This window comes from Panonychus citri, unplaced genomic scaffold (genome assembly GCF_014898815.1).
Source record: "Panonychus citri isolate SS breed McGregor unplaced genomic scaffold, ASM1489881v1 Contig00138, whole genome shotgun sequence".
Lineage (NCBI taxonomy): Eukaryota > Metazoa > Arthropoda > Arachnida > Trombidiformes > Tetranychidae > Panonychus > Panonychus citri.
This window is the reverse complement of record NW_026515543.1, coordinates 3,759,244-3,981,296: the sequence shown is the minus strand read 5'-3', so window position 1 is coordinate 3,981,296 and position 222,053 is coordinate 3,759,244. Positions and strand designations below refer to the sequence as shown.

The 222,053-nt window shown below is 32.7% G+C and overlaps 50 protein-coding genes and 3 pseudogenes across 62 annotated transcripts; 27 read left to right on the top strand and 26 right to left on the bottom strand.

Annotated features, from left to right (window-relative positions):
* Window positions 1-205: 205 nt before the first annotated feature.
* Window positions 206-1,929, top strand: LOC128393689 (protein rhomboid-like). Its single transcript, XM_053353900.1, has 6 exons — window positions 206-484; window positions 556-753; window positions 835-980; window positions 1,052-1,164; window positions 1,245-1,400; window positions 1,480-1,929. Exons 1-6 carry the CDS (start codon window positions 482-484, stop codon window positions 1,707-1,709), a joined length of 846 nt encoding a protein of 281 aa, XP_053209875.1. The 5' UTR covers window positions 206-481; the 3' UTR covers window positions 1,710-1,929.
* Window positions 1,927-6,114, bottom strand: LOC128393687 (BTB/POZ domain-containing protein KCTD9-like). Of its 2 annotated transcripts, XM_053353899.1 has the most exons (6): window positions 5,951-6,114; window positions 5,497-5,689; window positions 4,984-5,353; window positions 4,725-4,914; window positions 3,985-4,643; window positions 1,927-3,924 (listed from the first exon to the last, which is right to left on the bottom strand). In XM_053353899.1, exons 3-6 carry the CDS (start codon window positions 5,029-5,031, stop codon window positions 3,592-3,594), a joined length of 1,230 nt encoding a protein of 409 aa, XP_053209874.1. In that variant the 5' UTR covers window positions 5,032-5,353; window positions 5,497-5,689; window positions 5,951-6,114; the 3' UTR covers window positions 1,927-3,591. The 2 variants fall into 2 exon arrangements, with proteins under 2 accessions (XP_053209874.1, XP_053209873.1); XM_053353898.1 differs by having other exon boundaries at window positions 3,985-4,914.
* A 55-nt stretch (window positions 6,115-6,169) lies between these two features.
* On the top strand, window positions 6,170-6,871 carry LOC128393691 (uncharacterized). The gene has a single exon (XM_053353902.1). It carries the CDS (start codon window positions 6,295-6,297, stop codon window positions 6,742-6,744), a length of 450 nt encoding a protein of 149 aa, XP_053209877.1. The 5' UTR covers window positions 6,170-6,294; the 3' UTR covers window positions 6,745-6,871.
* Window positions 6,872-6,969: 98 nt separating this feature from the next.
* Window positions 6,970-8,199, bottom strand: LOC128393690 (60S ribosomal protein L10-like). The gene is made up of 3 exons (XM_053353901.1): window positions 8,037-8,199; window positions 7,573-7,842; window positions 6,970-7,473 (listed from the first exon to the last, which is right to left on the bottom strand). The coding sequence occupies exons 1-3, from the start codon at window positions 8,057-8,059 to the stop codon at window positions 7,101-7,103; spliced, it is 666 nt and encodes a 221-aa protein (XP_053209876.1). The 5' UTR covers window positions 8,060-8,199; the 3' UTR covers window positions 6,970-7,100.
* A 280-nt stretch (window positions 8,200-8,479) lies between these two features.
* LOC128393877 (protein N-terminal glutamine amidohydrolase-like) lies at window positions 8,480-10,059 on the top strand (the record flags this gene model as incomplete). Its single annotated transcript, XM_053354113.1, has 1 exon — window positions 8,480-10,059. A coding segment is annotated over one exon (642 nt), but the record flags the coding sequence as incomplete, so codon positions are not given.
* A 1,082-nt stretch (window positions 10,060-11,141) lies between these two features.
* LOC128393244 (T-box transcription factor T homolog 1-like) lies at window positions 11,142-14,435 on the top strand. Its single transcript, XM_053353382.1, has 4 exons — window positions 11,142-11,451; window positions 11,534-11,945; window positions 12,043-12,737; window positions 13,130-14,435. Exons 1-3 carry the CDS (start codon window positions 11,300-11,302, stop codon window positions 12,301-12,303), a joined length of 825 nt encoding a protein of 274 aa, XP_053209357.1. The 5' UTR covers window positions 11,142-11,299; the 3' UTR covers window positions 12,304-12,737; window positions 13,130-14,435.
* Window positions 14,436-15,156: 721 nt separating this feature from the next.
* Window positions 15,157-16,917, top strand: LOC128393243 (T-box transcription factor T homolog 2-like). Its single transcript, XM_053353381.1, has 3 exons — window positions 15,157-15,840; window positions 15,929-16,340; window positions 16,441-16,917. Exons 1-3 carry the CDS (start codon window positions 15,689-15,691, stop codon window positions 16,714-16,716), a joined length of 840 nt encoding a protein of 279 aa, XP_053209356.1. The 5' UTR covers window positions 15,157-15,688; the 3' UTR covers window positions 16,717-16,917.
* A 2,248-nt stretch (window positions 16,918-19,165) lies between these two features.
* Window positions 19,166-20,479, bottom strand: LOC128393325 (protein N-terminal glutamine amidohydrolase-like). Its single transcript, XM_053353480.1, has 2 exons — window positions 20,058-20,479; window positions 19,166-19,892 (listed from the first exon to the last, which is right to left on the bottom strand). Exons 1-2 carry the CDS (start codon window positions 20,120-20,122, stop codon window positions 19,283-19,285), a joined length of 675 nt encoding a protein of 224 aa, XP_053209455.1. The 5' UTR covers window positions 20,123-20,479; the 3' UTR covers window positions 19,166-19,282.
* Window positions 20,480-20,616: 137 nt separating this feature from the next.
* Window positions 20,617-24,946, bottom strand: LOC128393322 (heat shock protein 105 kDa-like). Of its 2 annotated transcripts, none has more exons than XM_053353475.1 (2): window positions 24,805-24,946; window positions 20,617-24,166 (listed from the first exon to the last, which is right to left on the bottom strand). In XM_053353475.1, exon 2 carries the CDS (start codon window positions 24,025-24,027, stop codon window positions 21,496-21,498), a length of 2,532 nt encoding a protein of 843 aa, XP_053209450.1. In that variant the 5' UTR covers window positions 24,028-24,166; window positions 24,805-24,946; the 3' UTR covers window positions 20,617-21,495. The 2 variants fall into 2 exon arrangements, with proteins under 2 accessions (XP_053209450.1, XP_053209451.1); XM_053353476.1 differs by lacking the exon at window positions 24,805-24,946 and adding an exon at window positions 24,431-24,703.
* LOC128393324 (GPALPP motifs-containing protein 1-like) lies at window positions 24,893-26,417 on the top strand. Its single transcript, XM_053353479.1, has 3 exons — window positions 24,893-25,921; window positions 25,992-26,048; window positions 26,125-26,417. The coding sequence occupies exons 1-3, from the start codon at window positions 25,271-25,273 to the stop codon at window positions 26,290-26,292; spliced, it is 876 nt and encodes a 291-aa protein (XP_053209454.1). The 5' UTR covers window positions 24,893-25,270; the 3' UTR covers window positions 26,293-26,417.
* Window positions 26,418-26,607: 190 nt separating this feature from the next.
* LOC128393323 (clathrin heavy chain-like) lies at window positions 26,608-28,007 on the bottom strand. Its single transcript, XM_053353478.1, has 2 exons — window positions 26,990-28,007; window positions 26,608-26,890 (listed from the first exon to the last, which is right to left on the bottom strand). The coding sequence occupies exons 1-2, from the start codon at window positions 27,708-27,710 to the stop codon at window positions 26,727-26,729; spliced, it is 885 nt and encodes a 294-aa protein (XP_053209453.1). The 5' UTR covers window positions 27,711-28,007; the 3' UTR covers window positions 26,608-26,726.
* Window positions 28,008-28,893: 886 nt separating this feature from the next.
* LOC128393319 (clathrin heavy chain 1-like) lies at window positions 28,894-35,240 on the top strand. Its single transcript, XM_053353473.1, has 7 exons — window positions 28,894-29,129; window positions 29,571-30,047; window positions 30,129-30,290; window positions 30,478-31,164; window positions 31,235-33,788; window positions 33,875-34,855; window positions 34,962-35,240. Exons 1-7 carry the CDS (start codon window positions 29,088-29,090, stop codon window positions 35,123-35,125), a joined length of 5,067 nt encoding a protein of 1,688 aa, XP_053209448.1. The 5' UTR covers window positions 28,894-29,087; the 3' UTR covers window positions 35,126-35,240.
* A 2,386-nt stretch (window positions 35,241-37,626) lies between these two features.
* LOC128393321 (lysine-specific demethylase 2A-like) lies at window positions 37,627-45,148 on the bottom strand. The gene is given in 8 exon segments (XM_053353474.1): window positions 37,627-37,683; window positions 37,754-40,285; window positions 40,399-42,051; window positions 42,054-42,645; window positions 42,716-43,121; window positions 43,206-43,338; window positions 43,436-43,611; window positions 44,366-45,148. Coding segments are annotated over 6 exon segments (4,755 nt in total). The 5' UTR covers window positions 43,451-43,611; window positions 44,366-45,148; the 3' UTR covers window positions 37,627-37,683; window positions 37,754-38,329.
* A 2,230-nt stretch (window positions 45,149-47,378) lies between these two features.
* On the top strand, window positions 47,379-50,804 carry LOC128393116 (carboxypeptidase B-like; annotated as a pseudogene).
* Window positions 50,805-50,974: 170 nt separating this feature from the next.
* Window positions 50,975-52,962, bottom strand: LOC128393118 (retinol dehydrogenase 7-like). Its single transcript, XM_053353246.1, has 3 exons — window positions 52,239-52,962; window positions 51,962-52,174; window positions 50,975-51,783 (listed from the first exon to the last, which is right to left on the bottom strand). Exons 1-3 carry the CDS (start codon window positions 52,456-52,458, stop codon window positions 51,113-51,115), a joined length of 1,104 nt encoding a protein of 367 aa, XP_053209221.1. The 5' UTR covers window positions 52,459-52,962; the 3' UTR covers window positions 50,975-51,112.
* A 137-nt stretch (window positions 52,963-53,099) lies between these two features.
* On the bottom strand, window positions 53,100-55,007 carry LOC128393117 (zinc finger HIT domain-containing protein 2-like). The gene is given in 3 exon segments (XM_053353245.1): window positions 53,100-53,702; window positions 53,705-54,611; window positions 54,871-55,007. Coding segments are annotated over 2 exon segments (1,206 nt in total). The 5' UTR covers window positions 54,594-54,611; window positions 54,871-55,007; the 3' UTR covers window positions 53,100-53,385.
* A 2,359-nt stretch (window positions 55,008-57,366) lies between these two features.
* Window positions 57,367-60,994, top strand: LOC128393499 (retinoblastoma-binding protein 5 homolog). Its single transcript, XM_053353683.1, has 4 exons — window positions 57,367-58,596; window positions 59,119-59,378; window positions 59,828-60,018; window positions 60,479-60,994. The coding sequence occupies exons 1-4, from the start codon at window positions 57,661-57,663 to the stop codon at window positions 60,646-60,648; spliced, it is 1,557 nt and encodes a 518-aa protein (XP_053209658.1). The 5' UTR covers window positions 57,367-57,660; the 3' UTR covers window positions 60,649-60,994.
* A 1,300-nt stretch (window positions 60,995-62,294) lies between these two features.
* LOC128393500 (tubulin alpha chain) lies at window positions 62,295-64,392 on the bottom strand. The gene is made up of 2 exons (XM_053353684.1): window positions 63,050-64,392; window positions 62,295-62,926 (listed from the first exon to the last, which is right to left on the bottom strand). Exons 1-2 carry the CDS (start codon window positions 64,103-64,105, stop codon window positions 62,627-62,629), a joined length of 1,356 nt encoding a protein of 451 aa, XP_053209659.1. The 5' UTR covers window positions 64,106-64,392; the 3' UTR covers window positions 62,295-62,626.
* Window positions 64,393-65,000: 608 nt separating this feature from the next.
* Window positions 65,001-68,275, top strand: LOC128393498 (uncharacterized). The gene is made up of 2 exons (XM_053353682.1): window positions 65,001-65,546; window positions 65,807-68,275. The coding sequence occupies exons 1-2, from the start codon at window positions 65,452-65,454 to the stop codon at window positions 67,698-67,700; spliced, it is 1,989 nt and encodes a 662-aa protein (XP_053209657.1). The 5' UTR covers window positions 65,001-65,451; the 3' UTR covers window positions 67,701-68,275.
* Window positions 68,276-68,439: 164 nt separating this feature from the next.
* LOC128393502 (alpha-crystallin A chain-like) lies at window positions 68,440-69,318 on the bottom strand. The gene has a single exon (XM_053353686.1). It carries the CDS (start codon window positions 69,154-69,156, stop codon window positions 68,590-68,592), a length of 567 nt encoding a protein of 188 aa, XP_053209661.1. The 5' UTR covers window positions 69,157-69,318; the 3' UTR covers window positions 68,440-68,589.
* Window positions 69,319-70,717: 1,399 nt separating this feature from the next.
* LOC128393501 (2-(3-amino-3-carboxypropyl)histidine synthase subunit 1-like) lies at window positions 70,718-72,452 on the bottom strand. Its single transcript, XM_053353685.1, has 2 exons — window positions 72,298-72,452; window positions 70,718-72,172 (listed from the first exon to the last, which is right to left on the bottom strand). Exon 2 carries the CDS (start codon window positions 72,068-72,070, stop codon window positions 70,793-70,795), a length of 1,278 nt encoding a protein of 425 aa, XP_053209660.1. The 5' UTR covers window positions 72,071-72,172; window positions 72,298-72,452; the 3' UTR covers window positions 70,718-70,792.
* Window positions 72,453-73,481: 1,029 nt separating this feature from the next.
* On the bottom strand, window positions 73,482-74,609 carry LOC128393724 (ABC transporter G family member 20-like). Its single transcript, XM_053353937.1, has one exon. It carries the CDS (start codon window positions 74,607-74,609, stop codon window positions 73,482-73,484), a length of 1,128 nt encoding a protein of 375 aa, XP_053209912.1.
* An 18-nt stretch (window positions 74,610-74,627) lies between these two features.
* Window positions 74,628-75,934, bottom strand: LOC128392948 (ABC transporter G family member 20-like). Its single transcript, XM_053353041.1, has one exon. It carries the CDS (start codon window positions 75,617-75,619, stop codon window positions 74,645-74,647), a length of 975 nt encoding a protein of 324 aa, XP_053209016.1. The 5' UTR covers window positions 75,620-75,934; the 3' UTR covers window positions 74,628-74,644.
* Window positions 75,935-76,435: 501 nt separating this feature from the next.
* Window positions 76,436-79,248, top strand: LOC128393087 (UPF0047 protein YjbQ-like). Its single transcript, XM_053353213.1, has 2 exons — window positions 76,436-77,729; window positions 77,948-79,248. The coding sequence occupies exons 1-2, from the start codon at window positions 77,304-77,306 to the stop codon at window positions 78,161-78,163; spliced, it is 642 nt and encodes a 213-aa protein (XP_053209188.1). The 5' UTR covers window positions 76,436-77,303; the 3' UTR covers window positions 78,164-79,248.
* Window positions 79,249-79,589: 341 nt separating this feature from the next.
* Window positions 79,590-108,029, top strand: LOC128393079 (uncharacterized). 2 transcript variants are annotated; one of them, XM_053353204.1, is made up of 6 exons: window positions 79,590-79,816; window positions 89,454-89,903; window positions 90,232-91,060; window positions 99,853-100,067; window positions 100,412-102,163; window positions 102,724-108,029. In XM_053353204.1, exons 1-6 carry the CDS (start codon window positions 79,708-79,710, stop codon window positions 106,635-106,637), a joined length of 7,269 nt encoding a protein of 2,422 aa, XP_053209179.1. In that variant the 5' UTR covers window positions 79,590-79,707; the 3' UTR covers window positions 106,638-108,029. The 2 variants fall into 2 exon arrangements, with proteins under 2 accessions (XP_053209179.1, XP_053209178.1); XM_053353203.1 differs by lacking the exon at window positions 79,590-79,816 and adding an exon at window positions 89,125-89,302.
* On the bottom strand, window positions 80,630-82,611 carry LOC128393082 (uncharacterized). Of its 2 annotated transcripts, XM_053353208.1 has the most exons (2): window positions 81,743-82,611; window positions 80,630-81,403 (listed from the first exon to the last, which is right to left on the bottom strand). In XM_053353208.1, exons 1-2 carry the CDS (start codon window positions 82,443-82,445, stop codon window positions 81,027-81,029), a joined length of 1,080 nt encoding a protein of 359 aa, XP_053209183.1. In that variant the 5' UTR covers window positions 82,446-82,611; the 3' UTR covers window positions 80,630-81,026. The 2 variants fall into 2 exon arrangements, with proteins under 2 accessions (XP_053209183.1, XP_053209182.1); XM_053353207.1 differs by having other exon boundaries at window positions 80,644-82,611.
* LOC128393084 (acyl-CoA Delta12-desaturase-like) lies at window positions 83,238-84,921 on the bottom strand. Its single transcript, XM_053353209.1, has 2 exons — window positions 84,534-84,921; window positions 83,238-84,311 (listed from the first exon to the last, which is right to left on the bottom strand). The coding sequence occupies exons 1-2, from the start codon at window positions 84,748-84,750 to the stop codon at window positions 83,551-83,553; spliced, it is 978 nt and encodes a 325-aa protein (XP_053209184.1). The 5' UTR covers window positions 84,751-84,921; the 3' UTR covers window positions 83,238-83,550.
* A 264-nt stretch (window positions 108,030-108,293) lies between the features above and the next one.
* On the top strand, window positions 108,294-109,147 carry LOC128393089 (alpha-crystallin A chain-like). The gene has a single exon (XM_053353214.1). It carries the CDS (start codon window positions 108,414-108,416, stop codon window positions 108,978-108,980), a length of 567 nt encoding a protein of 188 aa, XP_053209189.1. The 5' UTR covers window positions 108,294-108,413; the 3' UTR covers window positions 108,981-109,147.
* A 910-nt stretch (window positions 109,148-110,057) lies between these two features.
* Window positions 110,058-111,678, bottom strand: LOC128393723 (glutamine synthetase-like; annotated as a pseudogene).
* Window positions 111,679-112,099: 421 nt separating this feature from the next.
* LOC128393090 (alpha-crystallin A chain-like) lies at window positions 112,100-112,933 on the bottom strand. The gene has a single exon (XM_053353215.1). It carries the CDS (start codon window positions 112,779-112,781, stop codon window positions 112,236-112,238), a length of 546 nt encoding a protein of 181 aa, XP_053209190.1. The 5' UTR covers window positions 112,782-112,933; the 3' UTR covers window positions 112,100-112,235.
* A 449-nt stretch (window positions 112,934-113,382) lies between these two features.
* Window positions 113,383-116,443, bottom strand: LOC128393080 (pre-mRNA-splicing factor ATP-dependent RNA helicase DHX16-like). The gene has a single exon (XM_053353205.1). The coding sequence runs from the start codon at window positions 116,187-116,189 to the stop codon at window positions 113,526-113,528; it is 2,664 nt and encodes an 887-aa protein (XP_053209180.1). The 5' UTR covers window positions 116,190-116,443; the 3' UTR covers window positions 113,383-113,525.
* A 233-nt stretch (window positions 116,444-116,676) lies between these two features.
* On the bottom strand, window positions 116,677-117,588 carry LOC128393091 (heat shock protein 23-like). The gene has a single exon (XM_053353216.1). The coding sequence runs from the start codon at window positions 117,405-117,407 to the stop codon at window positions 116,931-116,933; it is 477 nt and encodes a 158-aa protein (XP_053209191.1). The 5' UTR covers window positions 117,408-117,588; the 3' UTR covers window positions 116,677-116,930.
* A 326-nt stretch (window positions 117,589-117,914) lies between these two features.
* On the top strand, window positions 117,915-118,819 carry LOC128393088 (alpha-crystallin A chain-like; annotated as a pseudogene).
* A 280-nt stretch (window positions 118,820-119,099) lies between these two features.
* On the top strand, window positions 119,100-121,049 carry LOC128393086 (uncharacterized). The gene is made up of 2 exons (XM_053353211.1): window positions 119,100-120,527; window positions 120,609-121,049. Exon 1 carries the CDS (start codon window positions 119,291-119,293, stop codon window positions 120,110-120,112), a length of 822 nt encoding a protein of 273 aa, XP_053209186.1. The 5' UTR covers window positions 119,100-119,290; the 3' UTR covers window positions 120,113-120,527; window positions 120,609-121,049.
* Window positions 121,050-122,660: 1,611 nt separating this feature from the next.
* LOC128393722 (cytochrome P450 2J4-like) lies at window positions 122,661-124,219 on the bottom strand. Its single transcript, XM_053353936.1, has one exon. The coding sequence runs from the start codon at window positions 124,217-124,219 to the stop codon at window positions 122,756-122,758; it is 1,464 nt and encodes a 487-aa protein (XP_053209911.1). The 3' UTR covers window positions 122,661-122,755.
* Window positions 124,220-132,985: 8,766 nt separating this feature from the next.
* Window positions 132,986-136,171, bottom strand: LOC128393714 (uncharacterized). The gene has a single exon (XM_053353929.1). It carries the CDS (start codon window positions 136,169-136,171, stop codon window positions 132,986-132,988), a length of 3,186 nt encoding a protein of 1,061 aa, XP_053209904.1.
* Window positions 136,172-139,970: 3,799 nt separating this feature from the next.
* LOC128393692 (cytochrome P450 4V2-like) lies at window positions 139,971-145,254 on the bottom strand. Its single transcript, XM_053353904.1, has 5 exons — window positions 144,376-145,254; window positions 144,186-144,307; window positions 141,129-141,690; window positions 140,872-141,063; window positions 139,971-140,805 (listed from the first exon to the last, which is right to left on the bottom strand). The coding sequence occupies exons 1-5, from the start codon at window positions 144,653-144,655 to the stop codon at window positions 140,255-140,257; spliced, it is 1,707 nt and encodes a 568-aa protein (XP_053209879.1). The 5' UTR covers window positions 144,656-145,254; the 3' UTR covers window positions 139,971-140,254.
* A 1,519-nt stretch (window positions 145,255-146,773) lies between these two features.
* LOC128393085 (probable dimethyladenosine transferase) lies at window positions 146,774-148,085 on the top strand. The gene is made up of 2 exons (XM_053353210.1): window positions 146,774-147,000; window positions 147,078-148,085. Exons 1-2 carry the CDS (start codon window positions 146,869-146,871, stop codon window positions 147,867-147,869), a joined length of 924 nt encoding a protein of 307 aa, XP_053209185.1. The 5' UTR covers window positions 146,774-146,868; the 3' UTR covers window positions 147,870-148,085.
* LOC128393081 (uncharacterized) lies at window positions 148,001-149,637 on the bottom strand. The gene has a single exon (XM_053353206.1). The coding sequence runs from the start codon at window positions 149,479-149,481 to the stop codon at window positions 148,006-148,008; it is 1,476 nt and encodes a 491-aa protein (XP_053209181.1). The 5' UTR covers window positions 149,482-149,637; the 3' UTR covers window positions 148,001-148,005.
* Window positions 149,638-150,480: 843 nt separating this feature from the next.
* Window positions 150,481-151,583, top strand: LOC128393155 (alpha-tocopherol transfer protein-like). Its single transcript, XM_053353284.1, has one exon. The coding sequence runs from the start codon at window positions 150,637-150,639 to the stop codon at window positions 151,480-151,482; it is 846 nt and encodes a 281-aa protein (XP_053209259.1). The 5' UTR covers window positions 150,481-150,636; the 3' UTR covers window positions 151,483-151,583.
* A 337-nt stretch (window positions 151,584-151,920) lies between these two features.
* LOC128393156 (alpha-tocopherol transfer protein-like) lies at window positions 151,921-154,080 on the top strand. The gene has a single exon (XM_053353285.1). The coding sequence runs from the start codon at window positions 152,316-152,318 to the stop codon at window positions 153,159-153,161; it is 846 nt and encodes a 281-aa protein (XP_053209260.1). The 5' UTR covers window positions 151,921-152,315; the 3' UTR covers window positions 153,162-154,080.
* A 4,602-nt stretch (window positions 154,081-158,682) lies between these two features.
* LOC128393682 (alpha-tocopherol transfer protein-like) lies at window positions 158,683-160,077 on the top strand. Its single transcript, XM_053353887.1, has 2 exons — window positions 158,683-158,729; window positions 158,982-160,077. Exons 1-2 carry the CDS (start codon window positions 158,683-158,685, stop codon window positions 159,814-159,816), a joined length of 882 nt encoding a protein of 293 aa, XP_053209862.1. The 3' UTR covers window positions 159,817-160,077.
* Window positions 160,078-160,403: 326 nt separating this feature from the next.
* Window positions 160,404-163,584, top strand: LOC128393867 (membrane-associated tyrosine- and threonine-specific cdc2-inhibitory kinase-like). The gene is given in 6 exon segments (XM_053354102.1): window positions 160,404-160,609; window positions 161,054-161,189; window positions 161,511-161,594; window positions 161,597-162,647; window positions 162,715-162,955; window positions 163,036-163,584. Coding segments are annotated over 6 exon segments (1,626 nt in total). The 5' UTR covers window positions 160,404-160,537; the 3' UTR covers window positions 163,078-163,584.
* Window positions 163,585-164,063: 479 nt separating this feature from the next.
* On the top strand, window positions 164,064-172,316 carry LOC128393868 (tropomyosin isoforms c/e-like). Its single transcript, XM_053354103.1, has 4 exons — window positions 164,064-165,011; window positions 165,369-165,431; window positions 169,200-169,269; window positions 170,333-172,316. Exons 1-4 carry the CDS (start codon window positions 164,424-164,426, stop codon window positions 170,413-170,415), a joined length of 804 nt encoding a protein of 267 aa, XP_053210078.1. The 5' UTR covers window positions 164,064-164,423; the 3' UTR covers window positions 170,416-172,316.
* Window positions 172,317-173,117: 801 nt separating this feature from the next.
* On the top strand, window positions 173,118-174,534 carry LOC128392915 (uncharacterized histidine-rich protein DDB_G0274557-like). The gene is made up of 3 exons (XM_053353005.1): window positions 173,118-173,504; window positions 173,643-174,097; window positions 174,194-174,534. The coding sequence occupies exons 1-3, from the start codon at window positions 173,297-173,299 to the stop codon at window positions 174,242-174,244; spliced, it is 714 nt and encodes a 237-aa protein (XP_053208980.1). The 5' UTR covers window positions 173,118-173,296; the 3' UTR covers window positions 174,245-174,534.
* Window positions 174,535-184,552: 10,018 nt separating this feature from the next.
* On the top strand, window positions 184,553-185,772 carry LOC128393675 (uncharacterized histidine-rich protein DDB_G0274557-like). Its single transcript, XM_053353875.1, has 3 exons — window positions 184,553-184,931; window positions 185,067-185,521; window positions 185,613-185,772. The coding sequence occupies exons 1-3, from the start codon at window positions 184,724-184,726 to the stop codon at window positions 185,661-185,663; spliced, it is 714 nt and encodes a 237-aa protein (XP_053209850.1). The 5' UTR covers window positions 184,553-184,723; the 3' UTR covers window positions 185,664-185,772.
* Window positions 185,773-186,195: 423 nt separating this feature from the next.
* On the top strand, window positions 186,196-187,412 carry LOC128393681 (intraflagellar transport protein 46 homolog; the record flags this gene model as incomplete). Its single annotated transcript, XM_053353886.1, has 5 exons — window positions 186,196-186,332; window positions 186,413-186,581; window positions 186,657-187,047; window positions 187,120-187,205; window positions 187,265-187,412. Coding segments are annotated over 5 exons (801 nt in total), but the record flags the coding sequence as incomplete, so codon positions are not given.
* A 781-nt stretch (window positions 187,413-188,193) lies between these two features.
* On the top strand, window positions 188,194-193,561 carry LOC128393673 (cyclin-Y-like protein 1). Of its 4 annotated transcripts, none has more exons than XM_053353870.1 (7): window positions 188,194-188,413; window positions 188,959-189,219; window positions 189,619-189,650; window positions 189,739-189,927; window positions 190,079-190,362; window positions 192,317-192,479; window positions 193,102-193,561. In XM_053353870.1, exons 2-7 carry the CDS (start codon window positions 188,964-188,966, stop codon window positions 193,201-193,203), a joined length of 1,026 nt encoding a protein of 341 aa, XP_053209845.1. In that variant the 5' UTR covers window positions 188,194-188,413; window positions 188,959-188,963; the 3' UTR covers window positions 193,204-193,561. The 4 variants fall into 4 exon arrangements, with proteins under 4 accessions (XP_053209845.1, XP_053209844.1, XP_053209847.1 ...); XM_053353869.1 differs by having other exon boundaries at window positions 188,194-188,420; XM_053353871.1 differs by lacking the exon at window positions 188,194-188,413 and adding an exon at window positions 188,445-188,867.
* An 81-nt stretch (window positions 193,562-193,642) lies between these two features.
* LOC128393670 (GPI inositol-deacylase-like) lies at window positions 193,643-198,307 on the bottom strand. Of its 2 annotated transcripts, XM_053353866.1 has the most exons (10): window positions 198,080-198,307; window positions 197,324-197,412; window positions 196,830-197,115; window positions 196,646-196,742; window positions 195,908-196,386; window positions 195,718-195,848; window positions 194,802-195,644; window positions 194,503-194,703; window positions 193,995-194,435; window positions 193,643-193,926 (listed from the first exon to the last, which is right to left on the bottom strand). In XM_053353866.1, the coding sequence occupies exons 1-10, from the start codon at window positions 198,236-198,238 to the stop codon at window positions 193,752-193,754; spliced, it is 2,901 nt and encodes a 966-aa protein (XP_053209841.1). In that variant the 5' UTR covers window positions 198,239-198,307; the 3' UTR covers window positions 193,643-193,751. The 2 variants fall into 2 exon arrangements, with proteins under 2 accessions (XP_053209841.1, XP_053209842.1); XM_053353867.1 differs by lacking the exon at window positions 197,324-197,412 and having other exon boundaries at window positions 198,080-198,211.
* A 125-nt stretch (window positions 198,308-198,432) lies between these two features.
* Window positions 198,433-199,875, top strand: LOC128393674 (ubiquinone biosynthesis protein COQ4 homolog, mitochondrial-like). The gene is made up of 4 exons (XM_053353874.1): window positions 198,433-198,589; window positions 198,722-198,932; window positions 199,002-199,201; window positions 199,274-199,875. Exons 2-4 carry the CDS (start codon window positions 198,752-198,754, stop codon window positions 199,649-199,651), a joined length of 759 nt encoding a protein of 252 aa, XP_053209849.1. The 5' UTR covers window positions 198,433-198,589; window positions 198,722-198,751; the 3' UTR covers window positions 199,652-199,875.
* On the bottom strand, window positions 199,732-204,252 carry LOC128393671 (coiled-coil domain-containing protein 186-like). Its single transcript, XM_053353868.1, has 3 exons — window positions 201,650-204,252; window positions 200,798-200,950; window positions 199,732-200,449 (listed from the first exon to the last, which is right to left on the bottom strand). The coding sequence occupies exons 1-3, from the start codon at window positions 204,113-204,115 to the stop codon at window positions 200,360-200,362; spliced, it is 2,709 nt and encodes a 902-aa protein (XP_053209843.1). The 5' UTR covers window positions 204,116-204,252; the 3' UTR covers window positions 199,732-200,359.
* Window positions 204,253-212,318: 8,066 nt separating this feature from the next.
* LOC128393019 (loricrin-like) lies at window positions 212,319-213,793 on the bottom strand. Of its 3 annotated transcripts, XM_053353123.1 has the most exons (4): window positions 213,359-213,793; window positions 213,148-213,278; window positions 212,882-213,073; window positions 212,319-212,805 (listed from the first exon to the last, which is right to left on the bottom strand). In XM_053353123.1, the coding sequence occupies exons 3-4, from the start codon at window positions 212,910-212,912 to the stop codon at window positions 212,432-212,434; spliced, it is 405 nt and encodes a 134-aa protein (XP_053209098.1). In that variant the 5' UTR covers window positions 212,913-213,073; window positions 213,148-213,278; window positions 213,359-213,793; the 3' UTR covers window positions 212,319-212,431. The 3 variants fall into 3 exon arrangements, with proteins under 3 accessions (XP_053209098.1, XP_053209099.1, XP_053209097.1); XM_053353124.1 differs by lacking the exon at window positions 213,148-213,278; XM_053353122.1 differs by lacking the exon at window positions 213,359-213,793 and having other exon boundaries at window positions 213,148-213,352.
* LOC128393017 (activin receptor type-2B-like) lies at window positions 213,786-221,853 on the top strand. 3 transcript variants are annotated; one of them, XM_053353120.1, is made up of 4 exons: window positions 213,786-214,317; window positions 218,420-221,168; window positions 221,332-221,527; window positions 221,623-221,853. In XM_053353120.1, the coding sequence occupies exons 1-2, from the start codon at window positions 213,915-213,917 to the stop codon at window positions 219,868-219,870; spliced, it is 1,854 nt and encodes a 617-aa protein (XP_053209095.1). In that variant the 5' UTR covers window positions 213,786-213,914; the 3' UTR covers window positions 219,871-221,168; window positions 221,332-221,527; window positions 221,623-221,853. The 3 variants fall into 3 exon arrangements, with proteins under 3 accessions (XP_053209095.1, XP_053209096.1, XP_053209094.1); XM_053353121.1 differs by having other exon boundaries at window positions 221,311-221,527; XM_053353119.1 differs by having other exon boundaries at window positions 218,420-221,527.
* Window positions 221,854-222,053: the final 200 nt, after the last annotated feature.

Sequence of the window (222,053 nt, the reverse complement as noted above, 5' to 3'; positions counted from 1 at the left end):
TTGGAGGACACGAACAGATATTGACCTCGAACAAGGAGTTTGTGACCAAGTTGGATCATCTAATTATTTCACTTAAACTCTAAACGATTAATCAATTGGAAAATCGACAAAAAATAAGTGAAAAATAATTTCTAATAAGTGAAATAATTAGAAAGAAAATTAAATTATTTCTGATAATCTTTTCTTCCGAAAGGTGGAGCTTCTTTTCTATTCCAGGAATAGTATTTCTGATCATCTGTTTTCTGTCAAGTTTTTTGAGTAAAATTTGTTGATTGTTTTAAACATAGAAATTAAATTTAATCATGGCCAGTGTGTTATCTTCAAGAATGATACAATCATTGTGGTTTCTTATAGATTCACCTATTAGTTTAATCATAACTCAACATTGACAGGAATTTGTTTCATCCAATTTTCTTGATCTCATCTTTTTTTCTTAACACATGTAATCAAATCTTAATTATTTTCTATTTATTCAACTCTCATGGTGAGTAGTTTTAATTGTCTTAGTTTTTTCCATCACCTAGTTAACTGATTCTTGTTTACTATTTCATTCAGGATCTCGTTGATACAGATTGTGTTGACTCTGATTTACAGCGAACCAAAAATGGCGAAAACAAAAATGTTGCTTTTGAAAAAATGGTTAATTGTGTCGCCGATAATTTTCTTGACGATTTAAGGGATCGAAAGTATTATGCCGACACCTATAAATGTTGGCCTCCACCGATTTTCATTATTTCCGTCACCTTGATTCAGGTAAATCTTACAATTGTTCTGAAATTTATCGTTGGATTAATATTCTTTTGCTTTTTCTCTCTTCTTCTTCTTCTTCACCAGCTTCTTTATTTCATTCATTTTCTATGTTTTGACTCAGATGAAATGACCACAATGTCTTCAGTGCTTTCAAATGATCTATTTATCTACCGGCCAGATAAGCGACAAGAATTTTGGAGATTTGCTTTTTACATGGTTCTTCATACGGGGTAAATTTGATTGATGGAAACTTTTTCTTTTGCTCAATTTGAAATTGATCTTTGTTAAATTTTCTCTTCAGTTGGACTCATCTTCTTTTCAATATAATCACCCAACTATTGATTGGTTTACCTTTGGAAATGGTTCATGGGTCTACTCGAATAGGAACAATCTACATGGCAGGAATTCTAGCTGGTAATATTTCCATCGCTATTTGTAACTTACATTCTTTGCTTCATATGAGTATAACTAATTTTCTATTGTTCAATCAACAGGATCTCTTGGAACTTCCGTATTCGATTCTGATGTCTACCTTGTCGGTGCCTCAGGCGGTGTCTATGCTTTACTTGCGGCTCACATTGCGAATGTGATTCTTAACAATAAAGAAATGAAACTTGGCTTCCTTAGAGTTTGTGGTATTTTATTGATCGGTAAGTATAAAGTATTTGTATTGAAGTGAATAAAGTTTTTGAAATGATTGATTTTCTAATTGTTCATCTCAATTATTAGCTAGTTTCGACGTTGGTTTCGCTGTTTACGAAAGGTATTCGGTGAAAGAGGAATCCGTTCAGACCTCTTATGTGGCCCATTTTACCGGAGCTTTAGCTGGATTAACAATTGGCTTAATTGTTCTCAAAAACTTCGAGCAAAAGCTTCATGAACAATTCATCTGGTGGTTGGCACTTACTGGTTATATAATTTGCATGGCATTTGCTATCATTTACAATGTTCTACATTGAAAGTGATTATCACAATTATTATATTTTCTATGATATTTCAATCTTTTCAAAAGATTATCAATTAAGAATTGACTTTTCTTATCAGCCAAATGAGAGTAATTAAGAGATTTACCAATTGACTAATGAGGTTTTTCATTAGCTATCACAGCTATAAACTGATTCATAATTAATTATAAACATCGCAAAAATTAAATATTTTCATAATCAAAAATATTGATAATATTTGCAACGAATTTTATTTACGTAATGATTGTAAACACATGAGATGAATTGTAAAAATGAATGCGCAATAATGAATTGAGATAACATATGAAATAAGCAAATCGGATTAATGATGATGTTGAAAATTGAGTTGAATATAAGAAGACAATTGAGAAGCATGAAGAAAATCTCGAACTATGAGCGATTACAATTAAATTAATGGGCCTCTGCACAGTAATTGAACTTTGATTGATCGACCTCTTTCAATTCGTCGGTGTCCTAATGATACCGCGTAGAATGGCCTCATCCCAAGTCCAAGTTGATTGAGAGGTAAATCAAGTTGAATGGGTGAATGTTGCATGACAATCATGTGTCCAGGGTGAATTCCAGCAGCTTCAGACACTTTCCGAGTGAAATCCCAACCGCTCATTCGCGGAGAAAGACCAGTAACTAAAATTTCCCGACCATCGATCAAAACAGTCGCTGAAAGATTCTCATAATCCTTAGAGCTTCGAGTATGATTAGAAACTCCTGGAATTGTATCATGGTACAAATTTTCCAATTCGCTGATACGTTTCTCCAATTGCTCTTTATTGGTCAAAAGAAAAGCATTTTCGACCTGTAATGATCTCATCTTTTCCGTCAACGAGGCAACCGAGTCCTGAGAACCATTTGATTCATGTTCTTCTTTTTTGATGTTCACTTTTCTTTCATCATCACTTAGAGAAGGAAAATTTTCCCCATCTAAATCAATTGGATTATCCGTTGTACCAGTATCATTGACATCTCGACCATTGGCTTCGTCTTGATCGCCATAAACACTATCCCATTCATCGGGTGAATCATTTTCACCTTCTTCAACCACAGGAGCAGAAGTGCGAGGTCTTTGTTCAATTTCCGTGTCCACTTCAACTTGGGATTCTATTAAAGCAAGAATAGGATCTTTGGTGATCTTAGGCATAGAGAGAGCGGTGTCTTCCCAACGAGCCATAATCAAAATGGTTCAAATATGATAATAAATCACAACAAAAAAAAAGGTAAACAAAGAGACAAATGAATGGAAAAGGGAAACAAGATTATGAAAGCAAACACAAAATCAACAAAAACAATGATTTTCACATAAACACAATTTAAATAGACGAAAGTAAAATAAGCTAAATTGGAATTAAATCAATTGTAGAATAGAAAGAAAAAGGTCAACATCAATTAAATTTAAATGAACTGTTTGTCTGTTGGAAAGAGAAAAGAAACTAACTAACTAGTGGTAACCAGTTGTTAGCGTTCAGGTTATGAGAGAGAAAAGAACGAGGAAGTGATGGAGAGAAAGAGAAACGTTAGATGGCAATACAATGTATCTCTCGGTGGGAAGTTGAACCGCACAATCTAAATTCAAATGGAAATTAAATCAACAGGATTGTTGATTAATAGAATCGATTTAATTGTGGAATAGAACATTTGATCAAAAGAAAACGAAAAATGTTCTTTTTCGATCATTAAAAATATTGTTTTCTTTTTTTTTGTCGCTTTCGTTTCTTCTTTAAATGTGCAGTCTTTTAATCACCAGTTAAGTTTATAAGAAAATGGAAAATAGTTGAATTAGTTGAAATTTGTCCAGCCAATTTGCCCATAGAAGTTATGATTATCATGTGTCCATAAATACATTAATTGATTGATTAATTGATTAATTACACAAGGTTTGTGACATGTGTAAGGCCGTTGGCATTAATTCAAACGCTGCTCCCTTCAAATTGGCTCCTCGTAAATTGGCTTCATGTAAATCGGAACAACTTAGGTCACAATTTTCGAGATCAGCTCCAGCCAGACAAGCACCACGGAGGTCACAGTTTTTAAGGTTTGCATTTTTCAGTGTGGCCACTCTTAAATTAACACCCGCCATTTGGCTTCCCTCTAAAATGGCTCCCTTTAAGTTGACACCTTCCATGTTGGTTCGTTTACCGAGAGGATCTTCCATATGGGCCGCTCTGAGACTCGCTCTTTCTAAATTGGCACAAACCTAATTGAGAGAAAAATAATTAAATTTTGAAAATTTCATTAGATTTTATAAATTATTTACCATTTTAACGCCAAACAAAATAACTCCTTCCATGTTACTTGACGATAGGTCACATCTTTCGAGGCAACAGTAGCTTAAATTTGCTCCTTGAAGTCCAGCTCCTCGTAGATTAGCAAATTTAAAGTTAATATGTCGTAAATCTAATTTTGATAGATCAGCACCCGCTAAGTTGACCCCCTGAAACCGCAATTCAGAATTGAAAGAGGTGCTTATCAAAGCATTGATAACATCCCTTCGAGTAAGAGGTAAACTGTTCACATCGGGAGCTGGATCTTCCTCTGAGGCCACCATCGCTTCTAGAGTCGGTATTAGTGAGGCGATTCCATAGAATTTGGCCTCTTCCAAAATACCCTGAGGGTTGACATTTTTATCCAAAATTAACTGACCATGTCTTAGGTAACCAAGAATTGGTTCAAAGTAGTGTGGACTTCGATCGATAAGATAAGCGCCAGAAGGATCTCGAGGAGAGGGTTGAATGAGAGAGGAATCATTTGAAAACATTCGGGATAACATTGAGTTTGGTTCCTTGCTAATTAAGGTTTGCTTGGTGGTGGAAAAAACTTTACCACCAATATTAAGACTAATCCATTCGGATGAAGCAGATTGATAAGATGAAGATGATGACGATGATGAAATAGAAGATAACAATGAGCCAGAAGCTAAAGGTAAAGAAACAAGAAGAGGAGATGAATTACCATGAAAACCTCGGTTTCTCTGGTATTGAGTATTAGTTGAATTACAAGTCAACAGATGATCCGGAATCTGGATAAATGGTTCACCACTAGAAATGTAGAGTATGTCATCATCTCGAATCAATTTAATATCATCGATCTCTCCTCCCTGTGGAGTGAATGCTTTTTTAGCAGTAATGTTCAACTTGGCAGAGGCATCTTTTAATAGATCTTCCAATGAATGAGTGACTAGTAGAACCTAATTGATGGAAAAACGAAGAGAGAAATTTAGTGTTTTTCAGTTCAAATTGAATGAAAAAGAACAAACCTTTCCATCGAATTTAGCTCCATTTCTGAAGATGATAACTCTCTTCATTTTAACTTATTTTAATCCAACGAAATGAGAAGAGTATTTGCCAGGAATTTGATAGAATCCGATCTAAAGTGTTCACAGGATTTTCATTCAAGAAAAACAAACGAGGTGCTTGATGATAACTTGCAGGTTCTAATGTAATGACAATGATTAATCGGGAAAACAATAAGCATTTACGATAAATGATTCATGTTGTGAATCATGATGTTTGAACAATCATTCAGGTAGAAAGGAAATCAAAAGCATCCAAAAGGTTGAGATTAATCACCAGGTAACAATATTGAAACAAATGAGATGTTGAACATCTAAACGAACGATACAATTGCTGGTGGAAAATTGTTTCATGCGATTTAAAGAAAGAATAGAGAAAATCACAATTAGTTCATTGATGAAAATCTTTAGAAAATTTGAAAAAGTAATAATATGAAATAGAGAAAAGATTCTAATCTAAATTAATGAGAAACCAACCGAGTGCAAGAATTAAATCAAATAAGTGATCCGGTTCAGAGTTGAGAGAAAGTAAACTTTTGATGAAACTTCAAACACGAGTAGAAATTTTGTTCAATAGGCAACACAATAAAGAGCAAAGATTACGAATTCATGACGATTATCCTGAGCCCAACAATTAAAGTTAATCCATTCTGAAAGTGTCAGAAAGTATCTGGTAAAAAAAGACAACAAATTATTAGATAACAATAATCAACATATAGGCAATGAATACGGAAAGAGAAACTAATTGACACAATAATTGCGAACAAAAGATGTTTCTATTTTAATTAGATTGATTGAATCCAAAGAATTCTCCTAATCCATAATCATAATCTAAAACTCTTTCAATTGTAAAAGAAATAACAAAAATAGTGAATAGAAATAAGATTTTGATAAGATTTGGAAAGTAAAAAATAAAGAAATAAAAACTCACCTCAGTTTATTTAATTTTCAGATTACCAGTTAATAGAAAATGTTCCAGAGTAATTAAGATTCTAATGAGAATTAATCAATTAAAATTTACATGTTAAATTCTGTGAGAATCAGTAATCAACAAACAGAAATAAATTGTTATCAAGAGTGAAAGAAATTAAAGAAACGTAAATGAAAATATTGATAGAATTAGTTTTTCCATTTGCCGATTGTGTCGCTAGTCTTCAATCCGATTCATGTGTTTTCTTGATTTGTTTTTGTTTTTTCATCTTCTATAATTAATTGATTTCCTTTTATTAATCATCACAATTTAAATTGTTCCATTACAATTGTAATAAATTTAGAATGACTGTTCTCTCTTTTCCATCAGTGATGAATAAACTGTTCAATTCCTTTATCAAAAGAGGATCTTCAAGATTGATTCGGTTCAACAGCTCAGCCTCATCTTCATCAAATGTTAAACAATCAACTAATTCTGATACAATTTCTTATATGCAATCGAAAGTCGCTAAAAATTATAAGGCTGCTGATGGTTATTTCGTTTATCCCGATCAAAATGAAGTTTGGCCTTCCAATCCTCGTGTTTTCTCGTTTTGCTGTTTGATGATTGGTATTTATTGTATGTTTAGAGAGGCAAATGATTTGGATGAACAATTTGATAAACCAATTTTTGACCGTCTTCCTCATTTGGAAAGGCCAATCCTGGAATCTTCTTTAATTAACTCTTACAATCAAGGATTACCGACTCAACATATAGTTGAAAGATTAAAAGAATTGGAAGCTGAAGGAAAATGAAAATGAATCAAAATGTTCATTTAAATTCTGATCTAGAATTATTAATTAATACTAATTAGTGTGGTTGAGAAACTCGAAACTGTTTAAATGTAAATATAAGAGAATTAAATCTAATCTAAACAATTAAGACTCTAATGAATTGATATTTAACTCGATCGGAAAAAGATTCAACTTCATTAGATAACTTAAATTAGCTATTCACGATCATTACGATACCAAAAGAAATTTAAATTACGTATAAGACTTTATTTCAAATTGGATTTTAATAAGCAACAATTAGCTTCAATTTCCAAGAGCAATTAGTTGTATTTTTCTCCTTTAGATGACGATATACAATATTGTTCCTTCAATGAGTTTTAGGCTTGAATACCACGTAATTCTTGTTGAATTTTAACCCAATTGTTGAAAGGTCCTTTGTTAGGTCGATATTGACAATAGAAACCATCGGGTTTGAGAGTACCGTTAGCTCGGAGTTTCTCATATTCTCCTAAGTCCCATTTAGTGAATCCCCACTTTTTAGAAAGAACAATCTTTTGTCGTCCAGGGAACTTGAACTTAGCTCGACGTAAGGCTTCAATAACATTATCTTTGTGATTTTCCTTTGCACGGACAGACATCATAATTTGGTTGATGTGCACTCGAGCAACTGTACCTTGTGGTTTACCATAAGCACCTCTCATACCGGTTTGAAGCCTATCAGCTCCGGCACAGGATAACATTTTGTTTATCCTAAAAGAAGGAAAAGAATAGATAGTAAAATGAATGATATGGAAATGAGATAACACTAAGTCATACGACGTAGTAAGTTAGAGATTTAAAAACACCAACCTGATTACATGGAAAGGGTGTAAACGAATTCTCAAATGGAAAGCATCTTTACCACAGGTTTTAACAAGGTACTTGTTGGCACAGATACGTGCTGCTTCCAAAGCTTCCGATGAAATTTGTTCGAATTCATTAGATACCATGTGTATACATAATGGAAATTCATCAACCTTAGCCCTTTTCCTTCCTAAATCGAAAATACGAATCTTAGCATCTGGGACACCACGACAGAAACGTGACTTGGGATAAGGCTTGTTTTTGCAATAACGGTAACTAGAAGACAAAGAATCAAAAATAAGGTCAAATGACAGAAATTAAAAATTATTGTCAACCAAAATCAATCCAAATCAATGTAGGAAAAAAATAAAAGAGCCAATTAAGCCTAAAATATAAACAGTAAATACTAAAGTCATGAAGGAAAAAGGGTAAAATATTTAAGAAACAATGTTCTCGGAAACAACACTCACCATCTAGCAGGCCGACGTCCCATCTTCAGACAATAGATGAAAGTCCAAAACAGATAGAATTTAAATTAGAAAAAACTACAAGATAAAACAGAAATTAAATTAACTTGGTAACAATTAATAATAAAGAAAAGTCTTATTTTTTTCTTCACTCAGAATCCAACATCCGTTTCCGGACCGTAACCAGGGGAGACACTCAAGCGCCGCTCGATGAAACATTGAGCGCCTTTTATGATTCAAGTTCCATCGATGCTTTTGATTTGATGATTTCGCATTCGATTTGATAAAATTATTGATTAGATTATTTTCGACAATAATTTATAATCTCTCTTGATTATATTATTTTTTCGATGATAAATCCTCCATTTCTTCATTTCATGAGATAATTCTCGAATTGATGTTTTCTTTTTTGATTATCTTCTCTGTTAATCTGTTGATCTGTTAAACTAATTGTTTCCCTTTTAATTGTTAATCTTAGTGAAGAAAATGTTTGGAAACTCTGTGAATGGGTTAGAGATAATGAACCGAAATTGATTGACTTTTGTTTCGCTGTTTTCATTTCCAATGGTTCAGAAAAAGTTCCGCTTTGGTTTCAACAAGCGGGCGACGATGATTGTCAAGGATTCGTGATCTGGGACTATCACGTTATCCTTATTTACGACGACCAAGTGAATGGAGGAGACGAAGGGACAAAAGATGAAACAAATTCCAAGTCAACTTGTTTCGTCTATGATTTAGATACTCTCTTGTCTTTCCCTGTCTCTCTCGAAGAATATGTCACCTCGTCGATTCAAGAAGACGAAACTCTTAGACCGGAATTCCACCGTTGGTTCCGTGTGATCCCCGCAGCCCAATATTTGACCTCCTTTGCGTCTGATCGCAGTCGCATGAAGAGGGAAGACGGAACTTGGATCAAGGAACCACCTCCTTACCCCCCAATCGCGACAATCAATTGTTCTGATAATCTCAAAACTCTCATCTCAATGGATCCCGAAAATTGTGACATTGGAAAAGTGATGAACTTTAATCAATTCAAGAATCGCTTCCTGCACTCGAGCGATTCTAAAGATTCCGAGAAAAAGGGTTGATTAGTTTCTAATTGGGTCGACAATTAGAACGTTGTAAATTCATTTCAATCATCCAATTGTATTGTTGCTCCTTCTCATCATCATCTTAACCATTTCCTAAACCACTAGACTAATCCGATCCAAATGACCGAAGCCATAATCATATTGTAAACAAATGAACCAGTCATGACAACTAATTAACCATCGGAACGAGATTGAAATCAATCAATGAATTGGACAAGTTGATTTACCATAAAGACAAAAGATCAACACAATCAGTGAGAGATGAAGAAAGCAAATGAAATTTCATCAACTAATTGTGAACATCAAGTTAATCCCGTAATTTAGTCCAATTGTTTGATATGTTTGTCCGTTTCTACCCTCTAATATTTAGTAACCACACCCGATTAATTGCCCGAAGAAATTAGTTGATTTCCTTTTCCATTAGAAAAGCATTTTACTTGTAAAATTTATTTCTTTTTCCAAAAATGATTCCTTCTAATTCAAGACCAACATGGATCACAATCATAATCACAATCACCACCACCTCAATTAACTAATGTGCAAACAAAATGTTTACAATCAAATATTTAAATTGCGTAAATATAGTTGAACAAGATGATTAAATTGTTGGAAAGACTTCCAAGTGAAATGTTATCCTCGTTTCCACTCGGCAAAGCCTCAAGACAAGAAGGAGGAAAATCAAAGTTCCCTTTGAAAAGTAATATCAACAAATTAATTTTAATTACCATTAAATTGTTCAAGTTATAAACAGAATATCATCTTTTCTATCACCATTATTATCATCGTAACAATACAAACCTTTAATTGTTGTGACTGTTATTTACTTAACCATTTAGGGTGTAACTAACCAACAATCAAGAAGAAAAAGAAAAAGAAATTTTCAATTTTCAATTTTCTTCCAAAAAGCATCGATAATAAACTTTAATTTATGTTGATTTGTTTTCTCCTTCGTTCTCGCCAATTGATCAACTACTCATATTATTAATATCAATATCAATACTATCAATCAGAATCTCCATCATCCAATCAATGATTAGTAGATTAATAAATTAGATTAAACGTCTAACTAATGAGATTAGTACAACGATAAGTTATCATTACCTTTCCAGAAAAGAAACATTGTTTTCAAGATGAACCAAGACTGATGATTTATTTAATTGATTACAATTAGTTTTCTATTAGTTTTGTATTATCTTCTATTAGTGTTCTATCAGTTCTATAATTGTTATCATTATTATCATATCATCATCATCATCGTCATCATATTATAGAACTTCTGTTTACTATAGTACAAAACAATTGAGAACAATTTCTATATCAGTTGAACAATTAAATCAAATCAAATCAAGAAACTCGGGAAAATCTTTACAATTAACAATTAATTAAATATAATCAACACTAAATCAACTAAAAGGTAATCAAGAGACCAAATCTACTCAAGTAGTCAAACAAAAACTGAAAATACAAACAAACAAAACCTACAACATTCAACCAATAATACTGATTGTTATTGGAAGTAAAATTATTGTGAGTAAATAGTATTAGTGATCATCATAATCATAATCTTATGAACAATATCCATAATTGTAAGTATAACCATCAACCTTTAATCACAACAATCAACTTGTATTTTTACCTCTTGACTACAGTTGAACCAATCAAACTAACACTTGATATCCAAGATTTGGTGTTGATTACAATCGTCAAATGTTTCAATTAATTGATCATATTGATTTTTCTTAATCGGCATCTCTTTTCCCATCATTGTCTTCATCTTGACCATTATTGCCCACTATCACCTCTAATTACTTTGTTTTAAGAAAACTTTTTCTCCTCCTCCTCCTCTTTCTTGTCTCACCTTCATTTCTCTTTCTTTCTCTGTCTCTCTCTCTCTCTCTCTCTCTCTCTCTCTCTCTCTCTCTCTCTCTCTCTCTCTCTCTCTCTCTCTCTCTCTCTCTCCATCTTATCCCCTAGCTCTCTCTCCTTATCCTTTTTGTTTTTCTATCTCTCCCATTGTATCGTTAGTTTTTTTTGTGTCTTCATCAAATTAACTTGAAAATTTAAAGTTTTTAAAATTGATTGAATTTCAATTAAATCAAATTCAATTGGTTAATCAGTTGGATATTTTAAATCAGTTGATCAACTTTCTTTAAATCCGTTCTTCTCCAATTAATCATGGACGTTATCGACTACTTAGACCATAAATGTGATCCAACTTGGTCACAAACTCCTTGTTCGAGGTCAATATCTGTTCGTGTCCTCCAAGAGGAGCTTTGGGATAAGTTCAACAAAAAAACAACCGAAATGATCGTCACCAAGGCGGGAAGGTAAGTTCACTTCGATTGGCAAGTTGACACTCGTTATTTGTCCATTAATAACTTATTTCTATTTGACCTCAACTTTATCCAGGCGAATGTTCCCTGTGATCAAATTAGAAATTCAAGGGTTAGACCCTTTTTCTATGTATTTGGTGATAATTGAATTTGTTCAAGTGGGTGATTATCGATGGAAGTTCATCAACAACGAATGGGTCCAAGGATCAAAAAGTGAAGCGAAATCACAAAGTCGCTATTGTTTTTATACTCATCCGGAATCTCCAAACTATGGATCCCATTGGATGAAAAAGGAAATTGAATTTCCCAAGGTCAAGTTAACTAACCGGACTCCGCCCGAAGAGGGTCAAGTTGTTTTGAACTCTCTTCACAAGTATGAACCTAAGGTTCATGTGATAAAATCGAATCCAGGTCAAGAAAAAGAAACGATCTGTTTTCGTTTACCACAAACACAATTTATCGCAGTTACTGCATATCAGAATGAATCGGTAAGTGTAACAAAGTTTTTCCATTCTCAAACTTTTATTCTAATGTTCAAATTTTTCTATCGATTCATTCAATCTTTTTTCTTTCTTTCTGTCCCAGATCACAGAATTGAAAATTAAAAATAACCCATACGCTAAAGCGTTCGCCGAGAAGAGCAAGAAAAAAGGAGTTTCTGCTTACGAGGCTAATCCGTTTTTCGATACGATTTCGTATCAACAGCAACTACAACATCAACAATTACAACAACAATACCAACAACCTCCCCAACCAGTTCATCCTCAACCACAACACCAACAACAACCATTTTTTTATAATTGTTTTCAGAACCAAAACTCAGGATGTAACAATTTTTACGATTAAATTCAACGAATAAACAATAACAGATAAATTATTATTATTAAGAATAAATTGTTACAGCAAATAGTTACCGTGATTTTGTGGTTTTCTTTTAATTGTCAAGACAATTAATACTCTTTGGAGAAACTGATTTAATTGTTCTCTCCCTTTCTTTCATTTCTCCCTCTTTTTTTCATTCCATCAGCTGATTAGGTTAAATGATGACACCAACAGTTGAATGTTTCATTTGGTTCCTCCGATAGTTGATTGAACGGTTTCGTATTCCAATAGATTAATTGTTACAATTTATTCCATTATCTGTGTGATTAACCTGTTGATTAAATGGCTAATCATCTTGGACCTTTAATGATTTCGAAAGAATCTGCTTTTTATACTTCTTGTTATTGGTGAGAATAATTTTGTTAATTCTCTTGTTTTCTTTAATTTCTTCATTAAAGGTAATTCTCGAATTGATTGACTCGAATTGATGTTTTCTTTTTTGATTATCTTCTCTGTTAATCTGTTGATCTAATAATGTTTCCCTTTTATTTAATTGTTAATCTTAGTGAAGAAAATGTTTGGAAACTCTGTGAATGGGTTAGAGATAATGAACCGAAATTGATTGACTTTTGTTTCGCTGTTTTCATTTCCAATGGTTCAAAAAGTTCCTTTGGTTTCAACAAGCGGGCGACGATGATTGTCAAGGATTCGTGATCTGGGACTATCACGTTATCCTTGTTTACGACGACCAAGTGAATGGAGGAGACGAAGGACAAAGAGAAACAAATTCCAAGTCAACTTGTTTCGTCTATGATTTAGATACTCTTGTCTTTCCCTGTCTCTCTCGAAGAGTATGTCAACTCGTCGATTCAAGAAGACGAAACTCTTAGACCTGAATTCCACCGTTGGTTCCGTGTGATCCCCGCAGCCCAATATTTGACCTCCTTTGCATCTGATCGCAGTCGCATGAAGAGGGAAGACGGAACTTGGATCAAGGAACCACCTCCTTACCCCCCAATCGCGACAATCAATTGTTCTGATAATCTCAAAACTCTCATCTCAATGGATCCCGAAAATTGTGACATTGGAAAAGTGATGAACTTTAATCAATTCAAGAATCGCTTCCTGCACTCGAGCGATTCCAAAGATTCCGAGAAAAAGGGTTGATTAGTTTCTAATTGGGTCGACAATTAGAACGTTGTAAATTCATTTCAATCATCCAATTGTATTGTTGCTCCTTCTCATCATCATCTTAACCATTTCCTAAACCACTAGACTAATCCGATCCAAATGACCGAAGCCATAATCATATTGTAAACAAATGAACCAGTCATGACAACTAATTAACCATCGGAACGAGATTGAAATCAATCAATGAATTGGACAAGTTGATTTGCCATAAAGACAAAAGATCAACACAATCAGAAAGAGATGAAGAAAGCAAATGAAAAGAGAGAGAGAGAGAGAAATGAAGAAAGAAATGAAATTTCATCAACTAATTGTGAACATCAAGTTAATCCCGTAATTTAGTCCAATTGTTTGATATGTTTGTCCGTTTCTACCCTCTAATATTTAGTAACCACACCCGATTAATTGCCCGAAGAAATTAGTTGATTTCCTTTTCCATTAGAAAAGCATTTTACTTGTAAAATTTATTTCTTTTTCCAAAAATGATTCCTTCTAATTCAAGACCAACATGGATCACAATCTCTCACAATCATAATCACAACCACCTCAATTAACTAATGTGCAAACAAAATGTTTACAATCAAATATTTAAATTGCGTAAATATAGTTGAACATAATATGAACAAGATGATTAAATTGTTGGAAAGACTTCCAAGTGAAATGTTATCCTCGTTTCCACTCGGCAAAGCCTCAAGACAAGAAGGAGGAAAATCAAAGTTCCCTTTGAAAAGTAATATCAACAAATTAATTTTAATTACCATTAAATTGTTCAAGTTATAAACAGAATATCATCTTTTCTATCACCATTATTATCATCGTAACAATACAAACCTTTAATTGTTGTGACTGTTATTTACTTAACCATTTAGGGTGTAACTAACCAACAATCAAGAAGAAAAAGAAAAAGAAATTTTCAATTTTCAATTTTCTTCCAAAAAGCATCGATAATAAACTTTAATTTATGTTGATTTGTTTTCTCCTTCGTTCTCGCCAATTGATCAACTACTCATATTATTAATATCAATATCAATACTATCAATCAGAATCTCCATCATCCAATCAATGATTAGTAGATTAATAAATTAGATTAAAACGTCTAACTAATGAGATTAGTACAACGATAAGTTATCATTACCTTTCCAGAAAAGAAACATTGTTTTCAAGATGAACCAAGACTGATGATTTATTTAATTGATTACAATTAGTTTTCTATTAGTTTTGTATTATCTTCTATTAGTGTTCTATCAGTTCTATAATTGTTATCATTATTATCATATCATCATCATCATCGTCATCATATTATAGAACTTCTGTTTACTATAGTACAAAACAATTGAGAACAATTTCTATATCAGTTGAACAATTAAATCAAATCAAATCAAGAAACTCGGGAAAATCTTTACAATTAACAATTAATTAAATATAATCAACACTAAATCAACTAAAAGGTAATCAAGAGACCAAATCTACTCAAGTAGTCAAACAAAAACTGAAAATACAAACAAACAAACAAAACCTACAACATTCAACCAATAATACTGATTGTTATTGGAAATTGTAAAATATTATTGTGAGTAAATAGTATTAGTGATCATCATAATCATAATCTTATGAACAATATCCATAATTGTAAGTATAACCATCAACCTTTAATCACAACAATCAACTTGTATTTTTATCCTTACCTCTTGACTACAGTTGAACCAATCAAACTAACACTTGATATCCAAGATTTGGTGTTGATTACAATCGTCAAATGTTTCAATTAATTGATCATATTGATTTTTCTTAATCGGCATCTCTTTTCCCATCATTGTCTTCATCTTGACCATTATTGCCCACTATCACCTCTAATTACTTTGTTTTAAGAAAACTTTTTCTCCTCCTCCTCTTTCTTGTCTCACCTTCGTTTCTCTCTCTCTCTCTCTCTCTCTCTCTCTCTCTCTCTCTCTCTCTCTCTCTCTCTCTCTCTCTCTCTCTCTCTCTCTCTCTCTCTCTCTCTCTCCATCTTATCCCCTAGCTCTCTCTCCTTATCCTTTTTGTTTTTCTATCTCTCCCATTGTATCGTTAGTTTTTTTTGTGTCTTCATCAAATTAACTTGAAAATTTAAAGTTTTTAAAATTGATTGAATTTCAATTAAATCAAATTCAATTGGTTAATCAGTTGGATATTTTAAATCAGTTGATCAACTTTCTTTAAATCCGTTCTTCTCCAATTAATCATGGACGTTATCGACTACTTAGACCATAAATGTGATCCAACTTGGTCACAAACTCCTTGTTCGAGGTCAATATCTGTTCGTGTCCTCCAAGAGGAGCTTTGGGATAAGTTCAACAAAAAAACAACCGAAATGATCGTCACCAAGGCGGGAAGGTAAGTTCACTTCGATTGGCAAGTTGACACTCGTTATTTGTTCACTCAGATTAATAACTTATTTCTATTTGATCTCAACTTTATCCAGGCGAATGTTCCCTGTGATCAAATTAGAAATTCAAGGGTTAGACCCTTTTTCTATGTATTTGGTGATAATTGAATTTGTTCAAGTGGGTGATTATCGATGGAAGTTCATCAACAACGAATGGGTCCAAGGATCAAAAAGTGAAGCGAAATCACAAAGTCGCTATTGTTTTTATACACACCCGGAATCTCCTAACTATGGGTCCCATTGGATGAAGAAGGAGATCGAATTTCCCAAGGTGAAATTAACCAACCGAACTCCTCCCGAAGAAGGACAGGTTGTGTTAAATTCACTGCACAAATATGAACCAAAGGTTCATGTTATCAAATCGAATCCAGGTCAAGAAAAAGAAACGATCTGTTTTCGTTTACCACAGACACAATTTATCGCAGTTACTGCCTATCAGAATGAATCGGTAAGTGTAACAAAGTTTTTCCATTCTCAAACTTTTATTCTGATGTTCAAATTGTTCAGTCGATTCATTCAATCTTTTTTTTTCTTTCTTTCTGTCCCAGATCACAGAATTGAAAATTAAAAATAACCCATACGCTAAAGCGTTCGCCGAGAAGAGCAAGAAAAAAGGAGTATCCAATTACGAGGCAAATCCTTTTTTCGATACGATTTCGTATCAGCAACAAATCCAACACCAACAACTACAACACCAACAATTACAACAACAATACCAACAACCTCCCCAACCAGTTCATCCTCAACCACAACACCAACAACAACCATTTTTTTATAATTGTTTTCCAAACCAAAACTCAGGATGTAACAATTTTTACAATTAAATCAAAAGAATAAACAATAACCGATAAATTATTATTATTAATCATAAATTGTTACTAACTAGTTAAGTAGTTAGCTAAATATATTAGCGATATAAATTATATATATAACTTTAAACTACATTTTCTTATTGTTGTTATACAATAAGAAAAATGTTTAACAGAAAAATTAACAATTAAATGTGAATTTAAGATGATGTCAATCCTGATCAAGGTAATAAGCAGAAGCAGAAAATAAGAGGAACAATAATAATTAATTTTAATTGTCATTGTTAATTTGTTTCTTTTTCTTATTAGTTTTGATCAATCATCATTACCCTTGATTAATAGTCAACAATTAAGGCGAGGAAATGAATATAGAAAATGTTTGAGAGAAACAAGAATTAACTTCGTGGAGATGAAGGTGGAGAGAGTTGGAGATGATGATGGGGCAGTGATGGTCAAGATGAAGATAATCAGGATGAGGATGAAAAGGGGGAGATGCTGATTAACTACAATCGTTATAATCAGTTGATTGAAAACTTTGACGATTTGTAATCAAGAAAGAGGAGGAGGAGAAAAAGTTTTCTTAAAACAAAGTAATTAGAGGTGATAGTGGGCAATAATGGTCAAGATGAAGACAATGATGGGAAAAGAGATGCCGATTAAGAAAAATCAATATGATCATTTAATTGAAACATTTGACGATTGTAATCAACACCAAATCTTGGATATCAAGTGTTAGTTTGATTGGTTCAACTGTAGTCAAGAGGTAAGGATAAAAATACAAGTTGATTGTTGTGATTAGAGGTTGATGGTTATACTTACAATTATGGATATTGTTCATAAGATTATGATTAGGATGATCACTAATATTATTTACTCACAATAATATTTTACAATTTCCAATAACAATCAGTATTATTGGTTGAATGTTGAATGTTGTAGGTTTTTTTGTTTGTTTGTTTGTATTTTCAGTTTTTGTTTGACTACTTGAGTAGATTTGGTCGCTTGATTACCTTTTAGTTGATTTAGTGTTGATTATATTTAAGTTAATTGTAAAGATTTTCCAGTTTTAATTGTAATTGATTCTCAGCGGCAACGTAATTGATAATTTGATGAAAATTAAACTTGATCTTGAGAGTGAAAAGTTTTGTTTATTTTCCGATTATCATGAACGATTTTCGGAGTTTCTTGATTTGATTTGATTTAATTGTTCAACTGATATAGAAATTGTTCTCAATTGTTTTGTACTATAGTAAACAGAAGTTCTATAATATAATGACAATGATGATGATGATATGATAATAATTATAGAACACCGATAGAACACTAATAGAAGATAATAGAAAACTAATAGAAAACTAATTGATATCAATTAAATAAATCATCAGTCTTGGTTCATCTTGAAAACAATGTTTCTTTTCTGGAAAGGTAATGATAACTTATCGTTGTACTAATCTCATTAGTTAGACGTTTTAATCTAATTTATTAATCTACTAATCATTGATTGGATGATGGAGATTCTGATTGATAGTATTGATATTAATAATATGAGTAGTTGATCAATTGGCGAGAACGAAGGAGAAAACAAATCAACATAAATTAAAGTTTATTATCGATGCTTTTTGGAAGAAAATTGAAAATTGAAAATTTCTTTTTCTTTTTCTTCTTGATTGTTGGTTAGTTACACCCTAAATGGTTAAGTAAATAACAGTCACAACAATTAAAGGTTTGTATTGTTACGATGATAATAATGGTGATAGAAAAGATGATATTCTGTTTATAACTTGAACAATTTAATGGTAATTAAAATTAATTTGTTGATATTACTTTTCAAAGGGAACTTTGATTTTCCTCCTTCTTGTCTTGAGGCTTTGCCGAGTGGAAACGAGGATAACATTTCACTTGGAAGTCTTTCCAACAATTTAATCATCCTGTTTAAATTGTTCATATTGTGTTCAACTATATTTACGTAATTTAAATATTTGATTGTAAACATTTTGTTTGCACATTAGTTAATTGAGGTGGTGGTGGCGGTGATTGTGAGTGATTGTGATCCATGTTGGTCTTGAATTAGAAGGAATCATTTTTGGAAAAAGAAATAAATTTTACAAGTAAAATGCTTTTCTAATGGAAAAGGAAATCAACTAATTTCTTCGGGCAATTAATCGGGTGTGGTTACTAAATATTAGAGGGTAGAAACGGACAAACATATCAAACAATTGGACTAAATTACGGGATTAACTTGATGTTCACAATTAGTTGATGAAATTTCATTTCTTTCTTCATTTCTCTCTCTCTCTCTCTTTTCATTTGCTTTCTTCATCTCTTTCTGATTGTGTTGATCTTTTGTCTTTATGGCAAATCAACTTGTCCAATTCATTGATTGATTTCAATCTCGTTCCGATGGTTAATTAGTTGTCATGACTGGTTCATTTGTTTACAATATGATTATGGTCGGTCATTGGATCGGATTAGTCTAGTGGTTTAGGAAATGGTTAAGATGATGATGAGAAGGAGCAACAATACAATTGGATGATTGAAATGAATTTACAACGTTCTAATTGTCGACCCAATTAGAAACTAATCAACCCTTTTTCTCGGAATCTTTGGAATCGCTCGAGTGCAGGAAGCGATTCTTGAATTGATTAAAGTTCATCACTTTTCCAATGTCACAATTTTCGGGATCCATTGAGATGAGAGTTTTGAGATTATCAGAACAATTGATTGTCGCGATTGGGGGGTAAGGAGGTGGTTCCTTGATCCAAGTTCCGTCTTCCCTCTTCATGCGACTGCGATCAGATGCAAAGGAGGTCAAATATTGGGCTGCGGGGATCACACGGAACCAACGGTGGAATTCAGGTCTAAGAGTTTCGTCTTCTTGAATCGACGAGTTGACATACTCTTCGAGAGAGACAGGGAAAGACAAGAGAGTATCTAAATCATAGACGAAACAAGTTGACTTGGAATTTGTTTCCTCTTTTGTCCCTTCGTCTCCTCCATTCACTTGGTCGTCGTAAACAAGGATAACGTGATAGTCCCAGATCACGAATCCTTGACAATCATCGTCGCCCGCTTGTTGAAACCAAAGCGGAACTTTTTCTGAACCATTGGAAATGAAAACAGCGAAACAAAAGTCAATCAATTTCGGTTCATTATCTCTAACCCATTCACAGAGTTTCCAAACATTTTCTTCACTAAGATTAACAATTAAATAAAAGGGAAACAATTAGTTTAACAGATCAACAGATTAACAGAGAAGATAATCAAAAAAGAAAACATCAATTCGAGTCAATCAATTCGAGAATTACCTTTAATGAAGAAATTAAAGAAAACAAGAGAATTAACAAAATTATTCTCACCAATAACAAGAAGTATAAAAAGCAGATTCTTTCGAAATCATTAAAGGTCCAAGATGATTAGCCATTTAATCAACAGGTTAATCACACAGATAATGGAATAAATTGTAACAATTAATCTATTGGAATACGAAACCGTTCAATCAACTATCGGAGGAACCAAATGAAACATTCAACTGTTGGTGTCATCATTTAACCTAATCAGCTGATGGAATGAAAAAAAGAGGGAGAAATGAAAGAAAGGGAGAGAACAATTAAATCAGTTTCTCCAAAGAGTATTAATTGTCTTGACAATTAAAAGAAAACCACAAAATCACGGTAACTATTTGCTGTAACAATTAACAGTAGCTTGTTAATACTTGTCAATATGAAGTAAAGAAACAACCAAACGATAATGTGATGATAACACATTGGATGATTAGCCAAACAAACAGCAATCTAATTAATTGTTCGGACTTTATTGACCATCATAGTGGCTGGACAATCAATTTGACAATTAATTAAAATGAAATAAGCATTATTGGGATGAAGAAGATTATTCAATTTGAAATATTAATGATCATTCAAGTTTCTTTGTTTACTTTTTAATTGTTATTGTTTTTGTCAATTATTTTGATTATTATAAAAACCGAAGGACAATTTAATCACAGTTAATTACTGTCTCTCTGTGGGTTTGGTTAATTAAGATTAATTGTTCATCTTACAATGACAAGAACAAAATAAAGAGACAATTTTACAATCAGATTTTCTTTTCGTGTAAATATTATTCATATAAGGAGATGAATTTCTCATCCTTTCCGTTTCCGTTTTGAACCTAAATTGTCTTTAAACTTTTCTGAAATCAATTGAATTAACGCTTGTGGTTAGTAAAAGAGTAGATCGTAAATTTGTTAATGCCATTCAATTTGTCGACTTCAAAATTGATTGATAATCAAATAGGCTTCATTTTGTGATCTTTTTTCAACATTAAGTTGGTGAATTCATGTTGCCTCTAAATTGAAAGGATTAATTAAGTTGAATAGAAAGTAAATTGGGTTAATTACAAAAAGACTAATGTTCACAGGAATGAGATAACGGTGGACATTTACAATTAGATTATGATTGACAAAAATTGTCTTTCTGTGTGTATTGATTTTTTCACATTTAAATCACTGGGTTCATTTAAGCTTAGATTAATAAAAAAAGGGTTAACAGAAACAACGAGAGAACGGAAAATAATCAAACATAAGAGTTAGGAAAAAGTGACCGGTTAATTGTGATGATTGTTTAAAGTTAGATTATTAATTTTAAAGCAAAGAATCCAGAACGAAAAGAAAATGATTATCCGATCAATATCACCAACATTAACTCCATTAATTAGAATAAGTTTCGTAGGCTTTTTAGTTGTTAATAGTAAATGAATTGTGAATCAGGAGTGAGAAAAAAAATAATTCTCTTTCGTTTAATCAACTTCCATGGGTTGATTGTTTGGTGGATCAGAACCTTGTTCTGTTGGTTTATCTCCGCCGGCTTGAGTTTGTTGTTGTTGTTGTTCAGCTTCTTTCTTTTTAGCTTCTTCCTCTTTCTTTTTACGATCTTCTTCACGTTGTCTTTCTAAACGAATTTTCTGAATATCCTCCATTACAGCTCGATTAGCACTCTCCATATTATCAATTCGCTCTTTGATATCTTTAACTGTAATCGGTGGATCGGCGTGTGTTGGTGCCTGAGCCAAAATAGAGTGAGCATTTTCAAACCATTTCTGTGTCTCACCACAGGCATCCTTTAGTCGGGACATTTTACCAGCATCGATTGTTTCTGGAGTAGAAATCAACTTTTGAGCCATTTGAACACTTTTACCCAATTGTTCAAGAAAACCGGGACGAGTCTCATGTTCCCGTAATCTATAAACAATTGAATCACTGAATTTAGATTTGAGTCCGTTCAACTTTTCTGTGTAAACAGTTCGTTTCTGGGTTGATCCTGCGTCTTCATCTTCGTACAACCACTGCTCGGTACTCTTGAGATCGACAAGGAAACTTTGTTTATCATTGGGTTGGGTGTAACAGTCATATCTTCCTTCTTCCAATTTATCCCTCCATTCGTAAACATATTCTTCTAACTCATTACGAGCATCAACTAACTCTTTCCATTTCTTATCATTCAAGATTAAATTTGCTTCGGTCTCTTGTAATGAGGTTAAATCTTGTTCCGATAGTTTACCTCGTAACCAAAGAGGTTCAACCACTAGATCAACGGTTATATGTTTAACCTTATTAGATTGTTTAGTTTCCTTAGGTGAATCTTTCTCTTGTGATCCTTCAGCTTGTGCAGGTTGTTGGTCAGCATTTGCATCTCTAGAGTTATCGTCAGTGTCCATTTGCTCTTTCGGAATGTTTTCATTTGCTTTAGCTTCTTGGTTACTAGTTTTATCTTCAAGTTGAATTGATGCTCCAACAACAGAAACCAAACCATCAGCATCTAATTTGACTCGAACTCTCAACTTGTTTCCAGTTATCTCGATCGGCTCGCGACTGATTACTTTGAATTGACCTATTGATGTGGTGTGTCCATTGGCTGAAATGTATTCTAATTCAAATACCATTGGTAATGACCTACAAGTAGCAATGATTTGACGAGCCAAAGGCATGGGTGATCCTCGGATGAAAAGAGGAGTAACAGAGTGAGTTTTTGTCTCCTTTTCCGAGTCATGCCAATACTTGCAGTTAATTTGATATGCTGAGTAATCAACGATTTGCAATTCTCGAGCAACTCTGAAAGAAGGGCTCAACATAGCACATTGAAGGGCACATCCTCGGGCAACAGCTTCATCAGCATTAAGAGTTGTCGAAGCTTCAACACCAAAAATATCTTTGATAAATCGCTTGATTGCTGGGATTCGACTTGCACCACCAACAATTTCAACAACATTAATCTTGAACTCCATTGGTTTTGATTCTTCACTCTTTTTCGCATCCTTGTTTTCCTCTTCTCGCTTTTTTCTTTCCTCACACAGTTCATTGAATCGAGCGGCTGCTCGTTCATATGTTCGCTTGAATACATTTTCAATGGCTGTGAGATGATTTTCTGCCAATTTTTCGAAAGTTGTTCGATCCATGCGACCAGAGAAATCTTTATCATCTTGAAGACACTCCACGTTAATAGGCAACGAATTGCTGTTTGCGCTCATCTGTTTCTTTAGTTTTTCACATTCAGCGGTCAATCGAAGGTAAGCTCTCTTGGATAAGGTTAAATTTTGTTCCTTAATGAAATGATTAGCTATGAGAGCATCAAAATGTTTACCACCAAGGTTAGGCTCGTATTCAACAGCGAGAACTTGAAGAACAGTTTTTTCAAAATAGATGATAGCACATTGAGTTGATGATGCACCAACATCAACAAAACCAACGATAGCATTTGAAGTATTATTACCAACTCGATATAAAGAATAGTAGATACCAACGGCGGTCATGTCGTTCAAAATTCTTAATGGATTGAGACCAGCGATAATAGCAGCATCTCTTAATGCTCTTCGTTGACCATCAGTGAACCAATTGCCACAATTGATGACACAGTCAACAGCATTATTGGCTACTTGACGTAATTTGGTAAAAAGCATGGCCAATAATTGGGTTGCTGTATATGTAACCTCTTCATCATTGATCCAAACCTTGACAGCCAATTCACCGGTATCAGAAAGTTCAGCAGGAAATGACAAATTCTCAGAGGCGGTGACTTCATTAAATTGTCTACCGACCAGTCGAGAAAGTCCATTGAAGGTGTTATTTAGATTGGTTAACTGTTTCTGTTTAGCAGAAACACCTAACTCTCTCTGCTTATCATTTAGAGATATAAAAGCGGGCGTTGAACGTTGGGAATATTCATTTAAAATGATCTCAATACCACCTTGAGCGGCAATACCAATGTAACAGTTTTCACTACCAACATCAAAACCACAAATAGATGCTGTAGATGGTTGACCAGTTGATGACATATTTAAATGGTATGGTGATTAGAATATGATGATAATAAATTATTTAGATAAGGATAAAGAAGACAATGACAATCGGAGAAAGTTGAATCAGCAAAAATCAACACGCCAGAACACAGGTTTCCAAAGAATCCAGGTAATACTGAAAAATAAAGGTGAATAAACAAACAAAGAATTAGAAAAAGATTAATCCAATGATTCAATGGATCATTTAAAGGAAAAGGTAAAAGTAAAAGTGAGAGTAAACTAAACGAGATACAAGGAATAGGGTGAAACAATTAGTCAGCAAACAGGTAGGTAAGCTCAATTTAGACGATTAGCAAGTAGGTAGAGAAATTGAAGAGAAAGGTTAATAGACACAAGATAATATTAAATGGGTAAAAAGATCATCATATACCAGACATACCCTCAAAAGAAAGAGAAGAAAGAGAAAGAAAGAGAGTGAGAGAGAGAGAGAGAGTTAAATCAAGTAATGTATAGAATAGAAAAAAGATTAGGATTATTATCACGATGAAATTGACAATTGATTTAAAGAATAATTGAATCAGAAGAGGTTGGAACACAAGACGAGATTTGGTATGTGACAATTAAAAACCAATACTAATTGTGATTAGTGTTTTGTGTTAAAAACACACAATTTCTCAATTTTTCTAGAAATTTCCTGAAACCACATGGAGATTCTCACATTGAAGAGTAAAGAAAGTAATGGATTGGACACTTTTTCTCTCGTAATTCTATGACAAATTAATCTACAGGGTAAACAAATTAAAAAAATCTTACCTAATCAATTAAATAAATTACGAGGATCACAAAATTAGACAAAAAAACCACAAGATTAAATTGTTGCAGGAAAATCACAAGTCATTAATGCGAACCGGTACCACCTGAGGACTTGAAGCGCCACTTGGAAACTCCTCTTTTGATGGACCGAGGAAAAGAAGGTTCAAATTGACGTTCAAACTTCGCGCATCAAAATCAGAAAAATTGAATTATTTTGAAATTTTGGTGATTATTGTTTTGTTTAAATGTTCTTATTGTCAATATTTCGTCAAAAATTCAGAATAAAATACCCTGAGGCTCTTTCACTTCAATTCTACTTGACGGTGGAAAATTTTGGTCCGTTTTGCTCTTTTTTTCTTCTTTTCGTCTTTTATCTTCTACCAGGGTCCATCCGTTTTACTTTGTTTTGTGTCAGCTGTTTTGGGAAATACAATCAACCGATTCGATTGATTGAATTTTCATCAGCATGGGAGATTTCATTGGACCTGTTATACCAGGACATTTGAAGGAAAATGCTAATCAAAATGAAGAAGATGAAGAATCAGGTGTGATCGGACCTGCGTTGCCTCCTGGATGGAAAAGAGATGAAGACATTTCCAGTGATTTCGGAATGAGTGATAAAGTCATTGGACCCATTTTACCTCCGAATTTCGCGAAAAAAAGACCTTTGGATGATGACGATAACATCGAGGGTCCAGTTAAAAGCAACAAGTCGAAAGGATTAGGACCGAAAGTCATTGGACCCACATTGCCATCTGATTTTATCAACAAACCGAGTTCAACTCTATCCTCTGAAACTTCATCCAATCAATTGATCTCTTGTGATGAGAGTAGTAATGATGAAGATGACGAATTTACAATCGGACCACTACCACCAAGTGGAAATTTTATTGAAGTCGAAGAAAGTCGTCATTCTAAATCTCAGCAAGTTGCATCAGGATCGAAAGGCCCTCAAAGGGAAGAATGGATCGCACGTTTGCCCGAAAATAGTTCAGTCGCTCATAAATTAGGCTTCGGCAAATCCATGACAAGTTTTTCTTCCAAACCAGTTTCCATCAAAGAAATCACTCCAGTCGATCATGATAACGAATTAGATAAGGCAGTTGATGAATTTAATGTAAGTTTTTCAGTAACGACCGAACCTAATTCAATCATCTAATCCTTTCTAAATTGTTTGAATCTCTTAGAAAACAACCAGACCCGAAGCATTGGTTGATCTTCACAAGAAGAAAATGAAACACAAGGTAATCAGGCACAAATTTGAATCTACTTTCTTTTCGTGATTTTTAATTTCTCTATTTTTTCTCTTTCGATCAATAGAAAAAAGAAAAAGATGAAGCACCAACTCGTCAATTATTTGATTTCAATCCAGAGGAAGATTTGAAACTGAGGCAATTAGATTCGAAACAAACTAAATCGATCATGGAAAAAGCTAAATTACTCAATTCGAGATTTTCAAATCCTCGAGGTCAAAACAAATTCTTGTAAATCAATTATCATGGAATCAATAAGCTGTTAATTGTAGTTAATCAGAAACATCTTCTAATCATCAAGTTAACAATCAAATAAACAAATACAATCATGATAAGAAAATGATGTTTCTTTCAAACTAATCATGAGAATATTAAAACAATTAGTGATTGTAATTAATTAGTTCAACCAGATTGTTTCCTTAGCCTCAGCAATCAACTAATAAACAAAAGTGAGCTTAGTTTAATGATTATTATTACACTAAATCGACAAGTATTCGTTAAGAGTACAAGTTGATTAGCTGAATGAACAAAACTCCGAAAAAATAAGAGGGAAGTAATTAAGAAGGTGGTTTATTGGTTGGTTGCTTGAGTGTTGTAGGTGGTTGGGTGGTTGGGTGGTTGGGTGGTGGTGATATAATTGAATTTGCTATATGTTAGCTAAAGTATAAATTAAATTCCATATCCTTGGTAAGGATAAGCTCCTCCAACTGATCCTCCTGGATAAACTCCCGGTGGGACTCCGGGTACTACACCAGATATTCCGCCAGGTACAACACCGGGGGAAGATCCAATCATGCCTGGTGGTGCAGTTAACATTAATTGTGGTTCGGTTGCTAAACAGGTGAAAATGACAGAGAAAAGGTTAATTAAGGGTTTCCATTAATTTAAATTGATTTCACTTCTCTTGAATATCCATGAAAAGAACCACTTACCGTAAACTAGTGAGCTCGATTCTTGAGCCGCAGTTTCCTCAAGTTTGGTATCGACTGTTTCTCTCAATTCATCAACTTTCGTGATGTATTCACGCATCACATTGATGAAATAAGGCATAGCGTATTTCATGATATCATGTCTCCAAGCCAATTCCATGACAACGTCGGGATGAAGGAGATCGTAACACTGGAAGAGACAAGCGGCAAAACAGTGATAATTTTTTCGCTCCAAGAACCAAAGAAGATCTTCCGCCACTTCGGGACTTTTCGATTCGGCCGCATATTCCATCGAATCTTTGTAGAGACCATCTTTTTTGCACAGTTCGACTGATTGTTTCCATCTGTTGTTACCCTTGTAAAGGTAAGCTGCAATCCGCCGGAATTCAATGAGTTCGTGTTTCTCCAATCTTTGGGCCAGAGAAATGTTATCGAAATTGTCAAAAGCGTCAATTGATGTTCGTAACCCTTGATAATCTTCTTCTTCGATAAGCAAACCATTCAAAGCTTCATTAATTGCTTTGTTGTTTAAACTTTGAACCGATCGTAGGTAGGCTTTAACCAGAGATAACTGATTAACTTTAGTGAAAAAGTTAACTGCTCGAGTGTGATCCATTCGTGGAGCCAAAATGAGTAATAAATCGTTCAATAACATTGGCTTGTAATCAAGGTAAAATTGGATAGCTTTGTAATAAAGCTCGATATTGGCTACTTTTGTAATCATTTCTTTAAAGTGACCCTCTCTCCAGGCTTCAACTTGAGACGATTCCGTTTCTCAACTTCTTCCACCAACTCATCGGTTGAAAATTGTCCTTTAACAACCATAATTAATTGTTTAATAACATCTTCGGAACAATCAACGTCTAATAGACCACCAATCACAACAGGTAGTCGAGAAGGATTCACCTTTTGCACGTAAATTTCAATATACTTTTGAAGATTGTTCCGGTAAATATAAAGAACCAAGTCATGGACAAAGTCGAAACGGTCACAAACAATAATAAGGGAAAGTTGATCGAATAAAAACAAAAGCATAGACAAAGATTAGAAATTAGAAGGTCAAAGATTTTTATGTCATATTTATACCTTATCATCTTTAAGCCATTTCTCTAATAACTGCTTACGACCTTGTTGCAACACAAGTCAACACAACTCAAGTGATTCAAATTTGTTCAGTTGAAAATAATCCAATAGAATACCAAAGTATTGAAGTAATGGTGATGTTTCACCGAGTTGGGTTGACAGGTGGTTGATCCTTTTTTTATATAAGAGTTTTTCTCATTGATAATAAAAGTTAATCTGTGAGAATATTGATTGCTAATCATTTCGTTAATCACCCAAGACGAAATCCAAATGATGTAACACAAGTTTAATGTAAAATCCACAAATTAGATGGCGAACATGTTGGTTACCGGCATTTCACTAAGAACAGACAAAAAAGGTGTTTCTCTCTCTTTCTTTCTTCTCTCTCTCGCTCCCTATCTCTTTCATCTCTTTCATCTCGTACAGATTAATAGAAAACCTCATCAATTATAACACCTCTTTCATTCTCTTGCATTATTAATCAACGCAATTATCAATTATTGTCACAAAGAAAAAAAAACAATAGATTAGAATTTGTTTAGGTGAGACAATAGATGGCACTGAAAACATCTCTGTTATTGAGACATGAAGGTGACTCGATGATTCTGCAAGCGAATTGAGAGAATCGGAGAAAAGATCGATTGGATCGATCGAAACCTGTTGAATCGATTGTGTCTCTTTTTTTCTCTTTCTTTTTCTCTGTCTTCTTTTATTCTTCGCTGTCTTTTTCTTTTTTTTCAAAAAAAAATCTGTCACTTTAGATTTAAATCGATTAATGTGATTGTGAATAAATCATTTGATTCTCACTGAGTTAATTTCATTTTCTGATTTTTTTTACATATTTATTTTGTTGATTTAATTTCGCAGACACTTAATTTTGTTGTTTCTCATTTAAGTTCTGCTAAATCTTGTGCACTCTTTCCTCTTCCTTTTTCTCTTTCCATTTCTTTTTCCATTTGTATTATCATTCTACATCTTATCCTCTCTTTCTCATCGCCATCATCATTCCAGCATCTCCATGGCTCAGTCACTACCAATCAAGTTTCAGGAGCATCTTCAGGTAGTAATTTCATTTCTCTACCATATTTTTCCAATTTCTTATTTTAATCATTTTCAGCTCAATACCAGTCAATTGTATTTTCTTGCGACTTGATTAGGTAAAAAAACAGTGAATGAGAAAGAAAAGTAGAGACGCAGTTACACGCACACTTTCACACAGGAAGTCTTCTACTCCCCTTCCTGCTGATGGTGGTTTTTAGTTTACCGGTTTTCACATAATTGATTTCCATTTTTGATTTTCGTCTATTGACGATAATTGATAAAACTTAACGCCCCTTGATACATCATGAATCTACCTTGATAATAATTTTGTTACTAACGTTATTCTCTTTCTTTTCTCTTTCTCTCTCTCTCTCTTCCTCTCTCTCTCTTTTTACTCCTCTATGATGGTTTACTTTTTGGTTTCGTGGAAAAAAATCAACCTATTTCTCTCAATAAATAGCTCACAGCTATTGGTATCAATGCAGCCAATATCACATTCAACACTCTTACCATGGAATCGGACAAATTTATCTGTGTCCGAGAAAAAGTGGGCGATTCTGCTCAGGTGGTCATCATTGACATGTCCAATCCTACGACACCCATTCGTCGTCCCATTTCTGCTGATTCAGCCATCATGAATCCAGCATCTAAAGTGATTGCTTTGAAAGCCATGAGAACCCTTCAAATATTTAATATTGAAATGAAATCTAAAATGAAGGCACACACTATGACAGAGGACGTTGTCTTCTGGAAATGGATTAATGTAAATACAATTGCCCTTGTCACTGAGACCGCTGTTTATCATTGGAGTATGGAAGGTGACTCACAACCTGTTAAAATGTTCGATCGCCATGCTTCCCTTACGGGCTGTCAAATAATCAATTACAGAACTGATCATAGGGTCCAATGGCTACTTTTGATTGGAATTTCAGCAGCGGTATGTAATAGTAAATCGCGGTTCCATTAATGAACAATATTTTATTGTCTAATCATCTCTCTGCTCTTATATAACCAACAGCAAGGTCGTGTTGTCGGAGCCATGCAATTATACTCCACAGAACGTAAAGTCAGCCAACCCATTGAGGGTCACGCTGCAGCCTTTTCCACCTTTAAGATGGATGGAAACTCAGAAGTCTCAACCCTTTTCTGTTTTGCTGCAAGAACTGCTACCGGTGGAAAGGTATTATTATCGTTTATTTTATTAATGAACTTTGTCCTTTTTAAATCATGTATTTTTTTTGAATAATCTTCTATCTACTTATTTCATCTTATCGATTATTTTCGTTTTCATATGAATTCTCCCTATTAATGACGCCCTACTTTTTTTTACTTTGATCTCCTTTTGCTTGGTAATTGGTTATTTTTAGCTTCATATTATTGAAGTTGGTCAACCACCTGCTGGTAATCAACCATATCCCAAGAAAGCCGTTGATGTTTTCTTTCCAGCAGAAGCACAAAACGATTTCCCAGTGGCCATGCAAGTTTCCACCAAATATGATATCATCTATTTGATAACCAAATTCGGTTACACTCATTTATATGATATTGAAACAGGTACTTGTATCTACATGAATCGAATCAGTGGTGAGACCATATTCGTGACCGCTCCTTATGAACCCACAAGTGGTATTATTGGTGTTAACCGAAAAGGTCAAGTACTTTCGGTTTGTGTTGATGAGGATTCCATCATTCCATATATCACAACTACATTGGCTAATCCAGATCTTGCTCTTAGAATAGCGGCTAGAAACAATCTTCCCGGTGCTGAAGAACTGTTTATTCGCAAATTTAACACGCTCTTCACTAATGGTCAATACACAGAAGCAGCTAAAGCTGCTGCAAGTGCACCCAAAGGTATCCTACGCACACCTGATACTATACGTCGGTTTCAGCAAGTGCCCACCCAACCCGGTCAAACGTCACCTTTACTTCAATACTTTGGTATTCTATTAGATCATTTTCAACTGAACAAATTTGAATCACTTGAGTTGTGTCGACCTGTGTTGCAACAAGGTCGTAAGCAGCTATTAGAGAAATGGCTTAAAGATGATAAGGTATGAATACGAAACAAGTGTCTTTGACCTTCTAATTTCTAATCTTTGTCTGTGCTTTTGTTTAATTTAGCTTGAATGTAGTGAAGAACTCGGTGATTTGGTTAAAGCCGTTGATCCAACTCTAGCTCTTTCCGTTTACTTGCGAGCTAATGTTCCCAATAAGGTGATCCAGTGTTTCGCTGAAACGGGACAGTTTCAAAAGATTGTTTTGTATGCAAAAAAAGTTGGTTACACCCCTGATTATACAAGCTTGTTGAGACAAGTGATGAGAACCAATCCTGATCAAGGAGCAGCTTTTGCTCAAATGTTGGTCCAAGATGAAGAACCACTGGCTGATATTAATCAAATTGTTGATGTTTTCATGGAATCCAACTTGGTTCAACCATGTACTGTTTTCCTTCTTGAGGCTCTGAAACACAATCGACCTGAAGAGGCACCACTTCAAACTCGTCTTTTAGAGATGAACTTAATTACAGCTCCTCAAGTTGCTGATGCAATTTTGGGCAATGGTGTTTTTACTCATTATGATCGTGCTCACATCGCTCAGCTTTGTGAGAAAGCAGGTCTTTTACAAAGAGCCTTGGAACATTATTCCGATTTGTACGACATCAAACGTGCTATCGTTCACTCTCATCTTTTGAATCCCGAATGGCTGGTCAATTACTTTGGAAGTCTTTCCGTTGAAGATTCCATCGAATGCCTTAAAGCCATGTTACAACACAATATTCGACAAAATCTTCAAATAACTGTTCAGGTGGCCACCAAGTATCACGAACAACTCAACACCACTGCTCTTATTGAACTTTTCGAGTCATTCAAGAGCTATGAAGGTCTATTTTACTTCCTTGGCTCTATAGTTAATTTTTCACAAGATCCCGAAGTCCATTTCAAGTATATTCAAGCTGCATGCAAAACTGGTCAAATCAAAGAAGTTGAACGGATCTGTCGAGAAAGTAATTGTTACAATGCTGAACGAGTTAAAAATTTCCTCAAAGAGGCCAAGCTTACCGATCAACTTCCCCTTATTATTGTTTGTGACCGTTTCGACTTTGTCCATGACTTGGTTCTTTATCTTTACCGGAACAATCTTCAAAAGTATATTGAAATTTACGTGCAAAAGGTGAACCCTTCTCGACTACCTGTTGTGATTGGTGGTCTATTAGACGTTGACTGTTCCGAAGATGTTATTAAACAATTGATTATGGTTGTTAAAGGACAATTTTCAACCGATGAGTTGGTGGAAGAAGTGGAGAAACGAAATCGTCTCAAGTTGTTACTTCCATGGCTTGAACTGAGAGTTCATGAAGGTTGCACTGAATCAGCAACTCACAATGCTTTGGCAAAGATTTACATAGATTCCAACAATAATCCAGAAAGATTCTTGAAAGAAAATCAATTTTACGATTCAAAGGTGGTTGGTAAATATTGTGAGAAGCGTAATCCTCACTTGGCCTGTGTATCTTATGAACGGGGTCAATGTGACATGGAATTGATTAATGTTTGTAATGAGAACTCATTGTTCAAAAGTGAGGCTCGTTATCTAGTTAAAAGGAGAGATGCTGAACTATGGGCACAAGTTTTAGTCGAATCAAATCCATTCCGAAGACAATTGATTGATCAGGTGGTTCAAACTGCTCTTAGTGAAACCCAAGATCCTGAAGACATTTCAGTTACTGTTAAAGCTTTCATGACAGCCGATCTGCCCAATGAATTGATTGAACTTCTTGAGAAAATTGTTCTGGACAATTCAGCCTTCTCTGACCACCGTAATCTACAAAACCTGTTGATTTTAACAGCAATCAAAGCTGATCGAACTCGAGTTATGGAGTACATTAATAGATTGGATAATTACGATGCCCCTGACATAGCCAACATTGCAATAAGCTCGGAACTTTATGAAGAAGCGTTTGCCATTTTCAAGAAATTTGATGTCAACACATCAGCTATTCAGGTTCTCATCGAACATATCAAAAATCTCGATCGAGCCTACGAATTTGCCGAGCGATGTAATGAACCGGGTGTCTGGAGTCAACTTGCTTCAGCCCAATTAAACGAAGGATTGGTAAAGGAAGCAATAGATTCTTTCATTAAAGCCGGCGATCCTTCATCTTACATGGACGTTGTTTCAACAGCCCATAAACTTGACCAATGGGAGGATCTTGTTCGTTACCTTCAAATGGCACGGAAAAGGGCTCGGGACTCATCGATCGAATCTGAACTACTTTATGCTTACGCTAAAACAGGGCGACTTGCCGATTTAGAAGAGTTTATCTCAGCTCCCAATCATGCTGATATTTCCCGAGTTGGTGACCGATGTTTCGACGATGGTCTCTTTGATGCGGCTAAACTTTTATACAACAACGTTTCCAACTTTGGCCGACTTGCTATCACCTTAGTTCATCTAAAAGAGTTCCAGGGTGCCGTTGATTCAGCACGTAAGGCAAACTCGACACGAACCTGGAAAGAAGTTTGTTTCGCTTGTGTTGATAATGAGGAATTCCGATTAGCGCAAATGTGTGGATTACATATTGTTGTTCATGCCGATGAATTGGAAGATTTGATCAATTACTATCAAAGTAGAGGTTATTTTGAAGAGCTGATCAGTCTACTTGAAGCTGCTTTAGGTAAGGACTTGCAAGTTGTTTGATTGTTTGATGATTATGATAATTAATCTTAATTCTTTATTTTTCAATATTTCCACTTGTTGCAGGTCTTGAACGCGCTCACATGGGAATGTTTACCGAGTTAGCAATTCTTTATTCCAAATATAAACCTTCCAAAATGAAAGAGCATCTTGAACTGTTCTGGTCTCGAGTTAATATTCCAAAAGTATTGAAAGCCGCTGAACAAGCCCACCTTTGGTCTGAATTGGTTTTCCTTTATGATAAGTATGAAGAATTTGACAATGCGGTGATTACCATGATGACCCATCCAACTGAAGCCTGGAGAGAGGGTCACTTTAAAGAAATGATTACAAAAGTAGCCAATATCGAGCTTTATTACAAAGCTATCCAATTTTACCTTGATTACAAGCCAATGTTATTGAACGATTTATTACTCATTTTGGCTCCACGAATGGATCACACTCGAGCAGTTAACTTTTTCACTAAAGTTAATCAGTTATCTCTGGTTAAAGCCTACCTACGATCGGTTCAAAGTTTAAACAACAAAGCAATTAATGAAGCTTTGAATGGTTTGCTTATCGAAGAAGAAGATTATCAAGGGTTACGAACATCAATTGACGCTTTTGACAATTTCGATAACATTTCTCTGGCCCAAAGATTGGAGAAACACGAACTCATTGAATTCCGGCGGATTGCAGCTTACCTTTACAAGGGTAACAACAGATGGAAACAATCAGTCGAACTGTGCAAAAAAGATGGTCTCTACAAAGATTCGATGGAATATGCGGCCGAATCGAAAAGTCCCGAAGTGGCGGAAGATCTTCTTCTTTGGTTCTTGGAGCGAAAAAATTATCACTGTTTTGCCGCTTGTCTCTTCCAGTGTTACGATCTCCTTCATCCCGACGTTGTCATGGAATTGGCTTGGAGACATGATATCATGAAATACGCTATGCCTTATTTCATCAATGTGATGCGTGAATATATCACGAAAGTTGATGAATTGAGAGAAACAGTCGATACCAAACTTGAGGAAACTGCGGCTCAAGAATCGAGCTCACTAGTTTACGGTAAGTGGTTCTTTTCATGGATATTCAATAGAAGAGAAATCAATTTAAATTAATGAAAACCCTTAATTAACCTTTTCTCTGTCATTTGTCATTTTCACCTATTTAGCAACCGAACCACAATTAATGTTAACTGCACCACCAGGCATGATTGGATCTTCCCCCGGTGTTGTACCTGGCGGAATATCTGGTGTAGTACCCGGAGTCCCACCGGGAGTTTATCCAGGAGGATCAGTTGGAGGAGCTTATCCTTACCAAGGATATGGAATTTAATTTATACTTTAGCTAACATATAGCAAATTCAATTATATCACCACCACCCAACCACCCAAACACCCAACCACCTACAACACTCAAGCAACCAACCAATAAACCACCTTCTTAATTACTTCCCTCTTATTTTTTCGGAGTTTTGTTCATTCAGCTAATCAACTTGTACTCTTAACGAATACTTGTCGATTTAGTGTAATAATAATCATTAAACTAAGCTCACTTTTGTTTATTAGTTGATTGCTGAGGCTAAGGAAACAATCTGGTTGAACTAATTAATTACAATCGCTAATTGTTTTGATATTCTCATGATTAGTTTGAAAGAAACATCATTTTCTTATCATGATTGTATTTGTTTATTTGATTGTTAACTTGATGATTAGATGTTTCTGATTAACTACAATTAATAGTTTATTTACTCCAAGTGTGAATGTTGTTGTTTAACTTACTATTTATAATTTGATTGAATTGTAATTGAGGTAAAAAAAATCCACCAAAAGTGTTTAATAAGTTAATAGTTTTTTATTTAGATCAATCAACCAACAATTGAGAATCAAATTTATCCAAATACAATTAAATACGAGAAAGTGTTAATTAGTTTGCCAAGTTAATTGATAACATTTAGTTATTATGGGATGTTGGATAAAAGATAATTAGTCTGAATCTGATTAAAACGATTTGATTTGATTGAGAAAAAAACAGTTCTGCCTTCAAGGATTAACAATCAAGTCAGAGATGAATATTAACAATTTTAATCAACTAACAATTGATGTTTACATTGATTGTTATCCTAATCATTTTTTTGTTTGATACTTTAAATTGTATCCAATTCATTTGATTATAAGATTGCAAATTAAATTCAAATTTCATTTGAGGAAATCAATTGAATCGTAAAATTTACACACACAATCATGATTCAATCTAAATGACAATTAGTATTATCATGATTTGCAAACAAATCTATAGATTTGTTGTTAAGTTGATAAGTTGATTATAATCAAGTTACTCAATTAAATAAATTTAATATACGACTTGTTATCACTCGCAGCAAAGTTCTGATTAATTGATTAAGCCTCTTTCATGGTGACTTAAAAATAATGTTGATAATATATGATTATGATTATGAGCTGTTGATGATAATATGAACATGAATTAACATGATTAACAGTTAATCAAAAGTAAAAATAACAAAAAGAAGCACATTCATCAATACTTGTTGAGCTTTTATCGTGATTAAGGTAAATCAAATTTTCATCGTAATGTCCACTCCTGATAGAGATGAAAAGATGAATATTAATTTGAATGAAAAATCACGGAGTTTTCAATGCAGATTTTTACATGGAGAAATCAGTCTACTGAACTCAAAAGTTTTGGAAGTTTTGACTTTTTTGATTCGTACTCGATTATTTCGGAAAGTTGACAGAGAAAATTCATGTTAGGCATAGATTTCGAATACTCGTAAACCAGAAATTCATGTAAACCAAAAAAATAAAATTCTGAAAGAAAAACTCGAACATGATACTTATTTATTCTAGAAATCACAGTTTATGGCCTAAATCGACCTCAAAATAAAACGATTTTTTCGATTTTTATGAAAACTTCATTTTTGAGTAAATAGTCTATGCTTATTAATTTGCCGTTCAAATTACAGCTCTATCTCAAACAGAACATGGTTAGGTAAAAGACTTATTGACTAACCTAATAATAATACGTTACCATTTCCATCATTAATAGGGGCATTATTGTGTGGAGCAACATTTTGTGGACCATAATTGTCATAAGCATATCCCCAGTAATGGATGTCATCAATAGCTCGGTTGAGAAGTGTGATATTGTCACCAACATTTGAGTTTACGTAATTGCGGTAAACCAAAAGGTCCGTTAATTGTCAAAAACGTTGTATGGAATGCAAAAGATACGGTGCCTATCATGAAGAAAAGAATAATGAAATTCCTGAGAGATTCCAAAGACTTCCAAAGACATTGACCAGCCACTGGGAAATTGAAGATGTTTTCATGGATTTAATTATAAAAAATTACCTGATTCTGTTGGAACATAATGGATTGGCCACGTAAAATAACGTGTTTCAAGGTCATTTGATGGTCATTCTATGTTTTCCACACTTATTCATCAAGGGTTAAGATTTTGAAGCTAGTTGCAACTGTCAATTAGAAGATATTGCAGTTTAATTAAAAAGGTACTGAGATTCTTTAATTAACAAAACTTATCATAACAGTTGACCCTAAAGACATAAGAGCCTGAAATTTTGATACTAGTGTTTTCACACATACTGTTTTATGGTAATGCCTTCAAATGACCTTGAAACGCGTTATTTTACGTGTGACCTGAATGACCTTGATCTTTCAATATGACAATTGAGTATCGCTCAAACTCATACCACTCAAGGCTCGAGTCTCTTTAACTCTTAGTTGCTGAGAAAATTGCAAAAAACATCGGCTAAAATAGCTGAATAGCCCTGTAGATTCAAATTTGTGCCTGATTACCTTGTGTTTCATTTTCTTCTTGTGAAGATCAACCAATGCTTCGGGTCTGGTTGTTTTCTAAGAGATTCAAACAATTTAGAAAGGATTAGATGATTGAATTAGGTTCGGTCGTTACTGAAAAACTTACATTGAATTCATCAACTGCCTTATCTAATTCGTTATCATGATCGACTGGAGTGATTTCTTTAATGGAAACTGGTTTGGAAGAAAAACTTGTCATGGATTTGCCGAAGCCTAATTTATGAGCGACTGAACTATTTTCGGGCAAACGTGCGATCCATTCTTCCCTTTGAGGGCCTTTCGATCCTGATGCAACTTGTTGAGATTTAGAATGACGACTTTCTTCAACTTCGATAAAATTTCCACTTGGTGGTAGTGGTCCGATTGTAAATTCGTCATCTTCATCATTGCTACTCTCATCTGATTTATCATCTATCATTTGATTTTATATCAATCATTAGTTTATTGGATTAATTGATCAGTTGATTTTATACAAGATGTACAAATTTACTTTACTATTTCAACTATTACGACACCTTTTATCCGTAAATAATTTAAATTGATGAATTAAGGTTAATCGATTTTGTTACAATTAAATTAGTTTTCAATATTTGCAATTGATTTGAAAGGTTACAGAATAAATAGTGAATAAATAATTGTTTCCATCGGTTTGCTTGTTTCCAATTAATCTCGTTAATATGGTTCAGTTGAAATTATTGTTACGTTGATTGCGAGCCACAATTAGCTTAAATTGTTTCATCATTAACTTTGTTTTAGTAGCAGATGAAGCGATAAAATTTTGACAAATTGAAGTAGATACTTGATTACAATCACGAACATCGAGATGAACTAGATTAGGACAACGTTTAAGTGCTTCCAAACTTGTGTCCGTTATATTTGAACAAGATGAAAGGTTAAGAGCAGTTAATTTGGTTGTTTTAGAAGCAGCTAAGAAACTGATTCCCATGTCTGTTACTTTTGAACAATTCGATAAATCAATTCGAGAAAGTTGAGGTAAATGATTACAGAGAAGACGAATCGATACATCAGATAAATCGGAACCAGCAACGGAAATATCGGTTAAAAGTCTAAGACGAGTTTTGGTCTCAAGTAAACCAGGTCGAGAATCGTTTGGTGATGAAAGGAGATCTTTGATTAGATTGTCGTTAAGTGAATCGACCCATGAAAGGTCAAGTTTTCGAAGCAGAGGACAATAGCTCGAACATAGAGCGGAAACGGTTGCTGCCGAAGAACCGGTCAAGTTAAGTGTTTGTAATTGGGGAATTCGAGCAATTAACCAGGCTAATTGTCGTTTGGAGATATTGGTCCAAGAAAGATTAAGGTGCAGAGGTTGACGACGAACGATTCCCATAAGGGTCAAGTGGGTGATCTTTTTGTGAGTACAATCAAGGTATTTCCAAAGAATAGGATCCATGGACCAGGTGTTCCATTTGCGACAAATTAACATACAGTTCATGAGGTCAGAACGCGGTAGATACCTGAAAACAGGCAAGATCACCTCTCGAGCGATATTAAGGTTACCTTGAACCTTTCGATTCAACTTTTTAATGTACTTCTTTTTAGCCTTTGCTCGTTCGCTTTCATCTTCACTTGTTTCATCATCATCGGTTCCCTCTTCGGTTTCATCGTCGTCCGAAAAGTCATCAGGTAAAGGTGCAGGACGAACAACATATTTGGGTTTAATTAGATGATCATTGTCACTTTTGGTACTTCCTCCGCCGCTACCGAGGATTTTAGGTGGATCATTATTCCCACTGGAACCATCGACAATACCAACAGTTGCTGAATCTTTGTCAATAAAAGTACTTGTTGTTGATGCATCATCATTTTCTTTCTCATCAATCACATCATCTTGATCAGTGTCATCATCAAACATATATTGGTCGGTAATTGTTGTGCTAGATGATGATGATGGGGTTTTCACTGAATCTTTGATTCCTTTTTTATCATCTTCATCATCCTCATCTTCCTTCATAGTTACATCATAAAAAGACGAGAAGGATTTCACTCCGGAAGGTGATGGAGTCAGTGTTGATCCAGGAGAGTCGATTGCAGATCTGGAGAGGATGGGACTAGGTGTGTTTGACGAAGTACTAATCCCGTTAGCGGGAGAAGCAGATTTAAAAGGTAACTTTTTATTCAATGATGACAGTCCATTATAACGAACCATTTCTGAATTTTTCTTAAGTCCTTTGAGACTTTTAAACAACCGATCTCGAGCACTTTGATGATTTTTCTTACCACTTCTAGAGCCTTTCAAAGTAGTTGAAGTGGAAGACGTTGAGTTGATTGATTCATTAGGTGTTTTCGAAGTGATTGATTTTTTCTCTGTAATTAACATCGAATCAGGAATCTTTTTTTCTTGATTTTGCTTTTTAATCGCTTCCTGGAGAAGTGGGAAACGAGCACAAGATCGTACATGCAAATCATTGGAAGCTTTTTGAGTACCGTTGTTATTGGTCGATATTGATGAAGACAACAGAGTCAATTTATCTTTACCACTTAAACTTCCGTTATTAGAGGCACTGTTACTGTTACTTGTGATTGTGCTGTCACTTTCTTCGTCCGTTGTCTCAGAGTTTTTGGCACTGTTGTCCTCGAAGAAGTGTCTTCTCTCCATCACTTCATCAAATCGAGCCTAAGAAAATAAAATAATGATTGGTACAAGTTCGTAAATCTTAATAAATTGACAGAGGGAGATACATGTTGTGGGATTGGTGAGAGAGAGGAGGATGATAGAAAAAGACTCACTCTTTTGCATGTAGCTTCAGGCAGAACGTCACCAGTATGGAAATCATAAACATCTTGATTTGGTGGAGTTTTCAAGGTCGATGAGTTTTGTTGAATAAACGGTTTCGCATTGGAAACAGGAAAAATTGATGATAATTTTGATGTTGCTGTTGTTGTTGTTGAGTTTGATAATAATGATGATGAACAAGAGGAAGAGGAGGAGGATGAAGATGATGATATTAATGTTGAATTAGACATTTTTGAAGCATTGAACTTCATTGCATTTGACATGAATTTAATGGATGTGATACATTTTGGACATTCCCAACTGTTTGGTAATTCATCACTCATGACACCCTCTGTACTGAGGGAGACATTTTTCTCCTTTAAACAAGCGGGATGAACAATCTCCCAACACTTAGAGCACTCAAGAAGACTTGATTGTGCCTCACAATCAGCTGTTGCTGGAATCATTTTCTCCCAACCATCTCGTCCACAAATAATACAACAAGCGGTGTGGGGTAAAACTGGTGCTAAACACTGGCGGGCAATACAAGATTGTTTCATCCTTCCAGGGCCACCAAACTTTTTCATGTCGCGACAAAAGTGACATTCCCCGCAATCGGCTCTTAAACATGCTTCGCATTTTTTACAACGGGTTCGTCGACGTCGAGCAGAATCACTCATGGCTTGACTGGCAAGATTACTTAGATTGTTGAAACTATTTGGATTTTTCAATGGATCACTTTTCGAGAAATCTGATGAATCAACTGCGACAACATATGTATCGGTGTTGGGTTTGGTTACAATTGTCTCGAGACTGTTTTTGTTGACAATATTTATCGATGTGTTTGTACTGTTGGTTTTTGTTAAAATTGTATTATTATTGTAACTGTAATTGCTTAATAAACTGTTGGTGTAAAATCCACTATTACTTGATGATCCCAAAATTGGTGAATTAAGACGATTTTGATTACCAACACCAGTGGCAGCAATTAACTGGGCAAATGATTGCGGGATTTGGTCAAGAGGTTTAGTAAGTGAGGTTAAATTGATTGAGTACTGGTTTGAGGATAGAGGTCGAGTCGGGGGAGATTCAGGTCTCTTCGAAGAGTCGGATTGTGCATTCAGGGAGGTGGATGAAGATGACGGTGTTTTAGATAAGTGGAATGCCGATGTAAAAGATGTGTTTTTAATCTGTCGCAGTTGAGCTGTGATGGAGAGGCCTGATGATGATGACGACGATGAAGTAGACGAGGGTGTTGATGTTGCATTGGAAGATGAGTTGGTCGATGAAAGTAATGACGATGATGTCGTGGCTGTGGTTGTAGTCATAGGCGATGACAATAGAGATGAGGAGGTTGGATTAGTTGACAATGATGTTGGCGGAAAAGATAAACTTGAATTCAAATGATTACTTAGATTTTGAACTGAATTTATATTAGATTTAGTTTTGGCTGATTTCCAAAATAATAATGGTTGTCCAGTAACAGCTAACTTATGATTATCATTTCCATGTTCATCGACCAACAATTTGACATCGTTAAGAAGAGCCTCTGGATTATCAATGAGATCGGGCACAGATCGTTTATTGCCAGTTAAACGGCTAAGCCACATGATGATGGCTTTTAGTCCATTCAGTTCAAATGATGTTAAATGAGCGTTTTGACCATTTTAGATTTATGAGATAAATTGTTACTATACAATGAAAGTTGATTGTTGGATGAACCATTATCATTAACGTTATTGTCGTTCACATTGTTACTGTTGGTGTTGGTACTGGTAATTGTGTTTCCATCATCGCCAACAGTTAAATGTGATTTACCAGTTAAACAGTAAACGTACCGTTGAATAACATACCAAAGCATTTCATGGTAGAAAGGGTAACGAAACTTAACCGGAACTTTGGTTATATCTTCAACTTGAGCGATTCTCAATTGTTTTTCAATGGCAAAAGAGTGAAGAAAATTTCCTCCAAATACAATTGAATCTTCTGAAGTGTAAACCGCGTGAATCCATCCGGTGGGTATGAAAAAGGTATAACCGTCGTAGAGACGGACACGAGCACACTGTTCAACAGTGTCTCCGAAAAAGATGTCACTCTGTTTACCAGAAAGAACCCATTGTTCAAACAGCTGAATATTTCGTTCACTCGGCGGAATGAGCCAGAAAACCTTTTGTCCTTTTAAGATGTGATACCAAACTGAAGTTCCACCAAAATCTATATGGAAATCAGTATAACAACCTTTGACACTCATGAGACAATATCTGAATCAACGAAAATAATAAATCAATTAGATTAAAATTGTCTTAGTTTTGGTTGCTTGAAAAGACTTACTTTTGGACTTTAGGATATTTCATGTCTCCAATTGAATTGGTTGATTCCGTTTGTTGAGCTTTTAAGTGTTTAGGCCAAACCCAGTCCACCCAATCGACTTGACGGACGATTGTTGGAGATTCGACCATAGAATCAAGTTTAGTATGACTAAATTCTAAACTGATCACATTGAGAAGTCGATCTCGAACTGGATTCTCATAATAATGAGTCCACTCTTTCATTGTCATTTCAATGTCTTTCTGTGTGGTAACATCCATGACATCGAGTATCCGACGACTTCCAACACATTGTTTAACATCAGAAACGGAGAAATTTACATCAGGCATCTTGAGACCCAAACCTTTCGAGTCTTTGACAACAATCGGTGAATCGAATCCATTTTCTTGGATATATTTTAAATTAAGTTCTAAATGTAATTGGATTGCAGAAAATTCAAAAAATAATTAATAGTTAATTTGATTGAAAATCTCAAAGTCTTACTGATTCTTACCTTCGCCTTTCATTTCTTTGACAAATAAATCATCGAACCTTTCAGAGACCAGTTTCTCTTCAACATCGAACATCCGAGTTCCTTCAATTTCTTCATCAAACTCTTCAGTATAACGTCTTCTCTCTCGTGCTCTCTAAACAAACCCAAAGGAAATAAAAAAACAGTTAAGAACAAAATTCAATTTCTTTTATCATCAAAACATCTCAAGGAAAACAAACTAGTATCCTTACCAATTTACGGCCCATTTTGTTTAATAGTTGACTTTAAATCAGTAAGAATCCATAGAAAACAAAGATAAACACCAAATAATTGTTAAAAGATCTCGATTTGATTGAGGCGACAACAGGAACTCAAACAGAGGCCAAAATTCAAGGCCCATCGTCAAAATAATAACAAGTTGCTAGTTCTGAATAACAAAGAGATCAAGGTAAGTCAACATTAGATAATCTTAAAAGATAAGACAATTTAATCAACTCTGTCAAGCTTTTTATCCAAAATGGAAAGGATATTTAACTCGGACAATCAAAATTATCATTGTGATAAATTGAAAAATAACAGAACTGAACTTGACCAAACACCATAAATCCTCAAAAAGCAAGAAAGAAAGAAAAACAAAGAGACAATATAAAGAAAATCAAAATGAAATCAAAGAGAAATTAACCTTAACATGGAGACACATATTCAATTGTGCAGAATCAAAGAGAAACAATTAGTTAACTAGATTGTTGATTATTGATGAGAGAGAAACAAATCACAGAGAAACAAAAAAATAGAAAGAGAAAATCACTCACCAGAAATCATTTTGAAAGAAGAGAAAGAAAAAAGCAAATCCTTTGTAAAGATGGAAGAAGATAAGAAGAGGGAGAGAGAGAGAGAGAGAAGATTTAATCTTCTTGCTAATTAAGTTTCCAATAAAATTCACAATCAAAAGGATAAATAGATGAAGACAATTAATTGATGTTCAATGAGAGATAAATGTAAATATTTTTCTAAAATGAAACCAAGATGAAAGAGAAACAAAAAAAGCATGAAGAGAGAAAAGGAGAAGAGAGAAAGAGAAGGAGAGAGAGAAATGGAAGAAAATGAGACAGAGAAGAGAAAGAAAAAGACAGAGAGAGAGAAAAACTGGTTTTCTTTTTTTTTGAGAAAAAAATATTTACCTGGTCAATTTAAAGATCTAATTAATTTTGTGGTAATTATTGTTTTCACCGTTTAAATAGAAATTTGGTTTAGATTAATTAGTTGATTTTCTTTTAATTTTGATCGTAACATCAAAGAAGAAGAAGAAGAAGACAAAAAGATGAGAGAAGGTTAAATTATCCTCTTTCTCTAATTCGGTAAGAAGAAAATCATCTCTTCTCTTCTTCTGGTTTCTTCTTTTATCTTCCTCTTTCTTTTTTACTCTCTTTTTCTGGTCATCGGGAAGAAAAATTTTCTCTGGTCACTTGTTGGCCAGTTTTCGATCTTCTAATTCCAATAATTGATATTTATTCAATTCTTTTTATAAAGGAAACTTTCGATTCGATTAACAAACAAAAATCGAACTTAATTATGAATCAATTAGAAAAACAAAAAATTCGATTGACAATTAAAATTAAAACAACAATTAAGATTAAAGGCAAATTGTTTACAATGTTTGATGAATGAAAATTAATCTACACCAATAGTAGACTTTAAGTAATTTTGATTGTGAACAATTGAGGGAAATGATTAACCGATCCGATTGTCCGATATCATTGATTTGGATTAATATTGAAGATTTAAATTATCGTACAATTGGTGAACAGCGTTGATGTTAATCTCAACTGAATTACGGTAATCACTAATCTCTTGGTAGAGATTTTTTTCCTTCTCAGTTTTAATTAGTAAATCATGAGATGAACAAATTTCAGGTGAGATGAGATTAATTATCATCGATCGAGACTTAAATGAACCAAATTTTGAACAATCCAATTGTGATGTTTTCGTAAAGTTGAATCATATGCTTGGGTAAATTGTTTGAAACAAACGTCATTTTCTGAATCGGGCTAATTTACTAAAATTGACCAAAAATAACCAAAATCAACAAAGATGAATTAAAACTCTCAAAATTAAATTGAAAATCACAATTTAGTAGTCAACCAATTGATAATAATCATTGACATAGCAAAGGAGTCAACTAAAACACAATCACCTCGATCAGCAATTTGAAAAAATTTCTATAAAGTCTAAGAAATGGTAATTTGATACAAATAAATGTCAATTAGAGATAAATTCAATCAATTATCTAATTATCTAATTATTTCTATGTTAATTTGATGATTAATAATCTTAAAATTATTTGACTATTTTCACTATTTTTGCGGTTCACATAAAGACTATTTCTCGAGAATCATTAAACCAAAGTAAATTTAATTTCAATATAAAAAGGTTAATTGGATTATGGATTAATTATGAAATTTACTTTATCTTCTTAGCCCAATTAATTACTAACTTTTAATGTAATTTGTCAGGTTTTTGTTCATCTTTGTTGGTTTTGGTTAATTTTGACAATTAGTCCAACCCTCATTTTCTTATCATGATTGTATTTGTTTATTTGATTGTTAATTTGATGATTAGATGTTTCTGATTAACTACAATTAACAGTTTATTTACTCCAAGTGTGAATGTTGTTGTTTAACTTACTATTTATAATTTGATTGAATTGTAATTGAGGTAAAAAAAATCCACCAAAAGTGTTTAATAAGTTAATAGTTTTTTATTTAGATCAATCAACCAACAATTGAGAATCAAATTTATCCAAATACAATTAAATACGAGAAAGTGTTAATTAGTTTGCCAAGTTAATTGATAACATTTAGTTATTATGGGATGTTGGATAAAAGATAATTAGTCTGAATCTGATTAAAACGATTTGATTTGATTGAGAAAAAAAAACAGTTCTGCCTTCAAGGATTAACAATCAAGTCAGAGATGAATATTAACAATTTTAATCAACTAACAATTGATGTTTACATTGATTGTTATCCTAATCATTTTTTTGTTTGATACTTTAAATTGTATCCAATTCATTTGATTATAAGATTGCAAATTAAATTCAAATTTCATTTGAGGAAATCAATTGAATCGTAAAATTTACACACACAATCATGATTCAATCTAAATGACAATTAGTATTATCATGATTTACAAACAAATCTATAGATTTGTTGTTAAGTTGATTATAATCAAGTTAATCAATTAAATCAATTTAATATACGACTTGTTATCACTCGCAGCAAAGTTCTGATTAATTGATTAAGCCTCTTTCATGGTGATTTAAAAATAATGTTGATAATATATGATTATGATTATGAGCTGTTGATGATAATATGAACATGAATTAACATGATTAACAGTTAATCAAAAGTAAAAATAACAAAAAGAAGCACATTCATCAATACTTGTTGAGCTTTTATCGTGATTAAGGTAAATCAAATTTTCATCGTAATGTCCACTCCTGATAGAGATGAAAAGATGACCAGTAGGTTGAGTTATGCTAAAGGAAATAGAGAATCAAATAAATGAGATAATCAATGAAGAAATGCCAATCCAACAATAGAGCTAATTAAAAGAGAGATTAAAATTAGGCCAATAATCCAATTATACAGGAATTAGAATAAAATAATTAGTGTCTGATGATGTTGATTAACAATTAATACTGATAATTATAAGGTTATAATATTGAATATGCAACGAGAAGGTAAAAATTTGGGTAAAAACGGAAATTTGATTCTCATGATTTACAATTGGAAAAAAAGAAAATAACAATTAACTAACCTACTATAAATTAACATGGTTCCTTTGCTTTAACAATTAACCAGCCATAAAAAAGTTCAATCAATTGAACGTTAATTCCTTCCCATTAATCGTGAAACAATTTAACCAAAAAGTAACCACTTAATAAACAATAACAATTATCGTTTTCTGATTACATCGATTGTCATAATCACAGAGAAAATCAAGCAAAACAAAAAAAGGTAAACAAAGTTTTCGAGTTGGAATAACAATTAACCGAAATAATTTACTTTCTTTAATTTAATTGTTAATTTTTTCCTTTACTTTCTCGATAAACTTTCCACTTACTCCAATCAAATTAAGCATTTAAATTGTAATCAAATCGCTGAAGAAAATAATCTCGCCCTTCCTTATTTTAATGATAATCAAATGTGAGCCTTTATTGTTTCTTAATTGTTACTCGATTACTACAATCAACTATGTTAACCTGTTAATCTTTTGTGTATTATTAACTTTTAACATTGTAAACTGAAAAATCTTAACATTCACTCATTTATCTTCCTGTTTTCCATCATCATTTCTTATTATTCTTCTTCCTTCTCTCTCAGTTTATCTTCCTTATCTTCATTATTTCATATTTTCTTTACCATCATCACAATCATTTCCATCAAAATCAACCTCATCCCCATCAATATACTAACATCATCAGACTAAATTCCTTCTGGACACACAACATACTCTCGATTTCTGCTGTTATTTTCCTCCTCCTCATCATCATTTTCTCTCTCATTTTCTCTCTCAACTTTATCTTCATCTTCATCTTCATTAACTTACCTTTCTTTCTTCTTGTTTACCCCTCATTCTCTTTCTCTTCATCTTTTTTTCTTTTCTCTCTTCCTCTTCGTCTGTTCTTCATCTTTTTTTCTTCTTCTTCGACAAACACCTTACCTGTAAAGTACCGTTATTCATCATTTCTACTTCGTATTGTTGATTTACTGTTGTGTTGTTATCGTTTTGCATTTTGTTTATTGGAAAACAACAAATTTCAATTGTTAAACATTTTCACCTTTTCCTTCATCTTATCAGTTTGATTGTCATTCTGTTGAAAATTTTAATTAACTTTTAAATCACTTGATATGTCAACATGTTTAACTATCAACAATTTCTTCATCATTTGTATTAATTGGATTAACATCTTATCCCAATTGTGATTTATCAATGTAAACACTTGACGTTTAATGTTTTCATTTTCATCTAAGTTATTGTCTTTGTTTTGTCCCAATTTTGACAATCACAACAATCCTAGTCGTTGATTATAATCACTTACAATTATAAAAATCTCGCTTAATCAACTTTTTTTTTAATACACGTTAATATGGATTATCAACATTTTTTCACTATTCTATTGATTAGTTTAACAATCAACAATTTAATTCATTTTTCATCGTCCTTAGAAACGCCGATTTCATTGTCAAGATCAATTTCAGTTCCAAGAAATTATTCTGGGTGAGTTATTATTCATTTTCTTTCAATTATTTTCATGTTATTGTTGTTATCTAATTGTTATTTTCTCTAATAGTGATTAGTTAATGTTGTTGGGTTACTATTAATATCAGTTGTTGTTGTTGGAAAAACAATCAGTTGTTAATTAAAGTATTTGTTACAATTGTGAAGGTAAATCAGTTAATCGGACAATCTTGTCAACGGACTAGTTTTTTATATCGACAACTTTTACTTTCCTTTTTTTGGGTTAACATTTGATTTCTCAATTAACTAATTGTAACTTTAAATTTCCAATTAATCATTAATCTTTTCTTTCCCTTCTAAAGACATACAATTGTTAAATTATTATCAAATGAAGTTGATAAACTATTCCCCTTTTATAACGGATCAACATCTAATCATCTGCCAAGTAAGAATCCGGATAATGAGGTAAGATTTAAGTTTCCACAATTAACCAATTGTACTAATTAGTATATTTGATATTTGATTTGCAACCAAAATTGAAGAAATTAACAATTAACTTACTCTTTTCTTAAAGTTTTGCCCTTGATTAGTTTAATTACCATTAATTTGCGACAACTGTTGAATAATTTTACATTGAATTTGTTTGAATATTATTGATTTTGATCGCAATTATGATTAATTGTTGATCTTGATTTCTAAAAATTAGTGACAAAAATCAGCAATAACGGTGATTAGTTATGAGGGTGTGATAACAGGTTTATCATTGACAGGGTGTGACCGGTGTTGATAGTTAATTGGCCATGAAATTGTAACTTGTTCAAACAATTATAATTACTATTAATAAGTAGATTGAGAATGATGAACATTTGATAAGTAGATGACAATCAAATAATAGTGTTAACGATGAGAAATCAAAACCCGGTGAAAAATTGTTCATCTTTTATCATTAAGTTGCAATTGAATAAAAAGAAAGTATCAAAACTAATCAATGAAAATCTAATCAATTCTAATTGTTTGAATTTTCTGATTAGCTTGAGGAGTTATGGACTATCGATGATCCTGTCAAGGGTAAACTCAGTGTTTTAAGAGTGGGTCCTGGTCATCGTCATCATTTGAGCAAAAGGTCAACCGATTATTCAATTTTATCTGATGACCTTCAGGAATGGATCACAAGAGGATTTGCACCAATCGTCCGATCGGCGCGATCAACAAGTAAACGTGTAGAATCGGCACTAGTTCGTGATTTTCGTCTCGATATGTACCAACCATTAGATGAGATTTATCGTTATCTCGATGAGCTTGTGAATATTGCACCAGTTCGAGTGTTCGACATCGGGGAAACTCATGAAGGTCGGAAAATCAAAGCGATTGAGATTCGAGGTAATTCACAAGATCCTCGATTGGTTTGGATTGATGCAACTATTCACGCGAGAGAATGGATCAGTCCAGCAACAATTATCTACATTATCGAACAAGCTTTGGTAACTAAGGCTAAAGTTAACTTCTTAATTGTTCCAGTATTTAATCCGGATGGTTATGAGTATTCTTGGACAATCGATCGACTTTGGAGGAAAATCGTAGACTCAGTAATCCGGTTTCCTCTCGAAAACCATCAACATCGGCATCATTATTATCTTCACCTCGAGCTTCCGAAGAGGAATGTAATGGTGTTGATCTTAATCGTAACTTCGATGCCTCATTTGATGGTCAAGGTTCTTCTGATGATGTTTGCTCTCAACTTTATCAAGGTCCATCTCCTTTCTCGGAACCGGAAACACGAGCAGTTGGACATTTGATTTGGACAATGAGGAAAAACATTAAACTTGCCATTAGTATTCACTCATTCAGTCAACTTTGGGCTTGTCCGTATGCCTACGATACCGTTCAAACACCTCATCATCGGGAACACATGGAAGTCCTTAAGGCCATTCAAGACGCTGTTTACAAGACCCATGGTGCTCAATATACAATCGGACCTTTGTCAACCTCTCTTTATGTCGGATCGGGTTTCTCAATGGACTGGATGTACGATAGAGCGGGAATAACTCACAGTTACTTAGTTGAATTAAGAGACAAGGGAGTCTATGGATTCTTACTACCGGCTGATCAAATTATCCCAACGGCCACCGAAACATGGGAAGGAATCAAAGCCGCAATTTTAAAGTGCTTTCAGTCCGAATTAGATCCTAATTAACTAACAATCTCCAAAATTCAATCCATTAAATCAACACGATCATCAACAGTTCACCTTCATCAATTGAAATCAACTGATTATCAGACAAATAATCATCTTTTTTACGAATATTTTTTTAAATATAAAATTTTGTACAGTATTTATATCTGTATAAAGGACGAAATAAAGTATTTAACAATTAATTGTAATTTATGACTGAAAATTTGACTGAATAGTTGAGTGATTGATCTTAAATGTAAAAGTCAACTTGGTCCTAACAATTGAATTTGTTACAATTAGAAGAAAAAAATTAGTAATCAAATGTCTTATAACAATTTATTTGAAGGTTATGATTGAACAGGATAACAATAAGTACACAACAAGTTTTAGTGCAATTAATTTAATTGCTCCAATTTTTGATTTAATGTACACAAGAGTAATCAGTAAATAGCAGCAAATTTAGTGAACTGATAATAATGAGATATATTATTTGATTGAAACTTTGGTCTTTTTATGATTGATTTTGAATCAATTTGATTATTGAATTGAAATAAACCTTTTCACAGTAAATGTCTTGAATTTCAACAGGTAAAAGTGAAAATAAGTAAAGGTAAATTTTATCCTTGTAGCCACTGACTTTGTAATAGAGTCGAGGACTTTTCGAGATGACACTTGACAAAAGGGCATCGATCACTTCTTGAATGTCCGTTCGTTTCATGTAATTGAGATATCTAATACAATGGTCGAAACGTTTGAACTCTTCTTGACCAAGCTCTTCTTTCAGTTCAGCCCGTGTTTTGGTCCAATTGGTTCGGGCAGAATTGATTATAAACTGAGTATCGTTTATTGATGTTGAATACATGGCGGGTTCAATTATGGATACATTTATACCGTAACGGGCTACCTCACGACGAAGGCCATCACCGAATGAGCGGACTGCATGTTTACTCATCGAATAGGCTGTAATACCGGGAAAAGTTGTTCGACTTGCAGTAGAAGTGATAATCACAATACGAGAATTGTTTGTCCTTCGAAGTAAAGGTAAAAAGGTTCGAGAAACTCGAACAGCACCAAAAGTGTTGACATCAAATAAATCGAGATAATTTTCCTTCAAACTATCGGGTCCCCATTCAACTGGACAGAAACCACCAATTCCAGCATTATTAACGATCGCCCATAGCTCTGATTGTGAGAGGAACAGAAAGATAAAATTAAAATTTCGCTAATAAATGATAACAGTCAAATAGCAACAACGTTAATTGCTTTCCGATTGTTCCACTTGTTTCACTTGTTTAGTTGATGTATTATTAGATGAGCTTAGCACAAATTCAATTGAAAATAAATGGAACGATTTTCATACTTCGACCTGGTTCCAGATTTTCTTCGACGAATTCACGAGCCACTTGAATCTCGTCGTTTTCTCGAACATCCATTTTAACAATATGAAGATTAGTCCCACATTTAGTTAAACTTTGAGCTCCTTCACGATCGGGAAATAAAACGCCGGCAAAAACTTGGTATCCAAGTTTAGATAATTGTTTGGCCAACACATTACCGAATCCAGAATCACAACCTGATTGATAATCAAATAGAAATGAGTTGATCAGTTATCTTAGTTAATTGATGGTATAGCTTACCTGTGATTAGAACAGCTTTATCGTTGGAATCAACTTTAGTCTCAGTGAGTGTGACAATCTTTGACATTTGCCATGAAAGGTAAAGGGCAAGTAGGAAAAATCCCAAGTGAGCAATCGTATGAGCAAAAGTATCGTAACCATTACGAGCAAACCAATGGAACCCAAAGAAAATAATTAAACAAACAACAATTTGTTTGAATGAAGCACTTTGTTGAGACATCTTGTCAATAATGATGAAAATTCACAATATAATCAATGGAAATTTCAACAAATCTCTCATGTGTTTCTATAAATAACAAAGTTAAAAATCATTGATTCCAAAGGATCATTTTGAATGAATTAAACCTTCAAATTTTCACTGTAAACGAAACAAACAGAAAAAGATGAGGATGAAAGTTCGTCAACAAATGAAGATAAATAGAAGAGTGAGAAAGATGAAGATGAAATCAGGCTAAAATAAAAATAATACGTTTAAGTTGGTTGATTTCTTTTTCTTTCTCCAATATAAATGAGCTTTGCTCGCAGCGTAAATAATATAAGTTACATTTAACTGCTTCTCTTTTACTTATTTATGAATATCAAGTTAATCGGTGTCCAAGAAAATAACTTTTCTCTCTGACCTGATTAATGGTCAGTTTAGTTTCAATCATCTTTTTAACCTGTTGGCCGGTTGTTGTTTTGTTGTCTCTCTTTCTAAGGTCAACGGTCCATTTCTTGATTTCGTTGTTGTTCCGATTGTTTTGAGAAAATCTTTTCACTCAATTGTTGTTACTGTTAGTTAACCTTATTAATTGACAGATGAACCATGATTTTCCCCATGATTGGGGATAATTGTGTATGTGTGAGTGTGAAAAAGAGAGAGAGAGAGAGAAGAATTAAATTTAATTAAGTTGATGTTTCATCCGAAATGACTGGTTTCCATTTTTCAATTGATCTTCATTGATTGTTGTTGATGTTTTGTTTGATGTGAATGTTGAAAAGGTAAACAATAAGAATCAAGTATTGATTGTTGAAGTAGTTAAAGTTGTTATTTAAGTGTTTGACCTTCAGGTTTTAAAAGAGTTTGCAAATATTATGGTGACGTTAAGCCAATCGAGTGTGAGCTTTATGAATAATTATCAGCTCATTTTGGGAGTAGAAAAGCGATTTAACCAATATCATCCGACGAATCGATGATTTGAATAAGCTTACGGTCGCTTTTATTTGCTTCTCCAGATGATGATTGTTGTTCGGCTGAATTAATCTCGCAGTTCTGAACAACCAATTGTTTGAACGACAGGGCCTCAAATTGAATACACGTCAACTCGGCTTGATAAAGTTTCTCCTTTTCGAGGCACCAGCTCATATAAAATTTCATCTTTTTGATAATCTTGTTGATTTCGTCAGATTTATCCTTTTGTCTTTTCTTTGCTCCTTTACAAAGTTGGATAATATCAACCAGACATCTAAGTACCAATCGATTCCTTGTTTCATGATCAAACTTGTGTCAAAATAAAGTTTCTCAATGAAAAGTAAAGGCATCTTGTTGTGTTCAATCAAATATCGGCTTGCAAATTGTAAACATTGTCCAGTTTCCGGAAATGATACTCTAGATGAATTAAGGGAAGATAATTTCATCAGTAAATCATAAGGCTCAACAGGATAGGAATGATGACTACCAACGAAATAGCGACAAATAGTAGCGTAGGCAAAGATTGTCTGGACTAATGAACATTTAATTAATGGCGAGGGTTCTTTGTTAATTATATCACCGAGTTTTGGTAAATTGGTTGGATAACTTGGAATATCATTATCTTCCTCATCCTCATCAATATCTTCATAATCATCTGACTGATCTTCATCATTTTGCGGATCATTAATGTTTGATTTTAAATCATCAGACCCCGAATTTGATGATTGATCTTTGAGAATTAAACTTTGAGAAAATTGAATGTACCAAGGATCCCAAAAATGAGCTGGAAGTAGATTGAAGATTCCTCCACTTTGGACCAATTTATCAAATTTAGCTCGTTCCTCAATAGGTAGTCCATATTCATCAGTAATCGGAGAAATCAAAGCTGAAGATGATCTAGTTGATTGACTATTCTTTGAATCGGATAACAGTTGATTATAAATTTGCTCAGGTTCTTCATTCAACCTCATCTTTTCCAAGAGCTTTAATGTTGCTTCTTTCATCCTTTTATTTGCTTCATTATCCGAGGCCAATTCTTGAAGAACCAAATCTTTATAGAAATTTTCTGAACACTCTAGATGATCACGATGACGGTAACAATTTAGTGAACAATAAACAAGACCACATTTCGGACAAACATAACCAGCATCAGGGTTGCAACAGAAATTACATTGACGAACCATAATTGAGCCTCTGAAAATCTAAAAATAACAAAGAAAGGGAATCATTATTAATCTAATAGATTTAGAATACAAATTGAAACCATAATTTCAATAATTTGATAACAATAACATTTCAATAGCATAAAATTATCAAATAAATTATCTCAAGATTGTTTGGAAATTGGAAAATTGAATGGAAAACAAATTAACCAAGAAAAGGTGAATAAACAACAAAGCAAAGAAACAGAATACAAACTAACGTAAATAGTAAAAGGAAATTAGTTTAACAATTTCTTACCTTTAATTAGATGAAATTTCACCAGAATAATAAAATTAGAATAACAATTGAATAAATTGCGGAAAAAAAATTAAATCAACATTTCCAATTTCAAGAAAAATAATTTAAATCCAAGAACAGATGATTAACCGGTTTGAGCGCCAAAAGAATTTTAATTCAATTTAACTTTTCTCATTTTCCTAATTGTTTCCTGATCGAATTAAATTTCTCGACAATTTATCGGTAATTAATAATTCCAAATGAACTTGTTGATTATTTGGAAGCCATTCAATCGTTGGTTGAAACAAAGTAAAATCCCAAACAAATATTATCCTCGAAATTGTTACGATTAAAACTTAAAAGTTAAAGTTAAGTTTCGGTTAATCACTTAATCTTTCCAACAATTAACAATTAGATAGAAATGGAAAGTTCAACTATTGATAAAATGTTAATAATCGAAATGTGAATGTATTGTAAAATCCATGTTAAACTTTAATCGTGAATCCAAATTCACCACTTACCTTTAATTAGAAGATCTAAATTATAACAATCAAGGTGAAATTATAATTGTTAATATTGATTTTTCTCTAAATCAATCAACTATTGAACCTTGAAATCAATTCCCTAGACTATTACATGGAAACATTGGTGGGTAACTTATCACTAATTACGATTGTTTAAAGATTAGTGAATCAATTTTGATTATTCCATCGGAATTGATTAAAAGTTTGCCAATTTCAATTGAATTAAATTTTCTCCATCTAATAACAAATTCATCTGATTTTCCTGCTCAACAATTAAATTGAAATCGAGTTGCGTGTTTACCTGTTTCTCTTTGTGATCATTTCCAATTGATATTGTTACCTGGTTGCTCTTGGTTATCTAATAGACTTTGGGTTAACTTTTAACCATTTCAATCATGTTTCCTATTAGGTAATTCAATTCAAGGTGATATGGTAGTTTAATTGTAGACCTTACAATGGTTATGATGTGGACTTTAATTGTTTATAAAGCTGACTAATGATTAATCTATAGCCCACAGAATAATTTTTTTGTTCATTTTCTCATTTGGAAGAGGAAAATGATTCCTAACCCACGAACAACAATCAGATAAAACTGAGAGAAAACCATAGGAATTAAATCAGTTACATGGTAACAGTAGTAAAATCGATAATAACAATTTACCTTTTTTAGTTTTTCTCTTTCTTTTCTCTTTCTTTCTCGCCCAAAGATCTCATTGTAAACCAAATATAATCACAATTAAAATCCCACAAACAAAAATTGGAAACAAACCAAATATTACAACAAGGACATGGAATTAAATTGTCTCAATGAATATTCGGGATCCTTTCAATTTCCACCCACCATCAGAATTAACACTCACTCACTCACTCTCACTCTCTCTCCAATCTACAAATCAACTAATCATCTCTCCAATTAATCAACTAGAAGATGAAGAAACAAAATCAAAAGGTATTCCCAATGTGTATCTCACATTAACGTTCAAAGGAACCAACAATTAACTATCACCAAAGTGAATGAGATGATTTTCATCAACGATTAATCAATTATTCTCAATGGGTCAGACTTAGATTTTAACAATCAAGGATACAACATCAACCATTGAAGTATATTTATCAATCAAATGGTTACTGATTATCAACCATTTAGGTTTGTTGATCAATCATAACAATTAGACATAAAAATGATCTATTTTTTCCAGTTAAAATTATCCATTCAAATTAATCATTCATATACATAAATAGATCTCTTTATTGTTATTAGTCGTAATTCCTTCACGGTAGCTTAATTGCTAATCAAAACACGCAATTAACTAACGTGACATACTCATAAAAAGTGGTTTCTATTGATAACTGATTAACTTGATACAATTTTAGTTTCTCCAAATCTTGATGATCAAATAATCCTTTGGTATTAATAAATTGTTACGATTAAATTGCTTCTATCACAATCATGTTAATCATCATTTACACAATCATTTTTGATGGAAAGTTAAATTTTATATCATTATTATTATATTACTATTATGATTATCAGATCAAATAAAATTGTTTCATTACAATTAAATGTCAACAGAAACTGAATCGTAATTTGTTTCAACAATTAATATTTAATAACAAACAAACAGACATACACACCCAATCGTCTTGATTGTACCAAATTAAGAATAGATTATTCTTGTTTTCCTTGATTATATTAATAATTAAATCAGAAAATATTTGATTCGGTTCTTTAATTGTTCACAATTTTCCACCAATCAGAATAATTAACATAAACATCAAATCATATCAAGCCAAGTTCTGAATAATTTGGATCGAAAGAATTAGAGATTATACGAATTTCCATTCAAGCTGAATTTTAATCAGAAAATAATTCATTTTCGATAATCAAAGAAAGTTTAATTAGCGACGATTAGAAAAAATTAATTTCTTTTTTTGCGAATTCAAAGTTGGCGCCCAAAGAACATTAATTTCTTTTGATAAGAATGGATTTCTCTTGATGGAAAATGTAATGTTTTTATTTTCTAAATTTTTTTCCTCTGTTTTTTTTTTATTCTCTGCGATTAATTATTATGTTTAAAATTAGTTTTTATTGTTATATTGATCTTTTTAATGCTTCTAGTTGAGTTGCGTTTCTTTCCACGATTGCAGTGACCACATTGCGTTTCGTAAAGCTGGATTTTCCTCCGTTGTTTTCCTGTTCTGTGATTATCTCTGGGGTTTCTCTTTCTTTTTTCTCTTTCTCTCTTTCTTTATTTCCTTTTATTTTTTTTGTCTCTGATAAACAATAATGAACTTTGAACTCCTCCATCAGTTTGGTCAAAACTATCCGGAGGAGTTTGATGGGCATCTTGACAGTGGCTCATTAGCGACTACCTGTGTCTTTAATCGTCGTGGTACTCTTTTTGCAGTTGGTTGTAATGATGGTAGAATTGTTATCTGGGATTTTCTGACTCGTGGTATATGTAAAATAATATCTGCTCACGTTCACCCGGTCTCATCCTTATCCTGGTCTCGTAGTGGTAAATACCTAGTCTCAGCGGGCACTGACAACAATGTCAGCATTTGGGATGTTGCAAGTGGTGAGAATGTTAACCGTTGGCGATTCCCATGTCCAATATTAAAAGTTCAATTTAATCCTCGTAATGATCGAATGATCCTTTGCTGTCCTAATCGTCATCAAGCTGTTCTCCTATTCCGTCCCGTGGATACTAATCCACCAGAGAAAACTCATGTTATTCTTCCAATGGATGAAGACGCTGATCTCAATATAACGGCTTCTTTTGACCGTCGTGGCCAATACATTTACAGTGGTAATGCAAAGGGTAAAATTATCGTCATTAAAGTTGAAGAAGAAGGTAACAAACTGGATATTGTGGCCTCTTTCCGTGTAGCAACATCAAATATCGTTGTCAAACAGATTGAGTTCGCGCCAAAGCGAAAAGATACTTTTCTTGTTAATGCTTCTGATAGAGTGATTCGTGTTTACGAAACCAATGAAGTTCTCAATTGTGGACTCAACGGGGAACCTGAGCCTGTCCAGAGGATTCAAGACCAAGTAAACAAAACTACCTGGAAAAAGTGTTGCTTCTCGGGTGGATCAGATGCCGATTTCATTTGCGCTGGATCGGCGAGGCAACACACACTCTGTATATATGATCGTATTGCTGGAAGTTTGAGTAAAATTTTACAAGGTACCAAGGGTGAAACTTTAGTCGATGTTGTGGTAAGTTGATCAATATAATTTTTCTTCCTTTTGTTTCCATCATCTTTTATTTATTTTCTCTGTTCTATTATTGTTATAAAATCAATCGCATTTCAAATGAAATCGTTCTTGATTTTATTGATTGTATTGACCTGATATGTTGGAAACAGGGAAAAAATCTAAATACTGTTTAACTCGATTGAATATTAATCAAATCTCAATGTAAATGAACTGTCAACCTTTTCAATCTCTTTAATTGTTTTCCTCAATTTCTATTAACTTACATTAACTCAGATGAACTTATAAACAATCAGAAAGAGAAGAAATGAGAAATGAGTCTTTTTTTCACCAAAAGGCATGTGACTCCTACTTTTTTCTCATTTCATCGCATCATCTCTGAGTTTCTCTTTCATTCTTTTGATTCACTCTGTCTTTTTCATTTTATCTTCTCTCAGACCGATCAATAAGTCTGCTGATCTAATTTGTGTGTCTAAATTTTTACTCTCTCTCTCTCTTTTTACTTTCCTCCCATTTCGTTTCCAGTGGCACCCAATGAGATCCATAATAGCCAGTATATCAAGTGGAGTTGTATCAGTTTGGGCTCAAGCTCAAATAGAAAATTGGTCAGCATTTGCTCCTGATTTCAAAGAGTTGGATGAAAACGTTGAATACGAAGAGAGAGAATCAGAATTTGATATTCAGGATGATGATCGGTCACCAGCTCGCAACACCGGAGACAATGACGATGAAGATGAAGAGGTAGACGTGACTGGAGTTCAACCTTCATCTCATCTATTAAGCAGGTTATTATCCATCATTATCTTCATATTTTTCATTAATCGATTTTTATTACCTTCTTCCTCTCTCTCTCTCTCTTTCTATACGGTTAAATCATGTCCATATGATTATCATCATAAACATTACATGATTACCACTATTATTAATGTTTCTTTCTCTCTTCCCTTAAAATATAAAGGGTGTAACTCTTAAGAAAGTTTCAGGTATAAAATGAATGCAAAATATCCATCTGAATGAAAGAATCAATAGAAAAATAAGATCAACAATTACAATAAAATCTTCCACGAGTAAGAAAATAAATAAGTTATTAATATGATCCAATGTCCAGGGAAAATGTCACACCCTTTCTATCATATTCACTTCTCAGCAATCAAAAATTGTTTACATCATCTTTCCAAAATGTATTAATATCAATGATGTTCATTAATTTTCTTTATTTTCTTTCCTTTTTCAGTGATGAAGATGAATCTGCAGAACAAGAAGGACTTTACTATCTTCCCATTTCTCTTGAATTCGATGAAGTAGAAAACGTAGATTCATCTTTCAATCATTTTGGACCAGATGCTTCAGAATCGCCGATTCCAACTAAATCACCTCGCAAAGCAAAAGTTGTTGATATTGATCTGAAAGACAATTCTAAAGACGGTACATTTATAATTCTCATATTTATATAAATATAATTATCTTCCCTTCAATTTGCTGACATCTTCTATTCCCATTCATTCGTATCTCTTTTTCTTTCTCTCTCTCTCTCGCTTCCTTTTTATCTTTTTTCCTATTATAAACCATGTCTGTTTTTCCTTCAATCTCCTCATTTTATCCTCATGGTCCTTTTCAAAATAACGTTTCTTGGCTCGTCTTCCATGTTTACTTGTAATGTTCTTAACCTTTCTTTAGACTTATCTCTCTCTCTCCCTCTAGTCTGCCTCTTGTCTCTTTCTCTAACTTTCATAACTTAACATCACCATTAACTTAGCCAAATCATTTTCTTGTTTTGTTTCGCCTTGCCCTCAGTCTTATCCTGAACTTGAACTTATATAACTTGACTTTTTCTCATCTATCTTTTTTTTCTCTTTTTCTTTTCTCCCTCTTTTCTCATATTTAGGTGGCTCAAAGCTTGGGAATAGATCCATCGGAGGTGAAGGAAGGTTCAAGAATAGAAACTCTAGGCTTTCTACCAAACGTAATATATCGGGTGTTGGTGAAGGGGGAAGTAGTAATGTTAAAAAGCGAAAAAAGTTAAGCCATTATGACCCAACATATGCAGTAGATTGAAAGTCATTCATTTTGTGTCTTTGTCACTTTCTTTATTCATCTTATTCTCCCTCTATCTCTTTCATTTTTCCACACACACACACACAATACGAATAACTATTTGCATCGCCTTCTTGAAAATTCTATCACTATCAAGCTTTATCATCCACTCACTCAACAACTTGAACAAGTATATGGAGAAAACAAAATCAACTTAAAAGACCCTTACAAATAATATACAAAAACAATCATTATGTACAACTTCATCAGAGATTCTCATGATATAACATCAACATTTAACGTACATTGCCAATATACAAATATATTTATAAATATAATTTTTCCAATCAACAGAAAAAAACAACAACATTGTCTCCACTAATGTCAACGAATGGACGATTGAATGAGAGTTAAAATCAATAAGGGAGATAAGAAGATAAATTATTGTCATTATCAAGCGATTTATCAAAATTCATATTTAAAAATGAAGATCATCAACTAATCCAGTCAACAGTTGAGAATCAACTGAATCAAGATTATGAGACAAAATAATCAACAAAATCAAGGTGATGATGTAAATCAATTAACCAATCATCTTATTTACATTCAACCTGAAATCGTTGATAATATTACCTTTTCTTGTTATTATTCATTTTGATCACGAAAAGAACAAGAAATATTTTCTTGATTATATAACAATCATAATAATTGGAAAGAGCAAGAAAGAAACGACAAAACGTCAAGACTTACCTACAATTCAACAAAAGCAAAGGTAATTCTCAAAGGAGAATAAGAAGAGAGAGAGAGAGAGAGGAGGTGGGGAGAAGGAGAAGGAGAAGGAGAAGGAGAAGGAGAAGAGAAGGTGATGATGATGATGATAAAATGCTGAAGGAGAACAGAAGAAAAGAGATAAAGAAAAGAGAAATGAAAATGGGTGCATAACCTCATGTAGTTCAAGTTATTAATTCAAATCAGATAAATATACATTCTCACAAATGTTAATAATCAAGGAGCAACATGATGAAAAGGAAGAGAGAGAGAGAGAGAGAGAGAGAGAGAGAGAGAAAGGCGTTGATGGTTGTAATCAATTAAGTAAATTGTGGATGAAAATGACAACATTCGGAAAGAAACAAATACATGGAAGGAGAAACAAAGAAAAAGAAACGTTTGGGATATTCAGTATTCTGATTGATTTTTCAATGATTAAGCATTTAACGAGATTTATCGGTAACAGTTAAGTCGATTCATTGGGAGATTGAATGAGAACCATGAGGAGAAATTTCAGTTAACTCAATTCAAATAACTGGAAGATTAAATTCTAATCGATGATTGGAAACCGTTGGATTATTTTGATTAACGTTGATGAGAAATTAAGATAAGTGATTAACTCAACTGTCAAACAAGAGAAACAGGAGAGACACTTGATGTTCCAGTGGAAAGGGTAAAAGGGCAATGGAAAAAAGAGAAAAAGAGAAAAAGAAACAATTTTTTCTTTTTGGAGAACATTTTTATTCTACCGATTGATGATCTTGACGATACCATTTCGAGACAACTGATTGTTTTTCTAATTGTGTTCGGTCAATTGAAAATTATCATTTTCATTTAGATGATTGTGATTGCGCAGGGAATCGACCAATCGATTAAATAAAGGTGGGTCTACATTTAGATTTTATTACGTACCATTATCATTTTATTTACTTATTTGGAGAATACAAATCATTTTCATTTTTAAAACCAAATGGCCCAACCAATTTTTTCAATGTTTTTTTTTACTGGTATGTTATGTAGTGTGTGTGGTGGTGGTGGTGGTGTGTGGGGGGAATGGCTCGTTTTTTTAATGGTGTTCAGAGATCTTATTTTGTTTCTGTTTTATTTTTTTTAGATGTTAAATTTTGGGATGAAGGTGAATTTTTTTTTTCTTAGTACAACGTTGTTTTTGGTTGGTTGTTGTTGCAGTAGCAATAAAATTTTTTTTAGATTGTTAGTTAGATTGTAGATTTTAAAATTCTTCGCCTCCCTCATCATCACCAGCCTCATTTGAATCGAGACCCACTTCTTCGTAATCCTTTTCGAGAGCTGCAAGATCTTCTCGAGCTTCAGAGAATTCGCCCTCCTCCATACCTTCACCAACGTACCAATGAACGAAGGCTCTCTTGGCGTACATTAAGTCAAACTTGTGATCAAGTCGAGCCCAAGCCTCAGCAATAGCTGTAGTATTGGATAGCATACAGACTGCTCGTTGAACTTTAGCTAGATCACCACCAGGAACAACAGTTGGAGGTTGATAGTTGATTCCAACCTAAAAAAATTGAAATTAAAAGATTAATTCAAATTAAGGGCAACTAACAATTGAAAAAAAATGTGCTTCAAAAGGTAAGAAAAATTGAAAAAAGAACCAAAGAAAAAAGAAAATCAGACCCACCTTAAAACCTGTTGGGCACCAGTCAACGAATTGAATACTCCTCTTTGTCTTAATAGCAGCGATGGCAGCATTAACATCTTTGGGAACAACGTCTCCTCGGTAAAGAAGACAACAAGCCATATATTTACCATGTCGAGGGTCACATTTAACCATTTGATTAGCTGGTTCGAAGCAAGCATTTGTGATTTCAGAAACAGTCAATTGCTCATGGTAAGCTTTTTCAGCAGAGATAACAGGAGCATAAGTAACTAAGGGGAAATGGATTCGGGGATAGGGGACAAGATTAGTTTGAAATTCAGTCAGATCAACATTTAATGCACCATCAAATCGGAGGGATGCGGTGATGGATGAAACAATTTGGCCAATAAGGCGATTGAGATTAGTGTAAGTTGGCCGTTCAATGTCAAGATTTCGCCGGCAAATATCATAAATAGCCTCGTTATCTACCATGAAAGCACAATCAGAGTGCTCAAGGGTTGTATGAGTTGTTAAAATACTGTTGTAAGGTTCAACAACAGCAGTAGACACTTGAGGGGCGGGGTAAATGGCGAATTCCAATTTTGATTTTTTTCCATAATCAACGGATAATCTTTCCATAAGAAGTGAAGTGAAACCAGAACCAGTACCACCTCCAAAACTGTGGAAAATCAAGAAACCTTGAAGACCGGTACACTGGTCGGAAAGTTTCCTAATTCGGTCAAGCACCAAATCAACAATTTCTTTACCAATAGTATAATGACCACGAGCATAGTTGTTGGCAGCATCTTCTTTACCAGTAATCAATTGTTCCGGGTGGAATAATTGCCGGTAAGTACCAGTTCTAACCTCATCAACAACAGTTGGCTCTAAGTCCACGTATACAGCACGGGGTACATGTTTACCAGATCCAGTTTCGGAGAAGAAGGTGTTGAATGAATCATCACCACCACCGATGGTTTTGTCACTCGGCATTTGACCATCAGGTTGAATACCATGTTCCAAACAATATAATTCCCAACAAGCGTTGCCCATTTGGACACCAGCTTGGCCAACATGGATTGAGATACATTCACGCATTTTTTTTTAGTTGATTAGATGAACAAAGAAATATAACAATGTCAACGAAATTTAGAAAGATGAATGAAAAAAAATTCAACTGATTTAATATGACAGACAAGAGAGAAAAAAGAATTAATAAAAAACAAAGAGAGAAAGAGAGAAAGATAACGACAGAAAGTAAATGTTAAAGTGATGATGAACAAACGGAAAGCAAAAAACGAAAAAAAGACGTTGGGATGAATACTTTGTTCAACTCAGTAACTTATTAAATGGATGACATGTAGGGTGTGGTTGAAAGCAAGATGGTATCAAGTTTATATATTATTATGTGAAAAGAGTGAGAGATGAAAGAAAGAGAGAAAGAGACGAAGACAGAGGACGAAAGAGGAAGAGGGAAAAAAAGAAGTGAGTTAACAAATAGACAGAGAGAAAGAGAGAGAACAAAAATTGGAAGATAAATCGTGAGAGAGAAAGAGGGAGATGAAAAAAGAGAAAAAGAGAAAGAGGATCGGCAACGAGAAAAGAGGGAAAAGAAAGGGAAGAAAGAGAAAAAAGAAAGAGGAAGAAAAAAAATCCTTTAGTTGCTTAGAATGTTCAACCAATCAGAGAAGAACTTCAACTAACCAATGAAAAGTAATTTAGAAAAGGGGATCCAAGGGGTTATGAGTCATTCCATTTGTGAGAAACTTTGACTTTTGGCGCTTTTTTTGATTAACGATTTTCTCTTTCGGCGGTCAATTCAATTGGCTCCATTTTCTCAAATGGAGTAGCTTTTCCCACCCACAGATGGAGCTACTTTCGAATTCCTCTTACATTTCTCTTAACCAGAATTAACTAGTGAGGATCAAGATACTCTGATGGACTTTTTTTTTATCAGATCTCTCAACTTCTCGGTTAACATTTAATTGATTTTCTCTTTTTTTGATTAATTATAAATTAGTAAATTATTTGATTACTTAATTAATTGATTGGAGTGTTTAGTTTATAAGAATCATTTGTATTCAATTATAATTGTGTTTGGACGGTTTGTTGTTTGGTTTTCGTAATTTCTCTTTGTGTGTTTCTCCCAATTCATTTATCGGGTAGAATTTTTTTTTCTTTTTCTATGGATCCAAATGTTACCGAAGTCGATTAACTTGTAACTGTTTCACATGTTATCGGATTTGAATTTTGTTTTTTTTTCCTTTCTCTCTCTCTCTCTTTCTATGATTTGGAATTAATGTTTAATTTAATTTAAATTAATTCTTAAACTTTATCCCATGTTTTGTATTCATCTCTATTAACCTGTTAATTGGATTCACTAGTTATCATTTGATTATTACCTTAATCGCCTGTCACCCTGTTCACTGTTTCTTTCTTTCAAAATGCCTTTATACTTGAAAGAGCTTTGTGATTCTGTAATCGATTCACTTGAATCTCCTCAAGAGGGTTTTGAAATAAAAATAAGAGAAGTTTTCTGGTGAGTTACTTTATTAATCTAAATTGTTTTCATTTGAAACTGTTTGACTTAGTAAATCAGAAAGCAGTTAATTCAATTTTTACTTGGTTGATTACGTTCTGACCCTTTTATCACAGTACCATGGTTACCATTTGATTACCGGTTTTTATTTTTCTAATGTCTATCTGGTTGAACACTCAATTATCCTTATTAATTATAACTATCATTCATGTTCTGTTTGTAATTTGAATATTTTCATCTTTTCTTCTCTTCTTATTTAGTAAAATGGATGAAGCTTATAAATCAACTGGCCTAAATGACATTAAAAGAGCAGAAAAATTAAGCTATGAATGTCGGCATATACTTGTTGTATTACGTCTTTTCCCCATCGAGCTGCAACTCGCTATGAGTAATTTATACAAAAAAACATTATGGGGGTTCCTTAGCATTTACCTTGACTTTAAAATGATGCTGATTGATGAGCAACCCAACAAAGAGGTTTACTTTGACAAAGTGTTGAAGGAGATTTTTCTCCTATTAGGTGATGATGAAAAAACTAACATTTGGGGTGTTGTGGTCACTTCTCATACCCTCAATAGAATTGAAATTTTGAAATTACTCGCCCGTCAATGTATTGATGCCACCAAGACAAACAGATACGAACACGAACAATATATCAGAATGATCTGGGTGCTTCATGTTTTCTTTTCTCAGTGTAAAAGAGCTGGATTAAAGACTGAAGCCGATAGAGTTCTGGAAACAGCTCTTAAACTTAAACAACCTACGGGTCTCTGTAAGTGGATGTGCCATCATTTTCCTGGTTTTGGTTGGAAAGGATTGACCGATATTAATGTTCATGAGACATTAGTCTCAGAAAAACAACCCAGATCATTTTTCAAACAAGTTTACCAATTTATCTCCAAGGAGGACACTCTCAAATATCAGTTAGATGATCTTGGTACCAATGGCACACGTGAGGAAGATTCTACATCTCAATGCTCAGAGTCTATTAGTAATGCTACTGGAAAGCGTAACAACTCTTCCTCTCAGAAAGAGTCTGAGGCAACATCAAAAAAAACTCGAACCGACGATGAAAGTAAATCTGATGGTAATGTTACAACTGAGGATAAATCCAAGAAAACTCGAGAAAACGAAAAATCCAATCAAGAGTCAGAGGGAAAAAGCTCTCAAGATAAAATTGTCAATGATTCAAGTAAGAAACCTGATTCTAGTTCAAAACCAGCTAAAACTCTGGGTCCTGGCAGAGTCAAACCAATCACCACAAGTGCCTTCTTAGATGACGATGACACAGTTGACTCAAATATGGGTGAAGATGATAATACAGATAACGATAGTGATGAAAGTAAGCAAGCAGATAAAGAGAATAAAAAAAAGTCGGATGTACAATCAGAAGAGGACGTTTCAAGTGTAAAGAAAGACAAGACAGGTAAAAAGAAAAATAAACGAGTCGTTAATTCAAGTGATGATGAATCCATGGGCTCTAAAAATGGAGCCATTTCTGGGGTAACAAAGCGAGTTAAGAAAAATCCAGTCACAGAGAAAAGTACCAAAACTCCCAGTGATTCAGAGACTGATGTCGATGAGGTCAAAAAAGAAACTAAATTAAGAGTTTCCAAATCATTGAAAAGAAAAGTTGATGCAGATTCCGATGATTCTGACCATACGATAGCTGAAAGCGATATAACTGTCGATAATAATGGTGATAATGTTGACGACGAACTTACTGATCGTCGACCTGGAAGGAAAACTAATTTAAGATCTCAACCAGTGAAAAAACCTCAATCAAAGAAACTTAAAGCTGATTCTGGTGATACAAATGTCACCACATTAATACAAATGGTAGATGATGAAGATAAACAACAACAAAGTGAACCCGAAGTGTTGAAAAAACTGCCAAATGCAGATGAGGAAGAACTTGAAAGGATTGTAGAGGAGTACATGAATGGACCTTTTCGTTGTATTTTTGAAGATTTCGAAAATGAAAAATTATATATCGGAACAGAGCCTTTCATCAATCTATCTCCCGTTCCATCAATAGCCGTCGATACCCCGAAAGAGTCAACACTCGCTGACGTGTTACACAACAATAAACAAAAAGCCAAAGCGCAAAAAGCAGGAAAAAACTTTGCTAGAAGGAGAAAAATATGCAGATAAACATTGAATCATTTTCTTGCCATTTGCACGAGAAAAAGGTTGCGAATTAATATTGGTGTAAATTATGATCGAATTTTCTTCCATAATTTGTGACAAAATTGTTTCTCTGATGTTGCTCGTCCAAAGTCAGTATTCACCGTCACAGATCATCTCCCTCAGATTGAACCTCATCTCATCCATGTACAATCATCTTCAACAATTAGCATGACCGTGAAACAAACCAATTCAAATTTCATCAAAAAATCATTCCCTTTCTTCCTGAAGCCATTTTTTCAATCATCACCACCGAACAAATGGAAAACAAAAATAACTACAAGCTTACAATTTGTGTGAACAAGTAATAGTGTTTTTGAGCTTTTGCAAACCTTATCGAATCATGTAAATCGAAAGTGACCTCTAATTACCTCACATGTTCTCTTCTTTTTTTTTGTAACTCGAATGGACGTTGACTCAACTGTCTCTTTTAATATTTTATTCCTTTTCACTCCCAATCTGTTTCTCTTTAACTCGACAGTTTAACCTTATCTTTATTTTCATTATCCTTTTGCAATAAAGTTCAATTAACTAAGCATTTACCTAAATTCTATTTCCTATTTCACTTTTGTCCCTCATTGATGTTTAAAATTCTGTAATCAACACTTTTGGTGGAAGTTACAATTATGTTCATAATTAAATCGAAACTTTTTTTTCACTTTTAAGAAGAGTTTAAGAACCGAAATGAATTTGAAAAAGGAGATGATTAGTTTTGGAATTGAAATTTATTCAGATTGATAACATTTCAGAAAAAATGAAAAATTTGATTTTATCAATTTAATACAATACTAGAATTTAAAGCTTCGGTGGTTTGAGATCATTATAACAATTTGGAATCAGATTTGATTGAAACAATTTATTTGGTTTCCATTTTCTCAGTTTGAGAGTTTGATTGTTGTTTTTGTTGATTGTTGTCTTTTCCTTCAATTGGTTGATAGACTTGATTAGTAAGAGAAATTGGAATATTTTTCTCTCCAGCAACAGCATTGACCACCTTCTTTGGAGCTTTGATTGATAGAACTCCATCGACACTTAATTTCGATTCCAATTTCTCCAATTCGATATTCTCAGGAAGAACATATCGTCGCTTAAATTGTCTCGAAATGAAGCCAGTTTCATCTGATCTTTCTTCGTGTTTCGCTTCAACCACCAAACTATTGTCGACCAATTTCACGTTGATTTCTTCTGGTTTATAGTGACCACAATCGACATTCACTTGGAAATTGTCCTTTGAATCGACAATTTGTCCCATTTGTTGATTGAAATTGTCTGATAGTTGATTGAGTTGACGAAGAGCTCGATTCATTTGGTTCCATGATCTTCGAGGATAATCAACAATTGGTTCTCGATAAGCGATGAAAGGGACGAAATCATCGAGAGGATCTCGAAGCATCGATTCAACAAGTCGAGGAACAAGAGACATTTTGATCAATTCACAAATTAGAAGAAAATTAAATTCACAAAGAAAAAGAAAATTTGATTAATTATCATAAAAAAGAGTTTAAGGAATTGAAAGAATTGAGAGAGTTTAAAGAGTTGAGAGAGTTGAGAGAGTTTGAAGTTTGACTTTTGTTTTGATTCTTCTACTGATCTCCAATTGTGTCTCCATCTCTTTTTATACTCAAACTTCACTTTTACTACAAAAATCTAGAAGTTTCCATAACATTCATTCATTTACCAGGTTCTTCTCGGTTTTTCTTTCGCATGCGCACTATAAATCTCAATCAATTCTTGTTAATTGTTTGATCTAAAAGTTAATTAGATATTAAATATCTGAATTAGAACATTAATTCATCAAAAAAAATCGTGAATAAAAAAATCAAAAGAATTATTTTGAGATGAATTATTATTTTATTGATAATATTTAGAAAAAATGATAATTTGAATAGTAATTTGGACTTTGGAAAAGTTTATTTAACTTTAATGAGATGAAGATGAGAATCGGACTAGAAACCAAATGATTAGAATTAATTTTCCGATTCATTTTCTTCTGGATCGATGGATCTTTGTTTAACTGCGTTCGAATTGTAACCATAATCTTTGACCTTTTCCTTGTAGTTCGATTCGTACACCAAATTCGAGGGATTTTTCGAGTAAACTTGATGTTCTGGTTCCTTCGTCTTCTTGATTTTCTTCACTTTCTTCATCATTTTCTCTTTTTTCTCTTTTTTCATTTGCTTCAATTTCTTGATTTTATTCATGATTTCGACTTTTTTGTTCTTCAATTTTCTCTTCAGTCCGAGTTTCTTTAAGAGTTTCGCCAGTCGACAAGGTTTCACTTTCTTCGTTGGTTTCGCTGCACTTGGATAACCGATTGGTCGAGGAGGTAAAACAGTCGATGCATATGAAGGAGGCAATGGAGTCGTTGTAGTGGTGGTTTTCTTGTAGACGGTGGGCTTAACTGCGACCTTTTTGGTGGGCTTGTAGATCGGATTAGCATAGGGATGGAAATCGATGTCACTGTTGCGAGAATCAAATTCATCGTCGTCAAAATGATCTTCAAGATCATTTGCTGAAGACACTGAAGTGAAAATGGTAAAGATGATTGAGAAAATCAAGAGGAAGGAGAAATTCATTTTCATGGTTCACAATTGAACGAATTCGGTGAAGACTAAGAACTAATTAGAAACGAAAGAATCAGTAGTTGACAAGATGAAGGAGAAAACTAGACTGACCATTGGCCATTTTTCTGTTTTATTTTATACCGAAAACTAAATAGTTTATCTGCCAACTCGATATTCGTTCAATCGATTAGCCTTTTACCTTTTGGGCATTTTGAGGGATTTACTTTGGCCGATTAATTTATTCTCGAGGGCTAATTCTCAATTAGGATAAATTCAATTGTTTAGTTATAATTGTAATTAAATAGAAATTTATTTATCATTAAAAAGTAAAAATATCGTTAAAATTTATTGAAAGAGTAAGATGGTGATAAGAGACAGTTGAATGTCAACAGAATGGCCAATTTACGGAAAGAAGCTAAATTAAACTTTCGGAAATTTGGTGATTTTATTAGTCTTTTAATCATTTCAATGAAAATATGAATTAAATTATCAAAATTATTTACAAGAACAAGTTTTATTACACCGATGGATCGGAGTCCAATTTCCAAGAGAAGCGGAAGCGTAAAAGTCCATAGGGTAGCCACTTTTTTCCTCTTCTCTCAGAACATCCAATTGATTTTTAATAATCGAATCCATAGTTAAATTAAATTCGTAAGGATTCAACAGCGGTCTCTCTTTAAATTCATCTCCCCAGTCGATGCTCAGCCTTGGACATGATGTTTGCACCCAAATGTCAACCGAAGTCCCAAGTTCCTTCAATAGAGTTGGTTTAATTTCGGGTATAAGTAGATTAACATGATTACAATTCGGAGCAATTTTCTTTAATCTATTGATCATATTTTCCATAACTTTTGGACTTCCCTGTCTTCCTAAGGTTCCGAGGATGAAGCCGAATGTACCACCTCGTTTAGCAACTTCGATTGCTTTAGTTATGCTCTTTCTCCGTTGGTCAATCATTTCAATGTAATCATAATTCTCGATTGTCAATGATTTATCATATGGATTGTATTTGTAGTACTTTTCTATCCATGGATTAGCAATCATAACCGCTTCCAAATGAAATCTTCCATCGGCAACAAATATTACTAATGATATGTCGCGATCGAGATTCGGAGCAGTACAACCGAGAATCTCCCCTCGAGATAGTGGCCTTATTTGGGGAACGACCAAATTGTAGCCTTCTTGGTGATTCAATTCGTCAACAGCTTTTTGCACAGTGTCGATGAACTGAATCGTTCCAAATATCGCAATCTTTTGGCTCTTTTGATCATCGAAATTAAGTTTTATCATCTCGACAAAGTTCCAGTAATCAAACTGTATCTCTACAACAACGTATAGCACTTTGATTCCAGCGACAATGTTATTAAAAGGAATTAAACATGAGTGACCAAAGTGAATTAAAAGAGAGCAATTCGCCAAAGATGAGAGATAATCTTCAATACAACAAGCTCCATATGTAACATCACCGATAATGAAGACCGTTGATTCAGTAAATTGCTCAATAATTGTTGAAATCGCCGTGGAAAAGATGAAAAGTCCTTCAGGAAATTGAAGGGCAACACGAGTTGATCCTGATTCTCGGATTTTCCAAATAATTCGCGGAATGTCAAAGTTGTAATTATCAGGTAAATTCGCTTTAATTTGATAATTCAACGCTGGATCATTAACAATTTCATCTGGAACAGAAGATGAACAAGATGATCCATTTTTCCGAGAGATAATCTTCCTTTCCCCAACTGGCTTAGCAGTAACAACAATAGATTCGTGATCCATTAGTTTGATGAATATTTCCACTTGATTCTTGACTTCACGATATTTTCATCCATAGACTAGACCAAAAATAGACCCAAATTGTTTTCCTATTATCCCAACAATCTAAATGAAATACAATCAACAAGAGTAAGAGAGAAAAACATATCAATAGAAAACTGGTAAAAGTAATTGGTGAATTTCGTTCATTTCACCAAACATGAAAAGAGTCACGAAGATGCTAAATTTACCTGATAAAGAGCAATAATCAACAATAAACACTTGAATCAACCACAATTAAGGAAAAACAAATCAAAAGAAGAGACAAAAACAAAAACAATAACAACAACAACGTTGAAGACACATGATTATCACCAATGCAACAAAAACGAGGGAAAATCAACTATGGTGGTTGACAGAATTTCTCGTAAACCTCCACCATGATTGATAGAATTGTTCTCTTGGTTTGATTGTTGATCGAATTGATTGTTTGTGTTATTAGAATCAATTTAAGATAATTTTGAACAAAATCGGATGAGAACTAAAAAAGTTTCATCAGATTGAATTTAACATGTGAATCTTTGGACAATGACGGGATTTGGCCTGGTACTCAGAGACAGTTCAGATCAGTGTCATGGAGATTCAAGGACTCATGGTCCTTTTAGATTATTTGAATTGGGAATTTACATGGAAGATAATGATCTTTGTGGAAATTTCGGTCAACCACCTGAACCGAATGAAACTCATTCATTTAATTTCCGATTCTAATCAGCAATTTGAATTAAATCGTTCAAATTGCATTTGATTCCGTTTCTTATGTTCAGTTAAATGAATTGAAAAAACTAAGAACCGGTGGTTGTAATTAAATCGCGATTAATTTAATCTTGATTAGATATTCAGGTTACTATATTTTCTGTCTGTCAAACTTTCTCATCTCATTGCCGTCATTAAAATCATTAACTAGTTATTCTGATTCTTAATTATTATCTCGTAATTAATCAAAGTCTTACTCACAAATTTACGAAAATTTCTCAGTTCAATCATTACAATAATTAATCTTGAAGTTAAATTGCACTCGAATCACGCTGATTATTTACATAATTTTTCAATTGTGAATGAATTTGTAGAAATTAATGATTTAGACGATTTTTTAATTGTTGAATTAATGAAAAATTAATGAATAAATAAACTAATTCAGTCTATTAATTATCAATGAAAATAATTTTACTTTAATTTTTATGATAAAAATAAACATCAAGGTTAATATACATTTAACTTGATGAACAAATTGATTGTTATCGTGTGAACTTGATTTAGAGAAATTTGATTAATTGATAAGAAATTACAAGGATTTTGATTTAATTGTTGTCTATGCTAATGGTGAATTAACAATTTAAATTGAGATTTAATTGTTTTCGCATCATGACTATTGAATTTATAAAATGAATCGGACGATCATCAAGATAATTACGACGTATCCGAGATTGTGTGCTAATCCCCACAGAACCACCGGGTCGTTCCAAGGGTGTCCATGTGACAGCACTCGAATCAAGGAATCATAATTCACCGTTAAGGGAATCCACTTGGTGAAGGGCTTGAAGAAGTAGGGAAGTGCATGGAAAGGCCAAACAATTCCCGTTGACGCGAGGCCACAGAAAACATAAGTAGAAGAGAGGACGAAAACAAAGAAAGCGTCAATAGGAGCTGATGCAATTAGGAAAGCGCTCACGATCGCTGTTGAACAGTTCGAGATGTAGATTAACCAAACGATAATTAGTGATCCTTTTTGTTGTAAACCAAGAAAGTAAACGGAAATAAGTAAAACTGGCCAACTGTTGACCAATGGTACGACCAAAGAGGTAATAAAATGACCGATAACAAATTGGCCTTTTGTTGCTCCTGATGATAAATTACGATCAAAAAATGGTTCATTTCGATCTCGATAAAAGGTGAATGTTGAAAGGAAAATCGTAACTGTAAATGACCAGAACACGACGAACTTTGGTATCCAGTGATTACGAGAATTGTAAAGATCATTGAGTGAGTCGGTTTTCGCAATCGGATCGACGATAATTGCATAAGGTGATCCAAGAATTGGATTAATTCCTGAAGAACTCATGATTTCTGGTAACGATTCATCTAAAGCTGATTCCAAGATAAAGGTAATCGTATTCAAAACAACTAATTTGATCGCATCTCCATTAAAAACCATCGCAGGCTTTGAAGCAATCAGTTTATTGTCGTTAAAAGTGTATTTGGAAATTAATTCCGGTGTAAATTGACTAGAAATCGTTAGGTAACCAGATAATTTATCATTTAGTGTATCATGATGAGCCAATTCACTAGAATTGTAAGAGACAAGATGAAGTATTTGTTGATTGATTTTATTCAGAAAAATTTTGCTACCATTATTTTCCTGTTCGTTGTTGACCACTCCAATGGACACAATCGGAGTACGACCATTACAAAGTATAGTCAAACCGATAAGGAAAATGGTGACAATTGTTGATCCTAAGAATAGACCTTTAATTTTATTCTGACGAAGGCACAATCTATGGGTCATCGCGTAGGTTAATTGTAGATAAACAATCAATGGTATTACGAAACTTTGTCGAAACCAATCAAATGAGAAATGAGATGAATTTGCTTGATTAGTTGATAATTTTCGAGACTTTGATCGGTCATTTGTTTCGATAAATTTGGTTGAGTGTTTTTAACGACATTGATAAGGTTTAACTCGTCGTGTTGAATAGATGGACGATTTTTCTTGTTTTTCTTGAACTGTTGGCACATCAGAGCGAAAGCAGCCTCGATTGAATTAACTGATAAACGATTGAGCACTTGGGCTGGTGATCCTGATTCGAGTAATTGACCTTTTCTCATGAATCCAATTATATCTGTTCTTCGAGCTTCTTCCAAGTAATGAGTCGTGATAATAACCGTTGATTGTCCAGTCGAAGTGATTGAATGTAACAATTTCCACATGGAACATATGACAACCGGATCACAACCAACTGTTGGTTCATCGAGAATAATTAACTTAGGTGAGTGTAGAATTGAACAAAGGAAGGACACTCGTCGCTTTTGACCACCACTCAGAGAACCGATCAGAGTATCTTTACTCGGAAGAGATAAACTTGATAGTAAATCGATGTCGTTCAACTTTCGATTGGTATGATTGTGATCGATAACTTTGTTGTTTTGTGATGAGGAATAAGTATTAAGTAAACGATTGAAGTAATTCAACATCTCACCGATGGTAAGATCATAATTAAGAGCAATGTCCTGAGGCATGTAACCCAAATCTCTACCTGGAATCATTAGGTCACGATGACCAAGTGGATGACCAAAAATTGTCGTTGATCCGGACTGGGTTTTAATTAGACCAATTAATGTTCGTAGGTAAGAGGTTTTACCACAACCTGATGGACCAATCAAGCAGAAAATACATCCCGACGGAATCGAAAGAGATAAATTGTTCAGAGCGATCACTTTCGACTTTCCTTTACTGTAGTTAAGGTAAAGATTGCGCGAGTCCACGGCGGTCACTTTTGAGTCCATTGGCAGAGACATTACAGTTTCTTCAACAAATAGTTAATTACAATTTGAAGAAACTTTGATTAGATTATTCTCACGATTTCATTTACATGTAAATGAAATTCGAATTCATCAAAGTTAATTACTCGAGTAGGTTGATTCGCTTTTATGTCTCTCCTTTTCTTTCGTTTCATTGAACAAACAACTTTTCAGATCATCTCACTTTCCATTCAAATTCTTACTCTCAATTTCTTTTGCTTCGGGGGATAAAAATTTCAACATAGGCAGTGATTAAGTCGTTTCTCTGTGCCCTTAATTCAACTTCGAAAAGTAAAGAAAAATCAACTTATCAATATCAGAACAAGAATCCTAATGAAAAGAGTGAATAACTGAGCTGCAAACATTTCGCAGCAATTAAAACTAATTGTGAAAACCTCATTATCTTAATGAAAAATAAGAGGCGAAAGTAATAAACCGGATAAATAATTTTCCATTGAAAAGTGGCAATAACTTTTTCTAATTTTTTAATAAAATCGACAATTAAACTCAATGTTCGGTGCTTGAACATACTAATCATTTGCTTATTCTCATTCGAAAATAAATTCTAATGACAATTAATATTCGGTGATTGTATTTCTAAGAAAGTACCAACTGTATTTCCATTCTAATCTGTTTTAATTGTCGAATCTTTAAAGGATATTTAGTTAATTGTAATGATCTTTAAGTTGATTTATCAATTGATACTAATTTTCTCTTGAGAATAATAGATTTCGAATTTGATTTAACCGCTTTTAGTTCGAATTTTGATAATGTGGTTTAGGGTTTATTCTGGTTAACTTGTTATTCTATTCTCTCTTTAGTAACCAGTCGAATTGAACAGTTCAACAAATGAGGGAAAAGCCAATAATTTACCTTAATTACTTGTGATCTTTTTCTGTGTTCCAATAAACGACCCACCAGATTGGCCTTGAGATAATTATCCTGCCTGTTCCATTAGAATTGATTGACCATTAGGAATTAAAGATAAACAGATTAGATTCCTAATTCTAATTCTATTCTAAACTAATAATAATTCTCTCTGATTGTCCATTCGTTCATCACCCTGTGTCTAACAAGTATCTTTGTCTTCATTATATTTTCCTCTGCTCTCTATGGTTTAGTCGCGTTTTTTGGGCGCTGGTTCATCGCCTTTGCCTTCATCGTTTCGTTTTTAATATTCTGGTGTTTTGTTTCTTTCTTTACCAAAGATTAACTCACCGATTGAACCAGCAAATCGAAGAGAATTCATCTAAATCGGATTAATAATTCTCTTCAATTTCTCTGTTTACATGTTACCATCTATTAATTTGTTCTCATTTTCCTCTTACTCTCTCCTTTCCTTTTCTATGTTTATTTTTCTCTCTCTACTCTCTGTGAATTTCCAATCAAACCTTAAATTGAACCTAATTAACTGATTGTTTTTCCTTCTTATTCAATTCTAAACCATTCGCATCATCAGAATCAATATTCATCATTCTCATTAATCATTCTGATTGAAGAAAATCAAATCTCACTACAAATTGCGGAAGAATCAACTTGTTTGTCTAATCTCTGTTTCCACCCAGAGTGTTGTAATTGCTTATGTGTGGAGTATCTCAAGTGCTCTTGGTGATTAATTCTTATTCTTGTTGTTGTTAATTGTTGGATTGTTTTCACTTGATTTAGAAGGTGATTTCTCTTGATGGCTAGCCCACTTGGTTCATTCTCTGGTTCCTCAAGCCATTCTCTTCGAAGCTCTCGAAAAGAGAGTAACACCGGTGAACCAAATTCCTCCTCCGATGTTCACCATTCCCACCATTCTCACAACTATGGACACTATCGAAGTCACTCTTCGTCCAGAGATAGTCGCTCTTTCGTTGGCACTGGTGGCATAGTCACTGGAAATCCTGCCTGGCTTCAAAGGAAGATCCACCTTCGTCCTGCTCTCCGTGGATGCCATTTAGTTACCGATGAAGTGCTTAAACAATTACCAGAATTGTCGAAATTTTTTGTAGGAATGTGTCACATTCACGTTCTTCATACATCAGCAAGTTTAGCTTTAAATGAGAATTGGGATCCTGATGTTAGAGAAGACATGGAAATGTTTTTATCTAGATTAGTGCCTGAGGTGAGTTTCAGTACAAGTGATTAACTGATTAACAGACAATCAATCATCTCATCTCATCACAATCAATGTATAAATGAATGAAACTAATTTCAGTCACCTCAGAAAATGCGATCAGCCAAAACTGTGACAAAATTTAACATTTGATTGTTGGTTATTCATGTTAATTGTTATTCTTGATTTTTCACTTAATTAATGTTAAAATTTCATTTCTTATCCAGAGTACTCCATTTCGCCATTCATGTGAAGGACCAGAAGATATGCCAGCTCATATCAAAGCTTGTTTCCTAGGAGCATCTCTAACGATCCCGGTCTCCGATGGTAAATTGACCTTAGGGCCTTGGCAGGGAATTTGGCTGTGTGAACATCGTAATCGAGCTGGATCAAGACAAATTGTCGTCACTCTCAATGGTTTCTTGAAAAACGATCCATCCTAAACAATAGTAACTTCACATTCAACATTGAACAATCAATTATGGAAAACTAATCAACAATTTAAACGGGATGGACTTTTGGTGATAAATATATAATATACCTAAATGTATATAAAAAATCAAATCAAGTCCTAGAGACTTAATCACAATCCACCTTATAATATGTTTCCATGAATCTACAACAATTTAACAGCGGCAAGAATTCATTGGAATCATAATAACCTCATCATCTTCGTCATCATCTATTAATACTAAAGCAAAGATCAAAGAGACATTGGCAATTTTTTTTGGACATATTTCGACAACAATTAAAACACTTAAGATATAAAAATATATATTCACACGTAAATTCAACAATTAAAACGATAATTAACAAAATGGAAAATCAAAAAGCTCAACAACAATCAGAGAGGAATCTATTTTCTCTTCGCAATCAACTTTACTGATCAAGAGCAATTTAAAACAAGGAGATACAATTTAGCTCTAATTGTGTCGTTATTTTAACTAAATCAAATATCGAGGTTTAATCAACAGCGAAATTTAAATGTACACCAACGTTGCACCTTCAAAAATGATGATCACCAATCTTAACCTTTGATGTTAATAATAATTCAGAATTGCTATTAGTTTAAATTGATTACGATTACCAATAGATCAGCTTAGTTATTGAGTTAATAGAATTAATTTTTAATCATATTAATTGTTTCCAATTTGGAAAAAGAAAACACTTTCCCTAAATAGTTACTCTCGGGCTTCTAATCAATTTTGAATTATTATTATCACTTGATTTTACTCATTTGCTTGAAAATAATGTCCGAACAGTGTGTTAATCATTAACAATTAACGAATGTAAACTAATCAACGAAGAAACCCAACAATTATATTTAATTGCAATTCTTGCCATCCAACTAATATGTTACGTCCCTTTGTCTCCTCTATTCTTATTAATCAACAAAAAGGAGAAATGTTAATTGTTCCAAGCTCATCTTTCTCTTAATAATTAATTAACAGTCCATTGTAACACCAATCAAAATATTATTACGATCAATTTATGACAATAATAAGATAAATAATCGAATGGAATCAAAGTTAAATTGTTTACAGATTAATCGGAAAGAAAAGTTTTCCATTACGAATTAAACCCGTTGATGAAAATGAAAAAATCGCAATTTAAAAAGTTGATACAATTTGTTTAGAATGAGAATTTACAATTAATTGTTATCACAATTAGAATCGTCAAGAAGATGAAACAATCTACAAATGATTAACTTGGAAACCCTCAAATCAGGAAAAAAGGTCGTTTAAAACTTAAGGTGAGAAAATTTTGTGACGAAATGAGAATTAATTGTTTATGATAATTTAATCAATCTTCCAATTGATTGATTGATTACAGAATGCAAACAACTACAATTAAAAGCAATTCTGAGAAAGAAGTGACATCTCTTGGCGATCAACTCAATTGGATTTTCTTTTCTTTTTTCTTATTTGATGTTTAATCTAATGAGTAACAACAACAACAAACATCATCATAATCACAATTAACAAATATGTCAAAAAGTCCATCAAATCATGTAACTGAATTGTTCGATCAATTTATTAATGGAACTACACTAAAATCTGTGTTAATTACTTTTCGTAGAATTTGCCTTCTATTGGGTATGTAATTGTTTCTATTTTTTCCCTCAATTTCTAATTAGCATTTTCGATCCCATCATGATAATTAAAGATCTCGAGCTTAGTTAATGAGGATGGAACAGTGTAACTATTGCACTTTCGCACTTATAAGATAATATGATCATGTTTTGGTTATGAATGATAATGAATTTAGGTGAAGTTCTTGTGTAGCGATTATGATGATGAAGATAAAGGTGATTGTAAGGGATAAAGATTTGTGATTAAGAAGAAAAAAGAAAAGTACAATTAAATTATTATTCTTAACATAATTGTCTCTCTTTCTCTCTCCCTCTCACCCCAATCAGTTAATTTGCTTCTCGAAACATTAACCCAATTGACCGTGAGATGAATTCTCATGTATTATTGTTTACACTTTTGTAAACCGTTAAACTAATTGTTGCTTGTAACTTGTGTCATTTCAATTGTACCATTAATTAGACTAATTTCTGATTGTATTGTTGTTTCATTGACCATAAAAACACACAGATCTTTATACGATGAGACTGGAATCGATTTGGAAAATATCTGTTATTATAAAGACGATACCCATTATTTTGTGATGACCGCCAAGAAAAGTTCACTACTTCAACGAGGTGTATTGATTAACGATTATTCAGATACTCGAGCTCTTTTGGCCTCAACCAATATTGATCGAAGTCAGTTACTGGCCTACGCCCGAGATGCTGCCAAATGGACTACCGGTAATGGTTGATTACAATTAGAGATAACAAATGATTAGCACAACAACTAATCCATGAAATTTAATTGATCACAACAACAAAGAGAAAAAGCAATCAATCAGTTTTGTAAGATTTCATTTAAAAACAGAACAAAACTTGAAATGAATCAGGTCATTGTTTTAGTGTTGATTAGATGAATTGATCTGTTGATCTGTTGATTGGTTTATTATTACAATTTGAGAGTAAATTAAGCAATTTATTTATCCATCAAGTGTTTGTGCAATGATTTGGACAATCTTTTTTTTCCTGGTCAATTCTCAATGTTATTGGTAACAATCAATTCTGATGAAAATGTTAATTTGTCTCTTTTCAGGCTTGGATACTCCTAATTTTGCTCTTAATCATTATGGAGAAGCTGATGTAGCCATGTTTGATTTCACCTCAATGTACGCTGCCGATAATGCTTGTCGAGCTATGAGAATAGCCGATGAGGATCGGTGAGGATTAAAGCGTTAATTGTAATAACGATCTAAGGAACGACTGTAACGATTGTGAGTCGCTGATCCATAACCAGGGTGAATTGTGTATGGATTTGATTGAGCATAACGTTGCTGTTCAATAGATTGTAAGTGTTGTTGTTGATATGAAGGGTGAAGATGATGTTGATTATAATAAGAGGCTTGAGGTTGGTGAACATGAGATTCAATTTGTCCGGAATAAGGTGAACCATAAGTGTTATTATAAACCATTGAACCAGGTAAAGGTATTGACGGGAATGAGGCATTTCGTTGAAGATAAGGATTGGACGCTATTTGTAGCGATGTATCAGTGTACGGAATCCCACCGACCCTCGAGACACCGGGTAATGGTCGTCTCTCTATAACGGGATCTGGTACATGAGAGTAAAGGTTAAATAAAGCGTCAAGATCACTTTCTGATCGATGTTGTCGAGTTCGAGGATAAGCGCCCGCGATCATACCCTGTGACCTAAGGATAGATTGAGTAGGAACCGAAGGGGTCAACATTGACCCTTGACCATAAACACCGCCAGAATTAAGGTTATAAGGTGAGGAAAGGTTAGTTTGAATGTATCTTAAATCGTGATCGGAATGATAAAGGTTATCGTTATAGTGTTGTTGCTGCTGTTGTTGGTATTGACGAAGACGTTTACGTTCATCGGCAAAATATTTGAGGCCATTTTTTATTTGCTCACGAAGTGAAGACTCACCCGTATTCGATGTCGTTGTTGTTGCTCCATAAGGCTCTGGTGAACGATGAGATACAGTGATTCCTGGAAGAGCCGATGAACGATTTGTCAATGATGACGAGGAATTGTGAGTAACAGGAAGTGTCACATTGCGACGAGCAATCGTCGATGGTGATATTGGGTAATGACGATCCGAATGGGATGATGATTGTCTATGTGAACCTAATGACCAAGTGCCACTTCCACTTCCTATTGTATACTGAAGGTAAGGATCAGGTGAATATCGACTGGATGGATGAGTGTGGAGATTTACTGAACTTGGACGTCCATAACTCGAGGCCAATGTTGCTAAATGTTGTTGCTGTTGAATGTACCCGTAAGATTTGGTTGGTGTCCCTGGATAAGAAAGTGTGACTTGATCCATTGGAGCTGAAGATGAATATGAAACCACAGACGAGGGTCGATAAGCAGAGATGGATGATGGAGCCCTTGATGATGAAGATAAGGCTGAAGATGAATTGTTTGACAAGGCCAAATGCCTGTAATAGTATTGAGATGGTAATTCAGTTAATGATTTAGATAAAACTCTTAGAGCTAAATCTTTGTATAACCGTAGCTTAGCTACAGGAATCGTCGGTGAGAGCGGCTGCCGGTTCCAAGGCTTCGAGGGAAGCCAACGTCGATTTCGTTCACTGGTAACATAATTAGATCCATAATCACTCATCTATTACTAAACATCTACTAGAGAAACTAGAGCAAGAAGATAAAGAGAGTGTGAGAGAGAGAAAGAAAATGGAAGATAATCCAAAATCTATGGTGAGAGACCAAAAGAAAACAAAAAACAATAGAATCACAAATTGACCAAAACAAAAAAGATCCAAGGAAAGTAAAGAGTAAAAATAGAAAATTGAATTAATCTATTTCTCTAATGCGAATATTGAACAATCGAATTAACTTGATAAAAAAATAGTCAATTAAGAAGAACATGTAACAATTAATTCAATAGAAATAACAAGTTTAATTAATTTAGATTAAAATGTAAATGAACAACAATCAAAAGATGAAAGAATAACAATTAACTCGATGAATCTTTTTTTCGTAAACACAACGAACATGACGCAGTCGCTTTAAGAGAAATCGAATAATCGAATTTTTTTTTTCCTTTCTTTTCCTCTTTCGTTTCTCCTTGGATTTCACCTTTACTCCCAATGTACCTTTCGAACGCCATGTTGTTTATATTATCATATGTTCATCCATAATAATCCAGGTAAATCAAAGGTAAAGAGCATGAGAGTAATGACAAACTCATCAAGTTAATTTCGAGATCGATTCCTGATGAGATCAAGTAAAGATTGTTAATCGTAACGATTTAACAAACAGTCGAAAGATTAAATTGTAAATAACAATCAAATTGAGTTAGGAAATTAACAATACAATTATTGATTAAAAATCTTCTGTTGTAATTAAGATGTTCATTTACATAACTGATTAAAGAGATTCAATTGAACGAATTGAATATTTGTCGAAACTTTTTATTTATCAATATCATTCTGTGAATATTTTTTTAATTTAGTTTAATTTTTGTTAGTTGTTCCATAACAATCAACTTCTTAACCGGTTGATTGTTTAAATTGAATGAAATTGTATGGAATGGGTTAACTGAGAATGGGATTTTCAGCTTATTACATTGATCATGTGAAAAAAATTCCCATGTTGTCAAATATGAAAATAATACATGTATTGACGTATTGATCGTTAACTTAAATTGTTAAGTTTAGATTAATTGTCCATGAGATTTGTTGTCAAGTAAATTGAGAAAAATTTATCACTTAATCACGTTTAACACCAGTCCGATTGCATCTTGCAGCAATGGTTTCCTTTGTGACACTTTTACAGTCCCAAATGAGACCCAATTTGCGAGCTGAATCGAGGACCATTGTGGTCAAATTGAATGACCATCCCCATTCTGATGTTGAATAATCCCATGGGAATGTGTGGTGGTAATTGTGATGACCTTCACCCAAGGCTAGAGACGAGACGAAATAATTTTCAGCTGAAGCGATTGATGAATCATATGGACGATAGCCCCACATATGAGCCGCTGAATTAACAAGCCATGTGATATGAAGTTGCAAAATATAACGAGTCACAGCACAGAACCAATAAGATAACCAGAGACTTTCAGACCAAAATAAGTTTGGAATGAGCGTCGGAATGATAACACTAAATAGGAGGAAAAGTTTCATATAATGACGACGTTGGAAAACAATCAAAGGGTCAGCGGTTAAATCGGAAAGATCAATTTTCCGACCACAAATTGCGACCAATTGATGTTTTCGGCACATTAGCCAACCCATGTGAGAGAAAAAGAACCCACGATTTGAATTATGTGGATCAGCATCGGTTTCAGAGTATTTATGGTGAACACGATGATCTCGAGCCCAATCGTAAACCGAATTCTGTCCACAAGCGGTATTACAAATTAACAGGAACAATCGAAAAGGTAAACTGGCCTTATAAGAGCGATGAGCCCAAAGACGATGAGCTCCTCCGGTCACACCGAGTAGACAAAGTTCCCCAAAAATGGCCGCTAATGAACAAAAGAAAACCAATCAATAAGAATAGCAAGTTAATACATATTAACGATTAGAAAAGTTTTAAAGTTTGATCAATCAGAATCAAATCAAATCAAATCAATCCGATAGTTAAAGTGCTTCTAGTGCATCAAGTGTACTTGGGGCAATGATGAAATTTGACTCATAATTACTTAATAGTTTTAGGAATAGAATAATTAACGAAACGATCGACTTACTATAGATGATCGTGGCCCATGAGGCCTGTGTCCAAGCGAGGTAGAGGCCATAAAAAGCACCGATGTGTAAAACAAGATACCAAATAACATTAGTCCAAACAATTTGTTCCATTGGCTTCCAATCAGGATCATTATCGGTAATCTTAATCTTAATCTTGACCTTATCGTCCTCCACATAATCGAGAGGAACATCTTCTTCGCGAATCCGTGGTCCCATGATTAGAACAACAATTAGTTACAATTAACAAATGAAAGAGAAAAAAAATGAACTGAACTTTTTGAGAAAAAGAAAACACTATTAGTAAATTCAAAGAAGGTCAAAGAGAAGCAAATTATCGATAAATTGTTGGACACTCACGATTAGATTAAATTGTTTGTCATTAATTGTGATGTTAACTGATCAACAAGAAGAATGGAAATGATTTAATCAACATTGATGGCGATTTTTTTTGGAGGAAAGTCAAGAAAAGGAGGAGTTGAAAAGTTCGCATGTAATTTTATCATGGAAAAGATTGAGAGATAAGAATGAAAAAAATGACTAGAGAATCAACTAATTTGATTGAGATTAAAAAACTAATATGATCATCATTTGATGGCAGAATCATTGGATTACCTTGATTGTTTCAAATGATTAACACATGTACAATTAGTGATTAATTGAAATTGAAAAAAAAATCGGTTAATCCAATGTGATGGTTATGATGATTTTTAAGATCCAATATCAGCTCTCCTAGAGTTTATCCAATTGATTGATCATGTTAACAATTAGCCAGTTAATCAGTTAATCACGAGTTAAATAAGCATCGGAAGACATTATAATCTTTATTCAAACTTATTGATTGATTTTCATTGATTCTATCAAGATAATTGTTATTTTCAGTAAATATTATTTGTTAATCATTATTATCAATTGATTTAAAGCAATATTTAACTATTGGTATTAGAGTTGGAAATTAGTGATTATAAATCATCAGGTAACTAATTGAGTTCCTTTAATTTAATTCCTAGTTAATAGTAATAATAATCTTACATTACGTTTGTATCTTTATGTTAACATTTTCATTTGTTCAACTATGGATTACAATTTACTTAATTGTGATCAATTTAACCTTTTTTTTCAAGGATTTTTACCTGTTTCAAACATCTTATTAAATTGTTAATCGTCTCTATTGTTGATGTTACTCAAATTGGTTAATAGTAAATACTAATTTCTAGGATTATTTGATTTTACTTCCTCCAAGTTACTAATTTAATGTTACCAGAATGAGAAATTAATGATTAACTTTAATTCATATTTGTTATTACTAATAATTGTTTAGCTATTTGATGACATTAATCAGTTGATTGTCTTCTTACAATGAGAAAGAAATTTAAATTTTAATGGTTACAAAATTATCTCTGTCATAGTATCAATCTAATTGTTAATTTGATTTCTTTTTTTTTTGATGAAATTAAAATCATTTGCATGGTTGTATCAATATTCAACTAATTGTTACTGATTATTTATTACCTTCTAATGATATGTTTAAGAAAAATAAAGAAAGTGATAGAAAAGGATTGACTTGATTATTACATTAATTTCCTTGTTCAAAATAATCAACTTGGTAATTTACATTAATAACTTGATAGGTTAATTGTTTACCTCGATTTATTTGATTACTTGTTTTCAGTGAACATGTTTTTCACATTGTCATCAAACAATCAACTTTGTTTCAAGAAGATGATATAATCACAATGAAAAGAATACAACAACAATTACCTTTTATTACCTTTCGAAAAGTTTTTAATTGTTTTTCGTTAGTTAATCAAACAAAAACTACTGAAATTAAAGAGTAAAAAACAAGAGAGAGCTTTGGATAGATTAACGATTCGAATCCAATTTGTATCCTTATCCATTTCTACCTTAATCTTATCCCGTTTCTATATCTCACTAATTTATTAATAATAATTGAATCTCAATAATCGTCTCGTCTTGATAATTTAAGACAAATTCCAAGAGGTTTTCTTAAATGCCGCAGGCGATTAACTTTGTATAATCTATTGATCGAGTTACACTCCTTTTATTGCTCCTGATTGAACTTAATTAACTTTACCTGATAATTTTGGTTCATTTATTACAATTTATTATTTCGATCAATTTATGACAGTAATAATTAAGATAAATAATCGAGAGGAATTAGAATTGTATTAAGAAAAGTTCTCTATGTGAATATGTTTTTATTACACAAACTGCCTGATGAAAATCGAAATTTAGTAAGACTAATTGTCGATACAATCTATTCAGTAGGAGAATTTACAATTAGTTTTATCACAATTAGAATCGTCAAGAAGATGAAACAATCTACAAATGATTAACTTGGAAAACCTCAAATCAGACAAAAAGATCGTTTCAAACTTAAGGTGAGAAAATTTGGTGACGAAATGAGAATTAATTGTTTATGATAATTTAATCAATCTTCCAATTGATTGATTGATTAACACCTGATTGTTACAGAATGGAAACAAATACAATTAACAGCTAATAAATTATGATAAGAAGAGTCAAACAGGTGAAACGAAATTGGTAATTCGTTATTCTTGATCAATTATATTCATAATTATCCATCACAATCAAACAGAATTTATGATTAATTACATTTCGATGATCTAAATAATTAGTTTCTTGTCAACGAATCTTTTTAATCATCAAATGAATCTATTAAAAAGCTAATTAGATGACAAATTAATTGAGAAAACAATCATTTGTTTGTTAATTATACAATAGATGGCGACACTTTTCGTTAAATTTTCGATTTAATTTTTACAATTAACCTGTTAATTATTAACTTGTTAATTGTTTTCTATCTTTATCAACTAAAATAGATTCTTTTTGCCTTAAACTAAATTCTGTAATTCTATAATTTTTATTCATTTTATCAAAACCATTAGAAACTCTAGTAAATTAAGCCCACTCATTTCCTTAATCATTGAAACATTTTGATTATCTTGGTTTCTGGTTGTTGATTGTGGTGATAATCAACTTAAACTAATAGTGTAAGAAGGTTAATCAACCAGGAATTGATTAGAAATTAACTAACACCTTCATCCTTTAAGCTTTTCGTACCTTCAATTACTCAAACAATTAAGATTTTTCTTTCCAAGAAAAGATTATCAGTTTTGATCATAGTTTTTCCTAATCATCAAATTAATCTTAAAATTATCTAAAATAACAATTAAATCTTCACCATGTTTTGTTTATCTAAGGCTCCTTGGGCACCTTGATTGCTTTGATAATCGATTGATTTGTTATTGGTTAATTATTTTGCTTAGCAATTATGATTAGACAGTTTCAAGGATCAAAATCAACTATTTACAATTAAGTTTCATTTGCTGATTCATTGAATTAAATTATGACCAAAATCATTTTGATTACAATTAAATTAATTTCCCAAATAATAGTCTTTGGATTAACCAATGATTTCAACGTATTGAAAAAAACAATGGTAATCAATCAATTGATCATCAAAAAAAACAGAATCAAATCAAGATGATTTCAAGTTGATTAACCTTTTTGATTATTATTCACATAATTAAATTCATGTAATAGTTTACACTTTCACTGATTTTCATGATTGTAATACTATTTGTTGTAAACTGATTATCTAAATCAGTTAAACAATAGACAAATTAAGAAACGTGATCAAATTAATCAAATAAGACAAATTGTTAGCTGGTGTTACATAAAATATATTAATTATTAAATCAGTTAAAAAGACAATGGAATGATAGTTGATTTAAATAATATCAATGATTATCGAAAATGAATTTAATCAATTGGAACTGAATAAAAAGTAACTAAATTAACTTGTCGCTCCATTTTCAACAGATTAAGAATAATAAACGTGACTAACTAATTGTAATCAATTATTGTGAGATTTCAGACACTTAATAAGAAACAGACTAATTTAAATATCTACGTAAACGTGTTATAAATAATTATCTAGCTCAAGGTCATCTAAAGGTTTTCGTTGATGAGGCGAATTCCATGATCGAATTCAGAACATAATTTAGTTCTAATTTCTCGATATAAACGATATAATAATCGATGAAAATTTTCGATGATTGCGAATTCTCATAATAATAGTATTAGATTTTCTCGAAATCGAGTAATAACTTGAAGATTCTCTCTTGTAAAAATATTAGATTGTGAATAGATCAACGATAAAATACTCGGCAAGGAATCAAATTAACTCACACTTATCAGCTAATTAACTATCAAGTCTATTGAAATCAGAAGAAATTGATTCGGATCTGGATTGAATTAGCAGTTGTTTTCTCGCTTTGAAAGGGAAGATAAAATTAGAAAATAGTTACTAGAGACTCGGGAGAAGGCAAAAGATGAAAACTATCAGACAATTTATTCAAATACGAATCATAGATTGATATAAATGGTTTCAAGGAAATTTAATTCAATCAAATCGGAAGAAATTAAAAAGGTCAAACAAGGGCAATACTCTGTTAAGAGATGGCGACACTAAAATTCTGATAAATTCTATGAAAGAAGCGACATCTCTTGGCGATCAACTCAATTGGATTTTCTTTTTCTCTTTTGCTTATTTGATGTTTAATCTTCAATGAGTAACAACAACAACAAACATCATCACAATCACAATCAACAAATATGTCAAAAAGTCCATCAAATCATGTAACTGAATTGTTCGATCAATTTATTAATGGAACTACATTAAAATCTGTGTTAATTACTTTTCGTAGAATTTGCCTTCTATTGGGTATGTAACTGTTTCTATTTTTTTTTTCTAATTAGCATTTTCATTTTCATTCTCATTCTCAATATTCTAATTTTTGTTTTCTTTCTCACAATTTTTGTTCTATATAAACACCAATATCCATTTTGTAACATTGTGCTAATAATAACAAAAGATCTCGAGCCTGGACCTTTCAACCAGTTCTACCCCACCCTTAAGAAAGGAATAGTTTGTAACAAGAATTGGAAGTCACAGTCAATATTTTCTAAAATAGAAAAGAAAGCCTTCAATAAGATTTATCATTCATCAGGGTCAAGTAGTGGATCTTCTGGTATTGGGGGAAGAAATAGTGCTAATAGTCATCATCATCACCATCACCACCATCATTCCGGTTCACCTCATGGATCTAATAATGTTCTCAAAAATAATAATTGTCTGGTTATCGGTGGTGGACCTTGTGGTCTACGAACAGCAATTGAATTACAACTACTTGGTGCTCATCACGTAATTATAACAGAGAAACGAGATAGATTCTCACGTAATAATGTACTTCATTTATGGCCTTTTGTAATTGCTGATCTTAAGCAATTGGCTGGTAAAAAGTTTTACGGAAAATTTTGTGCAGGTAAGCAAAAGTACTACAACAAGGCTAATGATAGTGAAGAAATTGAAACAACAAAAAGATGATGAAGATGAAGATGAAGATTGAAAGATGAGTGTAGATGGATTTTAAAAGAAAGAAAGAAAACAAAATAAAACAAGGATGATGATGAGAGAGAAAAGGTTGTTCATCTATGTTTCTTTCTCTTTTTTTTTCATCTTCACCTTCAATATCTCTTACTTTTTCCTGTAATGATAATAAAGATGATCCTCTTCATCTTTATCTTCATATTTCTTACTCTCCGTTGCTTAATCAACTGTAGAGCACTAATCGTTTTGGCTTCTTATTTCAGGCTCCATCGATCATGTCAGCATAAGGCAACTTCAATTGATGCTATTGAAAGTAGCTCTCATCATTGGATGTGAATTTATCGAGAATGTGACCTTTGAAGAGATTTGTCCTCACAATATCCGATTATCTCGAGAGTCAATTAAAGAAACCAGTCCAGAATCAGAGATCGATGGATCTTGTGCAAGTAAAGAAAACAAACAATCCCACCAATCACCAACCAAACGAAAGCTTTATTCAACAACAGAGGAAATTGAATGTAACAAAAAAGGGACAAATTGTGATCCTGATAAAAAACCACCACCACCGCTACCAACAACAACAATCAATTGTGACAATCAAGAGAATCAAGATATTTCTAATATTGTCAACAATGATAGTGATAATAAAGTTATTGATTGTTCATCATCAAATGATTACCATGGTATTGGAAAAACAGAATCCCGTCGGCTTTCAATTTGTTCCTGTTGTTGTCATCTTCACCGTTCATCTTCCTTCACAGATGAGAGTGGGCGTCCTTTTTGGTCTCATCTTCCTAAAAATTATATTGGTGCTTATGCCCACTTTAGTCTTACCTCATCAACACCCAGCACCGCAACAACCTTGGTTAATTATGATCTTTTATTAGAAAAATTACACACTTATCCATTTGATATTCTAATCGGTGGTGACGGAAGACGAAATACACTCAATGATAATTTCCCTCGTAAAGAGTTCAGAGGGAAATTAGCGATCGCCATAACAGCCAATTTTATCAACAATCACACCCTGGCAGAAGCTCAGGTACCTGAAATATCTGGAATCTCTTTCATATACCACCAGGAAATGTTCAAGTTAGTCACTCACTCTTATCATTTCATCACAATAATTCAATTTTACCCCAAGTTGAATTTGTCTCTAACTCACTCACACATTAAAAACAACAACAACAAAGCTTATGTCATCCTTATTCTCTCTCTCTCTCTCTCATCTCAAAACCCACCTCCGGTTAAATAATGATGTTTTATCCTCATTTTAGCCTTTACTTATACATTTACTTTTCTCTCTCATATTATTACCTTTATTCATCTAAAATCTTTAAGGTTATTTTCTTTCATTCAGAATATTTTTTGTTTTTTTCTCTTCTTGTTTCCTCTGTTTACTTTTCAGGCCACTTACTTTTCGTTAATTTACCAGATATAACCAAAAGAAGCGTAGCCAAACTACTCTAGTACAGAGAAGTCACTCATCTAGTTCATTCTTTTCTCTTCACTCATTTCTCTTTCTTTCTTCCAAAATCTTAATCCTTATCCTCTCTCATCATCATCTCATTCAACCAGAAAATAACAAAAAATTTCTGTGTGTTACTCTTTTGGGTTAAATAAATCAGAAAAAAGTGATATTTATGTTGGTGTTTGATGATAATCATGATGCTGGTTATCAGCAGAATCACAACCCATACGCAATTAGCTTAATTTTTTGCCCATGATTTAAAAAAATTGTTTCCTTTTCTCTGTTACTAGTTATCTATATGGTTTGATAAGTTTCAATTCAAAAAAAATTATCATTAATTTGTTACCATCATTATCATCAATCGCGTTTAAAATTGAAGCTCCCGTTTTTTACCCCTGATGATTAACTACACTCCCTTTCCTATCAGAATATATTAATTCAGAAAGTAACAGCAATCATACAACATAAAACTTAATATTGATTATCATTCAAGGTAAAAATCAACAAACATAATTACAAATCTCAAATCAAGTTATCATTTATTTATTATCAGTATGTCAAGTTTTCATTTAATTGTAATATGATTAACAGATGATGATTATAAGAGGCAACAACACTGACAAAACCAAACAATTTAAACGTTATCAGTTTGAATTACTATTAATTGTGATAAACAATCACTAATTATATTTATCCTTTTCAATACATACTTATTACTTCATCTTTTATAATGATTAGCAATTAACCAATTCAAATCCCACCTTAACCTAACCTTATCATTGACCAATGATTGGTTGTGTATGTATGTGTGTACATACACTGCGATGATTAACAATTTACTAATCATTTTGATTATGATTAAAAAAAGGCTTTGGTCGTGGTCTGTATCACCTAAATGACTTTTCTTGGTCTACCACACTTTTCCCGTTATCATTACTCACAATCGAAGGTCATTAGTAGTATTTATTTTCCTTTGCCGTCGAAAACCACTCAACCATTATCATCTTAATCATCTTAATCATCATAATAATCAACATGATCATTTTCACCATCATCAACATAATCATGATACAAATCACTCCCTAATCACAAACAATCTCAATCACACAATAATAATACAATATACTCAATATTCACAATACTATTTTGGACAATCTTATTTAAATTTCGTGACATGTTAGTTAAATTATTATTATTATATTATCATTATTGCTACTATTGAACAATGAATAGTGAAACCTTAACCAACTTTTTATTATTATCTATTTACTTACCTTGATTGTTGTATTATTTTCGGGAAAGTGACATAAATCAGTGGCAGGAGATCATATATCAAGTTAATTAATAATAATAATTTATATCAACCTTTTATTGCTTCATCATATTTATCTTCATTTACAGTTATCTTGATAATCTTCATCATTAACCCTTTGATCCATTTTTTTTTAAATACACAATTAGTGTTAATTTATTTCAGATTAACAATGATATATGTTTTTGTTTATTAATGAATATACTTTTAATCCGTAGTAGGAGTTAAGGTCATCCTACCACAATCTTAATTGTAATTACGGTTTAATTTAGAGACAATTAGAGTTGATTCATTATCTAAAAATGTGTAAATTATTTCATACGAAGTTATCATGATATAATCTTAATTAACTTTTGGTTAATTGTGTTGTTTGTTTGTTTCCATTTAATGTTGACACTATCACAATTATCGTGATACCAGCAAGACAAAAAGCTAAATTGTTGGTGTCATTTGTTTTCCAGTGGTTGGTGTTAACAAGGTAATCATTTTGTTATCATTTAACTAACTGATAATAGTAATAAAGATGAGAGAGTGACAATGACAATCTTAAAGTTAATTGTTGATTATGGAGAGTTGAGTCCAATCAAGTAATTAGTAAAATGATTGAACAGACTTATTCCATTAATTTGATTGACCTTTGTTTTTGTTTTCCAACAAATCAACAGATCAACTTGATTGTTGATAATCTTGATTTTATCTACACTTATATATAAATATTGTCAAGATAATCTGATCGGCCGTGTTTGAATATTGAATGTAAATTGTTGATTGACTTAACGTTGTTATTTATAACGTTGATTGTTAATCATGATTAAGTTCATTGACTAACTGGTTTCCAAAGTTCTGATCAACTGTATTGTTGTTACAACTTGTGACGATGGAGAGAGAAAGTTAGATGAACTTTCGGCGATCTCAGTAAAAAATGAAGTTTTTTTTAGAAGAAAAAAAAAATTATTTTGGCAAAAATGAAGATGAAAGGATGTGAAGTCAATGGATTGAGAGAAAACTTATCTTCCTCTGTCTTTCTCATCCTGATTTTCTTGATGACAATTTTCATTCATCTTCTTAACTTTACAACTTTGATTTTCTCTTCTTATCTTTTCCCCTTGCTTTCTAAATCATATTATCATGATGATCATCAAATCAATGTTGCTCTACATCTCGATCATTTTTTTTTTCATCTTCATCAATCCCTCATCTTCAATGAACAAAATCAGGCCAATTATTTACTTTTTCTTTTGTTTCTTTGACAATCTTCTTATTCCTCCCATGATCCATATCAATATAAATAATCATCATCATCTTGGTCAATCAATTTGTCCATTCTCCATGATAATGATCATCTTTCTCTCTCCCCTTTTCATTCATAATTACTATTACATTGATGATAATGATAATAAAAAAAGCATGATAATGATTATTATTATTAAGGCCTCAGTAAATTATCATGTTTGTCTGTTTCTTTGTTACTTTCACGACTTCTCATGATGTTGATGATCAGAAACAATTTAAATCACTAACATTGTATTAAATATGCAGTACAAAATGATACATGTATATAAATGATAATTACGCTGAGGGTTTGCAAGATGATGATGATGATAAATTGATGATAACCCTTGTTTCCTATGTTTAATGATGATTTTCACTTTCTCGAAATTGAAATAAGATTTTTCTGTAAAATCATATTATCATGATGATTATTGATGTAAACAAGTTGATATGGTGATTCAAACATTCAGATTTTGTTTATTATTATTATTATTATTATGAATAATTAGTGATTAATCAATGATCTGTATCTAATAGTTTTGATACTCACTATTGAGATTGATGATTAGTTATCATGATCATCGTCATGTCATCATCTGAATTAGGTTTTTCATCAGCAATCCTTTTAGCTGGATTATCATGAAAGGTTTGATTCAGTAAAATGATGATTATCATCAATTAAATTGATTCATTAAATGACATATTTAAATTGATATGGTTACTGTTTGTTTTATTAATCAAGGTTTTTATGTTTAATTTATTGAACAATTTGATTGTAATCATTGACTTTTATTTTCATCATTCTTGTTACTATGATATTTAATCATAATTATCCTTTTTTTATCATCTATTCATTTCTGCAAATCTAATTGCTCATATTCTTGACCATTAATTGAATTTGATTCGTTGTGTAAACCATACAATTAATTTGTATTACTTTTTAATCATTTTGCTGTTGTGAAAATTTGTGTCTCTCTATTACTTTTGATTGTAAGTAATTAGACTTACAATTAAGCCGAAAAGTTTAATCGCTTTCTAATGTACATTATTTATTGTCTAATTGATTAATTCAATTTTTTAATTCTATTTAAATTATTTAACCAGTTCAGTTACTCCTCCTTAAACTGTCTGGTTAATTAAACTTTAATTCAATTTAATTGTGAAATTTTGACTTGGAGCTTAATTTGGTTGGGCTAATTTTACTTAAATTGTCCTAATTTACTAATTATACATATCACTGAGCACTAATCAATTAGATAAACACAATTAGCTGATCAAAATTATACATATAGTTGATTAATACAATTAATCCGATTAAAATTGATTTTGTTAATCTGTTTTTCCTTCACCATCTAATTGCTAATCATTAACCTTAACTTCAATGATTACTTTAATTGTGTCCAATGTTAACCTGACAATTACCAACAAAGATCACTAATCATTTATTTGATTGTTTGTGATTATCATTTGCTATTATTTATGATTTAGTTGATTCCTTTTTGATTATAGTTTAACTAAATCATTTTCAATCTCATTAAATTGTTGTAAGTAAATAAAATGTTTACTTATAAAAACGTTAATTGTGATTAGTTTTAAATCGTTAGTCTGATCATGAAAATAAAGGTCAACTTTTTTTTTCGAAACTTTAATTTTGTTGACAATTTATTTTTAGATTTTCTGATTAAATAACTAATCAACTTAACCCAAAACTTATCACCTTAACTTTATCAGAGTTTCATATAATTATTATCAAGATAATTATATAATATGATTAACTGATTAAATACTCATCATCATTTCCATCAACATCAATCAATTAGTTAATCTGTTTTTCCAATCAATTGAAAGTAACCTGAATTTGAAGTGAATTAAATTGCAATTGATTAACTCTCATCTTTAACTGATCATCTTTTTAATCATAACTCTAATAGTTTAATTAATATTGTTCATGATAAATCAATCCTTGAAAAAAGCCCTGCGGCAGTTAAGTAATAGCAATTATCTTAATTACTGTGTTTTATTACAAAAAAAATAACAATTACCAGAATAGATGTTGATTAACTCACACTAATTGTGATCAACTGATGACATTATTATTTACAATCGATACTGAATTAAGAATCCACTGATTAAGGTGATAATTAATGAAATGATGATCTTATTAAGTATATAGTAATTATATCAACTAAATTGTTAATCATCACAAAGCTTCAGCCATTAAATCATTTGAAACCATTACAATTAAATTTCAATGTTAATCGTTACCTTAATCATGATTAAGGTTTTTCTTTCAATTGTTACAATAAATGTTATTTAATCATTTACAGTTAGTTTTTTTTTATAATTCAACTTCCGCAATTGTATTCTTGATAATTACCGTATTATTATATTTGACTACATAGACATTGAACAATTTAGCTTTTAATTGTTGTTAATTTACTTGTCAGCCTCGACAATCAAGTTAATCAACTTATATGCCAGTCATATGATCAAATTGTGATAATTAGTTTCTACCTGTTGAAACTAAGCTTGTTAAATTAATTATTAAATCAACATGACTTTCAAAAAAAAAACAACACAATTTAAATTGCTACAATTAATTAGCTCCAATAATCAAGTTGTTTGTTTGTCAGACTGTCAACTTGATGTAGGAGATAATTAATTGTAAGATAATTGTCACACATAATTTATTAATCAACTTTGATTAAAAATTTTGTTTATTTACTTTTCAATCAGTCAACTAGATTAACAGATTAACACTAATCTCACCTTAATCTTTGTATTGCTTCAAATGACAAAATCAAGATGAGACTGAACTTTTTTTTTAATCTAAACCTTTTAAAATAGTTTTAATATATTAAAGATAAGCAACAATTTCCTAATAAAATTAATTAATTTTCAAAACGATTAATTGAATTGATTAATTACAATTGAAAAACTAACTTAAAAACTATTCATCAACCTAATTTTGTATTGATCAGATTAATTATTAGTTAATCAGCAAAACTGTGTAAACCAAACATTTAATTAAATGTGATTTAAATCACAAGTTACCATCGATTAGCAATTATTAGGATGCTAATTGTTAACAATTTAACAAATTTCCAAACTGTATTCAATAACAATCGTAACGAAATGGAAGAAAAAAAATTAATTCCTTACATGTTGATGTTCACCAATTTAAAATTAACTTAAATTTGTTGAAAACTAATAGTTAATTGTTGGAGATTACTAACCTCACCCATATCAATTAAATACTATCATTTTGAATGATAATTAAGTGAACAATATGAGTGGGATTTAATTGAAAATGATTTAAATTTATGATAACAATCAAATCTCCTCTAGACATTATCAACAGGGACGTTTAACCCTTTCAAAGTTAATCTCTATCTTGATCCTCACCCATCCTCATCCCACCTCCTCCACCTCCTTCACATGGACCTTAAAATATCATCATTAAGAAGATGATGATGATGATGATGAGGATGAGATGATTAGTTATATTCAATTATCAACATGTACCTACTCCCAACCCTTTAAAAGGTATATTCATTTTTGATAATATTAACCATGGTTTCCAAAATTAAGATGATGATGATTATCATTTTAATCGTTGAATGATGATTATGATTAAAATTTACAACTCACCTCACGTTTTTGTCTTACCTTATCTAAAATCATTTAACTTGTTTACAGAATCTTAAATGATGATAAATGAATGTAAATATTAATACATGACGATAACAATTAGTTGTTATCAATTTTGTGTGATTGTTACTCTTAATTGTTGTTACCATTATGATATTTGTCACTTTTACCGTTAATTATGTAAAAGTTGCTGTTTAAATTTCTTGTTGGCGGTTACACTGATTGTTTTTATTAATACAATCAACTGTCAGTTGTAATTGTTTTTGTTATTATTTAATTGTTATTTGATAATAATAATGAGTAATCATGTAAATATAATAATAGAAAGAATAATAATCTTGATGGTAATTAACATTACATCATCATTTTAATTAACTGGAGTCAACATATTCCCTTATCATATGTTAATTGATTAAATTGAAATGATTATTATTAACATTAGTTGATTCTAATTACGAGAAATCATCTAATTGTAGTGATTGATTAATGTTTTCTTGTTAATTTTTGTCTGGTTACATTTACGGAAGTTACTCTATCATCAAGAATTGGAAATATAATAATAATTACATGAATTCTGAGTGAATATCCTATGATATCATGATGAGTATTCATCTTGTTGATCATTACCGATAAATCAAATTGTTTCCATGTGCAAAAAGTCAAATTTTAATACTAACTTAAAGTGATGAACTCATTTTGTGTTGATTGTTAGCCAAGAAAATTTGAGTTGCTATGACAATTTATAAATTGCAGCAATTAACTGTAAAATCTAGACTGATTACAATGATTATTATTGTGATTCACATTTTCTGGTATTCTCATAACTGAGATGCTGTTTTTTTCCTCATTCAATATGAACTTTTGTAACTATTCAAAGATAAATTATCAATTTAATGTTATTTTTTCAATTCCTCTTCCTGTTTCCTTCATCTTATCATTAATATTATCCTGATTGTTATTATTATTCAGTAGCTGATTATTGCAAGTGGTAGCTCAAAGGAAAACATGAAAATTGATTAGACAAAGTAATTTATCGTTAATCATGAAGAAAATGAAATAATGTATCATTAAAAAAAGGCGTCAAATTATAATTGTGGAGAGAGAGAGAGCAAAAAATTCCGTGGGATGTTGGTCAAGACTTCAGATTTTCGTCTGAATTTTAAGTTGATTCCTCTAATCACTAATCATCTTAATCTTCACCTTAATCTTTTATTAATATTACTTAAAGTATCTTGATCACCTTCCATGAAGATTTTAAATAACCATTGCTCTTTCATTTGAATGATCATCATGATTTGTTGATCAATGTCATTGATTTTGTTTCTCATTTGATATTTTTCGTTATTTGTTTCACTTTATCCTGATTTTGTTGTTGTTGGCTGAGTTTGTTAAATTGTTAAGGTTTCTGATGAAGATGATTCTGCTGATGTGACTGTTAATTGTTGCCAACCTGCCAAAGGTTTGATCATCACAATTAAAGAGAGACTATGTTTTGTTTTGTTTCATATTTGCACTTGAGTTTGGTTGATTTTAAGATGAAGATGAAGATGAGGAAGACAGAAGAGATAATTGTTTAGCGTAGGCTAACATTTATTGAAGATGAAGAGATGAGAAGATGAGAAGATGAAGGGCAAGCCCATAAGCATTAATTCATTAAAGTAACATTAATGAAAAGGGAGATAATGATGACCGAATCGAAATAATCTTCATCTTCTCTGTCACGGTTAAGGTCATATTTTGGTTATAAATGATACTAAACTTATCATCATCATCATCTTATCATTATTACTTTTGTTTTGTTTTTCTTTTGCTCGATTTAATCAAATTAACGGTCCCACGAATGTGATGTTCTTATGGAGAGATTATGATGATGAAGATAAAGGTGATTAAAAGGGATAAAGATTTGTGATTAAGAAGAAAAAAGAAAAGTACAATTAAATTATTATTCTTAACATAATTGTCTCTCCCTCTCAACCCAATCAGTTAATTTGCTTCTCGAAACATTAACCCAATTGACCGTGAGATGAATTCTCATGTATTATTGTTTCGTTGTTGTTGTTTACACTTTTGTAAACCGTTACACTAATTGTTGCTTGTAACTTGTGTCATTTCAATTGTACCATTAATTAGACTAATTTCTGATTGTATTGTTGTTTCATTGACCATAAAAACACACAGATCTTTATACGATGAGACTGGAATCGATTTGGAAAATATCTGTTATTATAAAGACGATACCCATTATTTTGTGATGACCGCCAAGAAAAGTTCACTACTTCAACGAGGTGTATTGATTAACGATTATTCAGATACTCGAGCTCTTTTGGCCTCAACCAATATTGATCGAAGTCAGTTACTGGCCTACGCCCGAGATGCTGCCAAATGGACTACCGGTAATGGTTGATTACAATTAGAGATAACAAATGATTAGCACAACAACTAATCCATGAAATTTAATTGATCACAACAACAAAGAGAAAAAGCAATCAATCAGTTTTGTAAGATTTCATTTAAAAACAGAACAAAACTTAAAATGAATCAGGTCATTGTTTTAGTGTTGATTAGATGAATTGATCTGTTGATTGGTTTATTATTACAATTTGAGAGTAAATTAAGCAATTTATTTATCCATCAAGTGTTTGTGCAATGATTTGGACAATCTTTTTTTTCCTGGTCAATTCTCAATGTTATTGGTAACAATCAATTCTGATGAAAATGTTAATTTGTCTCTTTTCAGGCTTGGATACTCCTAATTTTGCTCTTAATCATTATGGAGAAGCTGATGTAGCCATGTTTGATTTCACCTCAATGTACGCTGCCGATAATGCTTGTCGAGCTATGAGAATAGTTCGTAGCGGGTACGCTAATCATCAACATAATTGTTCACGATGTAACTGTGATAATGAACCTTGTAAAAAGTCAAAAAGTGATACAATTAACGATGGCAATGATTTTGCTCCCTTTAACAAATCGTCAAATGTTGACAATGTATCTGATTATATGGACATGGAAGGAGTTGAAGGAGACATGGCAGATTTTGGTCACAATGAAGGATTATTATTAATTAGTCTTGTCGGTGATTCGCTTTTGGAACCTTTTTGGCCCACTGGGTCGGGTTGTGGCCGTGGATTCCTTTCAGCTATGGACTCTGCTTGGTTAGCGCGTCAATGGGCTGTTAAACGATGTAAATCTATTCGAGATGAAGAGAGAATACTTGAAGTTCTCTCTGAACGGGAATCAATTTATCGACTTTTGGCTCAAACAAAATCAGAAAATTTAAGTCAAAACTGTGCCTCTTACACAATCAACCCTGTCACTCGTTATCCTAATCTCAACTCATCGACTCTCTTGCCCCACCAGTGTCAACATCTTCTTTATGATCATTTACCTTTACCATTAATTGAACCTCGGTCTAAATTGACTATGGCTGAGAAACGAGCTCGTCGAGCAACTATTGCGACAACTGTACCATTTTCTGGTGGAAATGGTGCTACAGGTGCATGTGGAGAAGGTGAAATAATCATGGAATCACGAGCTCGAGTTGAAAGGGAATTCATGGCAATTTCACGTGAACGTGAACGAAATCAACGTAACAATGAATCAAACACTAACAATGGTGAGAGATTTGTCGGCTTTAGTGGTCGCTCTTATGGTACAGCATCGACGGCAGTTACTATGGAAGACGATGAAAATAATCTTGCAACTCATCGAGAATTTGAAGATTCTCTTGCAGCTTTCGAGGAAAATTATCGTGGACTAATGACCGCTGAAAATGATTTATCGGGTTTAGGATTAGTTGAAGGGAATGGAAGCCAATTATCAACCTCAGTTCCTAATCGATCCCACGTTCACAATGCAACCAATTTCGCTCTTGATTTGTCACCTTCAGCATCCAATTTAATCACAATGGCCAAATCAAGAGCTCGGGACATTGAAAGTGCTTTTCGTCATCGTCGACAACGTCAATCTCAATTTAAACGATCTGAAACCAATTCGGATGATTTACCACCTGTTGAAGGCGGAGGTAAAGTCCACCAAAAAGCTCAACAACAATGTATTAATCACCTTAGATCGCAGCTTCGGTCCAAAGCGGCCTGGTTTTTAGACCAAAAAGCATCAGAGGCCGCCAGCAATAACGATAAAGAGTCAACATCATCACTAATCAAACGAGGATCATTCAATGAACGAATCAAAGATTTAGAAGCTAAATTGTATGCAGCATCAGGCCTTTCCTACCTTTCCGACGATTCTGATAAAGATGACCCTAGTCCACCGGTCAGACTTCCGTCTACCAAAACTGGAATTAATGTAATGATGACCGCGAGCCAATTGCAACAATTATTCAATCCTAAATTTCAGGAGGAAAAGTTAAAGCAAGAAGCCAAATTAAAATCCACTAAAGACATTAAATATGTTGGTAAAATAACTAAATCAGATTGGAATGTGAAACCATTTGAAGAAGGAACAATTAACAATGAATCAAGTAAAGGTAAATTTAATTGTCCTGTTGTTAATAATAATATAAAATCATCAAGAAAATTTAATAATCATTTTAGTCAAGACAATAATGGTAATCATATAAATGAACCAATTGTTAATAAGTCAAACTCATTTAAGCTCAATAATAATTGTGATAAATTTACATACAATTGGTTTGATTGTGATAATCAAAATTCACAATCTAAATCAATAATGACAAAGATAATTGATTATTTCAATTACATTATCCAATTGATTATCTTACCAATTGCATTTCTAATCACCTTCTTATACTATTCATATCAATTCTGTGATATAATTAATGAATAATCTAGACCTCAATTGCTCAAATGGCTTCCTTCAAATTACAATGACAATTAAAGACAATCAAGAAAGTCAATGTTTTTGTTTTGTTTTTCTCGTTTTTTATTTTTTTCTTTCGGTTTCGATAATACAAAATTTTGTACTTCGAGTGTACCTCAGATCCAATGCATGTTCAATACTCCAATTACTCAATGTCTCTGATGATTAATTATTAATTACTGAGTTTCTCTCTCACATTATTAACAGTTACCAATTCTAAACCTAAATCACCTCCACCACCCCAACGTGTTGAATTGTTTCGTAATAAATTGAATGATATACAAAACAAACTTGAACATATCGACGATCATCATCAACCCGAAAGACGATCTCGATTGGACTCACTGGAGAAAGGAGGTGTCGCTGGAGGTGAATGGATTTCGATGTTGAAAAATGAACTTAATGAAAAAGTGTCCAAAAAACCGGACATTCAAGGGGAACCCTCAGTTTTACGTCGATCACCATCGATTCTTGATAATCCATTCCGTAAAGAAGCGCGTAAAGAGGCCGCAGCTAAATCATTGAATAAATTATCTAAATCACCAACATCACCTTCACCATCAGCAGCATCATTTAAGGAAAGGATAACAATCGTTGAGCGGTCTGGGTCAATTGTGTCCAAAGTTTGTGCTAAATGTGGCCTTATTGTGGCGACAGTTGACAAGATTTTAATCTCGGGAACTTTATTTCATCGAAGTTGCTTGAAATGTATTTCTTGTGGTGTTACCTTGCGAATGTCAGAGGTTCGTAATACAAATGGATCATCGGGTGTTGGTAGTTTAGCCTCACTTATCACCGGAACTGTGACCGTACTTAATACCAGTAAACGAGATCGTCCATTATCAGGTCATCACGAGAATGGTGGATTTAATTATAAGTGTACTAATTGTAGTAGTGGTAAATCACCTCGATCTACTTCAACCTCGACTTCAGTGATTGGTAAATTAATGGGAAATCGTTATGATGTCAATAATATTAAATCAAGTATCACCTCATTATCATCAGTAGCATCTTCATCATCAACCTCTTCAGGTGTAACACCAACAACAACAATTGATAATCGGATGACTAGTTCATTTGATGGTAATTTAGAGCCATTGGCTAAAAGTATGTCCGCTCGATTGGTTAATAAAATGGCCTCAACAACAGATGATTATGAAGCTCGATTAAAGGAAAGGATGAAGTGGAAAGAAATGTTTCTATTAAATAATGATAATAATGATTTAACCGGTGGGTCTAATATGCCGTCAGGTGAAAGTGGTGTTGGTCAAACTAAAACGGACGGTGTGGCCTCATGTGTGGACAATAATCTTAATGGTTCTAATAAGAAAAAGGTCAATTTATCTCCGGCATCAGGAGGAAGACGGGAAAGTGGATCAGCATCTAAAGCAGCAGAAATGTCTGAAAGTTTCAGGAACAGATTAAATGAACGAATTGAATATGAAAATATCTCCATGTCCTCAGAGATGGTCGATGATGATGAATTAACCAAATTGTTGAATCTCGGCTCTGATCATTGGGATTCTGCTGGTGAAGTAGATGATGATGATGAAGACGAAGACGATGAAGATGAGGATGAAAGTGATAAAGATGATTCTGATTCTGATGACGAAGATGATGAAGACGACGATGATAATAAAATCCGAGCTAGAGGAATAGTAAGAGTCGAGAAAAGTCCAGTTAAAAGTAAAGATGATAAAAGTGTAAAGAAAAGTGATACAAAGGAAAAGGATGTTAATAATGATGATGATGAAGATGAAGAGGGAGATGTTGATGATGATGAAGATAGACAAACAACTTCGTCAGCATCTGATTCATGGGATTCAAGTGATTCAACTGATAATGATTTTGATTCAGATCAGTTTGATGAAAGCGGTGTTTCTGATGCTGCTGATTTAATTAATCAACGACATAAAAATTTAGCTTCATCTTCATCATCAATAGATATTGGTGAGAATGGGAAAAACAATCCTCTTAATCATCGTCGATCTCCACAACAATTACATTCAAAATCATCTTCAACAATTAACCATCATCATCGTAAATCAAGTAAAGAGGATAAATTAAAATTACCACAAATTGTTGTTCATAAGGAACCAAATGAATCATCAGCTGTTTCATCAACCTCAGCCATTGATACATCAACAATTGAATCAAAAGATACATTGATTAACAATACAACTGAATCAATTGAAACAAGTGATACAAGTTGTCAACCTGGTGAAAGTTTATCATCAACAACGATTACACCGAACTTACAATCAAGTGAATTGATTAGTTCGTCGGATAAGATTACACCGATTTCTGATTCAACTTTGAGGATTGGTGATGATGATAAAGAGGAAGATGATAGTGATAAGACAGAGAAAAATTCATCAGAAAATGCTGGTGGTTCAGATGATTCTGATACAATTAATAGTAAAATAAAGGATCTGGAGGATATTAATCAACCCAAACAAGAAGTTCCAACAGTTACACCAACACTTGACGAACGAGAGTTTCAATTGATTGTTGATGAAATGGAAAAGAAATCAAGTCCATCAAATGTTACCTCAAGTAATTATAACAATAATGTTGCCACCAAGGAGCCGATTCTTAAGACAATTAATAACAATATCGTCACTGGTGATCAGATTTCTTCGGACAATTTTGATTCTGATGATGATTCAAAGACGAGTCTTTCATCATTGAGTATAAATGTTAGTGATACTTATGATGATATTAATTTATTATCCGTTTGGGATGAATCAGGTAATTGTGATGATGACCTTGACGATTCACCAGTAAAACCAAAATCATTGACAAAAAAGTCAAAATTAGTTAATCGTAAGGATAATTCAAGTAAAAAGAAGCCAACAATCAATGAAGGCAAACGAGCAACAATTAGTGGCTTATTTAAGTCTAAAACCGATGCTTCGATTCTTGACAATCACCATCAACGTTATCAGAACAATTTAAATCTTAAACCCAATTACCTGGGAAGGAGAGAATTAGAATCAGGGAAAAGTAAGGTATTATTACCTAATTGTGATGCCAAAAAAGATGACAAATCATCATCCCGAATATCATCATCAGTGGATAGTAATTATGATTACAATGAAACCAATTATCAGGCCAAAATGTCACCAAAAGGTGAAACCTACTCAAAGATACCTGTTCTTGCTGCAAGGGTAATTGCTGCAAATGAAGGTTCAGCAATTACAAGTATTGATTATGATCAATCAGCTGGGATAACAACAATCAATGAGGTTCCACAATCAACAACGAAAATCGTCCCATCGAAATACAAACCAAGTTATTCAGGTTCATTCACTGAGAAATTGTTACAACGATGTCGGTCATCACCTTCGATACCTGGAATTGGTGATTCATTAACTCGTTGGTCAACATCAAAGTTACAATTATCATCACCAAACAAAGTACTCAATTTAACCAAAGCCTTAAATGCTCAGACTTCAAACAATAAAGCATCATCATCATCTCCACCATCCCAACATCGCCAACAACAAGCATCATTTAAAGAGACTCATCAATCACCAATTTGGTCCAAGTTGATTAAATCTCAACATAATCAAGTTAAACAACAAGAGTCTCAAAATGAACAACAACAACAACAATCAACTGGAACCAAGAGACAGCCAAGTCATTGCTCTTTACCTTTTGCTGATTCTTATGAAAACACCTCCACAATTCAACAACAATTTAAACAATCAAATCGTTCAACAATTAATCCTTCATCATCATCTAAAGATCATCATCAAGCTAAATCATCACCAAATCAATCTAAACAAAGTATCAACCCTACACTTCCCCGTATAACTGGTACAACCGCTAAAACTGTCAACCCAACCATTGATTCAATTAAATCATCTTCATCCAAACTCTCTCAAGCTCCTCGAGCAACACTTGATGAAGATATGTTTGATGATGATGAAACTCTTGAAAGAATATCATCTTCATCCTCATCATCATCTTCTCCCTCAAGAAAACAGCAAGTTCACCAATCTAATTACCGTCAATGCCATAAATCACCAAGTAAACCAGCAAATACTTCAATATCTCCAGCTTCAGATGGTAATCAAATTAAATTAAAACCAATCAAATTAAACTATAAAAATTAAGCACAAAAAATGCCTTCATTGTAAAACAACAAGAACCACAATTAGCAATTTTAATCAACAGCCAGAAATCACAATTTACATTTGTTAATAATAAGACATTTTAAAAAACTGTAACTTTATCCTCCTAATTACGATTATGATTATTACAATTACGCTAATTTTAATCAATACTGATAATTGTAATTAGTTAAACTGTTTCATTGTTGTCATCGTCATCATCTTACACTCCTCATCTTAAACATTATAATGATTATTATTTCCATAATTAATCAGTACCTTTTAATGACGTTTCTCATCTCGAGATTATTGTGAATTTGAAATGGAAATGAAATAATAACGATAAATAAATTTCTATTTAATTACAATTATAACTAAACAATTGAATTTATCCTAATTGAGAATTAGCCCTCGAGAATAAATTAATCGGCCAAAGTAAATCCCTCGAAATGCCCAAAAGGTAAACGGCTAATCGATTGAACGAATATCGAGTTTGCAGATAAACTATTTAGTTTTCGGTATAAAATAAAACAGAAAAATGGCCAATGGTCAGTCTAGTTTTCTCCTTCATCTTGTCAACTATTGATTCTTTCGTTTCTAATTAGTTGTTAGTCTTCACCGAATTAATTCAATTGTTAACCATGAAAATGAATTTCTCCTTCCTCTTGATTTTCTCAATCATCTTTACCATTTTCACTTCAGTGTCTTCAGCAAATGATCTTGAAGATCATTTTGACGACGATGCCGATGAATTTGATTCTCGCAACAGTGACATCGACTTCCATCCCTATGCTAATCCGATCTACAAGCCCACCAAAAAGGTCGCAGTTAAGCCCACCGTCTACAAGAAAACCACCACTACAACGACTCCATTGCCTCCTTCATATGCATCGACTGTTTTACCTCCTCGACCAATCGGTTATCCAAGTGCAGCGAAACCAACGAAGAAAGTGAAACCTTGTCGATTGGCGAAACTCTTGAAGAAACTCGGACTGAAGAGAAAGTTGAAGAACAAAAAAGTCGAAATCATGAATAAAATCAAGAAATTGAAGCAAATGAAAAAAGAGAAGAAGGAGAAAATGATGAAGAAAGTGAAGAAAATCAAGAAGACGAAGGAACCAGAACATCAAGTTTACTCGAAAAATCCCTCGAATTTGGTGTACGAATCGAACTACAAGGAAAAGGTCAAAGATTATGGTTACAATTCGAACGCAGTTAAACAAAGATCCATCGATCCAGAAGAAAATGAATCGGAAAATTAATTCTAATCATTTGGTTTCTAGTCCGATTCTCATCTTCATCTCATTAAAGCTAAAGAAACTTTTCCATAGTCCAAATTACTATTCAAATTATCATTTTTTCTAAATATTATCAATAAAATAATTCATCTCAAAACATTTCTTTTGATTTTTTTATTCGCGATTTTTTTTTTGATGAATTAATGTTCTAATTTAGATATTTAATATCTAATTAACTTTTAGATCGAACAATTAACAAAAATTGATTGAGCATGCGAAAGAAAAACCGAGAAGAGCCTGGTAAATGAATGAATGTTATGGAAACTTCTAGATTTTTGTAGTAAAAGTGAAGTTTGAGTATAAAAAGAGAAGGAGACACAATTCAAGTTCAGTAGAAGAATCAAAACAAAAGTCAAACTTCAAACTCTCAAACTCTCTAAACTCTTTAACTCTTTCAATTCCTTAAACTCTTTGTTTGTGACAATCAAAATCTCTTTTTCTTTGTGAATTTAATTTCCTTCTAATTTGTGAATTGATCAAAATGTCTCTTGTTCCTCGACTTGTTGAATCGATGCTTCGAGATCCTCTCGATGATTTCGTCCCTTTCATCGCTTATCGAGAACCAATTGTTGATTATCCTCGAAGATCATGGAACCAAATGAATCGAGCTCTTCGTCAACTCAATCAACTATCAGACAATTTCAATCAACAAATGGGACAAATTGTCGATTCAAAGGACAATTTCCAAGTGAATGTCGATTGTGGTCACTATAAACCAGAAGAAATCAACGTGAAATTGGTCGACAATAGTTTGGTGGTTGAAGCGAAACACGAAGAAAGATCAGATGAAACTGGCTTCATTTCGAGACAATTTAAGCGACGATATGTTCTTCCTGAGAATATCGAATTGGAGAAATTGGAATCGAAATTAAGTGTCGATGGAGTTCTATCAATCAAAGCTCCAAAGAAGGTGGTCAATGCTGTTACTGGAGAGAAAAATATTCCAATTTCTCTTACTAATCAAGTCTATCAACCAATTGAAGGAAAAGACAACAATCAACAAAAACAACAATCAAACTCTCAAACTGAGAAAATGGAAACCAAATAAATTGTCTCAATCAAATCTATTTCCAAATTGTAATAATGATCTCAAACCACCGAAGCTTTAAATTCTAGTATTAATTGTATTACATTTATTTCTGTTAATTGAATGTAATTCAATCATCAAATTTATGAGAACTTAAATAAAAATTTTTAAGATCATAATTATAAAAATTTTGTATTTTATTTAACTAATTTCGCGGAATAACAATTCGTTGATTCAAATAATCAGATAAAATCATCTAATCATCAATTAGATAACTAAATCCAATTCCTCAATAGTATTAACTCAAAACCAAATTTAAAAAATCAAATTTTTCTCTCCCTAAACTAATGATCATCACTGTTGACATTTAATATCTGTTAGAAAGAAGAGTCAAATCAGTTTAGACCAACTAATCAACTTATTATTTTAAGAGAGATTAAGTAAATCCGAAAGGTTTTACAGGTTTGTAGTCAGCAACAGTGGACGAATTTTCTGGTGACAAATTCAAATCGCAAGTAACCAAGAGGATTGTCGTTGGAAATTCAGTTCTAATTTCATCAATATTTATTGGGATTCTTTTAATTTTCATTGCTGTTGCTTTCATCATTTGGAGACACATAGATTATCCCGAATTACAAGGTTATGCTTATCCTATGGCTAAAAGTTAAATGATGATCATTTTTATCCTTCGTCGCCACTTCATTGTTTTACTACCTTCACATCTCAATCTCATCGCAAATCTACCTGTTCATTGAGACAATTTTCGAGATCAAAATCGTTATTTTATATAATGCAATCTCTATTTTTTATCAGAAGGAAATTTTTTCTATTTCTCTTTAAAATCCAGAGGAAAGTACCACATCTCTCTCTTACACACTAAAAACACTCAAACTTAAACATACACACAATCAATTCACTCGTTGACATAATTTGTGAAATTCATTTCCATACAATTCACCCAATTGAATTTCACCAATTAATATCTCATCCACTTTTCTTCCTATTATCATCCTCGGACTTGTGCCATTTTTATTTGTAAAATTTACATACTTTTCTGAATGTGCATTTTTTTTGTTCCAATCATGTGTGTAAATACATTTTGACAATTTTTTGGCAAATTTATTAATCAGTTTGTTACATTTATTTTTTTTCGAGGCCTTTCAGGTTGTCATTTAGTTAATTTAGTTGATTTATATTGCTATTATAATCTAATTTTTTTTGTTTTAATCAACCCAAGAGAAGAAAAAAATAATAATCATTTGGAAAACAGTGAAAGGGTTTACACTTAAAGGTGAACGCACACAAACACAGTGAGAGAGAGAGAGGAAAATGTTGAGTTGAATTTACATTGCAAAGTTTATTTTGTTTACTTTTTCACACTGTCAAGAAATTAAATTGATTCGATTAAAACTTGGTTAAAATTTAAAGACTGGATTGTCGATTTTGTTGTTTTTCTTTCAATTTGAACTCAAATTTTGTTTACATTTTGTTTTCATTTTCTTCTCTTACTCTTTCAAACAACAAGTTCGAACCAGAGCTTCGGACACTTCGTAGGATCAGCATTCGATGCTGGCGTCGATCTTCAAGATAACCACAATTCGCCTCAGCGACTGAAGTGTTGATTCGAGCAGTTCAATCACCAATACCAGAGGAAAATTTGTCAATTGATGAAGTTTCATTTGTACCAATTAAACGACGAGCGTTGTCAGCACCACCTCGAGGATCGTAAACAGCGATATGTTTCTGATGATTTTTGGCAAGAGACTCAACGTATTCATGAATCACTTTCATTCCACCGGGTTGATGGGTTTGCTTGGTGGAGAAGTTGATATGAGCACCAGATCCATTGTAACCAGGTACTGGTTTTGGATCGAAGGTAATTCGTAAATCTAATTTCTCAGCAATTCAGTCCAAAATGTACCTGGAAATCCAAACATCGTCACCAAACTTGATGCCTGTTGATGGGCCAACCTGATATTTTCTGGTGTACCAGAAATTGGTACACCAGCATATCTACAGGCGAAACTGTAGCCTTCAATAAGAGCTCGTTTTTCGAGATTAGCACCACAATAAGATGGATCATGGGGATCAGATAACCCTCGTTCTGGCCAACCAAGTGGTCGATCAGTTTTATTATCAAGGACAACAAATTCTTGCTCAAAGGCAAACTATGGTTCGTCTTTTGCGACTTTGGCCATGGATTGGGCACAAGAATTTCGGCAATTTCCTTTAGCAGATTGTTGCTTTTACAATGTTGTAATTCAAACATTCACAAAGAACCAACATATGATCACCTCGGAGAAAAGGATCTTTGTAAAGAGTCACAGGAACCAAAAGAACATCAGATGCGGAAGTTTCAGCTTGACCTTAAGATTCGAATCAAGAAGAATAAATATTACAGGTGATTCGAGAGAGAGAGAGAGAACAAGATAAAGTCATATGATAATGAAAGAAGAGACAAAGGAAAATGAGCCTAGAATTTTGGCAAGAACACAAATGGAAAATATGAAGAAATTAACAAGAGGGAAAAGGTTAGATTGTTACCTGTCGATGATCCATCAAAGTTCCAGATTGGATAATCACCAGGAGATGTTGGAATTTTATTGGAACTTCGTGATTTCGATCTCAAACTCTCCCCTGTCCCGTCAATCCAAACATAAGTGAGATTGACATTGTCTCCTTGAGGCAAAGAGATGAGAGATTGTAATACACCATGGATTCAACATCCATGGTTTGGACACAACAATAAACAAAAATGGAAGAGAAAAAAAATACAATAGATTTTAAAATGAAAATCGGAACATTAAAAATAGAATCAATTTAGAAGAAAACTAAAACAATTGTTAAGAAAACGTCATCAGAATATCAACAAAGAAAGTTCATCGTAAGAAGAATGATGAAACAGCGAAGTCGTTTCACGAAAAACTCTCTCATCTCTCATCTCTCATTTCTCTCTCTCTCACTCTCTGATTCATCTCTCTCACTTAACTGTGGCTCCCTCGGATTAAAATTATGATGTAAAGAGAAAAAACTGTTTTATTAATCAACAACTTCCACATAAATAGAGATTTGCTTTCTGATCTAACAAAAGATTGCGTCTAAAATGAACTAAAGCTTTTTGAAAAAAGAAACGACAAATATTTAAACGTAAAAGATGATTTATTGGACACTTTTAGTATTAATGAGAAAATTACACCGAATTAGAACAAAAAAGCTCGAAAGATTTTAACAAATACTTTGGTGGTTTAACTAGAATAAATAATGAGTAAATGACATTTAATTGGCTTGAGAATTTTGTTTTTGCTGATTGTTGTCTTTTCCTTCAATTGGTTGATAGACTTGATTAGTAAGAGAAATTGGAATATTTTTCTCTCCAGTAACAGCATTGACCACCTTCTTTGGAGCTTTGATTGATAGAACTCCATCGACACTTAATTTCGATTCCAATTTCTCCAATTCAATATTCTCAGGAAGAACATATCGTCGCTTAAATTGTCTCGAAATGAAGCCAGTTTCATCTGATCTTTCTTCGTGTTTCGCTTCAACCACCAAACTATTGTCGACCAATTTCACGTTGATTTCTTCTGGTTTAAAGTGACCACAATCGACATTCACTTGGAAATTGTCCTTTGAATCGACAATTTGTCCCATTTGTTGATTGAAATTGTCTGATAGTTGATTGAGTTGACGAAGAGCTCGATTCATTTGGTTCCATGATCTTCGAGGATAATCAACAATTGGTTCTCGATAAGCGATGAAAGGGACGAAATCATCGAGAGGATCTCGAAGCATCGATTCAACAAGTCGAGGAACAAGAGACATTTTGATCAATTCACAAATTAGAAGGAAATTAAATTCACAAAGAAAAAGAAAATTTGATTGATTGTCACAAACAAAGAGTTTAAGGAATTGAAAGAGTTAAAGAGTTTAGAGAGTTTGAAGTTTGAAGTTTGACTTTTGTTTTGATTCTTCTACTGAACTTGAATTGTGTCTCCTTCTCTTTTTATACTCAAACTTCACCTTCCAGAACTTTCTGGTTGTTTAGGTGAATGATTTTTCTTTGACTCAATCTTTTAATCTCAATTGTCGATGAACTTTCTCGAATTCTTCAGCTGTTTCAACTTTTCAATTTGTCTTTTCCTCTTCTCTACCGATCAACCGAAATTTCACCAATTCAACGTGTTTTTCAGGTTCATGATCAAAAGATTAGATTTCATCACTTTAAATTAATGACCTTTTTGTTTTGGTAGTTACTATTGATAAAAATGTCTCTTTTCTCGTATTCAATAGACCAATTAAATTATTTCATCTTGATCAGTGAACTTCACACAGATGATTCAATTCAATCACTAATTTCATTTACTGTTCAAGTTGTGATTCCGATATTTTGATTACTCATTTCAACAGTCTGATGAATAACTAGTCATGATTGATAAAAACCGGCATATTTATTAACAACCGTAATAAATTATATATGTGAAATTACAATCAATTCAAATTATCAACAATTAGTAATTTACAAAGAATAAATTTGTTTATACAAAAAAAGTTCACAGTCGATGAAGGTCAATAAGTCCTTTCAAGTTCTTCTTTAGATTTACCAAGTTTCTTCGGCATTTTCTTACAAAGTTCATCGATTTCTTCTGATTTATAGAAATGAGGAGCGACTTCTGTCAACCATTTAGGTTCGATTTCAATTAATTGTCTCATATATTCTTTGGTGGTGAGAACTAACTCATGATAAAGAACCCATCGAGGTTCCTCGTCGAATAGAGATGAATTAGGATGAATCGAAACTGGTTGATGAGTTTTTAGAGTTCTATATGAGCCTCCACCTCCGGCCAATCGAGCGACATGGTAAAAGAATCCCGTTAGAATGGCTTTACGGATCAAAGCGAATTCCGTTGGATTTGATTTGATTTCGATCTCAGCTCTTTCCATAAGTCCCTCTAATTGATCTCTTACATCGCGAGCTCGACACATTGAACGATATTGAATGAAATTTTCTGCGCACCATTGTTTCGTGTAGCCCATTTCAACCCATTGATTGTAAATATTTAACAACATCAAATGATCTCCTCCTGGTTGGAAAAAATTTTTCCTCGCTGTGTCAGCGTGAATGGCCTTGTCTTTGGGTCGATAAAAGATGTTGGCATTTACATTTAACATTGAACAAATTGTCATCATTTCTTCACTACATTTATACTTTTCCGAAGCAATCAAAGCTCGAGACATCATTGGATCTATCGGGAATTCTGCCATTTTTCTTCCAAGTCTTGTTAATTCACCCAAATGATTAAGAGCTCCAAGAGCATATAGTTGTTCCAGAGCAAGTACTAAAGTTTCATGAGGCGGTGGATCAAGAAAATCGAAATGAATAATATCATGAATACCAAGACTTTTCAACAAAAGAACAGCATTTCCAAGATGAACTCTCTGAATTTCTGGAACTGTATTATCTTCAAGCTCATTTTGATAAGCCCAAGCAGTGAACAATCTGAAACATTTACCAGCGGCCACTCGACCGGCTCTTCCTGCTCGTTGATTAGCACTTGCTTTGGAAACTGGTTGAACCACAAGTGATTCCATTCGTGATCTTGGATTATAAATATTTAATTTACAATAACCTGGATCGATCACATAAATGATTCCATCAATTGTCAAGGAAGTTTCTGCAATATTGGTCGCAATGACAACTTTTCGTGCTCCAGGAGGTGTTGGCTCGAAAACCTGAGCTTGTAAATCCGACGGCAGATTAGCATAAATTGGTCTAATTATAATCTCCTTAATTCTAGATCCTAATTTCCTTTGACGTTCCATTAACGTTTCAGAACATTGTTCAATCTCTTCTTGACCAGGGAGAAAGACAAGGATATCACCTAAAGGTTGGGTAATATGAATTTGCAGAATTGTAACTACACAGGCATCAATATAATCTGCTTCTGGTGCCGAAGTATAATAAATATCGACCGGAAATCGTCGTCCGGGTATTCGAAAGACGGGAGCTTCATCAAAGAAAACACTGAACTTTTCGGCATCCAGGGTGGCACTGGAGATGAGTAGTTTAAAGTCGGGTCGAAAACGAGCAATATCTTTGACCAGGCCGAAAAGAATATCAGTGTGGAGGGTTCGCTCATGGGCCTCGTCCACAATCAGTGCTGAATAAGAGGCCAGATCAGGTTCAGAAAGAAATTCTCGAAGTAACATACCATCGGTCATATATTTGATCTTCGTTCGTTCACTTGTACAATCTTCAAATCTGATACTGTAACCGACATCATGTCCAAGTTTAACATTCATTTCTTGAGCGACTCTTGCAGCAACACTCATGGCCGCGACTCGACGAGGTTGAGTACAACCAATTTTTTTACCGCCTTTAGTATATCCTGCTTCATGTAGATATTGAGGTATTTGTGTTGTCTTTCCTGATCCAGTTTCTCCTTCAATGATTAGCACTTGATACTCGTCTATTGCTTTAATAAGATCATCTCGATAAGCGTAAATTGGAAGGGATCTTCTTGTCTCTTTAATTGTCATTTTTCTTGCTGTTTCTGCGTCAATTTTATTTTTCTCATCAGTATTTTGTCCTCCCACAGTTAACGCTTTAATAAAATCAATGGATATATCAAACATCATATCTTCGTCTTTGGGTTTATGTCTTTTATCTTTATCTTTGGCACCAACAGATAATTTAGCGGCTTTCAAACGATCTTCTTCCCATTTTCTGGCCTCCGAATTGGGACCTTTTTCTTTCTCGTCGATCTCTTCGTAATATTTACTTGGTTTTTCGTCTCCTTTAGGCATATGGTATCGCTGAACTGTTGCGAGCTCTTTGGCTTGTTCATGTTCCTTCGCCAAAGAGTAAACTTTTTCATCGTATTCTAATTTGTCTTTTTCAGCTTTGGTCAATTTAACATCACTGAAAAGCTCTTTATTGTCTTTGATTGACTTTCCCAATAAGTCCAACTGATCGGCTTTACGTCTGAGTAGGTAGTCTATTCTTGATTCTTCTCGCAACTTGGGGATGGCTGATTTTCTATCTTCATTCTCCATTTTTAATCTTTTCGTCGCTTCTTCATATGATTTTTTATCCGATTTAGTGACAACATTTCGAGTTCTTTTTTTGTCCTTTTCCTTTAATCTTTCAGCAAAAGCATCTCGTTCTTCGATATCTTTAAGTCTCTCAACATCATCATTCTTAGATGAATTGGATGGTTTATCTGAAGACATGTTCCTTAATGATTAAAATAAAAACAGAAGTAGAACCAATTTGTTATGATCAATCTTATCGTAACTATTTTTTGTCTTTAGTTTGAGATCACAAATTTGTAGACCGTTAACCAACCCAACCAATCGCAATTAGATAATCTATTGTCGATTCTGTAGTTAAACACAAAAGAAATGGATATTTTTCCAATTTGAAATTGTCAATTGACAAAATTGTTTTGTTGATTTTTAGGCGAAAACAAATTCCACAATACTTTCTAAATCTGACAACAGATGGCGAAGGTAAAAGAAAAACCGCGAAACTCAAAAAAAACCGAATTGTTTGATTATAATTCAAATGATGATCATTGATTTTGATTTGTGTTTTTTGAATAAATTAACACTATTGAGAAATTGGATTTAGTTAGCTAATTGATGATTGGATGATTTTATATGATTATTTGAATCAACAAATTGTTATTGCGCGAAATTAGTTAAATAAAATACAAAATTTTTATAATTGTGATCTTAAAATTTTTTATTTAAGTTCTCATAAATTTGATGATTGAATTACATTCAATTAACAGAAATAAATGTAATACAATTAATACTAGAATTTAAAGCTTCGGTGGTTTGAGATCATTATTACAATTTGGAAATAGATTTGATTGAGACAATTTATTTGGTTTCCATTTTCTCAGTTTGAGAGTTTGATTGTTGTTTTGTTGATTGTTGTCTTTTCCTTCAATTGGTTGATAGACTTGATTAGTAAGAGAAATTGGAATATTTTTCTCCAGCAACAGCATTGACCACCTTCTTTGGAGCTTTGATTGATAGAACTCCATCGACACTTAATTTCGATTCCAATTTCTCCAATTCGATATTCTCAGGAAGAACATATCGTCGCTTAAATTGTCTCGAAATGAAGCCAGTTTCATCTGATCTTTCTTCGTGTTTCGCTTCAACCACCAAACTATTGTCAACCAATTTCACGTTGATTTCTTCTGGTTTATAGTGACCACAATCGACATTCACTTGGAAATTGTCCTTTGAATCGACAATTTGTCCCATTTGTTGATTGAAATTGTCTGATAGTTGATTGAGTTGACGAAGAGCTCGATTCATTTGGTTCCATGATCTTCGAGGATAATCAACAATTGGTTCTCGATAAGCGATGAAAGGGACGAAATCATCGAGAGGATCTCGAAGCATCGATTCAACAAGTCGAGGAACAAGAGACATTTTGATCAATTCACAAATTAGAAGAAAATTAAATTCACAAAGAAAAAGAAAATTTGATTAATTATCACAAAAAAGAGTTTAAGGAATTGAAAGAATTGAATGAAATGAGAGAGTTTAAAGAGTTGAGAGAGTTGAGAGAGTTTGAAGTTTGACTTTTGTTTTGATTCTTCTACTGAACTTGAATTGTGTCTCCTTCTCTTTTATACTCAAACTTCACTTTTACTACAAAAATCTAGAAGTTTCCATAACATTCATTCAGTTACCAGATTCTTCTCACTTTTCTTTCTTTTAATTAGCATTTTGCTTTTTAAATTACTTAATTAAAAATAAGGTTTCAATAAAGAATTTAATTAGGAAAATGATCATCATAAGGTTATAAAATTGCAAAGAAACTAAATTAAAAGAAAGAAAACCGAGAAGAATCTGGTTTATGAATGAATGTTATGGAAACTTCTAGATTTTTGTAGTAAAAGTGAAGTTTGAGTATAAAAAGAGAAGGAGACACAATTCAAGTTCAGTAGAAGAATCAAAACAAAAGTCAAACTTCAAACTCTCTCAACTCTTTAAACTCTCTCATTTCATTCAATTCTTTCAATTCCTTAAACTCTTTTTTGTGATAATTAATCAAATTTTCTTTTTCTTTGTGAATTTAATTTTCTTCTAAATTGTGAATTGATCAAAATGTCTCTTGTTCCTCGACTTGTTGAATCGATGCTTCGAGATCCTCTCGATGATTTCGTCCCTTTCATCGCTTATCGAGAACCAATTGTTGATTATCCTCGAAGATCATGGAACCAAATGAATCGAGCTCTTCGTCAACTCAATCAACTATCAGACAATTTCAATCAACAAATGGGACAAATTGTCGATTCAAAGGACAATTTCCAAGTGAATGTCGATTGTGGTCACTATAAACCAGAAGAAATCAACGAAATTGGTTGACAATAGTTTGGTGGTTGAAGGAAACACGAAGAAAGATCAGATGAAACTGGCTTCATTTCGAGACAATTTAAGCGACGATATGTTCTTCCTGAGAATATCGAATTGGAGAAATTGGAATCGAAATTAAGTGTCGATGGAGTTCTATCAATCAAAGCTCCAAAGAAGGTGGTCAATGCTGTTGCTGGAGAGAAAAATATTCCAATTTCTCTTACTAATCAAGTCTATCAACCAATTGAAGGAAAAGACAACAATCAACAAAAACAACAATCAAACTCTCAAACTGAGAAAATGGAAACCAAATAAATTGTTTCAATCAAATCTGATTCCAAATTGTTATAATGATCTCAAACCACCGAAGCTTTAAATTCTAGTATTAATTGTATTACAATGATTTCTGTTAATTGAATGTAATTCAATCATCAAATTTATGAGACCTTAAATAAAAATTTCTAAGATCATAATTATAAAAATTTTGTATTTTATTTAACTAATTTCGCGGAATAACAATTCGTTGATTCAAATAATCAGATAAAATCATCTAATCATCAATTAGCTAACTAAATCCAATTTCTCATTAGTGTTATTACCTTTAACTTATTAAAAAAAACAATTCAAAATCAATGATCATAAAATGATCATTTGAATTAATCAAACAATTCGGTTCTTTTTTGAGTTTCGCGGTTTTTCTTTTACCTTCGCCATCTGTTGTCAGATTTAGAAAATATTGTGGAATTTGTTTTCGCCTAAAAATCAACAAAACAATTTTGTCAATTGACAATTTCAAATTGGAAAAATATCCATTTCTTTTGTGTTTAACTACAGAATCGACAATAGATTATCTAATTGCGATTGGTTGGTTGGTTAACGTCTACAAATTTGTGATCTCAAACTAAAGACAAAAAATAGTTACGATAAGATTGATCCTAAAAAAATTGATTCTAATGTCACAAATATTATCAAGAGGTTGTTTCCTAAAAATACCATATGGATCTTCATTGGCCACTTTATTGGCTCTTTGTGGTGTTTCAATTGTTCTTGGCTCTTTTCTGGAAACAATCACCTTAATCGATGGATTACTTTATGAACTGTTAAACTTAAAGTATTTATGGTTTAATGATGTGAAAGTGGTTTACATAATTTTCTGTACTTTACTGACTGTAGTTATATTGATTAATTTGATGATTGGTTGTATGACCACTGGTCGAAAAGCATCACAATACATGGGATCACCAGGATGCTCTCTTTGTGGATCAGCAACAAGCTGCCTTGTGAAATGTGTCTTCATTGCCAATTACATTCTATTCTACCTGATCTTGGCTTTAACGATCGCATTTACTGTTGTCCTGTTTATTTGTTACATTATGTCAAGATTATGCTCAGAGGGTCGAACCTACGATGAACCAAGTGGATCTAATCATTTACCTGCCAGTGAAGTGACTGACAGTTCACAACAATTGAACCTTAAATTGTTTGCACCCTTGCTCAATGTCCGACCCAATGAGACTGGTCATCTTCTTGTATTTGAAGGATACAAATTGAAAAAATTGTGTATTGATTATCTTTCAAATCTTTACCTTTATGTTATACTTTGTTTCACTGGATTCATTTTATTATGTTCTGGTTTCCTTAACTACCTGATTAATTTAAGTGTTAATTGGGCGAGAATATCAACATCACAAAAATGTGCTGAATTAATTTATCTCAATTCAGCTGAAATGACAGCATTTGGAGGTGAATCATTAGATGTTGGTGGACGTTTTTAATGATTAATTTGTTTTTTATTTATTTTAAACAATTAATTGATTAATTAAGTATTATAAGTATAACCAAATCAACATCTCATGTCAATATTATGGCATTTCTCATATCCAGTCCATCACATTCAACAGCCTTCATCATCTCATTCCATTCATCATTCCAGCAACAACTTGACACTCACTCTTTTTCTGCACGTTCATAACTTCATACTCATCCACCTTAAAGATTTTTACGAATACCAAAATTATCTATTGTTCATTGGAACCAAAATTAAGATTCACCTTTACGAACAACACTCAAACCTTATCAAATTTACTCTCTTTTTCACCTTTCAATTAACTCAATTACAATTTCTATCCACTCTGGTTCTTGATTATCATGTTTGTGAACTCACAACTTGGAACTGATTTTAAAGTTAAGGTTAGTAAACTATTTTCATGATAATTTTATCTCAATTTGATCAATTTTTAATCATTTGTTTTTTGTTTGTTTCCTTAACAGGTAATATTCATATCAAGCCAGCCAACGTATTTAAATAAACATTAATTCCTATCCGTCCATTAATAGCAATTAAGCCTACAATCAGTCTACCACTCAGGAAAAATAAACAAACATCAATTCACATCAAAGTAACATTAACAATCGTATTTGCCAATAAATAAACAATTGATACCTCACTTGGACCAATTTAAACTAATCAAGGAGAATCATCATCATCTTCATCAGCCAAGAATCATGAAGTATCAACTATCATCAAATTAGAATACTTATCACCAAAATAATCAAAGTATTTCTATCAACCAAATTTAAGTTATATCACATTTGCAATACTGTAATTGTTTTTCTCTCTCTTCTTCATAATCTTTCTTGTCTTCTTTTCGTTTTTCCCTCACCTTTTTGCTGATTTTTCTAATGCAAAAATAAACAAAGTTCAACAGATTATCTTTATTGGATCATCAACGCGATCATCAACCGCCAATCAACTTTAATTGTGATAATATTTGTTGTTTCATATGTCACAATAATCTTTTAATTAGGTTGATTGTGTTTCAAATTGTGTTTACAATTAGTCTTATTTTTATCCAATTTTTCTTTCACTGATTATCACAAACCAAATAACAATAATGAAGACAAATATTGTTGATTCTCACAAACCAAGTTACGAATCAAATCTTAATTGTTTGATTGATTAGAAAAAAAGAGAAACTATTTTTAAGATTGAAAAGAAAAGAAAACCATTTTCTCAGTTCAATAGATACAAAGTGAAATCACAACTTTTTTCTCGATTATGTTACTATTAACATCATTTTCAATTCAATTGTCCCAACAATTAAGTTCTGATGAAACTCTAATCACAGTGACACTTTTATCGAAATGAGTAAACACCAACTTTTCAAATTAGTCCAAAAAGGTCCGATAATTAACCTAAAAACAACTGTAAACTTTGAAACTTTTTTACTCTTTTTCGCATTTTTTTTTTATAATTATGATGAGTAAATTGTGATAATCTAATTGCGAGTAGTTAATAACAGGAAATTCAGATGGAAAGTCTCAATTTAGATTATCATTTCTTTTTTACCTTTCCGTTGATAGAATTGCTTGTTGTCAATGATTAGTTTACATCTTAAAATGTAGCTATTGTTAATCTTAAATTATCCTCTTGTTAATGGTAATAAGATTAAGAAGCTGAGTGATTATTGGTTGAGATGATCATTAAATCAACCAAATGGAACCACAATTAAAGGAAAGGTGATAATTCAATGTTAGAACTGATTGGAAAACGTTGATAATATTGTGAAAATATCCAACGTAATTTTGGTAATAAAAGTTCACCGTAAATTCATGGGTTGATAATCATTATCATCGTCATCTCATCGTAATGTTGTTTTTGTTAATGGACTTGAAAGAGAAGAGAAAAAGAAGATGAAGAAGATGAAGAAGATGAAGAAGATAATGATGATGACGATGATGGAACAGGTAAAAAATGTTGATCTTCCATCAGGTTCTCAATGGGTTTGTCTCTTTACCTTGAAGATAATCCATTCACCTTAATTCATTCAAATTTACATTTTCTCACAAACTTGATTATCTTAATCATTCGCATTTAATTTGGTTCTTTCCTTTTTGCTTAATTTAATCAAAGAAGATTCGAAGTGGATTTGGTTTTGATTGATTGAATCTCTGGATTTTGTTGATTAAATTCCGATGATAATCAATTAGTTTATTCTGTTAATCACCAATGAAAACAATTAAAGAATAGTTTTGCCAATTGATTAATAAGATAAAATAACAATACAAATTATTCTCATATTTTAGCTAATCACATCTAAATTGATGATCAAATAATTCACAGTTATTGATATAATTATCAGGTAAATTGTTATTAGTGTCAAGTTAATCAACGGACTTTAAGTGTAAAAGTTATTTCGTTTATGAGTATTAATTGAAATGATTGCATAACAACCAAAACTCATTAAACTTATTCTCATAATTTCAAATTATCGTTTTTTTGACAGCAAGTTAATGAAATTAATTAGAAAAAAATTGATACAATTTAACAGACAATCAGTTATAATGAATTTTATTAATACTCTTTTCGAAAATTAATTGATTTTAATCAAGTTTACAAGCAAAACCCTTGAAATGAGTTAATTGGTTTGATTAATTCTTTCAAATATAATATCAGGTAAAGTTGTAGGTCGTCTTGAAATGCCGAAGCTGATTTCAGGATTTAATTCAGTTCCAGTTTCTAATTTGATTCTAAACTTTTGTAAAATCGAAACGAGATAAAGAAAAGCTTCAACATTAGCTAATCCTTCACCAGGACAGATCCTTTTACCGCCCGAAAATGGGACTAAATAAGGAGGTTTAACGGCTTTAGTACCATTTTCGACTAAAAATCGCGATGGATCAAATTTCTCAGGCTCAGTCCATAAACTGGGATCATAATGAACAGACCAGAAATTGAATAAAATGGAAGTACCTTTGGGTATTTTATGAGTACCAATGGTTATATCACGAAAAGCTCTTCTGAACAAATTAACAGGAACAATCGACGAGTGTCTGTGTACCTCATAGAGAAAGGCCAAAGTAAAAGGCATTCGACTGTGATCTGAATAATCGGGGTTCCGTTCGTGTCCAATCACCTCTTCTATTTCTGATTGTATTTTATCCTGAAATTCAGGGGTTTTCAGGAGGTAATATACCGCCCATGTCATTGTCGAATGGAGAGTCTCCAAGCCAGCGGCGAAAAATGTGAAGCAATTTCGACGTAAAATATCATAACTAAAATTATTCGAACCTTGATCCGAATTTGGTTCATTTTCGTTGTTTTTTTCTCGTTTCTGTTTCTCTCTCAGATAACCATCAATATAATCAGTCATTTCCTCAGATTTTTTCTTCTCATGAGAATCTATTTCACTTTGTACATATGATTCGATATATAAAAGACTTTTTTTAATTAGATCCATTTTAAACGCACCGAATGTCACTAAAAGACGAGCCAACCAAGGTAAAAAGATGAAAATATCAGCAAATGAAAACTGTCGTCCAATGATATCGATACTATTGTCGAGATTCATTTTAACACTGTCATCATAATTGAATTTGTGACCAAACAGCAGGAGCGATATGTTGTTTGACACTGATGGGGCCAATTTCTTTAAGAAATTGACTGGTTTGCCGTCGGCATCAAGGGCATTCAGGAAACATTGTATCTCCTCCTTGATGGCATTTTCGAGGACACTTTTACCCAAGCCAACATCTCGAAGTATATGAAGGGAAAGTCGACGATGTTCACGCCAAATGTCACCCGACATTTCAGTAAGCGAAGGCACTTCGATAATACCAGGGAAAAAGACGGTATCAGGTCGAGCTAATAGAGCCTCATTCGTAAAGGCTTCTTTTATGTGAGGCCAATCGCAAATGACCACAATGTTTTCTTGACCCAATTTAATACTAAAAACGGGACCAAATTTGGCTGATAATTTGTCAAACTCCAGGTAAAGATGTTGTTTAATCATCGGTAAATAGCCAACGATTGGAAATCCCCATGGTCCTGATGGTAATGATCTGATCGATTTGATTGTCTCAAGAATCCATTTAATTAACATCAACTCCAATCGTCAAATGGTTAAAATGTGGTTGAACATTTTAATTACAAAACAATTATTAAGTACTGGGTGACATTTCACTACATGGTTGTCAATGTCAGATCAAAGTCGCTGATTATCAAGTCATCAGTAATTCCGTCATCAGGCAGGAGTCGGCAACGCAGGGCCAAGATGCACGTACGCAATGAAAATACAATTGATAGTGCGCACATGTATGAAGAGTGAGATAGGGACCGAACTCGAATAAAAACCAAATGTTTGTATTGACGAGTATTCACTTTCATTTCAAAATTCTTAAGAGTCACATCTGAAGTTTCTTTCTTTTTCTACTAAAATGAATACAGACTCAAGCAACAATGCAAGTACTTATGCCGAGCAAGCTCGATATGAAAGCTTTTCCAATCAGCGTGGGGCACGGAGATTTCATACCGAACGGAGCTAGCGCGATGGTTTTACTTTACAGGAATATCGCGACAGGTTAAATGTTTTTCTGTGGATACCTCTACCACGCCTCAATCTGGCAAGATTTACACTGGATTGAACATCGTCTTCATTCATCAGATTGTCCTTTCATCCAAGGTCTTCCTTGTGGTAATATACCAAGATCTATTTCAACTGTTTTTCTACAGGAAAACACGCCTCTAAGAGTCATGGTTAATTATGAAAATGAAGAATCAAGGATAGTACAGAATAATAATCCTTCACATTCTAATAACACTGCAGAGGATCGAGTGATTATAATTAACCAAATTGAGGGAGAAGATGTAGTTGACGACTACCCAAGACCACAAAACAATGATAATGTCACTGGTATCTCTAACATCCTAACAGAAAATGAAAATTCTAACAATCTTCCAGGAATCGAAAGAACTAACCGACGTTTTCCTAGAGTATCTAGGCGTATAACAAGAAATAGGCTGGTATCATTTTCAGAATCATCCAATCGACGACGATACTTTAAGCCGCTGAACCTTCAGTTCAGAACACTACAAAGTCGGATTGAAACTTTCTCAAATTGGCCGATCAATGAGATAATAACACCCAAAGAACTTGCAGAGGCCGGATTCTTTTACACTAGAGTATACGATCACACCAGATGTTTCAACTGCAATGGAACAATCTCAAATTGGGAGAGAGATAATGCTTGGGCTGTCCATGCATACTTCCCTAAATGTAGTTATCTATATTTGAAGCGAGGACAGATGTTCGTAGATGATATCAACTCCCCAACAGATACAGTTACTCCCTTACAGAGCTACAACCCACTGATGATAAGGACAGATACACTTGCAAGATATGTCTCGACAAAGAAATCGGTACAGTATTCGCACCATGTGATCACGCTATCTCTTGCATCGATTGTGCGACACAGCTTGATGAATGTCCAATTTGTAAATCAAGTATCTCTCATATATGTAGAATGAAATTAATTAATTAAATAAACTGTTTTCATATAAAATATCAAATCATTTTTATTAGCAAATGAACTTCATCAAAAGAATTCACAATATCTGTAAAATCTGAAAAGCCAGTGAAAATTATTTTCCTGTATGAAAACCGATATTTTAGCTTTACCGATATTATAGTAAGCAGCTGGGTATATTTCAGGTTATATTCAAAGTCTCCATTGTTTGCTAGATCATTCAACACAATTGGATGACCTAATGCACAAGTAGCAACGATATTAACTATTCTTCTTGTATATTCTTTTTTCTTATGCAATTTTAAACACAATTCATCAACAGCATCTTCAGCATCCTCAATTCTCTTATTTCCGACGACATTAATCTTTCCATTTCGGAATACTAGTAAACAATTTATTTTCGTCTTAATGATAGCACCATTGAATCGTTTAGGTCGGTAATCAGTTTGAGGATAAATATTTATCAGTTGATTTAGATCTATCTCAAAAGGTAGAGAGAAGGCGACCACCATGTTTGTAACCCGTGGGCAAGTGTACTCATCCATTTTTGTTATGCAACTGAAAACTTGTATTCCATTCCTCCGAACTTATACTTTTTACTGTTTTATCATTAGATTTTGTATCAGCAGAAAAATACTTGATAAATTTTATGAATGAAAATTTCAGAGAGCGAAACTTTACAAATGCTATACAAAACTCTCCACATGTTCGTGAAGAAGGGTGTTGTAAACAACGGCCATTCCACAACATTTTACGTGACCCGATAGCATTAATTATTTCCTGATGCAATGGAGGTAAACCAAATGAGTCAAAATATTCACATTCATTCGATGTAAATCTCATAGCAACCCAATGCGTTCCAGGAGCAGATGACTTGTCAGTATTGACGATAATAAATGATGGATACTCAACTATTGAAGGTATTTTATCTCGCGCAAAACATCCTATGAATTTATCGTAAGAACAAAGAGCTTTCTTTATTTCATAATCAAACATTACTTTTATTTGAAATCAGTTACAGCATTACGTTCTAAATCTATTTCAATAATATTGTCAAACTCGCAATAAAGTACAGTTATTGTTTCTCTTAATGGTTCAGAAAATCTCAATTGAACTCTCAACGAGCCTCTTTAATAGGGTTAATATGTCCAGTCATACCAGGTCCATGTGACAGGTCTGGTGCAAAGTTAAAGGCGAAAATTGTTTTTCCTCCCATGAAATCTTCCCTAGTAATATTTACTGTTGTATCAGTTGAGTTCATATTCATTGCTTGAAATAGGCCAGAGTACTCTCGTACACATAATTGATTTTTGAAGTCGGGTTGATACGCATTTGTCGGGAATTGAACACCATCAACGTAACAAGCTGCATGTGAAACATTAAAATGGTCAAAGTGGAATGGATCTTGAGACTTAGAACCATTAAATGCTGTAAACCATCTCACGGAAGTTGTCCTGTTATAATATATCTAGAACCGCATCAAGAGAGTTTGCATGGATAGAGGCTTGTCGCAAATCAACCCTTGAAATAGGGTAACATGCAGGCGCAATAGCCAGAGCTTTTAGTGTGCGTTTGTTAATTGGGTGTAGCCTTCATTTTATGCACGTATAGACATGCATCTTTAATCACCATTGCAATATCGCTTACTCTATCCTCATTGCATGAAGAATGAAGGATCGTGTAAGGATTCTTACTTTAATATCTTTACCTCCAAGTATAGCCTTGCCTTGAAATGTCATATCAAAATGTAGCCGTCCATAAAGATCAACTTCTTTACTACCATCTGCAAAACTTCTCAGGTGAAAATGATCGTCTCCTTATTGCATTCTCCATCCACAAACAACTCGACAAGTGCGAGTTTTAGCATCAGCGGAGAAGCCTAGCATGTTTTCAATATAGGCTCGGTAAGCGTATGTTGAATTAGACATGGTAACCTCTTTCCTTCCAATTTCAAGCTCAACTTGTTTTATCATAGAATGAAGTAAATTATTTACTGGTGTTACAGTTTCCCAGTCTTGAATAGTTAACGCAGAATCGTCTGCTTTTCGGATTTTAAGTTGAATTTTCACATAAAAATATGTTTCATGAAGAAGAATATACTCATCCTTAGATGTAGGAATTGAAAACTCTATTATTTTTGTAGAGTCGAGAGATGATATTGGTCTGTATTGTACTTCATAGCTTCTCTCAATAGATTTCTGAACAGGTGGTATCGTAAAAAGATCCAATTCAGAAAGGACAGCTTCTTTCGAATATTTGCTTTGAGTGGTCATTTTAAAAAACTATAATCAGCTATGTAAGATCTTTTTGTCAACTTTCTCCTTTTTATACCTGAGCCGGACTGACCATCTTCATTTCCCACTTTTCTTTTTATAGCCTCTTGAGCTACTTCTTGAACAGTATCAATGATTCTATTGGTCGCAGAAGTTTTGACATCATTCAAAATAGCCTTTCCAGTATCCAGGGCTTTGTCTCCAAGATAACGCAATATAGGTAAAACCTTACTAGTAAAAAGTCTACTGAAAAAGCCACCGCCTCGTTGATAACGTACTCCTGAGAAAGATTGAATTGCAGTTCCATTACCTGCTTGTTCTAAATAATAGCTTTCCATGTTTTTCTAAAGTGTAAAGTCACCGAAACTCTTCCAAATTGAAATTCTATAGGATTTCCTGTATCATCCTTTATATTAATTCTTATTTTATCAATGAAATTTGAATTAACAGGAAAATAATATGGTTTTTGAAAGATTAAATTTATGTCAGATCCGAATTCGTCACGATCGTCTATCCTGGCAGATCGTAAAAATTAGCTTGTATTTCCAACGATTGAATGTGATACAATATCACTATAAACCATTAAAGAATGAATTCCTCCCTTCATATCAAATAGTCTTTCAGGGCTTTTACTCTGCAATCTTATGTATTTATCGCCTATTAATGGCACGATAGAAACATTCTCATCCAACATATTCATTGAGTTTTCATTAGAAAAACCGAGCATTTCCTCTAATTCATTTCCTAAATAAACTAGCATCGGTACTCCGTCACTAGTACGGCCAAATTTCATTTCCACCTTTCGACTGTGTTCATCTAGAACTAATTTAGGTTGTAAGTATTTATCTTGTTCGAATAAAAACTCAATTTTATCGTTGATAGCTTTTATCAAATCATGGATGTTCTTATACCACCCTGGAGCTATACCCGGTTTTTGTAAAATGATTGATCTAGTGTCATGAAGTGTAAATAATGAGTTTTGTTGAACATTATACCAACTTTTAGTGTACGATAACTCTGTTAGAGCCACATGATAGTCATCAGACAAATTCAATGGTTTAGGAAGATATGTTATATAATCAGAAATTTTATTTTTTTCATAAGTAAAGACATTACTAGGAAGTGAAACATAAAACGAATTAGGCATTTTCTTTAAACAAAAAAATTTAATTGATCAAATATTTATTGAGCGCTTTATATCACTTTCACTTGCATTACGGCTTATCAAGGAATTTTTTTTGGAGAACTTTGGAGTTGGAAGTATACATCCTAGAGACATTGTAAGCAAAGTCAGCCATAACTTTTGATCTCCCATCCCAAGAGAAAGATTGAGAAGTGAGGCAATAACAACACAAAAAAGCGTTACAATTTGCATGGTAAACGTAAACATTTCAGCATTCATCATTGTGATATTGTTGTTATCGCTTGTGCATCTATCCATGAATTGTAAGTTGCAGAATATCCTAACCATTTAACAAAGTATTGTGGCTTTCCTTTATATAATCGTCTTTTCAATATTTTCTCAATACGATGTACCTCTGCATGGACTTTCTGTAACTCTTCCTCATAAAATTTTCTATTCTCTATTTTGGTTCCATCATAACCATCTAGTGTGAAAATTGCTTTTTTATTTGTTCTATCCACCGATGAAATTTTGTATACATGATCACTCCAATTCGGGTAGAATCCCTTTTCAAACGGTCCTAACTTATACTTCATTCGCACTTCATCTCCAACATCAATCTTATGTATGAGGGGTGTTCCCTGATAAATTTCTCGTAATGATTTTTTTCCATAAAGTTTTTCAAAAATGGAGTTCGAGTTTTCATCATTTACATCTTTCGGTGCCATACCAATTGATCTATGCAAACTTCCATTATAGGCAATCATTAGCTCATGTAATACATCAATAAATTTTCTCGTCCCTTTCGAAGTGAAATATCGAAACATTCGAGTTTTCAGTGTTCTATTAAATCGTTCAACTATAGCACATTTTATATCAGGATTGTTTGATGAATAATATCTTATATTTTTTGATGAAAGAAGATCTTGAAATGTTTTGTTAATAAATTCCTTTCCCTTATCAGTTCGTAAAGCAGCAGGTGTTCGTGTAGATAGAATATCTTTGAAAGCATCCGAAACGGACTTTGCTGATTTATTAGAAAGTGCCCGCGCCCAAGCATATTTGCTGAAACAGTCAATTACTGTTAAGATATATTTCTGGCCATTATTCTGGCGTGAAAATTCTTGCATTTCAACAAGATCAGCCTCCCATTGTTCATCTATTTTGCTAACGATAATAGGGTTTCTTACGAACTTTCTTCTAGCTTGAGCGTGTAGAGTGTAAGTAAGTTGACTTTTTAACCATCTCTTAACCTGCTCATGTGTTAGACTAGGAATCTCTTTCTTAGCGGCATTGAAAAGTTTTAATGACGAAAAACCCTGCTGGATTATTCGGTTGGTAATAGATGTTGGAAAGTATTTCCTTTTGGGATTGTCCAATTTCCATATGATCTGAGGTTGTATATTCTTTTCTATATTGTTTATCAGCTGGAGTAATAACTTCAGGTTCAGCTTTAGCTTTGGCTTTTTGTTCGGAGTTTTTGTAGTTTTTCCTCGGTTTTTTTTTGAGGTTTTCTTCCAACTTCTTTACATAGAAATCACTATTTCTTTGTATGTCTGTTAACACAATTGGTTCGAAAATTTGATCAGGAGGATAATCAGTTTTACTAATTGCCATATGCTTGAGTTTTCTTCTGATTTTATCATTTTTTATCAGCGAAGAATCAACATCACATTTTTTAAGTAAAAATAAAAATTCATTTATGTATTTAGGAAGTTTACTCTGGTTTGTGAGGGACCCTAAAAGATCAATTAAATCACTATCAGCAATGACCTTATCGTTGAATAACAACCTATTATTGGCGTCATAATAATTACGTAATGCAAATTTCAAAGCTATATGAGTAATCAATTTTATTTTATCACTCGAAGTTTTAGCTGTTACAATTCCTGAACCTTTCATTGGTAATTGAGAGGTCTCAGTATCATTCATTTGGTAAGTTTTCTTTATTACTTCCATTGGATATTATTGTGTTTATCAATTGTATAGCAGCAGGAATAAATAGTGTAGATATCCACCAGATTGTATCAGATGTTTTTATGTCTCTTTTATTTTTATCGTGGATGAAATCAACTATTGCGCGCTTGTGTCTTCGTAACTTTGGTTTAACGTCATCAGGAAGAGGTAGATTCTGGTGTACAACATTCATAACGATCTCATGGATTGCTTTATATATTTTTCCTGTTTGAATTGGTCTGCTAGAAAGTCCTGTCGTAGCTTTTTCCCTTTCAACTTCATGTAGAGGTGAATAATGGGTAAACAGTCGGATAATTCTTGTGAAATCATATTTCATAAATGATGATGTTATGTTTGGCTTCCTTTCGAACTATGTTGGTCTGAACTCGCAAATGATCTGGAGTTCTTGGTGTAAGATCAATCTTTAAATAGCTGAATGGTTGCTTAGTTGCATCTTCATACGCTTTTATCAGTCTTGCGCTCTTGGTTGGATATATTTGTCTAGCTAAGCAGTGTATTTGTGATTTGTCTCTAGGATTTTTCATCAGTACCAAGTATTGACAATTCAAGCTTATTCCGCGCATGTGTTTACCCTGGTGGAAAATGTTTTGTACTATGAATATAACACTTATGTGGAGATGATGACTACCTTTAGTAAATAAATTTAGAAGTCTATTATCTCCTCCTAGTTCATTCATAAGATCATCAACAACAATCAAATCATAATTACTAGGATCTTCAATCAAACCTTCGTGATATTCAATTATACTGTCGCTCTCACTATAGCTTTCCTGCATTTGCCCATGACACCATACAATCTTAGGGTTTGACTTAAGTTTCGAAAATGTGAATCTATGATTATCAATTAAAGACTTAACAAGCACAGTCTTCCCACTTGATGTTGGGCCTGCAATCATACACGTGAAAGGGTGAATAAAAGTAAAATAAGAGTTATTTTCTGAAACCATTTTTAGTTTAATTGAATAATTTTTAAATGAAAGTTGTTACATCAAAACATTTTTTTTTGTTATTCTTTATATATATTATGAAAATTATTCATTGGTTTTTTTTTCGTTTGATGACGTTACCATCTCCAGACAGATTTTCTACCTTCCAGTCCTCCTTGAGTTCACATCTTAATTGCATCAAAACGTATCCAAGAAGGTTTTTACCTGTCCAGTTGTGTGGCATATCAGCATTTGTGTCATCTTGATCAAATCCACAAGATAATGTTTTATCTTCTGCATCGCAATATATTAGGATAGTGTTACCTGTAGCAATTAATAGTCGTTTCAATTCCCAACATGCCCGAAACTTGGCTAAGTAAGCAGTGAGGATATCATTGAATTCGATCTTTTTAAGATCCTTGTTAGCAGCGAGATAAGCAATGATTGAGTTGTACCATTTTTCGTCAATTTTGAACCTGAACGAGGTATCAGTTAAGGTGAATCTTGTGTAGTCACCTGACTTTGAGTTTATTTTAACAAATGGGGTTGGCTTTCTGATGTATTTTTCAGAAGCTTCACCATTAGTTTTTGAGACAGGTACTGAAAATTTTGAGAAATCCATTTCGATGATGTAGTTTTTTTGTTTGTTGTTTTTTCTAGAAAAAATTGATGTTATCAGTTGGAGAGTTAGACTGAAAATAAAAATACTGTGACAAGACTCTTCTTTTATACCACTTGATGGAAATAATTTCAAACATGCGCAAAAATAGATGTAAAACCAGTTTTCTTTAGCAATGAAAACGCCCTTTTCAATCTTTAGTTGTGCTTTCTTATACTTTTTCAACGCCTCTTTTTCCCTCTCATCTGCCTTTTGTGAAACAAAGACACGCCTCATTATACATGTTAAACCTATCTAAATACATGCATATGAATCCTAATTTGACCTTTTATCTTGCTTTTTCAGACAGATTATAGTCTTTCTATAAATAAAAGTTTAACGCAAATAATAATTTTTATTCTTTTTTATTTAGAGTTTTTAAAAAATCAATCTACATAGCCAAAAGGGCGTGTATCATTACCAATTATTCGTCTTTTTTCGGAGACTGCCCTGTAGATTTTCTCAAAATTCCGTGTTTCAACTGTATGTGTAAACTTGTCTGATACGATGTTACTTTGTGTTATGTTAACTCTTTGTTGGTCACCTCCTATGTAAGAATGCGCCATTTCAAGAAGTTTCTGTGTAGTTATGATGTCTAATGCCTTGGATGTGAGTCGTATCCCTTTTACTTTTATTATACTTTTAGTATCTTCTTGAGAGTTTATGACTTGGTATGCATAGTTTTTTGGGCCTAATGAAACAAAAAGATTACATTTCCAGCCAGGTTCAATCTCATCTGTCAATTGACCAAGATAGTCTCCGCATTGAATTTTCGGATCACCAGTTTTCTCTACAAACACAACTGAATCGGTGTCAAAATAGAGAACTCTACCTTGTCGATGTGACTCGATACGTTGTATCAAACGAAAAAGCTCTCTACGTGCGTATGCTGTGACAAAACTAGCGACTGCAATATTAGTCTTTCCAGGCGAAATTTTCTCCTTAGCTGACTCAATAAAACGATGTTGCAGCATAATAACTTCTTCAGAAGGTTCATGCATACCCAGAATCTCATTTTGCTCATCAGAAACGATACCCCATAGATCAGCGTAGTTTCTTACAAAGCTTGTTTTCGGTAAATTTGCAGTTTGCGCTAGTTTACCCCAAAAACTGTTCAACATAAGCTTTGCGATGCTTCGCCTTCCAGGATTCTTCTCGATAGAATTTGGATCCAACTCAACACCTTCAGCTGCTTTGTAGTCATTGATGTATTTTTGTTTATCGAATTCATTGGTAACCCATGAAGGCCAATCACTAGACTCTTGTTTTATTTTGAGCCACATTTTTACATACTCTGAAAAAAGTGTACCTGAATGTGGAGTCTTCCGATAATTGAGAACTTGATAGATCTTCATGATTTTATAGCCATATTTAACAGCTTCTTGGAGTTCGATGCTAGTCCAAGTGCTTGTCATAACTCTCTCCTCAGGTGAATGTGTGCATGATGTTTGAATGTTTTCGACTGCACACTTCATACACAAGGGAAATAATAACTTCTTGGATATTCTCATCGGCAGGACCCCAATGTTTAGCTTGGTAGGTGGAAGTACTTTACATTTGATGAATCCAAAGTAACTCCCGATATCTCGAAAATCTTCTTGGATGAGGAAAGGATGTCCGAGTGGATAGTCATATTCACGCAAGACGAATGGATATAATGATGTGAAATCTAAATATCTGATTACTTCATCTGAACTGCATTGATGAAAGAACTTGATGTTATTTGTTCTACCCCCATAAAAGCTTTCGCGGATATTTATTGACCCTACTTGTTTTATCTGATTGTAGTATGAGATACGAGAGCTGGTATATCTTTCTCTCTCATCAAACTCGTGTTCCCAGATCTCATGAAGAAGATAACCTCTATGCTGATAATATTCTTTTTTGAGCAAGACTCTTTGGTATAATGATTCAACCGTTAGTTCTTCGTCATTCATTGTAACTATCGTTGACCTATCCGGGTAGCATGCAGGACATCCATGGTAATAACATCCCCAAAATTCAAATACAGTATTATTACTTGGAATAAATCCGTCTGCGTAAAAAGGTCCAAGCCTCCATTCTCTTCTGATTTTTGTTCGAAGATCTTTTTGCATTAAATCTAACCACGCAGCGCCTTTAGTCGACTGTTTTCTCTCAGCATATCCTGAAAGAGGAGTGACTCCAAGGGTAAATGCTGGAAGCATGCGAGCTCTAAAGACCTCCATCGCTACTGAAGCTAACGTGAAACTTCTAGTTATTGGGTTAAGTCCAGTGATCGATTTAAACAAGTCAATGAAACGCATAATTGCTGTTTGAAGTATGAGGACATCTGATCTGCAGTATTCAATAATCTCAGTCTTAAAATTGAATACTGGGTCAGTCTTTATAGTCTCATAATACCATTTTTCAAGCTCAGCCTTCTGTGCCGGTTTGAGTGAGAGTGGGTCATAAAAATCGATAGCTGGAAACACTCCAACATAATGCTGATTTTCTGGTGTGTTGAACTTGTGTGGAAAATACCCCTTCTTCATTTCTTTGATGTTAAAGGATTTGCAGAGGGATGAAAGAGGCTGCATAAACAAACTCAAAGAGTCAATGAACTTTATATTCTCCATCTGTGAGTAAAGAATTTTTGACCCAGACATGATGACATTTGGGACTAGTAAAAATTTCCTTTTAAAAAAGTCTTGCATGATGAAATGACCATCATAACCTCTTTGATTGTGTGCAATAACCTTTATCTGGATGGCGGTTCTTGAGTCATCTTCAGCTGCAGTTCGAGGAAGCATCTTATCATAGAGATAATTACAAAATTCTTCGACACAGTCTGTTCCATACCATACGTGTTCTTCATCACCACACATTTCACAGTCTCGTAGGTTTCTTACTAAAGTTTTTTCATCAGTACATGTTGTGCACATTGTCCTGCTTATCAACAAATTCGGCTGATGTGTCAAGACATTTGTATTGTCTGTCTGGGTGATCTGCATTGACTCTATGTCATAACAAATTAATATCCATGGTTTAACGTCATCATCGATGAGATGTTCGAGGTTTCCAGGTTTGATATGACAGTAGTGTGGACTTGCACGGTATCCTACATCACATAAATTGCAAGTATAAACATCGCAAACATGATCGCCTGCTGTTGTGTCATATTGTACCCAACACGTAAGACATTTTCTAATGCGCCCACAAACACCATTCTTCTTATGTTGATCAAAGCAGTGTTGAGAATTCAAATCAACATTACAGTCACTGCAAGTAATTCTTTGGATGAATACGCATGCCTTGACTGAACGACATTTTTTACATGATCCTTTACAATAATGTGTATCTTTGCTGGTTTTAGCCCAACAATTGAAACAAAAATAGTCACAGTCCATGTACCCAGTTATTGATGTTATGAGGTTGAAGTGTGGTGGTTCGCTGTATTCTAAAATAATTTTATGTTCAACATCAGCACCGGAATACAGTTTCAATTGTGTCTTTTGATCAATAACCACAATTTGATAAGATGGTAGTAAGGCTTGAACCTCTGAAATTTTCTGTATGTCTAATGGTGAGCTGACATCTACTTGTATGCTCATGAATAAATTTGCAGCTAAAGCGACTTGTTTATTTTTCGATCGTCTCAAGCTATCCCAGAATTGCTTATTGTATTATTGCTTTACACATAACTTCATCGACGTAAGCTTTCCCTGCAGCGATTGCCATGTATCCGCACTTATAGTCATCGTTCGTAATCTGGAAAACACTTCTCTTCTTTTTCGCTCTCTCAGAGCCTGATAAGAGTTTGGATACCCTCGCTCTTGCTCCTCCTGAAATGCATTTGACTATTTGAATTTTTATTTCAAAAACTCCATCATCTAGGAAATTTCCTGCTGATTGTGCTAGTGCATAGGCTCTATCAAGAAACTCCTGTGGATTGAAGTTTTTCTTGAGGAATGAGACATAAAGTTCACGGTTTTCTTGCGGATTACGAAATGTTATAAAGATCCTGTCATTTGAATTGGCATCTTCTATCAGTTTGGAAACAAATCTTTCATAGGCTGTATCTATTGCGTGCGATAAGCGTGCAATATCAACACCGGACGAGCAGTTGTTGTTGAGTCTAGCGCGAAGAAGTTTGGTCATTGAATGGAAGTTTGCATTTGTTCTCCATGGCTGTTCATCTACAATCTCAAACTCTATTTCTCTTTCCCTTGGTCTTGATTGAAGAATAGAATCATCAGCTTGACCACCTCCCTGTTGAGAAAAATCTTGTTTAGATGTGGAAGTGGTGTCTTGAGCGCAAGTTGAACATGAGCTTAAAGAGGAAGAGGAAGACGAAGACTGTGAAGAGTTGCAGGTTGAACATGTATCGCAAGTTGAACATGAGCTTGAAGAGGAAGAGGAAGACGAAGACTGTGAAGAGTTGCAGGTTGAACATGTATCGCAAGTTGAACATGAGCTTGAAGAGGAAGAGGAAGACGAAGACTGTGAAGAGTTGCAGGTTGAACATGTATCGCAAGTTGAACATGAGCTTGAAGAGAATGACGAAGACTGTGAAGAGGGATGAGTTGATTGCCCTATATCTTGAGTTGAAAGACCGACATCATATTGTTCATCGGAAGTAAAATAGTGTACAAGAGGTGTAAAACCAAAATGGCTAGAATGGTTATCAGTATAATAAATAGTATCCACTTGTTTCTGAATTGATTGAGAAAGGATTTTTCCTGTCGCTATTTCATTAGTCACACCAGTAGCTGATAAATCTAACATACTAACCTCCTCTGCTTCTGTTTCACCTTCTATCCCTAAGTTGATACATATGTAATCATCATCTTGATTCTCCATATACATATCTAGTTCTTCTTCATCGTTTTTAACATAGAAGTTTTTACATATCTCGTCATCTTCGTCACATTCCATACAAGCATCAAGTCCATGGTTTATCGAATCATCGCTATTTTGGTTATCTGGAATCACAAATCTTCTGCAGATTTCATCGTATTCTTGCTCCATTTCTTCATTTAGAATTTGGAAGGCTCGTGTTAAGTCCATGTTAACTGGTGATAAAGAAAAGGGTTATTAAAAAAAACCTTCTATGATTCTCATCGTTGAAAGCTTTCCCCATAGAGAATACATGTAAAATTCCCCATAGAGAATACATGTAAAATTCCCCATAGAGAATACATGTAAAATTCCCCATAGAGAATACATGGTAAATTTCCAAGTTAAAAACTAAGTCGCTTGAAAAAAAAGTTTCATTATAACTTTGCTAGCCTATATTAATCAGCGCAGTGAGTTGGACTTGCAGCCGAAAATTTTTTGAGATAGTTTATAAAAAAAGGCGGGAAAATTAAACCCATAGAACCTCAATGGTAACTTAAATAGAGTAAAATAGAAAAAAGAAAGGGGGGTGGAGACTTTTTTTACCTTTTAAATGTTGATATGGTTGCTATGGTTACGGGTTACTATGGTTACTATTGTGTTGATTGTTAATTGTTGTTGATTGTTAATTGTTGTTGATTGTTGTTGATTGTTAATTGTTGTTGATTGTTAATTGTTGTTGATTGTTGATTGTTGATTGTTGTGATTGTTGTGATTGTTGAAAGTAAACTGAACGTACTTTCTTTATGGTAAATAGCATATAGTAAATGGTGAAGGATGATAAAGATGAGTGTTGCTATGACTTCAGTACATTTCAATAGAAAAGATTAACTCCCATTCACTTTCATTAGCTTCAATACATTTCACTGCTTTTCAATAGACTTGGTTTAAAAAGATTAACTTTGAAGAGATTAACTTGCAGAAGATTAACTTCGAGAAGATTAAGTTTCTTAAAAAGATTATTTTTAAAAAGTTTATCTCTTCCAATTTTCTCTTTTTTCATTCTTATAGTAAAGAGATTAACTTAAAACAGATTATAAGATGAAGATGATACTTCAGCTTCCAGTGTACTAACAAGTGAGAGAGAGTCTTTTGCTTTACTATGGGAGATGAGGAAGGAGCTCTACAGTGAGATGGAAGACAAGAGGTGGAGTTTAACGAGTGAGCATTTCTGAGTATAAAACCCAAGATCTTGAACAGTAAAGATTGTCAGTATTCATCTATCTCTTGCTCTTGCTCTTGCTCTTGCTCTTACTCTTACTCTCTCTCTCTCTTACTCTCTCTTACTCTCTTACTCTCTTACTCTCTTACTCTCTTACTCTCTTACTCTCTTACTCTCTTACTCTCTTACTCTTTTACACTCTCTTTCATTATGTCTTCTCTGCCTCCATCACCCTCCAATCTTGCTTCCCTCATCATGTCTTCGGCTACCTTTGCCGACCTCTTTGGCCCGATAGCCCCTGCTGCTGCTCCAGTCTCTCCTTCACCACCACTAAGCCACCATTATGATCCTTCGGTCGTGGCTCTTCGATCCCTCGACGCCAGTAGAAGGGCAGCCCTTGCAGACCCATACAGTCTGCAAGGGTCTGTTCCCTTGGCCGAGGTGATCAACCTCCTCAACTCTCTCCGTGTCTCTATTGATGAGAGTGGGGACCCTGCAGCAGCCTCATCTTATTTGGTGGTAGCAGCCGATCAAATGATCGACTACTATGGTGAGGAATCAGCCCCAGAACCTGAACCTGAACCAGAACCTGAACCTGAACCAGCATCGGCCACCATCACCCTCGACTCGACCAGCACCCTCGACTCGACCAGCACCCTCGACTCGACCATCACCCTTGACTCGACCGTCACCGATCCCAACTACTCCACCATCACTGATCCCTCTGTCTCCATCACCCTTGACTCCATCTCTTCTACTTCCCTTGGTCCAATGTCCTCCTTCTCTTCCATCTCTGACCATGAAAGTGACTGGTCTACAGTCACTGATCGGTCAGAGATTGGCTTTGAATCATCAGCATCATCATCATATTCACCAGCTTCTCCTGTTCCACTCCACTCCACTCCCATTAAGAAAACCCCAACCCGAACTCTCCCTATCATCCCTCAAGTTATTCACTTTTCCCCTTTCAAGAAGCGACCACATAATGACTCTTTCGAGCTCATTCAGTGTCCGAAGCGTATTCGCGTCATCACTTTGCTTCCTTCAAATAAAAATTAAATTTAAAACTTAAAACTTTAATTGTCTCTTCTTTTTTTTTTTCGGGTTTTTTTTTAACTTACCTTAATTGATTATAATCCTTTGGAACTTAATCACTTTTCTTTATTTCAGCTTTTTCCATTGGCTTTACTTAATCTTTAACTTTTCTTTTGAATCTTAGCCTTTAGCAATACTTTAGCTTTTTTCCTTCATCGACATTTGGTATTCACCTATACTTTCATTCACCACCCCTAACAACATTAAGCTCCTCCCTTTTTAACGTTTAGACACATCTTACTACTACTAAGCATTCAGATTCAACTCTATTCTTAATCAGCAATTAACTTAAATTGATCACAATTATAAGAGTTAACTTTTCTTTTAATTTCCTAAGTGTTTATTATTGATATTTTCTCAATTATTTAGTCGAAATCAAAGTCAATTGTTTGAATTTAAACATTATCTTGAAACTGAATCAACTGTTAATTGTGATGATCTTATTGTACTTTGTTTCTAGTGGTTTATTTTGATTGTTTAAATAGAGTAATAAATATTAAGTACGATAAAGAATCAATTGTGACAATGAATGGATAGATTTTCAAAGGGAACAATTAATTTTATCATTTCGAGGTATGAATTTAACAATTAGTGGTACTTTTGGTCTGATTGTGACTTCAAATTCATAAGGAATCTCATCTAGAGGTTTGGTTGAGACAATATGATAAGAATTAATCAGAAACGATAATATAATTTTCATCTCAATGTATGCGAATCGTTGACCGATACAAACTCTTGGTCCAGCGCTAAAAGGTATATAAGCATAGGCGGGAATCGATGAGATATTATCGATATCGAAACGATTAGGATTGAATTCATCAGGTTTAGGATAAATTGATGAATCTCGGTGAATCGTATAAATCATGATGGCGATGGTTGTACCATTTGGAACTTTATATCCATCGATGATTACATCTTCCTCCAATTCTCGAGCAATCATTGGTACCGGTGGAAATAATCTTAATCCCTCCTTAATACATTGTTCCAGGTAAGTTAATCGTTGAATTTGATCATAAGTAGGATTGAAAATATCATCACCAAAGATTGAAGTGATTTCAGAATAAATTTTATCCTGAACATTTGAATGAAATCCTAGAGAAATGAAAATAAAACATAAAACTTAAAGTAACTTACTTTACAAAGTTTAATTGTGATTACCTAATAGATACAGTGTCCACATAATTGCCGTTCCCGTTGTTTCATAACCAGCAAATAAGAAAGTATTAATCTCCTCATGGACACCATTCAAATCGATTATTGGTTTACCGCTTATTGCCTCAGGCTGAAGATGTTTTTCTAACAATAAATCAAGAAAAGCTTTTCTACCTTTATCCAGGTTCAGCTTGTGATCTTCACGATTTCTTTCAAATCCATTGCAATTAATGTAATTGTTGATTTTTCTTCGTTATTTATACCTTCGAGATTTGGTTGATGTTCATTGGCGTTAGAACGAGATTCTGGGAAATGGTCACTTTTAAGGCGATTGTTGGAGAGTTTTGAATTGATGATGGAATTGGTAAAGTTTTCAAAATTAGCGAAATGTTGAATGAAACTTTGACCCATTGGTGATTCTTTGAAAATCAGATCAGCCCAAAGAAAAGGATTATAAATACGTTGAGCCAATTCCTTGGTCATCCAAGTGACCGCTTGAACTATTAATGAACTTGGTTTTATTTGAGCCTCAGGCGATATTCCCATTGCTGTTTGACAGATAATGTCCATTGATGTTAAATGAATACAATCAACGATATTAACCCCTGATGAACTTTTTCCAACTGATTTAACCAAAATAGATGCATTGTTGACCATCAAAGGGATAAATTGTGATATAATTGTCGTGGTAAATGCTGGACCAATCAGTCGTCTTCTTTGTCTCCATTTTTCACCTTTCGAAGTGATCAAACCATCTCTCATAAATGGAGCAATTAACTTATAAAATCGACCCTTGTTAATATGCCGTCGACTCGACAAAATGACCTATGAAAAAAAAACAATATCGAAATCACGATCAACCTAAATATTAATAAATTGTTGATAACAATTAACTTTCTCTCCGAGAAAACAGAAACAAATCAATTTCTACATATCATTGTGATAGCTAATCAATTCAAGAGAAAACAAGTTGAATAATATTTAATTGTTTCGTTATCAGTTGATTAGTGTTAATCACCATTTTATAATCTACATTGCTATTAATAGTTAATCACCTCCGAGTTTCTTAACTTTGTTACTTTGTTTTTGATTGTAAACAAATTGAAAGCTACACAAGAATTTAGATTGTAATCATTAAAACGACCGTGACACTATCATTAGAATCATTTTAATCATGATAACATTAATTGCTGATTATTTGATCCTAATCACTGGTTTCAAAACTAAATCACAACCATTTGAATGATTAAATTACAATATTAAGAAATAAAAATCTCTCATAGGAAGATGATTGTCTTTCCCTCTCTGAATTTAATTGTAACCATTGTGAATTTGATTGATTTATAATATTATTTAATCAGCTAATCATGGAAGGCGAGATGATGATTTGTTATCGTATTCATTTCAGAATTGAAACTCATGAGAACCTCGGACTTTATCAATGATATCAAATGATATTTTTTCATGTTTAACATTCAAATTAAATTTGGTTTCGGGCGAGATCAAGATTAGTTAAGGTAAATACGATTTATAGAAGTTTAATTTTTTCCGTAATTTTGTTAACTGTTTAATAAAATATTAGTTACGATTGATGATTAATTTGTTTCTCGAACAAAATAATTTCCAATTTCCAATTAAAATTTAAATTTTCCAAATCAGATAAATGATCGCAAACTTTAAATTGTTATTCAATCGATTACGATTATTATTATTATTACATTATCGATACTAACAAAAGTCCAAGTGAACCTTAATCATGATTGGTTACCATAATTATCGTTTCATTGAATTATCTTAATTATATTGATTCAGTTCAGAGAGAAATTAAATGATTAATTATTATGAAATTCATTTATTCAATATATTTAAATTCAATGAGCAGTAACTTATCATAATTAACTGTGTAATCGTATTGAGAAATTTAATTTTACCGTTATCTTGATCTTTATCAAGTTAATTATAATTTTGTTTTGATTGTTATGAGATAACCACTGAACGTGTTTACAATTAAAGGTGAATATTAATTGAATATCAACAAGTTTTATTAAATCATCAATTGAAATTAATCGTAAGTTAATTTGTTGATTGTTACTTTTTTTACTTTGATTTTTATTGTTTTTCAATCTGAAAATTAACCATTGGCTTTGATTGTAAACAATTATCGATAATCAATGGTTTCCTATAATTTTTAAACTCATTAGTGATTAAAGTTAATTTGATTTCTAATATATTATTGTTCACCTTGTAATTTATTATTTATCATTATTGTTAATACAATTAAATTCAACTATAATCGCCTCGGGTTAATTGTTTGTCTGCTAAATTCAAATTAGAAGCGGAAAACTAATTTTAAATGTTTTAATGATTTTAAATTATCTTAAACTGATATTTAGCTTCTCAAAATTAAGTTAATCATCGCAATCATCATCATTAATTGGTTATAATGATAATTAACTAATCATCAACAATAATTGAAATTGTTAACAAGCTTGATGATGCAAATTTAAAGTAATTGCAATGTTTCAACGGCTTGTGCTTTGAAAATGATAAATGACAACAATTTAATCAATGATGATCTCAGTAATTAAGGATTGGTTGACTTTTAACTATCGAGATTAGTTGATTCATTAATTATCCATTGATACAATGTTATTATCATCTAATTACAACAAAATCCACTTTAATCATGATAAAATCAATGTTATTGATGAAAAATATGATTACTAACTAGTATTAGATTAGATTAAAGTTTTGAATAATTTTCGTGAAAAACAACAATTAACTGTTGATTGAATATAGAATCATATTTTTAAATTGATTAATTTGATTAACTAAAAGTTTCCATTGGAATCGTTTGTTAGTTTTGATTGATCATCAGAGTTTGATTGAGGTTTTAGTAAGTGAATTGTATTCAACAATTATGATTATATTGTTGATATTGAGGATAAATTGACTGAGAAAATGGTCAGATTTGATGAACAATTAGTTAATTTCACCACTTCAATTGACAGTTTAATTGTGTGTTTCACCTCGAGGGTTTAAAATTTAGGGAAACAATTAATTGCCTAATCAATGATATGTTTTACTAATTAGTCTAAATTAGCTTGAATGTGATACGATAAAATAATTTTCTGTCAAATTAATCACTCACAATTAAGCTCGTACAATAATTTATTAACTAACAAACATGTCAATTGATTTGATGATAGTAAATAATAAAATTTAGTTACCCCAATGACTTAAATAAATCATAACTCATTTGATTTAAGTAACTGTGAGGATCGTACATCATGAATTAAGTTAATTGTGGTTATAATTACCTGAGCTGATTTATAATCAAGACACCAAACAATTGGAAACCAACCGAGCCATAAGACTCCGATGCCGCTTTTGGCTCGATTGCGACGGGAAATAAAATAATCAGTTGTATCTTTAAGAGGAGCTAAGGTGAGGTTAATTTGATTAGAATGATGATTAAGGTTGATTGTGATCAATATAACGTTTTCTTACTTGATTTACTTTGATTAGTTGATTTGGTGGTAAAAGGTGAAAAGTTTTTCCAAGATGAACGCAGCACGAGACGGTAAAGGTCACCAAGGAAAAAATTGGTTCGTTCTTGAGGTAAATGTTTAAATTGATACACAAATCGGAAGAAATTAATTATCTTGGTTAAACTAATTGTAATCAGTACGATGATCGCTCCTTGGCTGATTAATGTAACTGTATTGGTTAACAGAGCAATTAGATCGGTGAAATTAATTGGCCTTTTCGAGCACATTTGTGAATTCATTTAGAAATCATAAATAAGAAACACTTTTGATACTTTCGATGAGGTCAATGATGATTACGAAGTCACTAATTAATTTGGATAATAATGAAAGTTAATACACAGAAGCACAATTAACTTAGATTATTATAAGATGGGTTCAATTGTTGTTTAATTGTTAAGAATTATCATGATCATTAGATGATGAAGTTTGGTATCAATTGACCATAAGTTGATTAGCCGATAGGTTAATGAATCATAATCTCTTGAAGTTGATTAATTAAGTGGTTAAAACAAAGGTAATCAATGTAAATTGATATAAACTAATCATAGAAAGAAATTAATTAGTTAATCAGGATGATCCAATTGAAAAGGTAAGTTAATCGTGAAAAATTAAAGGAGGAGTAACTCTGATTGTCCTTGTGAGTGTTAATTTTTTTTCATTGTCATGATGATTACTGATTAAATCTAAATTGCTTCCAGTAAATGTGTCAAAGACATGAAACTGATGATAACCTGGTGCTTAATCATGAAAGAGAGAAAGATAATTAACCCAACAGTATCAACAATTAACATCTTTTCGTTTCTTAATTTCTGTAAATTCAAGATTCGGGCAAATGGAAACTGTTTATGGTCACTAATTTGGCTCAAGTTCATCGACGCTGATTCAGTTAATGGTCACTCTTTTCCTGGACAAACACATCGCTGGACAAGATGAAAACGTAGGTAACCAAGGGAGTGACCAGTTAGATTAGCTGATTCTTTCAATTTCCGTCTTTGATTAAGATTAGACACTTAATCAATTAGATCTTTCGTTTTCTTCAATCAATCATTTAGAATCAACTATTTACATGTAGAGTCTATTAACCCATAGGAAAGTATTCAATGGAGTTTAATTGGTAGAAAAAGAAAAGGATCTTAATTTATATTGAAGTTCAATTTAGTTAATTACATCAATTAACTTTTTATTGGGCGATTATTTTTTTTTTCTAACCTCATGTTATAATCATATCTACGATAATGGATATAAGGCCTGAGGGCAATTTTTCATTTGTTTTTATATTTTCTTTTTACTCTATATCATAAATTAGGTAATCGATAATGAAAATAACTCGAGGCATGAAATTAATTTTAATCATGGAATCAAAAATCACCTAATTAAGAAGATAAATCAACTCGAACCAATGAGCAAATATAAATTAAACAAAATCGCACATTAGATTAATCCTTTGATCAATAGGCTGAAATTCAAATGATTTATTGGCTCTTTTATTACTTATGATAATTAAGACATTAAGTTAATTGTCTTAATACCTTTTTTTTTTACTTTAAACAATTTTATTGAGCGAGAAAATTAATCAAACTTTTACTCTTTGTTTCTGATGCTTTTTTATATGGTTAGATTAAATTTCTGATAATCTCACGATTAGATTAAGTAAACATAAGTCGATTCCCAACAATTAGTCAGCGATTAGCTTTTCCATTTGATGATTTTTCAATATTTCTCCATGAATGAAGATCCGATGGACATTCAAGTGTACTAATAACGGTTTCAGTGGTGATTCAAGTAATAATTATCATACTCATCACCATTTACGAGCCTCACTATCCATTAATCTATTAATAATATTAATCATCATTTGATCATCATTACAATCACTCAAACAATTAAATAAAAGTAGTGGTCAACTGCTTGACCAGGATTTAGATGAAGATTGAGATGATAAAGAATAGCCAATGAAAACTGAGCCAATTGATTCAGTAGATAACTCAACTGATCAACAATTAACGCCCAAAGGATTAAAATCATTCCTAATTGAAGATATTTTAAACTTTAATACAAAGAAAGACAATTTATCATCATCACTACAGTCATCAAATTGAACTTCATCTTGATCACCAATCATGCGAATAACATAATTAATCAAATTAAATCAAATTCTATTAATGATAATCATCATAATTGTGACATTTCCTCAGTAATCCAAGGGATTATACGTACATGGGGCACAAGTCCCGTTCCAACTCAGTCGATCTCATCCAAGACTCTAACACTAAATCTAAGATTTTAAATCTTAAACTTTTTCACCCGAATTTCGTCTCCATCTAGTGTCCGAAAATCGAAGCTTCATTAAAAGTTTTTCTGTTTCCAAGTGAACCACATGTTCATCGCTTCAGTTTTTTGTTTACATTTTTCTTTCTAATTTAAATTTAATTTCTTCTCATTATAATTAAAAATGCCTAAAGTTAAAGAGAAATCGAGTTCAGGTCGATTCGCAAGCCAACAGAGACAAAGTATCGTTTTCAATAAGGATCTTGGGCAACATATTCTTAAAAATCCTTTGGTGATTGATAATATGATTGAGAAGGTAAGTGTTTGTTTATATTTCTATTTCTTTTGATTGATATGTTTAAATTGTTCTTTATTTGTTTTATTCTTTATTAGGCTGCTCTTAGGCCTACTGATGTTGTTCTGGAAATTGGTCCTGGTACTGGTAACATGACAGTGAAAATATTACCAAACGTGAAGAAATTGGTAGTTTGTGAGATCGATATAAGATTGGTCGGTGAATTGGAGAAACGTGTACAAGGGACACCTTACAAATCCAAGTTGGACATTTTAATCGGCGATGCTTTGGTCACCAAGTTTCCCTTTTTCGATGTCTGTCTTGCCAATATTCCTTATCAAATTTCATCTCCTTTAGTTTTCAAATTACTTGCTCACAGGCCATACTTTCGCTGTGCTATATTGATGTTTCAACGGGAATTTGCTCAACGAATGGTAGCAAAGCCTGGAGATAAATTATACTGTCGACTATCTGTTAATACTCAACTTTTATCTCGTGTAGATATTATCATGAAAGTGAGTAAGAACAATTTCAAACCACCTCCAAAGGTAGAGTCTAGTGTTGTCCGAATCGAACCAATTAATCCACCTCCGGCTATTGATCTAAAAGAATGGGATGGAATGTTAAGACTTGCCTTCCTTCGTAAAAACAAAACTATCGGTGCAATTTTCCATCAGAAAAGTGTCCTCGAGTTAATGGAAACTAATTACAAAGTCTATTGTAGCTTAAAGAATATCAAAATTGAGGACAAATTCGACATCAAAGAGAAAATCGAAAGCATCTTGAATGAAAGTGGATTCGCAGATTCTCGAGCTCGAACCATGGATATCGATTCTTTCCTAACCCTTTTATGTGCCTTCAATTCAAAGGGATTTCATTTTGTCAAATAACTTTCATTATCCTTTCAATACAATCCAATACAATCCAGTTTATTAATTGTAAATACAAATATAATATCTTTCATTTTCTGTCCAAAAAAGGACAAGAAAAAGAGACGAACCAGATAATTTTGATTCTCTGATCCATTTACATGTATTGTACTGGATCAATTTGGATTAAATTAACCAATTGATGTAAAATTGTCCTAATTTTATCAATCATAACAATCCTTGCATTAGCCAAAGGTAAACTTCGATCATTAATTTCGGTAATCACTCTAGTATAATTGTAATAAATGCTAATATAATTAACGAAAGTTTTCACAAAATAGGGAATCTTGTGAATCGCAATTGGATTTGATTGTAAAATCTCATTTAAAAGAACTGGAACTTTGGCAAGAAAGTTATAAATCAAGTTCCATTCTTGATTACTTTTCAATAGACGAACATCAACTCTAACTTCGGGCAATGGTGTAGTTAATTGTTGAAATTTCCTTGTAATACCAACCAAACGAGCGTAATTATATTGGATAAAAAGAGCCTCCTTATATTTAGATAGATCTAAATTGTGAAAAGCTTTCGGAGAGATCGAGGTAATTGTGTATCTAAGACATGTTTCAATTAGACAATTAACTTGATCATCTGTATATTGTGTCTCTGATTGTTTGACAATAATTGATCTCCAATGATTTTTAATTTCATCGAGAGTTAAATCACTAATTATATCAGCGATTGGAATGAAATTAATCCATTTAAGTTGATCAATGGAAGTTGATGTTAATACACTCCAAGAGGTTATTGCTTTTTCTCCAATTTTCCAATCATTAATATGAATTAAAATGACAATTCTACTCTTTGAGCTTAATTGTAATTCACTTGGAATTAATAGTTGACTGAATAGACGGAGAAAAGACATTAATCTTGATCCTGGTTCAATGGTAAATTGTGATTCCTCTAAATCGTATGGAAGATTAGATTTGAAGGGGTCAATGTTAATTTCTAGAGGTGAACAATCATCAAATTGTAGTCCCTTTTCAATATCATTAGTATTCAATTTTTCATCATCACAGTAATTAAATTTTCCACACTCAGTAATTGTTTGCGTTGAATTAATGGTCTTTGTTGAAGCTCCAATGGTTTTCAACAGAGAGACAAGAGTTTCCTCAATATATTGGAATCGAAGGCAAGTTAATTGTCTTAAATTGTCTCTCATTGTATTCACAATTAAAACGGTTGATTGTTGACAATCATTTTTACTGTTAGATGGTTGATCAAGTTGAATATTGTTTGAAAGTATCAAAGGAATGGCAACTTCACGATTTACATTGAACAGAATTGATTTACCAGAGATACTGAATGAGGTCAAAGGTAATTCCCAAGTTTGACTGACCTTAACCAGAGTTGATCCAATTTGGTCAAGATAACCATGCCAAGGAGAGAAGACCGGATTAGATAGATTAAGAGTTAAATCATTTTTATCCTTAAATCCATCGGAAACAATTGACGAAACACCAACACAATCAAATTGTTTAATCAATTCACCAGCAAATGGTAAATCAAGAATTGACTTTGAGACTAACCATAGATTAGAAACAAGATTATCTTTCAACTGATTAATAAACATCTCAGGCCTTTGAAATTAATCAAAAATCTAGACAATTGATTTCGCAATTTTAAAATCAAAATAAAACAACAATTAAAAACCAAATCATCAGGATAATCAAACAAAACATTGACAACAATAAGACAAAAACAAATCCAAACATATGATTAACTTTTGTTTGGGTGAATCCATGGTAACCAAACTTGATTACATTCAATTTAAATTGACATTAATCAGAATTAAAAATCGAGTCTGAAACTAATTAAGTGTCAACCTTAAAATTCAAATAATCTGTTAATCAGTAACCATTTGAAATTTGTATCTATTGTCAATCATTATGCTTGAATGGAAATGGATGTGCTTTGATTAGTTTAAATTGTGATTAGTTGCAATTGATTATTCAGTTATCAAGAAATCAAGGTTAGAATTGTTGATTTTTTTAGTTCACTCAAAAGTACAGGTTTGGAAAACCTGATAGATGAAAATTTGATTAAATTAAAACTCGATTATTGTGATTAATCAACAGGTAGATTATTTTATTAGTTGATTTAGATAATTTAATGTCTCAGAATTTAAGATTCATTGATTACTAGAAGGAAAATATCACTTGGGGTTTAATCAAATTTCCAAGAAAAGTTTTTGAATTGATTTCTCTCTGTAATTATCATGATTATATTTTTTTGTTCATTAAAAATTATCAAAATCAATTAATTTACGTCAATCTTATTTGATTTTGTTGATTAGGTAAATACCCTTTGAGCTGATTCAGAGAGATTTAATTATTAACTATTTAAGGATAGAAACATGATTATTCAGTAGATACAATTGGCTGAGTTTCTTGAAGCAAAATTTCAGAACCACTTTTATTGAACGTCAATGGTCATAATCAGGAAAATTACCCATTAATCGGATGGTATTTTAATCGTTGATTGGTTTCTTGATGGTGATTAAATTGAAATTTTAAAATGAGAGAGAGAGAGAGAGAGTGAGAAATGATTCTCATTTGTTATAAATTGTCACAAAAAATGTAAACAATCAACAGTCAGTTTCTGTTGATGATCGTTGGAAGGTGTTTGTTGACCAATTCATCTGAGTGATTAACTATTTGTCTTTTAATTGTTTCAACCTAATTTGGTTTTATTATATAATCTTAATAAAGATTTACTTGTTGAAAAAATGGCTCCTAATAGTAATACCGACAACAATAATAGAATCGGAAGTGATCAGAGTATTGTTTATGAAAAAGATCCAAGTGAAGTGATTAATCAATTTCGATGCCTAATTGGAGAGAGCTCAATTCTGAATGTTTATAAATATGAAGATGAATTGTTACTCAAATTTTTACGATCTCGTGATTATAATTTACAAAAGACACTGATAACTCTTGAAGGTTACGTGAGTAAATTACACGATAGATCAGATCTGTTTACTTGGCAGCCGAAAGAGGCTGAGATCGCATTGAAGACTAACGTATTCAACTATTTACTTGACGGATCGACCAATGGTCAGCAGATTTTTTTCCTCCATCCAGGCCGTTGGAATCCGAGAGAGGTCACATTGGAAACAATCATTGCCATGGTTGTACTTTGCCAGGAAATAACCTTGTTAGATGAGAAAGTTCAAAGATCGGGAGTAGTGGTCATCATTGATATGACTGGACTTTCTCTTAATCATCTCTACAAATGTGGCATTACAAATGCCAAGTTAATCTCCGATTTGACAGAAAGATGTATCCCTGTAAATATCGTCAATATCCATGTAGTGTTTCAGAATTGGTTAACTGAAATGGCCTACAATTTGTTCAAACCATTTATCGATGAAGAATTGAAGAGGAAAATAATTTTCCATGGTTATAATACCGGTTCGATTCATCAATATTGTCCAAAATCCGTTTTACCAATTAAATATGGTGGAACTCACGAAGAACCTGATCTTGATAAAATGTACCAAATTTTGGTTAATGACAATCACAAAATCCAAGAGATTTGGAATAAATATAAAACAAAATTAATCGACGATTAGGAAAAAAAATGTAAATCAATTTGTAAAATTTTGTAATACAATTAAAAACAATTTCCAGTGAAATTGAAATATTAATAAATTTGCTAGAAGTTGTAATGATACGAGAAAAAATCTTCTCATAAACAAGAAAGTAGAAAAATAATTAGAATATACAATTAACTGGCAATCAAATCGAGATCCATTAACTAATAATTAAAAGAGAATTCAATTGAAATCATCCAAATGAATTAATTTACCAGGAAAAGTTAATCACCTGTTGATTTCCTCAATCGACAAAATTATATTCATACAGGTAAATGAATCTTTGATGGAAGGGAAAACCATAAAAATAGAGAAGAAAAAAAAGTTTTTCTGTGAGAGAAATTATAAAATCACTATTTATATTAGTAAATCACTTTGATTAGTGTAATTAACAGTCATCGAAGAAAATTCTGGTTCGAATATAAAATTCCAAGGTTAACATTAACTCGGTGTATTTTCTTATAACTGTACATCGAAAGGGTAGAGAAACTGGAAAATTTTATCATCATTCGAGTGGAAAGAGAAGATAAAAATGTTCAACTAACCTGTTTAGATGAATACCCTTGAATCAATCATTGATTTTATCATCTTCTTCATTATCATCATCATTATCTTCAGCGTTTACTACTAATTAATCCAAATGGTGGCAGTTTAGTTGATTGTTAATAGTTCAGGTTTGCGTTACTCAAGACGAATCTTTCACTCTTTGAATATCTTTGTTGATCCATCAGTTACTATAAATATTATCATCTCCTAATTGTGAACAATTAATCCAGTGATTGAAGCCAATAAACCAATTTGACTGAGTGAAAATGAAAGATCAGGTAGTAACTTCAACATGTGAAACAATTAATCCAAAGTCTTCATCTGAAAGTTTAAAACAACCAAGTGACGAGGAATTGAATGGATTAACTGAATTACGATCTCTTGTTGATTCTTCGGTAAAATTGAAACGATACAATTTATCTGATTCGATATTGTTGAAATTTCTTCGTTCTCGTAATTCAGTTAAAGAAGCTTGTGGCCTTTTAAAATCGTACTTTGGTCATATCACCAGTAAATTAGATCTATTTTCATGGGATGATCAAGTAGCCGATGTGATCCAGTCGCTCATTTATTATCCATATCAAAATCGTGGACCCAATGGTGAGGTAATAATTGGAATGGAGATTGGTAAATGGGATTATGGTAAAATTAAGTTCGAGACAATCATTCAGGCAAGTTTGTTCATTCAGGAATTTCTTTTACACGAGGAAGAATCTTGTCAACGATCGGGATTCATTTTCTTAGTTGACATGAGAAATGTTTCTCTTCGTCACATCTACCAAATGGGTGTGACCAACGCCATGTTACTGGCCACTTTAACCGATCACTGTATGCCCATTAAGCCGATCAATATTCACATTTGTTTCGAGAATCGTTTCACCAGTTTGGCCTATTCCATGTTCCGACCTTTTTTGTCCGAGGAGCTTAAACGACGAGTTGTTTTCCATGGAAATGACATGACAACTCTTTTCAAGTATCTACCAGCTGATTACGTTCCTCCGAATTGGGATGGAGCCAATGAAGAGCCAAAATTAACTGAAATAGTTGATAAAATAAAAAACGAATCAAATCAAATTGTTAAAACTTGGGACACTTATAGGAGCCAAAATTGATCACATTGGATAAGAAAACAATAGATGATAATTTTATCTCTGATTATCATCAGAAATTAAATTTACCTTTTTGTTCATTGTTCCAACATCAAAGTAACGAAAAGTTTAATGGTAAAAACAAATGTAACTCTTACAATATCTTCAAATCATTTTCCACTTACTTATCGTTAATCAAAAATTCTACTATTGAATCTCCAACAATTTATACTCCAGCCAATTTATTGCTCAAAATAAACTAAGATTGTCACAAAAAGATTAAAATTGAATCAACTCATCACAATTTATTTCCTTAGTCCAAATAAGAAAACAATAAAAGACAACAAATCACTAATTTAAATTCGAAATAAATACATTTTAAATTAAATAAGAACTAAATTTAATTTTAATTTAATGAAGAAAAAAGTGAAAAGAATTGTTTTGAAAGTTTGATTTTCGCCATTTCTTTTTTTTCCACCAGATGACGTTACTTTTTGTTCTTTTCTGCGCTGAGGGCATCTGGTGGTTTGTGCGAAAACAAATTTAAGAAGAAAATAATTTCATCTCAGGACCGTATTCAACAACCGTAATTAAATTTGAGTCTAGGTTTAAATCAGCTGATCACAGCTTTTGTGTTTGACCAACTATAATCAAGTCTTGATCTCGTATCAGATTTAAGTTTAGGTCAATTTAATTAGAGGATTAAAAAATCTTGTTTCACCAACCGAAATCATCTTCAATTGATCTCGGAAGTCTTGGTCAAAATTTAATCTTGGTAATTACCACGATTAACTTTTGATTATGACTTTGTTTTCTCATTTTCCATTCGAACTCATTTTTTTTGAATTTTTTTACATAAAAGTAGTTTAAAAAATGGGAGCTCTGGCACATAAAGAGAAAATAAAAAGAAAGAAAAGAACGAGAAAAGGAAAGAGAACCAGAACCAGAACCTACACTAGAACAAAAGTTCGAAAGAACAATTTAAGTTTAAAAACTTTTATTAAAGTTTAAATTTTTGTTCGATTTTGTCGAACAACTCGACAAAATTTTTAATAAGTAATTTGGCCTCAACCAAATGGTTTTTTAAAACCGAAATTTCATCAATTGATGAAAGTGATGGTGATGATTGTGATGAAGAAGAAGATGACGATGATTCTGATGGAGTTGAAGATGGAGATTTTTTTGGTGATGATGATGATGATGAAAATAGTTTTTTATTTTCATCCAACAGGATAAAAATCTCATCCAAATCACTGGATGAAAGCTCGAAATCCATAAGATTTCGAGCCTCTTCACAATCAATTTTATCGAAGAGATGCGATGGATAAACAAGTTTATCCACCTGGTACCGTCATCAGCATCAACCAAATTTTTCCCTCTTTCTCTCTCCATTCTTCCTCGCTCCCTCGACCTTATCTTCATCTTCATCCTCCATTTTTTCTTTGGTGAAAAAAAAGGCCAGTTGGCAACTGAATCTTAAAAATGTAACCTCAGTTTTATATTTATTACAATTGTAATAATTGTAAGGTCGAGGGAGCGAGGAAGAATGGAGAGAGAAAGAGGGAAAAATTTGGTTGATGCTGATGACGGTACCAGGTGGATAAACTTGTTTATCCATCGCATCTCTTCGATAAAATTGATTGTGAAGAGGCTCGAAATCTTATGGATTTCGAGCTTTCATCCAGTGATTTGGATGAGATTTTTATCCTGTTGGATGAAAATAAAAAACTATTTTCATCATCATCATCATCACCAAAAAAATCTCCATCTTCAACTCCATCAGAATCATCGTCATCTTCTTCTTCTTCATCACAATCATCACCATCACTTCCATCAATTGATGAAATTTCGGTTTTAAAAAACCATTTGGTTGAGGCCAAATTACTTATTAAAAATTTTGTCGAGTTGTTCGACAAAATCGAACAAAAATTTAAACTTTAATAAAAGTTTTTAAACTTAAATTGTTCTTTCGAACTTTTGTTCTAGTGTAGGTTCTGGTTCTGGTTCTCTTTCTTTTTATTTTCACATTCTCTTTCCTTTTCTCGTTCTTTTCTTTCTTCTCTTTCTGTGTCAGCGCCTCCATTTTTTAACCGCTCGTAAATTGATTACTATCGTTATGTCCTATTAATCTTCTACAATTTTCGCTTGCGTAAAAAAGATTTTTTTCTTAAAAAGTTATTAAACAAAGATATTAAGAAAACTTGATCAGTGTAATCATATGACTTGTTAATTGTTTGGAAATCAATCTAAATTTCAAGTCTTTTCATAAACAATTGCTTATTTTATCCCCTTCAAAGCAACCCCTTTTGTTATAATCGATGATCGGTTGGTTAAAAAAATTAATTAAAAATTAGGGGTGAAAAGGAAAAAATAGGGCAAAAAGTCAAATTTATTGTTAGTGATGCTGCATCACAAAGTAACAAAGGCGTGGCTTTGGTACTGGGTAGTGCAGAAACTACCCAAGGCTTCTTAGCCTTCGTGTTACAACAAAATCAAATAATAATAATTCAAATATTTTGAAAATTTCAAATTATTAACAAATAATAAATAATAAATTAATTTAGAAGTTAGTCAAATACAGCAAGAAATAATGATTCTGCAATGATAAATGAGAAAAATAAAAACAAGAATTAGAAAGAAATTCATTGAAAATAAACTTAATTTGTTCAGTTTAAATTGATCAGAGGTTAGTGAACCTCTGATTAATAAACTGAATAAACTAAACGAATTAAAGTGGGAACACAATTAGAAAAACTTTAACTAAGACAAATTAACTGTACTTTTCATTTATCACTCATCAAATAACTTTTCACGTTACATAGGCAGACACTGAATGTCAGTCAATCAGCTACAATTAGTCAGCCACTGTTACTTTTATTATTACCCAGTCCCTATGCCTTTTTATGTTTCCATCTCCATTTACCCATTGAACTTTATTCAACATCATAGCCTGCCTGTAACTTGCAAGATCACTATTTATCATTAAGCTGATCCCCAACATGGTTCAACGTAACCATGTTAATCTATACATTGATGATTATCTATTATCTTCATGATTTTATCTCATTCTTATTAATTGTTTATTTTCGCATTTTTCATTTTATCTTCTCAGGAAGAAGGAATGATACCGCCAATGGAATAACAATAATCATTATGATGGAACAATTTAATTATTCGTAAAGAATGACGAAAACATTTCCTTTTCTTATTAATTGAGACAAACACTCGACTGATAGCTGTCAATAACAGAAGTATCAACAGAGCTGGGCTTCATCCTTCAAGAAGGATGAGAAAAATTCTATTTAAAAGTCACAAGCATCATTATGTTCAAATGCGTTCTATTTATTTATTTAAATCTCTCTCTCTCTATGTTATCTTCATCTTCTTTCTTTCTTCAATGTCTTCCGTGGGGCATAAACTCTTATGTAAGAAAAATTTTCACTTGATTCAATCTCTTAACAACAACAACTTGTTAGCTGTTTTCTCTTTTATATTTGATTTAGACAATGATCTTCATCATTGTTGAACTTAAGCATTATCATCTTTATCTTTATGATCCTCAAAGCGAGTCTCATCAAAACCACAAAGGTAACGCAGGTAAACAAAACTATCAATTGTTTATACAATAATCGTATCTATGATTTTATTAATTATCCTGATGATCGTCAAAGATTAATGCCATTATTAATCCGCGGATTAATCCTGTCAATCACTGCTTCCCGTCATTATACATTAAAAACCATCCTGCTTTTCATCTTTTAGTGCCTTTTTTATAAAAAAAATCATCATTTTCATATGAGATTAGAGTAATCAAATGTTTAAACATTTTCAAAGTAATAAACACAATCATCAATGAATTTAAAACAATTGTTAGCAATTTTATCAACACAAATTGACCATCAAACATCAACTACTGTTATCAAAGTATGTTTAAATCAGTCTGTTGATGATCACATATTGATGCACCCAATAGTTAAACAACTAAAATTAGAGTTTGAATTAATCAGTGAAAGAAACGGAAAAAAATTTAAAACCAAATAAATAGTCAATTAAAGTTGATCATCAATATTTCATCATCAACAAATTGTTGACAATCATCTACATGGGCTCACGAGCTATATTAATAACGCATCTATCTAATATCAACTTATTGTTATCGCTGAAATCAATCTAAGGTATTACAACTACCCAACAATTGAGATAAATTGTTCACTGATCGTAATGCTTTTGATTGTTCAATCATTTGTGAGGGCAATCAAGTAATTTAGGGACACAAATTAATTTTATCCGCTTTGTCTGATTATTTTCCAACCACTTTTCATTTGAAGGTAATTCTGATGGTGACAGCAGTTTAACCTCTCACTTATTTTCAAATACTGCGGTAGTTACAGGAATTTAGTGATAATTTCTAGTAAGAGGGTCTAGATTCAAACTTTCTTGACTTGGAATCTTCGATTGCTTTTATGAGCTGAAGTGTTAGATGATGAGTTGAAAGCTGATGGCTTTTATTATTGTATTTTTCTGATTGGTTTCATTACAATGTCTTGACTTCTGATATGTCCATGGCATGGCTTGACTCAGTACCAAGTACATCTTCACTCACTGGATTTAGCATTGGATTGGCATGACCAGTTGTTGTATTTTGTTCACTTGCATTCGCAACTGGTTGAGGATTAGGAAGTAGATAGACCTGAAAGAATAGCTTGTTGCGCTGGATTAGCTTTTTCCACTATTTTTGTCTTTTAACAACAAGCTCCTTCGCAATAGAATTTAATTTAGAATCTTTGATATTTCGAGAGGTCCTTTGGTTAGAATATGATCAATTTTTGCTCTCTTCCTCTCATCTAGCCCATCAAGTTGATAATTTGAGAATCAAACATTCCACTAGTTTGGATTGAAAAGAGATTAATTGGTATAGAATTGAGATGGCCATGAGTAGTAACAAACTGTTAGCTTTTTCTTTCATGAGCCAAAAACTGTTGCCACAGAGGTTTTTATCGACGCTGCATCATCCAGAACATAACCAGTTCGTCTCCACTTCTCCCAGCAGCTTCAATATTGAAAAAAAGTTTAAAATCAAAAATACACAAAAAGCTAAATTTTCCCTTACCTTAACGCAATTTTTACAATGGAACTTTTCCTGTTTTTAACTCTTTAGAATAGTTTCTCAGCACTACTACAACGTTTCCGTCACACTTCACTATTTGCTTAACACAAAAAATCGGAGAAAACAATTACTTTTCAACCTTGTTACACAAGAAAACTCATCATGTGTAGATTGATAGACCGAAACCGTTACAATTAAAAGTCCCACCTTAAAGATTAAAAAAGTAGAATTAGTCCAAACAACAAATTAATTAAAAACAAATTGCTCACTGAACTTACAGTTGAAGATACAAATTCACCTTTCACTAAGAAAACCAATGCTTCCCCATTATGGGTCATCTCGCTCCTAATATACGAAAAAGCATCATCCTTTAGAATCATGTTATAACAGAGATTTCTTATTGTAGCTTCATCTGAGACTGTTACACGAGGTTTATAGATGAAAAACTGTGGATCCAAAGGCTCGATAGCCTCAATGCTACCAATGTAATCAACATGGCCTAAGGAAATAAAGGAAAGTTGGAAATGTTTCTTTTTGAGATTAGCAGGATAACGATATCATGTAGCTCGAATGAAAATATAATAATCAAGTGTGATGTTGAAAAAGATAAATTTGTTGTCGAAAATCAACGGAACATATGGACCAGACTCGAAGGAGATGATGTCTCGGTTCTGATGATACTGGAGGAAATTGCTTTCGAAGGACAATTAGAGACACTGATATCGATAATAAACGAGGGAGGAAAAGTGGAAAAAATTTAATTCAAAGTCTTCGTCATCATCTGAAAGTTTAAAACAACCAAGTGACGAGGAATTGAATGGATTAACTGAATTACGATCTCTTGTTGATTCTTCGGTAAAATTGAAACGATACAATTTATCTGATTCGATATTGTTGAAATTTCTTCGTTCTCGTAATTCAGTTAAAGAAGCTTGTGGCCTTTTAAAATCGTACTTTGGTCATATCACCAGTAAATTAGATCTATTTTCATGGGATGATCAAGTAGCCGATGTGATCCAGTCGCTCATTTATTATCCATATCAAAATCGTGGACCCAATGGTGAGGTAATAATTGGAATGGAGATTGGTAAATGGGATTATGGTAAAATTAAGTTCGAGACAATCATTCAGGCAAGTTTGTTCATTCAGGAATTTCTTTTACACGAGGAAGAATCTTGTCAACGATCGGGATTCATTTTCTTAGTTGACATGAGAAATGTTTCTCTTCGTCACATCTACCAAATGGGTGTGACCAACGCCATGTTACTGGCCACTTTAACCGATCACTGTATGCCCATTAAGCCGATCAATATTCACATTTGTTTCGAGAATCGTTTCACCAGTTTGGCCTATTCCATGTTCCGACCTTTTTTGTCCGAGGAGCTTAAACGACGAGTTGTTTTCCATGGAAATGACATGACAACTCTTTTCAAGTATCTACCAGCTGATTACGTTCCTCCGAATTGGGATGGAGCCAATGAAGAGCCAAAATTAACTGAAATAGTTGATAAAATAAAAAACGAATCAAATCAAATTGTTAAAACTTGGGACACTTATAGGAGCCAAAATTGATCACATTGGATAAGAAAACAATAGATGATAATTTTATCTCTGATTATCATCAGAAATTAAATTTACCTTTTTGTTCATTGTTCCAACATCAAAGTAACGAAAAGTTTAATGGTAAAAACAAATGTAACTCTTACAATATCTTCAAATCATTTTCCACTTACTTATCGTTAATCAAAAATTCTACTATTGAATCTCCAACAATTTATACTCCAGCCAATTTATTGCTCAAAATAAACTAAGATTGTCACAAAAAGATTAAAATTGAATCAACTCATCACAATTTATTTCCTTAGTCCAAATAAGAAAACAATAAAAGACAACAAATCAAAGCTCCGGAAAAATTAGTATAAAGTATAACCAAATCACTAGAACAAAATCAAATCACTAATTTAAATTCGAAATAAATACATTTTAAATTAAATAAGAACTAAATTTAATTTTAATTTAATGAAGAAAAAAGTGAAAAGAATTGTTTTGAAAGTTTGATTTTCGCCATTTCTTTTTTTTCCACCAGATGACGTTACTTTTTGTTCTTTTCTGCGCTGAGGGCATCTGGTGGTTTGTGCGAAAACAAATTTAAGAAGAAAATAATTTTGAAAATTTTTAGAATCATCAATTTTTTTGTTGTTTTTCTTTGAGGTTAATTAAACTCTAAATTATAAATTATAATCTAATTAACTGTTGGTAATAATTTTTTAATTTTGTTCCGTTACTATGAACTATGGTTGACAATACGCCAAATATTCGACCATTACCACATTTTTTCAATGAAAACGTTTTCCTTTCCAAAAAAGTAAGTAAATTGGAGACAAGAAAAAGAGAAGAGAATTTACCTTTGCTTTATAAACAAATGTGTTCTCTCTCTTTTCTTTCCTTTTCTCTTTCTTTTTTTTTCTTTTCTCTTTTGTGTTTTTGTTTTGGTCAACTTTTTTTTCATCATCTGCTTCACCATCTCTCTCTTCATCACCATCATTACCAGCATCATGTTTAACCAACTTTATTCCTTTGTGATCATCTTATACATCTGTTCAGAGAAATTTCCTCTTTGACAATTTTCTCATTTTTATTCATTGACATTTTTATGATGATCATGGTGATGGCGGTGAATTTTATCAGCTTCTGGTTTCATGTTGAAACTTTTTGAATTTTATTCTCCTAGTTTTCACCTTTTAACCATAATAGTTTTAATGTCTTCTCTAATATAATTATTCTTTCATCTTTTTTATTCTTTCAACAGGCTCGCAGTTCAACACCATGTAAGAAAAAGATTCCTCCTCGGCCACCCTGCAAGAGTTTACCACCTAAAGGAAGACTCTTCTCAGACACCAGACACAGTCGTGCTCAAGCTGTTAGTTTTAAGGAGAGCGACTTCTGTAAGTGATGTTTTCGGCCTTTTCCTGTCTATTTTTCCATTGTCCTAAAAAATTTTCGCTTCGATGGGTTTGCTGAGATAAATTATCTTATTTTCTTCCTGTTTGTTTTGTTTGTGTATTTTTGTATATTTTTCAAATACCTCTTATCCCTTTTATTTATCGTTTACATCTCAGCTCAGAAACATCTTTTCAAATTTCATCAGATTTTCTCTCTGATTTTCATTCTCAGATTATCTTATCAGATCAGTTGCTTTAACTAGTTGTAACTTTCTGTTATTAATTATTAACTCTTTCAATATTTTCTTTTCATCTTATTAACAGCTACACTAAGTAAAGATTATGATGTAACTCGAAGCGAATCATATTTTCAACAATGTTTCAAAATTGAGAAGAAAATTGGAGCAGGATCTTTGGTAATGTTTATAAATGTATAAGTAAAGATGACGGTAAATACTATGCAATCAAAAAGTCTCGTGAAAGGTATAAAGGTAAATCAGACCGAGATCGTCGTTTACAAGAAGTGGCCAAACATGAGCAATTCTCAGGGCATCCGAATCTGGTCAAATTTTACAAAGCTTGGGAAGAAAATGGCTACTTGTACATTCAAACTGAACTTTGTGATTGTTCTTTGAGTGAATTTCTTGAAAATAATCATGATATTTCCGAACCAATGGTTTGGAATTTTCTCACCGACCTTTTATCTGCCTTAAAACATCTTCACGATCGTGATCTAATACATCTTGATATCAAACCGGACAACATTTTTATATCTAAAGATGGCCTTTTCAAATTGGGTGATTTCGGTCTGGTCGTGGAAGCCTCAGAAATTGATATCGATGAGGTAACCGAAGGTGATCCCAAATATCTTGCTAAAGAGTTGATGCAGGGAAAATTCACCAAAGCAGCTGATATATTCAGTCTTGGTATTACCACATTAGAATTAGCCTGTGATCTTGAAGTGCCTAGTAATGGAAATGGTTGGCACCAACTAAGAGAAGGAAAAATGCCAGAACATTTCTTTAACAATTTGACTCCTGAATTAAGAAAAGTAATATTAAATATGATGCATCCCGACTATAAACGTCGTTGGACAGCTGATGAATTGTTGAAACATAAACCGATTTCCAGGGTTGCCCGTCGTCGACATATTTGGATAAAATGGTGTTCAAGTCTTAACTTTATCAGTGATTGTTTCCAATGGTTTATAATTTTCCTCATGAGAATATTGCTCATTTCATTTCTTTACTCTATTATTAAGAAAAAGATTCGTTATCGGAGAAACTCAGGATCTCGAACACCACCTCGACAAGCATTATCACCCGATTGGGATCAAAGTTTCTCGGATGATGATGTATTTGAAAGCAGCTTTTTAGTGTCTCCTGTTTCTGATGAAATTAACTCTTCCTTTATGAGTGCTAGAAACCATTTACTTAACGATTCAATGACTAGTGCCCACAGGTAAGGCTTAATGTCGCTTCTCTTTTTCAACAATATCTAATCTGTTTCTCTCTCTTTCTTTTTTCAGCATCAGTAGGTATACATCAACAGCGAATAAAATTAAAAGACAGTCCAATATGTCATCATCATCGTACATGCCCTTAACACCAATAAGAAGATCATTATTTAATAACGAGAGACCTTCCCTGCTCGCCAGAACACCAGGATTACAGGATAGTTTCAATGAAAGGATAAGTTTTTGTGATCTTTCAGACGATGATGATGAACTCAACGTTACAAATCAAATGTGTCCTAAAAATCTCGAGAAAGTAAGTTGATTCTTTTCCTACAAAAATCAGCGTAAAAAAACTTGATACTAATTGATTTTTCTTCTCCCTCTTATTTCTAGTTATTTGACAAAATGGATAGTGATGAAGACTTTGCAACTTGAATTCAAATTTGAATCGAAAAGTGAAGGAGCAAAAACAAAACTTATCTATTGCCATAATCGTCATAATCATTAGAAATCATCATCAACATCATCACCATACTCGAATACAAATGATCAATGACTTCTACTAAAGGAAAAATAATATTAATTATAACGATTAACATAAAAAAAATAAGATTAATATTAATACCAATACGAGATACCAAAGAGAAGATTTTTTTTTCTGGAGTAATAATTGTGCGTTCATAGATGAAAATCTAAAAATCATTGAAATAATTATCCAAATTCTCCAAAGTAAAAACAAAAAGTCCTAGCAAACGAACCTAAATAAAATGACTACCGAAAAGTGTCAACCGAAGAAGGAGAAAACGAGAAGGACATAAAAAAACAACTTCCACTTCCTCTTTCATTTCATAGAAAAAGATATTTTTTTAATTCCCAATTTTTATCTGTTCATAAAATAATTAATACAAAAAAAAACGTAAACAACAACAACAACAAACAATATCCACTCAAAATATGCAAACATTTATTTCCTTTATTCACCAAATTTTTTTCTCATCAAGAACTTTATGCTTGATTAATAATAAATGATCATGTTCTCAAGCCCCGAAATCCAAAATAAAGGCCATTCAAACATCTCACAGGAATTATCGGGAAAACAATGAATTGAGCGAAGAAAAAAACAAACAAACAATCGATTTCATTGCAAATCAAAAAGACCACAAATTTTTAGATTGCAAATAAAAACATTGAACAACCGAGAAAACGAATGTGATGGTTAATTATCAAAATTAGAATAAAACAATCTACTTGATTGATAGATTTTCTCTCCCGTTTTTCTTTGTCTAATTCATTCCAACGCCTTTTCCATCAACATTGAAGATCAGAACTCTCGCCATTGAATAGAATTGAATCCGAACAGATGGAGACACTGAGAAGAAGAAGAAGGTTGCAAGTTGGTCGAGCCCTTTTGTTGTTTTTTCTTCCAATTTTGGTGATCATTCTCGCAGAGCATTTAATTGTTGATACTTGTCTTTTTTTCGGTCATTTTTTTCCTTCGTTTATATTTATTGTTCGATCAACAATTAACTATAAATTGTTACAGTTATTATTGTTTCGTGTCTTCGGAAAACAAAAAGAATCAATTTTTTTCTCCTCTTCACATTTTCATCTCTCTGTTTCTCTGTTTTTTTTTGTTCTTCTTCTATCTTTGCCTTTCTCTTTTTTTCTCTTAACCTTCCCTTTCTCTTTCTTTCCTCTGTCTTTCTGTGTTCTATTTAATTTTCTATTAGTCAATTTTTGTGTGGAACATTAAAACAAAAGAGAAATACTATTTGTGTATCATGGCAAATCGTAAGGAAGAATCAACAACACTTCGCGATGTGGACATAATGATGGCTAATTCTAATCAAAATTTACGTGACATCTTGAAGAAGAAGATGAGAACTCTAAAAGATGAATTGGTGGCTGCCAATGAGCTGAATGAGACCACCTTGATTAAATACAAGGAGGAGGTTAGGAAACGTGAAGAGGCTGAATTGGAAACGGCTTCGCTTAGTCGGAGGATACAATTGTTGGAACAGAGTCTGGAAAAGGCAGAGGATCGTATTCGTGAGGTAACACTGAAAATGGAAGAGGCAACACAGGCCGCTGATGAGAGTGAACGTATACGAAAAGCCCTTGAAAACCGGACGAACATGGAAGATGATAGGATTACATTGTTAGAAACTCAACTATCTCAAGCTCGGATTATTGCTGAAGAATCGGATAAGAAGTACGAAGAGATGGCTCGTCGTATTGCAATGTTGGAAGTTGACCTGGAACGTGCTGAAGAACGTGCATCCCAAGGTGAACGTAGAGCTATTGATTTGGAAGAAGAGCTTCGTTCCATTGGTAATAACCTAAAATCACTTGAAATCAGCGAAGAAAAGGTAAATTAACACATTTTTCTTCATTTTTTTCCATTTTTTCTTTTTCTCTTTTTTTCTTTTCTCTTTTACCATCACCAACACGAGAAAGATGAAGATAGAAAATCATTGAAAGAAGAAAAACCTTAACAGTAGATAATTAAAAGAATAAACAAATTGATGGTTGAAGGATGAGGAGAGAGAGAGTGAGTGTAGGATGATTATTAGAATGATAAAGATGTATCATCATTTGATTTTCTTTTTAACCATGAAAATAATTTTCTCTTCTAACTGCAACCAAATCATCTTCAACCCATTTACCAACTAATTTCCAATCTAATCTATCTAATTGTTATTCTAATTTAACTTTCTCTTTTTTAGGCTCAAAAAAGAGAAGAAAAATATGAAAATCAGATTGAAGTGTTGAAGAACAAATTGAAAGAGGTAAGTTATATTCTTTTATTGGAAATTCTAATTCGTAACATGAATCAATCGATTCTTTTGATTATCAACCTCAACAATATTTCCCATGATACCTTTTGTGTAAACATGAAAAGGTAGAAGAGCAAAGTAAAAAAAAAACTCTTTAGGTCAATAGCATTTTAAACATAAACTTAAATGGTTAATCATGATACTTTTTTAATGATCAGCAATTTCACTGTTTACAACATTTTGTCATTGTAACAATCAAAACTAATTTGATTGAAATCATAAACAAATGATTATCATGATGATGATCAATAGGGAAGTGCTGATGAATCTATTGATATATATTTGGAAGTTGTTTTTGTCTCTTTACATTGTTATAAATAATGATGTTTATGATAATGATGATGATGACAATTAACTAATGAATGGCCTTAAAAAAATTCACAGAACTATAATTTATTAATGTTATTACTATTTCCAAATGACAAGTTTATCGAGCCATGAAAATTATAATTTATTACGATTATAATTAACTTTAATATTTTTATCATTTGATCTCAAGCTAATATTAAATGTCACTTTACCTGTAGAAATGATTTCCTTTCTTATTGGTGATGATTTAATTTCATCGAGAACCCGAAACATTATGATTAACATTCATTCAGTTAATCATAATTTCCAGCATGATTGTTATCGGAATAGTAACTGATTGAAAGCGAAAGTAGCAAAAAACAAACGATATACACTTCAAATTGTCACAATTTAATTTAATTTTTTCCGATTACTTATTATTATGGATTAAACTTCCTGTATCTTAATTATTTAAGATGCACAATTAGTTGATTGTGTATGTGTTTGTGCTTGAAAGATACAACAAACAAAATTAATTTTATCGATTCTAATTATCTTCTCCTTAATTTTTTTTCTCAATTCAATTGTTGATTTAGTTATATATAATTGATGATGATAATTTAAATTGTTCATCATTGAAAAATCATTTAAATCTACAATGTTTACTTTGAACAATCAAATACAATGATTACTATGTGAGATTTTTTTCTCAACTTGATTCATCTAAAATCAACTTTTAACACTTGATTGTAACAATCATTAAATTATGTTAATCACAATGATTAACTATTGAAGGGAAACATTAATTGCTGGTAAAATTAACATCAACATTAACTATTAAACTTAATCACCTTGATGATATTACCTATTATTTATCATTATTTATTAATTTATAAGACTGGATGTTTAAAAAAAATAGTTAATTTTTTTGTTTAACTTGATCACAATTAATTTTTGATTGTTTTAAAGTTTTAAAGTTACTCATTTACTTATGATTAACTACAAGAGCAAGTAAATTGTCAACCATTGTTATAATTATGTGCTTATTTAACAATTGGTAGATCACAATTAGCAACACTTTTTAGATTTGATTGATTATGTCAAGTTTAAATTGCATTGAAACGATTAATTGTAACACTGATAATTCCTGATTAGCTTGATTGTTACTGTTTAAAATCATCATCAAGGTTGCAAGTTTTTTATTTCACTTCTTCTCAAATCAACATTTAATTGTTGATAAGCTTTTAATTTTGAATTAACCAAACTAACTGCGTAGACATTATTAAATAATCAACGACAATTAACTGATGATCAAAATTAACTTTGTTTAGTTTTCATCAGAATCGCATTGAGGTCAAACAATCAACACAAATTGTTTAAACTTACCTTTAAATGATATAATTAATCTAATTGAATTTTTGTTCTTCTTCAATTGTTTCCTATTATTAATTAATTCACACAATTAGATTTTGATTTCAACAAATCAATAAGAAAGTAGACTAATTGATTAAAATGATTAAAAATATACTAAACCAATAATCTCAATCCAGGATATTAGTTATCTACTATCTTTTGTTAATATTTAATATACTTTTCCATGCAATCATAATTATCATCACCAATTTAATGTTAATCATCCTCATCAATTTTCATCATCAACCCAATCATCATCTTGATTGATTGATTGTCTTAAGTTGTGTATCATAACTGTTTATCTTGATTGTCCCATATCGTTAAATCAATTGACGACAATCAATTTCCCCGAAACAATGTAAAATATTTAAACGATCAACGATTACAATTACATCACCAATAAGAGTAATCACAATCAACTAATTTCCTTCAATATTTGTAATTGGAAATAGTTAATACAATTAAGATCAAGTTTCTTCAACAATCAAAATCATTTAATTTCTTCCCTATTCTTATTCCAATTCTTTTTACAATTAAACCTTATCCATCCGATTGTATTCAAACAATTTAGATTAAATTTTCTCTCCTCTTTTAATCACAATTTGACATTGAAACAATTTAACCAAATGAACAGTTGGTAACATCAATTTAATCGACCTCGTTCTGAATGTTCATTTTTCGTTACTTTGAACAATCAAACCAAAGAAAACGATTTTTTTTTCTTCTTCGTTGATTGTTATTTCACTAAATTAATCATTTTTCTAAACAATCAGAATAAATTATCATCGAAATTTGCATTGATTGTATTCCTTTCTCTTAGAATCACCATGGTTGATTTCCCATTCAATGCTAATCAAATCCTAACCTGTTAACCATTTTACTATGTTGAACATGTGTTTAATTGTTAGGGGTTCCATTGCTAATTAGTAATCAAATTAATACCATAAAAAGTCATTGATTTTATTACACTCAACAACAATTAATAACTCGATTAGATTGAGCATTTCCCTTTTAACCAAAATTAGTAATCAATTAATTTTAATACTATAATATTATCAATAGTTTTCTCAACTACCAATCAACTTTTTTTTTTAATTTATCATCATCACCATCAATCCCTCCGAGCAATTAAGATAATTATAAAAAAAAATCTCTTCACCTAGACAATAATTAACGTTTTTTGTTTATTTAATGAACAGCAATTACAACCTTATATGAGTTATTATACAACTTTAACAATGTTTTGATTAGCTTTAATTGTTGGTTTTGTTATTTCAATCAATATATTAACAATTATGATGAAAAATACTAGTTTTTTTGTTTCCAATCAAGTCAATCACCAAATAACAATCAAAGTTTCAAACAGAATTAACAAACAATTAACTTTTTTTGTTAACCATTATGATTTTACCTAAATTGTTGCTACACTTTTTTGTTGCTTTCTCAATTTGATATATTAAATTGAATTAGGTTGTTGTCTCTAAATTGTTTCTAAAATGCTTGAGGCTCATAATCACTGTTTTCATATTATTATAATTTCTTGATGATTTCTATCAAATATTTAATAGGATGAACAATTTCATATTGATGGAAACTATAATTTATCATGTTATCCTGTTCATTTTTTTATTTTAAAATCTTTTACCGTTATATCATCTTGATAATGATTAAAATCATGCTTACACATCACTTTGCATTATTAAAAGTTAATCAAGTTGAGACAAAAAGCAAACTATCATAATATTACAATTTGTAAATCATTTGACAAGCTTAATTGCATTAGTGTAACAATTACAATCCATTGTATGAGTAAAAATATGATTTAACTTTATTGAAATTTAATAAGATTTAATATATTATTGCTCATATCAATTTGACACAATTTAAAGGTCTTTCTGTTAATATGTTATTGTAAAAATTAATCAAACGATCGATGATCCCAATAATCAATATGATCCATGTATGATTTCATTGTGAAAATTGAATTCTAATTGTTTATATTTCTTATTCCATTCACAGGCTGAATCAAGAGCTGAATTTGCTGAACGAACTGTTGCCAAACTGCAAAAGGAAGTAGATCTATTGGAACGTACGTTTTGCTTTACAATTAACATTTTCCATCTTCCCTTTGTCACTCTAAATGCCAAGTACTTTGATTAATGGTCACTTTGAATTTGATTGGTGTTCGTTGATGCTTCATTGTTATCATAATTTTAATTCTACCTCTTAAACATCCTGGACAATAGTAATTTAATTTCATAATCTTCATGCTCATTAATCAACCATGAGAGTTTTCATAATCGTTTAGTATACAAATTACACTTGACAAGATACTTTTTTCATTCTATTTAATGGGTTGGATGTTCACTTGATTTAGTTTCTACTGATTCTCTCACACTCTAGTCACCATTTGAAAATAACAATTTGTTAATTGTTACCATTTGCAAACAGTACTTTCTTTCAATTCTCTCGAAAAGCAATATTAGCTAATGAAAAGTTTATATGAAGAAAGTTCATCTCGATTCTGGTAACTCAATTTTTCCTTCGACCTTGATCATTGTCATTTGATGTTCAACATTTAGTTTTCTCAGAAGAGAAAAGTTTCTTCTCCTCTCTTCCTCTCTTTCTGCATCATCTTCTCCATCTTATTCATTTCGTTTCTCATTCTTCTCTTCCCCGTTGTCTTCCAAATCCTCATTGTTTCAGAATAATTCTTAGTTTCCACTTATTCAATCTCACCATTTTTCATGATCCTGTTATCAGAGTTTGTTTGTTTTCTCTAAGCCTTTGTTGACAGTTGCATCAATGATGTATTTTCTTTTCTCTCTCTCTTCTTCTCATCATTATCTTCATCTTCATCTTCATCTTCTTATGTGGTTATTTGCAAACTACATGTAGAAACACATGCAAACCTGTTAGTTAACCACTACAATGATATTATCATAAATTGTCAGATTTACCTTTTGTTTCTTAAAGACTAGTTTCATGACTGAATAATTAATCTTAACAATTGTCAATTAACTTGTTTCCCATTGAAAAAATTTTCTTAACCTGATCTAGTTTCATAATTGATTTAAATCACAGTACTTGGACTTTTCTTTGATCATCTTTTTCCTTAAACTAATCCATCTTTCATTTGTTTATCCCTACAGAGGATTTACTCCAAGAGCGAGAAAAAAATCATCACTTACAAGAAGAAGTAGAAACAACTCTAAAAGATTTACAATCAATGTGACACCGTTTATACTGAACCACCACCGCAACAACAACAAAACACCAACAGCAACTTCATAGCACATATAACCAATTCCAATGTTTAGAGAGCACATTTAATTTTTTTCTCTTACCCTCTTCTAAACATTTCTAGTTTTCATCATTCAATTTCTATCTTTCTGTTCCTCATCTTTACCTAATTTTCCTCCTTTCTCTTGATCATTTATTTCCGCTGGAGCGGTCATCCTCCTCTTCCTCTGTGTTCGTCTCACCCTTTCACCAGCCTTATTGCTCTTGTCTTATCCATGCCTTTAACATACTTGATATCTATTAATCAATTTCTGGCTTAAAGCTACTCCAACATGACGCTTAATTAACTGATGATCCTTGTGGATTGATTAGTTGCTTGCCTTCGTCCATATTGCTCTCTTTCCCTCTATTTACACTTTGCCTCTTCTTCTTCCATATAACTTTTTCCTCTCTTCTTTTCCTCTAACAATTTATTCCAAATTAAGCTAAAAAGCCAAAAGGATTTCCTTTTTTCCTCAAAGAGTTGTTTTCATCAATTAATGCCTGATAATTGCAGAATCATTCCTGTGACAAGTGAATTTTTTTTGTTGGCTCAATCGATATGCCTACACACAAACAACATTCAGACTAAATCAACAACAAAAACCAAAACATTGCCATTGAAAGCCCAAAATTTCAAGAAACATCGTCATTACCATTCACACAAATACCATTACAAAACTGAAACTAATTTTTTCCGAATCACTTAATGAGATCTACGAGGAAAACCATTTTTTGTGACAATCCAATTCATTTATCTTGTTTTTTTTTCACTTCTCTTGTGGATTATCAATCTGGAATACACCACAACAACATCATTCATGGAATAACCAAAAAATATGATCAATTGGATATCAAATCATAAATTCAGATCTCTACGTTATGTAGAAGGCAATCAATCATTGAAAGGAGAAATTCACATTCCAAGAGTTACTTTATTCCGTCTATCATCATCATTCTATCTTCGGCTTTACCCTCTCTCTTTCTCTCTAACGATTACCTAAACAATTAAGCGACCCATCGATTGCTAAAATTATTTTATTCTAATTGCAGTATTTTCACGGGATGAAAACATTCAATAGTCTATATATACACACTCGATGTGACAAATTTTGATTACAAACTTGATGCAATCTCTCATATGGATCGTTAATAATAATAACTATCATCGATAATTGAATGGAAAGATAAATCTAATCAATTTTGATGATAATTAGATGAAATTAATGTTAAGTGAAAGAATATAAATTGAAATTTCCCGAGAAAAGACTAAAATATTAGCTTATAATTAACTAATTACCAAGGAAAAGTTTTATTTTACCGTCAATTCGCCTGATTATTTGGAAAGATTAACAAAATTATATTTCGATGGCTTATCAATTATCGATAAATTTTTTTTTGGATTAAAGTGAATCTCGACTGAACCAAAACTACAATCGTCACAATTAAATGAACCAACAATTTAAAGGGTCTAAATCCCTTGTCATTGGTACACAATTTTGAATAAAAAGCGCCCGAGACCAAATCTAAACGGACCAACATGATGTACGCAACAAATGACGACCTTTTTTTCAGCCGGAAATTTCAATTCAGGAACATCAGCAAATCACTATCATCATCATGATCACTTTCGTCTTTTTTTTTTCTCCCAACAATTAAGTTGTCAAAACGACTTGAGAAGCAAAGTAAATGGAAGGAGTGACAGAATCGAAAAAATCAATCGAATCAACAATTTTCAAGAATCAATTTTAATTCTCGGTCAATTGAACATCTCAATAGACTCGTAACTTCCTTCCGAGTTAATCATTGTAATCAAATTAACTATTAAATCTCAACATATTGACAAGAAAAAAATCTACTGTCTTTTGTTTACTTCAACTCTGTTTATTTGATTGATATTGTTTACCTTTGACCAACAATCTTTATGATCAAATTAAATCAAAATCGAATCAACATTTAATTCAAACTTACACAATTAAGAAAGAAAAAATATTTAGAATAACAATTAATCCGATTTCTAAGAAATCAAACCACTTTTAGTATCAATAGAACACATAATTAACTCGGTTAAAAGTCTAATTACTAAATTAGCACAAAAGATCAAAATTAGTTGATCACAATTAAATTTGATTCATTAGATAAAGATAGACAAGTGACACTTAATTGCTAGTAAAATTAAACTACTATCTAAATAGTAGACTTTTTTTATATTATAACAAACACTTAGCAGAATAGGTGTTTATTGTAATTAATTAGTGAAAGTGTGTGTTAATCAAATGGTAACAATTAAAATATCAAATGGACAAAAAAAGTGTCAACAAGTAGATATAAAAAAAAGTATTGAATTGAAGTGAATGAAAATTGAGGTTAATCAAAAAGAAACCAAATCAAATTAACAATCGGCAAGTTGGTTGATAAACTTTTTTTTGCATCGAAAGTTAAATCACATAATTTAATTTAGATGTGAAAAAATTACAACCATTTAAACGACTGAACATTTAATTCGTATATCGATTCAATCATTTTCATTGTTTTTAATCATTTAGTTGATTTTTTTTCTCTCTCTTTCTCTCTCTCTTTCTCTCTCTCACACAATTTCTCTCTTTCTCTCTTTCTATCTCTTTCTTAATATGTACAATTAAGAAAGACACAAGATGACAATTTAATTGTGAAAGTTTATCGTAGTATATAAACTGATCGTATTGATTGTAAACATCAGATCATCCAACGATTTCAAAGTGTAAACAACAACAATAAACAACAAATCTAAAAGTTTTATTAAAGTGAAAGTGATTTGATTGAATTCAATTGAATTTCTCAAACTAGAATTAATCATGAGGAGCTTTAGTTTCATCTGTTTAGTTATATTTTTATCCAGTTCTTCATGGGCCGATCCACTTGGTAATTTAGTGAATTCAATCAGTCCAGAGATTGATTCTCGCAATGGATTAGTACACATTTCAGCTATTCAAAGAGCAATTCAACCAATTCCAGCCGCTGGTTGGGGTGATCATGGTCATGGTCATGGTTGTAAAAACGAAGGTAAAAAGCTAATTAATCAAACTTCAAATAGGTTGATCACTTTGATCATTTTTATTCATTTTGATCACTTTGATCACTTTTATTCATTCTAGTTGTACAATATTAACATTGATTCATTAATAATAATAATATTAACAGAGGTTCATCATCACCATCATCATCATCATCATGCTAAAATGGTTGCCACTCATCACCACGATCATGGACATAAACACGGTCATGATCACGGTCACAAACATGGACATGATCATGGACACAAACACGAGGCTTGGCATCATCATGGTCACAAACATGGTCACCACCATGGACACAAACACAGCCACGGTCACCATCATGGTCATGGACATAAACACGATCATCATCATGGTCACAAGCACGGTCATGATCATAAACACGGCCATGGACACAAACATGACCATTGGCATGGACACAAACACGGACATGACCACAAACATGGCCACGGACACAAGCACGATCACTGGCACGGACACAAACACGGTCATGGTCACAAACACGACAACTGGCATCAACATGGACACAAACATGGACATGACCACAAACACGGTCACAAACACGATCACGGACACAAACACGTAAGCTCATAATCAACACTTTCCATCCCAATTCAATCAAATCCTCAAATCTAACCAATACTTTTCCCTTTGCTCTTTACCCTTTCACCTTTCTAGGAACACGGATGGCACGGACATCACGGTCACCATGGTCATGGGTGGCATTAAATGGTCAAACTATTCCGTAAATAAACAAAGTAAATTAAAAGACAATCAAGTCAATTATACAAACATATCTATTCCATTGGTTTATAATTGGTACAACAATCAACTAATTAGAAACCTGATTTTGGTAACCATGTTCACAACATCTCATCATTAGCATCGTAGGACTTTCACAATCAGTATTGTAATTAGATAAAGATTTCAACTTAATATTAATTTGCTTTTTTTATCAATGTATATATTGTACATTAATCATTTGGTTATGGGTTAAATAAAACAATTTGCAATTTAAATCATCAAGTCTCATCTAATTAACTTGGACAATGAGCTATCAAGTTATTATTAATATCATATCAACGATCAACATAATCTTAATGGTTTATCATCACTCTAATTGAATTGGATCTTCAAACTAAGCAACAATCAAAAGTAGACAAAGATGACAATGAGCTTCGATATCCTTACATTATAACTATTACTAATACTTTTCTAATATCTTAAAGATTTGTGACAATCAATAATAAGAGTAGAAAACTATTATTGAACAAAGGAGGACATCAAAAAGAATAGGAAAATTGCCCATCGCGAAAATTTGACAAAGTCAATTTTTCTGCACTAAACTCAACACGCTGATTTCAAAAATGCAATTTTTTTTTCGTTCTGACTTTTACTTTTTGAGATATTGAACTTTAATTAAGGATGAAGCGAGGCGTGTACTTGAAGCAATTAAAGGTCTTAAAGCAGTGAGATAAGATAAGAAATCGATTCAATTTTTTTTGCTGATTAAGAATCTATCGAGATAATTGGCTGATTTGCCCGCGAAATTGATGAATAAATTGATTGAATATCTCGACTATTTGGTTGCTATGAAGGAGGTCTTAAAGCAGTGAGATAAGATAAGAAATCGATTCAATTTTTTTTGCTGATTAAGAATCTATCGAGATAATTGGCTGATTTGCCCGCGAAATTGATGAATAAATTGATTGAATATCTCGACTATTTAGTTGCTATGAAGGAGGTCTTAAAGCAGTGAGATAAGATAAGAAATCGATTCAATTTTTTTTGCTGATTAAGAATCTATCGAGATAATTGGCTGATTTGCCCGCGAAATTGATGAATAAATTGATTGAATATCTCGACTATTTGGTTGCTATGAAGGAGGTCTTAAAGCAGTGAGATAAGATAAGAGTATTATAAGAAATTAAAATATTTTAATCTTCCGTTTCTGAATTTTCAGGTGTAGCGAAACGTATTCTTTTAGCAAAGTTTTGAAGATGTTGAGCTGGTACTCGGATATCTGATGTGCATCCTAATACAGCGTACCAAATAACGGTCATGATATGACTACAACATCCTACTGTTCTTTTACCAGCAATACAATTACAATAGTGCTCTATTATTCTTTCGACACCAGTCTTACGATAATCAAGTAAAATATATACAATATATGTTTTGTTTTCCGAGTGTCGTGATGGAATTTTGGCTCGTAATAACAAAGGCTCATCAACATCGATATCAAATTGGTCAAACTCAAGTTCTGCTGTCTCATCATGACATTGAAAAGTGATACCAGAATCATTTAAACGCCTGGCATCAGTTGCGTAACTTGCAACATGTTTCAGTTGGTATGAACCTTGTGCATAAAAGTAAAGATCGTCAAGTGTGAGACTAGGAAACCATTGATGTACTTGTTGCAAAGTATTCACGTTTGGGAAAACGACACGGAGATTATTGGCATTAATGCTGGCAATCATATCAGCTAGCCGGTTAGTCTTGTTTTCCAATGATAACATTTTAGTTATAATCTCAGTTTGACAGCCACGATCAGAGATAAGTCTTGGGTAATAAGCATTTAGCAGAGCTCCACAGACACGAACAATCTCCGGTGATTTATCGACAATTGTGTTTTGCCAGATCTCACGACAAATTTTGAATTGACCTAGTAACAGTTATTAGAAGAAAAAAAAGATATAATGTGATTAATAATTAATAGATCTGATAATTGTTCGAAACTACCTTTGAGCATTCCATTTATTGCTTCAATAACCCATCGTACTTTTGAAACTTTTCTTGAATAATTAGCTTCTTCAGTAGTAAGTTGTCTCTGACCACTTTGTCTGGTTTTAGGCATGTGAGAAACATATCCTTTGCTTGTAAGGAATGGAATCACGTCACGAAAACCACGATCCAAGATGAATACATCTCCTTGTCGGAAAAACTGTATTGCGCGATTGTTCGATGTTAAAATCTTCTTAAGAATGATTGCATCATTGTCGGCAGCACAATTCTCACTATCAATGTCGATTATGTAACCATCTGGTAGACAAGTGATGAATGGCTTAACAAGGTTGGCAGCTTTGAACCCAGAGAATGACCTACGCTGATATGGAAAGTTGCTGCTTTTTTGGTGATAAAAATAGGTCGCGTCGGATACAACAATGACTTTATCTTGGGGAACATTGAACAAGTCTCTCGCTATAGGTGTATGGTGGGTAATGGCTTGTTCCCTGCTGAGATGAGCAAATCCTAAGTTCAATGGAACAAACTTTTCATCCAGAATTTGAATGAGCCTGTGGAATGCATTATTGACATTTGTGTAGCTTAGACCAGAAAGAGAAGCTAAATCTTCGAATGTAAGATTCTTTCTCAACTTCATAAGAGTTAGTGCAAGCGAAACTCTATTTCTTGGGTCTTTTGGAAGCTGTAATGTAGCCAATAAGTTGAGAAACTGCTGAGGCTCTAAGCCTGTCCAAGTTTTATAAAAGTCATGTGTTGCAGAACTTGGTTCAGGGAAAGATGTACCAAAAAACCTTGCTCTCATTGGATCTCTCAACAGCTGAATACCTTCTTGATATTGCTCGATTGTTAATGACGAGTTAGGAGCGCGTTGGACTGATCTCCAATTGTCTAATGACTCTTCTAAGTGATGTTTACAACATCGTGCACCTGGTGGAACATATAAATTCGAGATAGCAAGACAAAACTGACGATATAATAGCGGTACATTAGTAAGGCTTCTGGCTTGCTGGCAGCGAAAAATACAAATACTGTGAGATGATAATGATTTAGCTACTTGTTCTGAAGTAGAATTTTGAGAAGGTTGTGCTGGTGGAACATAATCACTATCATCTACCATAACTGTATCTTGTTCAACTTCACGATTGGAATCTTCATTCTCTTGTTCTGGTTGTGCTGGTTCATTGCTTAGTTCATCTTGTCTTAGAGAAGCAATTGGCTCGTCTGTATCAAGTACATTATCATCATACTCAGAAAATTCTAATGTGAACTCACAAACACTGCCTGGATTATCACTAGCTACTGACGGTGCAATGTGGTAAGGATTTGGAACTGAGTAGCTTGAACAAGTTGGATTTTCTGATTGTTCTAATGGAGGTTGGACTTGTTCAGCTCTTTCATCATTATCATCTTCAGAGGAGCTACTGCTTTCACTTTCTGCTGTAGAATCTTCTGTTTCGTCAGCTTCATCGTCACTGATTTCAATTTCTGACTCGTCCGAAGTACAAGACATATCAGAGCTTGAAGATGCTGTAGTTGGAAGTGGCTTGTCCTTGTTATTGTTCCAAGAAGAGAAACAAGTATTACAAATCTGGTCACCGATCTCAAGAGTATGTTCAAAGAAAACCACCTTCTTTCTGTCTGCATTGAGTTGTCGTCTATAGATTTGTAAATACTGGACCTGTGAGCTTTCAGTTAGCTTATACTTTCTGTAGTATTTCTTTTTCCTGAGAGTCTCAAACTGGACACAACAACTCATGCAATTACCTTCCATATTGTTTCTGTATTGATGTTTTGTAAAAAAACAGTTTAATTCATTAATGTATTCAGCTGAGATTATCTTTTAATCTTATTATTACTATACCTTTAATATTGTGATAATATGATTTGATTATAATGATCTAGATGGTAGTTGGTTTGTTTGATATCTATTGATTATCCAAAAAAAGTCTGATTAGTTCTTGTAATTCAGTTCATACAGTTGTTTTCATTTATACTCTACCTTTGCTGAATTTGATTACTGATATCTTTATAAATAAATTGAATATAAATGACTGGATTGATTGATGATCTATTGCAAATTGAAAAAAGATTATCAATTAACGACATCTAATTTCATTTAATTCATACTCTACCTTGCTATATTGAACTTATGCGTGAGTTAAGAAAGATCTGGATATTAAAAATTATCGGGCTTCTGCTAAAGAGGAAAAAACTGATTGATTGAAAAATATACGTTAATACGGTAATAATAAGATAATAGGATAATAAAATGATGCGATAATACGATATTTAAAAAACTAAAACTAATGACATCAAAAGTACAAGTTTTTTAAAGAATATATTACGAAATTACAGATAACTTTTTCTGTAAGATTATCTACGAATAATTTCGTAAGATATTCTTTATAAAACTTGTACTTTTGATGTCCCCTAATACTCCAAGCACTGCTGACCGCACAGGGTTCCCCCGTCTCGGTAGCAGTGCTTGGAGCCTTGTTTTCAGCATGTTTTCTACTTACATTTTTGATGTTGTCTCCTTGGCGTCCAAAATACAAATGAGCATTCCCACAGTCTTATTCATATATTCAAAATTTGCACATGCGCAGTTTCGAGTGGGTGTGGCCAGAGAATATAGGGCGTTCATCCATATTCGTCTGCATGTTATCTCAATATTTGTTTACGATCATAATCAATCTTTCAAAATGGCAAAGCAATGGCGAAAAAATAATAAAACGAAATCAAAAGCGCGAACATCTGAAATTGGAATACAAATGCAAGATAAAGGGCAAACAAAAAAGGAATATATGGAATACCCGAATTTATTTTGAATATTGGAAAATTGCTCCATTTTTAAAAGAATGTACTGGATATCCTCATCCGAGGTCTTTTGAATTATTATTAAAGAAATACGATTTATTGGTTTAAACTGCATTAAGTGATACAAATTTATTCAACATTTCAACATGGGCATATCCATATAATTTTTCAACGTTAATCCTTGATTGAGAACCTTCAACATTAACTCCATAAGGATCAAATAATCTATTATAAGCCAATTGGAATCCAGGGTGAATATAATTGAAATGAGTTTCCACGTGTAATTCACAATCTATTTGCCATTGAACGACCGCATTAGCAAATGTAGTATCATTAGATAAGACAGCGTTAGATTGAACGGGCATACATCCAAAATGGACCAACGGTGGGACATCAGTAGAATTATGAGTGTAAATATTTCGTTGAAGCCAGTGACATTTTTCTATTCGATTTGTATATTCGTTAACCAAATTTTCAAATTGAACTTTTGGACCATAACTAGTTTGGACAGGATATGAAGTTGCAAGTCTATCTTGTCTGTTTACTTGTTTCATTTCTCCAGTTAAACTTGGTTGTCCTTTACCACTTCCTTGAGATATACCAATTTGATCATTTTGAGATATACCAGCTTTTAATAAACCATTTTTATATTCATAATTATAGTTAATTATTGGGCAACCTTTACAATCATTTACATTTTGAATTTTAAACATATCAAGTAAATTTGGAGTACCACTAGTACCTTGACCAGTACCAATTGGGTATATGACTGAAGTATAGTTATTCCAATGACGTGGTATACCTACATTGCAACCTAAAACATTATTATTACCATAAAGAATACTTTCCCATGGAATACTTTCGTTTATTGACTCAACTTGAGTTAAATCGGTTGTATTAGTAGTATAACCACCTTCTATAGTAGTTATTTGACGATTTATTCCAACACCATAACCAATTTGAACCAAGGTTTGAGAATTCGCGAATGAGGCTTGAGCTTCATTAGTTTGAAAAGGTAATCTATAACCAAGTGGTGTAATTTTAAGAGAGCATGATTTTGCATAAGTCCAAATGGTAATGAATCAAATTGAGCACGAGTCATAAACAAACCCAAACAGTCTGGAGATAAAGCAGCTAATGGGGTAGTTAATACCATATAATTAGTATTATTAACGAAATCTTCTAACACATTTTGACCAATTTTAAAACCCGTAACAGGAAAAGAATCAAACTGAAAACCACCGGTGTATATTTGAAAACTTTTTCGAAATGACGTAGAAATTGGTGCTGAAGAAGGATTATGGATGATTGTAGCCATAACGTCAGAACCAGTTCCACCAGGTAAAGATTGTCCGGCTTGATCAGCTTGCATTGAAGAATCTGCAACGAGACTTTCTCCTTGGTCACTTGCCTTTCGTTTTCCATGATTCATTTTAGGATATAATACTCCTGTTAAAGATTCGATACCGTATTTAATTCCAAGGCCAGCAGCTCCGATAACACTGTGGTAATTTTTATTAATAATAAAATCAGAACTGAATTGATTAATTGCACGAAGTTCAGCGTCCCTAATATCACTTGAAGACTTAACGTTTGAATAAGAAATATCGTGATCACGAGCAATAAAGTCGTCACTATCAATAGGTTCTCCGTTGTCTAACTTATTTCCCGGGCCAATATAATTATGGCCTGGTAACACTGGCATAAGAAGCAACTGGGAGCTTGGTGAAAACTTTGTTTTTTCCTACTTAATAGTAAAAAAAAAAGTTTAAAAAGATTTGATAAAAAAATATCATTAGGTTTTTGATTTACATTTATGCAAAAATTCAGCTTTGCAACATTTTGAATGGAAAATGAGTACTAGGGACACATAATTACATTTTCATTGATATCTTTTTTATTACAAGTCCTATTGAAAAAATTTTTTCATTTTTGAAATCAGAATAAAAATCTAAGTCAGAAAAAATCATTAAAAAAAATTTTGCGTAATGGGCAGATTTTGATGTGCCCCTTTAGTTAATCAGCTAATCATGATTGATGGATTTACATTCTAATTAAAGGCTAACTGGTGATATGATGTGACACAGGAACAGTTCGAGCTCGAACCCCAGTTAGAGATTATCAATCCGAATGAAAGTTTATCCTCAATGAAAAGACTCGAAGAAATGATTTGTCATTAAATTCTGATAATTTAATCATTGGAAATCTGATCCTCAAAGGTTTATTGTCAAACATAAGCCCTAGAGAGATGTTTATTTGAAACAATATAGTCAATAATTTGTGAGGTATCTAAAAATCCCATTTCCAGAACTATTCATGAGTGGGCAAAATCCCTATGGAAGCTGATCATTGTCCTTCATCTACCGATAAACTGATTGACTGTTGAAGGTCTCAATCTAAATGAGAATGAATCTCCAATTCTGTTATTAAACTAACTATTAATGATACAATTTGATGTAATTAGTAAATTTTTTTTAGATTTTACAATAACCTGTGAGGATAAATTATGTTGATCAAAGCTACATAGAAATAAAAGTGTCTTGAATTTTTATATAAAGTTCAGATTCTGATAGTTAACATTTCAGATCATCAATACAAACATAACAACTTATTGATATTTATAATATCAAATTTGAACAAATTATAACTCGACTAAAGATTCAATCTAAAAAAGTGTTTCGGTTAATAAAGCGAGAAGAGATATTCAAAAACGAAAATTTTCCTTATGAATTCATTTGTGACAAAAGTTCGAGCAATCAGAGAAATTGCTCGTCCGAGTTTTTATAATTGTCATGATCATAATTCGAAATAATTAAATTCATAAATTCGGAGAAAAAGTCTCAAAATCTACATTTATCTCAAGTTACACCTTTCATTGGATCGCTGTACTTATTAAAATATAATTCTCAATGTTGAATCAATGAATTTCTCCTGATTCTGATATACAGGGGTAGAGATAAACATTTAAGCCAAATGGAAATTGGAATTGAAACAAAACCGATTGATTAAGAAATTTTATTTTATTTAAATTGTTTTCCTCGATTCTTAATCAATCTAAATACACGTTTTGGCCACTTCGAACGGCTCATTCTAAACACTCTGAATACCGCTTTGCAAACCGTTCAAAGTTCGAACTCTTTTTTCGCCAATTGGGTTTTCGTGTATTCCCAAACGAAATAGTCCATTAGTACAATGTTGGGAGAGAATGGAATCCACCGATTGGGTTTAATGTATAAAATATTTTTCGATTTGAGAAATTCTTGAGTTTTTTTGCGAACCATGAGAAGGGCAGAGTCTTGGTGAAAAATCGCATCTTCTCCAGGGTTAAGACAAGGAATATCTTCTTCAAGCATAGGTTTCAAAATAGAATGGATGTAAGAAACAGAATTTATTTTCACGCTGCTTCTAACGAACCTCAATTCCAATTTACCATGATAAGAAATCGCTTCCCATACCATCGATAGAAACTTGGTTGAACGAATTTGCCGGTACATAGATATTAGATTATGCACTGAAAATGATTCATTGAAAGGCGAAAAAATTCTCAACAAATTATCGAGAAATTTTGAACCTCAGTTGGGCCTCTGGACCTGGAGTTTGTGACTTTATATTATAAAGTTTATAATACATAGGGTTAAAGTAATATTTGTCACCACTATTAATGCTCATTAAGTTAGGATCTGAGTACCTTTACTTTTCAATTTTCTCGTCTTTCTATTATTCTCTTGTAATAATATTTCATCTTCAAACAAAGCTACACAATAAGATGAAATGATTTGCATAAAAAAAGCATAGAAAAAAGATCAGAATGAGTCAAAAACAGTGTTATTGTTTTTTGGTCGCCCTTGTTATCTGATAGATCATCTTGGTGAGCATTAGGTAAGTAAGAAAATTCAGTTGATCCAGGATAATAGTTAGAAAAACCGAAACAAAAATGTACGGGAGCTCCTGGAACCTTAAAAATACGCTCATATTTGTATTGATTACTACGGCGAGTCAAACTTTGTTTACACCAGCACCAGTGATAGTCATAAAGATTGTCTTTAAGGAGCTCAGGATTTTCACAGCCAACCTGTTCCAAATAATCGGTAGGTAAGAATACTGGTATATCTCCATCCCAGCATACTTTTGGGTGCACTAGAATGGGTGCAAAGTCAACAACCAATACTTAAGAAGAAAATTTTCGTGAAGAAAAAGTTTAAAATTCGAAGCGCATATCAGTTATCATTAAGAACTTAATGTTTTGAGAATGAATTGATTCAACATTTATAATAGTTTATTCTAGTGATGATTATGCTTGAGTGTTAATAAAAATTTTCAAGGACGATCGCAACGATAACATTCAAACGTCGAAACACTTTCTGATACCTAATCCATTACTTACCCTTTGGGATGAGCTTCACGATAAGATAAAGATCTTAGCTCTCAGATTCTCTCACTTCTACCATTCTTATTATTTCATTTTCCATTAACTTTTTCGTCCGATTGATAAAAGTTTCGGATCTCTTTTTTTGGTTCCAACCTTTTAATCAACACAAAGTTACCGAAGTTATAAACTCGTAACACAAACTGTGTGAGTCGCGGTCCTTTGAATGAACACATGAAATTTCATTATTAATAAATTATTTATAAATTTCAAGAGGCATTTTAATGTATCAGTTGACTGTGAACAAAGTTCGTTTAATGGATGTTAAAACTACCCGGTCAAGTAACGGGGCAGATACGATGATTGAAGAAACTTTGAAACTGAATACTAATCATGATACTTAAGTTACCATGATATGAATTGGTTAGAATTCGTATTGAGCCGTCAAGCGAATCATATAATATTTATAATGAACTCTCGTCTTGATAAGAGATAAACTATCGAGTTAAAGTTTCCATTGGGCTATTGAGTAGCGTTAATTATGTGTTTATAATAACTGCAATTAGACTTGATTGCTGAATGATTGTTAATGTGTTACCGTCATTTTAAATCACTGAGGAAATTGTGTTTCTTTAATTGACATTTGACATTTAATATGCGACTTTTTTTTCAAACAATTCACAATAAACACCAAAACGATCAGATTAGTGTGCTTATGTGTTAATCAAATGGTAACAATTAAAATATCAAATGGACAAAAAAAGTGTCAACAAGTAGATATAAAAAAAAGTATTGAATTGAAGTGAATGAAAATTGAGGTTAATCAAAAAGAAACCAAATCAAATTAACAATCGGCAAGTTGGTTGATAAACTTTTTTTTGCATCGAAAGTTAAATCACATAATTTAATTTAGATGTGAAAAAATTACAACCATTTAAACGACTGAACATTTAATTCGTATATCGATTCAATCATTTTCATTGTTTTTAATCATTTAGTTGATTTTTTTTCTCTCTTTCTCTTTCTCTCTCTTTCTCTATCTCTCACAATTTCTCTCTTTCTATCTCTTTCTTAATATGTACAATTAAGAAAGACACAAGATGACAATTTAATTGTGAAAGTTTATCGTAGTATATAAACTGATCGTATTGATTGTAAACATCAGATCATCCAACGATTTCAAAGTGTAAACAACAACAATAAACAACAAATCTAAAAGTTTTATTAAAGTGAAAGTGATTTGATTGAATTCAATTGAATTTCTCAAACTAGAATTAATCATGAGGAGCTTTAGTTTCATCTGTTTAGTTATATTTTTATCCAGTTCTTCATGGGCCGATCCACTTGGTAATTTAGTGAATTCAATCAGTCCAGAGATTGATTCTCGCAATGGATTAGTACACATTTCAGCTATTCAAAGAGCAATTCAACCAATTCCAGCCGCTGGTTGGGGTGATCATGGTCATGGTCATGGTTGTAAAAACGAAGGTAAAAAGTTAATTAATCAAACTTCAAATAGGTTGATCACTTTGATCATTTTGATTCATTTTGATCACTTTGATCACTTTTATTCATTCTAGTTGTACAATATTAACATTGATTCATTAATAATAATATTAACAGAGGTTCATCATCACCATCATCATCATCATCATGCTAAAATGGTTGCCACTCATCACCACGATCATGGACATAAACACGGTCATGATCACGGTCACAAACATGGACATGATCATGGACACAAACACGAGGCTTGGCATCATCATGGTCACAAACATGGTCACCACCATGGACACAAACACAGCCACGGTCACCATCATGGTCATGGACACAAACACGATCATCATCATGGTCACAAGCACGGTCATGATCATAAACACGGCCATGGACACAAACATGACCATTGGCATGGACACAAACACGGACATGACCACAAACATGGCCACGGACACAAGCACGATCACTGGCACGGACACAAACACGGTCATGGTCACAAACACGACAACTGGCATCAACATGGACACAAACATGGACATGACCACAAACACGGTCACAAACACGATCACGGACACAAACACGTAAGCTCATAATCAACACTTTCCATCCCAATTCAATCCTCAAATCTAACCAATACTTTTCCCTTTGCTCTTTACCCTTTCACCTTTCTAGGAACACGGATGGCACGGACATCACGGTCACCATGGTCATGGATGGCATTAAATGGTCAAACTATTCCGTAAATAAACAAAGTAAATTAAAAGACAATCAAGTCAATTATACAAACATATCAATTAATTTAGTCATCGATTGGTACAACAATTGGCAACTAATTATAATTTTGATTTTCCAACGATGTTCACATCTCATCAATGGCATCATGAATTCGCGTTCGTCTCTCCAAATGTAATCAGATTTTGAAACTTTTATTTACACTCCCGATGTATATAAACTTTGTACATTAATTACTTGGTATCATTTTGGTTAAATAAAACAATTTGCAATTAAACTTTCAGAATGATTTTTAAAAACCCGACTTGTAAAAGTTTTCAACTTTTACAATTAAGGTAATTAATTTAGTAACCATTCATAATACAATGTAACTTATTGTTTGTTAGAATAAGCGAATCGATGATTTTGAGCCAACAATTAAAATCGATTGAGATTTGTTTTGGCTTAAAAGGAAACCATAGAAACCGATTTCTGGACAATATCTTTTCAGCAAGTTTTGTGTTCAATTGCGATTAGTTAATTGGTGTTTTTGATTGTTGTCATCATGGATTTGGATCCAATCAAGAATGAAATCGAAGAGGATGACGAAGAAGAGGAAGAGGAAGAAGAAGACGAGGAGGAAGATGAAGGTGAAGATGATGAACGAGCCGAAATCGCTGGGTATGTATTCAAGTCCATTTTTTTCTCTGTTTAATTCACTATTTCATCTGAATTTTTTTCATTCCATTCTAAACAATTAGTGCTTATGATCCACAGGAATTTAAAGATTTAAAAGTATCGACAGAAATTAAGAATCTATTCAACTACATTACACTGTATTCACCACAAATGATTGACTTAGAATTGAGATTGGAACCTTTTATCCCTGATTATATTCCTGCAGTTGGCGACATTGATGGATTCATCAAGGTTTGCTCATTGATTGATCCAATTGAAAAGAGCCAAAATTTGTTGATTATGCCTTGTTTTGTTATTAACAATTAGGTTCCACGACCTGATAGGGTTGATGATACTTTAGGTTTAACCGTAATCGATGAGCCATCTTCTCGTAATCAATCAGATCCAACGCTTTTGAATTTAAAGCTCAGGGCTATGGGTAAGGAGGTGACGCTCATTCAACCTTCTGGATCTGAGACGGTGAAAAATGCTAATTCAATTAAGGATGTTGATTCGTGGATTGAATCAATTCGTCTCCTCCACGAAACAACCGCTTCCGTTTCCACCAATATACCGCTTATTTCATCAGCTCGTTTACCTGATCTTGAACAATTGATGCAGGAATGGGACCCAAACGTTGAAACTGCTCTCGCTAAGTTCAATTTACCAATGTCGGAATTGGATGTTACTTTGGATCAATATGTTACAATTATCTGTGGTCAGTATTGAGTGATTACATTTTTAAGGTTCACCTTTGATTAACTGGTTATTTTTCCGTTCCAAATTATAGCTTTACTGGATATCCCCATCCATCGGTCGAAAATCGCTTCGTTACATTTACTTTTCAATCTTTATTATGAATTTCAAAATTCTCAGGTAATTTCATCATTGATTGGATTTGCATTTTCTTAATTCCTGGCTTGTTTCTCTTTCAGCATTTCAAACAAATATGATTAAACCACCGGCAAACTGGAAATATGTTACCTGGCAATCCACAACTCCCATGTTATCAATGAGATTCACATTTAACTCGATTGTAAAAGAATAGCTTAATTGAGTTCTCAATACAACATCCACCAATAAATGAACAATTATATTTGATTTGATAATCTTAGAGGATCATTCAGATTCAGAAAGAGTAACTTCATCCGGAGTTCGTGAATATCCAGTTGGATCATTAATCTCTGACTCGTAATTCATGGCAGTCAATGAACAAAGTAACACAGGTTTTATATAGCATACAAAACACATCTTATTTCCAGTCCTTAAAATATGGAGATCAACCAATATTAATAGATATTAACCATACGATAAATTATTCCAACTAATAATGATTCTATTGGAAAGTCCAAAATAAGACACAAAGACCCAAGCCATTAGTAAGAATATTAAGTCTTCTAAGGAAAAATCTTTGACAATCTGGACCGATTGGTATAAAAATCATGGTCCAGGCAGTGAAGGCTTACACAAAGCAGAAGATAATCCATAAGCACCATATAATCCAACAATACCAGCAGTAAAATGAGACACCACTGACATCAATGTTTACAATAATCCAATAGAATAACATTAAACCTCATAGCACCAATAAGAGTGTTTCAATCTCCATCCATAATTACCCGTTTTCCAAATGAACTTCACCTTCTATTTACACTCTCAAAATCAGGTTACCTTGACAAAAGTGAAATGACAATAAAAAAAACTGCAGAACATAATATAAAATCAATTAAATCAAGTTAAATTATTCCAAGAAAAAAATTAACCGGTAAGCATTAGGGAAGAAAACAACCAAACAGAATTTTTTCTGTTTACTTTTCTGTTGCTAAGCGACTGAGAGTTTTGACCAGATTTTCCTCTTTCTTTTTACTCTTTGTTTGGGTCTGAAAAATGTTCCATCCAATTAATTAAATTGTTTCTCTCCATTTTGTTTATTTGTTGATGACACTTTTTCCAACCAATTAATTAAACTTTTAATGAATTCTCTAGTTAATCATCCCCAGGAAGAGCTTTAAATCAACTAAATTGGATTCGATTGATCAATTGGATCTATTTCATCAAATCGGGTGTAAACCGGATCCAGATCGGTACTTGGTTTGTTTCTCATTCTCTTTTCTGTTTCAATTCAACTTCCATGTGATAAATAATATTGGTTAACCTGTCAATTTGTTTTCTTCTTCTTCTATTAATTTTGGTTCACATTTTCCTAACTAACATTTTCTTTTATTCTCTCGTATTGATAGATTTTTAGCTCTTGTCAATTTCTGTTGTGTACTTTTCTTTTTCTCTATCTCTCTATCTGCCTCTTTTCATGTGCCACTTGAGAATCTTGTCTTTTTCCATGTAATTCATATCATCACTTTCTTAATATTTTCCTCACTTGTTGTCAATGAACATTTTGATTATACAATTGTTTCCCTTTTCCCCTTATTTTATTTCTTTTTCTCTCTATCTCTCTTTAACTCTTTCAAAACAACAACATATTCTGCTGTTACATTCTCACTTCTATTTTGATCGCCATCATCAGTTTTTTTCTCTTGTGTTTGTTATTATTATTGTTCTTTTACCTGTTCTGTTTCTCCTACTCACTATTTTACTCTTCTCTCATCTTTTCTTATTTTCTTCTCAACAGACGAGATGGGCTGTAAGCTCTCTTGCTGTGACTCATCCACTGAAACAAGTCCATCGAGAGTTAGTAAGAGAGCTAAAAAGAATTATCGTTTTGTATTGAACAATGATAACTATGCTCGATGTAAAATTGAAGAGGAAATTTCATCAAGCAATTTACAACATATCTCAGAACGGGAAACAGCAGAAGATCTGGAATCTGATCCATCTACACATCCAACCATTGGACCTTTATTCATACAACGATCTAGAAGTGATATGAGATGTACGTTCTTCCCTCTCTCTCCCTCTCTCTTCCTTTCCCTCTTTCTTAGTGTTGTTTTCATAAAATGCAATCCAACTAAGCAAACAACATGACCCATCGATACTCAACCACCACATCCACACACACAAACAGTAGACCAGTGCTCATAAACGGCTGCCGTGTGTTCAGCATCAATCAATCAATTTTAAGGAGAGACAGTCCTTAGAAAGTTTTCAGACTGATTAGATGGACTTGTTAATGAATGGTGGTAGTGATTAAAAGCAAATATACTGATAAAAATCACGATTTCTTCAATATTGATAAAATTTGGAGCACTGGTCGACTCTGTGTGTGTGTGAAAACTGTTGACACAAACTCACATTTAACTCTCTTTTCCTCCTTTCTTTTTCATTAATCCAGGTCTAAAAGAAAGGCGCAAAAGCCAGCTAATAGTAAGTATTGATATATAATTTCCTTCCTCTTCACTAATTACTTAATTATTATAAAATCTCATTTCTCTCCCTCTTTTCTTAATTTCAGGTTTTAGAATCTAGGCCTCTAAAAAAATCGAGCTCTTGTTCAACAATCTATTTGGACGATAGCACAGTTAGTCATCCTAATTTAAAAAACACCATTAAATGTGTAACTCTCGCCATTTACTATCATATAAAAAATCGGACTTCTAATAATGTATTAGAAATTTTCGATGAGAATATTCATCCGCTTTCTGTAAGTATTTTCTTGTTCAACTTTTGAAAATTGTTGATGCAACATTTTGAGGGAAATTCAATTTTCATCATTCTCTCTTTATATTTATTCAACAATATAATAACTAATATTGGTTATCCTTTTCCTGTTATATTTCGTTTCATATCAACAGAAAGATTGTGTTAATGAGGATTATCTTAAAGAACCGGATGCAAGAAGTTTGTACAGATTTATGAGAAACCTTTTTACTGCTGCTCAGTTATCACCAGAATGTGCCATTATAACTCTTGTTTACCTCGAGAGACTTTTGACCTATGCCGAAGTCGATATATTGCCTTGTACATGGAAACGTATAGTTCTTGGGGCTATTTTACTTGCATCAAAAGTTTGGGATGATCAAGCCATTTGGAATGTAGATTATTGTTTAATTTTGAAAGACGTATCACTGGAAGATATGTAAGTGACTAATTCTCTGAGTTTTCTTTTCTTTTCCTTCCTTGACATGGATAAATCTTGCTCATCTCTCTTTCGTCATCAAACATGTCAATCAACAAAACAAACTTAAAGAGAATCTATTATTTTCTCATTTCAAGTTCACCCATTGATTTCTTATCCAAATGAAATATTAACTTTACTTTTTATATTATTCTTTTCGCAACGGAAGCTATTTAAAGTCAGAGATTAATTTCTTGTTCCCTGTGGTTGAATAGCTTCAGTATGATTTTCACAATAATCAAGTTAAATTAACGCTTGAGATTTATCTATTTCATATCCGTTTATCAGAATTTATTTCCTCAGATTTGATTCCTAAGTTGTTTAGCTTGTCATTATTATTAGATAAGAGATCTAAGTTTATGATTTAAGATCAATGTTTTTTATTTGATTTTGTTTTGCGATTTCTCATCCACAATTAACATGATTCCATCAAAATGATAAATCATGATAATGATAATTCAAAGTGTACACATTCAATTTTATTGTATCTTTATCAATTACTCTATGTGTGTGTGTGTCTCTTTAATAGTATATGAGCCATTGATTCAGAAAAATACCAGCGATTAGAGGAAATGAGTGGTATTAGTTGATGATAGAGAAATCATAGAGAAAAAAGAAGATGAAAGATGAATGAAAAGATGATAAGAAAAATAAACATATACAAGTAATAATGGTTATATATGTGTTGAGATTATTCAAGTTCATCATCAGCTAGAAAAGCAAAAAAAAAGATATTATTTCAAGAAAATAATCTCGCCCATGTTTCTCCTTCTTTATCTCCTTTTCCTCCTTCTCTCTCTCTCTCTCTCATCATTTTAATTTAATCTCTCCCACACATGAAGTCAACTGATTGAAAATATGCTTCAAAAGCAGCCAAGAAATAGTCTCCCATGATATCAGAATGTTCATTAACCAGCATCTTAATGAACTTCTCACCATTTCATTGAATATGACAAAATGATTATCTCTTTCCATCCAATCGGTTTAATCCTCCGTTTAATTGACCTTCAATAATTTAACACTAACCTTTCCCATCTTAAGTGAAAATAATCAACATTAAGTTTAATCTATTCACTATGATGTGTATTTATTGAGCTCTTTCTCTCAGTGATAATCAATTTCTCTCTCACTTTATTATTACATTAATAGCTCCGTGAGTATCTTTATTACTTAATTTTTTCTCTCTCTCATTCTTTATTTTTTTCTTCTAAAGAAAGTTAATAACGAAAAAAATTGAAAGTTTTTTCCCATTACAACTACTGGAAAATTAGCAAAGGTTTAAGCTTTGTTGAAGCTCTTTTATTATAGCCTTTCATTTGCAGTATTTTCATTCTTTGCTAATTATTAGTTAATTATTCACTCTTATTATCTTCCTTTATCTGTTCAATCACACCAAGCTTCGGTTGGAATAGAATCATTGATCTGTATTAATCAATCTGCCTTTTCTTGTTATTACTTGGAAAATATTAACCGCCAATTTTGATTACAATCAGAAACACCACTAGATTGTTGGTTAATTTCATCAATTCATTTAATGTGAAATTTTATCATTACCTTTATTGTTTGCATCATAAGTTTTTTTATTGCATCAATTATTAATTGTCTAATTATGTTGTCTTTCAAGTGTTTTATCATACAATTAATAGTAAACCCTTTCTCGCATTTTCCCCTTCGATTACATGTACTTTGTATCGTTTTTATTATTTATTGATAAAGTTTTTTTTCCGAACGATATTGTTTAGCTTATCTGTCATGATTATCGCTTTGTTTGAATACTATTTCATTGATAACTAAATTGTCTGTTAATCATCAGATATTTGGTGATTCTTTGTTTACCCTTGTTTGACTCTTTTAATTGTCTATGTTTTTGATGTTCTGTTTTAATTGTTATTGTCTTTTCTTTTTCTGTTTCTAGGAATGAATTGGAAAGGCACTTCCTTCAAATGCTACAATTTAACATTAATGTTCCCTCGAGTGTATATGCCAAGTACTATTTTGACCTGAGAACCTTAGCTGACGAGAATGATCTCACTTTAACCATGGAACCTTTGAGTAAAGAAAGAGCTCAAAGATTAGAGGTAAAAATTTGATTTGACTATTTAATAAATCACTGATTTAAGATAGTTGATCAGTTAATTGTTGTTTGGAATATACTAGTTATTTTTTCAATTCTGATGATCATCATCGTTGAAACTCGAGTCAATCAATTATCCATATCAAAGATTAACTGTCAATTTTGATTGAATGTTGGCTAGTTTCCTATTATTATTGTCTATTGAAAACTTTTTGTTTACACTTTTAATTAGTTTGTTATTTGTTTGATTATTTTAATTGTCTAGTCATCGAATTCAATGATGATCAAGTTACGATTTGTTGATAGTTTTTTTTCATTAATGTTTGTACTTGCTGATGATTTCCTGATTAATTACTTCAGTCTGTCATAATCTTCAAGCTTCGTTAATATTGTTTAGTAAACTGGAACAGAGATTAAATAACAATCGATATTTATTGTTACTGTTTCTCAAATTAATTGAATTATTTCCAAACTCAACTAATTTTCTATCATGATGGAGAAAAAAGCAAAAACCTGTGGGTTAGCTTATTGACAATATTATTTTTAGATCGATCATCGATTTTATTCAATTGTTGTAAATTGATTTACTAATTTCTATTATTTATTATTGTTTATTCTCATCACAGGCTATGTCAAAACTTTGTGATATTCATAAAAATGGTATTCGAAGATGGTCCAGCGACGAAAGGATCGCCTTACACCGTCAGAGCAAAGCCATACTTTCCTAGCATCTCTAATTTATTTTAATTACTACCAAAATAATTAGTAAAATAATTATTGTAATTTTAAAACTCGGTCCTGTTTTCGAGGACAAAACCAAAACAAACACACAAACGTGTCTGAGATCCAGTTGATTACCAACTTGTTGAAGCAACAATTTGTTCTTGCACGACATTGAAATGGATGAGACAAAATTTTCCAACTTTTCAAAGTGAAATCAAGTAAAAATTAATTCAACAAAAATTGACAAAATCAATTAGTGCATAAAGAAATTATCTCAATCAATTTTGTTTTCATTTGTCTTTTATACATAATTCATATTTCTTTGTAAATAATAAAACAAAAACACATGAAAAGGCTCAGAAATCAACTAATTCAATTTGTCTTTTTAAAAATTAAATCTTTTAACGAGAAAGGAAGTTAATTTTCATGGAAACATGATCAATGTAATAAGTGAATAGGATTGGAAATAATCATCGTTTCAAGTTGACAATTAATTTTCACTATTTATTGGACAGTTTGAGAGTTTTAAAAAGAAATTGGTTACATTCATCAGTCAATCTTGTTTGATTGTTGACTTATTTGACCAAATCAATGAGAATCTAAAAGAACTATAGAAAACAAATGAGATTGAGATGAAAATTGTTAAATAATTGTAAGCAATTAGGCCAAAAGTGAAAGTAATTAGAGATGAAAATTTCAGGATGATTGACATGGACCTTAAGTAGAACCTGTTGGTAAAAAAAATGGAAGCTCAATTAGTTAATTGTTTTTACTTGTTTTCTCTGTAAATACTTACTTATTCTTGCATGGAAAGTAATTAGTATGTAGTAAAATACTAATTGAGATAGCAATTAAATAACTTGGTATAATGTGAGGATCGTTGAATGGCTTATTGTATTGATTACGAAGGAAATAATCTCGAAACCATGTGACCAGAATCGGGATCGTCGGAGCTGCCGCTGAGCCCAAAAGTAAAATTATCGTTGTATTTATAAACCGATAAGATGAACTTTCAGTTGAACCTTTACGAAGTTCATCAAGATGATTTGAGCAAGAAGTAGTGATCAGTTTAAGAAGTGAAATGCTAATTGTTACAATCAAACAGATCGGACTACAGGTAAGTATAGTTAATAATAGACAGGTAACTGTGATTAAGGTTGGAATTACTTTTAGTTTAGATGTTTTTTGAGTAATTAACTCTTGACGATTAGCATTAGATAATTGGTGTTGAGAAAATCTGCCAATAAAAAAAGAGAGCAAACATTATTAACGATTTAGGACAATTAAAAGAATTGATTACTTACATTTGCACAATTAGTGAAAATAAATGAGAAAAGGTGAAAATAATCAGATCGATAATTGTTGAGACTACAAATAAAAATGAATACGAAAATAAGTAGAGGAAAAGGTGAAGGAAAATTTTCTGATCTTCACTTAAAGATGAATGTGAATATGGATTAACAGAATTTAAAATTGAATTAAATTTCCATGAGAGATTAAGTAATCTAGAAATTGCGAGAAAGAGAAAATTAATTAGTTCAATTGGATGAATATGTTTATCATGCAACATACATAAAACTAGTGAGTGTTACACATAATTTACCTGTAAATTTTATCCACAATTAAAGGCAATAAAGGTAATATGGTATATAAAGATAATTTAAAGAAATTATTTCTAAGTATCACAAATAGAGGTTGAAATGTTTCCCTTGACGAGATGAATCCAGTTTTTCGTAGAGGTTCAACTAGGGAATTTTGATTAGAGAAAGTGGGAATTATTTGAATGGATAGAGCTGATAAAAGGATCGCTGACATGTAAGGGAGAAAGTAATTAAAATAGTGACGAATAAGCTGACTAAGTGCCTCTCGATAGGAGAAACTCATTTTCACAGTATATCCACAGTTCAGGTCTAGCATAAGATAAAGGTGCGGATGTCGATGGTCAGTTGGATCTTGTTTGGGTACATTGAGACGGAGATTCATGGTTACTGATTTGCCTTTCGTGGGTGGTATTTGCATAGAAGCGTCTTCTGAACTCCATGGGACCCAGAATTGAACTAAACCATATTCAAATGCATTGGAGTAACATGAGCGAACTTCAATCCGTAGATTGTAACTATGCCAAACTTGATCGAAACCAATCAAAGTCAAATTATAGAAAATTGCTTCTTCAGCCACTGGGATCTCCAGGATATCAACTGAGGTCCAAAGAAGGGACATAAGTCCGTCTAAAAAGGTTGGCATAATAATGGCCTTGTTACGTCGTCCATACGAGTATCGTTCACCGATAACAGAAACGGGTCCAACGGTTGGCCCAAGATAAACAACAACATGTGAATGACCAGCGGCCATCAACTGGTCAGATTCAATTTTTAAAACTTTGCGTTCGTTTCCATAAGTCTTTTGAATGAGTCGAGTCATTTGCGTTAGATTATCACCAAATTCACTAAATTTTGAACAAAAATAAGTCAATTATAAATTCGTCAAAAAATAAAATCAATATAAGAAACACTAATCACCATGAATCGGTTCCGTTATTATTGGTCGCATTGCAAGCATAGACCCAATCACTTCTCATAACATTTGACGTCAATAATATCACATTAGTTTTAGTAATCAATGGAAATAGAAGGTAAATTGCATCTATGATCTGTTAAAGAATTTAAATTGTAGTTAAAACTGTTTTTGTAACATTCTAATTGTTAGTACCTTATTACGTTTGAAAATAAAATAACGCTGATCAAATGAGATCCATGTGCCTTTACTTGGAAGTTTAATTCTTGATGGAGCAATTATACTGCTGGAAGATCCCCTGTTACGGTTGAGCAAATGATACGAGATAATTTGTGATCTTCTCTTAGAATCGGTAATAATTCGATGAGCTTTAGAATCAGCCAGTTCAAAGATGAGCTTAGCTAATTTTACGATTAACTGTCTACACCAGACGATACATTGATGATCAGTTGAAACCCAAACATCAGAAATCGCTGTGGTCAATAGATTAATATCTCCAGAAGCTGGTAAAAGATCTGGAAGTCTTGTTAATTCTGATTTAACCAATTTATCGTCAAATCCTCCACCGATTGAGATGATAGTGAGATGTTGAAGCTGAGATGTGTTTCGATGATCTTTCCAATAAGAGATTACATTATGATAATAGTTTAACATATGAGTATCAATGAAAAGAGCTACAAGAAAAAAAAGAGAGAAGGAAACAAGATTAATGAATGAACACAAATAAGATGATGTGAGAGAAAGAGAGAGAGAGGAAGAGATGATGACGATGAGAACGGAAATGATGATGTGAAACACTTGAGCTTTTGATGTAACAAGCAAATATTAGTAATAAGTGTTTCTTTTTCAATGGAAGAAAAGAAATCTAATCAATTAAAATAATACGACGAAAACGGCAGAGTCATTGTAGCAATTTTTCTGTATTTAACTAACCAGGTTGTTGATGAGGTGTTGCTAATGTAATGAGTAGATCAACGGACGAAGCTTCAAAATTAGGCATGGTGAAAACACCTCGACTGATTAATCCACCCTGAATAAAGAGAGAAAAAGACAATAAAGTGAATCAATTAGTAAAACTTTTTATCCGAAAATGATGATTGTTAACTGATTATCTTACAATTGAATGACCAATCACGATAAGAGAAACATTTCGACCAGCTCTTAAATAGAGCCTTTTAATTGCCTCGATAGATTCGTATAAAAATTCAGTTTGAGATTGTAATTTAGCTCCATATAAACCAGACAATTCTTCATTGAAATCGATGGTGAAAAAATTGAAATGATGAGGCATAAGACGCTCCTCTGCCATTCGCAAGGCTATCGAGCCAAATGAACGAACTTGCTTGTAGCTACCTGCACTTCCAGGCACAAAGAGAACGGGTATTCCATAAATGACTCCTTCTCTGTAGAAAAGAAAAAGAAAATCAGCATTAAGGTTAATACATATATCGATTCGTTAAATGCTTCATCAAAATGAACAAGAAGCAGAGGGAGGAAAATAGAGAGAGGAAGAGAAAAATTGTGAGAATCCTAAATTAGTGGGAAGAAATAAACATCGGACAGAAGAAGAATCGATATAAACCATATTTACAGAGAAAAAGAACAATTTACCTAAGGAACATTGCATATTCTCCTTCTCCATAAATGTACAAATTGTAATCAGGAAATTTTTTGGAAACATTGTTACGCAAAGGAACAGGCTGTTGGAAGAAAATGAATTTCATCAGATTAGATTTATGTTCAGTGGTGAGAAGGGTAAACAAGTTGAATGAGAAAAAGGGACAATTAAGTGGACTAAATGTTCATTGAGTTGTAAATGTTTAAAAATAAACGAAAATTAACAGAGCTTATAAATGTTACGAATAAAAAGAAAGGTAAACATGGTATTCAGAAGTAAATCTTTGAGCACTTCTAAAATTGACTAAACATTATTCTAATTCTTATATAAATTAAATGAAGGAATAATAATGAACAGTTGAATGAATTATGAGAAAGGAATGAAAGAAGTAAACAAGAATCAATCCAAGTCTTGTTTACGAAATGTCGATGACTTATTATCATATCAAATTAGAATGTCAACTGACTGAAAGGTCCTAATTAATTCGAGAAGCTTCAAGTTAATCACGAAATAGGAAAACAACAAAATATTGTAAAAGGATAAGAAAAGAAAAGGAGAGAAACCTAATCGGTTTGGAGAGTTATCAGTATCTCTATAGTGGACCTAAGGATAAAAGGTGAAGAATTTCAACTGATTTGAATCGAAATGGAAAAAATTTATCATAATTAAAGAGGTAAATTGATAAACACCATGATGATAGTGGTAAAAGGGTGAAAAATATCAAGAGAAATTGTTTTTTGACAACTTACAATGAACTGAGGAAATTGATACATGAAAGTCATCTCACATTGATTGTGTTCCTCTTTGATTGCATAGTGATAAAATCCGAAAAGTAAAAGACTAAACAAAAAGAAATAGAATAAAGTTAATTTAGATTTAATCACTTTGGTATAAAATAAGTTAACCATAGTTAAAGTTAATTAACTTGTAATCTCATAACCAACATGATCAACTTGTTCTGACAAAAAGAAAACAAAATCAATAAAAAAAGAGAAAAGAACAAATTTAGTTGAAAAAGAACCGAAAGATGTCACCACTTTTCTGTGTTTACTTTTTTCGCAATTTCTTTAATTTAATTTATTGATCGCAATTAGTTTTGATTTTAATTATTAAACTTGGAATTTCAATTGGACTCATTGTTTCTGATTAATTATACATCTGTGTTAACTTAGATTCTTATCTGACTTTGTTTGGTATCTTGTGTGTATCTCATTTAACTTAATTCTGACTTCAACTAACAACAGCTGATTGAGTGAAATGTAATTTTAATTTTTCTTAAATTGATTGCAATTGATTTATAAATTATTCTGTCATATTTATCATTTCATTTTTGGTTCATACAACTGACCAATTTATCTCCTTTTTTGTATTTATCTGTCCAAATATCTTAGTTATTAATTTGGTCGCAAATTTCTAGTGCAATGTCTTTGCCTCATTTCACAAGATCAACAAGGACTTTGTTGATTAAATTGCCAATCAAGTTTAATTATTTATCATCTAGATGGACAAGTGAAGTTTCCAATATACAAATTACTCCAATTCAACGGATTCTTCTTGCATTTGGTTCCTCCGCTGTTGCTTTAGTTGATCCATTCAGAGATGGTTTGTTTCGTCACTTTGTTTCTTCAACTTTCGCAATTAATCAGTACTAATTCTCTGCTCTTCTACTAGATATGGTGGCTGTAAGTGGTGAAGTTATGGGTCAAAGATCATTGAAATTAATGTTGAAACGAATGTCATCAGATGCCGAAGGCTCCCAAATATTGGCTGATAGATGCCGAATCAACTCTAAACAAATTGATCTCAAGCATTTGGAATCATTACCGATTAATACATTAGGACATCAGTATATTAAATTTCTCAAAGATAATGTAACATTTTTACGATATTTCATTCTTGCAATTTAATCAATTTTTCGCATTTTTCACTCTCTCAAAATACAGAATATAAGCTGTGATACCAGAAAGGAAGTTAAATTCATCGATGATCCTGATTTGGCTTATGTGATGCAACGATACCGAGAAACTCATGATTTGGTTCATCTCTTACTCCATATGCCAACTAATATGCTCGGAGAGGTGGTTGTGAAGTGGATCGAGGCGATTCAATATGATCTACCGATGTGCTGGGGAGCCGCAGTGTTTGGGGCTTACCGACTTAAACCTAAACAACGAGCTAAATATCTCGATACACATTTAGATTGGGCGATTAAAGCAGGGAAACAATCAAAGTATCTGATCAATGTTTACTTTGAGAAACGATGGACTCAAGATATTGATGATTTGAGGCAAGAACTAAATATTCCACCTCCACCGTCTTAACACATGGACATCTCGCTATTAACTGATGCCTTATAATTTAGTTGAAAAGTATTGAGATTAAAATGGACAAAATAAGAAAATATAATCAAGAAAAAAATACTGTCTTCTTTATAAAACTCAAAGGGTTTCAATTGGAAAGATACAAGGAAAAGACAAAGAAAAGTATATTAGATGTAAACCTTTTTTTTGTTTCATTAATTAACGTTGATTTAATTTAAAATTCACGTTGGAATTTAACAGTGGAAATAGTTTTCCTTTGATGATGTTAAACAATTTGATGATAATAATGAGTATGAAAAAGATGACGATCACTAATCACGATGATTAACTTTAAATTATCTCTATTGTTGAAAATTTGATTGATTGCATGATCATAATGGTGACATAAAAATGCAAGTTACGATCAAATTGATGAACAATCTTGATCATCAAGAGGAGATAATTGTTAAATATTGAATCAAAATGTTATGTATCCTTTTAGAGTACAGGAATTGGAATCACAATTAACATTAACCAGATTTGCTTCTGATTAAATGGAGGCAGTTGAAACAATTAAATATTTCACTTTTTGATGTTGTTTTTGGTTTGATTTGGTCAACAGGAAATTAAAAGCTGCATTGACTTTAATTTACAATTTGTATAAATTACCATATTATTAACGCTATTTACTTGGTGGTAATGGGTAATGCTCTTAATTGTTGTCGTTAATTAAGTTGATAAAGGTTTTGTTGAGGTTCCAGATGAGGTTTTCTGTTGCATCAGTCTTGCGATTTCTTCACCAAGTGTATTAAGATTTTCCTAAACAATTAAGATGAAGAAAGAAAAGTTAATTATAACGAGTAATTGTGTTGAATGAAAAATGAGACAGTTAAAATATTACAATGTAATTGGAATAATTTTGTAATCAAGTTTCCATCTTAGTAATAAAAGTGATTTGATTTGATTGATTTGGAATCATGATTCAGTGGTAAACTGATTAAATGTTATTAAGTTTTACTGTTTAATTAGAGAGACAATTAAACAATTGAATGTTAAGTTCACCATAAATGTATTATGATAACATGATTGTAGTCAACTGAGGATCGGAAAACCGAGAGACTAACTTATCCCAAGATAAATTGTGGATGATTAAGTTAATCATTTTACCTTTAAGGTGATGTTTTTGAGTATCGTGTCCTCTAATACTGCTTGTAACCTCCTGTTGATTTCGAGGGAAAGATTTAAGGTCATCGCTGAATCGGTCGGGTAACTTTTGTACAACGAAGACATCACAGTCGATCCATGTTTAGCCAATTGTTTCTGTAGTAATTAAAAAAGTAATCGATGAGAAAAGTTATTACAATTAGGAGGATCAATGAATTGTTGAATTAAATTATTTTGATTGTTAGGAAAAAGCTATTCAAATGAAAAACAGCAACAAAAAATAATGAAATTAATTAGAAATCAAATTAAACAGGTAAATTATAAATGGAAAGAAATCAGAAAAAATAATTATACAAATTAAACGCCACAACAATTAACATCTATTCAATACCTCTGATTGTTTGAATCTTGGCATTTGGTTAAGATGGTTAAGATTAATTTGATCAAATATAATAAATTACTGGAGATTTAAATTGTTTTCAATTTTCTGCTGTTAGAAGATTAATTATGTGACAATATCTAAAAAGAGCAGTTAATTGTTAAAGCTTGATGATGATGTTAATCGATGAAAGGAAATGTACAACACCCGTAACTGGCGATTAGTTAATTAATAGGAAATGAATGTTGATTAGTGATGTTGGATGAAGAGATCAAAACAGATTAAGAGTGACTAACAATTAGTAAATTGATTAGTAAATGAGAAGAAAACATAGAAGGACAAAATGAGAATTGATTTCTGTAGAGTAAGCGAATAGATTGTTAGTTAATTGTTTGGATCGATTTTCTTTTTTCTTTGCATTTTCTTTGCATTTTTGGTACGAATTGAGGATTCGATTCGAATCATTTTCGACGAACCTTATTCTCGTCCATTCGATTGGTGGATAAAGCACCAGCTTCTTCCCGAAGAATATAATTCTGGATTAATTTAGTTTTCTTTTTCATCTCTGATAACAATTGATGATTGTGCTCCTCGAGGAAATCAATTTTCTCCTGTTTTTTGGCTATTGTTTTTTGAAGGCGATAAATTTTGTTAATTAACATCGATTTATCAACATTGGGTAAAATGTCGGTCACATCACCCGACGTTGATTTGTTAATTGTTGATGATTCGCCATCATAAGATGCTGAACCAGTGTTGTTTGTTCCTGTTGTTGATGCTAAACTTTGATTCCCAGGACCAGAGGTGGAAACTAATGATTTAATATCATTTCTAGAGTTAATTGTTGAGGATGATGAGGGTGTAATTGTTGGCGGTTGAGTAGCTTTAGCTGTTGATAGATCATTAGAAGACGAACTGCTTCGAGAACTGTTACTAATTGAGTCCGAATTGGCGTTTCCATTATCTCGTCTATGATTCGAGGATTGGTGTTCACTTTCACAGGTTTCCATGTGTTTCTTCATGATTAACAATTCCTTATTCAATTCTCGGACACTATTAAGATGCCGTTTCTTCATTACTTTGTTTTCATTTTCAATCTCTTCGACTCGAGTTTTGAATTTGTTGACCAATTCCATTTTCTCAGCCACTTTTCGAGCCATCAATGTGATCTCTTTTTCGTGGTCTCCTCTTTCTTTGGTCAATGTTTCATTGAGCTTCGAGTTCTCGGTTTCCAATTCTTGGAGACGCTTTTTAATCACATTAAAATCTTCCAACAATGAAGTATATTTTTCCTCTAGAGTGTTATGTTCAGCCTGAAGAAGAACCGATTTAGCAGTAAGTCTTTCAGTAAATTCAAGAAGTTCACCCTCTTTGTGTCGACATGATTCCATCTCTGTTGTTAATTCAGTATTCAATTCTGATACTCGAGCTAATTCATTCTTTGCACTTTCAACAATATCCTTTTGTCGTTGTAGATTAACTTGTAGTTCCTCCATATCTTTTAACTTAATGTTACACTCGAGTATTTCACCATTTAGTTTGTTTAATGATTCTTTCAATTTGAATACGACCTCCTCATGGTCTAACCTTTCCCGCTCCAGTGCTTGGACTTTACGAGTTAACGAATGATTTTCTGCCTCCAGCGATATCAGTTTATCCTTTAAGCCTCTAAGTTCAGGTTTAGTTTCATCGACCTTTTCTTCAGTACCAATAGCTAATTCGGATTTGGTGTCATTTGATTCTCTCCCCATTTCTCTCAATGAGTGTGTTGATGTTGAAGTTCTCAGTGTTAGAGGAATCGATATATTGGATTCAATCACATCATTAGAATCACTAATCATTCCTAGTCTACTATTGCTTCTACTACTACGATCTTCTGGTGATGTTAATGTGCTTGATTCAGAGTATGATGGTGATGATGCTTTTAATTTGTTCTGAAGATCCTCAATTAAAGCTAAAGCACTTCCAAGCTTTTTACATGTCTCATGATGATCATCAATTTCCGCCTTCACTTTAGATTGAGCTTGTTTCCATTTTAAATCTCGATCTTTCAATTCTTCACGAATCTTTTCAATCTCTTTCTGAAGTAAAATATTCTCCGTCAATTTGGAATCAATTGATTTCATCATAGAGCTTTTATCACAGGTTAAGCTTTTTACTTTACTGGCCAGTGTTTCCTTTTCCTTGATGGCTTCTCTCATTTTTTTCTCAGCCTCGTCCTTGGCTTTTTTGCAAACGATCACATCTCGTTCACTTTTAGCATATTTAACCACCATTGATTCAAGATCTTTCCTTGAGAGATCCCTTTCCTTGGTACATTTATCCAACCGTGTGTTGAATGTTAATTTTATATCTTCAACGGTTCTTTTGAATTCCTCTTCTTGGCGAAACAGTTTCTCCTTTAGATCGATTACTTGTTTTTCCAGATCAGTTTTCTCTTCAATTACTGTTGACATTTTGGCCTCATAATTGGCCTCCAGTGCCTTTAGATCAAGTAGAAAACCGTCCGTCATTTCATTGTGTCTAACATCAGATGAGGATGACGATGAAGCTCCAATATGGTGGTGACCAGAGTGGAGATGATGATGATGATGATGATGATGGTCATCGGAATCATCATCTCCAACACTTATTCCTGATCCAAGTAAATCTTTTATTAGACTTTCATTGGAGGCATGAAAAGGAGTACCTAAAGGAGTAGATGATCCAGATAATCCAACATCTTGGCTTGAATATGAACTTGGAGTTGAACTTCTTTCTTTATTGGTTAAACAGACATCATCAAATATCAACTGCTGCTGATTTGGTTGATTAGTTGTTTGGTTTGATGAAGACAATTGTTGCTGTTGTTGGGAAAGATAGTCAGTATCTCCATTATGTGGCGATTTTGTAAGACCATTTGAGGCTACATTTGGTATATTTGGTTCAATTTCATCTGCCATCGGTACTTAGAGACCATCACAAATAACAAATTGAACAATTAGAAATAAATTAACAACAATAAACAACAATTTAATCCATCGGAAGGTAATGAAACCTGAACAAAAAGTGACAACAACAAAGCAAAAGACTGAACAAGATCCGATAGAATCGATACTTTCAATTTATCCGATATTCACTTTGCAGAAGTTCATAAGCTCATGAAATTTTTCATATAAAATCGTGTTTTCCGACAAAATAAAGTTCTTAAAACAAGTGTAAGTGACCCACAACCCTCAGAGGAAAAGTTTGATACCAAAATCACCAGGAAAAAATAAAAGGTAAGAATAATAGAAACAAAACAAAAAAACGGCGTGATTACCACACCAAACGAGCAGAAGACGAGAAGCAAAACGAGACGAAAAACCAAATAAAATAACAACTTTTTCTCTTTTCAATTTCAATTTTCTTCCCATTTTCCACCTGAAAGATGAGTGAAATCAGGGAACAACAAGCGAGATACCTCGACTCGATCAAAGAATGTGTCGGGGAACCACCAGATGAACAGAAATGTAAAGAGTTTCTGAACGAATTACCAACCGACACGTTGCTAGAAAAACGAATGTGGGTAAACGACACAATTGCAAATGAGGCCACAATAAAATCACTCAAGATAACACTAGAAACCATTGAAATAATGGGAAAATACTCAGATATAATAACGAATATACTCACAGAAAGAGAAAATCAGGAAAAAGAAATGGACGCCATGCTAATAGAAACAAGTAGCACCCAACGTCCAGTTCCAAAGAAACTTCCACTTTTTGGTAAACGAACATCCCAAAGACGAGCTAACCAACAAAAACAAACCACAACAATAACTAAAGAACCATCACCACCAATACCATCCTTCACACCAACACAAAAAAGAACAGAAGAAAGAGAACCGAACCCACAAGAACCACCACCACGAAAGCCAAAGTTAGCAACGAACATTTTCCGAGACAAATCAATTACCCCGAACCACTGGCTCCCATGGGAACACCAGGAAAGGGAATTTAACATTGAAATAAATGGAGACAAAGAACTGAGAACAATGGCCTCGATTAGTGAATTTCTCCTGAACAACAACCTAATGACCGGAAACATAATAAGAATAAATGAGAGAAACGGTATGACGATAATTGCCGTGAACAACGAAGCAGTAAGGAAAGATTTAGCGGAGAAACTCCAACGAAATCTCCCAACACTGAACATCAAAATTCCAGTTTGGAAAAAACCGGAGATAAAAATAGCCGGTGTCAAGATCATTCCCCCAGCAAGAAACTGGGAGGAAATGGTCGACAGAATCAAACAAATGAACGGTTTTCCAAAACCACTCACTTTTGAACTGGTCGAACATTTTACGATCGGCATAAAGAAAACAAATGTAATAGTGGTAAGAGTAGATCCCTCAATCCGCTCAGAAATTCAAAACAAGAAAAATGGTAAAATTTTCTGCGGAAATTACAACCACGATATCGTTGATAAAATTGAATTTCTACATTGTAAAAGATGCCAATCATATACCCACACAAAAATAAGCTGCAAACTTCAAGACAGATGCCCAAGGTGTGGTGAAAACCACACAATAAATAGATGTACATCATCTAAAAAAGCTTGTGCATCATGTAAATCAAATGAACATTCAGTAGGTGACTTTACATGCAAAGAATACCTACAAGCAGTAAAAAAAGCGATTGAACAAATCGACTATACTTATTCATATATAATCCACCCGAAAAAAAGAAATTAAACCCTTAAACAGGGCTGGTAATAAAAAATTACCAAAGGTCGGGATTGAAGATTAGAAAGCTGACACTAAGTCGTGGTGGCCTCAACAACAATCCCGACAAAAAGAATCAAACAAACCAAAATGAAAACAAATAAAAAATTTTTCAGTTAAAAGCAGATAATGCCTAAATGAAAAATTTTTAAATTTTCAACCTTTCAAGGCTACGTAAATGTTCTCTAAACTGATGCAACAAAACTAACAATCCGAACAAACGGATTAAGAAAACAAATATGAAGAAATAAATAAAGATAGATTAAATCATGTTCTCCTTACCAATCAACATATGTAATCAAAATTAACAAATAAAAACAATTAAAAGTAAATGAATTTTATTAAATCGATCCATTAGGAGCTTTAGGCATAAAAGAACAATCTCGCTCATAGAAAATCAAAGAGAAAGGGGTATGACCAACGGATAAACCAGGGGAAAGAGATGAAACTTTTCCGTTGTTCAACTCAATCCAACCAGAATTAGTCTTGACATGAGCTATTGAATGCCAAGTCAGAAAAAGATCTCCACTCTCAGGGGAACGGAAAACATCACCGAAATCAGCACCATTAGCACCAACATAAATTGGATAATCACAAGAATAACAGATCTTAGTATAATCACAAGGATCATCACCCCAACAGACCGACAAAGTCTCAGCAGCTCGAACCTGTTGATTACGAAAAATGTGATCATCACCAACACGAAACACCAAAAGGGAAGGCAAAGATACAACAGTAACCTGAGAAAAACGAAGAAGCTCAGAGTTACAGAGCTTACCAGCAACCCGAGCAATACAATTTATATGCTGATGAGAAATCAAGGTGCATAAATCAGCAACCAAATCAGTAAGAAGCACATTTTCACTAGAATCAACATCAGGTAAAAAAATGAAAGGCAAAGCCACAGGATGAGCATTAAAAATAGACCCACAATCCAAACAATCAAAATCGACAGATAAAAGAGTATGAGAAACTAAAACGAACTCATCATCCTCTTGCCGAAGCTGAGCCATCAAATCAGGATAAACAACCTCTTCTCGGCCACCAGGCATCAAATAATGATTACGAACATTATCCCCTAAATGGCGACATAACAACATGATAACACTATCAAGACTTAAATCATCATCAGGAAGAATCTTGAAAGCCTCACCAGAACGACCATGAGTAGCCCAAAGACCAAGAGGAGTGTTAAGAAGCTGCAAATGCCCGAACTGAGACACTTTCAAATATAACCGGAAAAAACGAAACAAAGCCCTCGTCCAAAGAAAATCAACACCACCGAAATTACGAATAACCTCGACACTCAACGGATCAAGAACAGTACCAACGTTTACACGACAACACACATTATGATTAACCCGTAAGAGAACTCGAACAAAACTAGGAGACCTCATCAATAACACCAACACGGTAGTGAGATAACAATGACCCCGCACATTAGGAAGACCAATAATGTAAGGAGGCTGAAAAAGAAAAAGAGATAAATAAGTAACGGTAATAGAACAACAAATAAGCTAATCTAAATCGAGGTCGCCAAAAGTGCCTACTTACCAAGAAAACATTCAAAGGTACCAACCTATCAACCAGCCGATCAGCAGCTAAATTTAAGGCGAAAGATCGTCGAGTACCACAAGCATCAACACGAAAAACACCACTAGAAAACTTAACCACAATCCGAACCAAATGATAAGTAGAGCCAGAGTCATTCACTTGCTGAGAAAAACGCTTGACCACCCCCCTCAAGGGACCAACAAAATTAACCATCAAAGAATGAAAAGCTCCAGGTCGACAAAATAGACCTTTATCAGCCTGTAAAATAGAAGAAAAATACAAATCAGTAAGACGAAGAGGTAAATAAGAAGACATGATGAAATAAGTAACAAGTTTTTCAAATGATAGAACAAAACAAAGAAAAGAAAAGGAAGAAAGTAACCATAGAAACGGAGAGCAAAAACCGTTGAGAAGAAAAACAAAAACAAAGAACGATGTTCGGTATAAAAGTTATAAGTATCAACATAAGAAAAAAACGAAATATCTTCAAAATTTTCTTACAACGAATGAACAATGAAACGAAAACGTGCCTGCTAATTAGTGAATGTCCAATTGGAACACAATTTGAATCAAATGATACCACAATCTTCATCGGAAACTCGGTAGCAATCATCTTATCACCGGACATCCACGGTTACCAACTATTCAAAAACCAATCGATGATAGTAATCAAACTAAATATCCACAACATCATCATTGGTAGCGTGTATATTAAAACATGGGGACCAAATACAAACATTGACCTAACAAGAAGAACAATCAACATGATAAAACAAATAACCACAACAAACGAAAATGCCCCGATAATCTTCGGAGGCGACGTTAACTGGCCATCACCACAATGGAATAAACTAAATAAAGTTAAAATAGTGAGAAAGAAAATTTACCATCAAATAATGGAACAAATAGAAACTCTGATAAAAACAGGTAACCTGAGAATCACCCACGATGACCTCCAAACCACCTTCAAGAATAGCAAAAGGGTAATAGATATCATTCTATACAATAAAAACTGTGAAATTATCAACAAAAGTGTAATGAGTGCTGAAGGCCTTGACCACATGGGACTAATAGCCAGATTCAAAACATCCAAACCAACAATCAAAATGAAAAAATCGCCAGAAGAAAAACAATTAATATTCGGATCATGGAAATTAAAAGAAAGAAACATCACCGTTAATCAAGAAGACGAATGGGATAAGAACCATGACCTCGTTAAATTAAGCAGAGAAATCATCCATTTCCCAAACAACCATGGAATCTGGAAAACGGCAAAAAAGAAAAGAAATCAATTACAAAGATTGAGACACCAAAGAAAAAAATTGCTAAAGGAAAAACGAGATGACATAAACAAAGAAAGAATTAAAAATATAAATACAAGAATCAACAACAAATTGAAAAGAAACTCATACAGAAAATTACTTACGAACGAGAAAAATACAAGAAAATTATGGAAAATAATAAAATCTAAAATACTAGGAGAAGAGGAAATTAAAATCGACCCAAAGAACGAAAAAACAATCGAGTCAAAACGAAACCTACTTGAAGGTTTCGAAACAACGAAACCAAGATACATGGACAAACCCCAGTACATAAAAGGAGAACTTACAGAGGTCGAATTGAATAAAATCGAAAAAATAAAATTTAAAACCTCATCATTGACAGCTGATTGTTACACTCCAAGAACGTGGAACAGATTCTACGAAACAAACAAAAAAATCATCACAAACCTGATACAAAAAATATTTGAAATATCACATGTACCCAATTGTATCACCACACTAGGGTGCATGCTAATTCCCAAAGCTGATTCAATCAGATACAGAATGGTTAAATCACCAAACTACCTGATGAAAATCATCGACACAATCCTGGCAGAAAGGCTGCAGAATATCAGCAATGAGTATCTCCTGGCCGAAACACAGTACGCTTTCCAGAAAAACAGTAACAGAGATGAATTCTTCGCCAAATTAATATTTACCGATCACCCACAAGAATCGAAAATCATAATGATGGACATTTCATGTGCTTTTGATGAGGTGGATGTGATAAGCCAAGAACCAAGACTAATGAGAGCATTAGGTAAATCGACATGGTATCTCTTGAAATCTATGCTGACCAACAGATGGCTAACAATCAGAGAAGACCACAAGAACTACTACAAGAAAGAAACCATTGGAGTCCCCCAAGGAACAGCAGTGGGACCTTTACTCTTCATCCTCTGCCTCGACTCAGCCATCAGAAGACTCCACATGAGGAACATAAAAGTTATCGCTTACGCCGACGATATGGTACTGGTAACAAGGGAAGAAACGGCTGAAGTCCTAGAATGGGTAAGTGAAGAACTGGGACCAATAAACCTGAAACTAAACAAGAAAAAAACAATAGAATATAAATTATCTCAAATGAAAAAATTCGAATCAGTCGGTTACACACTGATATGTGAAAACATTGAAAGAAAATTTCAAGACTTGATGATGGAGGAAGCCAAAGAATTAAAAGAACAAATCCAAACGAAGACGAATTCATGGCGATTACTCCCGACAAAAATAAAGAATCTACTGGCAACGACAATCATCTTCCCGAAACTGGAGAAATACAATTTTGGCCTTTTCTATGGAGACACAAGAGGCCATCAAGAGATGCTAGAAACAGTGATGATCCTCATAAAAGCATATGGAGCCGTGTACAACCTGTTCTTCCAAGAAAAATTTGAATCGAGATGGACCTTCATAGCGAAAAACAAATGCCCAAATCCAGTGGTCACTTTCCTAAAAAGATTGAAAATTCTAAAGAGCAAGATGAATCTTCGAAGACCAGCCCAAATAAGACCACTACCCCAATATATGGAAATGAAAAGTGAGAACTGGAACTGGCTCAAGAAGAGATGGAAAAGAAGACAACAACCATGTAGACGAATCTATTGGAGAATAACCAGATTCCAAAAAGTTTGGGTACTCGTGATGATGGATGACTCGAAAAACTCTGAAGAAATAGAGAAAAACTACTTGGTGTTAGAAGCCGAAAACGAATGGGAAGCAGAATTAATAGCATTGGAATACACAATAACGAACCTGAACATCGAGGGAACATGGATCCTTGTACCAGAGAAAATAACAGAATATTGGCAAGGAATATCGAGATTCGCAGAAAACGTAAGATGGATAATGAACAAAGTGAGAAACAAAACATGGTGGTGGTTTGGCCACAAATTAGACGTCAACCTAGAAGAAGAAGAAATCACATCTTTAAGAAACATAACCGTGGCAAAATACTGGACACTAATAACACAAGAAAGAGAGGCAACAAAATGGGCCAGAAACCAAGTGAAATATGCGTACAAGTACAGCGAAGATATAATCACCAAAATTTTCCCGAACATGAACCTGAAGAAACCAATACATTACCAAATATACACGATAATCTCAAAAAAGCTCATAGGATTCGAATGCTGCACCAGACACTCAACATGGGAACACTTGTTAATAGACTGTAACTGGATGGATAACATTGAAGGAATAACTGAAATGAGAAGAAAAAACAATTTTAGCATAGAAAAAGAATCAGAAAATGAATTAATTATAGCAGAATTTATTGAATATGTAATGAACATGAAATATTGTCAAGATCAACTAAGAAAAGAAAAGCTGTCAAGAGAGGTTGAAGAGCATGACCTCTAGAGGGTGAGACTTGAACTCACTCAGTCATGTGAACCCACACAATTCATATGGCACTTTGTAACTAAAGTTAAAAAACAATAAAATTGCAGTTGAAAGTTAATCCAATTTCTGTTGATTAACTCAACTAATCAATGTCAGATTGTAATTGATCACATTTCATCTGTTGATTTACATTGCACTCAAATTCAAAGCTCATTCCTGGAACAATTCCTGGAAAAATAGATGAAAAATGGATTCGGTTTTGATAAATCTTGGAGCGAATATTTAATTATAATCAATTGAAAGAATCGGTTTTTTGGTTTTGTCAAATCACAATTAATTCACAATATGAATAAAAGATTTCAAGGTGGAAATTTAATCACAATTACTCTTTATTTCTATTGATAAGATTAAAAGACTTTTAAGGATTAATTAAATTAACGTCCAAGTCAATTCTATGAGTTTATTATTGTAATTGGCTAATTAAGTTTTTCTGGAAACTTTAACCATGGATTTAGATTCTCTTAGAGGTTAATTAATGAAATCTATTGTATATGATTAGGATGAAATAATAACAATCAGTAGATCAAAATGTAAATCAATATGTCTTTAGGATCTTATCAATGACAATTTAATAACAAATTGACTACAGTTAATGTTGAATAGTTTTAAATCAACTCAGATGATTGTTCACAAACTTTTGTCGACGATTGTAATTAATCGCGATCATCATGCTAATAATTTTCAACAATGAAAAACAACTTATTTTCAACTTGAACTGATTTCAATTCTAGACTCAGAAAAATGAATATTTAATCAACAATCAACAATTAATTTCCATTTCAAATCATATGAACATTTTTCCAATAAAAACAATTGGCACTTATTCAGTTGATTGTAAAGATTTGATTCTCTTCTCAGAACTATTCAGCAATTCTATTGATGCTCATCATCGAAACTTATGTACAGTCAGATAATCGAATTAGCCCTCGAGTGACCACCAGTGTTTCCTGGTAAAGCTTCATGAATTTCGGAATTGAGTTCGTAGATGGAATGTCGAAAATGTTTACTATGAACTTTTCCGTTCTTAAGGCCGAGCATATAAATACTCTAGAGATCTGAAGCTAAACTAGAGCAAAAGTTGATATGCAAATACAGAACATTGAGCATTATTAATTAACGAGACGATGACAATTTATTAATTGCTCTTTATTTATAAATATTCAAGGATTGAAAGGTGAAAAAAATGGTTATGAATTTTGTTTGGTAATTGCTATCGATTGATATTTTCGACGAAGTTTTCAGAGACCTCCACCCATTATACTCATTGCCATGTTAATTAATTGTCCAGCATCACCGAGACCTCCACCTCCACCGCCTCCACTGTCACCGTCTTGAGCTAAGGCTTGAATCAGTTGTAAATATTGAGACCACTCTTGTTGGGTCATTCCGAAACTACCAGAGTTTGAACCAGAACTTGAACCAGAATTTGCACCAGAATTTGATCCTGACCCCGAATTTGAACCTGAATTAATATTAACCTCACTTCGGCCTTGTTCATCTACTCCACCATTACTTGGACCATAATGACCACTATTACCACCGCCGCCGCCGCCGCCGCCAGAAGATGGAGATCCGAATAGGAAGGAAAATATTTGTGAGAAAAAGTCATCACCTTTTTGTAGATTTTAAAGAAAAGAAAAAAACATCAAATGTAATCAACAATTCGACTAATCAATCAGCTAACAAACCTTCATTTGCTCCATTGTAATCACCGAACATGTCACCATTTAAATTGTTCGAACCATATTGTCGTCCAAGATTCTTGTTACTACCAATTGAATTTAAATTGGTTCTATTTTCATTGCGATAATTTGATTGTCTTGTATAAGATGTTGGAGCTAATTGACTGGAAAACCACCAACGAAATAAATCAGTATTCACTTAGATGATTATGAGAAACAAGAAATTATCGACATGAAAAAGTTAATTAAAATATACTATTGATAATATTTACCTCGAGGGAATATTAGTCTAGTTAAATCCGTTGGGAAGAAATTAGCAGGATTGATTGTGTTATTAAAAGCAATTTGATTCAATAATATTGGCGCACAATTAACATATGAAACTTTGGTTGTGAAAAATATACTAATCAAGATAAATGAACGAATCAAATTAACAATCCCTTCAGGTGAATAAAACATTTTGTCAAATTGTTAGATACTTACAATTGTAATAGAAATCAAATTAACTAATCACAGAAAAGTAAACAATTCATCTGCTTTTATATACTAACGAAAATCGTACTTTATGTCCATGAAATCGTAATCGTATTCACAATTAGTAATTAAAAGTGAACAAAAAGTGACAACAACAAAGAGCAAAAGATAAACAAGATCCGATAGAATCGATACTTTCAATGTCAGCTCACGAAAAGAGAATCAAAATTAACTAAATCTAATTAACATTGAGCCGAAATTAATCGTAAAAAATGAAAAAATTAAGATCAAGATTTACACACAAATGATTAGGTTTAGTTTGTGTTTGGTTAATTGCGATGATAATTAAGCTTTTGCAGTTTGAAGTCGAAATGTTTAAGCTGATGATTAGTGTTAAGCCGAACCAGATGTTGGCTTAAAGAAAAGTGAGCTGACATACGCCATAAGCTGAACAAGAGATGGTGTTGATGTTATTATCTAAAATTGATTTCATTTGTTATTGATAATTTAATGAAATCCAATTGGATTTAGTGTTAACGTGTTTAAACATCTTCCCTTCACACCGATGACTCGAATTACTGACCCAAAGACCATCGATAATCTCAATGGTCCAGGTGATGTTGTTTACCTTCAATGTCAGTATTTCAATGAGACTTTATGTTCAAATGGTTATTGTGGTCCTAAAAATGTAACTAAGTGCGCACAAGAATCAACTTCAAATGGATTACAGAAATACTACTGTTACTCTCTTTGGTCAAATGTTACTGATGATTCCACCAACACTTCCGATGGTTTAAAAAGTGCTGGTCGAGTGACACTTAGACACGCAGGATGTTTAACTGGTCATAATGGTGATTGTGTCAATAGTACAACATGTATAGCCTCAAGATACACAAAGGAACATTATTTCTGCTGTTGTTATGAAGATTTTTGTAACAGAAATGTTCATCTTCTTTCAAATATACCCGGTGAGCTAATTGTTTATCAAATATTTTCTTCCATCTTTTTGTCCGTGAAAAAAAAATCAGCTCTTAAAAAGAAACTGTTGAGCTGGTTGATTCTTCTCATTCACTTGCCTTTCATTTCTTAGCATTTGGAAACCCTATTGACTACACTGGTAGACAAAAATACTATACACACTTTTTGGAAAAGACTAATTTGACTATAATTAAGAAATTATTGAGCTTAATAACACAATCAATACATCAATATGATGAACTTTTTATGTAGATTAATAATCTGTAAAATTTCAGATTGAAACATTGATATTGGTAAAGTTATGTCATTTTTCAATAATAATGTCTCATTACGTGAATACTCAGATTTAATTGATTTCGGCGATAGGCCAGTATTTTCAATGAGGGGAAAGGGTAATAGTCGAACCATTCTATCGAAAAAATAAGATACTAATAGAAATTAGGTCACCTATTTGATAAGCTGATCGAAAAAAGAAAATTTCGACCATATTAACTATTAGCTTACGGTAAATCATGAAAATAATGATAGAAATTGAATAACTTTTATGAGTTTTTATAACTCTTGATGTGGTCCTCATTGATTTTGTAAAAGAATATTTGACAGAAATATTGTTTAAATTGAAAAAAAAGTCAAAAAACGTAATAGCACCTAAATTGTCCTCAGTTAAAATGTTTCGTAATCTTGTTCATTCGCATAATAATCACGCGAATTTTGGTTTCAACAAGATAATTAGAGCCCCCCTCAAAGCTGAAAACGTCTGAATTGTGCTATTAGCTTTCCACAATTAAATAAATCATATTAAATTATTAAAATTCGAAGTGTGTATAGTATTTTTGCTTGTCAGTGTAGGATTCTCATGGTGCTCAATTGAAAATCTTCAGTTTTAAACGAAAAAAAGTCAAAACATTGACCCCTTTTCGAAAATGATATTATCATTTGTGAATCAATCGAAAGAGAAAAGTTCTAAAAATATAAAAATCGAAAAAAATAATTGTAAGGGAAATGCCTCTCTCACACTTTTCTTTTCCCCTTCGGTCATCATCTTTTCCTCATCGGACTCTCTCCCTTATACAATAATTCAAAATTAGAATCATAATATTATCTCTATTCTTCACATCATAAGGCCAAAAACAAAAAATCCGACAAAATCTCACGAAAATCATAATTTTCAATGTAAATTTCCTATTAAATTGACACTTTTATGAAATTATTGGTTTTTAGCCTTATGATGTGAAGAATAGAGATAATATTATGATTCTAATTTTGAATTATTGTAAGCAACTATTAGGACTATAAGTACCTGAATTTTCATGACACTGACCTGCATGGTCTCTGAGTAACAGGCCAAATGCCGTCATGTCCATAGACTCCCATGTTAAATTCAATCTGGTGAATCTTTTTTATCTCTGGTCCGATTTTGATGCAAAGGGTCTTTAAATGATCGTAATAACATAAACAATCAATTTAATTGACAATCAAACCAAAAAAAACACCTCAATAAATTTTGGTGGGGGTGTACAAGAAATTTTGTCCAATTCTGTTTTTCCCGATTTCCAAAAAATCCTATTACTGGATTCCAGACAAAATTTTTATCAATTAAACTTATTCAGTCTTATCTAAATTACTAAAAAAAACAAAAAAATTAAATATAAATCATCCCTCTTTTCAATTATATTCAAAAAACTGGTGTACAAGAAATTTTGTCAAGCACCATATAAAAACCCTCTCTCACCTTAAACCACAGACACTCATAGCCAGGCAGTACAGTTCACTTAATTATTATTCATCTATTGTTGTCACTCTCTTCAATTTACACTTCACTCTTAGTCGTTTCCGACTTACTCCATTACCTTAGTTCCTAACTCTCACCTCAGTTTATCCTTGTACGTGCTTTCCACTCTGTTCAATTAATCTCTATTAAGTTGTCACATCTCAGTATCTATTCTCGCGTTGGCGCCAAGGTCGATCGACTCTGTGCACCTCGTTTGATGTTAATAGGCTGTACCGATCTCGATTACAGCTTTTGTTGTAAGTGGCTTTGCCTCATCCCCTGAGTCAAACTCAAAACACTTACATAATTAATTTTTTCGGACTAAGGCCATTTTCCGACCAATGAAAAGTGTACCCAAAAAATTTCGCGAAATTTCCATATTTTTAAAAATTAATTCTAATTAAATTAATAATTTTTTTCCTAGTTAAATTTGATATCATTTCATTCATTAGAGTATTATCTATTTAGTGAATAAAATAATATCTCAATATACTGACTGGTTCTCGAATTATCATCAAAAGAAAAAAATTTTCTTCAAAAGTGCCATTTCATATGCACATACCTAAGCCATGTAATGTCATCATGGTAACAATAGTTATTCAAGATGAATTCTTATTCACCATTTACCCAATAGTTAATTTAACAATTAATTGTTCTTATTGAGAAAGAGAATGTAATTAATATTTCCCCTTCTTTCTTTTTCTCTTTCATTTCTCTATCCTCTCAATTGTTAATTGTTTAATGTTGATTGTAATTAACTCTTAATTATAATCCAATGATTAATATCTTAATTGTGGAATATAATTAGCTAAATCATCCTGACTAAGATGATGTTTGATTAGCTGTGTAAAAGGACAATCTACGATTGAACAATTAATCAGTTTTTCAAATCTCTCTTAATTACTTTGATTCAACAACTAAATTAACTAATGTTCATCAAAATCACCAATTGCAACCATTATTCATATTATCAACTATTTATCCATCCCAAGGAATAAAAATAAGTCTTTTGCGTTTTAATCAATGTTAGTCAACTTATTCTGATTTTTTAAGTTGACCATCATTATTATCATGAAAAATTACATCAGAAAAACTTGTTCACAAAAGGTTCCAAGTATCCAGCTAAGCCAGTTAGCTTATCCTGCTAAACGAGAGTTTTTTCAGGATATCTTCCAAACGATAATGTTTTTCAGAAAAATAACTTCACAACTGAATTTTCCACAGAAAAATACATCAGAAAAAATTATTTAATTTTATTTCTAAGTCTAGTCGAAATCCCCTATTTAAATGGTCTTCATCCTTATGGTGAAAATCCATTGACTCATCGAAATTCATTTACTTTTTGAGAAAATTCATTGAATTTCTAAGAAAGATGTTCTTATTTTTCATTAATTCATAATAAATGCAAGTGAGAACGTTTCATATATTTTATTCTATTTCTGATAGAACACGTCTAGGTAAAAGACTTTTTGATAAACTCTAATAGAATAGAAAAATTTTATTTAAAGAATCAATCAGAATCAGAATATCATTAACCCTTAACTTGTTTCTTCTTCTTTCAAAAAGCAATATCGTTCTGTATTTCTATTTGTATCCCAATTCTACTCTATCCTCCCCCGATCATCATCTCTTTCTCATTTGTTTACATCTTTTTTTTACTAATTCAACTAATCAAGTAATCAACCAACTATAATTAAACATAATACTCGATAATTCATTGAACAAAGTGTAACTTTGTGTTGTTGGCTTGTGATGATTGTTGCTAAATCATATGAACAACCTTGAATAAGCAATGAACATTTTCAAGCTCTTTCTCTTTCTCTTTCTCTCATAAACTCATTCTCATTCTCATGATCATCATGTTAATAACATGATTTTAGTTTATTCATCTGAATATATTAGAAAAATTAGAGATAATTGAAACGAGCGAGAATGAAGAAGATGAATTTTCAAGAAAATTGTTACATTGTAATATTATTTTTACTTTTTCTCTCTCACTTTAGTTTTTTTCTCGAGCTTTTCTCAAAGTGTTTGTTTGATGTACCTAATTACTGGCAATCAATTAGAAAGCAACTCATTTATTGATGTCGATAATTTGTAACTAGATGATTATTAATATGAAAAGATCTTTGTATCATGCTATTAATTTAATAATCATTGATTGATACAATTTAGATATTCGGGTTTCGTTTCTTGGCATTATATTCAATCTCTACATCTCTTATACTTTTCTTGCATATGATCAAATCTTTACTGATTATCTTTTCCCCCTTTTTTTCACTACTATGATGATAATTATTATGATGGCGATGATACCACAGTGCATTCACCTCAACAAGCGAAAACCTCTGGATCTGAATCTGGCTCAATTGGGATCTGGTCTTACACTTTGATACCTTTAGCAATTTTAACTATTCTCATCTTTATTGTTCTGTATTACGTTTGGTTTAAACGTCAAAGGAAAGATCTGATTCGTTCAAAGCGATTTGGTGAAGATGATGAAAGCGTTTCAATCGCCAATCAAATGAATGGAATGAGTATTAACTCATGTACAGCAAATGGAACTATTAATTTAACAAGTAACCATCATCGTAATGGTAATGATTCAATAGTCGAACATGGGAATCGAAGTATTCAATTAATTGAGAAACTATCAACTGGACGATTTGGCTCTGTCTGGAAAGCGAAAATGATTTCTCCTCAAACTATCTACAAAAAGGATATCTCAGGGGAGAGAATCGTTGGCAATATTGATGGTGATGATGTAGATGGAAGTTTAATTACACCATCATCCATTACTGTTAATAATGATGAGAAAGGAAACAATCATAAGATTGTTGCAGTGAAAATATTTCCACCTCATGAAAGGTCATCATGGATAAGTGAACAACTAGTTTTTAAGACACCACAAATTGAGCATGAAAATATTTTACGTTTTCTTGGCTCTGAGAAGCGCGATGATCCCTCAAATCCCAACAATGAGCCTTTATCTGAATCTCCATCAGGATTCTGGTTGATAACAGAGTATCATGAGTTTGGTTCTCTCTGCGATTATTTAAAGAAAAATACTGTAAATATCGATCAACTTGTTAAGATAAGTATTGGCATTGCTGCGGGTTTAAATCATCTTCATTATGAAATTCCCGAAGGAAGTGAGCCAAAGGAAGGTGGAGAAGGAGTTAACAATCAAGCAAATTACAAGATGAAACCATCGATTGTACACCGAGACATTAAATCACGAAATGTTCTATTAAAAGCTGATTTAACACCTCGAATTGCTGATTTTGGTTTAGCTTTAATCTTTTATCCTAATCGTACTCCCGCTGGATTGGGACAAGTTGGTACACGTCGATACATGGCTCCTGAAGTACTTGAGGGAGCCATTAATTATACCCAAGATTCACTTTATCGTATTGATGTTTATGCTTGTGGTCTGGTCCTTTGGGAATTGGTCTCTCGTTGTCGGGGCGATGACACGCTCACCAGCGAAGATGAATCTTCTAATGGAGTGATAACAGTTAGCGAATATAAATTACCCTTTGAAGAGGAAGTGGGACAAAATCCATCTCTCGAGGATATGCAAGAAACTGTTTGTCAAGCAAAGAAAAGGCCAATAATCCAACAACAATGGTTAGATAATCCATCTTTGAAGGTGATTTGTGAAACCATCGAGGAATGTTGGGATCAAGATGCAGAGGCGAGGCTCTCTGCCAGTTGTATATTGGAAAGATTTAAGATCCTGGCAAGAAATCGAGTAAATACCAGATTCTAATTAGTTTTTCTTCATCATCATCCTCAGCTCTCGTTCTCTCACTCTTCTAGAAAAAAAACCGAGTCAAAATGTTAAAGATACTGAATATATATCTCTCTCTGTGTGTGTATATATATATAATAACAAGAGGGAAAAAAGAAGGCAAAAAATTAAAAGTAATTTAAAACTCGAAGGAAAATCAACAAGACAATTTAACTAGAGAGAGGAAGAGATGAAGATGGAAATATTTGGAGCATCTTTCACACATTCATCTCTCTATCAACGTATTTTTGCATCATTTTTCATTCATCATAATTTGATTCATCTTTTTTCTCTTCATCAACACTCAAAATAATTTTAATTACTATAATCATCACCATAACCATCAACTTGATGATTAAATTTGACCTTTTTCATCTACTAATCTCATAACTCACTCAATCAAATCTCTCATTTTCATCTCATCACAATTAAACTCTAGCAACAAATTAATCATTTGTACGATAAGAAATCAACAATTACTTCTTATATTTTGCCTTATCCTTTCAATTTCCTCTCTAAATTTCCCAGTTTTTTTTCTAATCATCGTCATTCAATTTAGACCAACTGATAATCAACATCTAATTGATTTAAAACCCAAACAAAAACTACAGATTTTTACTGCCACTTGATTACAATATTGTGTTTGTTATCCTTAATCATCTTTATCCTTTTCCAAATGATGAAATTGGCTCATTAAATTTTACCGCTGTCATGTAATCAACTGTCACTGATTGTTGGCTGGTGATGATATAACAGTCACCATTTAAGGAACGCAATAGATAATGGCTGCTATCTCATTTGATTACAGTTTAATTAACCTAATTGTTCACTAACCTCTGATCAATTTAAACTCTTACTAGTAAATCCTGAATTTCATTGATTGTAATTCATTCGAATTTCAGTTTGTTGGAACCAGACGGCTCATTGTAACCCTGCGCCTGGCGAATTTATTGGCTCGAACTGTGGAAGTGACCAGTTACTTTTCCCCTTTTATCTTGATTACTTTTGATTGGTACGTGTTGAGGTCACTCTCTGTCTTATAACATAGTCAGTCACCTTACCACTACACATATTTCACTTCGTAAACTTTTTACGATAGTTTGATCCAAGTTGTCTGCAGTGGCTAGCTTACTATACAAAGGCAAGTGTAGTCGTGCTACTCCAAGTTGCGGCCCATCGACTATCAACCTATTATTATATGAGTTGGGCTTTAATGCTCCAGTACTGAACTGATATCTCCTGTTCTTTGTATAAGGTCTACTAACGAATTAAATAAAGTAAGAACACAATTAGAAGAACTTTAACTAAGACAAATTAACTTTACTATCCAATGGTTGATTAAATGATATTGATGAATTACACAGTTTATTGATTGTAATTGTGTTCTTACTTTATTTAATTCATTTATCACTCATCAAGTAACTTTTTCACGTTACATAGGTTAGACACTGAATGTCAGTCAATCAGCTACAATTAGTCAGCCACTGTTACTGTTATTATTACCCCGTTCCTATACCTTTGTATGTTTCCATTTCCGTTTACCCATTAAACTTTATTCAACATCATTGCCTGCGTGTAACTTGTAAGATCACTATTGAGCAACAATCTCATCTCCAACATGGTTCAACGTAACCAGGTAAATCTAAACATTGATGATTATCTACTATCTTCATGATTTCATCTCAGTCTTATTAATTGTTTATTTTCCCATTTTTCATTTTATCTTCTCAGGAAGGAGAAATGATACCGCTAATGGAATAACAATAATCTTTATGATGGGAACAATTTAATTGTTGGTAAAGAATGAAGATAACATTTCCTTTCCTGATGACTTGAGACAAGTGGATTTACTAGTGAATTTTATTTCAATTATTTTCTTTTCTCCGTTAATTTTCATGTAATTTAATGATTGTTTTAGAGAAAGAAAACCAAGAGACGATTAGTCCTATTTTCCTCCTCTAATTCTTAATTTCTTTTCTTCTTTTTCTTTAATTATCTAAGCTGAGTTGATTCTTTACACGACTAGACTCTAGAACACTCTCGACTTCGGATCTTCTTTAAATTTTATCATAACCTGTCGGGATAAATTTTGAGACTTTTTGTTTTAATTTAAATATTTAGAAAACTTCTTGTGTCGATTTCGTGAAAATCATTATTATGAT

Bases quoted from the DNA above. Each gene is read 5' to 3' on its own strand.
- LOC128393689 (XM_053353900.1), top strand. The intron at 981-1,051 runs GTAAATTTGATT...TTTTCTCTTCAG, and splicing joins TACATGGTTCTTCATACGGG to TTGGACTCATCTTCTTTTCA. The intron at 1,165-1,244 runs GTAATATTTCCA...TTCAATCAACAG, and splicing joins CATGGCAGGAATTCTAGCTG to GATCTCTTGGAACTTCCGTA.
- LOC128393687 (XM_053353898.1), bottom strand. From the start codon at position 5,031: ATGAAGAGAGTTATCATCTTCAGAAATGGAGCTAAATTCGATGGAAAG. The intron at 4,915-4,983 runs GTTTGTTCTTTT...TCCATCAATTAG, and splicing joins GAGCTAAATTCGATGGAAAG to GTTCTACTAGTCACTCATTC. The intron at 3,925-3,984 runs GTAAATAATTTA...TCTCTCAATTAG, and splicing joins TTTTGTTTGGCGTTAAAATG to GTTTGTGCCAATTTAGAAAG.
- LOC128393691 (XM_053353902.1), top strand. From the start codon at position 6,295: ATGACTGTTCTCTCTTTTCCATCAGTGATGAATAAACTGTTCAATTCC.
- LOC128393690 (XM_053353901.1), bottom strand. From the start codon at position 8,059: ATGGGACGTCGGCCTGCTAGATG. The intron at 7,843-8,036 runs GTGAGTGTTGTT...TTTGTCTTCTAG, and splicing joins GGACGTCGGCCTGCTAGATG to TTACCGTTATTGCAAAAACA. The intron at 7,474-7,572 runs GTTGGTGTTTTT...TCCTTCTTTTAG, and splicing joins CACCCTTTCCATGTAATCAG to GATAAACAAAATGTTATCCT.
- LOC128393244 (XM_053353382.1), top strand. From the start codon at position 11,300: ATGGACGTTATCGACTACTTAGACCATAAATGTGATCCAACTTGGTCA. The intron at 11,452-11,533 runs GTAAGTTCACTT...AACTTTATCCAG, and splicing joins ATCGTCACCAAGGCGGGAAG to GCGAATGTTCCCTGTGATCA. The intron at 11,946-12,042 runs GTAAGTGTAACA...TTTCTGTCCCAG, and splicing joins CTGCATATCAGAATGAATCG to ATCACAGAATTGAAAATTAA.
- LOC128393243 (XM_053353381.1), top strand. From the start codon at position 15,689: ATGGACGTTATCGACTACTTAGACCATAAATGTGATCCAACTTGGTCA. The intron at 15,841-15,928 runs GTAAGTTCACTT...AACTTTATCCAG, and splicing joins ATCGTCACCAAGGCGGGAAG to GCGAATGTTCCCTGTGATCA. The intron at 16,341-16,440 runs GTAAGTGTAACA...TTTCTGTCCCAG, and splicing joins CTGCCTATCAGAATGAATCG to ATCACAGAATTGAAAATTAA.
- LOC128393325 (XM_053353480.1), bottom strand. From the start codon at position 20,122: ATGGCTAATCATCTTGGACCTTTAATGATTTCGAAAGAATCTGCTTTT. The intron at 19,893-20,057 runs GTGAGAATAATT...TGTTAATCTTAG, and splicing joins TTTTATACTTCTTGTTATTG to TGAAGAAAATGTTTGGAAAC.
- LOC128393322 (XM_053353475.1), bottom strand. From the start codon at position 24,027: ATGTCATCAACTGGTCAACCATCTACAGCATCTATTTGTGGTTTTGAT.
- LOC128393324 (XM_053353479.1), top strand. From the start codon at position 25,271: ATGGGAGATTTCATTGGACCTGTTATACCAGGACATTTGAAGGAAAAT. The intron at 25,922-25,991 runs GTAAGTTTTTCA...TGAATCTCTTAG, and splicing joins AGGCAGTTGATGAATTTAAT to AAAACAACCAGACCCGAAGC. The intron at 26,049-26,124 runs GTAATCAGGCAC...TTCGATCAATAG, and splicing joins AGAAGAAAATGAAACACAAG to AAAAAAGAAAAAGATGAAGC.
- LOC128393323 (XM_053353478.1), bottom strand. From the start codon at position 27,710: ATGATTACAAAAGTAGCCAATATCGAGCTTTATTACAAAGCTATCCAA. The intron at 26,891-26,989 runs GTAAGTGGTTCT...TCACCTGTTTAG, and splicing joins ATCGAGCTCACTAGTTTACG to CAACCGAACCACAATTAATG.
- LOC128393319 (XM_053353473.1), top strand. From the start codon at position 29,088: ATGGCTCAGTCACTACCAATCAAGTTTCAGGAGCATCTTCAG. The intron at 29,130-29,570 runs GTAGTAATTTCA...CTCAATAAATAG, and splicing joins AGTTTCAGGAGCATCTTCAG to CTCACAGCTATTGGTATCAA. The intron at 30,291-30,477 runs GTATTATTATCG...GGTTATTTTTAG, and splicing joins GAACTGCTACCGGTGGAAAG to CTTCATATTATTGAAGTTGG.
- LOC128393118 (XM_053353246.1), bottom strand. From the start codon at position 52,458: ATGTCTCAACAAAGTGCTTCATTCAAACAAATTGTTGTTTGTTTAATT. The intron at 52,175-52,238 runs GTAAGCTATACC...ATTATCAATCAG, and splicing joins TAAAGCTGTTCTAATCACAG to GTTGTGATTCTGGATTCGGT. The intron at 51,784-51,961 runs GTATGAAAATCG...TCTCACAATCAG, and splicing joins AAATCTGGAACCAGGTCGAA to AGCTATGGGCGATCGTTAAT.
- LOC128393499 (XM_053353683.1), top strand. From the start codon at position 57,661: ATGAACTTTGAACTCCTCCATCAGTTTGGTCAAAACTATCCGGAGGAG. The intron at 59,379-59,827 runs GTTATTATCCAT...TTCCTTTTTCAG, and splicing joins TCATCTCATCTATTAAGCAG to TGATGAAGATGAATCTGCAG. The intron at 60,019-60,478 runs GTACATTTATAA...TCTCATATTTAG, and splicing joins GAAAGACAATTCTAAAGACG to GTGGCTCAAAGCTTGGGAAT.
- LOC128393500 (XM_053353684.1), bottom strand. From the start codon at position 64,105: ATGCGTGAATGTATCTCAATCCATGTTGGCCAAGCTGGTGTCCAAATG. The intron at 62,927-63,049 runs GTGGGTCTGATT...CAATTTTTTTAG, and splicing joins GGTGCCCAACAGGTTTTAAG to GTTGGAATCAACTATCAACC.
- LOC128393498 (XM_053353682.1), top strand. From the start codon at position 65,452: ATGCCTTTATACTTGAAAGAGCTTTGTGATTCTGTAATCGATTCACTT. The intron at 65,547-65,806 runs GTGAGTTACTTT...CTTCTTATTTAG, and splicing joins AAAATAAGAGAAGTTTTCTG to TAAAATGGATGAAGCTTATA.
- LOC128393502 (XM_053353686.1), bottom strand. From the start codon at position 69,156: ATGTCTCTTGTTCCTCGACTTGTTGAATCGATGCTTCGAGATCCTCTC.
- LOC128393501 (XM_053353685.1), bottom strand. From the start codon at position 72,070: ATGGATCACGAATCTATTGTTGTTACTGCTAAGCCAGTTGGGGAAAGG.
- LOC128393724 (XM_053353937.1), bottom strand. From the start codon at position 74,609: ATGACCCATAGATTGTGCCTTCGTCAGAATAAAATTAAAGGTCTATTC.
- LOC128392948 (XM_053353041.1), bottom strand. From the start codon at position 75,619: ATGTCTCTGCCAATGGACTCAAAAGTGACCGCCGTGGACTCGCGCAAT.
- LOC128393087 (XM_053353213.1), top strand. From the start codon at position 77,304: ATGGCTAGCCCACTTGGTTCATTCTCTGGTTCCTCAAGCCATTCTCTT. The intron at 77,730-77,947 runs GTGAGTTTCAGT...TTTCTTATCCAG, and splicing joins TATCTAGATTAGTGCCTGAG to AGTACTCCATTTCGCCATTC.
- LOC128393079 (XM_053353204.1), top strand. From the start codon at position 79,708: ATGTCAAAAAGTCCATCAAATCATGTAACTGAATTGTTCGATCAATTT. The intron at 100,068-100,411 runs GTAATGGTTGAT...GTCTCTTTTCAG, and splicing joins TGCTGCCAAATGGACTACCG to GCTTGGATACTCCTAATTTT. The intron at 102,164-102,723 runs GTAAATTTAATT...CATTATTAACAG, and splicing joins TAACAATGAATCAAGTAAAG to TTACCAATTCTAAACCTAAA.
- LOC128393082 (XM_053353207.1), bottom strand. From the start codon at position 82,445: ATGAGTGATTATGGATCTAATTATGTTACCAGTGAACGAAATCGACGT.
- LOC128393084 (XM_053353209.1), bottom strand. From the start codon at position 84,750: ATGGGACCACGGATTCGCGAAGAAGATGTTCCTCTCGATTATGTGGAG. The intron at 84,312-84,533 runs GTAAGTCGATCG...TTTGTTCATTAG, and splicing joins ATGGGCCACGATCATCTATA to CGGCCATTTTTGGGGAACTT.
- LOC128393089 (XM_053353214.1), top strand. From the start codon at position 108,414: ATGTCTCTTGTTCCTCGACTTGTTGAATCGATGCTTCGAGATCCTCTC.
- LOC128393090 (XM_053353215.1), bottom strand. From the start codon at position 112,781: ATGTCTCTTGTTCCTCGACTTGTTGAATCGATGCTTCGAGATCCTCTC.
- LOC128393080 (XM_053353205.1), bottom strand. From the start codon at position 116,189: ATGTCTTCAGATAAACCATCCAATTCATCTAAGAATGATGATGTTGAG.
- LOC128393091 (XM_053353216.1), bottom strand. From the start codon at position 117,407: ATGTCTCTTGTTCCTCGACTTGTTGAATCGATGCTTCGAGATCCTCTC.
- LOC128393086 (XM_053353211.1), top strand. From the start codon at position 119,291: ATGTCACAAATATTATCAAGAGGTTGTTTCCTAAAAATACCATATGGA.
- LOC128393722 (XM_053353936.1), bottom strand. From the start codon at position 124,219: ATGTTAATTAAATGGATTCTTGAGACAATCAAATCGATCAGATCATTA.
- LOC128393714 (XM_053353929.1), bottom strand. From the start codon at position 136,171: ATGAGCATACAAGTAGATGTCAGCTCACCATTAGACATACAGAAAATT.
- LOC128393692 (XM_053353904.1), bottom strand. From the start codon at position 144,655: ATGAATTCACAAATGTGCTCGAAAAGGCCAATTAATTTCACCGATCTA. The intron at 144,308-144,375 runs GTAAGAAAACGT...ACCTCACCTTAG, and splicing joins AACTAATCAAAGTAAATCAA to CTCCTCTTAAAGATACAACT. The intron at 140,806-140,871 runs GTAATCACAATT...TCATTTCTCTAG, and splicing joins GTGGACACTGTATCTATTAG to GATTTCATTCAAATGTTCAG.
- LOC128393085 (XM_053353210.1), top strand. From the start codon at position 146,869: ATGCCTAAAGTTAAAGAGAAATCGAGTTCAGGTCGATTCGCAAGCCAA. The intron at 147,001-147,077 runs GTAAGTGTTTGT...ATTCTTTATTAG, and splicing joins TTGATAATATGATTGAGAAG to GCTGCTCTTAGGCCTACTGA.
- LOC128393081 (XM_053353206.1), bottom strand. From the start codon at position 149,481: ATGTTTATTAATCAGTTGAAAGATAATCTTGTTTCTAATCTATGGTTA.
- LOC128393155 (XM_053353284.1), top strand. From the start codon at position 150,637: ATGGCTCCTAATAGTAATACCGACAACAATAATAGAATCGGAAGTGAT.
- LOC128393156 (XM_053353285.1), top strand. From the start codon at position 152,316: ATGAAAGATCAGGTAGTAACTTCAACATGTGAAACAATTAATCCAAAG.
- LOC128393682 (XM_053353887.1), top strand. From the start codon at position 158,683: ATGAAAAACTGTGGATCCAAAGGCTCGATAGCCTCAATGCTACCAAT. The intron at 158,730-158,981 runs GTAATCAACATG...ATAATAAACGAG, and splicing joins ATAGCCTCAATGCTACCAAT to GGAGGAAAAGTGGAAAAAAT.
- LOC128393868 (XM_053354103.1), top strand. From the start codon at position 164,424: ATGGCAAATCGTAAGGAAGAATCAACAACACTTCGCGATGTGGACATA. The intron at 165,012-165,368 runs GTAAATTAACAC...TCTCTTTTTTAG, and splicing joins TTGAAATCAGCGAAGAAAAG to GCTCAAAAAAGAGAAGAAAA. The intron at 169,270-170,332 runs GTACGTTTTGCT...TTATCCCTACAG, and splicing joins GGAAGTAGATCTATTGGAAC to AGGATTTACTCCAAGAGCGA.
- LOC128392915 (XM_053353005.1), top strand. From the start codon at position 173,297: ATGAGGAGCTTTAGTTTCATCTGTTTAGTTATATTTTTATCCAGTTCT. The intron at 173,505-173,642 runs GTAAAAAGCTAA...TAATATTAACAG, and splicing joins TCATGGTTGTAAAAACGAAG to AGGTTCATCATCACCATCAT. The intron at 174,098-174,193 runs GTAAGCTCATAA...TCACCTTTCTAG, and splicing joins ACGATCACGGACACAAACAC to GAACACGGATGGCACGGACA.
- LOC128393675 (XM_053353875.1), top strand. From the start codon at position 184,724: ATGAGGAGCTTTAGTTTCATCTGTTTAGTTATATTTTTATCCAGTTCT. The intron at 184,932-185,066 runs GTAAAAAGTTAA...TAATATTAACAG, and splicing joins TCATGGTTGTAAAAACGAAG to AGGTTCATCATCACCATCAT. The intron at 185,522-185,612 runs GTAAGCTCATAA...TCACCTTTCTAG, and splicing joins ACGATCACGGACACAAACAC to GAACACGGATGGCACGGACA.
- LOC128393673 (XM_053353870.1), top strand. From the start codon at position 188,964: ATGGGCTGTAAGCTCTCTTGCTGTGACTCATCCACTGAAACAAGTCCA. The intron at 189,928-190,078 runs GTAAGTATTTTC...TCATATCAACAG, and splicing joins AGAATATTCATCCGCTTTCT to AAAGATTGTGTTAATGAGGA. The intron at 192,480-193,101 runs GTAAAAATTTGA...TTCTCATCACAG, and splicing joins AAAGAGCTCAAAGATTAGAG to GCTATGTCAAAACTTTGTGA.
- LOC128393670 (XM_053353866.1), bottom strand. From the start codon at position 198,238: ATGGTTAACTTATTTTATACCAAAGTGATTAAATCTAAATTAACTTTA. The intron at 195,849-195,907 runs GTACTAACAATT...ATTCTTTAACAG, and splicing joins TTATTTTCAAACGTAATAAG to ATCATAGATGCAATTTACCT. The intron at 194,436-194,502 runs GTAAGTAATCAA...TTTTATTGGCAG, and splicing joins TTTTCACTAATTGTGCAAAT to ATTTTCTCAACACCAATTAT.
- LOC128393674 (XM_053353874.1), top strand. From the start codon at position 198,752: ATGTCTTTGCCTCATTTCACAAGATCAACAAGGACTTTGTTGATTAAA. The intron at 198,933-199,001 runs GTTTGTTTCGTC...CTCTTCTACTAG, and splicing joins AGTTGATCCATTCAGAGATG to ATATGGTGGCTGTAAGTGGT. The intron at 199,202-199,273 runs GTAACATTTTTA...CTCAAAATACAG, and splicing joins TTAAATTTCTCAAAGATAAT to AATATAAGCTGTGATACCAG.
- LOC128393671 (XM_053353868.1), bottom strand. From the start codon at position 204,115: ATGGCAGATGAAATTGAACCAAATATACCAAATGTAGCCTCAAATGGT. The intron at 200,951-201,649 runs GTTCGTCGAAAA...TAATTACTACAG, and splicing joins ATCGAATGGACGAGAATAAG to AAACAATTGGCTAAACATGG. The intron at 200,450-200,797 runs GTAAAATGATTA...TTAATTGTTTAG, and splicing joins TCAAAAACATCACCTTAAAG to GAAAATCTTAATACACTTGG.
- LOC128393019 (XM_053353122.1), bottom strand. From the start codon at position 213,334: ATGTTTTATTCACCTGAAGGGATTGTTAATTTGATTCGTTCATTTATC. The intron at 213,074-213,147 runs GTAAATATTATC...TAATCATCTAAG, and splicing joins TAGACTAATATTCCCTCGAG to TGAATACTGATTTATTTCGT. The intron at 212,806-212,881 runs GTTTGTTAGCTG...ATCTACAAAAAG, and splicing joins TTACAATGGAGCAAATGAAG to GTGATGACTTTTTCTCACAA.
- LOC128393017 (XM_053353120.1), top strand. From the start codon at position 213,915: ATGACTCGAATTACTGACCCAAAGACCATCGATAATCTCAATGGTCCA. The intron at 214,318-218,419 runs GTGAGCTAATTG...ATGATACCACAG, and splicing joins TCTTCTTTCAAATATACCCG to TGCATTCACCTCAACAAGCG.